Below are 267,141 nucleotides of genomic sequence, written 5' to 3'. Positions count from 1 at the left end.
AGGGCACTAACATTTCCCTTTGACTCTGATATTGCCCCAGGTTTCTAGTACATACCCAGAAATGCCAATGTTCCCTTCAATTCCTCATTTGCCAAGGTTTATTTCTTTGTTTAATCAGGAATGGCTTTTGTATTAGCAAAAATTTAGGAGCAACTGTTAAGATAAACTTATCCTTTTTCTCCTTTTAATCTGTTGATCTATTTCTTTTAATCATGTATAGAGTTGATGCATTCTTAAAGTCTTTGTCAGATTGTACTATGAAATTGTTTTTGTCTGGAGTGAATTTGTGCTTTGATTTTTATTTTCCTTTTCCAGTTTTTACTTCTATCATTAAATTTCTTCATGAGTTTGGGAATTTTTGTGTACATGTTTATTTTATTTGGAGTGAGAAAGCTTTTGGCTTTTCTCACCTCTTTCTCCCTCTCCCTCCTTCTCCTTTGCCCCTCCCTGTCATCCTCTTGCTCCCATGTTTACCCCTCACTCTTAGTGATTTTTAACCCTTACATTTTAAACACACATATTTAACTTATATTTTCCCTCAGCATTTGGGCTTACTTAGAATATATACGCTCCTCCAGAGCCAGACAAGATCCTTAACAAGTTTTCAGTTCTCCTCTTCTTTTCACCCCTAACCTCACAGCCAGCTGCCATGTTAAGATCATCTTAGTTTTACTTCAATATTGTTTCCATATTTATTTCTTTTCACTTTATACAGTAACTATTCTTATTTACTTAACTATAAGTCTTATTGGTTTCTTCTCTCAACACTGGTTCCAGTATCACTTGCTCTCTTTCTTTCCCGGACCTTTTATATTTTCTGAAATCCGCACTGGACTCATTTTCTTAGAAAACATCTGAAAAGCTTTCATTGTCCTTACATTTCCAAAATGCTGTGGGTTTTTGCCCTTGAACTTCAAAATAAGCTTGACTTTTTAAGATTCTAGGTTCAAACATATTTTCCTCTCAGTATTTTCAAGACATTACTATCTATTTAGAGTTCCAGGTCACCTGTGACAGAATCTTGCCAACCTGATCTTTTTTCATTGAAAATAACTCGTTTGCTCGTCTTTTTCCTTCTGGAAGCTTCTAGGATTACCCTTTTACTCTTTGATGACAGAAAGCTCATTAGCATGTGACTGAGTTTGGTGCTATTAAAAAAAATGAATCTTGCTTTTCACTTAGTGGATTATCGTCTCCTTTAAAGCCCTGTGAATTTTTCTTCTGTTTCCAAGTGTATCTCTTTGGTTGCACGTGGAAATCCCCAAATAACAGTGGCATAATAATATAGAAGTTTATTTTTTCCCTCACATAGAAGATGTTCAGAAGTAGGCAGTCTCAGACTGGTATGGTTGTTTCACAGTGAGCAGAGGGATTGAGGTTCCTCTTTTTCTGTTGCATATGACCTCCACTCTCAAGATAACCTTATAATCCAAAATGGCTGCTGGAGCTCCAGTCATCACTTCCAAATTGCAGACTGGAGGAAAGGAAAAAAGCAGGAGGACAAAAATGGATTCCTCTTACCTGAGCCAAGTTCCTTTAAGCAGCCTTTCTCGGAAGGCACACCCAATGATTCCACTCACATCTTCTTGGACAACATTTTGTCACATGACCACACTTAGCAATAGAAGAGTGTAGGAAATATAATCTTTTATTCTGTGCAGCAATAAACCTAGCTAAAACCTGAGCTTCTGTTACCAAGGAGGAAAGGGACAGCTAGGTAGCTGCCACTGTCTGCCATACCTGCCCTCAATTCTCTCTGTCTTCTGCTTCTAGATGTTGGAACTCCTGGATTTCTTTTCTAGGTCTCAACTTTTCTCTAAGACTTTCCATCTCCTTGCTTATTTGCTGTCTTCAATAACTACTTTTGTAACATGACGGTTTATAGTGTTAATTCTGTGATTTAGCCCATTATCGAGTGGTGGTGCTTGTTTGTTCATTTGTTTTTTATGATCTCATACCTTCAGATTCCAAGAACTCTGTTTGTTCTTTGCAGAGCAGTCTGTTCTTAAATGCCTATGATTTCTCAAATTTCCCTGAGGATGTTAATTAAGATGTTTTAAAGTTTTGTGTTGTCTTTGCTGTATCTGTGCATGTCTGTAGAATGTCTACTGGGTCAGTATACGTCAGAATAGACACATATGATACCAATAATTGGGAAATACAACCACTATTGGCATCGTGGTTAAGAACATAAACTTTAAAGCCAACCTGCTGTGGGTTTCAATGTCAGCCTGTTCCTTACTAGCTGTATGATCATGGACCCTATACCGATTTCCTCAACTACAAAGTGGAGATTTTAACCTACACGTTGATGTATTAACATCTGTAAAGCCCTTAGTACAGTGCCTGGCTAATGGTAAGCACTTTATAATTGTTAGCCACGAATATGTATTCGCTGCATGTATGTGTCTTTTAGACTTGTGTCCTTTGATGTCATTAATTTGCTTGAACTAGTTACAGTGTAAGGGTAGTCACCTGTTCTCCATACTTCTAACACATTTATTTTGCAATTTGTCCTCTGCTTTATGGTTCAGTTATTTGTATAAAATACAGAAGAGTTCACTTTTATGCACTTCTGTCAGCCTCTGTCTCTCTGATTTCTTCTAGCGCTTTGAAGCTTAAATAGTTCAAAGCTTCACTTCTATGGTTTGCAAGTTTCATACGATGTAACTACATACATTTCATTGACCTGATATGTGGAGAATGGTGTGAGGTAGGGATTTAGGCTGATATGTTTTATGTTGTTATTCAATTGTCTCAACACTTTTTATTATTCCATCACTTCACACTGATTTGTGGTTGCTTCTTCATCACAGAGTACATTCTCTGGTGAAATAGAGTTTGTCTGGTCAGTGCGTCCATTGATTTATCGTGCGCGCGCGCGCGTGTGTGTGTGTGTGTGTGTGTGTGTGTGTGTGAAAACACATTTCTTTACTTAGACCTTTGCAGTAGATTTTGCCATTAGGTGGAGACTCCTTATTTTTATTGAAGTACAGTTGATTTACAATATTTTGTAGGCTTCAGGTATAGAGCAAAGTGATTTGGGGCACATGTATATATCTATTTTTTTTTTACTTTTGATTCTTTTCCATTATCGTTTATTACAAGATATTGAATATAGTTCCCTGTGCTCTACAGTAAATCCTTGTTGTTTATCTATTTTATATATGGTAGTGTATATCTGTTAATCCCATACTCCCAGTTTATCCCTTCCCCACTTGCCCTTTGGTAACCGTAAGTTTGTTTTCTATGAGACTCCTTATTTAAAAAAATCTCATTAACTGTCCTCACATATATATATTTTTTCTTCTGAGTTCCCGCAAAAAAAAAAAATCTTGTTAATTTTTGATTAGAATTGTGTTAAACCTATAACTGACTTTCAGATGAATTGACCTCTTTACACGTGCAGTATTTACATTTGTGCTAAGACCCAAAGACAAGCTCTGAGTTTTTAGGCAAGTTACAGGTAGGCAGAGCAAGTTGCCCCAGCTCACGCAGACTCTCCCAAGCCTGCCATGGCATTGCCCCCTGCAGGACCTGAAGTGGACAATACCGTCCCTCAGCTCCAGACAAACCCACGCTTCCTTCCTGAGCATTTCCTGGACTAACCACCCTGTAAACATCATTGAGTTTGGTTCTCCTCATGACCACCATGTGAGATACGTTCGGTTGTGCTGATGTTACAGATGCAGAGAGCAAGGTTCAGGGAGCACTGGTGAGTCAGCCAGTGCACAGGAGGGGCACAGCCTGTGCTGAAAGTCAGTTTGACTGAGCCCAGGGCCGTGCTTTTCCCAGCAAGACAGCTTCTGGGGTGCATGTGTGCATGAGTGAAGTTTTAGACAATCTTATGGGCAGAAAAGGAGTCACAGTCCTCTCTGTTCTACTCTCCTGGTACTTCCCAGGGCTGGATGAAATGAAAAAAGGAGATTCCCCAGGCTTCTGCGGAGAAAAGGGAACTGGCGTTTCAGGGGGTGGTGTGGGAGGAATGAGGTAAATGGAAAAGGGCAGGGAGAGTCCCAGGCCCCTGCGTGTGTGTGTGAGCGTGCATGTGCTCACATCCAGAGGAGGACCACACTCCCAACACCCAGCGACTCCCCCAGGCAGATGTGGGTCAGTACCAGGGGGACCTGGGGACAAAGCAAACACCAGGCCTCCCTCTTAGATTTTTCCCAACTCCGGTGCACTGGGTACCCAATGTGCGATCCAGTGGGAACCCACATCTTCAGAGGCCATTAAGTGTATCTCCCTCACGGTCATGTCCCAGGCACTGAGGCTGAGGAGAAGGGACTGTCCCAGGTGCCAGGCTGAGGCAGCAGTGGGAGCTGGAGCCCAGGCATCAGAGCCACTCCTGGGTCCGCCCCACCACGTGGGCCGAGTCCCAAGGGCTGACGCTTCCTTCCGCAGGCCTAGAAGAGGCAGGGTCCTGGAGAGAGGATCCCCAAGAGGCGAGGACATGGGTCTGGCCTGGCCCCCAGCTGGGCAGGAACACAAGATTCTAGAACAATGAGGAGTCCAGACCCTACCCAGACCTGGACCCACCTGAGCCAGCCACCTGCTCTTCCAGAGCTGACTCCAGAGATGGCGCTGCCCCGGGGGCTGCTCCCCCTGGCCCTGCTGCTGCTCTGCTGGGGGCCCTGCATGGCAGGGGCCCAAGGTGAGCCCGATCGCTCCCTCCCCCTCTCCCTCCGCCTTCTCACTGCTGCGCCCCATCCCTGAGGAAGCTCCAGACCCTATGCCCCAGCCTTCCCTCCCTTCCTTCCTTGCCCCCCGCAACCCCGGCTATTTCTTTTCTCTCCTGGTCATCCCTGGAGTCCCCTCTTCCCTCCTCCCACGTTCCCGCTCATTCTTCTCTGGCCTCCTGTGAAGGCCTCTCTGGTTGTGTGGCTTCTCTGCCCACATTTGTCACTGCGGCATCTGAGGCCTCTGACCTCCTGGCTGGCCATTCCAGTCCTGTCTCTGACCCTCCCTCGCCCCCAGACATCGGCACCTAGACGGCCTCAACCAGTTCCCACCACGGCACCTTTGCTCCCGGGGACTCTCAGCCTGGGGGTCTCTCCTCCTGCCTGGAGGCCCTGCTGAGAGGCTCCCCGGGCTCTTCAGGCCCATGAACCCCCCTCCCCAAGGGTTCACTGAGAGCTTGGCTCCCCTGATAACCCTGGAGACCACGCTCCCTTTCCCAGCAGCTGACCACGAGAGCAGGGTGGGGACGTCCCAGAGTAAGGCCCTGCCACACTGCCCCTTAGGGGTGGGTTTGTGCCTCTGCCCCCAGGCTGCAGCACCCAGGGGCCCAGGGGCAGGGCATGTGCCTGATGCATGTCCCCACCCTGGGGTGGGAGGGACCCTGTTCCAGGAGCAGGGCAAGGTGGGGGCTCAGGACATATACTGTGAATCAACTAGACTATGTGTTTCTGTGCAGACAGGAGGGTCCGCGGCTGGCACCCTCACAGCTGCAAAGCCCCCAGCCCCGCCCAGGGCTCCTGGGGACCTCTATCTGGCCTCCAGGAGCCTCTACGGGACTCTGGGAGACTCCTCCCCAGTGCCACACACCAGGAGGGGCTGGGAGGGGCGGTGACAAGGGACATCTGGAGGGGAGAGGTGTGACCCCCGTTCTGCCTCCCCCTGTCAGGGACCTTCCCCCTGCAGACCCTGCGTTGCCATAACGACTACACCAGCCGCATCGTCTGCAGGTGGGCGGACACCCAGGACGCCCAGCGGCTGGTCAACGTGACCCTCCACCGCAGGCTGAACAGGCGAGTGAGGCCGGGCCTGGGGCCGGAGGGCAGGAAGGGCCTCTGCTGTGGGGGCTGTGCCGGGGTCGGGGCTGGACGGGGGTCGGGGCGGGGAGGCCCCTGCCCAGGAGCTGCTGCCCCATCAGGCGGCCTGCCACGCCCGCGGGCTGGTGTCTGACATCAGGTTTGGGGGAAGAGCCTCCTGTGTTAGTATCGTTGTTATGATGGTGATGATAATCTTCTCTTGTTTTGTCACAATTGAACGAGATCACCAGGCAGAAATTGATCTCGGTTCATCCTCCCTGTGAGGCGGGCAGGGATATGATGCCCAATTCACAGATGAGGAAACCGAGGCCGTGGAGGTGAGGTCCCTCCCCCAGGCCACACGGTGGGGAAGTGGCCTGAGTGAGACCAGTGTCCTGCGTCCAGCCTGCATGACTGGGCTCCACGTGTCCCCCGGGCCCTGCCACCTCCAGAGTGGCGGTTTCTCCTCTCTCCTCACAGCATCTCCCGGGCTTACCCCATTTGGGAAGGTGCTCCCACCATTCTGGGATTTGGTGAGAGTCTGACTCACCATAATAGAAATGAAAGAGCTGGCATCACAGGGTCTGGGGTGTGCCCTGGAGGCCGCCCCTGGGAAGGAGCCGCTCCCACCCCACAGCGTCACTGCCCATCCGCTCTCTCTCCTGCCCTCCCAGGAGCCTCAGTCTTCCTTGTCCGCTGTCCTCAGCCCCCACCCCACCTCCCACCCTTAGCTGTGACCCACTTCCTTCTGCTCGGGGACAACAGATCCTCCTACCCCGACCCCTAGCCCCCCACCTCACACGTCTGCCGCCTTCCTGGCCCCGCCCTGCAGGATCTGCCCTGTCCCAGGGCTGCCTGAGGCTGCAGCCAGGGTCCCACCTGGTCTTGCTACTCAAGGACATCGCTGCCACCACAGTCCCCACTGTTTTGTTTTTCAGTCGCCTTTCCCTCCTTTCCTTCTCCACCACAGCATTCAATCCATCAGCAAATGCTGTCAACTTTATCTTCAAATAGAATGTGAATCTGGCTAACGCCATGGTTCCAAACACTTCTTATCACTGGGATAGTCCAAAAGCCTCCTAACTGGTCCCTCCCCTTCCAATATTGCCACCCCCTGCGACCCAATATATCCACAGCCCAGGAGCCAGAGGAATCCTTTCAAACCATGCCAAAATGTCACTCCTTTGCTCATAACTCTGAATTTTCCCCAGTTCCGATGAAATCAAAATAATCATATTTCCTTAAATTCCTTTTGAGCACTGGCCTCCCATCACCTCCCACAACTAGGCTTCTAGACCTCCCACACTTACATCTCTACTCTGTGCGCACTGGTTAACTGCCTAGTTATACAGCGCTCCAAACCTGTGCCTACCCCAGGGCCTTTGCACTTGCTGTTCCCTTTCACTGAAATCCCCTTTCCCCGAAATCCCCTTTCAGAATCCGCATGGAGTCCTCTCTCATCTCCTTCAAGTTTCTGCTCAGATGTCACCCTTTCTAAGAGACCTTTCCTGCCTCCCTTATTTCAAATTGTATCCCCAACCCCGCCCTTCTGGCCTCTTCATACCTCTTTCCTTCTTGACTTGTCTATGCACAGTGTTCTCCATTTGACACACGACCTAGTTTCTTCAGTTGTTTCGTGTGTGTCTCCCTCTATTAGGATGTCAGCTCTGTTGACAGGGATTTGTGTGTGTTTTGTTCCCCGCCAGGCCCCCTGATCCTAAACAAAGCCTGACACATGGGAACCACTCAATAATGTTTGTGAAGGAGTGATTCTTCTTCTCTCTGGGCTAACCTGCATCCTCTCCTGACAGGGGCCTTCCGCAGCCAGTGTCCTGCGATCTCAGTGATGGCATGCCCTGGTTCAATGGCCATTGTCCCGGCTGTGTGCCCAGAATGTGTGTCATTCCCTACGAAGTTTTTGTCATTGCTGACCATGACTACTTCTCATTCCGACCAGACCAGCCTCTGGGTGCCCAGCTCACCGTTACTCTGAGTCAGCATGGTGAGGCCTGGGGGCCCTGGCCAAGGGTGGTCCCCTGTGTGGACAGGGGTGTCCAGGCTGCAAGAGATGGGCCAGGGAGGGAGATCCTTCAAGGGGTGTAGACAGCGGCTTGAGTTGGGTTTGGTTCTTGGGGGAAGAGGATACAGTCTCCTTAGATGGAGGCATTGGGTCAGGTTCAAGGTGAGGAGCCCCAGCCTAAGGTACCCACCCCTCCCAGATGCTCCAGCACCTGCCACGTTATTGCCTTCCAGACCTGAGGCTTCCCGTCTAGAAGAACAGTCCTTCCTAGTCAGATACAAACTTTCTTCTTTCACCGATTTGGTCTCATGGAACGTCTGTGACAGCCCATTTAATAGATGAGGCATTTGAGACCCAGAGCAACTACGTAACTTTTCCAAAGTGCCACAATGAACCATGACGATAGTGATGGGCCGGACTTGCCGGGTGCTCTCTGCATGTTGGAGATGAAGGTCATCCCCTTACTGCCCTCGCCGCGCGGCCCCCAGTGTGTGCGCTGCGTGTCCACAGAGCCTAAGAAAGTCAATGGTCTTGGGTGGGAGTCGGTGATCATTTTATATGAATAGTCGGGCTTCATTTAACTGTACCTCAGACAGAAATACAACCAGCACTTTCATTACATTAATTCAATTATATTTGTGCTTAGAATGATTCTGAAATAAACATGGGGTCATTTTTAAAAGTTAGTATTGGGCTTCCCTGGTGGCGCAGTGGTTGAGAGTCCGCCTGCCGATGCAGGGGACACGGGTTCGTGCCCCGGTCCGGGAAGATCCCACATGCCGCGGAGCGGCTGGGCCCGTGAGCCATGGCCGCTGTGATGAAACAGGCTGAGAGAGCAGGAATTTGCCCAAGGTTAGGTACTCAGATGCTAGTGTCTGAATTTATTGTCCTGGATCCCAAACCCTGGGCCACCTGCTGCTCCTTGCAAGTGTCGGATGGGGAAGGGGCTCCAGGCTTTGCTTCCCGCCTCTGTTCATCACAGCAGCACAGAGCTGTTGCCTGGAGGAGGGGATGAGTTAGGCTGTGATGAATTCACTCCAAACAATGTCTCAAAACATGTGTCTGATGGATGAGAAGGAGTCCCGTCCCGGTGGAGCTCAGAGCGTACAGGGCGGGACACACCAGATGTTGTCGGGTGTGATCACTTACTGAAGGCGGGTGCGTGCCACGTGCCGAGGGGCAGTGGACAAGGGGCCCCTGGGAGGTCAGGACAGGCTTCCCCAAGGAGGGAGCTTTGCAGGGAGATCTGAAGGGTGGGAGGGAGGAGAGTGGGAAGAGCATCCTTGGCAGAGCCAGGAGTGTGTGCAAAGGCTGGGCGACTCGGGAGGACGAGGCAGGTTGGGAAAACCGCAAGTAATTGTGTCTCAGAAGCATCAACTTCGAGAGGACTGGGCAGTGGTAAGGAGGGGGGCAGGGAAGGCAGGGGCCTGACCTGGAGAGGCTTCTGTGCTCTGCAAAGGAGTTGTTTAGGGGTCAACATCTAGACGATGGAGAGCCACTGAAACGGCATGTCATGATCAGATGTGGGTGTGATGATGTCAGAGGCGGGTGATGTACAGTGTAGATGGCAGGCGACAGGAGGTGGTGGGAGGACGGAGAACAGAATGTGACCTAAGGTACTCATCCCAGAGAGAAATGATAGGGATTCAACTGCCGTACAGCCAAGGGATGGGAAATTGGAGGGATACAAATCAAAGTTAGGCTATACAAGCAATTCATTCATTAATCTGCTCTTCAATAGAACACTTGCACATACAGGAAAGCAGTGAACAAGCCATCAGTGTCCCTGGCCCTGTGAAGCTTAGGAGTGATGACAGGTGTCATGGTTGAGATGGGGACCACTTAGAAATGGCGAGGGCAGTGTGGCATTTGCCTGCTGGAGCATATGTTGAGTGGGAAGTTCAGTTTTAGCCCAAACCATTTAGGCAATGAATCAGGGAGGCCTTGAGGTGCTGGGGAACGGAGAGATGTGCATCTGATCTGCTCTGAGGTTACACATGTGGGGATCGGAATATTTCACTTCCTCTGTCACCTCCACCTGTGAAATGAGCTCATGGACTACATCTCTCAGGTTGGATGAATAGGTTTTCCATTGGTTTCCCAGTCTGTTCAGTTGGGAGCAGCTTCCTAGGGCTCCAGGCTGACAAGGAGTCCCACTGCATGACAGGCTCAGGGGCTAGGAGTGCATGATTGATTAGTGATGCCTGCTGGGGCTGGGGCTGGGGAAGCGGCGCTCTGGATCTGCCATTCTGGGCTGAAACTTTTCCGAGGCTCCAGCTCTGACACGCTCTAATGCCCTGTCCCCTGTCCGGCATAGAATATTGACATCTCGTTTGTCCCTTACGGAATTTTTTGTGTTGGAAAGTCCTCTCTCAGCATTCAGATATAGAAGCTTCAGGAAGTCTGCAGCCATGCCATTCATGGATGACTCTGCTCACCCGGTCCTGTAGGTCCCAGCAGGTGTCTGCCTGCTGTTGGTGATGGAATGATTTCGTGAAAAGTCTCTGAAGGTGGACCTACATGTACTCATTCATTTATTCCTTCGTTAATTCATTCACTTTGTCCCCATATGCAATGAACCACTCATCTCAGGCCCTGGGGAGAGGCAAGGGGGTCCGGACCCCACCCCTGACATCCACAAGCTCCTGGACTACGTGAGGGGGCAGATGTGGAAGCATCTATATCCTCCAGGGCTATAAGGATCATACAAAGGGCTATCGTGGGGCAGGAAAAGGAGCAAGGGATTCTGCCTGGGGGAGGGGTCCAAGAATGTTCTAGAGGAGGAGACATGTCTGCTGGGCACTGAGAAGTGCAGGATGACACTGGACACTGAAATAAGAAAGTGTGGACAGGAGAGGGAGTAACATGAGTCACAGCGTCCTCTGCTGGGAAGGAGGCCACACACACCTCCTCATGGGCAGTGGGGACAGGAGGAACCTCCACTTGGAGTGTGACTGGCAGCCCTTTGCATGGAGCTTATGTTCTGGGCGCCCAGCAATCTGCACATCTTCATTCACATGCACATTGGATCCTCACAGTTCAGCAGATGAAGGTCTGAGGCCCACAGAGGTGAGGGGTCTCTCCAAGGTCGCTCAGTCCGTGGCGGCAGTGCTTGGCCTGGAACCCAGGTCTGTCCACACATGGGCCATGCAGGCCCTGAACCTCCCACACAGTCGTCCAGCCCCTTAGGGACCCTTTCCTTCCTCTCCCTCCAGTGCAGCCCCCCGCACCCAGGGACCTCAACATCAGTGTTGCCGGGGACAGTGTCCTGCTGTGCTGGAGTGTGGCCCATGGGGGTTCCCAGAGCCACTGGCTGTCCAGCCTGGAGTTTGAGGTGGTCTACAGGCGGCTTCAGGACTCCTGGGAGGTAGGGACCCCACCAGCTGTGCCCTGCGCCCACGGGGACCTGGCCCAGCCGTCCCTGCTCCAGCAACCCCTCTCTCCCCCAGGACGCCCCCACCATCTACTCCAGCGCCTCCCGGGCCATCCTGGGGCCAGAGCACCTCATACCCAGCAGCACCTATGTGGCCCGAGTGCGCACCAGGCTGGCCCCGGGCTCGGGGCTCTCGGGACGGCCCAGCCAGTGGAGCACAGAGGTTCGCTGGGCCTCCCCGCCAGGTAACAGAGTCGGAATGGGACACTGCCCCCCTGTGGGGAGGGCAGCTCATTACAGCTCCTGGACAGAAGGCGTCCAGGGGTCCGCCCCATGGGATCCACAGAGGCTCTGAGCCATGTGTTCACAGTGACTTCCCTGGCCCACCCCGTCCCTACTGTGACTCTGCAGAGGCAGCGGCTGCATCTTACTCACTTCTGGGCCCCAGTTTGTTGCCCACTTTCTGTGGAGGAACAATTACAATTTAATCACAAAGGCATATGAGCATCTGTGTTTTCGTGAGAGCTGCACCGTACACAGACATACCAACGTGATTGCATTAAATTCCCAAACCCTGAGGCTGACACGCCCTCCCAGCTTTGCACAGGGGGGTGTGAAGGCTCACAGAATTCACTCTCTGACCTGTGTTTACACAGCTGGCCCTTCGGGCTGAGTTCAACCCCCTGGTCTTTTTGGCCCCAATGCCCATAATCTCTCTGTGATGAGCCTCATGGTGGGCCCACTGAGGGCTAGGGAATGAATGAATGAGGACTGAATGAGGGACTGTCTCCCTCCCAGGGAATGAGTCCCAGCCCCAGAACCTCCAGTGCTTCTTCGACGGGGCTGCCCTGCTCCGCTGCTCCTGGGAAGTGAGGTCCGAGGTGACCAGCTCGGTCTTCTTCACCCTCTTCTACAAGTCCGGCCCCAGTGCAAGGTGAGTGTCCCCTGCCTCTGTCCCCTCTGCTCCTCTAGGCCTAACCATCTCCTGGCCTCCTCCTGCCCCTGGGGGCCCAGCAGAAGCCACAGTTCATCCGGAGGTCTCATCCCTCATGTGGCCCTGCCTCCCCCTGCCTCACCTTTGCCGTGATCCTCAGGGAGGAAGAATGTTCCCCAGTGCAGACGGAGGAGACCAGCAGCCCTTACGTCCGGCACTGCTGCCAGATTCCCGTGCCTGACCCCAGGAACCACAGCCAGTACATTGTCTCTGTTCGACCGAAAGCAGAAGAGAAACTTATAAAGAGCTCAGATAACAGTGAGTTTGCCCCCAGCCTTCTGCACCGAGAGTCTTGTGACAGCACTGTTTCCTTTGTAACCCGTATAAACTCAGGGTTCCCCAGGGCCCAGTCTTCACGTTTGTCACTTTCAGTGAAAAGTCCAGGGAGCAAATTGAACAAACATGATTCCCATGGGTCCTGGAAGTTCTCAAGTGGCAATAATGCAATAGTGACGATGGTCAATAACATGAAGGAAGATGCAATTGATCTTCTCAAGAATATCAATATTAAAACCTTGACCTCATTCTTTTAACTCTATTTTCCCTTCCAGCTTTGCAGCTGCTCTGAAGTTCCTACTGTTGCCCGTGGCCTCTTGGTCGTCCCACCAAATTTTCCCTTTCTTTCCCTGTTTGATTTTTTCTCTTTCAGGTTTCCAAAGTCCTCCCCTGACGGATATTTTCAGTCTTCAAGATAATTGATCTATGATTTACTTCTTCATAGAGCGTATGCAAATGGACTGGGGACTAGCGCGTATGCAAATGGACTGTAATTCCTTACAGGTTAATTTTCCTGATTCCTGGTACATAGCAAGGACCTTATGCAAAGGAATCTCCTGCATTGCTTCACGATGATCAAGTTCTTCTGCCCAGTCTTTAGTGTGTATCGGAGACAAGCAGCCAGTTTGTGCTAGTCACTTGGGTTTGAATCCACTACTTCCTCTTTGGGATCCTCCAGGTTGCAGTCTTTGTCTCTACCACTTGTTAGCTGCTTGTCCTTAGCAAGTTACCTGATCATTCTGGGGCTCAGTTCTCTGCCCGAGAAGTGGACAAATTGTGTATTTACTACATAGGGCTGCTGTGAGAATTGAGAGAAATAATTCATGTCGATTGAGCATTCATAATAATGCTTAGGACACTGTCAATACTGTAGATTAGAAAAAATTCATAGTAACTTTATTTCTACTTAAATACTAGGGGTAACCCATACTGTTGGTCACTTCACTACAAAACAAGTGTATCTCAGCATCTCCCAAGTGAAGGGTGGCTCAGGTCAAAATAGATGAGATGGTGAAGTGGGGCTGCAAAGACCCTGAGATGGTGAAACCTGGGGTCCTGGGTCAGTGGAGAGAGCACCTGTGACCAGCATGGAACACAAGGGATATTCCACTGGAGGAATGTTAGAAATGATGTTCTCTAAAAGTTTCCCTCCCTCCAGTCCAGATGGCTTCTCCAACCCTCAACTTGACCAAGGGCAGAGACGGCTACATCCTGCACTGGAAAGAAGGAAAAATGAACTATGAACACATAGCTTGCATCTTCCAGGTCCAGTACAAGAAAGAAGCAGCCTCATGGGAGGTGAGGGCCTGTGCCCGAGGAGTGGCCTGGATGGGGGAAGGGGGAAACGAGAAAGACCAGGGAGCGTGACACCTGCCAGGTTCCTGGCTCCCAGCAGGTGCCCAGTCAGAGGGAGCCATGGGAGTTGGTGGTCGTGCCCCTGTGCAGTCAGCAGGTCATTGTCCCTTCCCTTGGTGAAGGAACTGAGACTCACAGAGCTGATGTGAACTTGACCAAAATGAACGCGTGACCCTGAATCGCAAAGGAGCTGTAGACTTCAGGACGAGAGACAGGTGGAGGAAGGGTTTTCAAAACTCATAAAGGGGGCATTTCTTCGCGAGAATCTCATCCAGAATGCAAATGTGCAACTGCTAAGAGGAGAGCTGCTCCCTGCGAGGTGCGCAGGGCTCCAGCCTGGGACTCAGTGTCTGGGCCCCGCCCCCAGGTATCCATCAGGGCCTGTGGGCAGAGCCTGGGGCTCCACAGAGGCCAGTTCAGAAACCTCGGAGCCAGCCCCAGACCTTCAGGCTGGAAATGGGGAAACTGAGGCCAGAAGGCGGTGTGTCCGTGGTGGAGCAGGAAGTGGTCCCTGGGCTCCTGAACATCTGTCTAAGGGTCCTGAGTCCAGTCATCCTGCAGTGCACCCCTGGGAAGGCCATAATTAGGGTCCAGGCTGTCCCAGGAGGAGCTGGGAGGCTGAGTGGGGACATGGTGACTGACTCCTCAGGGTTTCTGGGCCTCGGTGTCGTCATATGTCACGGGGTGCATTGCAATAGGTGCTGTCCCCCTGTGGGCACTGGAGTATGGTCCTCTGTGGTGAGAGTGATGCTGCCTCAGATCTGATGCGACTACAAGCTGGGGACTGATGGGTAGCAGAAAATCTGGGGTGTTGAGGCGGGAGGGCTTCATAGCTGTGCCCACGTGCACCAGACCTCAGCACACCTGCTCACACACCTGCACCCACAGGAGACCAAGACAGAGGACTTCCAGAACGCCCACAGCATGTGCCTGCCACCTCTGGAGCCTGCCACCAGGTACCAGGCCAGAGTGAGAGTCAAACCTGACCCCCGAGGCTACAACGGGATCTGGAGCGAGTGGAGTGAGGAGAGCTCCTGGGACACTGAGTGGGGTATGTCCTCCCGGCCCCCACTCACCCCTCCAGGCACAGCCCCACTGGACAGAGGACGGGGATGATAGGGGCATGAGACGTAACCCCACCCCAGGCTAGCATCCTTCCCTGCCAGGTGTCATTAGGGATGAGAAAGCGACACCTGGTGTGCAACACGGACTGCAGGTGAGGTCTCGAGAGGGCAGAGGAGAACACGTCTCACCAACAGGTCTCCCTAAGCCTGGACCTTACCCTCTGTTAATATGGCCCATGCTTCCCATGCTTCCATTAGCTTTTGTGGCAGCTACTACCCAGGGACCACTCAGCCCGAGTTTTCTGTTACCATGAAGAGCTACAGACTGGGGCCTGGGATTGGAAAGCTTTGGTCTGATTTCTCAACCTTCCCTCAATCTGCACTTGCTAATTTCATTTATCTGTCACCATCGCCATAGCGGCCACCAGGAGACAAGTACAGAACAAGGTCCGGGAGGTGGTGGCAGAGAGAGGAAAAAGTGTTGGCAGCAAAAAAAAAAAAAAAAAAAAAGTGCCGGCAGCAAGGTCCCCCAGCCAGCCATAGCAGGGAAAGAGCACGAGGAAGAGGACCCCAACCAAGCAGAAAGAAGGGCTGGGCCCCTGGACCTAAGGGAAGGAGACCAGGGGAGTCCTGGAGGCGCCCAGCCTCTGAGGGGCTTGAGGCCAAGTGGAGAGTTGTGAGGGCCCCTGATGGGCCTTTGCACCTTCTGGTTCCTCCACCATCACCCCTTTCCCCGTCTCGGCCTCTCCAGGCCTCCCTGCTCTTGATGACCACCTTCTATGCTGCCTCCTTCAGGAAGTGCCCTATGATTGCCTCTGGCTGCAGTCACTGCCCACCTACAGCAGCACCAGCTACTGGACAGGATCTAACCCTCTGTGTCCTGCCCGCAGTCCAGCACTGTGGGTGGCTCAGACAAATGTCCTCTTCTTCTTAGTCTGTTTCTGGCCTCTTCTGCCCCTCTGCATGCCAAAGCGGCAACTTCACCTCATCTCCTGAGCCCCCAGCCCTTTCCCTCCCCAAAAGCTAATGCTCCTGTTTCCTCCTGGCTGCCTGGAAGTGCTGCCCACGTGGGTCCTGGCGCTCACCCTGGTCATCAGCACCTTGATCCTGCTCGTGTCCCTGCGCTTCTGTGGCATCTACGGGTACAGGTAAGGTGACTCCAAGATGGAGGAGGGCGCTACCCAGGGCCCCAGACGATGCCAGGGACCCCACAGCTGACTTTCTCTAGTCTCTGCTCTGCAACTCACATCCTGTGGGGCCTTGGTCAAAGCTGCCCGTTCCCTGGGCTTTACTTTCACCTCGGTACATGAGCACGAGGCAGCTGCCCTGAGGTCTTGGGCAGCGGTCACCTCCCTGCTGTCTTTCCAGGCTGAACCAGAAGTGGGAGGAGAAAATCCCCAACCCAAGCAAGAGCCACCTGTTCCAGGTAGGGGCTGGCTGTGCTCCTGCGCCCACGTCCCCACACCCGTGTCCTCCTCCCTTCCGGTGGGCCTTGAGTAGGGGTGGTATGTGGCCAGGCCAGGGGCTGGGAAGCTCTAAGAGCCGGGCCGGCCCCTGTAAGCCCAGCACTGCGATTCTCTGGGCCCCCCCGATGCACAGGGTACCCCGCCCGGGGGGACTCACGTGGAACAGCAGAGAGGGCTGGCGTGGGGATGCCAGGACCTGGGGGGCGCAAGGAGAGCCTTAGTCACATCGGGGGCAGGAGGGGTGGTGGGAAGCAGCGTGGCTTCCCCAGGACAGGGCAGCAGCGCTGAGCTCTGAAGGGTCGAGGGTGGTGGCAGGTGGGAGAGGCCACTGCTGGCAGAAGGCGAGTGGAGGATGGAGACAAGACTCCTTGGAGAGGGAACCTGAGGGGCGTGGGCGGTGAGTCTGGGGCGCAGCACGGGAGGCTGAGAGGACACCGGGGAGGGCGCCGGCACGTGGGGGGCGGGAGCCCTTTGGTCAGGCAGGTGGGGCCAGGACGGCCTTGGGAGGGTCTCACGGCCAGTGCGGAGGAGACTAGGGGTGAGCATGGAGACAGGGACAGCCCAGATGGGCGTCCTCGTGGGCACAGGCTGCCCGTCCTTGCTGCCCAGGGCCCCGGGCCAAGTCCCAGCCCCTCTCTGGCCTTGTGTTCCTGGGGTCAGGAGGGTGTGGTCGCTGCTGCCCATGCTGAGATGCCGCCACGTCTGGGGGCTCCTGAACCCTCGCCACCCTCAAGGCCCTCCCCCCACCTCACCTCCTGGGGTGCCCCCACCCCACAGGCACAAACGCCCTCTCTCCCCCCAGAACGGGCGCGCCGGGCTCCGGCTCCCACAGGGCGCGCGCGCCGTCGGCAGCGGGAGCCACGCACACAGGGGGCTCTGGGGCGCCAGCTTCGCTCAGCCAGAGGGGTGAGTGTCGGCGCGGGATCCCTCGGAGGTGGGACGGTGGCTCCCTCCTGCACGTCGGGGCTCAGGGGAGGTGGCCTGGGACTGGGGCTCAGTGGGAACAGGGCCCTGGAGGCTGACTGCTCTAAAGCGAGAGATGTCCCGGCTGGACGGGGCGGGAAGAGTTTCCCGATTCCCAGCTTAGGGAGGGTCATGGCCAGAAGCCGGAGACTGGAGCAGATGACCTCCCTCGGCCCTGCTGCCCAGGGGGTCGCCACGCTGCCTTGGTCCCGCTGGGTGGCAGAGGATCTGCGAAACCTCATGGCCTCAGCAGCTGAGCGGCCGGCTCACCACTAAGCCTCAGGTGGGGCAGGTGAAGGCCGAGGGCATGGCCGAGCCCAGGCTGGGCGCTGACGCTGCGTGCTGGCAAGGAGAGGGAGGTGGGAGGGACCACAGCTGGCAGAGCGTGACCTTGAAGGAGAGCGCGGGGGCTGGAGGGGGACCCACAGGGAGGCTGGAGGGGCGCCCGGTCTCCTGTTCCCGGCCGGCTCCCTCACCTCGCCCTGCTCTGCGTTTCCCGTGAGCTCTGGGTGGAGCCCGGCCTCCATCCCACCCCCTGGCTCCCTGTGCGGGAGCTGAGGCGTCTGTCAAGGGTGGTGTCAGTGTCCCTGGCCTTGTTCTCCCCACAGGGCGTCCCCTGTAGACTTCGGGCACAGTGAGGTGTCACCTCTCACCACAGAGGACCCTAAAGATGCCTGTGACTCGTCATCTGAGCCTGACATGACTCTGGTCACCTCGGACCTCCGCACGGAGCAGCCGCCCGGGCCCCCGCCAGAGCTGGCCACCCCCGCAAGCAGGCCTGAGAGCCAGGCTTCCGGCTTCGATTTCAATGGCCCCTACCTGGGGCCGCTTGACAGCCGCTCCCTGCCGGACATCGTGGGCCAGCAGGGGCCCCTACGGACAGGCACGAGCAGGAAGCCGCAGCCCCCGGGGTCCCTGGAGTACCTGTGTCTGCCCACAGGGGGGCAGGTGCAGCTGGTCCCACTGGCCCAGGTGATGGGGCCGGGCAAAGCCAGGGATGCGGACCTGAGGTCCAGCCCAGGCACCGAAGGGAGCCCTTCCCTGGAGCCAGGGGCAGGCCCTGCCTCTCCTGAGCCTGGGGTGATGGTGGGTGGTCAAGGCCCGAAGGACAGGGCCCCCCCAGGTCTGCCCACTGGCTCTCGGGGTCCTGAGGAAGGCACTGTGGCCACTGGTTACGTCACCACTGCAGAGCTGACATTCACCCCACCTACGGGGGCCCCATCTCCTTCCCAGGCTCCCCCTCTGAGCCTCCCCTCAGACCGGAACCCCAGCCTCTGTCCTGGACTGGCTGATGGTCCCCCTGGACCCCTAGCCCCACTGAAGCCAGAGTTCGAGGGCTATGTGGATCTCCCTCCAACCGCAGGCCAGTTTCCCCAGTCCCCTCTGGCCAGCCCTGCCCCTCCTGCAGCCAGCAGTCCTGTCCTGGGCCCAGGACCGCCCCGGGCAGATGTGTTCTCAGTCTCCCCAACCCCTGAGGGGCTCCTCGTGCTGCAGCAGGTGGGTGACTACTGTTTCCTCCCTGGCCCAGGGTCTGGCCCTCTCTCACCCCAGAGTAAGCCCACCTCCCCAGGACCCTGTCCTGAGATCAAGGACCTCAACCAGGTGTTCCAGGCCAAGAAGCCCCCGTCTCAGGCCACTCCCCAGGTGCCGGCCATTCAGCTCTTCAAAGCCCTGAAGCAGCAGGATTACTTGTCACTGCCCCCTTGGGATGTCAGCAGGCCTGGGGAGGTGCGCTGAGACCCTGTAGACGTTGAGGGAGGGGCATAGAAGGACAGGGTCTGCCTTTCCTCCCGCCCTGCCTTTCCCTCCTGCCAGCCCCTGGTCCCTTCCATGGTCCTTTCCGCAAAGCCAAGGAGAAGTTTCCATGTTGTAACGTGGAGACCAGAAAAACAAGTCAACCATCTACCTCCTCCCTTGACCTTCAGCAAGGTCAACCTCCTCTTTCTCTCCCTCCCTCTCTGACACACAGGCGCACGCGCGCGTGCACACACACACACACACACTGTTCTTTCAAATTCACTTCTTTTAGGTTCTGAATTATTAGAGATTTATACACATACTCATTTCATTTGCCCCCATTTTCCTTTTTTCCCAGTTTCCCTGCTTTTCCTATTGTCTTCTCTTTCCACTGATTTATCATTAGAGTGAGTTTGAGGTCTGGGCTAAGCCTATTCTGAGATGCCATGTCTCAGTCAGAGCCTATTCAGATTCTGACATGTCTGGTTTCATGGAGGACTTCTGTCTGTCCCTGGCGGGCATGAACGAACACGACAAGGTTCCAGCCCAGGGACTTCCCCGGCGGTCCAGTGATTAAGACTCCGCCCTTCCAATGCAGGGGGCGCAGGTTCGATCTCTGCTCAGGGAACAAAGATCCCACATGCCATACCCTGTGGTGTGGCCCAGTGCAGGGAGGGGAAGAGATTCCAGCCCTGAGGCTTGGAAGAGCAGCCCTGGACTCAGCATGCTTCTGTTGGGCGCTGCAGCCCCAGACGTGGTAGCAAAGCAGCAGCCTCCATTGGCACTCCAAGAAATGGGCATATGGTGTGAGAATCACTGTTCTGAGCTCCTAGGAAGCCCTGCTAGTCTCACAGAGGTGACTGGGGCGCCTCGGGGACCCCAGGCCCTGCATCCTGTACAGGCCACTGACCTGAGCAGTGGACAGTGCCAGCTCCTGGTTGAAGTGATGTCCTTCCTACACCCAGGCTGGTGAGGCCTGGAGAAATTCAGGAGGGGAGGGGAGTCCAGAACCCACATCGACTGCAGAGAAGTTGGAAAGAACTGCTCAACAAGGGAAAAAGGAAAATGAACCAAGGGCATGTACACTTGGGCTTATAGTCCAAATCTCCCCGTTGCCCGTCCTCCAGAAAGACCTTACAAATGCCGTGTCCACCAGCCATGTACAAGGGCCTTTTGGTCTGTGGCCTGGCTTATGCTGGGAATCATGGTTCTTTTAAATCTTTGCCTTTCTGATATGCAAAAAAAATAGCATTAAATTGTTTTAATTTGCATTATTTGAGAACGATCATGTTTGCACATATTTTCATAGTTCTTGGGCGTTTGTATTTTTTTTACTGATCTAAGCCCATTAAGGTCTTCATTGTGTTGGATGTCCACTTTTTTCTGATTAAGCTTTAAAAGCTATCTAGCTCCTGCCTTTCATAGATGGTGTAAATTTGTTTTCCTTGTTTGTGGTTTGCCTCTTAATTTTGTATGTGACGCTTTCGGATGTATTCAATGTAGACCTGTCTGAGGGATCAGATAGATCTACGGGTGAACTTCTTCACGCTTCCACTTTGGGTGTCAAATTGACAAAGCCCTTCCCCACTTCAAAATTGCATTTGTCCAAAGTTATATTTTTTTCTGGTTCTTTTTGTGTTTCAAGCTTTTCATGTGAAGTTATAGTGATTTTGGAATATATGCACGTGGAACGGAAAGCCAGTTTTATGTTTCCCCTAAACGAGTCGCCTGGGTGTTCCGGCATCATGGATTGAATTGCCCATTCTTCGTCCATGTATCTGAAAGGTCACATTTATGATATAGAAAATCCATGTGTATTGTCATTTTCTAGGCTTTCCTTTTTATTAAGTTGTCCCCTCCATGGCACCCCACCATTCTAACTGTTCTAGCTTTATAATATGTTTTAATAGGTGGCAGAGCAAATGTTCTTGTTCCTTTTGTCCACAAATCCCTGTTCATTACAGCATTGTCTGTGGTCGAAGAAAATGATAAACAATTTAAATCCTCACCAACAGTGAAATTAATCACAACATTTGAGTCCATTCTAAGGTGGAATCCTGTGTTCAAAATGAATGAGGTGGGGGACTTCCCTGGTGGTGCAGTGGTTAAGAATCCACCTGCCAATGCAGAGGATACGGGTTCGAGCCCTGGTCCGGGAAGATCCCACGTGCCACAGAGCAACTAAGCCCGTGCACCACAACTACTGAGCCTGCGCTCTAGAGGCCGCAAGCCACAACTACTGAGCCCGTGTGCCACAACTACTGAAGCCCGCGCACCTAGAGCACGTGCTCTGCAGCAAGAGAAGCGACCACAATGAGAAGCCCGTGCATCACAATGAAGAGTAATCCCCTCTCGCTGCAACTAGAGAAAGCCAGCCTGCAGCAACGAAGACCCAACGCAGCCAAAAATAAATAAATACATAGGAAAAAAATCTAAAAAAGAAACAAAAAGAGTGTCTCTCTGTGAGTTGAACAAAGGCACTTTAACAGTCAGGCAGAGAGGCAGGGTTCCCTGTGGCAGGCCATTATGTATGCTAACAGCTATAGACAATGATTGTAATAACAAAAGCAACAAAAAGCAAGGGTTAAAGGAAAAGAAACAGATCCAACATGGAGTCAGAATTGGCTCTTCCCTGTTACAGAATGACGTATCATTGACAGTTTACACAATCTAGAGTTAAGCGTCCTTACAAGATCAAGAAGGAATGTTACCTTTTGTTGTCTTGTCAATGCTGGGAGAATGTTGCGCTTTGGAGTTGAGCAGGTATCGCTGCTGATGGACACACAATGCAGGTACACAGTGCACGGTGCGGGGGAGAGAGGAGGCCGAAGGGCAGAGGAAAAAGTTTATGTTTACATTTTCTTCTCTTGCCATAAAATATGAATTTTATTTCACACCTTGAACATGATGATTTGAAGGGTGCCAGGGGCTGGAGGTGGGTGATTATACTACCCTTGGGCCAGCGCCCAGGAGCCATGCTGGGTCAGGGACCCCTCCAGAACCCTCCAAGGGGCAGACCTCCCAGGACCCTGGGAGCTCAGCCTGAGCTGAGAGGGCTCCACATGCCACCTGTGCCTGGAAGCTTCCACGGTGATGGTTCAGTTCCCAAGTGGGGTCACTGCCTCCCTACAACACTCAGGATATGTATAAGCCCCAAAGGGACCAGCAGCACCCACCCTATGGGCCAGGTAGAGGTGCCCCTCTCCAAGTCCCCTCTATCCTGAGCTGGGAATAGAGGGGAGAGAGCCACACCACCGCTTCTGCAACATCTTTAAACAGCGTTGGGTGGTAGAGATTGCCAGGAAGGCTCTGAAAGTCCTTAGACACATATTTGTATAAGGCAGAGAGCCATCCTCAGACCTAGGACCAACCCTGGCCCTAGGCAGCAGGGATGCTCAGGGCCAGAGCAGTGTCTGACCCCTGTGTACTTTTGTTCTCATCCTTGGGTCCAGTCTCATTCCTGAGAACTGGGGCAACCCGGTGCCAGCCTGTGACAGCGGAATCCCTGCCTTCCTTCTTATGCTGGAGTCTCTGTCCTAAAAGACTCAAGAGTCAGACCTGTCCTGTTCTGTCCCTCCCCAGCTCCTGCTGCGCTTCTGGTCCCATACCCTGGGTCCTGCAAGTGGGACCCCTCATACCAGAGACTTCCTCTTGGCCCCCCTGATTAATGAGTGGGGACTTGCTTCCTCCTCTGTTACTACCCACCCCTCTTCTCTGCTTTCCTAGCTCTCTCTACATAGGTGGTTTCCAAGCTTTGCGTTTTCACTGATATTCATGAGTTAAAAAAAAGAAAGAAAGAAAGAAAAAAGAAGAAGAGAAGCAGTACCAAATTTTTTTTTTTTTTTTTTTTTTTTGCGGTACGCGGGCCTCTCACTGTTGTGGCCTCTCCCGTTGCGGAGCACAGGCTCCGGACGCACAGGCCCAGCAGCCAGGGCTCACGGACCCAGCCGCTCCGCGGCATGTGGGATCCTCCTGGACTGGGGCATGAACCCGTGTCCCCTGCATCGGCAGGCAGACTCTCAACCACCGCGCCACCAGGGAAGCCCCCAACTTTTATATTTTTAATCAGACCAGTTAAAAAGAAACCATCAGGGACTTCCCTGGTGGCGCAGTGGATAAGACTCCGCACTCCCAATGCAGGGGGCCCAGCTTCGATCCCTGGTCAGGGAACTAGATCCCACATGCATGCCACAACTGAGGAGCCCGCCTGCTGTAACTAAGACCTGGCGCAACCAAATAAATAAATATTAAAAAAAAAAAAAAGAAAGAAAGAAACCATCGTTTGGGACTTCCCTGGCTGTTCAGTGGTTAAAACTCTGTGCTTCCACTGCAGGGGGCGAGGGTTCCATCCCTGGTTGGGGAACTAAGATCCCACATGCCGTGCAAAGAAAAAGGAAGAAGAAGGGCTTCCCTGGTGGCGCAGTGGTTGAGAATCTGACTGCCAATGCAGGGGACATGGGTTCAAGTCCTGGTCTGGGAAGATGCCACATGCCGCAGAGCAACTAGGCCCGTGAGCCACAACTACTGAGCCTGCACATCTGGAGCTTGTGCTCCGCAACAAGAGAGGCCGCGATAGTGAGAAGCCCGCGCACCGCGGTGAAGAGTGGTTCCCGCTCACCGCAACTAAAGAAAGCCCTCGCACAGAAACGAAGACCCAACACAGCCGAAAATAAATAAATAAATAGCGTTCCCTTTAAAAAAAAAAAAAAAAAAGGAAAAAGAAAAGAAGAAAGAAACCATCATTTACTAAACCTTAGACCAGCTTCTTGACCCTAGGCTCTGACGTCCCTTTTCTTAGAGCCTTTTCTTTAGAAAACTTGTAAACTCTTTCTCTGCCCCTTTGAGATATCACATCATTTTTAAAAGCCCCTTTCCAGTTTTACAACCCAGAACTGTCTTTCTCAAGGACCTGGCTTCCAGCCCTTTGAAGTCTCATCAGCAAAGAATATGTGTCTCTCTCTCCCAGTTACTGCACAGAGGTAGGTGCCTAACCACAGTGCGCACCTCACTCCAAGTTGTAAAACTACCTCCTGACATGAGATAAGATGAAGTTTACTTCTTCTTTGGCTAAAGCCAGTTGGCAAACACAGACAGCCCGTGAGCTTCCTCTCTGGTAAGCTCTTAAAAAAAACCCTGCTCTTTTTGTTTCAGGAAAGTTGAGTTTCAACTTGGTTCTAATCTTTCTCTACTGTTGCAGTGATCTTAAATAAAGTCTTCCTTGTTTTATTTTGCCGGGTACAGTTCGCTTTGGCAATGGAAGCCACAGCGGTGGGACAGTCCCTTGGAGTCCCAAACCCACCAGGGATTATGGCTTATGGAGAGATTTCTAATGTTATGGGACCTACTGGTAGGGTCCCTCCTTTAATTTATTGTGCTGATTGATTTCCTAAGTTGGCACTATCACTGCCTTGTGGGATTGAATTCTATTCAGTCAGATATCCCTTTAAAACACTGCTGGATCTGATTTGCCAATATTTTATTGATGATTTTGCACCTGCATTTGTAAGTCAGGTTAATCTATAGATCTCTTTTTACATTAGCTTTAGCAAATTTTGGGAACATGAAAGAAAAAGTTAAAGAGTATGATAAGTTAAAAAACATTGCTTTCACGTTTGGATTTCAGGAGGAAAAAAGCTGTCAAATCTCAAGTATTTTAAAATTCTGTTACAGTAAAAAAGAAAACAGAAGGCTGTCTCTCTTAACGCTGCAATATTCATTGAGGTAGCATGTTCTCTGAATATCACGCTGCTTTAAGAAATTTACTAAACTTGCTGTTGCGTCATTTATGTATTCTGACATAATTTTTGAACCATCATCAGTTTTCATGAATGATATAATTTACCCTGAACAATGTTTCAGAAGCCTTTGAAACAACTGAATTATTCAAAGATTCTTAATATGAGCAATAAAAAGTAAATGAACACGTTTATTAGCATCAGAGGAATTCATTTTTTTTCTGGGAGGGGAGTTCGAGTTTAGGAAAAGCAGGTAAAGCAGAACTGCATTGATTTGGAGGCTTTTTCTTTAGTTTTAAACTCTAGCCTGCAAGCCTGTTTCTGCTTAGCAGCTGGCCGACCTCCATTCGTTTTCCTGATCTTAGGTTTTCTTTCTAAAGAGGGACTTATGGGGCTTCCCTGGTGGCGCAGTGGTTGAGAGTCCGCCTGCCGATGCAGGGGACACGGGTTCGTGCCCCGGTCCGGGAGGATCCCACGTGCCGTGGACCGGCTGAGCCCGTGAGCCATGGCCGCTGAGCCTGCGCGTCCGGAGCCTGTGCTCCACGACAGGAGAGGCCACAGCGGTGAGAGGCCCGTGCACCGCAAAAAAAAAATAAATAAATAAAGAAGGGCTTATGTGCTTTCTCTCCACAGTTTAGGGATGTGGCAGCTGCATTGAACTAATTAGGAAGTTTTCTTTCCATCTTTACCTTTCCTCTGGGATCATTTAAATAACACAAGGACTATCTGTTGCTAAAAAGTAACTTGTCTTAAAAGAACTTAAAAACTTAAATGAATTTAAAAATTTAAAAGAACTTGCTTGTTAAACTGTCTAGACCTGATACATTTATAAGTGTTTAATTATTAAATATGCTTTTCCATTTGTTTCTATGGTTATTGTTTTTTGGTATTTTACAACTTCAAAGGAGACTTGGTGTCTGAAAAATACTCTTTCTACATTCACCTCTCAAGGATCTGTGTCCAAAGCAAGAGCCCCTGTCAGAGCTATGTCTGTCTTTTGTAGCGTAGTATTAACTTAATATGCTTCTGTGGCATATTTACTTTTTTTTTTTTTTTTTTTTTTGGTGGTACGCGGGCCTCTCACTGTTGTGGCCTCTCCCGTTGCGGAGCACAGGCTCCGGACGCGCAGGCGCAGCGGCCATGGCTCACGGGCCCAGCCGCTCCACGGCATGTGGGATCTTCCCAGACCGGGGCACGAACCCGTGTCCCCTGCAACGGCAGGCGGACTCTCAACCACTGCGCCACCAAGGAAGCCCAACTTTTTAAAAATTTTATTGAAGTATTGAAGTATAGTTGATTTACAATGTTGTGCTTAATTTCTGCTGTACAGCAAAGTGACTCAGTTATACATATATATTCTTTTCATATTCTTTTCCGTTATGGTTTATCACAGGGTATTGAGTACAGTTCTCTGTGCTACACAGTAGAGGCTTGTTTTTTATCCATCCTATATATAATAGTTCACATCGGCTAATCCCAAACTCCCAGTCCTTCCCTCTCCCCCCCACCCCTCCCCCATGGCAATGTGGCATATTATTAAACTGAGCATCAGATTAAAACCAACATCAGAAAGATTCTCATCTTTTTTTTCTCTCATTAGCATTTCTGCTTCTTTTTGAATTGGTTTTGGTGCATTATAGCTTACAGGATAATTGGGCATTTCATCCAGCTCTTCCAAATTATCGGCACAAAGTTGCACATAACATTTTCCTATACTTCTATTAATTTTCTCTATCTCTATGACAATATCTACTTTTCTCATTTAAACATTACACGCTTTTGTTTTCTCTTTTAAAAATTAGACCTAGGCCAGGGCAGCATTAAGTCTTCTAAAATACTCAGAATAAAATTATTGATATAATCTACATATGCTAGATAAGATCATTAATGCCCTCAGTGCAAAATGTTTTCTAACCCAGAAGCCGAAAAAGTCCTAGTGACAACTTCATCAGTATTAACATTTCACCTTTGGCGGGTCGTTATCAGGTTCCTTCAAGAAAATTCTTTACATGGAACCTAAGACCTCATGATACCAAAACATCAGGACTTCCTTCTTCTGGTGGGAAGAAAGAGGGGAATTATTCTTCCTTCTTCCTCCTTTCATCTCTCCCTCCCTTCTTTCCTTCCTTCCTTCCATCCTTCCTTCTTGTTAGCTCTTGCCTCTTTTTCTTAAGTGGCTATGCCAAGGGCCTCATGTCCCTCCAGGTAAAGTTAGCTTATCTCTAAAAAGAAGGAATTACACCCTGTCTGCAAATTTTTCATTCTAAATTGCCTTCTCAAAATTATGTTTAAAAATAATTCAGAGTTGCGGTTGGAATTCCACTTGCTTGCTGTCTCTGTACGTATATGCTTCTCTTAAAAATTAGAGAAAAGTGCGTGATTGCATCATTATCCCAAGCGAGATAAAAGGAACGTGTGATTGAATGTCACGTGGGCCCTGGTAACTTCATCTGGCCGTTGCAGGGGGTCTCTTGGCCACAGGCAAACCCCACTGCCTCGTCTTCAAGCAGAGGGCTGGGAACAGGGCCAGGGGGCCTGGCTTAAAGCAACACCACGCATTATCTCATGGTCTCTGGGTCAGACCAGATGTGGCTTAGCTGGATGGTCCAGCTCAGGGTCTCTGGGAAGGACACAGTCAAGGTGTCAGCTGGGGCCACAGTCATCTCAAGGTTTGACTGAGCCAGGATTTGCTGCCAAGTTCACTCAGTGATTGTTGGAGGGATTCAGTGTCTCGTGTACTGAAGGAATAGGAGCCTCGGTTCCTTTCTGACTTTTTTTTTTTTTTTTTGCAGTACGCGGGCCTCTCACTGCTGTGGCCTCTCCCGTTGCGGAGCACAGGCTCCGGACGCCCAGGCTCAGCGACCATGGATCACGGACCCAGCCACTCCGCGGCACGAACCCGTGTCCCCTGCATCGGCAGGCGGACTCTCAACCACTGCACCACCAGGGAAGCCCCCCTTTCTGACTATTGACCAGAGCCTGACATGCTCGGTTTCGTAACACGTGAGCTGTTCCTCAAGCAATTTGCACCATGGCAGCTGGCTTCACCAAAGTTAGCAGGAGAGACCAAGAGAGTACCAGGAGGAGGAAGCCACGGCCTTTTACAACCTAATCTCAGAAGTGAGGTCCCATTGCTTGTGTGGTGCTCTGCTGATTAGAAGCAAGTCACTAGGTTCATCCCATACTCCCGGGGAGGAGACATAAGGGCATGACTTCCAGAAGGCTGGGATCATTGGGAATCGTTTGAGAAGGCTGCCAACCACAGGAGTCTGAAACAAAACCACATACGTGTGGGAATTCACTATCAGACAAGGTATCATTTCACATCCTGGTGAAAGGGTGGATGACTCACCCCAAAATTGTTGAGATAATCAACTCTCGTTTGGAAGTTAGGTTCCCTACCTCATACTATTCACAAATATAATTTCCAAATGGACTAAAAATCTAAAAATAAAACAATAGGGACTTCCCTGGTGGCGCAGTGGTCAAGAATCCACCTGCCAATGCAGGGGACACGGGTTCGAGCCCTGGACCGGGAAGATCCCACATGCCGCGGAGCAACTAAGCCCGTGCACTACAACTACTGAGCCTGTGCTCTAGAGCCCACGAGCCACAACTACTGAGCCCACGTGCCACAACTACTGAAGCCCATACACCTAGAGCCCGTGCTCCGCAACAAGAGAAGCCACCGCAATGAGAAGCCCGCGCACCGCAATGAAGAGTAGCCCCCGCTCGCCGCAACTAGAGAAAGCCTGCATGCAGCAACGAAGACCCAACACACCCAAAAATAAATAAATAAATAAATTTATGAAAAATAAAACAATAGAATACCATAAAAATAGTAGAAGAAAATACAGGCAACGGTTCTTATGATCTGCAGATAAGAATGTCCTCTAAACCTGATTAGTGGGAACAATTCATGAGAGAAAGACGCTCCCTGGTGTTGTTCTGATTGTTGTATTCCCAGGACTAGAAACTGTACCTGGCATGTTACAAATGCTTAAGTAATACTTGGAAAATGACTGAAGGCATGAAACCCAAAAGCCCTAACAGAAAACACTGACAGATTTGACTATATACAATTTTTAAAGGTGTAGGTGGTGGTGAACACTAAAAGTAAAGTTAAAAACAAAACCATACGCAGTCACTATGGAAAGCAGTATGGAAGTTCCTTAAAAAACTAAAAATAGAGATGCCACATGATCCAGCAATCCCACTGCTGGGCGTATATCTGAAGAAGACTATACTTCAAAAAGATACATGCACCCCAATGTTCATTGCACTATTTACAACAGCCAAGACATGGAAGCAACCTAAATGTCCACTGACAGATGAATGGGTAAGGAAGCTGTGGTATGTATACACACACACACACACACACACACACACACACACAATGGAATATTACTCAGCCATAAAAAAGAATGAAATAATGCCATTTGCAGCAACATGGATGGACCTAGAGATTGTCATACTAAGTGAAGTAAGTCGGACAGAGAAAGACACACATCATGTGATATTGCTTATATGCAGAATCTAAAAAATGATGCGTACGAACTTACTGACAATGTATTTCAAACCAAAGATGTCTCTGAGGAATTTCTTAAAAGACATTTACATCAGTCAAGTATCAGAGCACAGATAAAACTGACTTTAGTTTGTGGATGTTGAAGCTTCAGGATACACTTAGCAATTCAGTCAATAAATAATAAAATGAAGTATAGAGTTTTTTCTTTAAAAAAAAAGGGGGGAGAAAAAACTGAATAGCACTTACACAGTGCTCATTTCTGCAACTGGCCACGTGGACATAACTAGTGTTAATAACTTTCCTTCCACCACCCATTCTGTGTTTTCCTTGCCCTCCGCCAGCACTCCCACGCTCCTGGTTCTTTACCCGGTGGGGCAACTCACAGCATCCTTGAAGGTGGTTCTGCCTCTCTTGGGTTGCTGTAGTTTTGTTCTAACTTTTACCATTGACCATGTAATATTAAGAGGCATTGCACAAAGGCCCTGGGCTCCAGAGGCTCTCTTCCTTCTACATTGTGAAATAACAATCCTCTTCTCCCTTGAGAGTCAAAACTAATCACCCCTACAGGACGGTGACTCCCTTCTTGCCTGTTGGTTTAGTGATGTGAGAAACCCTCACTGGCTAGGTGGCAGCCCCAGCTTCCAGAACACTTGTGTGATGTCCCCTGTTAGAAGCATTTCTCCCTTGGGAAGTAAGATCTCTAAACCACTAAAACCCAACGTGGCAGAGACAGGAACAAAATTTTTGCCAGTGGACCATTAAGAAAGGCCAGTCCCAGTTCTGGCCCTTGTTCCTGGACCAGTATTTTCCAAAAGTCTGGATCTTTTCCTTTCCCCGATGCACAGTCCCTTTGGAGAGAGCTAGAACATTTACTATATACATATTTGGCAGTGTAGCAGGGTCCTTCCTTGAGGGAACCCACCCTTCCCTTCAATCAAGGGGCTCCGGGTATGTGAACTGGCCCAGACGAGGGGGTAAAGCTCCCTAGTGTGGTGATTCAAATCACATCTCTGTCCATTAAGAGTGTTTTCACTTGTACAGATTAAGACTTTCATAGGCTGCCCCACTACATCAGTCCTAAGTACCCCGTGACCAATTAACTTCTGCTAAAGCCCTCTCAGGTCGTACTATCCTTTGACTATTTCAGCTCTGCTTCCCATGATGCCAAGCACACCCACCTTTCAAGTACTTCCTCCTAGGCTCCACTCCACCTGGATCCCATGAAGCCCCACTGAATTCCGGGAGCCCATTGCAAAGGTGGCATCTCCCACCATTGTCCCTGGTCTGCAAAGAAAACCACTGCGGAGCCTTTTAAGAAGGCTTGTGTTCTTCTCACCACTGAAGCAGGGATTATTACACTTCCAAAGGTCTCTAGGAGCATGTGGTTTGTTTGATAGAAAGTGAAGCAAAGAGACTAAAGAGAAGAAGGTGTTACGGTGATGCTAACATCCCTCAGTCAAGCATTTGGTTTCTCCTATCGTCCAACAGTAAGTTACACCTTCCCTTAGTGTCGCTACAGAGGTTGCAGGGAGTGGGGAGATCACACCTGAAAGATCCAGCTAGTCTGATCAGTTTCCAAGTGCTTGCACATCACGAATTATGTCCTGCTGTGAACTTGTCCTAACAACGAAGCATTCTGAGCAGACGCTCTACACGCTCATTGGATATTTTTGTCTCGTGCGGCTGAACATCTGTACTGCGGTGCAGCTCCGTGTCCCTGGATGACTGATGGGAATGAGGCTTCCCCATCCTCAGTAGGCTTTGCCACATCTTACCACCCCAAAGTATTTTTCCCCAGCTTTATTGAACTATGATTGACAGATAAAAATTGTACATATTTAGGTGGTACAGTGTGCTTTTCTCATACAACGTGATGATTTAATAGACATATACATTGTGAAATGATCACCACGATCAAGTTAATTAATACATCCATCAGCTCCCATGGTGACCATTTTTTGAGATCTACTCTCTTAGCAAGTTTCAAGCATACAATAAAGTATTAGTCACTACAGTCACCATGCTGTACATTACACCTCAGAACCTATTCATCTTAAAACTGAAAATTTGTACCCTTTGACCAGCCTCTCCCCATTTCCCCCACCCCCAGTTCCTGGCAACCACTACTCTACTCTTCATTTCTATGAGTCCTACCTTTTAGATCCCACGTATAAGTGAGATCATACATTATTTGTCTTTCTGTGTCTGGTTTATGTCACTTAGCATAACGTCCTCCAGATTCATCCATGTTGCCACAGATAGCAGGATTTCTTTCTTTCTATAGCTGAATAATGTTTCACTATGTATATATACTACATTTTCTTTATCCATTCATCCACTGATGGGTGCTTGGGTCGTTTCCATATCTTTGCTATTGTGAATAATGCTACAATGAACGTGGAAGGGCAATTATCTCTTCCAAATACTGATTTCGTTTCCTTTGGATATATACCCAGAAGTGGGCTTGCTAGATCATAGGGTGCCTCTACTTTTAATTTGAGGAACCTCCATACTATTTTCCATAGTGGCTGCAGCAATTTACATTCTCACCAACAGTGCACAAGGAGTCCCTTTAGCCCATACCCTCATTAACCCTCGTTAGCTCTTGTCCTTTGGAGAAAAGTTATCCTGACAGGTGTGAAGTAATATCTCACTGTGGTTTTGATTTGCATTTCTCTGATGATTAGTGATGTTGAGCACCTTTTTAGGTAGTTGTTGGCCATTTGTATGTCTTCTTTGGAAAAATGTCTGTTCAGGTCCTTTGCCCACTTTTTAATCAGGCCATTTGTTTTTTTGCTGTTGAGTTGTAAGATTTCCTTATATATTTCAGATACTAACCCCTCATCAGATATATGGTTTGCAAATATTTTCTCCGTTTTGTAGGTGGCCTTTTCATACCTAACTTATGCAAAAATCAGACTTAGGAATATTAGATTCTGAATGTTTAAAAGCTGAGGCAGATCTATCTATACATGATGACTTGAAAACAGGACGAAGTCATATTAAGTGAAAAAGTAAGTTGGAGAATGTGTGTAGAATATGAGTGTATTTGGGGGGGTGGAATAAAGCACTTGTATGTGTGTTTACATGTATACAGAAGAAATTGTGTTGAAGTAGATAAAAATGTCTGGCGGAGTATGTCATTGGGGGAGGGGAGATACTGTCACTTTCTTTTACAGCCTTAAAAAAAATGCCAAGGACTTCCCTGGCAGTCCAGTGTTTAAGACTCCGTGCTTCCATTGCAGGGGGCACAGGTTCCATCCCTGGCTGGGGAAGTAAGATCTCGCATGCCTCGCAGCGCGGCTAAAAAAAAAAAGTGTCAAGTTACGGATGATTTTTATTTTCTTTTGCATGTGATTTTCTATAATAAAATGTGTTGAATTTGTAATCAGAAAATTTTAAGAAACAAAAAAAGAAAAATATTAAAAGTGAACGGGAGGACTTCCCTGGTGGTGCACTGGTTAAGAATCTGTCTGCCATGCAGGAGACACGGGTTCGAGCCCTGGTCCGGGAAGATCCCACATGCCGCGGAGCAACTAAGCCCATGCACCACAACCTCTGAGCCCACGAGCCACAACTACTGAAGCCCACGTGCCTAGAGCCCGTGCTCTGAACCAAGAGGAGCCACTGCAATGAAAAGCCCGCGCACCCAACGAAGAGTAGCCCCCGCTCGAGGCAACTAAAGAAAGCCCGCGTGCAGCAACGAAGACCCAACGTAACCTAAATAAATAAATAAAATTTTTTTTAAATCTCTTTATTAAAAATAAAGTGAACAGGAAAAAATGAATTGGATGAAAATATAGGCACAGAAGAATGGAAGAGATAAACCCTTGGAAGATCTGTTGCTTTGGGAAATCTCCAAACTTTCTGGAATAGGGTAGATGCCTGGTGGCTCTCGGGTCACCCACTTCCTCCGCCTGCCCCGCCCTTCTTCCTTCCCGGCCTGAGCTGAGGCTTGGCTCGGCTTAGTGCTGCCACCTGGAGGTCAGCGTCAGGCATAACTTCAACCGCTATCTAGGGGCAGCCCCTCCAGCGGGCAGTTTTCATTCCAAGTCCTTAGGTTTCAGAACTGAAGATGGAGACTTGTGGGAACTTCCAGTGTGAAGAGAAGACGGGAGGAAAGAGCAAGGCAGAATGAGATAGAGAACACCTGTGTGTGTGCGTGTGTTCAAACATTATTAAGCATTTCAAAAGCACGACAGTAGATCATTAAACCGAGCGTGGGGTCCCTGTGAGCGTGACGCCCTGTGCGACTGCATGAAGCCATCCCTGCTTGCACACTTGAGTCTGGATGTGTGCGTGTTTGCGATGCTTTTCTATGCCTCGCATATGTGTGTACAAACACGTGTATTTGTGTGTAAGCGTCATGACCATGTTCAGCCATCTGTGAATACACATTTGCTCCAGTGACTGTGTATGTCCATGATGGTGTATTTGTGTGTGTTTGTGTGTGAGAGAGAGCAGGTTTCTGTATTCCAGGACACGAGAGCCTCAGGTCTCTGACTCGGGCTGCTGGGGAACGGTAAATGGGGTGGTTGGCTTCCTGGGTACCACACACAACAGGGGCAGCCGGGCTGCCGCTCAAAACTGCAGAACTCTTAGCGCATAAAGACTCGTGCAAACCCCTGCACTAAGAGAGCTGACCAAACTCTACCATGCCTTCTGGCAGAGTAAGGCTGTGCCCCTAGGATGACCCCAGGCCTCCCATTGAAAGGCCTGCCTGAGAAAGTTCATGCTGCACGGAGAATGTACTGTCCTTTGCAGCCAACACCCAACCGTAGGTCCCTGTCCTCTGTTTCTTAGAGAGGTTGCCAGAAAGCGCTCACCATGACAAATCCCTCCTCTGTCCCTTTGAGATGTCTCTTTCTCCTACAACCCAGGAGTATCTTCCTCAAGGACCGGAATGAAAACCATCCCTTTGAAAAGCCATCACCAGGGAGGCCAGTCCTGTCTCCCAGTATCTGTAGGAGGACAGAACCTCAGCCTGTACGACTGCCCACCTCCAGACACCCCCGTCTCATCCCATTTACCTGACCCAAACCTTTGCAACTTTTCACTTGAGCTCCATTTCCCCCCTCCGCACCCCCGCATTCTTCCTTAAAACGCCCAGTTGCCTCTGCAGAAATCAGCTCTTTCCCTACTGTCAGTAGTCACTGCGTAAAATCTGTTTTCACCCCTTTAACTAATGTCAGGCTCTGTCTATCTTTGATGCCCCCCTCCCCTGCAACAGCTGCCCTAGGAGGTTTGTTCTCTGACTTTCCTGTTACAGATGAGGACCCCGGGGCTCAGAGCAGCCTTACGTAACCTGCCCAGGGGCTCACACCTGTTTGGCAGCTGAGCTGGGCATCCCGAGGAAGAATCCTGAGACCCAAGTCCCAGCTCTGCCCACCACCATGAGCTGAGTTAGCAAAGGTAAGGAAGGTCACCGAGAGGTCATCGCTTCACTTGATTTTGTGTGCCTCAGTTTCCCCATCTGTTAATTAAGGGGGTCCAAGGGTTACCTAAAGTCCCTCCAGTCTTTGCCCTCATGCTCCTTTTTAGGGATGGAGCACATGGTCTGATGACCTCAGGCCACAGTCCAAGATGCCCTGCCTGCCTGGTAGCCTGTAAACATAACCCAGGTTAATTTTCTTTGTGGATGTCGTCTGGCTCTCATTCAGATCAAATACTTTATAGCTCTCCTCCTCCTTCATCCAGCTTTAAAAGATCACTGGCATTACATTATCAGGAAGAATTTAAGGACTAGCAGCAAACACAAAAATCTCTGTGTGAACTTCCTCCTCTGGACTCTGATACGAACATTCCAGAAGCCTCACTCCTGTCCTCACTAATTCCTGAGAAAACCACCGTTTACATTTCCTCAGAGCAATGTAACTTGTGGTTAAGGGTGAGGACTGCAGAGTTGGACCCTTGGAATTCAAATCCCAGCTCCATCACTTACCAGCTGTGTGACCTTGGACAAGTCACTGGACCTCTCTGTGCCTCCATTTCCAGATCTGTAAAATGGGGACAATAAGGAACCTACCTGGTAGGGGTGTTGTGATTGACTTGATGCACGTAAAGCTCTCAGTGCTATTTTCTAAATGGGGTCACCCTGGGTTTCTAGTCCCTTAAGTTCGAAGACATACAGGCTCTCCCCAGTGACTCATCTTTTCTGTGGTAGACTTTTCCAAGGAGGTTGAGGAGTGGGGAGTTACCCTGGGCAAAGGGGTAAATAGACAGAACTGAAAGGAAAGCAAAAACCTAGGGAATATCTCTTAGGGGTCATGGGTTAAGATCTGTGAATGAAAAATGTTGCCTGCCGTGTCAGTAAACAAAGGGTGTTGCAGCCATCCAGCCACTAGAGCTCCTCGGCCCAAAGTGAGCCCTGAGGGGACTCAGGATGGGAAAGCACAGGATACCGGCCCTAGATATCAAAGGTGCGTATCAAAGGAATGATTTCAGTGAGCCCAGACTCTTGCATCTTCTCATACATACAAAAATGCTAAATTCTTTAACTTGAGATGTCTGGTTTTCTTTCATTGATGCTAATCTTTCGATGTTCTGACTACCTGGTCTTTGTTGCAAAAACCCCTATGTGTTCTGGCTCCTCCCTTACCTCTGGGGAGAAGTTCCTCAGAGCGATCTGAGCGTCTGTCCCCACCCGGGCTTGAAGTCCTCAGAAAGTCTACCAAATAAAACACAACTCTCAACTTCTAGGTTGTGCTTTTTTTTTTTCCCAGTCAACAGGTCAAGGGAAGGACGAACCTTCTAATCACAGGGCTTGAGGGCTTAGAGACAGCCAAGGGGAAGGGCTGTGGAGACCAGTTGGGGAGCAAATAAGCAGCTGTGGAAGTCTTCACTTCTGACCTCCAAAAGATCTCACAGATTTCCTTCCCCCAGATCTGGAACGATCTACCCCACCGAGTCTCTACCAGGACGCTGGCCGGCTCCATCAACATTCACCCTAAGTCTCCTGGGGCCGGGGCAGGGCTTCATGGCTCTTAATGCTCACCCTGGAGGCCCTGGGCAGTGAGCTTCCCGTCCCAGCACCCTGCTGCACCATCTCCTGACCCTCTCACTCTGTTCTGTGCTGGTCTTAGCCAATCAGTAACCGGTGCTGTGGTTGGACACACCATTGTGGTTCTTATTATGACTGTAAGGCACCCCTCAGCAATAACCATCAGGGAATGTTGAAGAAATAAAGATTTATTACTTACAAGACCAGAAAATTACACAGTACACTGGGGTCATACAGCGAAGTCCTGGGGAGGAAAAGAGAGAGAAAACAGGAGGGCCTGGGGTCCTGCTTTTATTGGGGTCGAAAGTGGGGGCCTAAGCTTCGAGGACTCACTCTTATTGGTGAATTTAAAACGTAAGAGGGGAAATTTTTTTTTTTAATTTTTTGGCCACGCGGCATGTGGGATCTTAGTTCCCTGACCAGGGATCGAACCCATGCCCCCTGCATTAGAAGTGCGGAGACTCAACCACTGTATTGCCAGGGAAGTCCCCAAGAGGGGAAATTTAAAGCATGGGAACAAGTGACCCAAATGGTCAGTGATTGAAATCAATCAAGATCTCTAAAACCAGGACCCTCAGTGGGGGAGGTGACCTAGCTCTTTATTTAGTTGTATGGCTGGCAATGTGTTTATTTGTTATCGTCTTTGAAGCTGATGCCTCTTCAATCCAAGCTTAAATCAAGCCCTTGCATTACAAAGAATAAAAAACAACCTTCAGGGCTTACCCTCTACACTCCCTAGCATTCCACTCACCTACATCCTCTGTTATTATCACCCTCAGCCTGGGAGTCCTCTGAGCACAAGGACTACTCATCCCTGTCTCCACCCACGGTGCCAAACACCAGCACATACTAGGTGCTCAATAAATACAAGCCCACAGGGGAGAGATTAGAAATAGGAGAGACACAGACCTGCCTCCTGGCCACTGCCTGGATCACGTCACCCTAACCAGGGAAGCCAGAGATACAGGACTGGGAGCAGGCTAGCCCTCACTCAGCCTGATTCACATGGGACCACCATCCAACTCACCACCTTGTCCTGAGGACAGGCTCACACGCCTTCTCTTATTACTTACCTGCTCCCTAGGTGGAATGTCTGCAGGCTTGGCCAGAGGGAGGGGGCCAGGCCCTTAGGCTTTGATAATGAGCATCTTGGTTGACACATCAGTCCATACACCGCCCCCCAAAAAACAAGGCTTCCCTCCCCCAGATGATTTTCCAGATTTCTGAACGTGCAATTTTAACAAAATCATTTGTATTGTCACAGCTCTTGGTGGCTTGCTTTGTCTGTACCAGCATAGTGGGGGACAGTGAACACTAGGCAATAATTTGGGGTGACACAATGAATCTTAGCATATTCCAGGTCCTAAGAAGTCTTGTACCAAAGAAAACTGTTCAGTGTTATTTAAATCACCATCTTCCATTTGACAATGGAAAAATTTTTTACATCATACCCATTAACATGTCCCAGTGTTTCTTGAAACATAGTTGGGAAACCTAGTCCTGAAAGAAAAGAATAGGCACTTATTACATGCCTGGAAGAGGGCTACACACTGTGCCTTGTCCTGGATGTGTATTTTCTCAGGCAAACCTGAGATTGATGTTATTACCCCTGCTATAAATGAGAACGAGGCTCTGACAGGCAAGTTGGTCTTCCCAGGGACTCGAGTCCAGATAGAGAGTAACTTCGGGCTGCAGAGTCTCTGGTTGCTTCTTGGAGTTCCTCTGGACTTGCTTCAGCTCCTGCTAGCTCCCATTTACCACAGAGACCATGATTCCTGGAGGGAGAAGGGGGAGAGTCTCTGCCAGCCACACTGGACCATCACTGACAGATTGGATTTGCAAAGCTGACCACGTGGACTGTTCACTTCCAAATTAAACATAAATTCACTCAATTGGGCTTTAGTTTCCTCACCTGTAAAATGGAGATATGAGTGGGGAGCAGGAAAGGTATGGTTGGAAAGATGTAACTAAATGGTCTCTGGGTCCCCTCTTTAGCATGTACGTCCTGGATCTCTAAAGCCTAACTACTTTGCCTGCAATTTAGAGACACTGCCACCAGGGGGCAAGCTGGACCAGGAAACTGGCAGGTAAAGCAGGTCACCTGAGAACAGTAGAAGTTGCTTTTTTTTCTTTTCCTTTCTTTTTTGGCTGCGTTGGGTCTTTGTTGAGCACAGACTTTTCTCTAGTTGTGGCGAGCGGGGGCTAATCTTTGTTGTGGTGCATGGGCTTCTCATTGTGGTGGCTTGTTGTGGAGCACAGGCTCTAGGCACGCAGGTTTAAGTAGTTGCAATGTGTAGGCCCTGGAGCATGAGGGCTGTGGTAATTGCAGTGTGTGGGCTCAGTAGTTGCAGCACACAGGACCTAGAGCATGTGGGCTTCAGTAGTTGCAGTATGTGGGCTCAATAGTTGCGGCGCACAGGCTCTAAGGCACGCAAGCTTCAGTAGTTTTGGTGCGTGGGCTCAGTAGTTGTGGCTCGCAGGCTCTAGAGCACAGGCTCAGTAGTTGTGGCGCACAGGCTTTGTTGCTCCACAGCATGTGGGATCTTCCCGGACCAGGGCTTGAACCCATGTCCCCTGCATTGGCAGGCAAATTCTTAACCACTGCACCACCAGGGAAGTTCCAGATCCGTCTTCACATTTTCTATGATATCCAAGTACCACCTGAGGGAGGAACCTATAAAAGTAACTTCCGGGACTTCCCTAGTGGTGCCATGGTTAAGAATCCGCCTGCCAATGCAGGGGACACGGGTTTGAGCCCTGGTCCGGGAAGATCTCACATGCCATGGAGCAACTAAGCCCGTGTGCCACAACTACTGAGCTCACGTGCCACAACTACTGAAGCCCACGTATCTAGAGCCCGTGCTCCGCAACAAGAGAAGCCACCACAATGAGAAACCTGCGCACTGCAACGAAGAGTAACGCCCGCTCATGGCAACTAGAGAAAGCCCGTGCGCAGCAACGAAGACCCAACGCAGCAAAAAAAAAAAGAGAGAGAGAGAAAGAAAAGAAAATATGAAGACAGATCTGAATCACTATGAGTAAATGAGGCCCTGCATGAACTGAAGGATGAATAACTTTTCCACTATATGTGTTAATGCTACTTAAAACCTGGTCCCTTTACCTCCTTGAAACGTAAGAATCACCATGAATTCTACCATCCAGTGACCTCAAGAACACAAAGAAAAAGGAATGCTGCTGGAAACAGCACCAGTGAAATAAAGGTCTTATTTCAGTTTTAAAATCTGTGCATGTTTTATTTATTTTGTCAAGATTACAGCTTCTCTCTCTCCAAAATATTCAACGTTTAATTAAAAAGTGCTTCTCTTAATGTCCAGAGGGAAAATCTTTAACTGAGGCAAAGTCATAAAACATGCCACATTTGTCCATTTTGTCCAAATTGAAATTGCTCGTTTAACTTAAAATCAGCTCCCCCGCCTTGTGTTACTCGGTCCCTCTTTCTAGCATCTGAGTTCTCTTGGAGGGCATTTTGCCAGCTCTCTCGTGCAGTTATAGGAAGCAAAGCTGTGTCTGAAAAGAGCTAAACTAAATATAATGTGAACTTGAATTTCTGCAGTGTCCTTCCAACCCACCTTCCATACTCTGATGAGTGATGGAGAGGTTGGGTGTATGCTTTTTGAAGGTTACCTAAATGGCATGTTTCATACCGTAGGGCTCATTCTGCAGACTGCCATTTCCACCCACTATGATATATTGGGAGATCCTTCCATGCTGATGTATGTAGATGTGGTTTGGCCCTTTCCACTCATAAATTACCCCCCTTGTCCATTCTTCTCCTAACAGATGTGTGCATTGTTTTGCTGTTGCAAAGAACGCTGAAATGACTATCTTTGTGTGAGGTTCCTCGTGTGCGTGTTTCAGAGTTTCTCTAGGCTACGCAGCAGTGGAATCGCTAGCTTGTAAACTTTAATTTCAGCGTCGCTAAATTCTTCCTTCCTTGCTGTTCTGTACTCCATGATTCATGGAGTGTATGAGAGTTCTCATTTCTCTCCTCACCTACACTTGCATTTTAATGTTTGTCAACCCGATGAATTTATTGTTTTAATTTGCATAATGATCTCTCTGATTATTGGGGATATTGAGCATCTTTTCAACTCGGCTGCGTGGTTTCTTCTGTCATTATTAACTCTGCGTTCCATCCAGTTCTCAGTTCCTGGAGGGAGGGCTGGGTCCCACATCCAAAACACAGCCCCATCCAGGTATAGTTTCTCTTTCTGCGAACCTTTCCCACCTGACCTCTGTGCCCCACCTTGGAGCCCTACCCTCCAGGCTTAATAAGCCTCTTGCAGCTCTGCCACGCTGGGTTTGTGCTCACACAGCGCCTCCTGTCTGGAATGCTGTACCTCTTCCAGGCCACTTGAATGTACCTACTCATGTCCCAAGATTCATCTCCAGAGCTTCCTCCTCTATGAGGTCTTCTATGACTCCCAGCCCTCCCTCCCATCTCAGGATCACCTCTGTGCTTCCACTGGCCACGTACGAACTTCTCACTGCATGTGTAAAACTTCTGAGCATCTAATGACTCATCTGTCTCCCCACCAGACTCTGGACTCCTTGAGGACAGGTGCCATGTCTTAACCATCTCTGAACTCCTGGTTCATTGGTCAGGGCTGGACAGAGGGCAGATGCACAGTACATGTTCGTCGGATGGGTGGATGAGCTTCGAGGTCAGCTCCTTCCACATCAGTTCTCTGCAGACCGTGAAGTCCTTAAGGACAAGGACTGTATTGAATTCATACCACCGTCCCCCACGGTGGTTAATAGGGCCAAGTGTTTGTGGCACTCAGTACCTGTTGTTGACATGACAGTATGATTTCCTGGTAGATCAGAAAATGACTTTGGTCAGAAATTCCTGGACTTTCCATCCCAGCTTCCTGTTGGTAAAACCCAGGGCAATTTCCTTGGCCTCTCCAAGCCCCAGTTTCCTCATCTTCATGAAGAGGATGATAATAGCTGTGAGGACTGGTATAAGGATGAAATAAGGCTGTGCATATAAAGCGTTTGGCACATAATCATATGCATCTGGCATTGATCCCTGGTCAGGGAACTAGATCCCACATGCATGCTGCAACTAAGAGTTTGCATATCACAACTAGGGAGCCTGTGTGCCACAACTAAGGAGCCCGCCTGCCGCAACTAACACCCAATGGAACCAAATAAATAAATAAATATTTTTAAAATAAATAAAGATGAAGTCTGTTTTTTTTTAACTTATTTATTTATTATTTATTTTTGGCTGTGTTGGGTCTTCGTTTCTGTGCGAGGGCTTTCTCTAGTTGTGGCAAGCGGGGGCCACTCTGCATCGCGGTGCGCGGGCCTCTCACTATCGCGGCCTCTCTTGTTGCAGAGCACAAGCTCCAGATGCACAGTCTCAGTAGTTGTGGCTCACGGGCCTAGTTGCTCTGCGGCATGTGGGATCTTCCCAGACCAGGGCTGGAACCCGTGTCCCCTGCATTAGCAGGCAGATTCTCAACCACTGAGCCACCAGGGAAGCCCTAAGTCTGGTTTTTCTAGCACAAGAACAGTGTCTTGCAGAAATCAGGTACTGAATATTAAGAAGTGGAGCTGAGGGACTCCCCTGGTGGCGCAGTGATTAGGAATCCACCTACCAACACAGGGGACACAGGTTCAATCCCTGATCCGGGAAGATCTCACATGCCACGGAGCAACTAAGCCCGTGCGCCACAGCTACCGAACCTGCGCTCTAGAGCTTGCGAGCCACAACTACTGAGCCCATGTGCCACAACTACTGAAGCCCACGTGCCTAGAGCCCATGCTCCGCAAGAAGAGAAGCCACCACAATGAGAAGCCCACGCACCGCAGCAGAGCAGCTCCCCCACTAGCAGCAACTAGAGAAAGCCCACGTGCAGCTACAAAAACCCAACGCAGCCAAAAATAAATAAATATAAATAATTTTTTTTTTAAAAGAAGTGGAGCTGAACTCAATGCTTTACAGTCAGGTACTCAATAAATATTAAATGAAGCCAAATTCATCTCCCTGTACTGCATTCTGCTCCAATCCTACCTTAAAGAAGTCATTCACTTTTGTGGGAGGAGGGGCAGTCCCCCTTTTTTCTAGCAGAGATGTGCTTTTGATTTTTCCAGAGAATGATGGTCCCTGTGGTAGACTGTTAGTGTGGTGAGTCCCCAGTGAACCACTCCTGCTGATAGGAATACTCTTTGCAGCCACCTCCCACCATGAGCCTGGTTTGACCATATGTCTCTTTGACCACAGGGAACTTAACAAACCAGTGTTAAGACATGATAAGGTCTTACACATTGAGTCTTGTCTCCTTGAGAAGCTCCTTCTCAGAACGCAGTCAGCATGCCAGGAAGAAGTCCAAGCTGGCCACAGAGGAGAGACGACACCCGACGAAGAGAAAGTGATGTCCAACAAGCCCCAAGCTGAGGCACCAGGCATGTGAGAAGAGCAGCCACCTTCGCAGCAGATGCCACGTGGAGCAGAACTGAGCCATACCCACGAAGCCCTGCTCAAACTGCACAGTCATAAGTAGGTAAATGATTATGGTCATTTTAAGCTACTAGGTTTTCGGCTGGTTTGGAACACAGCAAATGGTAAGTAACCCACAAGCAGAGCATGTTCTGAGAGTGCAAGTCAGGGACCTGTGGGTGGAGCGTGCTGTGGCTTGGAGACCCACCAGGTGATAAGCTTCAGGATGAGATGGTAGGCGTGACTGTCTAACCCGGAACCCCTTCTCTGGGGGATTCTTCCTTGGGGCCCCAATTCCCAGGTCCCTCCCCTGTTGTTACCAAGGGCCCTTATCGGTTCAAGGTGAGTTTGTCTTAAACAGTAGGAAGATGTCCAGGTGCACATTATAAGAAGTCCAGAGTTGGGGGGGGGTGGGCACTTCTGGCCAGGAGGGTGGAGCAGTTCAGTGAGGTCATGGGGGACTCAGATTGTGCTGCAGTGTCTGCAGTTCCTCCAGTCACAGGGTATCTGCCAGGACCAGTCTGCACTGCATGGCTCTTCACTCACTACAACAGGAGCAGGGAAGGCTCCCAAGCTTTCCCAGTACAGAAAAGAGTTTCCCAGAACGCTTCCTATGCGCACACCTTTCCTTGCATCTTACTGGTCCAAGCTGCGTCATATGTCCCTTTCTGAACCAATCACTTTGTGTGTAGGGGGAAGGGTTAGAATTCCCTGAGACCAATCAAAACTACTCCTGGATTGGAGAGGGCGTGGCTAGTTCTTCTGAAGTCCATTGGGTCTTGGGGAAGAAATAGATGTCTGGAAATAATTGGGGTTCTGCTAGGGAGGTCATGCAGGGTTAAGATCCAGCAGCGTCCACTATAGGAGCCCTCCACACAGGGCAAGGCACCCTGGGCTTGAGCAAAGTTCTACTCAGCTCTCACATCCTTTCCTGGAATTATGGGGGAAAGGTGTGTGTGTGTGTGTGTGTCCCCAGGAGGAAGGGCTGGGGGTAGTTTGGGTCCTTAGAGCGTCTGTCCTTCCTCAGTAGGTCTGTCCAGCACTGCACATTGCCCCTTCCCCCAACCTGAAGAGCGGCGCCAAGCAACGGCGAAGGTTCAGATGTGTGTCTCTCTTTATTAGCACTTTCTTTGAGTGGAGGGCGCCTCTTCTGGGTTGTATCTACAACTTCAAGTTCTTGCTTTTGCTCTTTTCTTTCTCATCCAGTGCTTTCTGCAAGTTCATGTTCACCGCATTTTTCCGGTGCCACCGTCCTGCAGAGAGCAGGGAAGGAACCAGCACAAATCACCCAGAGGACCTCTGAAGTGTCCAGGCCCCAGTGGTAACCCATATGTCTTCTGAACCCACCCCAGAGTTCTAGCTGCTGCTGTGGTCTCTCTCTGGACCTTGGGGCCAACACACCCTGCCCAGGGAGTGCCCACCTCCCACGCCCCCAGCTCCCCACCTACCCAGATCATCCGTCTTCCTGCCATGCCAGTGCTGTAAGTCCCTCACTGATTTCTCAATCACCTCAGGGGTGTAGGAGGCCTTCATGAGGCTCTTCATCTCCTGTGGGGCCCCTGTGGAACCCCATGAAGCAATCCCCAGAAGCCCCAAGTCAACAGAGTTCAGGTACTCCAGGGTTCCTATGTCAGTTTCCCCTGTGGATGGTGGATTGTGGAAGGGCAGGGTGTGGGGAGAGTTAGGCAGAGGGAGGCCGGCCTAGGCTCAAATACCAGCTCCATCATTTATGCACAGTGTGGCCTCAGACAAGACTTTAACGTCTCAGAGCTTTGGTCTCTTAATCTCTTCAAAGGAATAAAATGTTCTCGCGAGACTGGGAAGATTACGTTCATTGGAGCAGCTGGCACGTGGCAACTGATACCTGTATTTTCAGAAAATGTTTATGTCTGTGTGTAAAGTGAAAACACACACACGCAAGAAAAGAAGTTACCATGATCAAAAGTCAGAAAAATCATCAAACAGAGGACCAAATTCCAAAAGATAACAAGGATTTGAATGATCCGTTACAGAATATAAAATAAGTATCATTTAATGTGTGAAGTTGTGAAAAAGAGAATAAAAGTATAAGCAAAGAATAAGAAACTAACACAACATTGTAAAGCAACTATACTCCAATAAAAAATATAAAATAAACTAACATTGTAAAGCAACTATACTCCAATTAAAAAAAAATTAACACAACATTGTAAAACAACTATACTCCAATTTAAAAAAAATTAACACTACATTGTAAAGCAACTATACTCCAATAAAAATTAATTTTAAATAAATAAATAAATATATGAGAAAAGAATAAGAAACTATCGAGAAAGAACAGACAGATTAGTAAAAGAAGCAAATGGAATTTCAGAAATTAAACATAATAGTTGAAAGGCAATGGATGGTAAGAGGCCTGGGATTTGCTTCAAAATAAACTGGGGTGGGGCTTCCCTGGTGGTGCAGTGGTTAAGAATCCACCTGTCAATGCAGGGGACACGGGTTTGAGCTCTGGTCCAGGAAGATCCCACATGCTGCGGAGCAACTAAGCCCATGTGCCACAACTACTGAGCTCACGTGCCACAACTACTGAAGCCCGTGTGCCTAGAGCCCATGCTCCGCAACGAGAGAAGCCACCGCAATGAGAAGCCTGTGCATTGTAACCAAGAGTAGCCCCTGCTCGCCGCAACTAGAGAAAACCCGCGCGCAGCAAAGAAGACCCAACGCAGACAAAAATAAATAAATAAAATAAAATAAAAATAAATAAATAAATAATATATAAATAAACTGGGGTGGGAATGAATGGGTGAGTGGGTGGGAAAAAAGATGAAACAAGGTTAGTCTTGTATTGATAATTGTTGAAGCTGTATGATAAGTGCACCATGTATTTATTAAACTATTCTCTCTAAGTTTGAAAATTGACATCATAATGTTTAAAAACAAATTCAACAAACAGGTAAAAGAGCTGATTATATACAGCTGAGAAAAAATGGTAAACTGGTAGATATATCTAAAGAAATTAACTAGAATGCAGCACAGAGTGGGGAAATAATGATGTGGAAAATATGAAAAAACTGTTAAATGAAGATTAAATGAGAAGGCCTAACATATGTCTAATTGTAGTTCTGAAGGAGAGAGTGGAGAAAACGGGGAGGGACAATATGTGGAAAGCTAGTGGCTGGAATTTTTCCAGAATTGATGAAATATATGAATCCTTAGATTCAAGAATAACAATTCCCCAGTGAGTGTAGGTGAAAATAATTCCTTACCTAGGTACAACCAAGTAAAATTTAGAACACCAGAGACAAAGAAATCTTAGAAGTAGCCATAGAGAAAAGACAGATTAGTTACAAAGGATAACGAGTTTGATTAACCATCAAAGCCAGAAGGAAATTAATTGACATCATCAAAGCGCTTTACAGATAGAAATCAACAATCTAGAACTGTTTACAATAACTGTCTTCCAAGAATAGGATGAAATAAAACTTTTCTGAGCTTAAAATTTACCAACAACAGAATCTCACCCCAAATATCTTCTAAACAACATACGTCAGAAAGAAAAAAATAATCCCAGAAGGAAAATCTGAGATAAAAGAAGGAGTAGTAGGCAAAGAAAGTGGAAACCTTGAATACATCTAAATACACATCCATTACGATAACAGTACCAATGTTGAATATATGGGCAAAATAATGACTGTGATAGATAAGTGAAGATTTAACATATGCTAAGCACAGTTTTCATTCAAAACTTTACAGAACTTACTCACTGAATCAACCCTAAGAAGATGGGGGTGATTATTACCCCCATCTTGCTGTTGAAGTCACTGAAGCACAGAAAGGCTAAATCACTTGTCTAAAGTGACACAGCTGGTAAGTGAAAGACGGAGGACGCAACCCCGGACCTGTGGCTCCAGAATCCACAGTTTAAACTACTTTGCTGGGCTTCCCTGGTGGCGCAGTGGTTGAGAGTCCGCCTGCCGATGCAGGGGACGTGGGTTCGTGCCCCGGTCTGGGAGGATCCCACATGCCGTGGAGCGGCTGGGCCCGTGGGCCATGGCCGCTGAGCCTGCACGTCCGGAGCCTGTGCTCCGCAACGGGAGAGGCCACGACAGTGAGAGGCCCGCGTACCGCAAAAAAAAAAAAAAAAAAAAAAAACTACTTTGCTTATGTATAGTAAAAAAAACCCTGTAAAATAATAACATGTTAGCTGATATGGGGGGTGGAGAGAATAAATGTGAAGCTGTCCAGCATCCTTATATTGTTCAGAAAAGCTGGAATACCTTGATTAACTTTAGAATTTGCTAACTATGCATGTAAAAATGTCAAGATAGGGAATTTCCTGGCAGTCCAGTGGTTAGGACTCCACGCTTCCATGGTCGGGGAACTAAGATCCTGCAAGCCACACGGCGTGGCCATAAAAAAAAAAGTCAAAGATAACCACTGAGAGAATAGGAAAAGTAAGGACAAAAATTGGATTGGGGAAAAAGGGAAGCTCACTCAGATCCAAAACAAGGGAAGGAGAAAGAAAGCAGCCTAGAAAAATTAGGACAAATGGAAGATACAAAATAAGATCATAAAAATAAATCCGAATATATCAGTAATTAAAATAAATATAAATGGAGTAGGCCAACTGATTAAAAAACAGAGGCTCAGGCCACAGAAAATATTTTCCAGATATATATTCGTTAAAGCATATTTAAAGCAAAAGGACACAAAGAGGATAAACATGGAAATACAGAAAAAGATTAATACCACAAAAATACAAATCAAAGCAATCTGGTCATACTATACTAATATGGGACAAAATAGACTGTAAAGCAAAAGCACTATAAGAAATAAAAGCAGGGCTTCCCTGGTGGCGCAGTGGTTGAGAGTCCGCCTGCCGATGCAGGGGACACGGGTTCGTGCCCCGGTCCGGGAAGATCCCACATGCCGCGGAGCGGCTGGGCCCGTGAGCCATGGCCGCTGAGCCTGAGCGTCCGGAGCCTGTGCTCCGCACCGGGAGAGGCCACAACAGTGAGACGCCCGCGTACCGCAGAGAAAAAAAAAAAAAGGTGGGGAAAAGCCTCCTGGTGGGCTTCCCTGGTGGGGCAGTGGTTAAGAATCCGCCTGCCAATGCCGGGGACACGGGTTCGATCCCTGGTCCGGAAAGATCCCATATGCCACGGAGTAACTAAGCCCGTGCGCCACAACTATTGAGCTTCGTTTCTAGAGCCCACGAGCCACAACTACTGAAGCCACCCGCCTACAGCCCATGCTCTGCAACAAGAGAAGCCACCGCAATGAGAAGCCCGCGCACCGCAACGAAGAGTAGCCCCTGCTCGCCGCAACTAGAGAAAGCCTGTGCTCAGCAACAAAGACCCAACACGCACCAAAATAAATAAACTTATTTTTTAAAAAAATGCCTCCTAGTAATAATGTGAACTCTGGCCCCAGACTGCCAGAGTTCAAATCCCAATCCCAACCCTGACTATCCCTAGCTGTGTGCCCTTAAGCAAGTTACTTAACCTTTCCATGCCTCATTTTTTCTTTCTTTTAAAAAAAGGTGGGGGGGGGGGAATTATAGCACTATAGCATTCACTGTATAAGATTCTTGTGAGAATTAAAATGTACATGAAGTACTTAGAGCAGGGCTTGGTGAATGTTACATGTGACCCATAAATGTAGCCATTATTATTATTTAAAAATAGTTCCAAAGAATCTACAAACAAATTATCGGAATTAATAGGTGAGCTGAGTCAGTCTTCTGGATATAAGATTAAAGAACAAAACTTAAAATTGCCTCCATGTATACAAGCAGCAAAGTTAGAAAATGTGATTTTTCAAAAGTTACTAGGGGGAAGGGTAAGCTGCGACAAAGTGAGAGTGGCATGGACATATATCCACTACCAAACGTAAAATCGATAGCTAGTGGGAAGCAGCCGCATAGCATAGGGAGATCAGCTCCGTGGTTTGTGACCACCTGGAGGGGTGGGATAGGGAGGGTGGGAGGGAGGGAGACGCAAGAGGGAAGAGATATGGGAACATATGTATATGTATAACTGATTCACTTTATTATAAAGCAGAAACTAACACACCATTGTAAAGCAACTATACCCCAATAAAGATGTTAAAAAAAAGATACTATTTGCAATAAGCAGCAAAAAAATAGATAAATAAGAGATTCTTCAAAACAAGTCTAACGAAAAGCTGCATAATCTTTATAAAAAAAATGACAAAATGTTATTGATGGATATTGAAGGAAGATTGAAATTAACGGAGTTGTAGACCATACTCATGGATTGGAAAATTCATTATCATAAAGTGACAACTGTCCCTAAATTGAGCTGCAGGTTCAATGTTCTTCCAATCAAAATACCAACAGGGTTTTTCATGGAAATTGACAAGCTGATTCTAGAATTTATATGGAAGAGCAAAGAACCTAGAATAGCTAAGACATTAGCTGCTCCTGCTGCTGGTGATGGAGTGGTGGGGGGTGGGAACAGCCCAACCAGATATCAGACTACTTATAATACCTTGATAATTAAAAGTGTAATATTAAACCAGTGGGCAGAATAGAGAGCCTGGAAACTGATCCATGCACACAGGGAAACTTGATGGATACCAGCGGTACCACTGCAGGTCACTGGGGTGGGGGGAAAGATGAGGTTATTCAATAGAAGGTACTGAGACAATTGCTAATCCACATAAAGGAGGAATTAACAATGAATCTCTGCTTCACACTGAAAAGAGAAATCAACTCCAGATGGATTAAAGACTTAAATGTGAAAAGCAAAGCTAAATATTTTAGAAGACGATGTAAAAGATTATCTTTATGACTCAGCATGGCATAGGATTTCTTCAACCCACTCCTCCTGGAACCTTCTCTATCTCAGTAAATAACAATTCCATCTTTTCAGTTGTTCAGGTCAAAAACCTTGACATCTGGGCTTCCCTGGTGGCGCAGTGGTTAAGAATCCACCCACCAATGCAGGGGACACGGGTTCGAGCCCTGGTCTGGGAAGATCCTACATGCCGCGGAGCAACTAAGCCTGTGCACCAAAACTACTGAGCCTGTGCTCTAGAGCCCACGAGCCACAACTACTGAGCCCACGTGCGGCAACTACTGAAGCACGCGTGCCTAGAGCTTATGCTCCACAACGAGAAGCCCACGCACCACAACGAAGAGTAGCCCCCGCTCGCCGCAACTAGAGAAAGCCCGTGCGCAGCAACGAAGACCCAACGCAGCCAAAAAATTAAATAATTTAATTTATGAAAAACAAAAGAAAAACCTTGACATCAACCTTAATTCCTCTCTCACACACCCCAAATCCATTGATTAGCACATTCTGTTTGCTCTGCCTTACACACAGGGCCAGACTCCTCCTGCATCAGGTCACCTTCACCATTATCTCCCTGTGCCGCCGTACTGCACAATAGTATCCACTAGAGTCGTGCAATGCACCAGCCCTGCTCTCGAGACCAAGCCTCCATCATTAACCCCACCTGGATTTTTGCAGTCACCTCCTCACTGGTTTCCCTGTTTCTGCCCAGCTCCCTTACTTTTCTTCTCAGCATAGCAACAGTAGTGATCCTTTAACCTAAGTCAAACAATGCCCTTCTCTGCTTAAGACCTTCCCGTGGCCTTCCCCACCTAGCCCGTTTCCTCTCTGATTTCCTCTCCCTTGTCTAGCCACTGCTGTACCTCCCCAACCTGGAGCAGCAAAGGCCAAGATCTGGGCGGGTGGAAACGGAGGGGGACACATGGGTGAGGCACACTGACAGTTGGGTGCAGAGAGCAACGCCCTAATTTGTAGCGCTTGCCAATTTGTGGAGTGCCAATGCAGTTGACCCTTGAACAACATGGGTTTGAACAGCTCGGGTCCACCTATGTGTGTATTTTTTTTCCATAAATGTAGTACCTGTATGTTCCTTTTATAGATCTTTTATAGATCTAAAAATTAACTAGGCATGGGGAAAGTTTGTGTTTGGTAGGAAGTCACAATACATGGGATCAAAAGAACTAGGGTTTGAGTCCTGATTCTATCCAAACTATCTCAGCTTCCTGGCCTTGGGTGAATCATTTATCAGTTCTTTTGTTTTTGAGTCAGAGATAGCAGTACTTGGATTTTTGACTGTGGGGTGGTGTAGGCACCCCTGACTCCCCCGTTGTTCAAAGGTCAATTGCACGACCACGGCCAATTTTAAGATCGCTCATGATGCCAACAGTTCAGTAAAATTTAACAATCGACTCTTAGAAGCTGGAGCAAGCTGGTTTGCACTGGTTCCCAGGGTTTGCCCCCTTGACACAGTTGTGTTTCTCAGGCTGGGTGAGGGGTACACAGACGCTTTTTATATCATTCTTTTAAATGTATGTAAACATCACCATATAAAGGCCTACGTAAGAACTACTGAGTGATCATTGTTAAAGACAAGTGGAAAGGCCGATTCCTGAGGCCCAGAACAGGACAATGTGAGCTGTATTCTCTCTCCTCTCCCCAAGCACCACCCCTTCTTCAAGCTCAAAGGAAAACCCAGAAAGGCTTCCAGTGGCTGTCTGGTTCCTCGGGTGATGGGGCTCTGAGCCAGGTAGGAGGTTTACCAGGCCCTGGGGACACTGGAGAAGGCATGGAGTAAGGATGGAGGAAAGAAGGGGGCCAGGAAGACTTGACCTTTTGCAATGAGGTCAAACTAGAACGTGGGGCCGGAGAGAAGCCACCACTTGCTGACCAAGGACCGGCATCCGAGCAATCGGTTAAACGCTTGGGAACGGGGTCCTAGCTCCGGAGGTGACCCAGTGCCAGGAAAAGACTCTGGGACTTTGGAGGCAGAAGAAAAACCTGGATTTGAGTTTCACATCCACCTCCTACTACTCTGGGCAAATTGTTTCCCATCTGCCTGTGATAGGGAGCTAGGAGCACTCCCCTGACAAACAGGACCGAGGGGGACCCAGAGGACACATTGCAGATGTCCGGGCCTCCGACCCACACTTTGGCCCAGAGGTGCCACCAGTGGGATCCAAGAAAGAAAAGGGCTGGCCTGTCAGCTACTAATCACTCACTGTGGGAATTCCCTGGCGATCCAGTGGAATTCCACTGCAGGGCGCACAGGTTTGATTCCAGGCCTCAAGGCTCAGCAAAAAAATTAAAAAAAGAGGACTCACTGGGGGCTGCAGGCCAAGCGCCTGCACAGAATCCTGCCATGTTATTAGCCCCGTTGTACCAGGAAGATTGGCTGAGGTTAAGGATCCTGCCCGAGGCCACACCCATCGGCTGAGCTGACCTTTGAACACAGGAAGCCTGGTACTGTCACTGTAACCAAAGGTGGCCAGACCAGGGGTGCCCCGGCCTCCTCTTGGCAGATTAAGACGCCAGAGGGACAGGGAGAGTAAGGGCTGACTGCCAACTGTATAGTGAGGACAGACTCGCCAGGGGACTGGACATTCCCAGCACTCGGCGTAGAGCCTGGCACAGAGGAGGCCCTTGGTGGCCGTGAAATGAGTGTCCCTGGAGATGTATTCTGGGGTCTTAGATTCCTTTGGGGGTCCAAGTCCTCCCTCGCCTAGTGCCTTGGGGACTATGGGCGTTCACAACCCCCACCCTTGCCCTTCAGCCTGACCTTGAAACAAGTTTGACCGCATGTTGTAGCCCAGATCATAGTAGCCTGAAAAGACGGAGGTGATTTCAGTGGGACTCTGGATCCTGCTAGGCCGTGAGCTTGCCCTTTTCTGGCCCTCCAAGGCTTCACCAATGGCCCTTTGAGCCTGAGTAGGGAGGGAGGGAGGGAGGGAGGAGAGACAAGGGGTAGAGAAGCAGCATCAAGTCCCCTATCTCCCCTCTAACTTCTCCTGCCTCTGACCCTGCCTCCACCACCCTCACCCCACCCTTAGCCTGCAGCCTTCAACCTACTCCCAACCTACACCCTTCAGCTGGCATAGCTGAAGTCCCTCCACACTCCCACATCAGCCCACCTCCCACATGGGCCTCGGGCATCAAGCATGAGAACGATCATGAACGCTTCTCCCTACATTGGGTACGTACTGTAGAACATCACCAGGGGACATCTTTATAAGATGATATTATTCCTACATTTTATAAATAAGGAAACTGTGCCTCAGGGCGGGGACTTGCCCATCACATAGCCTTGCCTACTACAATGGAAGCGTCACACAAGTCAACTCTAGGTGGTCCTTATATTTCACCAGGGGCAGCTCCTTCCTTGTACCAATGGGGAAACTAAGGCTGAAATTAAGGTTGAGCTCAGGCCTAAGGGCCATTAAACCTGGGTTTGGGTCCCAACTCTGCTGTCTACCAGCTGCTGATTTGGGCAAGTCTTTGCTCCCCTCTGGGCCTCAGTTCCCCAACTCATAAAATGAGGGTGGGGGCAGAACTGGGTGGCCTTTGCAGTAGCTTCCAGTTCTGATATTTGCCGGCCTGATGACACTTGTGATCTGGGTCACAGCTGGATTAAAAAAAAACAAAACAGATCTCTTGATTTAAGCCCAGGACCACGATGGCCAAAGAGAGAAAGGGCACCTTCCCGAAGCCAGGAGGTGCAGTGAGAGATAGTGACCATACAGCCAACCTCAAGTTGGGACAAGATCCTCCAAGTGGGGCAGGGAGTTTAGGATTGTGACCTCCCAGACTAGCAGGTTGTGAGGCGGGGTGAACCCCCACCTTAAGATGACAAAATGAAAGGGGGCCCCGCCCATAGCCTTTGTGACCCTGGCTCTCCTGCTTGCTCTGTGTGACCCTGGGCAGATCGTATCACCTCTCTGAGTCTCAGATTTATCATCTGTTAAAAAAGGAAGCAATGACTCCTGCCTGGCCTGCTGCTCAATGTAGTCACCATGAGGGTTGAGACAGTGGCTTTGAAAATACGACTCAAAATGCCAGAGCAGGTGACCATTTGACCAGAAATGGCAGATAAGTTTCATCTCGACTTTCAGGGGATCAGCATTGAGTTCCTAGAATGATGTACCAAGTGGGAAAAAGTGCCAGAATCGATTAGTGATGTCTGCCATGAATGCGGGCTAGGAGAGTTATGGAATGCATGCTGTGTATTTGCCAGCCTGATCTAGTCTAACTGCCTCACTTTACAGATGTAGAGACTAGAGCTCAGAGAGGAGAAGTAACTTATCCAAAGTCTTTCAGTATTCTGGGGCAGAGCCAGGATTCAAACCCAAGTCTTCTGATTTCCAATCAATCCTGTCCCCTTTAGGAGACTTGAGCTAAAAGCATCTATTTCAAACACAAGACTTCTAACTGCAGAGTCATTATGGGCCAAGGCTCCAGAGTCTGCTAGCCAGTTTGGATCCTGTTTAAGTTTGGTTGATTTACTTACGCCTGTTAAGCCTTGGGCTTCTAATCCATAAAATGAGGATAATGATAGTACCTCCCTCACTGGGAAGATTGAACGGTGAGATGTGAAGACTAAACAGTGCACGGGATCCGGCACAGAGCAAGTGCTCAGTAAACACTACTTTCTGATGATATTATTACAGGGACTCTGTACTCAAGAGCAGCTTCCTTAGGGGTCCTCATTCTCAGTCTCCCTGCATGACCCTCCTGCCGCCCTTAGCCTCCTGTGCCCATTCTGACACCTGCTCTTCGGAGATCAGCTGGTCCACCACGTTGCTCCCAAACTTGTGACGAATGTTGTTGGGAATACTGCTGCTACTCTGGCCCTGTGCCCCCAAGTTGGGGTCTTCCTCCAGCCCCTGGCACGGCTGAGCCCCCTCTCGGAAGGAGGCCCTCCTCTCCCTCGAGGAGGGTCTGTAGCTCTCCTTCTTCAGGGACCCCGGCTGTGAGTCCCTCTGGGGAGAGTCCTGGCTGATAGCCTTCAGGGATGGAGGCCGGATCTCCTCCAGGGAGGCCTGCCCGAGGGAGCTGCCTCGGGGGCTGTGTCCTTGGTACATGGATGGCTGTGGGGAGACTGGGAGCTGGTACTTGAACTTGGAGGTATCCAGTGGGCTACGGGCAGTTCTCCGGGGGTCCGTGTCCTGCTGGCCTTCCTTGCTGTTGTTCAGATGGGCCCTGGTCAAAGTGGTTGTACCTAAAAAGGGAAGAGAGAAGGAAGGAAGGAGAGGAGACAGACAGATGTAGAGAGTGGAGGGCAGGAAGGAAGACGGTGATGGGGGTGGGGGTGGAGGGAACAGACAGACACGGAGCCGCAGGGATCCAGAGCAGGAAAAAAGACAGGTACGGAAAGAAGTCATGGGAGCCAGAAGCATGGGTGAGAAATCAGGAGAGAGACCAAGGGAGAGGGTAGTTCGGCCTGCCAAGCCTCCCGCTGGACAGGGCAGCCCTCATTGTTTCTGACAATAGGGACTGCAGCCCAAGCCTGACCAGCCTTGAGGCTAGCTGTGTGACCTTCAGCAAGGGCTGTGACCTCTCTGTGCTTTAGTGAACCTGGCTCCATTTGGGTAGTTCCCTTCCCCACCATGAACCCCCCCAGCAATCCAGTCAGGAAAACCAGCAGCTGTGGAAGCTGGCAGAGGGCATCCCTCAGCGTGGCCAAGTCACACGGCTGGAAAAGTACTAGAGCTGGATTGAGCCAGCCTTTGCTCCCCATTTAGAGCTGCTCCCCAGCCCCACTTCCCTCCTCTGTTCTCCAGCTAATGGAGCGGTGTCGTCCCAGCTGCTTCCGGGCTCTCCCACCTCAACTGCTCCCCTCCCCTCCCCCCACCCCACTCCTGCCCTGACTCCCAGTTCCGAGGATCTCCCGTTCCCAGCTTACAGGTCTTCTCCTCATTCTCTTCCCCCATCCCTGGCTCCAGCCAAACAGACCGCCACTTCTGCCCCACCACACCCTGCGATGTCCAACCTCCCAGCGTCTGCTCAGGCTAGTTCGCTGCCCGGAAGGCCAGCCCCTCTTTTTCCCTAAGTCAAAATCCTACTGCTTGGGCTTCCCTGGTGGCGCAGTGGTTGAGAGTCCGCCTGCCGATGCAGGGAACACGGGTCCATGCCCCGGTCCGGGAAGATCCCACATGCCGCGGAGCGGCTGGTCCTGTGAGCCATGGCCGCTGAGCCTGCGTGTCCGGAGCCTGTGCTCCGCAGCGGGAGAGGCCACAGCAGTGAGAGGCCCGCGTACCGCAAAAAAAAAAAAAAAAAAAAAAAAAAATCCTACTGCTTCCTTCCAATGCAGCCCCACCAGGAAGTCCCCCCTGACACCCACCCCAAGCTGCCAGGGCCATCGCCTCCTCTCAGCTCCACAACTCTGTCCCCAGCACGCTCTACAAGTCTGTCTGGATTTTCCCCTTCTCCATCCTTGTGAGCTACAAACCCTCTCATGTCTCTCCTCCATGCGGAAGGGGAGTCACTGAGGCAGGTCCACAGGTGAGTCAGTCCTGGGCCTCCCTCAGCACCCCCCAGAGCCCTGTGTACCAGAGATGCTGGTGACACCCATCAGTGAGCGAGTGAATGAATAGATGGCTGCAGGGGTGTCAGACCCAGGGTCACCCTGCACCCCATCAGTTCTAAAATGTCCTTCCTTCTCATGTTAGCATCGCTGACATCAGGCTGTGTCTGACAATCAATGGGCCCTGGTCTAACCAGAGATGTTTTCTTTCTTAGTGACAGGTACGTAACAGTGCTTCTTACAACCCACTGGATGGAGACTTAAAATACACATTTTGAATAATGTTTTACACATTATAATACCCAAGTAATATGTAAACTCTTTCTTACTGGGCAAAATATAGAAAACGAGTCAGTCCCCACCCTCTCCCCGCTTCCAGCCATGCCCACAATCCTCAATCCCAGGTTATAGCTGTAAGCTTATTTGAAGAGCTTCCCTCCCAGACGTTCTAGGTGGGTCCTAGCGCTTTTGAAAGATGCATAGTTTGGCTTCACTTTGGTTTCCAAATGCGATCAGATTCCATGTATTGCTTTGTAACTTGCTGTTTAAAAATTTAACACTGTGCCTTGGGGATCTCTTCTTGGCCACAAACACACACCTAACTTTCCTTTCAAACCGTGCAGGCTTTAGCGACTGCCCTGCCGGTGGATGTCCAGGTTTCTTTTTCAGAGAAAGCCGCTGGAAATGGCAGGTTTTGCCAGCCACAGAGGTTTTTATTTCAAGCCCCCCGTGCCCACCCATGGGGGCTGCAGACCCTTCCCCAGGGCAGTAGAGACAGAGAAAGCTGAGGTCCAGGCCTGCCCGCTTCCTCCTTGCCCTTCTCCTCCCCACCATCACCTTTTGTCATCGACACAAAAGAGGAAAAACCTGTTCCCCAGAGACCAGACTGCCTACCCTCCCTCCCATCCTGGGTTCTGCCCCCACAAGCAGATAGCCGAGCAAAGGGGCGCTTCTGCGGACAACTAAGGCTTCCAGGATGGGGACAGTGACCCTTCTCAAAAGAATGGAGGCAGAGAGCATTAAGACCACTCACCACCAGCCCGGTCAACCACGGCCCCTCCCTGTGCTCGTGGGGAGACTGAAGCCCAGCGCAAGCCTGGGCTCCTGAGCCCATAGGTCTCAGGGCTCGGGACTCCAGGATCCGTGCTCCCATCTCTCCCAGGCTGTGCTCCTGCCCGCCTCTAAACACAGCGAATGTAAATTGTCTGCTCACCCTCCACCTGCCCTTTGGGCTTAGGAGCGCTCTAATGGCCAGGACCGTGTCTTGTGTCCCCTGGCTCAGAGAGTCAATACCTTCACCAATTCAGCCATCGGCGAGCACCTACTGTGTGTCAGTGCTGTGCTAGGCACTGGGGCCCCAACAGTGAGCTAACTGGGTCAGCCCCCGTCCTCTTGGGCTTAAATGTTTGTGGAATGAATGAATGAATGTCTGTCTGTAGCTGGCATCCAAGAATCTCAGTGCAGTCCCACGCTTCCTCCACTCCCTTCCCCTGTACAATGGGCAGAGTTCATCCTGCTTTACTTGCTGTTGTGAGGATCAAGCGATCAGTCATCAGAGTTCTCCAAGCTGCGTCATTTATCAGAATCCCCGGCAGGCACTCATTAGAAATACAGATTCCTGGGCCCCTCCTAGAGCTGCTGCAGCAGAATCTTCCTGGGAGAGGCTGGGATCTGAGTGTTTAACTAGGCCTCCAGGTCATTCGGGTCTTTGGAGAGAGCTTCCAGCAGGAGGCTTGCCCCAGCGTCCCTCTCTCCACATCCCACCCGCCAGCCCCAGCTGCCAGCCCCTCACCCGTGGGGACCTTTCTCAGAGCTGACCTGACCCAGTCATTCCTACATGGAAACCCTTCCCCTCGTACTCAGGGCAGAGGCCCTGCCCTTGGGATCGGTCCCAGGACCCCAGCCCAGCCTCCTTGCCCACCTCCCTTCTCCAGCCTTCAAGCCATATTGAATTTCATTCAGCTTCACCAAATCACCAGCCCACTCTAACTTCCAGACCTTTGCCCGCACTATTCCCCAGGCCTGGGACACGCTTTTCTCCCCTCCTTGGGCCACACCACTCCCTGCTTTTGGCTCACTCAGGACCTACATGGACCTTCCACTCACAGAGACCAGGCCCCTGCTGTGTTCTCCCATATCCTGCCTTTCTGGTGCACAAAGGGTTGCTGCTTTGCCCCTGAGCCTTGAGAGTGAAGCCAGCAGGACCCTGTAGGGCCCTCCTGGGCACAAAAGCCTTTCTGGGTTCCCCCTTTCTTATTTGCAAGTTAAAGGCTTCAGCCACCCTAGACCTTCCCTGAGTTCCTAAGGGCAGATTCAAACAACTGCTACTCAGGGAGAGGAAGGAATGCGGAAACAAAGGAGGAACCATCCAGAAACAATAGTGCAGGGAATTCCCTGGAGGTCCAGTGGTTAGGATTCTGCACCCTTGCACGGGTTCAATCCCTGGTCCGGGAAATAAGATCTCACAAGCCACGTGGTGCAGCGAAAAAAAAGAAAAGAGCAATAGTGCAGTGATTAAAGCAGGGTCCTAGTTCCTCCTCGAGCGATGTACATAACAATATCTTCCAGTTCTTCTTCAGGAACTAAGGTGCCAACGCAGGTGGAGGACGGTAAGTTCAGGCCAAGCACAAGACTCCTGGAGCACCGCCCTGCTACCTCACCACCAGCCAATCAGAAGGAAGCCACACACCCTGCAGCCCTCACCCTAAATTTTGCCTATAAAAACTTCTCCCCGAAAACCATCAATGAATTTGGGGGTTTTGAACATGAGCCACCCATTCTCCTCGCTTGGCCCTGCAATAAAACTTTCTCTGCTCCAAACTCCGATGTTGCGGTTCGTATGGCCTCCCTGTGCCTCGGGCACGTGAACTTGTGTTCGGTTACAAGAGGGGACACTGCAGTGGGGTCATAATCCCCAGGCCTGGCAGATGGGAGAGGCTCAGCAATACTGCCCTCTCTTTCCTTCTGTCTTCGAACGGAAGCCCTGAGGAAGTTAGGGCCACGCGGTGGGTCTGGAGGCCAAAGCAAGACTGAGGGAGGGGGGAGGGGGCTGGTCTCTGCTGCCCCCAGGGGGTCCCTCCAGAAGTCCTGCACGTGCATTCAGCATGTCCCTGGTCCCCCGTCCTACCTGCTTTGTGGTCCAGCTCCATCAGCTCTTGCTCTGCGACAGGTAATTCCAAGCTTAGCTCTGCAGACAAAGAAATACACACGGTCATCTCAGATGACAGAGAGGGCTGAACAGGACGGCCTGTGACCGTCTGCCCAGCCCCTGACCAGAGGTCCCTCCGTGCTGCTTCCAGTGCTCTCAGGTACCCAGGAGCCCCCGCCCCATCCACCCACCACCCCTGGCACTGGGCCTGCTTCCTCGACCCTTGCAGGCTGTGCTGTCTGTGGAAAGCCCTGGTCACCCCCATCACCTGTGCCTCAAAGGCCCTTCTCAAACAGACTGGGGGCCTGGGACTCCCCTTCTTCCTTTGCAATCCTTTTCTTCTATAATATTTTCTTCCCCATCTGTACCACCCAACACTCCCCTAGGAGCCCCCAGCAGACCCCTTGCTGGGAGGGGCATTGCCCCAAGCCCACCATCCTGGTGACTGTTTGCCTCTCTGCAAATAGGATTTTGCCCGTTCTTTTTTTTTTTTTTTTTCCCCCCACCCCCCACCCGCCCTGCCCTACAACTTTTTGTTTGCCCGTTCTTTTACCAGCTGGTCATTCAAGGAAAGGAACCAGCTTGGCCAAGGTGGAGGAGAGCCAAGAGCAGGAACGGACTCTGGGATGATCTCAGCCTTTCCTCCAAAGAACAGGCCTTTGGGTCAAATTAGAGTGCCAGCTCTGGCATCTTCAGAAGCCCCTGCAGCTTTCAAGTTTGGGTTCCTTTTTCCTAGGTCATCTTTTTCTTATTCATATTCTCTTATTTTATTGAATGTGTTTTTTTAAAGGCTTCTGTGAATTTTGTAATTCAACTAGGATAAGACAGTTTATTGTATAATTGGATAAGGAAAGCATAGAAGCAGCAAGTCAGAGCTGGAAGGGATCTTTGAGATTAGCTAATCCAGTCCCTTCATTTTATTTATTTATTTATTTATTTTTATAAATTTATTTATCTATTTTATTTTTGGCTGCGTTGGGTCTTTGTTGCTGCACAAGGGCTTTCTCTAGTTGTGGCAAGCGGGGGCTACTCTTCGTTGCAGTGTGTGGGCTTCTCATTGCAGTGGCTTCTCTTGTTGCAGAGCAAGGGCTCTAGGCACACGGGCTTCAGTAGTTGTGGTGGGGGGTCTCAGTAGTTGTGATGCACGGGCTTAGTTGCTCCGCAGCATGTGTGATCTTCCTGGACAAGGGCTCGAACCCATGTCCCCTGCATTGGCAGGCGGATTCTTAACCACTGCGCCACTAGGGAAGCCCCAGTCCCTTCATTTTACAGGTAAAGAAACTGAGGTCCCAGGGAGAAGGAGTGACTTGTCTGAGGTCACCCAGCAAGTTGGTCTGCTGGTAAACTCAGAGCAGGTTAAGAATCAGATGAATTTTGAAAAGTCACCAGGCAAAACACCCTATTAATTCTGACTTGTTTGGTGATTGTGCAGCTTCTGATATGACTTTTCATGAGCCTTATCCTCCTGGTATTCATACACTATGTTCCCCTCCTAACACTTGAGTGTGGGCTGGACCTAGTGACTTGCTTCTGATCAAAAGAATATGACAGAAGTGAGAGGATGTCACATCCAGGATTAGGTTAGTGACTTCTGTCTTGTTCACACTCTTCCTCTGGTCTCCTTGCCCTGTTTGCTCTGATGGAAGCAGTACCATGTTCTGAGGTGCCCTACAAAAAGACTCATGTGGAAAGAACTGAGGGAGGCCTTTGGCCAAAGCTAGTAAGGAACAGAGACCCTTATTCCAATATCCTCAAAGAACTGAATGAGGGACTTCCCTGGTGGTGCAGTGGTTAAGAATCTGCCTGCCAATGCAGGGGACACGGGTTCTAGCCCTGGTCCGGGAAGATCCCACATCCCGTGGAGCAACTAAGCCCCTGTGCCACAATGACTGAGTCTGAACTTTACAGCCCGTGAGCCACAGCTACTGAAGCCCACGCACCTAGAGCCTGTGCTCTGCCACAAGAGAAGCCACCACAATGAGAAGCCCACACACTGTAACAAAGAGTAGCCCCTGCTCACTGCAACTAGAGAAAGCGTGCACACAGCAACGAAGATCCAATGCAGCCAATAAATAAATAAATAAAATTTAAAAAAAAAAGAATGAATGAATCCTACCACCTGAATGGTTCCTCCCCAGTTGAACCTTGATATGAGAATACAGCCCACCTGACACATTAATTGTAGCCTATGGTAGACCCTGAGCCAGAAGACCTAGTCAAGCCACACCCAGGATCCTGATCCATAGAAACTGTGAGATAATAAATTTGTATTTTTTTAAGCATTTAAGCCACCATTTTAAGCCGCTAAGCTTTGTGGTGATTTTTTAAATGCAGCAATAGATAATATGTATTTTGGTGCCAAGAGTGGGATGCTGCTGTAACAAACACCTAAAAATGTGGGAGTGGCTTTGGAACCAAGCAGTCAGTGGAGCCTGGAAGGAATTTGAGCAACATGATAGAAAAAGCCCAAATTGCCTTAAACAGACTATTAGTAGAAGTCTGGTCTTAGAGGATGCTGCCAGTGCAGGCACAAAAGGAAGTGAGGAAGATGTTCTTAGATCCTGGAGGAGGACTGGTCCCTGTTACGTAGTGGCAGAAACATGGTGACTCTGTCATCAGCAGTTATGTGGAAAGCAGAATAAGTGACTAATGAACTGGGTGATCCAGTGAAGATTTCCAAGCAAAGTATTGAAGGTGCCTCCTGGCTTCTTCTTGATGCTTGTAGTGAAATGTAAGAAGAGAGAGAGAAATTTGAAGGAAGGACTGTTAAATAAAAATGAGGCAGGACTTAGTCATTCTGGAAATTCTCATCCTCTCCAGATGTCAAAAGATACTAAAATTAAGAAATAGCTTCAGAGGACTGTTGGTAAAATGTAGCCAAGGCTGTGACTATTTGTTACATCCTTAGAAAGATGAAAGATCAGAGTATTATTCAGTCCCACAAAAGGCCCTTTAAAGAGATAAGGACGTGCCTCACAAATCCTCTTAATGGAATAGGGCCTCTCACAAGTTTAAGGATGCTCTCCATCAACAGAAGCCCCAGTGGAAAAGAATGTGACTTTTGGCTAATGGAGAGAATCCCTGTAAGTTTCACAGCTTTTGAGAAAAGTATATTGGTGAAAATACTGACAACATGGAGTGAAAGGGACAGAGAGAGTACAAAAGGAAAAGAGATCAGTGAACTCCCAAATTCTACTGGCAGAAAACAGTCTGAGAAAACTACTCAGCTGCAAACATGTGCTCCCTTAAAAAAAAAAAAAGATATTGTATCAAGTAAAAGCAAGAGTCCATACATATGGCAGAGCAGAGAGCATGGACAATTATCTCCAAACCTTGAAAAATCAAGGGAAGTCCAACATTTGCCTGACTGGATTTCAGAATTGCTATGGACCAGTGAATACCTCATGTCTGAATTTTCCTCATTTTTGAACAGGAATATCTATAGCTCTTATCCTATATCTGCCACACCATTGTACGTTGGGTGCGTTCAGGCAGATAGCTTAGTTTCACAGGTCTACTGATAGAGAAGAATGACACGCAAGGAGCCTCATCCACACCCGGACCCGATTTCTAGGGCCAGATTCTAAAATTGAAGCTGATGCTGTAATCAGATGAGACTTCTGGAGCTCTTGGGAGGGGATGGATGTATTTTGCATGTGGAAGGGATATTTATCATCGGAGGCTAGAGGGTGGACTGAGGTGGGCAGTAACATGGCTCCCAGTGACCCTTAATTCCTCAGTATTTACACACTTGTGTAATTCCATCACTTCGAGTATGGGCTGAACCTACTGACTTGCTTCTAACCAGTAGAATATGGTGAAAATGATGGGATGCCACTTCCAAGATGAGGTTATAAGATTGTGACTTCTGTCTTGTTCACACTCTCTCTGGCTCTTCTCGGCTCTTCTTGCACTGATGGAAGCAGTTTCTTTGTTGTGAGCCGCCTTCTGGATAGGCCCACGTGGCAAGGAATTGAGGGCCTCTTGCCACCAACTCGAGAGGAACTGAGACCCTCAGTTCAACAATCTGAGGAATTAATCCTGGCCATGGAAAGGGCCCTTCTCTAGTTGAGTTTTGAGATGAGACCAAAGCCCTGGCCAATATTTTGATCACAGGCTGTGAGAGACCCTGAGACAGATGGCCCGTTGAAGCTAGATCTGTATTCCTGACCCACAGAAACTATGAGATAATGAATGTTTTCTTAAGTCACTAAGTTTGGGGTGACTTGTTATACAGCAGGAGATGACAAATACAGCTCATGTATTAAGTATTCTCACATCTAGTATATTAGTCTCTCTTCACAAGGACTCAGTGAGGTGTTTGGAGAAAGTATTAACTCACCCTCTTTCACAGTTGGAGAAAATGAGGCTCAGAAGAGAAATAGGACCTCACCCAGGTGGTGCTGAAACCAAGCCCCACTTCTATCTCCTTCAAGTTCTCTTTCTGCTCCTGTCCCCATTCCCCATCCCCAGCCACCCACCTGATGTGTCCACAGGAGCTGCCCATCTGCCCCAATAGCACCCTCAGTCCAGAGTGGCCTGGACTGGCTTGAACGGAAGTGTAAACTCACGTCAGTTTCTGATTTGGAGAGAAAATCCCAAGAGACGTCGGGTCAAGGAGGGAGGGAAAGAAGATCCTGTTACGGTCTGAGCATTCCACTCACAAGCAACTCTGAATAGAGAGAAGGAAGATGAAGCCCCATGTCCTGGCAGACCCCTGGCCCACCTCAAGGTCCCTGCCTCACCTCTCCACTCTCTCTCATAATGTCAGAAAACCGTGAACCACCCTGGTGTGTGCGGAAACCCAGGAGTGCAGATCTGCGCAGCACAACTGCTGCTGGAGACCAGTGGATGGTTGCTGGAGGGCAGCCCCCCACAGTGCACTGGAGTTGCCATGGCAATCACTGTACACAGGGCTCTGTTACCTCAGCGGAATGATAGGCCCACCCTGGGGAACAGAGGCAGGGAGAGCCAGGACTAAGAGGGCAACAGGGGGCTTCAGGTGTTGTTTACTCTCTCATCCCCTAAAAATGTCCCCTGAGTATTCACCACAGGCTGGGTTCCGTGCCAGGCAGAGAGGGCTCAGACGCCGTCAGGTGTGAAAGATGTTCTTGGGATTACAAAGCATTAAGTAGAGGGAGTGATTAGTCATTTCTGTGAAATGCCCAGCACATTCCCTGGCACAGAGTGAGGTGTCACCTGTAATTCTTAGCCAACCCCACAAGTGATTCATCAGCAAGTCCTGCAAAATACACCAATCTCAGACCCCTTTACCCACCTCCACATCCCCCCCGGCCCCTGGTAGAAGCCAGCACCACCCCTTGCCTGGGTTAACAGATTTGCCTCCTCCCTGGTCTCCTTCTTTTGCTCCTGTGCCCTGCATTGATTATCTACTGCTCCGTAACAGCATTACCACAGGCTCAGCAGCCTAACATACTTTATCACAGTTTCTGTGAGTCAGGGTCTGGGCATGGCTTAACTGGCTTCTCTGCTTTGGAGCCTCAGAAGGCTGCAGTCAAGGTGTTGGCTGGGGCTGTGCTATCCTCTGAGGCTCGACTGGGGAAGGATTTGCTTCCAAGACCATGAGGTTGTTGGCAGGACACAGTTACTCATGGTTTGTTGGACTGAGGGCCTCAGCCAGAGGCCATCCTCGGTTCCTTGCTATGTGGGCCTCCAACACGTCACTCACTTCATCCAAGCCAGCAAAGGAAAATGCCCAGCACAAGATGGGCATTATAATCTCACGTACTGTAATCACAGAAGTGTCAACTATTATAGACTAAACGTTTGTGTCCCCCCCAAATTCATATGCTGCAGCCCTAACTCCCAATGTGATGGTATTTGGAGGTAGCGTCTTTGGGAAGTAATTAGGTTTGGATGAGGTCATGAGGGGTCCCCATGATGGAATTGCTGTCCTTAGAAGAAGTGAAAGAGGGACCAGAGCACTGCTCTCCCCCTCTTCCCATCTCTCTCTCCAACATGTGAGGACACAATCAATGAGAAGCCAGGAAGAGAGTTTTCACCAGGAACCAAATCCACTGGCACCTTGATTTTGGACTTCTAGCCTCCAGAACTGTGAGAAATAAACCTCTGTGCTTTAAGCCAGCCAGTCCTGTTATAGCAGCTCAAGATAAGACAGCATCCCACACCATTGCTATATTTTGTTGGTTAAAAGCAAGTTGCGGTTTCCACCCACACTCAAGGGAGGGGATTGCACAGGGGGTGGACGTCAGGAGGCAGAGATTATGTGGACAACCCTAGAGTCTATCCACCAAGTCTCTTTCCCACCACAGCAGCCAAGTGATCTTGTTAGAGCTTATTTGGATCATGTCACCCCTCTAATCAAAACCTTCCAGTAGCTTCCCATCTCAACCAGAGTAAAACCTGTCGTCCTTCCATTGATTTGCAAGGCCCTACCATAGATGTCCACCCCCTTCTCTGACCTCATCTCCTCCCCCTTTCCTGATCACTCCCTTGGCCCCAGCCATGCTGGTCTCCTCTGTTTCTTGAACACACCAAGCCCAGTCCTGCCTCAGGGTCTTTGCACTGGCCATTCGCTTTGCTTCAACTTTCTTTCCCTAGATATCTATGTGGCTTACTTTTCCAACCTCCTTTGGGACTCTGCTCACCTTCCCAGACCACCCTTTAAAAAAATAAATCGTAGCCCACCCCACACTCCCCATTCCCTTTATTACTCTTTTTTCCCACAGCACTTGTGTCACCATCTTATACCACATATATATATGTACATTTGTTGTTTCCCCCAGGTGGGATGTGAAGCACACATGAGGAGGGAGATTGTGTTCACTGCCATGTCACCAGCACCTGGACCAGTGCCCACCTCACAGTAGGTGCTCAGTAAACATGTTGATGGAATGAGCTCTGGGACTGGAGAAGGAGGAAGGGGTGGGGGGAGAGTCTTCATCCCCTGAGATTGGCTCTTTGGCCCCTAAAGGCTCCAATAACGGACCTAAAGCTGGTAGGAGAAGGATGGCATGGAGGCAAGAGGGTTCCAGACTGCCCTAGCCCTCTTCCACTGCAGACCCCATGGGCCCTCAGCCCCCTGCCCCTAACCCAACACCCGCAGCAGTAACAGAGCATCTGATTGCCCCAACGCTGGGTTAGGGGCTGGGGTCCATCACTGACAACCTCGGTCCCTGGCCCTACTCCTCTTGTCCAAACTTAACCCAGGAAGACTGGACAGCTGGGATCAGAGAATCCCCATTAGGTGGGGCCTGGAATCATCTTGAAGCCCCAAAGGAGGGTTTAGACAGCCTGTTTCCGGGAAACTCCAAATGCAGTCACATAGGTCCCGGTCTACCAGGTTACTTGCTTCCCTGTAGCTTCCTGATTCCCGCTGCCAGAGCTCAAAGACCTCCTCCCAGGGGCTGATGCTGCTTCTCCAGCCCCTCCCCCCATCGCTCCCCAAAGGGTCTTATTCTGATCCAGGAAGGGCATCCAAGGTGGAGACCACCTTCCTTTGGCCTATTTCTTTTTCTTTTTTTTTAAATTTTATTGGCATAAGTTGATTTACAATGTCGTGTCTTTTTTTAAAATTGAATTTTTATTTTATTTTGGGGTATAGTTGATTTACAATGTGTTAGTTTCAGGTGCACAGCAAAGTGATTCAGTTATGCATATACATATATCCATTCTTTTTCAGATTCTTTTCCCATATAGGTTATTACAGAATGTTGAGTAGAGTTCCCTGGGCTATACAGTAGGTCCTTGTTGATTATCTATTTTATACATAGTAGTGTGTATATGTTAATCTCAAACTCCTAAATTATCCCCCCCGCCACCTTCCCCCTCTGGTAACCGTAAATTTGTTTTCGAAAACTGTGAGTCTGTATCTATTTTGTAAATAAGTTCATTTGTATCGTATTTTAGATTCCATATATAAGTGATATATGATATTTGTCTTTGTCTGACTTACTTCACTTAGTATGATAAACTCCAGGTCATCCATGTTGCGGCAAATGGCATTATTTCATGCTTTTCTATGGCTGAGTAATATTCCATTGTATAGATGCACCACAGCTTCTTTATCCATTCCTCTGCTGATGGACACTTAGGCTGCTTCCGTGTCTTGGCTATTGTAAATAGTGCTGCAGTGAACACTGAGTTGCCTCTGAGCATCGCCTCTTCTGAAAGGCCCCAGGGCCTGTGGGACACCTCTTTGAACACTCATTTCAGGTGAAGACCAGCTGTCTCCCCTCCCACCCCCTCCTCCTAGAGGGCTGGACCCACAGCAGGAAGGGATGGTGCACCGGCTAACCTAGGTTTCACTCTGTCTGGCTTCCTGGTACCCCTTCCAGGAAAGGTCCCAGCGTGCTCCATCTGACAGGCAGCAACAGGCGGCTTCCTTTGCCAAAACTAAGTAATAAAGCAGTGTCCCCAGCGTGTGGGTGGGTGTGGAGGTTCCCTTCCTCGGTGGATTCTAAGGAATCTGAAGGAGAAGGAAACATGGGGTAAGGACGGAACCAAAGGAGAAACGGGCTCACACAGCTACTCGGAAAAGGCCAGTTTTATTCCAGTGTTGTTGGGAAAAGGAGCGCTCTACCCATTAACTCTAAAAACTTGTTCATCTCCTTAGCCGATGAGGCATGGACCAGCTGCGGGCCACGCTGGGGTCACTCCACTGGCAGGAGTTGTGGGCGAGGGTAGGAGAGGCCACTGCTCACGCCTTCCCGCCTTTCCCCTGGGACACCCGGGTCTCCGGGGGGGCCCGGTGGAACCACTCGAACCAGGAGCCGTCATAGATGGCCACATCGGGCTTGCCGCAGAGGTAGGCGGCCAGGGCGATGTGGCAGGCAGTGACACCCTTTCGGCATGTGGCGATGATGGGCTTTGCGAGGTCCACCTTCTTGGCCTCGAACATGGCACGGAGCTCCTCCGGGCTCTTCTCGAAGCCATCCTCCATCAGGAAGTCCATGAAGGGCATGTTGACTGAGCCTCGGATGTGGCCCGAGTCCAGTCCTGGGCAGGGGTAGAGGACAAAGGGAAGGACAGGGTTAGGAGCGACACAGTGGATGGGGGTAAGTGGGGCCGGGAGGTCACAATCAACCGTGGCTATAAGGAGAGGGAGCTTTGCAAATAAAAATAACATCTTTGCCCTTCTCAGAGCTCAATTTATTCCAGCGCTACCTACATCCAGTGCTCATGACACCACCCCCCCCACACCAAAATCTGCCTTGAAGCAGGAATGTTCTACCTGCTTGAGAGGACAGGGAGGAGTCCTGGCTCTACCATCTACTAACCTTTACCTTGGGCAAATTGCTTCACTTCTCTGAACCTCAGTTTTCTCTTCTGTAAAATGGGCTCAGTGGTACGTACCTATCTCATAGGGTTGTGGAGAACAGCAAATGGGATGATGACTGCAAATGCTATGGGCTATTGCTGAGAACACGGTGGTGAAGGGGAGACACAGCCCAGGCTCTCAGGGAGGTTAGTCTAGCAAGGAAGATAGAGGTTAAACACATAACCACATAATTCACTAAATATAATGTCACGCCATTTTACAGATGAGTACACCGAGGCTTGGCAAAGTGGAAAGGCTAGCCTGAGGCCACAGAGAGGCAAAGGCAGATCCAGGATTACACCGAGGCCCGTGGTTTTCCTGTCAAGCACACAGTGTGGAAAGAGCCTGTGACTTGGTTTTAGACGTAAGTTCAAATCCCAGCTCTGCCACTTACTGGCAAGGTGACCTCAAGCAAGTCACATAACCTCTCTGAGCCTCAGTGTCCCCGTGGGTAAAGTGGGAATGAGTGTTTGCGTGTGTAAGGGCTGTTGTATAGGGTAAAGCACAGACTTACTACAGCTGGCCGAGCCACCCTCAGATGCTGCTGCTTCTCTACCACTTCCCCACCTACGACGGGGGACAGGTGAGAATGGGGGCAGTGTGGTCCCTTCAGGACCTTCCTAGCAGCCCTGAGAGGCTTTGACGGAAGCAGAATGGGGGCTAGGCTAGCTCCAGGGTCCATTCCAGAACCTACTCTGCACCCAGGAAGGCCCCCTGCCAAATCTGCCTTCAGAATAGCCAGCATGTGGGGCAAATGGGGCTGGGCCATGGCCAGAGCTGGAGCTACGTGCAGACCCAAGGCCTAGGTCACTCCTTGTCCCCAAGCGCCCTACACCCTGGCAGACTGGGCACTGGGAGGGGGGCCCGAGGAAGGTTGGGGTGTCTCTTTGGGCTCCCCTTCCTCCAAAATTCCCCACTTAACCCAGACTGTGGGGCAGGGCAGGACCAGACTGGGCAGCAGTGGGAGGGAAAGGACCTGACCGGGGGTAATCAGGGCACCAGCGTGCAGCCAGGCATGTCCTGCACGTCTGAGCCTCGGTTCCCCACCTTTGAAATGGGGAGATAACTCCACCTTCCTCACAGGCTTGTTGGGAAGTCAGCTTCTGCAGATGAAAACCCCTAATGACCGTGGGCACCCAGGAGGTGAGCAATCATGCCAGCAAAGTCCCATTCTCCTCACCCCGAGGCCAAAGACGATTCAAAATGTGCTGGCGCGAATCAAGCGCTCCTTTGATTGACTAGATGTCCTGACTTATAAATTTTTTTTTAAAAGGATTTCCCTTTTTTTTTTTTTTTTTAAATTTTTCCTTTTTTTTTGCCTGCGTTGGGTCTTTGTTGCTGCGCGCGGGCTTTCTCTAGTTGCGGCAAGCGGGGCTACTCTTCGTTGCGATGAGCGGGCTTCTCATTGCAGTGGCTTCCCTTTGTTGCAGAGTATGGGCTCTAGGCGTGCGGGCTTCAGCAGTTGTGGCACGCAGGGTCAGTAGTTGTGGCTCGCAGGCTCTAGAGCACAGGCTCAGTAGTTGTGGCGCACGGGCTTAGTTGCTCCGCAGCATGTGGGATCTTCCTGGACCAGGGCTCGAACCCATGTCCCCTGCATTGGCAGGCAGATTTTTAACCACTGCGCCACCAGGGAAGTCCCCTGACTTATAAAATTACAGTGATTTCTTCCTGTTGTGATTTCACTTTTTGTCAGGAAACTTTGATCTAAGATCAGATGTGTGTGTACTGACCCTACCAATGAAGGGCAACTGGTCTGTTGGCTTCAAAGGTGTTCTTTTCCAAGAAACCCAACTTTAAAATATTTCAAGGAGTTCCCTGGTGGCCTAGTGATTAGGATTCCATGCTTTCACTGCTGGGGCCCAGGTCAACCCTTGGTCGGGGAACTGAAATCCCACCACAAAAAGAAAAAGTTTCAGTACCCAGGCCATGGGCTGGATTTAAGTGCATTGAAGAGCACAAGTGTTCGCTGAGTCCTGAACGCTGTTTTGTTTCTTTCCACCCATCCCTGATGAAACAGTTTTATTGTTTTCTTCTAATTAATAAAAGGCACCACTCTGAGTAAAGAAGTTGGGGGCAGGGCGTTCTACAGACTCCAGCCCCCACACTGGGCCAGCATCGGGAGGTGGGAGCCTTCCCTTTCTGCCAGGGAAGGCTCAGGACCTGTCTGAGGAATTTAAATGAGCAGGAACTGGCCGCCTTCATGGGGGAAGGGCTGAGATGAACTTGGCCAGAGAACCTCGGAGAACAGCCAACAGCCAACGAGGGGAAAGGCGCTTGGCGCCCAGGGACAAGGGCTCCTGCTGCTGTTCCAAGTCCACCTTCAGCTGCAGGCTTGTGGCTCTCCCTGGCCCCAGCAGGCGTGCCACCACGCTCAAAACCTCGGGCACCAGACAGTGGGCTAGCTCAAGAACTTTGAGCTGGGGAGAGAGACGAGCCTCCTGGCACGAATGGGGGGTCCAGGCCCAGAGAGGTGAGGTAACTTGCCCCATGACACACAGCACAGGTGTGATGTGCAGTCAGGTGTGCCCAACCCCAAAGTCTGAGCCTTCCTGGAAAGAGTGGCTGAAGCAGGGGAATGGCTGAGATGACCTCTCCTGATGCCTGCTCAGAGGTCTGGGACTTGATGTTCAAGCTTTGGGCAAGGAGATGCTGGTCTAGTTGGTGAACTAGCATCCCTCGGGTCACTGACAGGTATGGGTTTTCAAGGTCAGGAAAACCTGTGTAGCTCTTTCTTGCTTTCGTCCTAAAGACACTAAGGAACCCAGTGCAGGCAGCCCCAGTGGGCAGCCCCCAACCCTGGCGGCTGGGAAGCTGCTCAGCACTCTCCCTGACCCCCACCCCAGTCCCCATCCCTGGGAGGAGACACAGGCAGGAGCCATACAACCCCATGATGCAACATGAAGCAACACCTGGAAGCTATGACCTTTCCCCGCCACCCTCCAACCCCATCCCCGTGTTTGCTTACACAGCAGTGGCCTTGGGAAATAACACCACTTTGATCTTGCGACTGGGGTCAAGTCTTGGCCTCTGTGTCTGGACAGAGAAGTTTCTGCTCCCTTTCCCCACCTGCAAAGTGGGACCACTTTGAACCCCCGCCTGCCTCCCCTGTCGGGCTGCTGTAGGTACCCGGGGGAGAACGTATATAAAGTGTCCTGCAAATAATAGTACGCATTAGGGGGTCAATACCCTCCCTCTTCACCCTCATGGACCCCCCACCTGGGGTGGGCGGTGGGGAGGAAAAGAGAGTAAGTTTATAAAGACACTGAGCTGGATCAACTCCCACCTCTGTTCCCTCCCTTTCCCCAAGGCTCCTACAAGGTAAGTGGTGTCCCTTTCATTAGGAGGAGGGTTCAGAGGTGGAGGGAACTGCCCGAGGCCACACCAGGATGTAAACTCAGGTCTGTCTGACTCTCACCTTTTGCCCCTTACAAACAGGACTGAAGGCACTGGGGGCACAAAACTGAGGCCAGAGGGGAAGTTACTCGCCTGAAACCGGCAGGAAGTGGCTGTCGGGTTTCTAAGGCCCTGTTTCCAGCTCCTCTTGGGGGTCTTTCCTTCCAGGGACACCCACACTTCCCTGGATGTTACATCTGGACAGTTGAGCCCACGGGGTGCCTCTGTGATCCCGCCACAAGCAGGGGACTGTGAACTCAGCAGAGCCTCACGGGCCCTAATATTCCCCAAATGTCTTGTACGGGAGGTTTTCCAAGCAGCCCGGCCTTTGCGCAGGTCCTCATCCTTCTCAAAATACCTTTCCAGCCACTGCTGCATTTAATAAATACACAGCCAGGTAGGTAGGGCTGGCATTACTCTTTTCATTTTATAAGGGAACCCAAGGAGGCCAAGCAATTAGCTGATTGAGGTCCCAGCGCAGAGGAGGAGCAGGGCTTAAACTGGGGTCCATGCTCCCTGGTCTCCAGATGGGAACTGGAGGAGGGAGGAAGCGGGCCACGGAGAGGGGGAGGGACTTTAGAATTCGGGGCTTTCAGGAGGTCTTACCTGCAGCCGCAGGCTTTTCCCCTCTCTGAGCCTCAGCTTCCTCATCTCTAAAATGGGAGTAAGGAGATGGGATCTGGCATATCTAAACTCTCCCTTTACTTATTCTGTCTGCTTCAGAGCAAGATGGCGAGCAGCTAGAGAAACAATTCCACCTCTCCTCCCTCCAGCGGCAGCTTAAGTCCCAAGGAGTGAAGGTGCCTTGAACCAAGGCCAGGAGGAGGCTGCAGGGGCTCCGTGCCAGGAGTCTCTGGAAGGTGCTAAACAAACTTGAATCTTCAACTCCAGAACTTCAGAGAGCAAGCTGGGCAGGAAGAACACGGGGCTCGGAGAAAGCCACGATGGGAAGGGCAGAGCCCCGCGCTTTCCACTAACTACCCAAGTGGGCTTGACCTCCTCCTTCCTCTGTGCACCACAGCCTCTCTTCTGACTGATGAGGTGACCTTTCAGGCCCTCCAGCTCTAAGAGTGTTGGACGCAGCTTTCACAGCGCTCTCTCCTCAGAGGCGCAGAAAGGAAGGGATTTTTCAACAAGTTAGTCCAAACGTTGCACAGCAGTTGGATTCCACAGAGGCGCCCTGACTGAGGACAGAGCCGCAGCCCCCTCCTGCCATCCTGAGGGCTCAGCCAGCCTGGGCCCCGAGAGGCCCTGAGAGCCGTGAGGTCCTGGCCACCAGCGGTGTCCAGGCAGGGGCTGGAGGGCGCCCAGAAGGGGTGATGGCAAGACTTCTGTGGTCCTCTCTGTTAGGAGTTTCTAGCTAGAACTCAGCATTTCCTCTCCTGAGACTCCCCCCACCTCCAGCAGTGTAGAACCCTCCCCCCCCCACACACACACCCTTTGTCCAAAGGAGAGAACTCATGAGCCATCTCCCTAAAGATGCCTAGCGGAAGGGCTCCCCGCTGGCCCTGGGAGGTGGGGAGTGGACAGAATGATGGTGCATCCTGGTTTAGAGCACTGGTTTGAAACTAGGCAGCACTGGGTTCAAATCCTAACACTGCCACTTAACTGAGCAAGTAACTTAAGGAAGGTCAGGGGGTCCAGGAGAGCTGGAGGGAGGGATGGGGTGCTGGGGAAAAGCATTGTTCATGTCTCTAAGAATTTCTGAAGAACTAGAGAGGTCCTGAGGAAGCTTCTGTTCAGCGACGCATGTGTGGCTCACGGACACTTTTGGGCATGTGGTGGAGCTAGCGCCTGGGCATGGATGTGGGTGGATGTGTCATCAGTCACCTCTGCTGATGCCACTCCACACAGATGCTAGGTCGCGCCTTAGCATGTGGCTATGGGAACACATGTGTACGTCCTCATGCATCAGAGCTTGAAAAGCCTTTAGGTTGGGCTCTACCCTCTCATTTTACATATGGAAAGACTGAGGCCCGCATGGGGGTACTGAGGGCAAAACCTGGAGAGGGTCTCAGACATCCTACTTCCCATCTCTCCATTGGGCATTGCTCCCCAGGGACCATCCCCACCACGGGGACACCTACCTACTGCATCTGGCTCCGGCTGCGTGCCCAGGTACCGCCCTTGGGCCCGTGAATCCACCAGCTGGAACCTCTTCGATTCGAGGTTCTCCAGCACCTGCTCGTAGGTCTTGAGCAGGGAGCGGTCCAGTGTGGCTTTGAAGACAGCTGGCTCTGGGCGTGAGGGTTCAGATGTCACCGGGTGGCCCTCCTTCAGCCAGTTCCGGAAGCCACCATTGAGCACGGATACAGTGCGGTGGCCAAACACGCGGAACATCCACCAGACCCGCGGCGCATAGAAGCTGCCCAAGTCGTCACCATCGTACACCACCACGTGCGTGTCGTTGCTGATGCCCAGGCTGCCCACGTAGTCGGCGAAGCCCGCCTTGCTGGGCAGCATCATCTCGTAGGGCGACGCTCTGTCCCGGCACTCCTCTATGTCAAAGAAGGAGGCGCCGGGCACATGGCGCTCTAGGTATTCCTTGCGGGCCTCGCGGGTGCCCGGCGAGTACCAGGAGGCGTCCAGCACTCGAAGGCCAGGGCCCAGCCTGCCAGCCCGGACGGACTCCGCCAGCCACTTGGTGGAGACCAGCGCCCGGTACAGCACCTGCTGAACCATGGTTTCAGCTCTCCGTATCACCTGGCGCGGGTGGGAACCAGGAAAGAGACCGGCAATGAGGACTGTGGGTTCAGTGGGGTGGGGCCTGGGAGGAGGAGCTTTTTGCCCACTGCACTCCCCCACGGGTGTCGTGTTTACAGCAATCAGGCAGTGGGGTTAGGTTTGCAGATTCCCTAAGGAAAGCCTGCTTCCGCCGCTCTCTGCTACCCCTCCCGCGCAGAAGGGGCTGGGGCAAGCGGGCTCCAGATGGACGAGTTGGCGGGGAGGGTGTCTGGCCCCAGAAGCTACAATACTCGCCCTCAGGATCCTGCCAGAGAGTGCGGCGAAAAGATGTCCAAGATGGGGGAAGAAGGCATCTTGGGCTTAGAGCCTCCTTTCCTGGTAGGGTAGGGGAGTGGGCGCATGGGGAAGGGTTCGCACACGCCCTCGCCCTCGCCCCCGCCTCTCGTCTAGCAAACCTTCCTGCGGCCTCTCAGCAACCTGGGCTCGCCCGCCTCCTGAATGCCTGAGTCCGGCCCGGTCCAGTGCCCTCTGCCCCAGTTGGGTCCAGGGTTCCCGGGGCACCCCACCCCGCTCTCGCCACCGGGACCCTCCCCTGGGTGGCAGGTGGTCCGGTCGGCGGCCCAATCCCGAGCGGCCCGGGCGCCTGCCTCCGCCCCACGCCGCCGCACTCACTCGCCCTTGCCGCCGCCCCGGCGCTCACCCCTGCGGGCTGGAGAAGTTGGCAGGTTCAAACCCTGAGCCCGCAACTCCCCGGCCGGCCCACACCATCGCGCCGCCGCCTGGGGGTGGATCGCGCGCCGCCCTCCCTGCCCCGCGCCCCCGACGCCGCGCCGCGCCCGCCCCCGGCCACCCCCCGGGCTCGTGCCGCCTCTCGGACCCCCGAGGATGCGCCGGGGGCGCCGGGCGGCGCGGGGGCGGTGCGGAGCGGGGCTGGGCGGCGCGGGCACCCCCCCCCCACGGCCTGGCCAGTGGAAGGCGCCGGCAGCTGAGGGTTCCGAGTGGCCTCGGGGTGGGCTGTGCCGGAGTCTCCTCCCTTTGGCCGGCCGCAGGTTGGTGGCGGGAGCGGGGGACAGCTGAGAGCGCGGGGAGGGGGCCCTCTGCGCTGGGCCATGGCCGAACCCGGAAGCCGGGAGCCCGAGACTGGGGTAACTGCTGCGGCGCTGCGCTTGCCTTTCTTTAGGGGGAGGTCGATCGTCCGGGTGCGCGGCTCAGGGCTCCCCCGCGGGGCCTGAGCGGAGCAGGGGGCCGCAGTCTCGGAGGGAAGGCACGCCCCTGGCTTCACTCTAACGACGGCTGTCCGCGGCAGCTGGGGGCGGCCCGCAGGGTGGGGTCGGGGTGAGTGGCAGGGGGAGGGGGACGGGGGGGGGGGGCCGGGATCACCTGGTGCTAGCGGAGAGGGTAGGAGGGAGGAGGACTAATAAAGCCTGACGGAGAAGCCAGGGAGGCCAGCTGACCCAGAGGCTCCAGGAGGACAAACTGGCAAAGAACTTGCTAGAGTGAAACGGAGCTAACATTTGTCAAGGCCTGCTTGGCGAGGCACTTTACTGGGTACTCCCACGGGTGTCGCTTACTTCCCACAACAAGCCTGCGGAGTAGGCCAGAAACTTATTTAAAGACCAGAGAGAGAGGCCCAGCGAGTTGCCTAGCGGCCCGCGGTGGCGGTGAGCTCAGGCTGCTGGTTAAACCCGATGGGAAACCCACCCGGCAGGGGCTACTTTTGTTTACCTTGCTCATCCCTGAAGCCACGTACTTTTAAAACACTGCCTTTGTTCTTAATTTAACCTATTTCATTGTGAATGTACATAATTTAATTTTTAACAGTGGCTGTGTTTAACAGCCAGTTGGCCTAATTCCTGCAAATCTAACAACTGGTTCTTGCGAGCTGGCGGGGACACCACTGCCCCTACTCAGCTCTTACATATGCTGTTATACATGCCTGGAATGCTCTTCTCATCCCCCTTTAAAAAATGCTTTTTATTCTGAAACAATTATATTCTCACCGAAAGTTGCAAACATTCATACTTTGATAAGCATTTACCCAGGGAGTCCTCTGAGCTCTGTGCTTTGCAGTGAAGGGAGAGAGGGTGCCAGGAAGGGCGAGACTGGGGAAGGCCTTGCAGAATGCCCAGTCTGACTGGAGCCCTCTTATTCCAGGGCCCACCCCAGATGGCAGCCTGGGACTCACCCTTCCCCTAGCACAGTTGTGTACACTCTGGAGACGGGCCTGGGGCTGTCCTGCTTGTCTTGGGGTCCTTGACTCCCGGAGCAGGGCCTGGGGACCTGGTCCACACCCTTCAGTGACACACACAGCCTGCTCTTCCGGAACCTCCTCTACCTCCCACGGTCCTTTCTGAGAACTGCCAATCCAGCATAGGGGGCTGTGTGTGTGTGTGTGTGTGTGTGTTTGTGTGTGTGTGTGTGTGTGTGTGTGTGTGTGTGTGTGTGTGTGTGTGTGTGTGTGGCAGGATGAGCCACCTATGAAGTAACTTTGAAGAAATAATGGGATTTTTTTTTTGCGGTACACGGGCCTCTCACTGTCGTGGCCTCTCCCATTGCGGAGCACAGGCTCGGGACGCGCAGGCTCAGCGGCCATGGCTCACAGGCCGAGCCGCTCCGCGGCATGTGGGGTCTTCCCGGACCGGGGCACGAACCCGTGTCCCCTGCATCGGCAGGCGGACTCTCAACCACTGCGCCACCAGGGAAGCCCGAAGCTGTTTTTAATGATGATTAAAACCAGCCATACGCAGGGCATTATGGTGGCGCCTCAACGTTCATTATTTAACCCTCACTGTAAGAGGTGAAGGTTGGAAGCTCCACTATAAGAAATGGAAATGGCGCAAGGACCCTCACATGCCCGCTTTCACACTCCTAGTTAAGCAGGGGAGTGGATTTGCACTGATTTGGAGGGGCTCTGGCTCCAAAATCAGGGTTCTTTCCACTCTAAATGGATCCTCGGGGAAAACAGCAAGGAGCCCCAAGAATGGGGAGGGGGCAGGGGCCGCTGTGGTTCACAATGGGGTCTTCAAGTAGGGGCCCGCTGTATCCCCCAAAATTATCTAGCTGCGGCGGAATCCACAGGCACTGCACTGAGATCGCCCCTTAGCCAAAGCCTCTTCGGCAGCCTCACCCTGAAGGTCAAACTGTGGTTTCCAGTTTGACTGCAGCAAATCAGTTTGGACTTCCCCTCCTCCCACCTTCCCCCGCCTTCCCACCCCAGGCTGAGCTAGCGGCCCCCCTGTGCTCCCACTGAATTCCAGAAATTCTGCAATTATGTTGTCTCTTGAGCAGGCCTGTGGCTGCCTTAACTCCCAGGGCCGGACAAAGTCAAGAGTTTCTTAGTGTCCAGCATAGGGCCTGGCCACGTGGAAAACATGGTTCCCAAAAGCCAGGCTGCAGCGAGACTGCAGGAGGGCGCTGGGCACCAGGTAATCCGCCGTGGACTCCTTAGGCCCTGGTCGTCATTGACCTGGGGCTGGGGAAGAAGTCTAGCCTGAGAAGTTGCAACCTGGTTGCAAATCCTGAGGCTGCCCCTGACCAGATCTGTGACCGAGGGCAAGGCATATCTCTAGCCACCAGTGGTCTTATTCAGAAACAGGCAACCCCACAGTCACTACTGAAGGCTGTGGTGCTCATTAGTATACGGCCCGCAGGGGCACTCCGCAACACGCTCCGTTCTCTACCCACCCCCTTCCCCTTGGCGCCAGGGCTGCCCGGTACGAATGCAAGGTTGCGCCCTGCACAGGGGGTGCATGGCTGGGGGTTGAGTGGAGCTGACCTGCAGCTCACACTCCACTCATCCAGCCCCATGCCCTGGTGAGGCTGTGCCTCTGCCTGGCTGAAGGGGCACCTTTCTCTACCTGCCCAAAGGCACCTACTGGACAGGGCGGACGGTGGGCGGGGTGGGGGGTGGGGGGAGGTGCTTGCCTAGGCGCTTTGCACGTTTGGGGCATCTCTGGAGCACCTCTGCCCTGGAAGGCCGTGAGTTGACTTGTCATGGTGCGCTGGTGAACTGCTGTACTCTGCGCTACTGGCCCGCAAGGGAGAGGAGGGGCGGGAGGGAGTGAGGCCCTAAGTCACTATTTCCAGAGAGGAAACTCCAGGGGCAAAATCTGACCTTGCTGGACTGCCTGGTGTGAAGCCTGGCACCACCACTACTTCTTAGCTGTTGACCTTGGTCAAGTTAGTGCACTTCTGTGAACTCCAGTGTCCCCTCTGTGAAACAGTGAGGAGAAAAGCAACCTTCTTGAGGCTACTCATGCAGCAGATAATTGAGAGCCTACCCTGTGTCCTGCAGTGGTGTAAGGTGTGAGAATTAAAGGGCACATAGGGAGGACTCAGGCAATTCCAGCTGCTATTCCTCTGTGGCTGCTTATATAAATGATTGATGAATGAGTGAATTCCACCAGGGACCTTGGTTGATTGCAAGCAAAGCTGAGCTACGTCTTAGGGAGGGACTTTGCCCCTACTTGCCTTAAAGTGCCAGTGGGGCCTTCCCCTGCTTGGGCCCTCTCCCTACCCACCCTGCAGCAAGCACCGGTGAGGGCCCCCGCCAAGGGGTCACGTTCATTCGGTCACTGCTCTGTGTATATATACAAGGCTTGGCAGGAAAACAGAGAGGAGGTCCCGGTGACCGACGTCTGCTTCCGGGTTCACCACCAATGGTTTTCCGCATTCCCTGGACTCTGACCTCCCTGGGCTCCACCGCCCCTTCCGCCCCTGGCCACAGCCCCGCCCCAGTCCCAACGACACAGGCGTTTCCCACCCCCGGCCCGGCCGGCCTCTCCCTCGATTCCCTCCTGACATCCTCCTTGTCGGCCAGACCTGCAGCCCCGGTGTCGCCGCCGCCATGGCCTCGCAGCAGCTCTTCCGCGCGCTCGTGTCGGCGCAGTGGGTGGCCGAAGCGCTCCGGGCCCCGCGGGCCGGGCAGCCCCTGCAGCTGCTCGACGCCTCCTGGTACCTGCCCAAGCTGGGCCGCGACGCGCACCGCGAGTTCGAGGAGCGCCACATCCCGGGCTCCGCCTTCTTTGACATCGACCAGTGCAGCGACCGCACGTCGCCCTACGACCACATGCTGCCCAGGGCTGCGCACTTTGCCGAGTACGCGGGCCGCCTGGGCGTGAGCGCCTCTACCCACGTCGTGGTCTACGACGCCAGCGATCAGGGCCTCTACTCGGCGCCGCGTGTCTGGTGGATGTTCCGCGCCTTCGGCCACCGCACCGTGTCGCTTCTCGACGGCGGCCTCCGCAACTGGTTGCGCCAGGGCCTCCCGCTGAGTGCAGGCAAGAGCCGCCCAGAGCCCTCAGAGTTCCACGCGGTGCTGGACCCCGCCTACGTCAAGACGTACGAGGACATCAAGGAGAACCTCGAATCCCGGCGCTTCCAGGTGGTGGACGCCCGCGCCGCTGGCCGCTTCCAGGGCACCGAGCCCGAGCCCCGAGAAGGTAACCCTGATGTGCGAGGGGCCCGGGAGGTCCCTGGGGTTCGGGGTCAGGCGCACCCTGAGCACTGCCCTCGCCTCGCCCTTGCCTTTAAAGGCCACCGTATGGGGTGGGGGCCGAGAATTGCTTTCTAGTCACCTCACTGGCGTTATTCTAAAGTAGGGGCAATAATACTTGTCCCACCTCCACCCCAAACTAGTTGGGAACCCAGGGGGCCCAGTATAAGTGTGAGAACCCAAACAGCCCCACCCCAGTACTATGGATATAGGGGTCACTGCCAAATAGGAGGGGTGGGCAGGCCCAGTTGAGGAAGAGCCCCAAAGAGAGGGGGCTTGACCAGGTGTAGGACCATCTCTGAGGAGGATGAAGCCGGGGAAGTGGAGTCTGGGGTGGAGAGTGAAAGGCCCTCAGAGGGACCAGAGCCTTGCAGAGGGCAGGATAGAGGGGCGCTAAGTAGAGAGAGAGGTAGCTGCCCCAGGTTGGAGCGGAAACTGAATAGAGTGTGGCTGCCCGCCCGGGTTGGGGCAGGGCCTTCTGCCCATGGGCTGGGTTCCCCGGGCAAGGAGCAGAGGTGGGGAGGGGTCCCCACAATGCAGGTGGGTCAGTGGCCCCTTTGGTGTGAGCTTTTTAGATGGGTACTGTTATCATACCGAAGGGGAAATGGAACCTTCGAATGGCTGCCTTGCCCCAGATCTCAGGAAGCAGCCAGGCATTGAACTCCAGTACCTTTACCTGCAGTGAACAGCCAGTAATCCCCCAGCCGTTTGTCTCGTGTCTGCTTCGAGGCGGGTGCGAGGATGTTGCCGTTTCCTCTGGGAAGCTCTCCCTGAAGGGCATCCCCCATTCCCCTGCGTTGGGGTCGGATGGAGCTTCTGTTTTGTTTCTAGAGTAGCTTGGGTTCACCCTGTCCTAGCACCGTTTGGGGTGACCTGAGGGCCACCATGCTCCCAGCACATCCTGAAGACTAACCTGGTAGCTGGACGGAGTCGATACCCCAGAGAGATCTGGTGAATTCACAAGGTCCCTGCTACACGCAACCCTGCAGAGCTGTTGACATAAGGTCAAACTGCAGGAAACGGCTGATAACCAACCATTTTTTATTTTTTAACATCTTTATTGGAGCATAATTGCTTTACAATGGTGTGTTAGTTTCTGCTTTATAACAAAGTGAATCAGCTATACGTATACCTATGTTCCCATATCTCTTCCCTCTTGCGTCTCCCTCCCTCCCACCCTCCCTATCCCACCCCTCCAGGCGGTCACAAAGCACCGAGCTGATCTCCCCGTGCTAAGCCAGCCAACCATTTTAGAACCTACATCGGTGGCAGTTCACGACGGTTCAGCCTAAGGGATGCCGCCTTGAACCTGTGGGGCACTTCAGCTCAGCCCCCTGCGTGGGGGTGGGGCGGGGTGGGTGGAGCAACATAGGGCAGCGAACCAGAGCCAGACCTGGCTTCAGAACCCTGCCCCAGGTCGCAGCGGCTGTGTGACGTCTGGCAGGTCACCTAATCTCAGAACTGCAGCTTCTGCATGTCAAAGTCAGGGCAGAGCACAGAGCTTAAAGGATGAAGTGAGGGTCAAATGAGAGCAAGTGTGTAAGGCACTTAGTTCCGTGTTTGCACACACAGGATGCACTCAAGAAACGGGAAGTGATAAAATTAACATGTGCTTCCCTGGCTCTGGCTCTTTACAGGGGTGCTTAACGCTTACCTCAAGCAGGCTTGCTCATTCGTAAAACGGGAGCTAACAGTAAACAGCCAGCAGGCCTGTTGTCAGGGTGGCTGAGCTGACTTGTGTACAGGCTCCATCTGAATCAGTGGAGAATATCACCGTCCCCATCGTCCCCACTCCACAGCCTCAGACCTGGCCAAGCGCGCCTCTAATTTGCCACATCCGTCCGGCAGGGAGGTTCCCTTGCTTGGTGGGGTTCGAGGTATGGGGACAGCCCTCCTCTGACAGTAGCCACCCTGGGTTCGGAGCTGAGGCCTGGGTTCAAATTCCAGGCAGCAGTCTGCTAGATGCGTGACTTTGGACAGTTGCGAACGTCAGCATCTCCGCCTGTAGAACGGGGATTCCTGTAAACAGTGCCCGGGCTTCCTGGCTGTGAGGACTGCATGAGACGATGCTTACAGAGGGTTTAGCGCCGTGGCCGCATGGAAGGCTCTCAGTACTGCAGGGGCCATTCATACTGCCCTTGTATTTGTTCCCTGCATCTCGCTCTCCCGCTGCAGGCATCGAACCCGGCCACATCCCTGGCACTATCAACATCCCCTTCACGGAGTTCATGACCAAGGAGGGCTTGGAGAAGAGCCCCGAGGAGATCCGCCGCCTCTTCCAGGACAAGAAGGTGGACCTGTCCCAGCCCCTGGTGGCCATGTGCGGCTCCGGCGTCACAGCCTGTCATGTGGCACTGGGGGCCTACCTCTGCGGCAAGCCCGATGTGCCCCTCTATGACGGCTCCTGGGTGGAGTGGTACATGCGCGCCCAGCCCGAGGATGTCATCTCCGAGGGCCGGGGGAAGACCCACTGAGGCTCGGCGGGACACAGGAAGCTCGGGTGACACCCAGCCACCCGCAGTGCCCAGCCTGGTGGTTCTGACTCTGCTTTGACCAGTATAGGGTTTCTTCCTCCAACCCAGGTGGTGCATAGGGTGACATCCCAGAGGCCAGCAATTCCGCTGCCTCGTGGGCTCTCAGTGGAGGCAGCAGAGAAGGTGGTGGCGGGAACAGGGGGAGGGGAGCTGCCCACGTGGTGCTGAGCTGGAGCCCCACCTCCCCTCTACTGAGGAAATAAAACAGTCAAGTGCTACATCCTTCTAACTGAGGCTGCCTCAGCTTTCCTCGGCTCTTTGGCCAGTGGTTCCAACATGCCCAGCAAGGGAGCTTCGTGGAGCCGGAGGGTCTTGAGGACGCTGTCCCTGCCTTCTGAGCGGTGCTGGGGTCCCAGAGCCCTTCCAGTCCTGTGACTGAATGTCTCCCAGCGAACTGTCTTCTACTTCTACTTCTATGGCTGGGGTCTCCCTTCCGGCTTCTGGGCTATTTAAGGTGCATCTGCTGTGCTCTGTCTGGAATCACACCCAAACACCCCCTGCAGGTAAGCCATACATCTCATTTCAAGACAGAGATGGTTCCAGAACTTAATGGGAAGCTGTCCCACGCTGTGGAGTACTTGTCAGCCCAGCCGGGATGTTCCGGAGAAGGGCAGAGTTTAGCCAAATCGGAGGAGAATCTAGCTCTCGACTCTGAGAGTCACACTTGGAGGCCAAGCTCTGGGAGCTCCACGGGGGTGGGCAGTCTGGGGGTTTGATCCTTTCTGCTCAAGGAGAACCCTTCCCCCAAGGCTTCCCCAGTAGGGGCTCTGTTCTCCCTCTGCATTTGTCTTTGTGCAGAGGTAGACATGGGTGTCTGAGAAGGCCCCAGGCTCCCCCTGTCAGAACCTGGGTTCTGGGTTACCCCTCCCCATCTTCCAGCTCCCGGGACACCTCTTGGTAGCAAAGGGCCAGGTGTCAGCCAGTACTGGGGGGAACCCTAGAAGGAAAAAAAACCAGAGGGGGCAGTGACTTACCCAAGGTCACTTGATGGGTTCACAACGAGCGGGAACCAGACCCAGATTTCTCAGAATTTGCTCTTTCTCACCTACAGTCCCCAGCACATTTCCTCTGAGGCTGAGTTGTGTCTCCCAAGACCACAGGATCTGTGGGGGACCAACAGGACAGAATCCTGTCCCCCACCTCTCTGAGCCTCAGCTTTCTTATCTATAAAATGGGAACAATACGTACTTCAGAAGAAGGGATTTCAGACAAGGACTTGGCCAAGAGCCCCGTGCTGAGTCCCATCTTTCCAGCTCAGGGTTTCTCAAACTCGGGATGACGGACATTTGGACTGGATCATTCTTCGTTGTTGTAGGTACTGTTCTGTGCATTGGAGGATGTTTAGCAGCGTTTCTGGCCTCTACCCACTAGATGCCAGCAGCACCAACCAGTCGTGAGAACTAAAAATGTCTCCAGATATGACCAGATATCCCCCGAGAAGCAAAACTCACCCCCCAGTTAAGCACCAATGCTGTAGGAGCAGTGGCCATACTTGACGACAGCAGTCGGGACCATTGTAGACAGGGATCCGCACGTGGAGGGGACCCTTGTCTGCCCATCATAAACCCCTTCCCCTGGGGGCTGAATTTAACAGTTTAGAAACTTCCTTCCTTTCGCGCTGGTTTCAGACAGACCTCATCTTCTCTGCTGGAAACGTCTCTGCCTCTTCAAGGAGCTTGGTCTGTCAGCAAACACACGTGAGGCTCTGATCTGGCTTCTGGCTCTGTTGCCCCACGCACGGCTGCCCGACTTTGGACACATGGCTGAGCCTCTTTGAGCCTCAGTTTCTTCATCTTTAAAATGGGAGTAATCGTACCTTCCTTGAGCAATATGGGGGTTCAGTGAGAGAATCCATAGAAACTGCTTAGCTTGGTGGTAGGTACAGAGTCAGTATCAAGTGTTCTTGTTATTTTTTAAAGGGCTTTTACTTATTCAGCATGTTCAGTGCTTCCTGTACCTCCAGCATTGGGGGGGGGGGGCGCTGGGGGCGGAGGGCGGGGCAGGGAACGTGAGTATGAGAATTGCGTCCCTGCCCTGGAAAAGCCTCCCAGCCAGGAAGGAGAAACTGGCCCGTGGTATATTTTTAGAGAGAAATCCTGAAACGATCTATTTTACAACAGACTCAGAGATGTTGAGTGATTGCCTAAGGGCACACAGCTATTTTGAGAGAGGAGCCTAACTGGAGTTCGAATTCTCAGGGTAGGAGCCTCTCCAGTGGGTTAGGAAAACCCGAGTTGGTTTTCCCAATTTCAGTATCAAAGGGAGAAGGGAGTGGAACTCAGGATTTGGAAACACACATGGCAAGCTCATGGAAGGTGGCCAAGTGTCTCCCAGCCTCCACGAGGAGACACCTTGAGCTGAGTCATGAGATTGAAGCAAGGAGATTTGGTTAGGCTCCCACCCCGCTCCCCAGACCCACCATCCCTACCCCTCTAGCAAGGAACCCCAGCTGATTTGAGCTGGGGCTTTTTCCTCCTGGGAAGGTTCTCCATGGATCTGCACAGGTTCAGAAGCGGGAGAAGGGAGATGGAGACGTGCCTTTCTAGGTTTCTCGGAGCTGTGCTTGGTTTAACTTTGCAGGAGTTGGCTAGGAGAGACCCAGGGCCACCCTGAGCCCTGCCCTGCCTCCTGCATGTCTGAACTCCCAAAATAATTATTTAACCACTCCCTGCAGAGTCCAGGCCTCTGCCAGCACCTGTCCCACCCGCCCCATGTGTTCCAGGCAGGAACTTGCAACATCGGACAACGGGGATGATGAAATTTTTGTCTACTTGGCAAATATTTGCTGAGCACCGCCTCGGTGTCAGGAACAGTTAGAAGATTGCCAACCTTATCTCACCAGCTGCACTGGATTGTGTCCACTCCCTGGCTCGCTGCCTCCAGGGATCATGGCCCGAAGAAGCCCCCACCCCACACAGTGGGCTGAACAACAGAGCGATGCGCTTATTTGGTCCTGGCACTGCTCGAGGCCCCCTTCCGGTTGGGGCCTCAGTCATCTCATCTGGAAAATGGGAGCAAACTGCCCTGTCACACCCAGGGTGGGTGTGATGTCAGATAAGGGAAAGCTCTAAGGCGTTTTCTATTGTAGGTCATTCCTACTGGAAATAACCCCAGCTAGTCATTATATAAGCAGCACGGAGCTTATTATCCTTAACACATGGAGAATGAGTCATTCGGGAGAAGATGAAATTTTCAGGTTAACTGAAGCTTTATAATTTTAAGCACCCCCAAATTTAACAGAGGGTGGGACACAGTGTACTGAGGTTACCCGAACTCTCTGTAGCTCTGTTTCATCACTTTATTGTGGCCGCAGTTTGCCCCTAAGCTAAATGGCCCCCATTGCTGTGACTTTCCAGTCCTCGAATCCTTGCAACTCCACATCATCCTTGCCAACTGTCCTTCCCAGTTACTATCTGTGTTCTGCAGAGTCTCCACCTGCTTCTAGGTGGGCCCACTCCCCCGGTATAATGCCCCCTATTCTAGGCCTTAAACCGCTGTGTTGAACCAGGGCTTCCAGCAGCCTGCTGGGCCCCTCACCCTGGTCCTCTATCCATGTTCCCTGTCTCAGTGTGCATGGCCACCACACAGGGGTCACCTGTGCCCAGACCCGGCAGCCAGTTCTCCAGATTTGGTCTCCCTTCCCCACAGCCAATCAACACCCAGGCCCGTGATTTCCACCTCTATTCCCACTGCCTTGGTCCGAGTCACCGCCACCCCCCGCCCCGGCCCCGTGCCCAAGACACATAGATGCAACCTGTCCAATTGTTAATTCCAGCACACACCCACAGGGGCAGGCCCTGTACCAGGATCTGGGGCATGGAGGATAAAGACAGACTCTGAGGGGGGAATTGTCCTAGTGGAGAGGGGCGGACAGACAGACCATGGCAGGTGTGGCGAGGGGTATCAGAGATGAAATGGAACAGGAGAGGGTGGAGCCGGTTGTTCTGGGTCTGAGAAGTAGCTCTGCACGGGCCAGTAGCCCCTTTCTGAATCCCCTGGACCATTCCGCCTCACTCCATGTAGAGAAGCAGCAGGGGATAGGGTTCAAAGCACAGCCTCTGGAGGGATCTGGACCTCCAGCTCCCTGGCTGTGAGTGTGCTTTGATTTCCTCATCTGTAATGGAATAATCCAGTACCCACCTTACAGGATCAGATTCATACAAGCACTGAGAACAGAGCCTGAACAGTAAGCCCTACATACATGCATTATTCATTGCTAAGATTCTGTCCTACTCAGGCCGCTCCTGCCTCCCTGTGCTGGCCTGGACGCCTTGAGAGTAACATATTTTATTCATGGTTCTCTTCCTGGCCCAGCACAGTGACAGGTCAGGGCTTCACAGATGTTTGACGTATACATATTCATTTATTTATATTTTGGCCTCGCTGCATGGCATGTGGGATCTTAGTTCCCTGTGCCCCCTGCAGTGGAAGCACAGATTCTTAACCACTGGACCTCCAGGGAAGTCCCTGTTTGACATATACATAAATGTCCCGTCCAGGCTAAGAAAGACCCTAATAATCCCTCTTTACCTAGCACTTTCCACGTCCAGGGAGGATGCTAAGTGTTTTGTACCCACTTAATCCAACAACCCTGAGAAATGGGTGTTATTATATCCCCTATTTTACAGGTAAGGAAGATGGTGGCTTAGAGAGGTCAGGTGACTTGCCTGAGGTCCCAGGAAGGGTAGGGCTGGGATTGGAATTCTGGATGGAATGATTTCATCATTGTGAGACAGAACTGGGGAGGGGGTCCTGTCTGGGTGGGGAGTTTCAGAAGCCCCGTACAAGCACACTCACACATGCACACATGCTCACACCTCTGCTCACAGGCGAGGAATAATGGAACCAGAGCCTAACTGGCTTGCCAGGCTACATGTCACTCTGATACGTTTCTCCAGGACTCTATAAAAGATGTACTTCCCTGGCGGTCCAGTGGTTAAGACTCCGTGCTCCCAATGCATGGGGACCAGGTTCGATCCCTGGTCAGGGGACTAGATCCTGCATGCCACAACTAAGAGCCCTCATGCCACAACTAAAGATCCCACAGACCACAATGAAGATCTTGTGTGCTGTAACTAAGACCCGGCACAGCCAAATAAATCCAGTGGTTAAGACTCCGCGCTCCCAATGCAGGGGGGCCAGGTTTGATCCCTGGTCGGGGGACTAGATCCTGCATGCCACAACTAAGAGCCCTCATGCCGCAACTAAATATCCCGCAGACCACAAAGAGGATCTTGCATGCTGTAACTAAGACCCGGCACAGCCAAATAAATATGTATTTTTAAAGATGTACTTCCTCTCTTTAAAGAACATAGTAGCAGTTGGTAGAGAAGAATGCAAGGATGGAGGCAATCACTGAGTGCTAAAAACCATGCACAATAATTAGGCGCAAGCATGTGATAAACTGCAGAATTTTGTGGCCCAGAATGAGGTGGGAGGGGCTTCCAGAAGTTCCTAGGTGAGCTGGGTACCAGGGAGGCTTCTGGGAGCCAGTGCAATGGTGTAGCCCCCTAGGGAGGCTGGTTCCTGTCCACTCTTTGTTCTCACCTTCTTCCCCTGTCAGCCTCCACTCCCTTTCACTCCTGCCTCTTGCGGCTTTTCCCCATTTCTGAACCATGAAAGGCTTGAAAAATCACATAGGTACTAAATGAAACTGCATATGCCTTTACCTTGTGAACCAGCCATCCCACTTCCAGGAATTTTCCCTGAAGATACACCTCCAACAATAGGAAAACACTTAAGCAGAATTGGGTTACTTGTTACAGCAGTACAGTATTTGTCATTGTAAAATATTGGAAACAACCTAAATATACGTGTATAGGAGAATGGTTGAATAAACTCTGGTACATCCACACACACAATGGAGAGCTTTACAGATGTGAGAAGAGTGAGGAAGATCTCTACAAAATGATGCGGCCTGATTTCTAGGCTGTATTGTTAAGTGCAAAACGGCAGTGGAAAAGATGCTACTTTTTGTGTAAGAAAGAAGGGGCAATAAGAAAATATGCGTGTATCTGTAATTCCTGCAAGAAGAATACAGGAAGAATAAACCGGAAACTTTATTTAATGAGACTGACTACCTATGAGGATGGGTGGGAACAGTGTGGCACAGATGGGGGGGACACCTTCTACTTTTCTGTATATGATTTCTTGCATTTTTTTTTTTTTTTTTTTTTGCGGTACGCGGGCCTCTCACTGCTGTGGCCTCTCCCGTTGCGGAGCACAGGCTCCGGACGCGCAGGCGCAGCGGCCATGGCTCACGGGCCCAGCCGCTCCACGGTATGTGGGATCTTCCCAGACCGGGGCACGAACCTACGTCCCCTGCATCGGCAGGCGGACTCTCAACCACTGCGCCACCAGGGAAGCCTTCTTGCATTGTTTTGACCTTAAGAACTATGTTATGTTTTGCGCACTCAAAAATTTATTAGATTAACAAGTATGGGTGGAATAAAATGTTAATACCAATAGAACAAGTAAACCTACCTCTACTTCAAATGGATAATATAACCACACTGAATAGGGGAAGAGAACTAACCCAGTAACTCCCCCCACCCATCCAAGTAACTCTTGAACATGGCTTTTTTTTTTTTGGCCGTGCCACGCGGCTTGTGGGACCTTAGTTCCCCAACCAAGGATTGAACACGAGCCGCTGCAGTGAAAGCACTGAAACCTAACCACTGGACCGTCAGGGAATTCCCTGAATGTGGTATTTTGGCTATTTCGAATATATATCCTCTCAGTCAAAAGACAGGAGAAAAAAAAACCTGAAAATAAATATTGAACTCTTGTGAGTAAGTTTGTTTTTCACAGCGTTATGGGTTACCAGTTATGAAACTATTACAACTGAGCAAATAAGTAAATATATTGCAGATACGGGGAACTGACATTTTCCGTATTGGAGAGAGGAAAACAAGTATGGAAAGGCTGAAGGCTAGAATGAAATCCGTGGTGCCTGATTGGAATTGGAGGTATCAGTGTGAACTCAGGATTTCTGAGATAGAGATACGAATAGACATGTGTGCACGCGTGCACGCATGCGCACATGTTTCCTAACCGGAACTATTCCATGAGAGGGCCTGGAAGCAAAGAGCCCAGCTAGAACTTACCTTGGCTCTAAAAACTGTTAGCATCGAAAGGAACGGGAGGTGCTAGGGTGGGGAAAGTTCAGTGTGAGCCTGGATCGTTTTCCAGGATCTTACTTCCCAGACCAGGGATTGAACCCAGGCCCTGGCAGTGATAGTGCCAAATCCTAACCTCTGGACCAGGGAATTCCTGAAAGAAGACAGATTTTAATCACAGACGTACATCTGGGAGTTCACAAAGAAGTATGACTCAAGGAGGGAATTTGGGGCTTAAATACTATTTTAGTAAGGGAAAGGGAAGGGAAAACAAATTACTTTTAGGAAAGATAAATGGGTCCTTAGTTTTGAGACAATGTCTGTTTAGGGGTGGTTTGGACTTGCAGTCTCCAAGGATAAGAGTCAATTTTCCCTGGTTGCTCCTGGAGAGGGGATTTACAACAAGTTCTTTTGAGATTTTGGGGAGTCTCTGCTTTTAGGCTGATAAAGTAGTTCAGGAAAAAAGCCTACTCTCAAATGCCTTCAGCTCAAAATAATTTTTCTGCCACAGTGGCATAATCTGGACCACTTCAATGGTCAGTTTTATGTTAAGTGTATTTACCACAATTTTTTAAAAAGGTGAAGCACTTTAAGAAAGTGTTTTTAAAAAAGGATACAGGAGCCAGCTTAGACGAGTTCCTATTGACCAACTCTTAGACTTTCAGCATCAAAATACAGAATAATACTAACAGTGCTAGGGCCCCCAAGGACCCGGGCAGACTGGTGCGCCCCCTGCCGGTGAAGCCGAATCGCCGGCCACAGTCCCGCAGGGTCAAGACCGGCCGGGAGCCCACTGAGGCCCCGCCTGCTGGTGGAAGAGAGCAGCGCGCAGGCTGAGGGCATCCAGCCGGGCCCCGGGCTGGGAAAAGCGGCACGTTCAAACCCAGCTGCACTTTTGTGCAAACTGGAGAAAGGCACACCTCCTTCCAGACCCTTGGCTGCCCTTCCGCGATGCGAATGGCGGCCCCTGGAGTCTGCAGACATTACAGGCCCACAGTAGGGGCTCTTCAAGGGGAGTAGGGTCCGCATCTTCATTTTGGAAACGCTAAAATCGAGCGCTTGGGGCAGGCTCTGTGAATATTTGTTGACAGATTAGAGGAAGTTCCAGGTAAATGCATTGTAGCATACTTGTTATCTTATAGATATTCAAGTTTGTGGACCAGTTATCTCTGAGCCCCTTCTGTAAAATGGGTATAATAATACCCATCTGGGCTGGAATACTTCTAGCCCAGGTGTGGCACATGGTAGGTGCTCAGTCATAATAGCTAACATTTACTGCATGTAATAACACTAAGAAGTATGAATAATGTTATGATGTAAATATTGCAAATGGTGTAAAGTGAGAGTTGAAGAGGTTACATAACTAATTAGCGAGGTCTCACAGCCAGGGAACCATGGAGCAGAGATGCAAACTCCGGACCACGGGCCTCTGAAAGCATGTTTGAGTACTTCTGGCTGGTCAGGACACACTCTCTTTCACTGGATATGCTTGTTCTTCTGCTCAGGTGACCTGAAAAGGTGCCGACTCAGAACCAACAACCTCCACTCCCAGATAAGAGGCAGAACTGTCAGCCAAGGCAGTGATAGGAGTGGATTTGAAAGCCACACACAAAAAAGGAAGAGTTGAGACTATCAGAATGTTCTGACATTCTGAACGTGGGGAAGAGGAGTACCGAATCCAAAAAACCCAGCAGGGACGAATGACATCTTAGTCGTGGAACTGACAGCAGATGTGAACAAAACCCTCAGATGTGGGGGACGCTGATTAGAAGATGAGAAGGTTCAAAATAGGACACAGTGATGTGCTCAGGTGAGAACTTCAGCATGCATTTTCTGTTCCTTCAGCTCTATCTGGCAGTAGAGAGTTTCCCAGGTCCGTTTAGGTCTTGGGGGTTTAGCGTGAGGAAATGGCAGCCGCTCTGCTCTGGAAGCTGGGTCATTCGGGGTGGCCTTTCTCTCTGCCTCTCCCTCCGACCCCAGCAGGGAAGTGTTTGTTGGGCTGGTTCATCCCTGGCCGATGGGAAATGGATCTTAAGGGACATCCTTTGGCTCAGTCTCTGATCTTTGGCCCAAACGACCATAGACGGAGTGGCAGGATTGGCTTCACGAAAGCCAGGATGCACTGAGGCTTTGCCCGGACAGTGTGCTGAGTGGTCTTCACGTGGCTTCCCGTGTTATCTGATTGAATCCTCACAACAACTGCATGAGCCAGGTACTATTATTCCCAATTGAGATATGGGGAACTGAGGTTCAGAGAGGTTAAGTAACTTTCCCAAGATCACCCAGCTAGCAAGCTGCAAAGCCTGGGCTGGCATCCTTACCTGGGAGCTTTGTGCCCCTTAATCACCTCTCTGTCCCGTCTCACTTTGAAGCCCTCTTCAGAGCCATGTTAAAAAAACACCCGAGAGCTGCTCTTCCCAGAATGGGACAGCAGGGGGCAGTGCAACCAGCCGGCATTTGAAGTTCGGCTGTCCTCCAGGGTAACCAATCTCCAGAGAAAGTGGATGTTTGGTTTTATCCTCTAAATGGAGAATACATGCATAAAACTATGAAGAGTACCAGTCTGTGATTACAAGCAGAACCGTCTGGGATTCCATGTTTTGTCAAAACCTCTCAGACTCACCTCCCCCAAACCGAAGCCCCGTCTAGGGCAGGGACCGCCTCTGGCGCCTTCATCTCTGTGTTTCGATGTCTGTCATCTAGTCGGTGCTCAACAGACAGTCATGGCACTGAAAGATGATTGGTGGGAGGGAGGGTGTTTCTTCAGGTGGGAACAGTTCAGATGCTTACTGAGGGGATGCTGGTGTCTAGGGATAGCTGGGGGTTTCTGAGGAAGGAAGTGGGTAAGACTGGATCATCAAAAGCCTTCCCCTCCACTCCGGGACCAAAAGTGCTGGCCTAGCCTCCCCGACACTTTCAGGACCTCAGCCCACGACGGTGATGAGCCCTGGCACTCGGCTAAGCGGGTCGGCGCTGGACCACCCATGTGAGTGCAGTTTCCTCATCTGTACCTGGCGAGGTTAAGAACGCCTGTGCAAGGGTGCATCGAGACTCCGTGTTGTCTTGGACTTCAGAGGCAATGAGACAGGCTCGCGGGCCGGCTCTGCCCTTGGTAGCCGTTCCCAGCATCACTCAGGGAGGCCCATGGTGTTGGAGCCTCAGTCTCATCTTCCATAAGATGGAGGTGGGAACAGGATCAATTGCATGGGGCTGTTGTGAGAATTATGCACTGGCTTGGCCTGGTCCAGAGTAAACCCTCCATCGGTGACAGCTGCTGTCGCTGTTACAGAATGTCTGGGACACGGTCTCTGGCATGTTAGATGAGTACAGGGTAGCTCCTGCTATCACCTGTCTCCCTGAGCACACCTGTTACATGGGGTGATGCGCTTAGAATAGCATCTGGCACATAGGAAGCACTGAGCAGTGAAATAAAATACAGCGGAAGCCAGTGTGAAGGAAGAAGACCAATCCCTGTCCTAAAAGCACTCCCAGCATTGGGGAGTTTTTGTTCCATTCGCCCCTCCTAAGCCAGGACCAGTGACACCTGGGATACAGCAGCCCAGGGATGGTGTCTGTCCTCAGAAGGATCACTGTGCAGTGGGGGAAACACAAGAAAACAGGATATGAGCAGGGAGGAGGAGGGGGCTCTGGGCAGGTCACACCCATTTCTCCCTCCTGGACCCAGGTTCTCGCCCCAACCCGACTGTGCACCAATGCCAGATTAAACTTCCCCAAGTGCCACACGGATGACATGACTCCTTAGCTTAAAAGCTCCATGCTGTCCAAGTGTACTGCGTGGTCCATGCTCCTCGCCAGGAGAGGCAGCCCCAGGGGGGCGAGGGCTGGCCCGAGAAACCTGGGGTCTGCTCCACATCCGCTGAGTAACGCCGTGCAAGTTTTCTATGCCTCCCGGCCCCGGCTTTGTCACATCTGCAGCAACAGGCTGGGTCAGGCAAGCCCTGGGTTCCCGCGGCTCCATGATGCTACACTTCCGCCTTCTCAACTTTCACTCCTCATATGAACTTGTTCATTCAAACTGCCCCTTCTCGGTCTCTGGGGTATGGCTCTTGTTCCTTGCTCTCCAGACTTTGCCCCATCCTCTTCATCCATTGGAGCCACCCCCCGAGAGGGCCTTCCTAGGTTCCTCCCCACCCTAGGCTGGGGCCAACCCCACCTGTCCTCTCCAGTCCATGCTGCTTTCCTGCGTATCACACCTGCAAGGACAATTTTTGCTTGGCCCACAGGCACTGCAAATACAGGCTCCAAACCAACCTCCTCAATGCTGATCACTCCCCGTATCTGCCTCTCCTGCTTCAGGGAAACACTGTTGGTTCAAGCCAGAAGCCAGGGCTGTCCGTGTGGCCCCTCCTCCTTCCTCCTCCTCCCTCCTTCCCAGTCCCTTCAACCTTCACTTCCGCCTCCCAAGTATCCACGGAAGCCGCCCACTCCTGTCTGGCCCAGTTGACAGCGCCTTGGTTGGGGCTTCCCCACTTCTCACCCAGGTGGCCTCCTGGCTGGTCTCTTGGGGCTTCGAACCATCCCCTCTGCAGCCCCCACAGTGATCCAAGTTACATATCTGACCACATCGCTCCCTGCCTACACCCCTTAAGTGGAAAAGAAATATTCCCTGCTCTGGTTTGGTTTCAGCCGACAGTGCTTGAGGACTCACCAAGTGCCAGGAGTCCTGCTGACCTTCCAAGGTCAGTTCATATCCTATAACCCATTTCATTCATTCACTCATTCATTTATTCAGTATACTAAAAGCCATGGGCTATGCCAGGTGTTCTACCGACATAATTTAATCTTAACAACAATGTTCTCCAGTAGCTATTCTAATTCCCGCTTTGCAAAAGAGAAAGCCGAGGTCCAGGGAGGAAATTGCTCAAGATCATACTTGGATTTGTGTTTAAGAGAACACGAGTCCCCAGGAGCAGAAGTCTAGCAGCTGTGACCCATTCCCTGCCGAGGGTAAAGGTTTACGGAGAAAGCAGAGCCCGAGGGGTAACAGAACCCGCCCCCTCCCCACCCCGCCACTGCCATGCAGGGCCAGGCTGCCCAGTGTGTGACACTGAGACCACTGAGGGGAGCCTCAGACCCTCCCCCCTTAATCCAGGACCAGGACCGAAACAGTGAGAAGGAAAGGAGGTTAAGGAGGACAGCTTCCCTTCAGCCCTTGTCCCTCCCTGGTCCCAAACCACATGAGGAGCTGCTCCCTTCCCACATCCTGCAGGGCCCGCGATAGCAGTCCCACCTCTGAGTTATCTGGCTCAGAAGGGCACCCACAGAACCAATCCCTCTTCCCCCTTGAATTACTGATGGGTAAACTGAGACCTCTCCCAGCACTTCACCCTACAAAAGCCAGGATGAAAACCCAGTTCTCCAAACATTCATCCAGCACCCTCTGACTCTTCCTCCCGAGAAATCTTTCCCAAGGAGCAGGAAAGGGGCCTTGGTGGTGGAAATGCAGTTGGAACCCACCTGGGTTCATGCCAGCCTGCCACTCACCAGCTGTGTGAGTCCAGCAGGTCACTTCACTTCTGCGTCCTCGTCTGTAAAGTGGATACAGTAACAGCGAGCTCACAGTTCTGCTAAAAGCACCAATGAATAATATTGGCTTGGCCAAACAGTTCGTTTGGGTTTTCCATAAGATGTTACAGAAAAACCCGAGCGAACTGTTTGGCCAACCCAATATAATAGATGCATAAAGCATCTGGAATATAGAAGGTGCTGAGACAACTGTTAAGCCCGACTGTGGGGTCCGCAAAGAATTTATGTGGGGAAAGAGCCCAGCTCTCCTCACCCCACCCCCACCCCCAAAGGCAGAATGGAAGAATATTAGAAAACAGATACAGGTAAAGGCTATAGGAATTTGGGGAGGGAGAAGTTCCTTTTCCTGTCAGCTGTTTGATAACCCAAACTGGACAAAGGGGAAACAATGTGGCGATCAAATGGGAGGACCGCTGATTTGGGGTATCACTATTTTCCCAGTGACCTCGAACTTGACCTTCCCAAACACAGAGTAACTTGGCCAAAGAACTTTACTGAACTCCCGTTCGTAGGCCTCCCGGGAAGGGCAAAGTAGGGCGGGGCTGGAGAAGGCGGGATAGAGGGCGTCGGCGGACCCTCACCCCTGGCCACACTCACGCGGGGCGGCGCGGACTACAACTCCCGGCATGCCCGGCGCGCGGTACATGCCCGCCTCCAGCCGCCTTGCAGGCAGGATGCAGACGCTGGGAAGAGCGATGAGGATGGAGGCCCGCGAGGCAGCGCCGCCGGCGGGGGCGGGCGGCTGGAGCAAGTGGGTGAGGCTCAACGTGGGGGGCACGGTGTTCCTGACCACCCGGCAAACGCTGTGCCGCGAGCAGAAGTCCTTCCTCAGCCGCCTGTGCCAGGGGGAAGAGCTGCAGTCTGACCGGGTGAGGCCCGCGGGGTGGGCGGCGGTCGGGGATCCTTAGGTCGCCGGAATCTGGTTGTCCAGCCTGGCCCGCCCGCGGGGCTGCAAACCTGGCTGGGTTTATTTCCGAAGAGCTGGAGGCGGGAAGAACTGGCCGGAGGAGGGGAGAAGGAAATGGATCGGAGAGTGAGGGATGTGCCCATTGCCGTGGCAACAGGACAACGCCGGGCTGCGCCCATTTGGAGTTTTTGAGCGCTGATCTGGGCTCCCAACCCAGGAGGCTGATGGACGGGGACTCTCCCCCTCCTTTGGGGCTGTGGGAAGAGACAGACACCTCGGGCATTCTCTTCTGCCCAAACTGGACTCCTGCACCACGGAAGGAGTTACTGAGTCTGCTTTTCCCCGCCTCCCCGCCCTTTGGGGTATGGGTAGCCTTGGAGTACAGGGAGCTGGGTGGAGAAATCCCGGGGTGCCTTCTCAGCTGGGCTTCATCAGGTAGGAGCGCTGGCCTGGGGCACCATTTCTGGGTTCCCATCTCGGCTCTGCTGCAAACCTCCTGCATGACCTTGGGTCAAACCCTATCCTGCTCAGCCTTCTGTCTGTAACCCCAGAGGGCTGGCCTGGCGATGACCTCTAAGGCCCCCTCTCTCCTGTTGCCTGACCCTCTGATGCTGTGACCTTGGGCAAGTCCCCTCACCTGGTGATGTCTCCGTTTCCTCTCTGTAGAGTTGTATTGATGCCTGCTCTGCCTCCCTGCAGGCTGAGGGTATCCAATGAGATAGTGGCTCTTTTGGAAACTTGTAAACATCCCCAGAATGCCAGGGGATCTGGTGGAGACAGTGTAGGGCTGGCTTCAGGGGATAACCTCCAAGAGGGACAATCCCTGAGCCCTATGCTGGGTCAGGTGCCACTCAGACCTCACTGGATACTCACATGCTCTCCAGTTATGGGAAAGAAGAGGGTGGCTCCGAGAGGCCAAACCACTGGCCCAAGGTCACACAGTCAGGAAAAAGCCGGGGCAGGGTTTGAACCTAGGTGCATCTGACCCCAAAGCCTTTTTACTCCATCAGGACACTCTGTTCCGGGGAAGAGCAGACACTCCGCCCCCTCCCGCCCTCCCTCTGATCCTTCACTGAGACTGAAGTGAGAGGTCAGGCAGGGGAGCGGGGCTCACTCTTCTCTCACTGCCTGTGCCCCTCACCTTTGTAGGATGAGACCGGGGCCTACCTCATCGACCGCGACCCCACCTACTTCGGGCCCATCCTCAACTTCCTCCGGCATGGCAAGCTGGTGCTGGACAAGGACATGGCTGAGGAGGGTGAGTTGGTCCCGGGGAGGCCGGGGCCCATACCCTAGCCCTGCCCTCTGCAGTCTGCCGGGGCCTCCTGTGGAGGCGCAGAGCCATTTCGGCTGTCCTCAGGGGACATCTGCTTTCTTCCATGTTTCCTGCTTCTTCTCATTCCTGAGAGGACTGACTCCCAAAGCCTGTGTCCAGGCTGAGCCTAGGGACTGTGCCAAGGTGACTGGCCCATGCTTCCACTGGGTGCTGCTGGGGAGGTGACAGAAACACGGAAGCAGAGGATAGAGGGAGCCAGTGAGGCTGGGCAGGGATGCCCTTTCCCCTGGCCTTCTGGGAAGCCAGTTGTGGGTGGAGATGGCCATGGGGAGAGGTGTGGCTCTCTTTGTCTGGGTGATGGGGTATCTCAGATGCGTGGTGAGGGCTCACGTGGGTCCGCAGGTGTGTCGAGTGGGTGACTCCTTGCCCAGATCGGGCAGCCCCTGCAGCACAGTTGTGGGTGAAGCAGGGGTGGGCGGAGCCTGCTCTCCAGCAGGGCTTTGGTCCCTCCCAGGCCTGGCTGGCTGAGGCCCTGTAGATGCCCACTTCTGGGCCCAACAGACAGTGGGGAGAAAGACCGGATGCCTGCCTGGGAGAAAGGCTTGTTGGCAGAGCCCCTGCCAGGAGCAAGGGGTGCCAAGTCCACTTTTCCGTAGGGCACAGGGTGTGGCTCTGGGTCACCTGACCCAGCCAGGCCAGCTTGGACATGTCACTTCTCCTTTCTGAGTCTCCACTTGTGTATATGAAGGAGGGGCGGTGATCTACATTAGGGACATGTTCTGGGAAAACCAGATGTCCTGAGTGCCGGGGCTTGTACCCTGGAGGTGTCTAGCACAGCCCCTCCCTCCTCACTCGGGCCCACGGTCTTCCCTCCTGACCCCTGTGGGACACAATGATCGAGAAGCCAGGTGGCTCCCCAGAAGGCCACAGCTTCAAAATCAGAGCCCGCTGTAGGCATCGGCTCTGCGGAGCCCCACAGCTTTCCCGGCAGCCCCTGGGGCAGCAGGTACCATGGGCGTGGCCTGGGCCCAGGAGTAGGTCCCATGGGGAGGGCAGGTAAACACTCCAGCGTCACGGCCAACACCTGTTTACAGGTTCTGGGTTTGTCAAGCCCTGGCACTCCCAGCACCTTTAGACAGGGCTAGAGCCCCGATCCAAGGGGCCAGGGGATCCAGGGGGAAACTGACTAGTTGTGTGACACCTGGAAAGTCACTTATCCCTCTGTGCCTCCATGCCTGCATCTGCGGAATGGGGTGACAACAGCACCCACCTTGCTGAGCTGCTGTGAGGATAAAAGGAGCTAATGCAAGTGCGTCACTGAGCACAGTGCCTGGCACTGAGGACCCGTGATGCAGAGTTAGTTGTCTGTCATCTGCAGGGCTCCACAGGGGGCATCCTGGCAGTAACACTCGCTCACTGTGTCCTCTGTATTAGGTGGGTGTGGGCGCCGGGGACATCAGACATGGGCCCTGTCCCCGGGGAGCCCAGAGTCCAGTCATGGAAAGGACAGGAAGTGTCTCTGCCCCGCCCGCAGGAGCTTAGGGGAGTCCTAAGGCCGAGGGTTGTCCCCTTCACTGGAGAGGGCACTCGCTCAGTCTCTAAGACTCTCGGTCTCCTTAACAGTATGGGGACAATAACGCCTGCTTCCTCCATGACCCTGGGGCTTGTGGTGAGCACGGGAGGGGCTTTGCAAACTGTGAAGTGTAGGGATTGGAGAGGTGCACGTGCACGAAGATTATGCGTTTAGGAGGCAGAGGAACTGGAGTGTGAATCCCAGCTCTGCCGAGTGCCAGGCGTGTGGCCCTGCACAGCTGCTGCTTTGCCTGGTCCTCAGTTTCCCTGTTTGTTCAGTGGGGGTGATGAAAGTACCTACTTCTTGTGCTGAGAATTAACTGCAGTGAAGAGTGTGACATGCCTGGCACGGTGCCTGGCACTTAGCATGTGCTTCATAAATGGGAACATGTAATCGGGAGCCACCCAAGCCCCTTCTCACTGTGGCATAGGGTCCAGTCCCAACGGGCCCACTGCCTCTGGACAGCCCCAGACTAGAGGGCTGGCAGCCACCCTTGGGTCCTGTGCTCAGCACAGCAGGGATATAGTGCCCCTGAATGGCAGCCTCTCACCCCTACTACAGGGAGTGTGGGACCCAAGGAAGGAAGTGTTCCCTCTTGCCTGACCCCAACTCAGAGGCTCATCACCCTTGTGTGACTGGAGCAGGGGGTGGAGGGGGAGGGGACAAGGTGAGAACGGGGCACGGGGGCAGTGGGAGTGACGGGGGTGGGGTGCTGCTCTGTCTGTGCCAGGGGTCCTGGAGGAAGCGGAGTTCTACAACATCGGCCCGCTGATCCGGATCATCAAAGACCGGATGGAGGAGAAGGATTATACCGTCACACAGGTCGGGGGGCTGCAGGGCGGCGGGGCGGCATCCCTGGCCAGGGCAGGGGGTGGCGGGGACGGGGGAGGGGGGTCAGGAGGAAGGTTGGGAGAGGCAGAGCCAGTTTTCCTTGGCGAGGCCAAGCTCTCCTATAAGGGGAGGAGTGGTTGTCCAGCTCCCAAACTGTTCAGCAAAGCCCCAGACTGGGAGACGGACTCGGGGTTGTTTCCCTGCCTCGGCTCTGTTTGCTGTGTGACCTTGAGCCAATCACACCCCTCTCTGGACCTTGATTTCCTCTTGTGGAATATAGAGGTGCTGAGAACTGCCCACCCTTCCCTTCCTCCCAGGCAAAATGGGGTCCCTGTGGAGGTACAGGGGCCCCTGTGGGAGGCAATGTGGGATTATTACATCGTCCACTTCATGGGCTCAGGTGGTCCCCTGGAGGTCACGGCACAAGCTTCTGGAGCTGGAGTTTCTGAGCTTGGACCCTAGGCCTAAGTGGCCAGGCTGTAGGAGGAGCTGGAGAGATTCTCTGCCCACCTTGGGGGAGACGTGGAGGGTGGGAAATGGGTAGTGAGGCACCGTCTCCCAGCCCCAGGAGATTGAAGAGAGGGTGCCCCGCGTCCCCTGGAGGACCTGCCTCAATTAGTGCCCCAGGATGTCCCCTAAGCCCCTCCTCCTTTCCCACTTGTATCACCTGTGTTCCAATTCTGGCTCTGCTACTCTTTAGCTGGGTGACCTTGGGCAAGTAACTGACCCTCTCTGAACTTCCATGAACATCCCATAACTCCTAGGGCTTTTGGAGGGATTAAGTGAGAACATGCACGTCGAGTGCCTGGCACATAGTAGGTACTCAGAACATGGCTCCCATCTCCCCTCCCCCACTTCTGTCCTTCTTGGGGGTAGATGGTGGGGGGAGGACAGGTGCTCTTCCCGCCCCCGGGGTGCCTGGCACTCCCACAGGTGCCCTCCACGTCCCCCCTCTGCCTGCAGGTCCCACCCAAGCACGTGTACCGCGTGCTGCAGTGCCAGGAGGAGGAGCTCACGCAGATGGTCTCCACCATGTCCGACGGCTGGCGCTTCGAGCAGGTGGGCTGGGCCACACCCCCAGGCAAAGCAGGCCCCTCCCTTCCCGCAGCCCCAGCCTTGGGGTGCCCACTGCAGCCCCCACCCGGGGTCTTAAGACAGACTAAACAAGATTCAGAAAGGCCACACTTGGCAGCAGACTGACCAGGAAGGAGAGAGGAGGGAAGCCCCAGTGGCCGCAGGGCAGCTCCTGGGAATCATCTTTAATGGGAGTCCTCCCAGCAACCAGGTAGTGGTCTACACCGTAGTGTGTGAGTCTCTGGCCCCCAAGCGACAGCTCTGGTGCGAGGAGACAAGATCCACACAGGAGAGCGGAGGTCCCCTTGGGGCCACACCTTGTGTAACAATTCCACAGGCATAGATTCCAGGTCCCCGCGAGGGACATGCCCAGTTCCAAGCATTGCCACATTCAGGGCAGCCCAGAGCAGCGGCTTCCCGTGAGGTATTTATGGTGACCTGTACTTCCTCCCAGTACCTATGCAGTTTACCAGCAGGAGAGATTTTTATCATAAACGGTGTTGCCCTAGTAATGCAGCTGACGTCACACCTCTCTGAGGTTTCCAGAGGATCAGAGCCACAAGTTAACCCAAGGTCAAATTTGCCCTTAGAGAAGGGGAAGCATTGGGTTACCCTTTATCCTTACAAGCTCCCTTGCACCTGGAGATTGAAGAAGGCCAGGCTTCCCAGGATGGCCGGGCAGGATGGAGGAACTAGTCCAGTCCAGGAGCCGGAAGCCTGGATTCATATCTAGACCTCGCCGCTGACATGCTGTGTGAACTTGAGCAAGGCGTATCTCTCTGGGCCTCAGTTTCCTAATCTGTGACATGGACCAGTAGTGCTTCCTTTGCAGGAATGTTGTGTAGATTAGAAGGACCGTGGATAAAGTCCCTAGCCCAGAGTAGGCCTCTAAACCTTGGAGCCAGCTAGCATCCTATGAATTAATAGAAGCATTTAAGTCTATAGGACCCCCGAGAGGACTCGGGGTCCCAGATTCAAATCCTGAATTTGAATCCATTCACGTTCAGATTCTTCCTGGCTGTGGGACTTGACCACCTCTCCAAACCTCGTCTGCCGAAGGGGCTGAGTTTTCCTGTCTGTCTGCAGAATGAGGGTTCCTGGGGGCCGAACGAGACCCACCATGTGCAGGACCTTTATCAGTCGGGAGGGGCCCTGCAGGTGTGGTTATTTTAGGGACCCCAGAACAAAGGTGGGGCCACTCTTGAAAGCCTAAGGGAGTCTTTGGCAACTGCATGGGCTCTCAAAGGCTGAGCGGGCAAGTCAGGGACCGCTGGCGTAAGGAACGGGCGACCTGTTCTACCTCTGCTTCCAACAGTGAACAGAATATTCTATGGAGCTCCACCAGGTCATGCCAACCCCATCCTGCAGCCTGGTTCTGGGGCTGCCTCAGCCACATCTGACAGAGGGAGACAGCCTGCCCATTACAGGCCTCTGCCTGCTTTTAGGACGTTGCCTGCTAGATATGGGAGAGGAACAGCGGTGCTAACCCTCCTCCTCTAAGGACCAGGTCCAGCCAAGCCACGTCGGGGGGCCTGGCCCTGGAATAGCCCAGAGCCATAGGCGGGGGCGGAGGGGGAGAGGACTCTGACTTTGTTTCCTCCGGAAACCCAGGGACGGGCCTGAATGGGACAGCAAGGTCAGGGCACAGTTGACAAGTGCCGGTGTCCGCCCACCCCGTCCCCTCAACCCCATCCTATCGTTTTCTCCCCATGCTCCGCCCCTCCAGCTGGTGAGCATCGGCTCCTCCTACAACTACGGCAGCGAGGACCAGGCAGAGTTCCTGTGCGTGGTGTCCAAGGAGCTCTATAGCTCCCCGCACGGACTGAGCTCCGAGTCCAGCCGCAAAACCAAGGTGAGCCCTCTGCCCCAGCCCCTGCCCTGCCCCAACCTCGGCCTCCCTGCCTTTCCTCCCACCCCTCGCCGCCCTCCACGTAGCCATCCGAGCTTCTTTTTCCCTCCCGCTGCACACGCCTGACCCCCTGCTCACAGCCGATGCCATCCATCCCATGCCACCCACCGTCCTGCCTGCTCACGCCAGTTACCCAGGCCCAGACTTGGGGGACAACGAGATGAGATTATCCCCAGGGCACGGCGAGGGTGGACTTAGATGCCACTTGGATGGTGGTCGCATGGCGGCCACGGGGCAGCGTAGCACAAGGGGGAGTGCACTGGACTAGGGGTCTGGGCGTGGTGTGAGCGCTCTGCGTGACCTTGGACTAGTCCCGCCCCCTCTGGGCACCTTGGTTGTGTTCTCAGAGGAGTGAGAGGGGTGGACCCCCAGCTTGCAACTTCTGGGATCCAAAGGGCCCATTTATTTCCCAGGGGCCTGGGCTGGGGCAGGGAAGCTGAACCGTTAATCCCGCCCCTCCCGCAGGCTCCCTCCTAGGACTCAGCGTCAGAGGGGTCTGGAGCCCTTGGGGTCCGGCCCTGTGTTTCCACCTTGGCCTGTGAGGCAGCATCAGCTGGCTGGGGGGGAGGGGGCTCATCGGAGGTCCTGCCACCCTGGACGCAGAGCTGGTTGGAAGCCTGAGGGGCCTTTGGTAGGACCAGTGGGGCAGGCAGCTAGGCAGGCTGGGAAGAAGGGAGACCGTTCCTTCTAGGAGCCTGTCCCTATGTGCCGGAGACTTAGGAACTCCGCTTCCCGTCTGGCCGTCTGCCTCCCTGGGCTGTGGCTTCCCCTGCCCACCCCAGCCCCATGGGGGCCAGCGGCCGGCGCGGCCTTGCAAGGACGCAAGGTGAGCTGGCGGCTCCTGCGTCTCTGGGAGAGGCCTCAGGACCTGGGGTGCGAGAGCCTGCTGCCGACATCTCGGATCTGCCCGGGCCTCCCCTGGCCTCAGTTCTGCTCTGGGTCGGTCCTCCTAAAACGAGGCCTTCCCAGGCAGCCCTCAAGGCTGCCCTGGCCACACACCCACCCCCTTCCTCTGACACCCCTCCCCCAGCCTTGCTCCACGTCCCAGCAGCCAGGCCCACCGTGAGCATCCTCAGCAGGACCCCACCCTCTGCTGGTTCCCCCAGGCCCCTCGCAGGCTTCCCCGGGGATCCGACAAGATGCCCCGGCTTCTGTGGCTGTAGCACTCCCCTCCCCGGGAGGTGCCCCCCGCCCGTCCCCTTCACGCTGAGATGGGGGCCTGCGGGGACAGCCGCCAGCGGGCCCGGCCCCCTCGTTAGCTCTGCGCTCTTTCTTCCCTGGGTCTGCCGGCTGGTCCACAGCGCGCGGAGGAGCAGCTGGAGGAGCGGCAGCGGCAGGAGGTGGAGGTGGCACAGGTGCAGGTGGAGGTGGAGGCAGATACGCAGCAGAAAGGTGCAGCCAACCCCCGAGGAGAACGATCGCTAATAAAGGCCGTGCCTCCCGCCGGCTCCCCGCCGGAGCCCGCTGCGGAGCCTGGGGTCCCGGGACGGCCGGGGGGGCGGGCCCTCCAGGGTTAGCTCAGCCGCGTGCCTGGCGCCTCACCTGCATAACCATCCCTTCTCTCACTTTCTCTTTGCAGCCCAGTCATCTCAGGATCCCGCTAACCTTTCCTCCCTCTCACCACCGCCTCCTCCTCCTCCGCTTCCCGCCGGAGGTCCTGCCTCATCTTCATCCACCTCTTCTTCCTCCTGGATCTCATCTGCACCCTGCCTCTTCCCTCTCTGCCCCTGTCCGGGTTTTCTCTCTGCCTGCTCACACCTCCATCCCGGGGCTGCTGTGGTCCCAGTCTCCTGTGCCCTCCACCCAGGTGCCCCGGCACCGCATCCCAGAGCATCCCGCCTGCCGCCTCCCGCACCCCTTCTGCCACCTCCCGCCTCCGGGCCCGGGGCAGAGGGGCACAGCTGCACCTCCTTGGTGCCCGCCGACCCCGCCGGGCACATCTGAGGCCGGGCCACCCTGCTGCAGCGCCTCACCTCCTCACGTTTCCTCCTTGCAGGTTCCCGTCTGCGCCCCCTCAGACCTGAGGCTGCGCTTGCGGTGAGGGCTTCTCCTGGGCCCCTCGCCCGCCCCCAGAGCTGCCACGCCTGGTTTGTAGCTTGGCAGAGCTGGAGGCAGGGGCGGAAGCCAGGAGGGTGCTCATCTCTTGTATTTTTGGACTTGAGCCGAACTTCCGGCTGATTTTCTCCCCTCCCCCAAGTCTCTCAGCCTATCTTGGCCTTGGGGATGAGGCTCTGAGATGAGACAAAAGGGGGAGGAAATTCTTTCCCACCTGCCCAGCAGCATCAGAGCCACACTGGGAAGGAGGGAAGGGAAACGGAAGCCAGGTGCCCTGACCTCATCCCTGCATCACAGCCTCGAGGCACTGGGTTCCCTGTTGCTGCGGGGGTGGGAAGGACAGGCCACACTTGGATTCCCTCGGCCTAGGAGAAGGCAGCCGGAGCTGGCTGAGGATTGGGCTGTGGCAGAAATAGCCCTGGCCAGGTGCCCACAAGCCCCCACTCAGTCTTATCTGCCTGCTCTCTGACCTTGGGCAAGTCACTGTCCCTCTCTGGGCCACAGTTGCCTCAAACATGGGGACGGACAGCTGCTCTCTGTGACCTTCTGCCTGAGACAGTGGTGACCAGCCTCTGGGCCTCGACCCCCTGGCCAGAGCCTTGGCAGGATGTGGCCTCCTAGGCAGCCAATCCCCGGCCCAAGGTGGGGCATGGGGCCCCCGAATGGGCGAGCTGGGTCCTCTCCCCGCTTCCCCTCCTGCTCAGCTCTGAATACACTTTTTCTGGGCCTCAGCCCCCCTCCTTCCTCCCAGAAAGGACCTCGTGACTCACCTGACTCTTTCTCTCTCCCTCTCTCCCCACCCCTCCCTCCCTCCATTCCAATCTCCTCTCCACCCTGCTCCTGGCCCTGCACTACCCCTTCCTCACCGGCCTCACCCTCTCATCCTCCTCCCGGTGTTTTGACCACTCCCCACCCCGTCTCCCTGCCCCCTCTTATTTTCTAGCTGTTACAAGCCAGAGGCACCCGGATGTGAGGCCCTGGATCGCCTCCAGGGACTTCGGGTTCCGTTCTGAAATCCTTTATTTTTGTACCACGGGGTGGGCCCCCAGCCCGAGGCGGAGGAAGAGCTCTCCCCGCTGTCACCTCTGTCTACACCTGCGGGGCTATGATTCACCCCTGCCTCCGGGGGCCGGGTGGGGGCCCACTGGGACCTCGCAAGGCCTGATGTGGGCCCTGGGACCCCTGGGCGGAGCCGCCTGCGGGTGGTCAAAGTGTGGCGCTGTCCAGCTGTGTCTCCCAGGCCCCTACGTCCCCTCCCTCAGGTCCCCCCGCTGCATGGCAGATGCGCTCCCCCCGCAGCCCAGTCCCATCACCTCCTTTGGTCTCCCTGTCTGTCACATGGGTTCACGTCCTGCCCTACCTACCTCAGGTTTGCTGTGATTTTAACGAGAGGAGCAAAGGTCCCCGAAAGCCCTCGGGGGGGGCACAAGGCGCAGACTCGGACCTGCCCGGCCCAGGATGGAGATGGAGGGACTGGTGGGCGATGAAGGGCGTGGCGTTAGCGCTGTTGAAGGAGGGGATGGGTGACTCGGCCTTCACCTTGCCTGCTCCCCGCGCCCCTGCTGTCTGTACTGCCGGCCGCACAGTGCCCTGGCCAGGAGGAAGGGAGGCATTGGTTCAGCAGGGGCAGCGGGGCCACTCAGGAGCTGGTGACAAGGGAAAGGGAGAGTCTGGGGTGGCAGGCGCTGAGCAAGGGGCCCCTCCTGCATTTACGGCCTCCCCAGCTGGATACTTGCTTCCCAGCGGTGTCCAACACCACCGCGTAATAAAACCTGAAGAAACAGCCAGCCCGGCTGTCTCCCTCTCTTTCTCTGGGCCACGTTTGGGGACAGGTGGTGTAGACAGCCCAAAGGTAATGGGGCTTTTTCATAAAGCCCAGGGACCCCGCCCTGTTGTCACTCTCCCGTGTGTGCTGGGGGGGTGCACATCACGGTTGCATCCTCTGTCCCGTGGCCGGACACCGAGGGTACCAGCTCTGCCTGGCTGGGTGAACTTTGGAAAGTACCTTCCCCTCTCTGGGCCTCAGTTTCCTCAACAGTAAAGTGACGGGGTGGACCAGGTGACTTCTAAGGCCCCGCCCCCTGGAGTCACGCAGGTCTCTTCCAGCCTCCAGGCAGACCTAGGTTAGCTGGGGTGCTGAGGGCTAGGGAATTGGGCCTCTGGGAATCAGAATACCAGGTCCTCCCAAGCCTGGCTCCCTACGTCCCAATTCCCAGTCTCACCTCGCCATTCAGGTAAGGTGCTCTCCTTTCTGGCTTCACCCTACCACCTCAGCTCCCTCCTAACCTAGCAGGACGTCCCCTCTGCTTCCTGCTGTGATAGCTTCTGGTCACCTCCACCCTCTGCCCCAAGTCCTAGGAAATACAACCCCCAGTCTCCCCTCCATCTTCTCTCAGAGTCTGACGGGACCCCCACCCCGCCTGGCCAGTTCCTTCACCTCCCAGGTCCTACTGAGTGTCTTCCTGGCTCCCCAGCCCCGCCCCCCAGCAGTTGAGCGCTGCCAGGGGACATCTCTGCAAAGCAGTGCTCCCCTTGACCGAAGCCTCCCGGGGGGACCTCACCACTCGCCCTGGGGCCACGCGGCTCTCTGAAGTTGACCTCGCTTTTTGTGTCCAGCTTTGCTTGCAAAAGAGTTACCAGGAGCCTTGTTAAAAGGACAGATTACCCCCTACCCCCTAATTCCTACTATGGCCATGAATTTGCACTTTAGCAAAGCACCCTCCAGCAGTGTTCTCCCCCTCTGAGATCCCTGAGGGCCACCCGGGGTAGTCCTGCCCCCACCCCAAAGGTGTCCCCCCATAGCGTCTCCACAGGCAGGACCCAGCGGGTGGAGGGCTCTCCACACATGGATGCGATGGCCGTTCCCTGTCTACCTTTGAAAACCCTCTCGACACTAGGCCCCCTCCAAGGCTCCCCGCTTCCTTCTCCTCCCAGCCGGGCTCCAAGAAAGACTTGTCCGCCCTTGACACCCCCCTTCCTCCCCTCCACCAGGGCCCGGCCCTGTAGGCCTCCCTGACCACTCCCACTCAGGCCACAGCCCTGGCTGCTAAGATCCCACCCACCTCAGTTCCCCTCAGCCTCCTCCGGACCCGCACGTCTGCAGTCTGTGTCTCCCCCACCTCCTCCGTCTTCCCTGGACCACCGTCCTTGCAGGGCAGCTCTAAAATCCCTCCTCCAAACCTCTCTCAAGCTCCGCCTGCCTCCTGGACATCTCCCTCCCAGAAGCATCCCAAGTTCATGACACCTTCCCAGAGCTTTTCCCTCCCCGGGTGCCCTGGGTGGGAGTGGTCCTGGGTGGCTCCTCCCTCATGTCACCCCATCCACTGAGGCACCTGGAGGACAGTAAGGGTCCTTCAACCCTATGTCCATCCTCCTTGCCCTGCTCCATCCAGGATCCATCCTCTTCTCCCTGGAATTCCACAGTGGCCTCCTTACCGGCCTCCCTGCCTCCCACTTCCTCCAGGCTGGTGCCGGTGGTGGTTCTAAAATGGGAATCCATCCTGTGTCGGTCACTTCCCTGCTCTAGAGCCTTCCACGGCTTCCCAGAGCGCCCAGGGTCAATTCATAGCTCCACTCCAAGCTCTTTGCCATCTAATCTCAGTTTGCCCCTCCCCATGCATTCCTTTTTAGCCCTACCGCCCACCCCACCACCACCCCTGCCAACCTCTGTTCCAACTAAAAACAACTTACTGTTCCCTAACAGGCCACTGCCTTTGGGGACTGTTGCCTTTGCACATGCTGTTCCCCTGCCTGGAATGCTCTTCCCCACCTTGGCCACCTTTGAACCCCAAGTCTCCTCCAAGGCAGCCTTCCCGAGTTGCAGTCTACCCCAAAGCCCCTTCACCCTGGGTCAGCATCCCCACCCCTCCCGAGATGAGGAGCCAAGTTCCGTGCAGCTCTGTGACCCCAGTGCGGCCCTCGGCACGTTGTAGGAGCCTGGAGCTGCTCCCTGAATAAATGACTCAGAATGCAGAGGCAGTGCCGTGCCAGAGGGGAAGCGGCAGCCTGGGAATCAGGAGATGGGGCTTCCGCTCCAGGCTCCACTCCTGACCCCTCCCTGGTGCGATCATGACACTCTCTGCCCCTCAGCTTCCTTCCGGGCTTCCAGAAGGAGTGCATCACTTGTCCCAGCCCTCACTCTGACCTGAGGGGCACCAAACCATTGCCTTCCTGGGGTTGCTCCCAGGACCTAGGCAGCTGCCCTGGAGGCCGCCGCTGCCCCCACTGACCGCCCCCACCCCTTGGTCTTCTGGACGCTTAGCCAACAGGCTGAGCAGATAACAGGGGCTGCTCAGTCAAAGGCGTGAGATTGGTGCCCGGGGCCCCATTCAATCCCCAGAACAGGACCTCGGGTCAGACAGCTTTATTCCACAGGGCAGCTGAGCTCACCTCCAGGTGAGAGTGGGCAGTGAAGGCCCGAGGAACAGGTAGGCATGGGAGGACCCTGGACCTGGGGCTCCCCACCCTTTGGCCTGCAGTGGCGGCTGGCCCACTTGGCTGTCTCCAGGGCTCTGAGGGCCCTTCCTGCGGGGGCACCTTCCTCCCCCACCCCTCAAGTTAGGCCAAGGGCTTCAAAGGCTGGAATCTGCTGTCTGGAGAGGATGCTGGCCCAGCAGCCTCTGCGCTGGGGCGGGGGCAGGCGGGGGGCCCGGCAGCCACATGACTGCTGCTCGACCCTTGCCCACCAAAGTCAGCAGCGGAGGAAGGGGAAGGAGGAGAGAGAATCAGGAGGGGACAGGCTGGATGTGAACCCCCCCAGCCGGGCCTGGTGACCATCCCAGGCCCTCAGGGGAAGTCTTGACCACCAGCTGATGGCCCCTCTCCCTCCTTGTGTCCTCACTGGGGCAGATGTCAGGCAACAGGTTGCGGGAGAGGAGAGACACCACCTCCTGTCCCCACGGGGCCCTGCCACCGGCAGAATACTTGCTCCCCTGCCTGGTGGGCGCCCTGGGCTCTCTGAGTCCAAGAGGTGGGGGCCCTTGCGCTGCGGGGGCAGCTTCTCAAGTCAGCACCTGCTGGATCCAGCCAATCACACCTGTGATGCGGGTGTAGACGCCGAAGTAGTTGGGCCGGCCACAGCCCAGACCCCAGCTAACCAGCCCCGCCAGGAACCAGCGGCCACTGGGCTCCTTGCACACCAGCGGGCCGCCCGAGTCGCCCTGCAAGAGGGGAAGAGACAGGGCCACGTCAGGGTAGAGACATCCCCTTCCAGGCAAGGGTCCCGACTGCTGGGGATGTTCTGAGTGACACGTCCCCTTTGGAAGCCTCTGATAGATGGAGGCGGCCCAAACCAGCCCAGCCTGGCCTCCAGCAGGGCCTGGCTTTCGCGGAAGCGTGGATGTGTGTCCCTGCGCCCTGCCCAGCCCCGCCTGCCTTCTGTGGGCTCTAGTCCTCTCTGCTGCCTCACTTGGGCAAAGCGCCTCGCGGAGGGCAAGGAGCAGAGCTGGGCTTGGGCCTCAGCCCTGCCCCCCGGGGTCTCTTCTGATCTGGGGCCTGCAACCTGGAGCAAGTCTCTCAACCTCCCGAGCCTCAGTTTCCTCATCCATAAAGTGGGGACAGCCAAGCCCACCTTGCCGTGAGGCTGCAGCAGGCCCCGGGTGACGTGAGCAGCGCCCTCTCTCCCCGATCTGGCCCATCCCGCAGGAGTCACCTGGCAGGCATCCTTCTTGCCCCTGCGGTAGCCGGCACACAGCATGCGGGGGGTCACCTGGTAGCGGTAGGCCTCGCTGCACAAGTCCTGCGGGATCAGCTGCACGTCCACCTTCTGCAGACCGTTGCTGGTGGGGCCTGCCCGGCGGTGTCGGGGGCAGAGGTGAGAAGATTTGAGGTGCCAGGGGCCCCCACTCTTCCCGTGGCTCCTCCTCTTGCATCTCAGGAGCCCCCTTCCTCGCTCCTGCTCTGCCCCCCCTCCCATCCCCGCCCTCCACGTCTCCATCACTCTGTCTGGCTCCTTCTCCGAGAAGCTCATGGTGACAGACCCCACCCCGACCCTGCCCAGGGCCTATCTGGACTAGGGTCCTCCTTAGGTCCTCCCCCCGCCACCCCTCCTGCTTGAGGCTTCCTGGCTGCCTCCCCTCCGCTCTCTGACAGCCCTGGGAGATTTTTCCAGAACACACATCTCACCCCTTCACTCCCCCCTAAAACTCCTCAGCGTCTCCCCACTGTCCAGCCAGCACTTCTCCCGAGGAGCTTCAATCAACACTGTGCCTAGTTCCACCCGGAGATCCGGTCTGTTCGGCTGGGCTGGGCCCAGACATCTGTGCTTTTTCTCAAAGCCCTGATGCTTCGAGCAGGTCAGGAGGAGGACTCCTGGCTCCGGATCCGCACCCAGATCCACCGGCTCCCCTCTGGTGCTGGGTGTCCTCAGGGCTCCCTGGGTTGCCACCTGTGCTCTTATCAGAAATGCCTTTCCCCTTCGCTGGGACACTGCTGACCTGTCCTCCAAGCCTGAGCTCAGCCCGCCCTTCCTCCGGGCTGCCACTGCCCCCCGTACCTCCCCATCCGTGTCAGCTCCCCAAAGCATGTTTCCTGTTTGTCTTTATATTCCCTTTGTCCAACTCGATGCCTGGCATATAGCAGGTGCTCATAAATGTGTCATTGAATGAATGAATGAGGAAGTGGGCCCATCCTTGTTTTACGCTATTCCCTATCATGCTCTTGGACATGTCACTTTTCACCTGAGCCCCCGTTTCTCCGTCTTAAATTATCGCTCAGTCCTGCCCACCTCCAGACTGTAAAGCACAGTACACAGTTTTAAAGGCACCACCGCGAAGGGTGCAGGGCGTGGCTGTAGTTATGTACAGAACTGAGGGCTGGCCTCTAGGGATGGCCAGCTCCGGTCAGTGTAGGCGGGAAGGGGAGAAACTCATGTTTCTGAGAGGCAGCATCCAAACAGCAGGGGCTCTGGGGTCAGATAGTCCTGGGTTCTAGTCTCTGCTCCAACCCTCTCTGGCTGTGTGACTTTGAGTCACAGCTAAATGTCTCTGAGCCTCCGTTTCCCCATCCTTAAGATGGGGTCCGTGATAACCAGTAGCTAGGGTTATTGGATGGATTAAATGAAATCATGTTCCCCTAAAATCTAACCTCCATGCGGTAAGTGTTAATAATTAAGAGCCTCCCCCCAACACAGACACATACCCCCCCACCCCCCGCTGTCCAAGGAGCAGAGGGTTGGAGCTTGCCCACGGGCTGTGGGGTCCCTGGCCTGCCCCATCACTCCGCACTTATCCCCTAGGATATCCTTCCATGACCTTGGTTCTCCTTAAATGCCCTTCTGGCAGGAAGGGAAGGGGAGAGGCCCACGGCCATAGTTAAAGGTTTTTTCCCATGAAATCCAGCCCAAATTAATCCCAGGACTAGTGGGCCTCTGGAGGGGAGCCCCAGGGCCCCCTGCCAGTTCACCTCCAGGCTCAGAAGCTGCATGAGGGGGACCCATCCCATCTCCCCTGCCCGCAGTCCAGCTCACCACCCTCACGCAGGGCACCCCAGCCCGTGATCCAGCAGTGCAGGCCCGGCTCGAAGAAGTGGGAGCGCGCGGGCAGGCAGACGGGGTGCACGGAGGCCGAGCGCACCACGGGGTGGTCGAGCTGCAGCAGGGCCACGTCATAGTCGTGGCTGTCCTCCTCATGGTACGGGTGCAGGAGCAGACGGCTCACCTTGAAGGACACCTCACCCGGCCAGCGAGCGCTCTGCCACACTTTGCCCAGGAACACGGTCCACAGCGCCGGGGACGCCATGCTGAGGGCAGAGACGGGGACTCGCTCAGCGGCCGCCTCCCCGATCCCATCCCAGATCCCTAGGGTAGCCAGCTTTCCCCCGGGACACCAGCCTCCAACCCATCCCCGCCCTGCTCTGGAAGGCCAGGCGGCTGGTGGTATGGTGTTCAGTGGTGGCCCTGGAGCCCTCCTGCCTGGGTTCCAGCTCCAGCGTCATCCCTCCCGAGGTGAGTGTGCACCTCTCTAGGCCTCAGTCACCCCATCTGCAAAATGGGAATAGCATCACCTACTCATATGTGCCTGAGGGGATTCAATAAGACTTTGTATGTAACAAAAATTAGCACAGTGCCAGGCGCTGGCGGATCATTCTTTCCTTTTTTCTGTGCACTTTATAGATGGGGCAGCTGGGAACGCCCTGAAACTTGCCAGTCCTCAGGAGGAGGGGGAGGGAGTTGAGTGTGGGGGAATTGGCAGAGACTGGGCTGTGCAGACCCCTGGAGGCCGGGTCAGCATTCAGGTCTTTCTCTACCTTGTGGGCAGTGGGGAGCCAAGGATGAAGTGAAAGAAGCTGGGTAGTCAGACCGCACCCAGAAGGGCACCCGGGCACCTGGGCAGAGGATGCAAAAGGGAACTGGGCTCTGGGCTGCCGGGGTGACCCAGGGGTGATGGTGGCAGCGTGGACAGGCAGTGGCTGAAGGTTCTCCAGACCACTGAGAGGGCTTGCTGCCTCGCTGAGTGTGAGGGGAGGGGGTGCCCTGGTGGCTCCAGGCCTTTGGCAAGGACTGTGTAAACCCAGGACAGAGGAGAAGGTGTGGGGACAGAGTCCAGAACTGGCCGTGCTGGGGGGCGGGTCTGGGACACCAGACATCAGGCTAGGGGTGGAGAGTGGGTGCTGTCAGCCCACCACGGAGATGAGGAAGATGTCTGCAGGGCAGGGTGAGATGTCCCTTCTTGTGGGTTTCTCTGCCCCACCTCTCCCGCCCCAGGTCACAGACAGGCATGCCTGGAGCGGGGGGGGTTTATGGCCTACGACCAGGTCAGGCAGTTCTGTTTTCTGCTGTCCCCCAGTGTCTAGCACAGCCCCTGGCACACAGTAGGAGCACAACGAATATCGTTGAAGGGATGAAGGAGCAAATAAATGAATCACTGACCCAGCTGAAAGCAAGATACCAGAAGTAGAGAGGTCAGGCAGCCTCCCCAGGGGCACAGAGCGTGCTCGCGGTGGAGCCAGGGCTGAACCCAAGGGGCGGAGCAGCCAGTCTGAGGGGCTTCCCACCGCCCTCCCCTCTGTCTGCTTAGGTTTCAGACACACCGTACCCCGTCACAGCCTTCCCTACCCCACCTCTCGCGGCCCACGTCCCCGTGCCGTCCCCCTCACCTGTCCTCCTGGAAGCAGTGGGCAGCGGTGATGACCCAGCGGTCAGCGATGAGGGCCCCCCCGCAGATGTGTCGGCCCCGAACCTGGAGGCTGGCCTGCCAGGGCCACTCACCCTCCGAGGACTCGACCCCGCCCACGATGCGGCCCGAGGGGCCCTGGAGGCCACAGTCTAGGGGTGGAAGAGGGGCAGGGATGGACAGAGGGCGAGCGGCCGCAGAGAAACAGACACAGAGAAAAAGAGAAGGGGGAGGCAGGAAGGGCGAGCAGAGGAGCGACACGAAGGGGACAGGGAAAGAGAACGAAGGGGCGAGGGAGGGAGAGAGGCAGGCAGGACCCACACCAGGGGGCAGAGGCGGGGTAGAAAGAGACAGACGGACAGACTGATGAGCTCTCCCTCCAGCTTCGCAGGGGGGGACCTCCCTCGCTCCCACGCTGGACGGCCCCGCAGGCGGAGGGGCACGCCGCCCAGCCCAGCCTGTCGGAGCCCCCAGGGCTCACCACAGTGCTGCTCGTCCGAGCCGTCCTTGCAGTCGGGGTGCCCGTCGCACCGTGGGTTGGGCTTCTTCACACAACTGCGGTCCTCACACTGGAAAGTGAACGTCCCGCAAGGTACCCCTGGAATAGAGGGGGTGGGGGCAGGGCTTAGAGGGCGGGTCCCTGAGCCCAAAGGAGCCTCCAAAACGAGGCCAGGGAAGACAGAGCCTGGAGGAGGCCAGGAGGCGACCGGAGAGGGGTCTCTTGACCCCACTAAAGGGTTCCCTGAGGCTCCTTTAAGGTCCCCTAAAGGCCACGTCCCCTCCGCACCCCACACGCTGGTCTGTTAAGAGAAAGCAGTGTCTCCCCTCTCAGACCTGGGCACCTGACAGTAAGATTACGCCTCCCTCCAGTTATGGTACCTGAAGGCAGACCCGTGCCTCCACTTGCAGCCCAGGGAGGCTCCCAAGAGCGGGGCTCTGCCTCTCCCATCAGGCTGAGCTCCCCTCCCAGCCTGGCAGCCCTCGGGGCCCTGCCCCCCCCAGCCACACAGCTGCACCTCACTGCCTTCACCGTGCACAGCTTCCTCCTCCACGGTTTTCGCCTGCTCTCCTTTCCTTCGCTACTTAAATTTCACCTCCCTTCAAGGCCCAGTTCAAAGCCTGCCTCTTCCAGGAAGCTTTCTCAGCCTGATCTCATTCTCCAGTCTTCATACGCTACTGCACATGATGTCCAGAAGGTCTGGGCCAAAGAGAGTCACCCATCATTTTTTTTTTTTTTTCTGCTATCAGATAATCCCCAGAGGGCAGGGACCACTTTGGTGTCTTTTATTCCCATTTCTCAACTCTGCCTCGCATATCACTGGGTCGTCTGTGAGTGAAGGTTGGCTGGGCAGATGGATGGATGGATGGACGAATGGATAAAACACTGGAGACTCAGGAGATCGGGCAGACCAACAAATGGGTGACTTGATGGTCTGGTAAGAAGGCTGACAAGCAGCTCTCTGGGTGGATAAATGAGTGGATGTAAGGACTAATGGACAAACATGTAGTTAGAGAGATCCGTGGATGCATGGCTGGAGGATGGAACAATGGACATACAGAGAGGCAGTTGGGTAAACCAGTAAGTGAGTAGATTGATGGCTTAGTGGATAGGGAGATAGGTGGTTGGACAGGCCGATGGATGAGTGAGTGAGTGGATGTGTGAATCAATGGACAGACAAGATGGTTGGGGAGACCAGAAGATGGATGGATGGATGGATGGATGGATGGATGGATGGACAGACATATGGGCATACTTATAAATGGGTTGGGAAGCATTTGGACAAGAGGGCAGAAAGCTTTGAGGAGAAGCATGCAGAAGGGCTGGGCTATCTGGCTGAGCGCATTCTTCGGTTTCCCTCTAGATACCTGGTCGTACCCCACCCTACCTTCCTGGCACAGCTCTTCATCACTCCCATTGAGACAGTCAGGCTGCTGGTCACAGACCCTGGACAGTGAGATGCATGTGCTGTCCTCTTGGCACTGGTACGTGGCTCTGCAAACTGTATGAGGACACAGGGAGGGGACAGGTGGGAGGAAGCCAGAGGCACCAGGCTGGGACTTTGCGCTGCCTGTGACTGTGCATCGTATCGCGTGTCATGATCGCAAATTTCTTTCTCAGCTACTTTACGCCTGAGTGTCACAGCAACCCTGTGAGATGCTCCATTTCATCGGTGGAAACAGAAATGAAGTGACTTTTCCAAGGTCACCTGGCTGAGCCAGAACTTGACGCCAGATGTTCTGGTTCCAAATAGGAGGCACCTTCACGAGCAGGATCAGAGGATCAGCGCAGAGGAAGGCACACCTCCCTTCCCTCCTGCTTCTCTCCCCACATATGTAAAATTTTGATGGGATGCAGGTGGTCTGGGGAGATCAGACTGGAACAGGCTGTACTGATGGTGACTCTGGGAGCCAGAAGCCAGGATTCAGAGGCAGAGGTATTGATCCGAGGGAGCCCTGGCTCGGGGGCCATCAGGACCCTGAGCCCCTTCTGCCAGGGCTGGGCAGTGGTGAGCACAACCTCGGGAAGAGTTGGCAGCTCCAGTCTGAACCCCTGCAGTGGAGGACCCCGCTCAGAGGAGGCAGATGAAGGATCCTCTCCTTGGCCAACCTGGGTCTGCTGGGCTCTTCTTGATAGCCTTCCCCCTTCTGGTCCTACCCTCCCTCATCTGCTCTGTTCCTTCTTGGACGGCTGTCCTGGCAGAAGGCTGGGGGTGATGGCCTGGTGGGGAGAAGCCCTGAGCTGGGAGTCAGGACACCTGGGTCCCAGCTTGTCCCTGTCACTGCCCCACTGGGTGGCCCTCACTCTGTGCTTCCACCGTTCCATGTCAGCACAGCGAGGGAGCCCTACTTCCTGGATGCTGCTAATGGGAGCTGCCTGTGGGGGGCGGGTTTTGAAAGGGTGGGCTCAGCCCAGCACAGAGGTGAGGAGAGAGGAGCGACGGGGTGGGCAGGCAGCTCACCACAGTTTCTCTCATCCAGGCCGTTGGGGCAGTCTTTGACCCCGTCGCAGGCAGGCACACAGAGTCCATTCACAGAGCAGAGGAACTCTCCAGGGCAGGCTGGACAGGGAAGGAGCCATTAGGACACGCGTCAGCATGAAAACACGTGCAGACACGAGGCACCCGCGTGCTCACATGTGTACCCACAGGCCTGTGTACACGGTCCATGTGGACATACATGTCTGGGCACATGCACACAGCACACACTCGGGTAGGTATGAGTGTATATACCTCGTGAACACGTATGACTGCCTTGCACACGTGAGCACACACAAAGCTGCATATGTTTATACACACACACACACACACACACACACACACACACACACTCCTTTTGACCAGCCTCTTGGTGCTTCCAGGGACAGCTCAGAGGCAGAGAGAAGCCGCGGGGGCTTTGGGGGTCCCCGCCCCAGTCCCCAGCCTGCCCACACTCACGATCTGACTGGTTGTACAAGCCGTAGTGCACCTGCACGCCGGGCCCGGTGAGGGAGATCTGGGACGTGAAGTTGATGGTGATGCCAGCGGTGGCCACCACAGGGATCCTCTCGGCGTAGGGCTGCAGGGTTCGCAGGCCACACAGCCTGGGGGTGACCAGAGACAGGCTCAGGGCCACACGGTCTGGTCCTAGGTAAGGGACAGCCTGGGTCCCCGTGTACAGACAGGGCAAGGACAGGGCGGTCGGAAAGGAAGGGGGAGCCACATCCCCAGCCCACCCCCACCTCCTCTGTCTTGATTTCTCCCTTGGGTGGCCACTCACCCCCAGAGTCATCTAGAAAGCAGCCTGGCTATGTCACTCCCCTGCTCAAAAACCTTCAATGGCTCCCCATTGCCTGCAGGATAAAAGTTAACGTCTGGACTCTAGTTCCAGTCACCTAGGAGCTGTAAGAGTCTAGCAAGTCAGAGTCCTTCTCTGAGCCTCACTTTCCTCCCTTGTAAAACAAGGGAAATTATCATGTCTGTTGACCTGACATCTGACAAAAGTCTCCAATGGGTCAGTGGAAGCAATAGTCCTTGACTGGTCTACTCTCCATAGACTGGAAGGGATGTTCCTCCTGTGCTCGGTGTGGAGTGAGAAGGCAGCCTCGCTCCCCATTCAGGCCTTTCCCTCCCACTGAGAAGCCTCCACAGCCCTGGTGGCTTCCCTGTGATCCTCTGGGCATGAGGGAGGCACCAGTCCCGCTCCCAGGATCAGCAGTGCCCTGCTGATGGGCGGCACCTTCTCCGTGAGTGGCCACACTCGGGTGGGACCACCCCCCAGCCGTGGGAGCACACTCACATCCCTGTCGGACACCCCCGTCCCCATCGATCATGCTCTCATTCCCACAGAGCAGGTGGAATTCCCCGCAGAGAGCAGGTAAGAATCCTCCCGACTCCAGGGTGAGGGGCACGGTGCTCATCCCACACGGTGCCTGGTCACACCTGGCCTTACACAGCAAGAGGCCATGCTTTCATGGAGCCGGCGCAGCCACGCCCCCCAAGCAGCGGGACCCTCCTCAGAGAGCAGCCTGGGGTTCCCTGCCTTCCCAGGCGGGACACCCTCAACAGAACAGATGGGTTGGCCCCATCAGCTCCTAGGAATGCCTCCCACAGGGAAGGGAGTATCCTCACAGAGCAAACAGGAATGCCTTTACAGGTGAGGGAAACACCCAGAACACGGGTGGAAAGGTCTGCAGACAGAGGTGAAAATGCCCCCAGCAGAGAAGGTAGGAGGAAGTCAAGAGAGCAAGTGGGAGTGCCCCAAAGCATGATGGGAACATCCCACAGCAGATGCAGCAGCCCACAGAGCCAGAGGCCAGAGGCTTCCTCAGAACTTCCAGAACACGGCAAGCATTTAATAGTTCAGTAATAGTTGGAGGCCCCGTTGCATGGGGATTTTGCAACGGGGTTCTCACAGCAACTCCACCCTGTGAGGAGGGATTGTTCTCATCCCGCTCTCAGATAAGGCTCAGGAAGGGAAGTGCTGAGGTGGACGAGAAGCCAGCTTCCTCAGGACCCAGGAGGCCCCACCCAGCCTGCACTGTGCGGAGGTGCACCCTGACCGTCACTGCCACATGAGCTCTAGGGGCTGAGCCCTCACGTTCCCCATGACTCCCCTCAGACCTGGCCTAAGGTTTAGTTTCCCCATATACTGTTTGCCTGCAGTGATATTCTTGCCCCCATACCAATAAACAGTTCTCAAAGTACGGTCTGGGGACCACTTGGGGTCCAGAGTAAAAAGTATTTTTATAATAATTCTCAGGTATCATTTGCCTTTTTCACTCTCTTCTCACACAAGGTAGAGTGGAATTTTCCAGAGCCTATGTGATGTGTAACCCATTGAATGAGGAAGCAGGTGTGGGGATTCATTTGTGGTCTACTAATCCAATTATTAAAGAAAGTTGCAAAAATGTAAAACGGTGAGATTATTCCTCACCAAATGTTTTTAGTTTGGGAAATATAATTAATTTTTCATAAAATATGTCCTTTATGTTAAAATGTAATGGGTTTCTTATTATTTTAAATGAACTGATAAATATTTTTAAATGTTCTCGGTTTTCATTTCTAATACTGTAAATATAGGTTAAAATATAGTTTTTATACAAGGCATAAAACTCTCTGGGGTGCTCCATAATTAAAGAGTACAGAGGGGTTCTGAGATGGAAAATTTTGAGAACCACTGCTCTGCAGCCCAGGGGGACCAGAGCGGGATGAGGTGCCACCAGGGGGCGCTCCTGCACAAGCCTCGTCCTTATCCTTTTAAAACTAAGGAAGCAAGGGGGTGTTGTGGTTTGTTTTTAAACAAATGCTATCATGGATTACTATCCCCAGAGAATTGCCCTGGAGAGTGGACAGGGGATCTGGGGGCTGGGAAATACCGGGCAGGGGGAAATGAGGAATCAGGTGCGTTCCTGAACATGCTTAAATTTCAGGGGCCTGGGGCACTGTCCCCAGACAGTCACGGGAGACTGTGGAGAGACAGGGAAGGAACCAGAGCCGGGTTGGAGGGAACCAGAGCCGGGTTGGAGGGCAGTGGAATGTTTCAGTTTATAAGAATTTGAGGGCTGCATGGTCACCTCAAGCCTTGGCCAGAGGCTCTAAGACACCAGCATCTGTCAATAGGACATTTCTCTACCGGCATCCAAGAGAGGATTCCAGGGTCAGCCTGCGGCTCAGCCCGGTACTCAGGAACCTGCTCAACCTGGGCAGCATTCAGTCCTCACCCTGGAGGCCTGGGGCAGACAGGAGGTGGCAGAATTTCTGGGGCGAGGCTCTTCATTAGCAGGAGCCAGACAAGAGGCTGTAATCCGGCAGCTCAGGCTGAATCACTCAGCCTAAGGACGATCTGTTTAGCCTGTGCAGTATTAAAAACTTCTTTTCAAATGTAGTTGCCAGCTAATTGCACATAACATCTTAGATTCTTGCTTCTGAAAAATAAGCCCTAGAAACACTGGCTGGAAGTGATCAGAGGCTGCCCGAATTAGGCAGGGCACGTGCGGCCCAGCTAACCAGGCTCCTCCCTCCCTCCCTCTCCCCCACGCAGCCTGCCTCAAGGAACTACGCAGGCACTGGCCCGGCCCCTTTGCACATCATCATTTCTGGTTCTTGCCACAGTGCCTTCTGCGTGAGGGTTTGCGTCCTCTGGCTCTCCAATCCCTCCCCATCCACCAAAGGCTGCCCCCTCCCCCCAAACCCTGTCCAAGGAGCACCAGAAGTCTGAAAGCTGTGGAGCCCACGTCTCATCTCAGCTACAAAGTGCTGGGGGTCTGAAAGCACATTTTTGCACCGGGGCTGCCTTGCGCTTTCTCACTTTTCTGGATTTGGAGAATTTTCCTTCTTGCCTCACCTAGACAGTAAGCAGGGATCCGGTCAACCTTGCATGTCAGCAACTCTACACAGGGAGGAGTTCAAGAAAGATTGGATGGTAGATGGATGGATGGATGGACAGAAGGAAGGAAGGGTGGGTTGGTGTATTGATGGATGGGTAAATGGATGGAAGGAAGAAAGAATTGGTGGATGGATGGATGGATGGATGGAAGGAAGGAAGGATGGAAGGATGGATGGAAGGATAGATGGATGGATACACACATACATGCATTCCCTTCCCTAAAGACACGTTAAATGGGAAAGACAGTCAGCAAAGACAAGCACTAAAAAAGGGAGGACAGCAGTCTCACTTGGTGGCCAGAGCGGTGGACCTGAAGCTGCAGAGCTGAGGCTGGGCTCTGCCACGGGAACCAGCTGTGCAACCTTGGGCATCTGCCTCAACCTCAGCAAGCTCCCATTTTCAAGTCTGTAAGATGGGGTGATAGCTCCCTTGTAGGGTGTTTGATGGCATGCGTGAGAAATGATTTCTTTGAAAACCAGCTGCTATGGTCGGGCTGTGCGCTCACCAAGGGCAGCAGCTGGAGCTCCTTCTTCCTCATCGCCAGCACCCGGCAGTGCCCGAGGAGCCTCTGTGGCCGCCCAGGGGATCAAAGGAGCAGAAGGGCTGCCCCATAGCCAGGCCGGGCCTGAGGGGCTCCAGCAGACCTGAGGAGCCAGGGGATCTGCCTGTCCCCATCGGTGAAGTGGAAATGGTTGCCGGATTTCACGAGGTCAGCTCCCTGCCCCGCCCCCAGGCCACTCAAAGGGCATGAGGCCTCTGCTGGGGAGAAACTGGGTAGAAAATAGGGAGGCAGGGGGAAGGCAGAAAGGGCTCGGGGGAGTGAGGTGACAGTGCCCAAGGATGCCCCGCCCGTGGGGGAACCCGCGCCAGCCTCTCCTCATCACTGGGCTGGCACCTGAGGGGTGAGACACCCTCTCCCCACACCCACCCTCTGTCGCTCCTCGTCAATGGCCATTCTGGGCCCCAGGACTGTGCCTCCCCCTCCCTACAAATCCTGTGCCTGGAAATCGACACCCTTCCCCAGACCTCTTGTGTCTTTGCCACCCACACAAGCAGATTTTCCAACAAATGCTTATTCAAAGAATTTCCCAGCACCTACATAGGCCGCTGGTTATCAAAAAAGATCAGAACTAGAGGAAATGGTTTGTCCGGTGCTTACAGTCTGGAGGTACACCTCTGCCTTCCCTTCCACCCTCAGACACGGGCAGGAGCCTGGGGGCAGGGGGCCACGAGTCTCCACCGCGGGACCCCGGACCCTTAACGAAGGTCTGAGAAGTCAGGGATGGGACTTCCCAGGCTGCTCTCGGAGCTGACGAGAGGAGAGCCCCAGAAGCTGTCCGTCCCCTCAGCAGGATGCCAGTGCGTTAGTCGGGACGGCTCGGCCAAGGGAGGGAACAGCTGGCACAGCTGCTCGGAGGATCTGCAGGAAGATTCTGCTCGAGTGTGAGCGCACAGATGAGCACGCGTACGTGCGTGGATGTGCGCACACAGGCCCGCACGCCGCCACACACGCTCTGGATCATGCTGCCTAGCTCAACTCTGGTTTCTCTAGTTACGAGCTGGGTGACTTTGTGTGAATGTCTTTGCCTCTCTGTGCCTCAGTCCCTCATTGGTCTATGAAGGAGGCAGTGCGGGGCCTGCTTCCTCACCAGGTTGCTGAGGGTGATGGAAACGGCACCTGAGCTCTGGGCCTGCCTGGTGCAGAGCCCAGAGCCAGTTACGAACTCATGGCCAGTGCCTTCTGGAGCTCCTGCCCATCCCAGCCTGCAGGAGCCGGCATCCTCCACCCACGATCTCACTTACTCCTCCCTGGATGGGGACCTGCTGCATGCCCACTTTTCAGATGAGTTACCTGAGGCTGGGAGGGGTGAGTCCTCGCTGAATGGAAGGAGAGGAGCCAGGGTTTGAACACTGCTGTGTCTCATTTCAACAGCTAAGCTCTTTCCACCTCTCCAGCCCAACTTGGAATGACATTTCATTAGGAGCTAATAAACACAACTTATTGGAAGACATCTTTCTGATGGGTAAATAATAAAAAGTTGGGGCCCTGGACCCTGGGCAGGCCTAACCCCCTTGTTTTACAGATGAGGAAGGGGGTGTACCCAGAGTTACATGCAGAAACCAGGTAACCAGACGCCCCCAAGCACATCTTCAACCCCCCAGCAGGGGGGGGGAGGCTTGGGAAGAGGGAGGAGGGGGTGGGAGTGCCGGGCCTTGTCAAACCTCACCCTCCCACCCCACCCACAACCCAGCTGCACCCTGGTCCCTTTCCACCACTTCAAAAATGCAAAAAGACAAGGATAAGAAGCCAAGTTTTTAGTCCTCCCTAGACCTCAGTTTTCCCACCTGTACAATGGGTGAGGGTAGGGCTCGATGGTCAGCCCAGCCCACTTTCTATAGCTCAACGGTGCTTTGAGACAGTGGGGAAGGTGAGACCCCTCCAACCCCGATAGACTCTGTCACAGTGCCTGAAATTTCACCATTGCACTATCATTCCTTCTGATGAAGACTCTCCCCATCTGTGGTCCACACTTGAAACGCAAGGGTAGCTCATGAAGTCCCAGCCCCCAGTGCCCACACCTTTGCCTGACCCTCCTGGCTACGTCAGGGAGGCAGGAAGAAGGCCCTGCAGGGGGAGCACGTTGTGGACCACCGTGTGACCTGCTGTTCATGGCTAGTGGTGGGCATGGGAGAGAGGCCCTGACTGCGGACCCATCTGGGTACTACTTAATCCCACTGAGCCTCGATTCCCTTCTCTGGGAAATGGAACGATGATGCCTCTGACATCACAGGCTGTCGGGCCATGAACTGATGCCCTGTGCTGAGCACCAAGCAGGTGGAATGGGGCTCCTGGTGCCAGGGCCCGGCTCCCGGCTAATGGAATAGCCGTGGCGCTGGGGGCTAAGTGCGGGAGTATCAGACCCAGGCCCCTTCTCACCCCTTCCTAGCCCCTCGCCGAGATATCAGATTCAGCTATGGGGTTGAGAGGGTGGCGGGAAAAAACGTTATCATCATGTGGAGAACCGTGAATCGAGGACCACTCTCAGGGTCACTCTGGGCTCCTGACACTGGGGGGTGAGCCCAGCCATCCTCAGTCTGGGAAGCCCCCAGGCAGGTGGGGAGGGGCCCTGAGGGAGCACCACAGAGGTGGCACAGAAATGCCACCCACATGCTGGGACCCGTGGGACAAGATGCCTTCTGCTCTCCAAAAAGCACCGGGCCAGAGTCACACCACCTGACATCACCCCCAAACAGCACAGGCCTGAACTCACACCCTCGGCACGTCTTCTTTTTCCTTTTAATCATGGTCCCTGATAAATTGCAAACTCCCTGGAAAGGATGATGACGAGTGAACGAGCATCACCAATCCCCATCCCCTCTCGTCTGGCTGACGCTTTTCAAAAGGATCAACCGATAAGCAAAATACAAGCGTTGGACTTCCCTGGTGGCGCAGTGGTTAAGAATCCGCCTGCCAAGGCAGGGGACACGGGTTCGAGCCCTGCTCCGGGAAGATCCCACATGCCACGGAGCAACTAAGCCCATGTGCCACAACTACTGAGCCCGAGTGCCACAACTACTGAAGTCCACGCGCCTAGAGTCCATGCTCCGCAACAAGAGAAGCCACCCAATGAGACGCCTGCGCACCACAACGAAGAGAAGCCCCCGCTCGCTGCAACTACAGAAAAGCTCGCGTGCAGCAACAAAGACCCAACGCAGCCAAAAATAAAATATAAATTTATATATATATAAAAAATATATGCAAGCATTGGTGAACGTGGACACCAACCCCAGAATCCAAGAATTCCAGAGTCCTAGAACTTTCCAATTTTAGTGTGCTGGAATCTTGGATACTCAAAATCTTTGAAATCAAGAACCTTGCATATTAGAATCCCAGCCTCCATTAGACCCCTAGGACCTCAGGGTTGGAAGGCGAGCAGACGCCCAATCTGCTACTAGATGTAGAATCTTCTCTTCAGTATCTCTGTACCGCAGGTGGGGAGGGGTCTCCCCAGATCTGCAAGGCTACTTTGAGATCCCTTCTCTCTCCCCAAGCCTCTGCCCCCGCTGCAAAAATGGAACCATGGGAGGGTGTCCTTCTGCTTTCCCTCCATGCCCCCATTATCCCCTGTGCGTGACCCATCCTCTCTGCCTCTGAGGGACGCTCCCGCACAGCATTTAGACACAGAGCCCCTCCCCTTGTAAATACCCCCTCCTTGAATGTCCTAGTTCTCTCCTTCACTCCCCAGACCAGGGAAAGCGCGTCTGCACTGCCTCCGTTCCCTGCTTCCCTTGCAGCCGTCAGGACCAACAGTGGCCCACAGGGTGCCAGCCACAGTGGGCATTTCCCAGCCTTCATCCGACTGATCAAACTGCATCACGTCGACCAGAGGACGGCCTGGCCACGCTGCGTCCTGCCCACCTCCCCAAGGGACTCAATTCTTCCTCAGGAACTTTGTCACCGGGGGGCAAAGGGCAGGACAGAGAGCAAGGGCTGGCACCCCACAGGGGGCATGGGTGACTCAGGGTGGCCCTGGGAAGCGGTCGGGTTAGCAAGAGCGGCATGGGCGCTGGCTCTGCAGCTTCACAGCCGGGAAGCCGCTTGAATGTGGCCAACAGCAGGGAGCGGGATAAGCAAGAGGTGTCTGCATTTGCACTTGGGCGGGTTTAGGGAAAGGCACCCTAGCACTGCTGAGTCCTGTGGCTCTGCGTCATCTCACTTAAGGATTTGGGGTGACAGCACCCAAGGAAATGAAACCATTTCACTCTAACTAGGACCAACATCCAAGGCGGCTGATGACAAATGTGTGTCTGAGACTTCTGGGTGGCAGGAGGGGAGGCTGAGGCCCGGGCTGGGGGCCGGGACAGGGACTGGGTCAAGGGTGAGGCAACAGGCCTGATGCCCCTCTGAGGTCCCAGACCTGGGCTCCCGAGGGGGGTTACCTGCAGGGACAGGAAGGGGGTTCCGGGCGGGTACCTCCGGTTCTGGATGGTCCACTGGCCTTGGGTGCATGGCATGTCGTATTTCTGCCTCCGCAGAGTGTAAGCATCAAACCAGAGGGCCAAGCCGTAGTCCAGGGAGGGCACCTGGGACAGAGGAGCCAGTCACCAGGCGGCCCGTGGGCTGCGGCCAGGCGGTAGTCCCACCTCCCAGGACAACAAAGCGGGGAAGGGGCCTGCCAACACAGAGTGCCAGCTGGGGCTGAGGTCTGTCAGTCACTCAGCAAACAGGCGTTGCCATGGCAACAGAACCATCCCACCCGCCCTGGAAGGATTGGTACCCAGAGCTCAGCCTGTGGGTGCTTCAGCAGAGGCAGGACAGTGCTCCCCTCCCAGCTGGGATCCCCGGAGGTCTATAGGGTGCTCTGGGCAGAGGGTAGGTGGGCTCACCGTGAGGTGCCAGGAGCAGTGGGTGCTGGGTGAGTAGTAGCTGGGGAAGTATGGCGTGCTGAGGACACCCTGCAGCTCCAGCCGGCCTTCCAGGGTCAGATTCACCTCACAGGCTTGGCCCGGAGAACAGAAGTTACACAGGGTGCCTTGGACCCACCCCGCTGCACCTGCCAGCAGGTGGGGGGCAGCTGAAACCCATGCCCCCTACTGCCACTAAACAGTACAGCCTGATGACTGAGTGTGAATGTGTGACCTTGGGCCTCAGTTTCCTCATCTGTGAAACAGGGACAATAACAGTACATACCTCATAGGGAAGTTGAGTGGATTAAACAGACGTGGTATGTAGTAAGTGCTCAATAAATGTTCGCTACTGACATCAGCTGTGCAACCCTTCACGGTTTACTGCATGTGCTCACTGCTGCGCCAGCCTCACAGTTACGGGGGTTGGGGAGGGAGAATCGATCCCCTTTTCAAAGATGAGGTTTGCGGAAGAGGAGCCACTTGGCTGACGTCACACAGTGAGAGGGCGAGGCATGGGCAGCAGGTGTGTTCCCAGCTAGCACAACACCTTCCATGGAAGTCAGGGGCCCTAAAGCCCCCATTCCCTCCCCGTAGAGCTATGTCAGAGACGCTCATGAGAACGGGCAGCTCTGGTACCTCTTTAGCTCCAGGGACTCCCAGGGGTCACCTGTGGACCTGGGCCACCAGCAGGAGACCAGTGGGGTGGACACCAGGGGACGGAGGGGAAAGCCGGTGGGAAGAGGCAGACTGACGGCAGAGGCGGGGAGAGGCTCTTTGTGTAGTTCCTGTTTGCAACCCTCCCTTCCACTGAGCCCAGGACAGCCCAGGACAGCCAGCCATCGGGTGTGAAGGGTGGGACGTGCTCTTCCTGAGAAAGGGGGTGGAGGAGGGGGAATCCGGAAGCAGGAGGAGAGTGGGGAAGTCTCAGTGGGGCAGCCTGGGGGACCCTTTCCCAAGGAATGCTGGGAATCGCCCTCCCCTGAGCCATCTCCAGGGACGACTGTGTGGTTGGCCTTTGGTGTGAGAGGGTTGTCTGGTGGACCCCACGCTCCAGGCTCAGCCAGGGTGGGTGCAGAGGGAAGAGGGGGAAGGGGAGGACAGAGAGAGGAGGGCAGACAGACAGTAAACTCAGGAAAGAAAGAGTCAGAAAGAGGGCAGGAGAGAGAATGAGGGGGAGATGAGGGAGGGTGGGAGAGAGGGGCAGGGGAGGGGGTGAGGGAGAAGGTGGGGGAAATGGAGCGAGAATAGAGAGAGATAAAGGGGGTCCAGGGGTGGGGGTGAGGTTGGAGAGCAGAGGCGCTTCCAGAACCTTCCCTCCCCCATCCCATCCCCAACCAAAGAAGGTGAAGGCAAGCCCGAGGAGCACCCCTGGCTTCTGCCACTGTGCCCCTCCCATCCCCTAGGGACCCCTGACCCCTCACCCTGGAAGGCCACGGGCTGCACGGAGAGCACGAAGGGGTCATAGTAGCTGTGCAGGCCCTTCTTCCAGACCACCGCCATGACGGCACCCGATGCCAGGACCTCCACCACGGGCTCCTGGCGACTGCAGCCATAGACCCTGGTGGGACAGAAAACGGTGGCGACGGGGGAGGCAGGGTCTGAGACGGGCATCGGGGGGGCAGCGGGTTTCCGGGAGGAGCAGAGGAGGAGGGATTGGCAGCCTATACATCTGGGTCTTCGGCTAGTCTGCTGTGTGTCCTCAGGCAGGTGTCTGACCGTCTCTGGCCCAGGGGGCTGACTGGAGGCCCTGTAAGGGTCAGGCCAGCTCCTCAGGGGAGAGAAGCCAAAAGGTTACCCAGACTTCTGGAGCTTACAATTCGACTGTGAGGGCTCATTCCAGGCCCATAGCACCCCTCCACACCCTCAGAATCCCTGTGACCCCTGAGTGCCCAGTAGGCAGACCAGACTGGCACTATACACGCTGGCTGGCCACACCTGACCCCTGGCCCTGTTCTGGGCTGGAATAGAGAGAAGACAGGTGTGTGGTCTGGTGATCCCTTGGGCACCTCAGGATTCTACCCAGAGCCTGCCATGGGGGAGGCACAGAGGAAATAGCAGTATCTTAGAATTCTAGACTCTTAGAGGAATGTCAGCCCTGAAAAGGCTTTTCAGAGATTGTCAAGGTCAACCGCTTGGTTTCCAGGTGGGGAAACCCAGGCTCACGAACGTGCCAAGGCCCCACCCTGGGTCCACAGCAGAGACAGACCCACGCTAGGCACTGCCTGTGATGGCGCCTGGCGCCCCTGCTGTGTCCATGCCCATGGTCGGCCCATCTCAGGTGGGGTGCTTCCGGCTTCCCTATCCCTCACTCTTTGCCAACATCTGCCGAACTTCCCCTTGCCTCCGACAGAATTCTCTGGAGCCCTTGCTAATCGGTGGACCAATTCCCAGAAAGCTAATAACCCTGCTTTCCCCGGAGGGGGCACGCCAGCATCCAGCTGCAGGGTACTGCCTGGCCGGCGCCGGCCCTGGAGCTCTGGCCTTGACCGATGGGAGTGGGTGGCCACGTGGGGGGCTGCAGGCACCCAGGGAAGCGCGAGAAATCCAAGCACAGCCTCAAAAACACCACCCACAGCAGCCCTGGCAACCCTGGCCACTGGAGGGAAGACTGAGCAATCCCAGGAATTTCCCCAGGAGGGTCCTGGTGCCCCAGGGTCCTGGGAAGGGGCATTTCCCCTGGCCTCCGCCTGCCCAGGCACTGGTCCCCACTTCCTCGTCCTCCTGCTTTGACCACGGCTGGCTTGATCTCACTGTGGGGGGCGGGGGGAGGGGTCCACCCTGCGGTACCAGGCCCTCCCCAGCTCCACTGCTCCCCTCCTCCAGGAGGTGGGAGGTAAGATATACGGATTAAGAGGGACCTGAGGTCGCCTTTATTAGTTGCTTTTAATATTAGGGATTTCTTTTATTTACTTAGCAGCTGAGCCCTTGTTGTAACTAAAACGAGGTGAAAGTTGGTGGAGGCCCCACCAGCTCCCCCCGCCCTCCAACCCCGCCCCCACGTCTTCCCATTACCACCAAAGTCCCCCCTTCATGGTCTGGGGTGCAAGTCTGAGGACCTCTCCAGTCTTGTCTGACCCATCATTTTACACCTTCTCCAAGGGTCTGAGACGGAGTGAGCCACCTGGTGCCACAGTGAGTAGGGACAGAGCTGAGCCGGCAGTCAGGTCCCCTCTGCAGCAGCAGGCTGCGGGGGGCACTTGGAGAAGCCCCAGGGAAAGCGCTGAAGCGTTCCCACCCTCATCATTCCTGGAAATGAGCTGTGTCTGGCTTCTCTGGGCTCCCCAGGGCCCTCCAGGAACCCAGCCCACGCACACGCCAGATGGCGGTCAGCACGTGGCAGGGCGGTGGGGGGGCGGGGGAAGGGCTGCAGATGAGAGCACAGCCTCAGACCCTGGAGAGTCAGAGAGGCCCCGGGGGAGGGGGCCGGGGAGAACCTTCACCCAGCTCGCCCTTCAGGACTGCCCTTGATCTTGAACATGCAGGTCCCACCCCCATCCCGAAAGCTGGAAGCTGGGTGCCTGAGAAAGACAGAGAAAGCAGCAGCCTGGTGCCCCAGGGTGTCCCCTGACCTCCTACAGACCTACTCCCCTCTCCCACCCAGTGGGGGGGTGATCAGGCTCCTGGAGGCCAAGGCCATTTCCAGCCCCTTCATGGTCTCCCCACAGCCCACCACCTGCCCGCCTTCTGCATTCCATGTCGTATCCTAAAGCCCTTCTCCTCTGCTCAAGAACTTTCTGTTAGTTCCTCACTTAGCAAGTATTAAGGTTCAGATAGCTCCTGGCATTCCATGCCCTTGGTGACTCAGCCCCAACTCGACTATATATAATGATAGTAGTAATGGGTAGCTACTGGATGTTTAATGGATACATTTAATGTATAGTAATAATGGACAGCATTACTGTGTGTAAGGAGCCTGGCCCAGCAGGTCTGATCTAAATTCTCGCAATAACCCTGCAAGGTAGGCATGGCTGTGCACCCATTTTACAGGTGAGGAAACTGAGGCCCAGAGAGGCAAAGTAACTTGGCTTAGAGCACACTGCTAGAAGGCGGTAGAGTATGGTTGGAAGTCTGGGGCTGCCAGACTCTGGAGCATTCTAACAAGATCACGTCGCCTCCCAGAGCTGACCTCAGGGGTCATCTAGTACACCTGTTTTGTTACAAATGGGGAAACTGAGGCTGGGGGAGGGGAAGGGGATTGCTCACAGCACATAGCCTTTTCCAGTCTCCTCTCACCATCTCCCTCTGGGCTGGCCTCACTGTCTCCCGGATACCAAATACCAGGGCCTGGGGTCACACAGCCCCTTGTCTCAGAACACTGGGTGTGGCTTTGACCCCACACCGTCACCCGCTTCCCAACCTTCCCCCCACTGCCCTCCCAGGGACTCACGAGGTGATCAGCCTCCTCTCGAGGGGCCCAGCCACATCATACATGGCCAGCCGGTCCCGGCAGTCAGCCAGCATCCACTCAAGCCGGAGTTTGAGCATGAGATCCTCGGGGCCCTGCAGGTGCCACAGGCAGCTGGAGGCCAGGGGGTCGGGCCCCTTCAGCCGGAGGACCTGGCCCTGGCCCACGTAGCTGTAGCGGTAGCAGCCTGGAGTGGGGAGAGGGACAGGCCCCCTGAGCCCTGTTAGCTGGGAGGAGAGACCCGCGGTGGGCCCAGCCCTGTCAGGTCCTCACCCAAGCAGGGGTGGGGCAGGGAGAGTAGCTGGATGGGGGTCAGCCCAGATATGCTATATCCCAGCTTTCTGTTTCCCTACTGCTCCATCCCCAGCCTCCTCAACCATGCACTCATTCATTGGTTCATTCATTCGTTCCCTTAGCACTCACTGAGCTCTCCATGCCAGGCGAGCGCCAGAGAAAGGTCCCGTCACTTGGCGGGAGCAAGGAGAACAGCAGGGAGAGAGGCAGGCACTGGGCGGAACAGCTCAGAAGTGAGGGCTCCCAGGGAAGTCCTGGGAGGTCACAGTGAGGAAAGGGCCGCAGGCCAGGGCGGACAGGGGACTTTGAGTCAGGAGGGCAAGTGGGAGGAGGGAGGCAGGACCCAGATCACGCCCAGGAGAGAAGCCTTTTCCTCCTGCGGCCATGGGAGCCGTGGAAGGTTAGGCAGGGCTGGGACACGGTCGGGCTTGGATCACAGACTCCTCTGGCTACTGGGAGCAAAGCTGAGGAGGCCGGGAGACCAGTGGGATGACCAAGCAATAAGGGGAGCGGGCTGGGGCCTTCATTTCAGGTGGAGAGAAGGGAGTGTGTTCCAGTGGGGCTGGGAGGCAGCCCGGGTAGAGGAAGTGAGCTCAAGCTAGTATGCTGCCATGAGTATGTCGTTTAAACGTCATCGTGAGCCTGTGAAGCAGGGAGGATGGCTGCTCTGCCAGGAAGCAGTAAGGATTCGGGAGTAAGCCCTGGATGTGGGAGGCAGCCTGGTATGCGGGGAGTCCAGACGCTGCGTGGTCGTCCCGGCACCACCTCTTATCAGCTGCGTGACTCTGGGCCAGTCACTCAGCCACCCTGAGTTCCGTCAAATGGACAAAGTACTAACCCCTGTCCCACCTCCTTCTCTGTGTGGTTCTGAGGACCAGGAAGGGAATGGAGGTGAGTGAACAGGCTTTGCTCTGATACTGCTGTCTCTTGTTCAACTCCCTCTCCCCTGGCCATCCTGACTCCAGCTGGGGAGCCGACCTCCCCAGGGAGAGACCTCTGACATCTGCAAGGGGAAGGGTCAGGACCCCTGGGGAAAGGTGCCTGGCTGTTCCTAGGCGTTTATATTCTTTAAATCTTGCTCCAAGGTGATGCTTTGCTTTTGCCATTTTAATAATTACTTTTTTTGTGAAGCAAATTAAGTGGAGAGGGATGTGCTGGTCTCTGTTGATAATCAGAAACATCTTTGGGGAGCCTGGGCGAAAGTAAATGAAACTGCCTTCTGTGTTCTTCTCACTTGGCCCCTTCCCCGCTGGACCTGACAGATTCCTACCTACCCCCCAATCCTGAGTCTGTTGCCCCCTCCTCCATGAAGCCTTCCAGGACCCCCCGGTCAGGAGCAACTCCTTCCTCCCTCTAGAAGCACATCCCTTCCTCTGCTTTGGCTCACAGCCCCCAGGGTCCACCTCTGTCCCCAGGGCAGAACGATTCCCTTTCTGCACTGCCTCCAGGACCTCTGTCCTAGCCCTGGCACTAGGTGATGTGAGATTCCGTTTATGTGTTATGTGTCTCCCTCATGGGGCTCAGAGCTCTTCCGAGGGCAGGGGTGAGGACACGGTCAGCTGGTGTCTTCAGAGCAGGCATGGGGCCTGGCATGGACAAACCGCCCCAAAAGCCCGTTTAGAGGACTTGAATTGTCATCCTCGCTCCATTAGGCATTGCACTCCAGGAGGGCAGGGGCTCTGGACATGCACTGAACTAAATAAGGATCATGATTAAGTAACTGCCAGAAACTTGGGGACACGTGGACACCCGGCACAGCCAAGGGCAATGGAAAGGCCCATTCCAGACCAAGGGTCAGAGCAACATGTGCACCAATGCAGTGTTAGATGATAGACAGATGACAGATAAGCACAAGATGTGTTTCTTGTGCTCTCCTTTGGACACAAGGAGGGAATATCCTACTGGTCCCTTCATCAGTGAGTTAAATAAATCTTTGATATGTGCTCATATCTTTGTATGAGAATCATGATTTTCAGTATTTGAAAATTGTCCTTTGACTCCATCACCTCCATTCACCAAGGAAATAAGCATGTGACCAGCCACATGGGAGGAGAGGAAGGTCAGAAAAGGTATAACCAGGATGTCAACTCTGCCTCCCCAGGTAGTCTAGGAAGAATCTGGGAATTTTGGAACTCATGCTCGGAGCCACAGGGTACAGTAGCCTAGGTGACACACTGCACAAGTGCAGGAGTCTCCAGTCACACAGACCATAACGTGGGCAGTGTTCCCTGGCGTTGTGCAGCATGGTGGCCCTGCTGGTGCTTGGCTTCCCAGGGTTCAGTGGGAAGACTGGAGCCCCTTGGAGAAAAGCAAGGTGACTCTAGCAATAGGGCATGGGGGTGGGGTGGGAGGAGAGGGCAGATTAGCCTGGCTGGCTGAGAAAGAGAAGGAAAAATTGGAGGGAGTATCCTTGAATGTGACAGAAATATCTCCCAGAGACCAAGTGTTAAAGCCAAAGTGTTGATATACCTCGAATTGGCAAGATTATTTTCTACCATCAGTGGAAATGGTAGACTGTGGGCAAATGGAATTCCATGATCGAAAAGTAGGGTCACATTGATGCACAAATAAATCGGCTACTCGCTCACCCCCACACACGCAACACACACATACTTTTGTACAAGACACACACACACACACACACACACACACGTGTTCACATGTGCACAACACCTCCTCTCCTCCCCCCACAAGCCCCCAGTCTCGCTCAGGACCCATCACTGAGGCCACCGTGGTGCCCCCTGGGTAACCCCAGACCATGCCTCCTGCACCCATATAAGCCATGTGGACCCCTGACACTCAACCAAACCAAGGAAAACACCAACTCAAAAGGAAAGTGGGGAGGAAAAACCAAAGTCGCGTACCCAGCGTGGAATTCAGTGCAACTATGTCTTTCACACTGGCTTCTGTTAAAAGGAAACGAACAAACAAATAAACAGAGAACAAAAATAAATAAATAAAATGAAATACAAAATAAAAATAGAAGAGACTATCAGAGCCAGCCTGTCTGACATTGACCCTGACTGCCCACCCTCCCCCATGCCCCCGCCCCTCAGTCCTGGCTCCTGGCCACTCAGTGGGGGGCCCATCCCCGAGAGCATCCCAGCCCTGGCAGCAGCCTTCCCAGGCCTTGCCAGACCGTCCCACGTTCCCGGTCCCCAGTACTGACCCAGGATCACCAGGCCCTCGGGGTCCACATCATACTCGGCCCTGTAGGGAGCAGGGGCCGAGCTGTTGGCCGTGGACAGCAGCTCCTCCACCAGCAGGGCCCGCACCACCTCGGGGCTCAGCATCGGCCGGCGGTGCTCGGGGATTTGGAGGATGAACCAGAAAAAGCAGGTGAGCGGTCCCTCCCTGATGTGGCAGCAGTGAGAGGGGCTGGGGGCGGAGCCTGGACTTTGGGCCCCGCCCAGCACCCTGCTCCTGATAGGAGCTGGGGGAGGACACCAACTGCGGCTCATGCGCGTTGAGCGCTTACTACTTGTCAGGGTCTGCTCTCCACTATCACTTGGAAGTCTCCTAACAACCTCTGAGGAAGGGGCTCTCAACAGCCCCATTTCACAGATGAGAAAACTGAGGCACGAGAGGTTAGGTTGTGTGCCACGGACCCTGTCATAAGTGAATGGGACAGCTGCCTACCGCTCCTCCATGTCCTCACCTGATACCCATCAGGCCGTTGCTAAGGGCGCCATGGCCACTGTCTAGGGTAATCCCTACCACACCATTGTGCCCATTCTCCAGATGAGAAAGCCAAGCTGGGTGAAGGGAGGTCACATGCAGGAAGCCAAGTTTCCTCTCTGTGCCTCAGTTTCCCCATTTTAAAACATGAAGCCATTGCCTCAGAAGCCTACAGTGTCTTTCATTCTTTGAGTCTAAAGTTCTAGCAGGGGCCGGTCGTGGGGCCCGGGCGACTCACCCAAAGGAGTAGACGGAGCTAGAGTTGTAGTAAGTACCCAGGCAGGTGCTGGCAATGAGCTCCTTGAGCTAAAAGGAGGGGAAAAAAGCAGAGCCCCCTGGTGACCCTCTGTAGAAACCCCCTCCTGCCCTGGGATGCCCTTTGCCCCTCCCAGCAGCCCTGCTTGACGAGGAGCCTACGGGGTAGAGAGGCTTGCCCGTGGTCACACGGTGGGCGGTGGCCACGCCGGGAAACAAACCTCATTCCATCTTTTTACCCCTCCCCCTACACCCGGGCACTGCCCCTGACACCTCCACGTCTACCAGCTCTGACCTCAGTCAGACCGCCAGTGGCCTCTCCCCCTCATCAGAAGTCACTCCTCGACTCTGAGAAGCCCCACTAGGTTCCCAAGTCCCCTCCTCAGCCCCGCCACCAGCCACGGGAGCTGAGCTGCCTGGTCTCTGCACGTGTTCAGTGGCAGTGCCACCGGCAGGGTGGAATGCAGGACTGTGGGTTCTTAAAGCACCTGAACGGCGTAGAGGTAATGTCCACACTCTCCTCTCTCATTTCAACCCCACGACAACCCTACAGACAGGCACTGTTGTTATCACTCCACTTTACACGGAAGGAAAGAGAGCCTTGTTCGGGTCTCCCAGAAGCGGGTCCTGAGGCAGGCGGTTTATTTGGAGGTGATTCCAAGGAACACCAGTGGGGAAAACAGATGGGCAGGGAGGCAGCCATTCACGGCTGTGAAGGTGCCGGCCAGAGCTGTGGCAACTGAGGTGCAAGCCGACAGGGACCTCTGAGAGGCTGCGGGGGCATCTTCAGAACCGCTCCCACCAAGGGCCAAGGGAGCCGGGGTATTTATCCACCTTCTCCATCCCTCACGTCTGAGGGTTGCTGCTGGGCGTAACTCCTCAGCACTTCCGGGTGCTGTCCTGCGACCTAAGAGTGGCAGGTGCTGGCCATGGGAGACCATCCCCAGTGAAGTAAGCCATTGCCCGGCAAGAGAGGGTGTGTGGCTGGGTCCGGGCAGCATCCCTGCACTGCCCTAATTTCCTAAGGTCATGCTTCTACTAAGTGGCACAATCAGGATTTAGTCCAAGTGCATTTGACCCCAGAGCCCACTACCTTTCCCACCACCCTACACCACCTCGTTTCCATTGTGCCTGGAACAGGGCTCTGATCCCAGTGAGTGTGCTGGATGGACTAACCCACTGGCTTGACGTGATCAGGCCCCTCCCTTCTCCCTTCTTGTCCCCACCGTCCTTCCCTCCCATCCCCGCAATCCTTCCTACCATCATCTGAGCTTTGGTGGTTTCACTGCGGAAGGCACTGGACTCCCGGCGGGCAAGGTCCTGGGAGAAGTGGCGATTGAGCACGCGGAGGCTGCCTGAGTATACCTGGCTGACCGTCATCTCTGCCTTGTGCCCTACCCAGGAAGAAACCAGCAAAGTTAACCAAGGGAACAGATGGGGACGACTCCTGTGTCCCCCACACCTTCTTCTGCCACCCTGAACCCCCAGCTCAGCCTCCAGCATCTTGGGCCTCCAAGGCACCACCACCATCATCATCATCTTTGTCACTGTCATTCAGAGTGTGTGTAGTGACAAACTGGTCCCACAACGCCAGGGAGGAGAGAGGCCAACTGATGAATGGTGTCCCAGAGGCTCCCAGGCAGAAGCTGACACAGTGATCGGTCCAGGACACAGATGCCAAGAAACCCACATGGGCCCAGCAGGTCAAGTTCTTGGTTAAGCACCTCTGTGTTGTCCAGCGGGTTGTCCAGGTGGCACCTACCATGTGGGGTACACTGATAAACCAAGACAGATGGGTCTCCCTGTGTGGAGCTGACAGTGGTGGGTAAGGCAGATGTTCCCCCAGTAACCGTACAACCTGTGGGATTCATATGCCAGCAGCGTCTTGAAGAAGCACAAGTTGCTATTGAGGGGGGGACATGACAAAGAAAACCTGGGCCAGGGTGACCCTCCATCTGAGATGGGAGGAGTGGAGAGTAAACTGGGAAGAGGGGAAAGAGGGAAGTACCTTCAGGGCAGCAGGAAGAGCACGTGCAAAGGCCCTGCGACAGAGGGATCATGGCGAGGAGCAGGGCCAAAAGCCTGTTTGGCTGGAGCAGTCAGATGGGGGGAGGTAGAATAAGAGATTGAGACATCAGCAGGGCAAGATTTTGGTCTTCCCTAATGAGCAAGGGAAACCACGCAAGGTTTAAAATCAGGGATGACGTCATCAGATTTCCGTTTTGCAAAGATTGTTTTGGCTGATGTGAAGACAATAGATTCACAGCCCAGGGTTTATACCCCTATTCAGTCATTTATTCATTCATTCAATAAATATTTATTGAGAACCTGCTATGTTTAGGGACTGGCCTAGAGCACTTGGGAATATACCAGTATAACAATGAACAAAATAATCAAGAAAAAACAAACCTGTCCTTCAGAGCTTGTAGTCTAACCAGAAAGACAGACAATAAACAACAAACATAGGACATAACACGTTAGAGGTGTAAGTGGCGTGGAAATCGAGGGCTGGTGTGGGCTGCAACTTGGAGGCCAGAGAAGAGGGAGATGGTATCAGCCATGTGGATGTTAATCTATGGGACGAGCATTTCAGGCAGCAGACTGGCAAGTGCAAAGGCCCTGAGGCAGGAGCTTGTCTGGATGTTTGAGGAACAGCAAGGAGTGAGCTAGGGGAGAGCAGGAGGAGATGACATGGGGGAGGGGGAGGTCATGTAGGGCCTTGCAACCCTGGAAGGACTTTGATTTTTGCTCTGAGTGAGACAGGAGCCCTGGGAGGCTCTAAGCAGAGAAGTTAGATGATCTGATTTGCTTTGTAAAAATATCCCTCTGCCTTTGTGTTGAGAACAGGCTCTAAGGAGGCAAAGGCAGAAGCGGAAAGAACTGCAGGAGGCTCCTGCAGCCGTCAAATGAGAGTGGTCCAGGGGAGACTGGACCAGGCTGCGCAGCGAAGAGGGAGAGAAGTGATTGGAGTCAGGGTATACTTTGGGGTTAGAGAGGACCGGGTTTGCTGGTGGCAAATTGGGGCTGGGGAGTAAAAGAAAGAGAGCAGTTAGGGGAGCAACGGGAAGGATGGAATGGCCACCACCTGGGATGTTCTCTCCATTTTTTTTTCAATTTTAAAGGATTTTCTTAGGTCACTATTTTTATTTATTTATTTTTTTTTTTATTTTTTTTGTTGCAGTACGCGGGCCTCTCACTGTTGTGGCCTCTCCCGTTGCGGAGAACAGGCTCCGGACGCACAGGCTCAGCAGCCATGGCTCACGGGCCCAGCCGCTCCGCAGCACGTGGGATCTTCCTGGACCGGGGCACGAACCTGCGTCCCCTGCATCGGCGGGCGGACTCTCAACCACTGCGCCACCAGGGAAGCCCTCTTAGGTCACTATTGATGATACCCTAAAGTTATATACCATTTTCTCAACATCTCGAACTTCCAAAAATCTCATATATAAACACACATTGCCTCTGAAACATGGAATATCAATAGTTCAATATCATTTTATATTAACAACTGGTAAACATCAATTAAAAATGAAAGCCCCGGGGCTTCCCTGGTGGTGCAGTGGTTGGGAGTCCGCCTGCCGATGCAGGGGACGCGGGTTCGGGCCCTGGTCCGGGAAGATCCCACGTGCCGCGGAGCAGCTGGGCCCGTGAGCCATGGCTGCTGAGCCTGTGCGTCCGGAGCCTGTGCTCCGCAACGGGAGAGGCCACAACAGTGAGAGGCCCGCGTACCGCAAAAAATATATATATAGATATGAAAGCCCCTTTAAAATATCCTCAGAAGGTAGACTGACAATTCACAGGAGTTAACTGTCAGTGGGGTCTGAGATGCACTTAGACATCCTGGGGGAGGGGCAGGCCCCGGTGATACAGTGGCGCTCAAGGGAGAGGCCCAGATTGGAAATGAAAATTTGGGAATCTTCAGGGCATAAGGGAATGGCGGGGTGGCGGGGGAGCAGAGAGGAGGAGGAGGAGAAGTCACCATGAGCTGAGGGAAAAGAAAGTGTGGGCGCCCTGGAATCAAGTAAGGATAACGTGTCAAGGAGGAGGCAGGGAGGCGCCCGGTCACGTGCTGCCAATGGAACAAATGCAACGAGGACTGACCGCCGGATTCTGCAACGTGAGGACTGATGACCCTGACAAGCACTGGTGGAGTTTCGGGGGTGAGGGGCAGGGAGTCAGATCAGAAAGGGCGCCCGAAAGAGGCGTGGAACGGGGGGCCGAAGCGTTTTCAAACGACAGGGATTTGCTGCAAAGGGGAGCAGAGAAATGGCTGTGTGTGTGTGTGTGTGTGTGTGTGTGTGTGTGTGTGTGCAGGCACGAGAGGGATTCGGTACAGGAGCAACGAGAAGCCCTGTACAGTGATGGACGATGCCACCGGAGGAGAGAGGGGACATGGCTGGAGCCTGGCCACCACGAGGACAAAGGGAGTGGGATCTGGGCCGGGAGGACAGCTGACTAGATGGGGCAGGGCTGGTTCGCACGTGGGGATGGGCAGAGCACGGAGCACGTGGGTACACCTGGGAGGGCATCTATGGGGCTTCCCTTCGGAGTGGTTCCGTTTTCTCATTGAAGCAGGGGGCAAAGTGGGTGGGGGGTGAGGAAGGTTTGAGAATAAAGCATAAAACTGTGGCCCAGGAGAGCAGGAGAAGGAGAAGACCAGGGAAATACAGCTGGGCGGCATGAAGGGCCCCGCTACTGGGCTCCAAGTGGACCAGCCCAGGGCCCACCGGCCTTGGGAAGCCGGCCCCCACCCTCTCCTCTCCTGGGCCACTTTCTGGGTCAGGCTGCCACTTAACCAGTCGTGCGCTCCTTCAGGCTTATCCTGTTCCAGTGCGATAGGCCTCTCGTACAGCTCCCCTTCCAGACCAGACACCGCGTGTCTCTGACTCATCTCCTCGTCCAGCGCCCGGTACCCAGAGCACAGCCTGGCCCCGCGCGGGAGGAATCGTTCACATATCTCTGAAAGTGCCTCCTCTGTCCTCATCCCTCTGGGGAAGGGGTTGGCTTCCCCCAGTGGAGGCTTTGGGGCACTCACCCCCTGGGTCCTCAGCCCCACGGAGCACCCACCCCCAGCGGGGTGATTCACTCTAGGAGTGTAATCAGGAGAAATCAGACTCTGAGAAGAAAGACAATTGGCAGGTGAGTTCCTGGCCCTCCAGCCTGACTCTCTATGGTTTCCCCTTAAGACTAATTATCCCGCAGCCTAAGGAGGCCTCGGCAGCCCCGTGTTATCTGGGGCGCCGGCTTCCTGCCGGCGGTGAAGTGCACACGGCTTCCACTCCCGGCCTGCGTTGCTCGGCTCTGAACAGAATCACATCCATCCGGCATCACGGCAGGTGGGTCCTCATCAGACACAGGCTTCCTAACAGCTTCAACCCGGGGGTTCCAGAATACCCCCCACCTCGCCCCCCTCTAGAGCTGGGCCGAGGCTGAGCTCCCCAGTGGCTGCTCCAAAGTGGGTCCCCATTCCTTTCAGTGGACCTGAAATTCCACCAGGAGATGCAGTCAGTAAGAAAATGATCTAACTTTTGCAGAGTGCTTAATGGGAGGTCTCTGATCACTTGGGCAAGGTGGGCTGTCCCTGCTAGGGTTCACCGGGGCACCCTCTGCTGTCTCTGTCCTAGCACATGCCAAGCATTATGGTGAGAACAGAACTATCTCTACAGCCTGGCACAGAGCTGGCATATAGGAGGTCCTCAGTACTGAATGAATGAATAGGATGGACGAATGGACCCAGAGCATGGGCCAGTTGCTCCTGGGGTTCCAGGGGACTGACTGAGGGCTGTGATACCAGAGAGGGAGGGGCCAAAATTCAGGACATGGGAGATGCCTGAGCTACCTGCTCTGGGCATTCTTGCCCTCCCCCCACCTGCACCCACATTCCCTCTGGGTTGAATTCCACATGTGCCCATGCTGGGGTATAAGGCCATCTACGTGCATGGACACCCCCCTGGACACCTGAGTTCTGTGCCCCCCTCCCCTTCGTTCCCACTCATGCTGGGCCCTGGAGACCCCGAGATGATAGAGCTATGGTCCCCACCCTAGAAGAGCTCCCAGATCGGCCTCCAGTGAGCAGACGCACTCATTGGTGCCAAGCACCACCAGCACCACTGGGCCTCCTCCAGCTGAGCCTGGTGGCTCCAAGCCCCAGGGGCAACCCAGGAGGGCTGCAGGCAAGGGGAGGCAATGTTTACACCCCTTCAGCTTGTCACTTTACAAGAACTGGGCACTGGGAGAGCACTCCTTCCGCAGCTGCTGGGAACTGTGGCCACTAGGCCCCAGCAAGGAACTTGCACTCCCATCTCATGGGACAGGAACGGAGACTCAGAGAGAAGTGCATGTCCAAGGTTGCACAGTGGTTTCTAGGCATTGCTGAGCCTGGAATCCTGATCTGTCCTGCTGTGCCCCCTCGACCACCCCAAGTCCTCCCCAGGTACCTCTCCCAAGGGCCCCGCAGTTACCTAGGAGATACCAGAGCAGGACCCCCACTGAAGCCAACACAACCAGGGCCAGCCAGAGGGGAGCCAGGCGGAGGTAGTCGCGGACTTTTCTCTTGGAGTCCTCGGGGGCCTTAAACATCCCCTCCGGCTCTGCCTCTTCTCCATCACCTCCATCGCCCTGCCCGCCAGCCGCTTGGGGGGCCTCGGCCATGGACATCCTGGCAAGGAAACAGACCAGGGTTGGAAAAAGCCTGACATTTGCAAGGGAGTCTTTACTGAACACCAACCTTGCGCAGAAGTAAGACGGCACCCCTGCCTTTTGGGGGAGGAGGAGAACAACGCCAGCTAGCAGTAATTGAAAGTGAGCACTGAGCCAGCTCACAGAGGGGCGAAGCACGTCTCAGAGCAACTCACCCGGGTGACCAGCTGGACCTGGTCTGGCTCCAGAATCCCTACCTTTGCATCTGCGGTCAGAGGAGAGATGGAGGTTTCACTGCCTGAACCCCACCCCCCAAGGTACCCGCAGATGGAACTGGGGTGCATACACGGAGTACAAGTTTCTGTAAACCAGCTCCTCTTGCCCTCAGCTTCCCTCCCATTCGGGGGATGTTTTTTCCTTCCTCCTGTTTCTCAATAGCAAAGCTTCCACAACATCGATTCAATCCATTCACTTCACCCTCCCCCAGAAGCCCTGAGCCGGCTCTGTGCCGAGCCAGGGACTGCCTTCCAAGGAGCGCCACCCCTCTTTTCTCCCCACTGCCCCAAAGTCTCTTAGGGGCAGAGGAAGGAGAAGGAGACAAAAACTAATATTCATTTAGTGTTTGTGCAAGACATTTTACGGAGATCACCCCATTTAATCCTCTGGTCACCAGGATGTGGGGACCATGGTCCCCATGCTCTTCCTCAGCCCACTCTGTGTAGACACTTTACATATATTATCTTGCTTAACCTCCAAAAGCCTTTCAAGGTTCTGCACCCATAGGACAGATGAGGAAACTAAGACCCAGAATGTTTTAGCAATAACTCAGTCCAGGGGTTTCCTAGCCTCATTTTCCCAATGTGATTTGAATGTCTGGCATTGACAACCAGCCCATTTTGCAGATGGAAAAACTGAAGCCTAGAGAGGCTAAGCCACTCGCCAAAGATCACACAGCAGGTAAGTGGGGGTCGAGCCCAGGTGTCTGACTCTCTGCTCTTTCCACTACTCTGGGCTACTTCCTGTAAATGAGCTGTTAATTAACAAATCAAGATGAAATAATACCTGAATGCCACCCTGGTCAGTGCCCCAGACCTGTGGCTGTGTCTCTAGACCCCCAGGCAAACTTCTGAGTGCTATTTGCCTTCTCTGGCAGGTTTTCCCACAGTCCAGAGAAGGTCCTTCACTTGCCCACCCACCAGCAGAGCAAGTAGGAAATGAGCCTCCTCTTACCACATCCCAAAAGGCCACTGCGGCTTTAAAATACGTCCCCAGGTGTGCGTGGGTGGGTGGGCAGAGTGTCCTTTGCTTTGGGTCTTGGATTTTCACACAGAGGGATTCTGAAAACAGGGATCTTTTGTGATGCTCAAAGGTTCTCAGTCAAGGATCTCTGGCTCCAGCCACAGGGGTCTCCTGAGTGGTCCCCATGGATGCAAGGAAGGGAGGTGACCGCAGGTGGTTCTCACCTGGGCATGGGACTCCCCCCCACCCCAACCAGAGGACATCTGGACATCTGTATCAGGCCCTGCTGGCTTTCACGGGGCCAGGGCCACGGATGGGAAAGGTCCTGCGTTGGGTGGGGCAGCCCCTCCAGCCCCGCCCACTGCCCGGAGTGTCCAGGGCACCCCTGGTGAAACTGGCTGTCTCCCGTGAGCTGAGTGGGTGGCTAGAGCCGGGAGAGCCCAGTGATGGGCCGGCTTCTGCCCTCTCTCAACCCCAGGTCCACTCCCGCTGCCAGAGAGGCACATCCCCATTTTACTCCGAGTCTGGATCACCAAGGAGATATTGGGGACCCGGGGAGCACAGAGGTGATCACAGCTGACATTTATTTGAATTGTTTCCCGTGCTTTGTACGCACTGTCTCATGTAAGCCTTCCACAGACCTGGGGGGGGGGCGGTGATAGGTTCTCTCATTATCCCCATTTTACAGATGAGAAAGTTGAGGCACAGAGAGATTGAGCAACTTGGCCGAGATCCCACAGTTGGTTAGCGGCAGAGCCAGGCTGCAAACGCAAGCGGTTTGTCTCCAGAATAACACCTTGACCACTCTGCTCTACTGCCTCACAGGGTACGAGGGGAAACTGAGGCTCAGAGAAGGTCATAGGTCCATTAGAGGAGGCCCTTAGGGGAGCAGCCCCAGGTAGGATGCTCAGTACGCCTCACCCTTCCTCTCCCCATTCCCCAAGCCAGGCTTTCACCCCATGGATTTTGCCTCCCTCATAAATGGCTCTCACATCCATCTGGGAGAACTTTGAGTATCACAGAAGATCCCATTTTGAGAAAACCCAAAATTAGACACAGCCCAAATTGGTGTGGGGGGCCATATACCTGGGGTTCCCATTGCCTCCCACCTGGACTCCTGGGGCAGCCTCCCAACTGCTTTCCTGCCTCCCAGCTCCTCCTCCAGCCCCTCCTCCACATTGTCAGGAGAGAGCTCTCCCTGCCCACCTCCAGCCATTCACCTGCTCAGAATCCCCTCAAGGTTCCCAGCCACCTCCAAACCCCTCACCGTGGCACCCAAGACCCTCCGTGGCCAGGCTGCTGCCCTCGTCCCTGGAGCCCTACCTTCCGTCACGCACGTCACCCTGCAGGTCCACAAGATGCTCCTTTGTACAGACACGCCCTCTGCCTAAAGGATGGTAGGACCCTTAAAGGCCAGCTCCAAGGCCACCTGCCCAGCGATGGGCTCTGGGCCCTGGAGAGTAAGCCACCTCCTCCCCTAGGCAGCCCTTGGTCAGATCAACAATCTGACTGGCTTTTGACTTCGTTTCTCTCCCCCACAAAAAAGGCGGGCCTGTGTCTCATTCACCTCTGGATCCCCATGGAACCCAGCACAGGGCCTGCCACCTGAACAAATCCTCCGGGAAAGGGTGGATGAGTAGAAAGCAACCTTTAAAAGCTGAATTAAAATTGAAAAAAATACAATTAGAAAAAATAAAAAAGAAAGAATGGGTGAGTAGAGCCCCCAGGGCTCCAGACTCCCGGTGCAGTGCTCTCTCCTACATCTGACTGCCTTAGGGGCAAGGCATGGAAGACGGCGCTGGTCTCTGGGGCCCTAGATTCCGTCACCAGACCCCTCCATATTTATTGAGCATCTGCTTGGGGCCAGGCTCTGTGCTGGGCACGGGCGTCACACTGGTGAATATAAGAGACCTCATTCCCATCCTCTTGGGGCTGACAGCCCAGCAGGAAGTGGACAGTTGTGACAACTGACAGTTGTGAAGATGACCCCAAGCTCCTGTCTTTTATTCTTATTATATAATGGTTCCCCCATTGTTTTGAGCATCTAGTCACCAGAAAAGTCTGTGCCTCTACCTTCCAACTAACCCCAGAACCCAACCTCTTCTTGACACCTCAGTGGCTCCAGGTCGCCGTGACTCCTACACTAGCCAGTTGTCCGGCCACCCTCACTAGCCAATTCCCACATGACCACCAGAGGGGTCTTCACCACGCGCCCTGCTCACAAGCCCCGCCCAGAACAGAGCCCAAAGCCCTCGTCACAGCCCACCAGGGACTCCGTGATATGGCGCTTGTGCGCCTTTCTGTCCTCTCCCTCCTTCTGCGGTAGCCACACCCAGCTCCTGACCTTCAACAGATGGAGTACAGGTCACCTCAGGGCCTTGGCACTTGCTGTTCCCTCTGCCAGAAATGCTTTTCCTTCAGTCTTGCCTCATGACCTGCTCCTTTACCTCCTTCAAGTCTTTGCTCAAATGTTACCTCTTCAGTGAGACCTGCCCTGACCACTGCCCTCTCTCTGCTACATTTTTCTTTATCGCTCTTTTCAAGACTAACGTGGCAGGATATGCTTCCGGGTCCTTGGTCTGTGTCCTCCCAGGCTGGAAGCTGCACCAGAGCAGGGGCTTTACTCTGTGTGCCCTGCGTGCCCTGCACTGAGAGCAGAGAGCGCTTCCTTCCTGCTGGGCCAGGGTGCTGGGTGCACGTGTGGCCTGGCCAACTTCTTCTGCCTCCTTCTCCCCTTTCCCGCTCTTCCCTTGATGCGCCCCAGCGACATTGGACTTCTCGGCAATCGATTCTAAAAATGAAGATGGTAGAAACCTTTAACAGATCTAGGGTTCTTAGCCTGCGCTGGGTGAAGAGCATCACACGATTGTTTCTTGAACCCTGAAAGTTCTTGCTTTCCACCTGCTTTCTTCCTTCTGCCTCGGCTGCCCACCTCCTGACCTGGCCCCTTCACACCTCAGCTCAGCTCTCACCTCCTCCTGGCAGCCCTCCCAGAGTGCCTCTGGCTGCTCCTCTGAAGCATCCTGGGCCACCCCCATCAATGCACAGCTCATCTTGGGGGTATTCTTTCTGTCCCCCGTGTCCCCCTGAAGGTGAGTGCCTGGAGGGAGGGACTGGGTGTACCCCCAATTTCCACAGGGGCCTGAGGCTTCTCGCCTGATCCAAGAACCTGGACCCCAGCCTGGCACGTGCTCCTCAGCCCCTCCTGCCCTTCTGACCATTGGCGGGTCCTCGGTCTGCCTACAGGAGGCTGAGCTCACGGGGGCAGAGCCGTTCCTCCTCCCGCGTGCCAGCCTGTGCTGGCTGTCGCCACAGCTGAATTCCATTTCAACCTCCAGCAGCCTTGCTGTCTCTGCTTAATGGCTGGGGAAACTGAGGTACAGAGAGAGAAAAGGACGTACTCGAGGTCACTCAGCCAGGGTAAGGCAGAGCAGAGTGAGGTAGGGCTGGGATTCTTATCTAGGACCTACCAGGGAGGCCATTCGGGCCTAGAGTCAAGCCCTACCATGAGCTGCTTTGACTCTGAGTCCCCAGGCGTGGGGGGAATGGGTGAAAGTCCCTTCCATACACAAACTCATAAACTCACACACAGATGTACACAGATGAAAACACGCTGAAGTACACGCGCAGCTATCTGTGACATACAAACTGCTAGATGCATGCTTGCACACACACACACACGCACACGCACACACACACACACGCACACACGGCCACATTCAACTCTGAGCCTGCCCCCTGTATAGTGCAGTGTCGGGGGGCTCTGGGCCTGTCTCCCATACCGGAAAGCCCAGGTGGGGTACCTGCGTACGAAGGGGGCAGCTTGTCCAGTCCAGAATCAGGGTGGGGTGCTCAGACTGGCAGACCAGGCCTCTCCCCTGCCCCGTCCCTGCCCCAGACTCCACCAGCTCCAGCTGAGCCCCAGGCGTCCCAGCCCCCGGAACCTGCAGCCCCTCCACTGCCCCGAGCCTGTCCATACACCTGGCCTCCGACCCCAGCTCTGTGGACCCCTCGCCTTCTGCTCGCTGGGTCACTCTCTGGCCCGTGAGGCCCAGCAGACCAGGCCTCGGAGCAGGGCAGTTGGCTTAAGCCCCAGGGAGCCAGGCCTGGCTCTCCGGGTAGACGCTGTCACCGGGTCATTCATAGATCCTGGTCCCCTGGCCTGGAGGTCCCCGCTTACCTTTGGGAGTGGCAGGTGGGTGCCGGGCCTGCTGCACGCAGACCTCAGAGCCTCTGTTTGTCCAGACCAAGGTCTCCCCACCCCCTACCCAGCCAGCCTGGGCTGGATCAATGGCCCACAGCCATGGCCGGGGTGTCTGGCCCTTGTCCCCTGTGGCCTGTGGCCCCAGGCTCCACGGGCCTCCTGTTGGGCTGGGGACAGCACTGTGACTGAGCACGTAAACAGGCCAACAGGCCGGAGGCAGGAGGCAGGCAGTGCCCCGCCCCGCCTCGCCCCGCCCCGTGGGCACCCTGGAGGCTGGCGGGCAGGTGCAGGAGATCTGAGCTCTCCCCCGAGGCCTGTTGCCTGGTGACATTCCTGCCTGGTTACAGCTCCTGGTCCCCTAGAGCATGAGGTGGGGTGACCAAAGACTGGGGGCTGTGCGGGGGCCCGTGCAGGGTGGGCAGGGGCTCACGCGGGTCTCCTTACCTGGACAGGTGAGACCAGAGGAGCCGGTGGCTCTGAGAGAGACAAGCAGGCTGGGCTCCTGTGCTCTGGGGACGGGAGGGGAGAAAAATGGAGTTGGGGTGGCGTTCGTGCTATTTTCTGTTTAGCTGGAAATTAGTTGAATTTCTACCTGATTCTGGAGAGCTGTGCTGTCCATTTTGGTGGCCTCTGGCCACATGCAGCTCTTGAGCCCCTGGGATGCGGCCAGTCTGAACTGAGACGTGCCACACGGGCAAGATATATACCAGGTTTCGAAGACTGAGTACAAAGCATGTAATATAAGCTCAAGGAGCATTTTTTATGTTGATCACGTGTTGAAATGATAACACGTTAGCTGTATAGGGTTAATAAAATATATTATTGAAATTCATTTCATCGGCTTATTTTTACGTTTTTTAATGTGACTACAAGAACATTGGATACTTCAATAAAGTTTTTAAAAATATCACATTTGACCAAAACAGAACACTGGGATCACAAGTGTGGTATTGAACGGAGCTGCAGCAGAGGTGGTGGATTTAGACATGACCGTGCTCCAAAGCACGTGTTGAGAACCAGGGTTTTCTGGGTGTGTACAGACTGATGGCCACCTCCAGGCAGGGGAATGGCTGGGCTCAGGCTCAGGCAGGGGGCACACTGAGGGGCTGGGTGGGGAACACCTTAGAGACTCTGGGGGGGGAACACCTTCCCTCTCTTCTCCTACCCCTCAGCCCTGCCCAGGGCCTAACCCTGACCTGAGATCACGGACCCCAGCCTTGCCCCCGCCCTGGACAATTTTCCCTACTCCCTCCAGTCTCCCCTCCTCTCAGGCCCTGGCCCCGCCCCCCTGCAAACGTTCTAAGGGACGGGTGCTTAGGATGGGAGCAGGTAGAGACACCCACAAGTCTTGCCTCTGTCCCCCTCCAAAGCGACCCAGGCCCCCGGCCCAGGCAGGCTGGTAGCTGGACAGTCTTTGAAAAGCAGAAGGTCTTGTGCAATCACGTCCTCTGTACTTACCTGCCGCCAAGCCATCGATTGGCCACAGCCTGGGGGGGAGGGCTGCCGTGGGGGGGCAGCAAAGGGTTAAGGGAGGCATCTGAAAGCAGGGGCAAGGGTGCCAACTCCCCAGTTGCTCAGAGAGCCGTGGGTGGAGACTGCCAATGAGACAGGCTGCCCTCTGTCAATGGGGCAACCATATGGCCTGGAGACTCTTGTCCCTGAGGCAGCGGGACACGGTCACAAACAGGGGATGAAGGCCTTTCTTCTCCCTGGGAATCTGCATTTCACACTAACACTGGGTCCTCTTGGTCTGCAGGGACAGAGGAACCACCTGGAGGCCTGGCCGGTGAGGCTTGGAGGCCACGGGGCACAGCAGGCTGACCCAGCAGGACAGGGAGAGAGACAGGCTTAAGCATGTGCACCACACTCGGGCGACAAGGGTCCAGCTGGGGGCTGGAGAGCAGAGGACCTGGCCCGAATCTCAGTTCTTCTACCTGCTGTGACCTGGCAAGACACATCACCTCCCCAAGCTGCCGTCTTGTCACCTGTGGAACGGGGATGATAAAGCTGGGCTGTGGAAGGCATCAAGATGGAACTGGGTGTGAACGGCCGACGCTGTGCGTGGCATGCGGGAGGCCCTTAAAAAACCTTGGCTGCCTTTCTTTCAGTCCAGGTTTAGGGTAGAGTCAGGGGCAGCTACACCCTCCCTCACCCTCCAGGTCCTGGCTGATGCTGTGACGAGGGCTCACTGTGGGCCAGGCACTGTGCCCAGCACTTTTTGCATTATATCATTTACTTCTCACAACCATCCTTCTGTCGATACCATTTTTAGCCCCAATTTGCAGAAACTGAGGAGGCCCTGGTGAAATGTGAACTCACGACTCCTGGTTTATTAATCACGCAAATGTATTAAGCACTTACAAAGTGTCAGGCTGTGCTGGGTACTGGGGACAGGGACATGAATGAGACACGCCTGACATCTGCTCAACAGAGCTGGACGTTATGCAAAAGTCCTCGGTTGGAAAAGAAGACAGCTGGACATTAGCATCCCCCTTCATAAGACATTCTGAAGATGAGTTGACACTCCAAGAGGGAGGCCAGGGGGTGGCAAGCCACTACCCTGACCTCAGCCCTGGGTGCCTCCCAGAGGGATGGGCGTTGCCTGCCTTCCTGGTAGTCCAGAGAAGATGCTTGTGATGTGTTGACCTCCCCCCCCCAATTCATATATGGAAGCCCCAGTACCTCTGGATATGACCTTATTTAAAAATAGGGTTGTCACAGATGTAATTAGTTAAGATGAGGTCACACTGGAGAAGAGTGGGTCCCTAATGCAATATGATTCATGCCCTTATGAAAAGGGGAAATTTGGAGACAGACACACACACACAGAGAATTCCACGTGAACATGAGGGCAGAGATCAGGATGATGTTTCTACTGGCCAAGGCGAGCCAAAGATCGCTAGCAAACTAGCAGAAAGCAGGGAAGAGCCGTGGAGTGGATTCTTCCTCACAGCCCCCAGAAAGAACCAACCCTGCGAACTGCCCTGAACTTGGACTTCTCATCTGCAGAACCGTGAGACTTTACATTGCCAGTGTTTAAGCTGCTCAGTTTGGGGAACTTCCTGGCGGTCCAGTGGTTAGGATTCCGTGCTTCCATTGCAGGGGGCATGGGTTCGATACCTGGTTGGGGAACTAAGATCCCGCAGGCCACGAGGCCAAAAAAGCTGCCTGGTTTGGGTATTTTGTTACACAGCCCAGGCAAACTAACACAAGGAGCTGGGCAAACACCACGGCAACTCTGTGCTGCGTGAACACACCAAGTGCTCACAGCTGGCCACCAAAGAGGCTGAGGAGACAAATATCTGAATTTTTAGCGCTGTCTTGAGCTCAGTCATGGTGGAGGATGCTGGGGAAGCTGACCTCGTCTGAACTCAGGAAAGCCCCGCAGAGAGAACTCCAACAGCCCAGATGCAGCTCGTGTCACAGCGTGTCTCTGAAATGATCTCCCCCTGCTCTCTCCACCCCTAGACTGTGAGGCCCGTGAAGACAAAGAGTTTGTCTGTCTGGTCCCCTGCTGGATCCCAGCCTAGAACACTGCCTAGCACACAGGACAAACAAACATTTGTTGAGTGAACAAATAACAGTTCCTGTCTACTCCATTGATAACACAGTATTTTGAGCTCTGGGCCCCCAGTTGGACCCTTCACAGTGATGCCTCAGGTGCAGGCTTGGGAGTGGGACTATGCATCTCCACTCAGCAGAAGAAGAGACCAAAGTTCTGAGAGGAGAGGTTGGCTTGCCCCAGGATGCACCGCCCAGGGCGGGTGGAGCTGGTCTTTTTGATGGGAAGTGTATCGGTTTCCTAGGCTGCCGTAACAAATGACCATAAACTGGGTGGTCTAAAACAAAAGGAATCTCTTCTCTCACCATTCAGGAGGGGAGGCCAAAATCAAATGTCTGTCCATTCTCTCTCCGAAGGAAGAAAGAATCCTCCCTTGCCTCTTCCTAGCTTCTGGTTGTTGCCAGCAATCCTTGGCGTTTCTTGGTTTGGAAAAGCATCCTTCCAATCTCTGCCTTTATTGTCATGTGGCCGCTTTCCTGTGTGTCTGTGTCTCTGGGTCCAAATTTCCCTCTTCAGATATGGACGCCAGTCATAGAGGATTTAGGGCCCCCTCTAATGCAGGATGACCGCATCTTCACTGGCTTACATCTGCAAAGACCGTGTGTCCAAACAAGGTCATGTTCACGGGTTCCCAGTGGACGTGGGTTCTGGGGACACTGTTCAATCCAGCACAGGGGTGAGGGTACTGTTCCAGGGGGATCAGGCTGGGGGACAGCGGGAGAGCTCCCCTTCTGGTCCAGCCCTGGAGAAGGTTCTCAGCCAGCTGAGACTCCTCTGACACCCTCTGAGGAAGCACAGGGCTCACAGCCCTGGGGCTGCGGTGAGGGGTGAGGGGCGGGCTCGGGGTGCCCCTGCCAGACGCCGTCTAGACAGCGTCTGGGAAAACGAAGCTCTTCTAGGCCCCGAGGCGGAGTAGTTGTTTCCTAGGACTGTCCTAACACGGTACCACCAACGGGGTGGCTGAAAACAACAGAAATTCATTCTCTCACGGTGCTGGAGGCTACAAGTCCATCAAGGTGCTGGCAGGAGCACGCTCTCTCCCAAGGCTCTAAGGGAGGACCCTTCCTGCCTCTTCCAGCTGTGGTGGCTGCTGGCCTCCTTGCTGTTGCTTTGGGTTGTGGCCACGTAACTTCAACCTCTGCCTCCTTTACTGCATGGGTTTCTCCCTGTGTGTCTTTCTCAGTGTCTCTTCTCTTCCTGCAAGGACACCGGTCATATGGGATCAGGGCACATGCTAGTGACCTCATCTAGTCACAAAGATGCTTATATCCAAATAAGGTCACATCCAGAGCTACTGGGGCTTGGGGTTCCCACATATCTTTTGGGGGACACAGTTCAGCCTGTTACAGACAGGATGAGAGGGTGGGAGTCAGCTGCTTAGTGACAATGCTGTGGGCTGCTCTTCCAAAGGTCCGAGTCACCTGAGTCCTCAAGTCACTTCCGAAGCCTATTCTCTCTCTACACCTGAGCTCCTACCCTCCTCGCCCTTCTCCTACACAGACACAGGGGCGACCTCTGGAGACTCCGTGTGGCTGGGAGGAAAGGAAACCCCATGAGCTGCACCCACCTTTCCCATTGCCTTCACCAAGCCTTCAGAGGCCGTCCTGGCAGGTCCCTCCAGGGACACTCTGTCACTTCTGTCCACTCGCTTCCTCCTTCCACCTACGCGGTGCCGGCCTGTGTGGACCCCAAGGCCATGGAACCAAGCAAGTCTCAGTGTCTGCCCTTGAGGGATGCAGCCCAGCCCGGGGGACGCAGACAGTGGGACACACGGCAGACACTCTGTCATCACAGCAGCAGACGGAGGACAGGGTCCTCGGTAGACTTAGCTGCCCTTCAGAGGGAGCTCCTTAGTGCTTCGAGAAGGGAAAATCCATCAGGATGGGCTACCATCGATCCAAATGGGAGACCTCTCAGGAGTCCCCGCCTCGGTGGCCTGAGTTCCCTCACCTGCAGAAGGAGTCAAGGTCCTAAGGGCCTCCGGGACCCTTACAGAGGCTAAGACTCTGTGCCTTTATGCTACTGCTAACCAGACACAGGGCTGGCCTCGTCCCCTAATAAGAAAAATGGTCCCATTTACCCCATTTTACGGGTGAGAAAGTGGGGCTCAGAAAGCGATTGTCATTTGCTCTTGGTCACACAGCCAGGACCCCCCGCCTTCAGAACCCTCTGACGTCATTCCCTCTGGGTGTGTGTCCCTCCCTCCTTGCCACCCCTCCCCTCCTGGCCCTCCCAGCCCTCCTGGGCCCTGGCGTCTGGCCTCTGTCTGCTGGGGGAGAACTCACAGGCCCCTGGCCTGCCCTCTCGCTGCTTTCCCAGCGGGCAGTCAGGGAGGTGGCTTCTGATCAGGGGTTTGAGGTTTGAGAGGCGCTGCCTCAAGCCAGGCCGCTGGGGACCCAGAATGGAAACTCTTCATGTGTCATTCAGCCTGGCCTCCTCCACCGTGGGGTCCCTGCGGGAGGGGTTCCAGGCAGGGGGTTGTGGGGAATTACCCAAGGTCATGTGGCAAGGCTGCGGCAGGGGTGGGGCTGGAACCCAAATCACCAGGTTCCCAGTCGTGTGCTCCTTCCTGCATTCTGTCCAAAACTAAATGTTTAAAAATAAAGTCGAAGGGCTGTATCATTACTGAACATGCATGTCCTTAGGTGGAGAATTAACAAAAAGTTCCAAGGCACACAGAATTCCAATTATATATATATATTATATATATATATAATATATATATATTCTCTATATATTTCTATGTATATATTTTTCTGTGTATATATATATATATATATATATATATTTTTTTTTTTTTTTTTTGCCTCAAATTTTGTTGCAGCCGGAGCTCCTCCCTACAAGCAGTTGAGTTTGAGGGTCCGGAACTTGCTCTCCAAGGAGCCCCTTTCCTGCTGCCCTTCAGAGGCAGCCCCAGCACTGGCTCCGGCCTTGGGTGGTGCCTCTCTTCTCCTGATACTCCGTGTCATCAGGGCAGCCGTTCGTGCTGGTGGGGCTGTGTGAGGGCCTAATGCCTGTGGGCTCTGTCCTTTTAGCCATCCACGTTGGTTTCTGATTTCTATGCAAGTCCAAGTTCTTGGAACCTCTATGTAACTGCCCCTCCCTCCCTACCTTTCTTCTTGCCTCCCTCCCCTCACCCCTTCACAGTCCACACGTTCACTCAATGAACATCCTGTGGCAGGCGCTGGGATGCGTGATGGATGGGACTTTGAGGGTCAGGGCCGGCAAAGGCTCACAGAGCGGCTCAGAGCACAGGGGCGGGAGGATGGGGCACCCAGCCCAGTCGAGGTCAGGGGGAAGAGACCTTTTGCAATGACTCCCAGAGGATGGCTTTCCTTTCTTCCTCCTACGCAGACACATTTTGCTTAGCCTGCTTGTGTTGCAAATTTTTTTTTAAAGTTAGTTACCGATATTTAAAAATCAGGACACTACACACAAAAAGCTGAATTTCCAGCTTCCCTTAAATGTTTCGAAGATCTGGTCGACCTCCCAACATGGCAGCCATCAGCGATGGCTGCCCTGAGCGATTTCAGTATGACACAGACCCCACCACTCTCAACTGTCTCCACCGTATGGGTTAAAAACACAGGTACTGAGGTCAGCAGCCTGGGTTCAAGTCCTGACTCTGACTCTTATTATAAGACACATGACCTTGAGTTACAAGTTATTGGACCTTCTTGTGCCTCTGCTTCCTCATACATAAAATGAGACAATAACCATAAGTGGCGTGAAAATTGAAAGAGATAACTTACGTGGAAATCTTAGAACAGTGCCTGTACCTACTACGTGTTCACTGCACTTTGCTGGCATCATCTTCTATACTGTCGCTATTGTCTGCCCCCCTCTCCTTCTCACATCAGCGTCAGCATCTGAGTTGGGATCCTAGCGGTAATGGGTTTCATTGTTAGTTTCATATTTGCATAAATCACAAGCAACAGACTTCACTCGCTGACTTAGCTCCTGGCTGGTTGCTCTGACTGCTGCATCGGGCACTCTCCTGCACCTACTTTTACAAGAGTCACTGGACCCTTTGCCAGGGGCACCCTCTCAAACACTGGGGTTGACCAACACCAAGCCCTGACCCGAGCAATCCCAACTCCCTCCAATCCAAATGTCTACTTTGAACAATGCCGTGCACACAGGAGGAGCTCAATGAGTTTATCAGAATGAATGAGGCATGGGTTGCCTGCTGCAGAGGGGGCTACCAATCATGTCACATGAGGTTTATCTAATTAGTAACTCCCCCAGGCATTTAAAATGTACGTGGGGATCAGGGCGGAAAATTGCAATGGCAGATTTTCTGGGTCATCTTAGCCGAGTGAGTGGGGACCCCATCCCAATCCTTCCGGAGGCCACAGAACAGACTGGTTCAGCCAGAAGGAAGCTTCAAGGTAAGACAGCTTCCCCTCGCCCACACCTTTCACCCCAATTTACAGACGAAGAGACTGAGCCTCAAAGGGGACAAGTGGCTCAGAGTTGGAACAAGTGGGACAGCCTGAGTGCCCTTGGCCCTGGTCTAGACTGGTGGCAGCTCACGCGAATGGATTTGAGAGGCAGGCGGAAGACGCAGTAGCTTTCTTTCCGCCTTTCTCACACTTCCTGGAATCCCCCTGTCAGAGATTCATCCCCTTGGGCATTTGAGTACCCATAGGGAGGGTCACACTTTAAACCATTATCCCCTGAGACCTACGCAGGTGCTTGGGGGGAGATAGACACTGCAGTGGCATCCAGCTCAGCCCCGCCCCAAACAGCATCACCAAGGCAGCAGAGAACATCTGAGAGGCCGCCCAGCAAGCCAGCTGCCTCCACACCTGCGGCCCTTGGGTTTCCCCTGGTCACAGCCCTGTCCGTGTCCCATCTGCCCTGAAGCCAGCTCGTCTCTTCTAAGTACTTTATAGCCACTCACTTCTTTAATCCTCACAACAGTCCTGGTACTCCTCCCTTTTTACAGATGAGAAAACTGAGGCACAGAGAAGTTTAGGCACTTGTCCAAGGTCACAGCTGGTAGGTGGCAGAAACAGGATTTAATCCAGGCCACTAGGTCTAGAGTTAGTGCTTTAACCACCACCCCAGTTGTCCCAAAGGGGCTGCAGGGGCCTCAGGGCAGGCTGGACGGTGTTTCTTCCACTGCTGCATCCCTGGCAACTGGCACCATGCTCTGCACATAATAAGCTCTCAGTAAACGCACAGTGAGTGAATGAATGAATCTCAGAACAATTCCTCCCTCTTCCAAGAGCCAACCTCGGCCAACTTCAGAAATCCCCCCTTATCTGAGGTTTCAGTTACCTGCGGTCAACCTCAGTCCGAAAACATGAAATACCAGAAATAAACAATTCCTAAATTTCAAATTGTGCTCTGCCCCACCCAGGCTGTGAATTATTCCTTTGTCCAGCATATCCTGCCTGTTAGTCACTTCATAGCCACCTTGGTTATCAGATGGCCTGTCGTGGTATCTCAGAGCTGTGGTCAAGTAGCCCTTATATTACTTAGTCATGGCCCCAAAACTCAAGACTAGTGACACTGGCAGTTCAGATATTCTCTTACTGTGCCTCATTTATAAATTAAAATCTACCCTAGATATGTAGGTATAGGAGAAAAACATAGTACGTATGGGATTCAGTACTACCCTTGGTTGCAGGCATCCATTAGGGGTCTGGACTGTGCTCCTCTCGGATAAGCAGAGACTACTACTGTGTGTGTATCTGAAACTAGCCGAATGCGGCGGAGCCCCTCTTGCTAAAGCCCCATACGACGTTCCACCCCCCATGCCTGCGTTAGGAGCCTCCAGAGCCTTCCCAGGTCGGGCATTTTCAATAGAGGCTCTGACTGACCGCCTTCCACAGCAGGAGGCTGTGACTGTCAGTTGACTTATCTGTGTCCTCCGTGGTCATGCCCTCCCCCACAGGGCTGGGGACTCTTTGCAGACCAGATAGCACCCAGCCTCCTCTCTGTGGCCAGGGCTTGGCGTGTAGCCAGGTGCACAGAGCAATGGAAGATGATGCATCTCCCGCCAGCTCCTCCCTCCCCTCTGCATCCTGACTTCCTGGAATTGTAGACTGGGTACCTTTTATCCCCACAAGCAACAGTCCCCCCACTCAGCACTTCCGGCCTTGCTTTCTCACAGCTTTGTCCGACACCCTCCCTCCCGGGCGCTGCGATGGGATGTGTGTCATACCTGCGGTGGTGGAAAATGTCTCAGAGCCAGCCAAGGGGATGTCCCGGGGCTGTCTCAGGGGCCAACTCCAGGCTGCTAGTGCTGAGCTCAAGTTTAATCAACAACCCAACCCCCCCCTTCCCTGCCCCCAAAGACAGTGGCCATGAGACAGCAAGATGTAGGGGTGAGACCCCAAGTTTCTAGTCATCCCTCCACCCACACTTACTGTGTGGCCTGGTAGAGGGCGCCATCCTCTCAGGGCTGCCTGTCCGGATCTGTGACGCAGAACCCAGAATTTTGGTCATTCCTGCCTTGCTAGGTCTCTGAGAGATTGTATGAGATCCTTGAACGACCACACTTTACAGCAGTGAAGAGCTTGCCCGTGTGAGTGCTAAAGACTGCCAGGGTTCAAATCCTTGCTCCACTGTGTTCCATCTGTGTGGCCTCGGGCAAGTCATTAACCACTCTGTGCCTTGGTCTTCTCATCTGTAAAATGGGTAAGAAGAGTCCCTCCCTTGTGGCATTGTTGTAAGGATCAAGTGAGTTGATAATACAATGCATTTAGAGCAGAGCCTGATGCCTGCTAAGTGCTCAAACGCCCCTCTTGAAGAGACACTGAAGGATGGAGAACATTCTACTGTGGCCCTCACAGGTCCTCATCCCCATAGCTGTCCCTCCCCCACTGCCTGTTGATAAAATCCAAACTGCCAAACGGTGGCTGCTGATCTGTAAGAACAATTTCTCTCTCTTCCAAGAACCATCCTCAAACAGTTATTTCCAATACAAGCTGAACTCTGGCTGCCCCTTACTACAACCCTGCACAAAATTTTGTCTTCCTTCCCCAAGTTAGAAGCTCCTTCAGAGTCTCCTCACGCCTGGTATTCCCAAATAAAGCTTGTGCTAATGGGACTCTGGCTGATTTTCTTCCAGAACCATTATCATCACCCCTGTATCCCCAGAATCTAGCACAGGATCGGGCCCATAGCACAAAAGATGGTTCGAAAAGAGCGGTCTCAGGAGGAGGCAGTAGAAGGAAGTAATTAACCCTAATTGGAATGAATTAGAGGGCCTCCGACAAGTGGGGATGCTTGAAGGTCTTGAGGGATGTGTAGGAGTCTGGGAGTGGATTGTTTGGATGGCGGGACTGTTTCAAACCCAGGGACCAGCGTGTGCCAAAGCAAATGAGTCAGTTGCGGTCCCTGCTCTCATGCCCACCCCCCGCAGGCCCAGCCTCCTGCTCTTGAAGTGAAATATATGTAGACCCAGCCACAAGCCACATTCCGTGTGGCACCTGAAACCACAGACTATCAGGGCTAGGAGAGCACTTAGAAATCACCCAGTCTGACTACCCCATTCACTGATGGAGCGACTGAGGCATGAAAGCAGATGAGACCTGCCCGAGGTCCCTGTGGCATTGACTATGACATTAAGGAGTTCGGCCAGGGTCCTGAGGGTTTAGGGAGTCACTGGGGGTTTCCCTGGGGATTTAGGCAAGGGTGTGGCATGGCCAGATGTGACCATATCTTGAATCCTGGATCCGCCAACAATCAGCTGCATTTCTTAACTTCCCTGAGCCTCAGTTTCCTAATCTGCAAAATGGGGAGTATAACACCTGCCTCACAAGGTCCCTGTCAGGTGATGAAATGCTGCTTGAAAAGTGTCTGGCCCCGTGTCTGGAACATAAATATTAGCCTTCTTCCCACTTTTAAAATGTGCTTCTTGATGATTTTTGAAATTGTCCTGGTTGTCCCCAATAATTAGGAGGACAGTGGTAAGTTATTCATCCTAGCTATGAACTGGTTCACCGTAATTTGCCTGGTAACTGCAGACATTGAAAGTTGCTTAGAGTGGGAATTGAGAGGTAGGAGGAGAGCAGAGATAGTGGGGGATTGAGGAAGTGAAGGAACAAATACAGCTCAAGAAATTGGAGACCTGAGGGGCTGGAAGGCCCTCCCACCTCTCCTCCCTTTTCTTTTATACCCCAATCTGCCCTGGCTGCCTCCTGCTTCCTGCTCTGCGTCTGACAGCTCTCCAAGGCCCTAGGCTGCCTGGTCCCCAGCTGGTGCCACTCCTCTCTCCTGGAATCTGACCCAGGCAAGCCTGTCTCTCCTTCATTCCTTCCACCCCTGCCAGCTGCTCCCTCCTTGCTCCATCTCCCAAGGCCTATACTCTAATCCACACTGGACATTCACACTGTGGCTTCTAGCCCATCAGTCCATCTGCACTTGGTGTAAGGCGGTCCCTTATGCCACACACTACCAGCTCAGGTCTCCCATCAGACACAGTAAGGACAGCTGGGTTCCCTGGGTGTACTTGCTCATAGGGCCCTCTCAACTTTCCAGTCTCCACCATAACAGCCTCAATTTTCCCTGCCTAGAAAATCGGAGTCAGGAACAATAGTTTCTTATCTTATTTATTTATTTATTTTGGCTGTGTTGGGTCTTCGTTTCTGTGCGAGGTCTTTCTCTAGTTGTGGCGAGCAGGGGCCACTCTTCATCGCTGTACACGGGCCTCTCACTGTCGCGGCCTCTCTTGTTGCAGAGCACAGGCTCCAGACGCGCAGGCTCAGTAGTTGTGGCTCACAGGCCTAGTTGCTCCGCGGCATGTGGGAATCTTCCCAGACCAGGGCTCGAACCCGTGTCCCCAGCATTGGCAGGCGGACTCTCAACCACTGCACCACCAGGGAAGCCCAGGAACAATAGTTTCTGTTGTGGAAGGAACCTGAAGGATTATCTGGCCTAGACATGTCACCAGGTACCAGCTGTGATCAATCCAGCCTGCCTACAGAATCTAAGGCTGCATCCAAGCTCCAGAGAAAGGAGGAGTATGGTCAGTTAGCAATGTCTGCCAGGCACCACTGCAATTGATTAGCAATGTCTGCCAGGCACCACTGCAATTGATTAGCAATGTCTGCCATGAGTGCAGCTTTATGAGTGCCAGATACTGCTATTCATGATCTGGTCCAAGTTTTCAGAGTCAAGGATACTTGAGTTAGATAGATGTAAAATCAAGAGCAATATTTTCCCATGAGACCATATCAGATGGTGCCTGGACACCGAATAAGATCAATCTGACTCCTTTTAGTGAAAAAGATATTTCCCTTACAATCGTTCTGCATTTTCTCAAGGAAGAAGTCTCTGGTTCTGGCATGTCTTCATCAGCTTCCCAACACTTGCTTATCTCCCCTTTAAACTAAGAGATAAAGCAGATTCCCAGCAGGCAATAAATTGAAACATTTTGTTTTATTGTACTTACTTTGTACCATTACCTTTTATTTATAGTGAATATCAGTTTTCCCATTTACAGAACCAATATAAAATTTTTTCTTTAAATAAAAGTATTAAACAAAAAGTGAATTGATTGAAAGAAAAATATTAAGTAAACAATAACAAAGATGGTACACATAGATCATTTATATATATATATATATATATATATATATATATATATATATATATATATATATATATATATATACACACACACACACACACAGGACCAAAGCCTGAGAAATGTAACCCTCCAAAGAATTCTGCAAAGTGGAAATTCACTTGCAGAGAGATTTCCTGGTTTGCCCGAGGACACACAGCAAAGCTGTGGGCACTGAGCTTGGGTCTGATGCTCTCCTCAGGACTGAGGAGACTTACGGCCCAGAACACACAGCACCATATGGCAGGAGGTGGGAAGTGCGATGGCCCGGTAATTAAGCTATTCCATGGTAAGGATCCAAGACTCAGACAACCTCAGGAAAAGGGAGTTTATTTTGGGCATAGAAGAAACAGGAATCCTGAGTGAAATGCAGTAACCCCCTGGGGAGCAGCAGTATTAGTAATAGGAGCCCAGGCCCCTCTGCTAACTCCTCTCTAGCCTTTTGGGGCTCTTCTCCACATGCACCTGCTCCTTGGGGCCACCCTCCTGCCCTGTATTCAAATGCCCAAGACTGAGAGAAACCTGATTGGCCAGTTCAGGCCCGGCCTCCCGGATTGGACACAGCTTCTGTTCTAAGTCATCTCATAGGCTGCTGATGAACCTATGGGTGGGCTTGTGTCAGGTGCCCAATCAGCTGCAAGCATGGCCTATAAATGCGGGCACTGTGTTTTCACACTTTGGGGTTAGCTGGGACCTGCTGGGGACCCTGCCTTCCGAAGAACTCTAGTCAAGAAGGGAGGTTGTGATAGGCATCACAGGTGTGATCAGGACCAGGGACAGAGGGGAGAGAAGTGGACGGGTGGTGGGGAGCACCGAGAAGGAAGGGGTTAGCTGTGTGTGGCTGGGGCGACTGCCACGTGAGGGGATGAGCCTCTCACTGAAGCGGGCATGCTGGAATCTAATGGGCCTGGATTGCCGCCTCTCCAAGTCTTGACCTCAGAAATGTCAAGGCGCCAGGGGTGCTCCTGTGAGGTGGATGGTACCCCCTGCACGAAGGCAGCTGGGCGCAGGGAGCCCAGGCAAGATGCTGCCAGATAGTTCATCAGTTCACCCAGGGAATATGATGGAGTGCCAAGTGCGCTGCGCCAAGTGTAGTGAGGGGAGCTGCCATCTGGAGGCGGTGTGCCAGCCCCTGAGCTGCAGAAAAGACCAGTGGAGGCTGGAGCGGGAGGGGCCCAAGGGAGGGCTCCCTGTGACAGCATCAGGACCTGCCACTAGGAGGGGTTTACTTTCCAGCAGCAGGCTACTGCGAAGCCATTGTGGAAAGATCCAGCCGGTGTCCACTTTGCCGGGGCATTTGTGTCCATACTTGGGCCACAGCGTTAAGGATGCTGTAGCCAAGCATTCAAAGGTCACAAGAGATCCCAAATGGGAAGTGACAGGGCCACTTTCTTCAGCCACCCTGTGACCCTGAGAGCCTGTCGCTCTGGCACCGAATCTCAAAGTTTGCGCACATTGAAGGAGGTGGTGTTTCCCTCCCAGGGAAGCAGAACTGACACTTGAAGGATAAAGGGAGCTTGTCACCTAGATGAGGGAGGCGAGGGCACCCCAGGCACAGGGAAGCGCATGTGTAAAGGTGTGGGGGAATGGGGGAGCTCCAAGTGGCTCAGTAGGACCCTTGGGACGCTACCAGAAGGGAATGTCCCAACACGATGCTGGAGAGGCAAGGGGAGGGCCGAGAAGTGGGGCTGGGGGCAGTGGGGGCCACGGCAGGGTTTTAAACCCGGAGCAGCACAGCCCTCTTTGTGTTCTGGAAAGAGCATTCTGGTTGTCCTGCGGTGGGTGGGTGCGGGGGGGTGTGACTGGGGCAGGAAGCCCTGTGAGGAGCGCAGGGTGAAGGCCCGTGGAGAACCCCAAATTCTCCCTGAAGAGGAGCTGCCGGGCTGCAGAGGAGGGACGCTTCAGAGGCAAAACCCGCAGGACTCCACGACTGATGCGGGAGTGTGGAGTCAAAGTGCCTCTCCCCCCGAAGTTCTTGGCTTGGGCCGTAGGACCGGGGAGGAGCAAATGAGGTGTGGAAGTGAACAGCCGAGTGTGCAGGGCTGGGTGAGGGCCCTCTGGCCAGAGATGACCGGGGGCAGCCGGACACCGAGTGTCAGCAGTGGACAAGCCTCACAGACAGAGAGTCCTCAGCTGGGCCTGGTGCAACAGCGGAAGGCCACCTGCCTCCCAGCCCTCGCCGTCTGTCTACACTGTGTGAGCCGGGTCCTGATCCTGGAGCTCTTGGAGGGACAGGTAGGCATCGGTGTTCAGGGTCAGGCAGGAGGTGGGGGCCCGGACTTGGCCTTGCCCAGGAGAGCTGGCCCAGGGGAAGCCGGCCCCCTCCCTCGGGCTGGGGACAGGCACCTCCTCTCCTGCTTCTCCCAGCGCATGCTCCGGGGGTGACTGCAAATCCACCAGGTCAGGGGCTTCCTGGGTGGGAGGCGCCAGGGGCTGGGGGGCCCAGTCTCCAGGGACTCCCTCCTGCGGGGTGGGGGGCAGCCTCTCTTCACCAGCCCCAGTGCCCCCCAGGGCAGTGTTCGGGGGGCCTGGGCCACCGAGGAGACTGGGGGAGAAGAGCAGCAGGTCGTCCCCAGAGGGGAAGGTGCAGTAGGCGTCTTCCTCCCCTGGCGGAGGTGGCAGGGGTGGGAGGAGAGCCCCCTCTGGCGCCCTGGGCCCACCCTCATCGGGCTCCTCCATGAAGGGGTCGTAGGCGAAGTACACCTGGCAGGCCTCGATCTCCAGCGCGTCTGGGAGGTGGAAGAAGAAGTAGCCCTGGTTGGTGAAGCAGCTGGTCACCGAGTGGCCGCTGGTCTCGGTTGAGGATGACGAGCCCTTGTCCTGCTGCTGCAGAAGGAGCAGCTGCGTGGCCTTGGCGTCCCTGTCCAGCACCTCCAGTGGGGAGATCTCGGGCACTGGGCCGCTGGGGCTGAAGGAGGATGAGGGGAAGGGCGAGGAGAGCCACTTCTGCAAGGAGAAAGAGCAGAGGGAGGGTGAGTGGCCACCTCTTCCAGACTCGGCAACATCCCCTATCTCATCCTCCTTCAGCAGTCCGTTCAGGGCTGCCCCCTCCGGGAAGCCCTCCTTGACTGTAGCCCCCACCTCCCAGACACAAACACACACACACACAAACCCTGCCCACTGGTTTGGGGAACCCTCTGCATCAGCCCAGGGGGTGTGGCTGTTTCCCAGCCCCAGCACAGGCCTTCCTGGCTCTCTGTAGATGCCCAGGGGATGTCTTGGTTCAACGTGTAACTGTTTATCGAGCAGCTCCTGTGAGCCTGGTGCCGCTCTTGGTCCCGGGAACACAGCAATGGGTAGAATCCTCAGAGTGTCTGGTGGGGACCAGTGTGAGTGTGTAAACCAACCAAGCACTGCTGAGGCAGAAAGGGTCCCGAAAGCACATCACGGTCACCATACAGATGCCCAGAGAGGGCCTGTGCCCTGGCCCTGGCCCTGATCACACAGCCAGCAGGTGGAAGAGCTGGGTCCCAGGTTCCCCACTCACACTGCCATGGAACCATCTCCAGTGGGGAGCTAATTGTCCCCCAGTTGACCACTCCCTCCTGGCGCCCTGCAGCCCTCCACCCCCCACGCCCTCCATCCACAGAGAGAGGAAAGCACCCATCAGAGCACTTCTCAGTTGCTCTGGAGTCCACAGAGGCCTGGCAAGGAACAGGGAGACCCGGCTTCCTGGCGCTGGCACTCTCTAGCTGTGTGACCCTGGGCAGGTCACTGCACCTCTCTGAGCCTCAATTCCACAACATTTAGCTGCCCCTTTCCTGACTTCCTCACTATGGGCCAGCAGAGAGATGTCAAAGAGGACAATGAAGGTGGAAACACCTGGCACAAATAAAACGCAGACTACCCAGCAGAAGCGTAGGGGAGTGGTCACCCCTCAGGGCAGGGTGATGGGGCCTCAAGAGGGTGCACTTGAGAACCCCCAACAGCCTTCTGTCCTGGGAGCCCTCTGCAGCTGGACTGTGGTCCCCCCAGCACAGGGACCAGGCCTGATGGGACCAGGCCCCCTGCACTCTTGTGCCCAGCACAGGGCCTAGGGGCCCAGTTGATGTTCTGCAGATGAATTAATGGACCAGAAGAGAAACATCCTGCTTCTCCATCCCCGGAGTGAGTTCCCGGGGCTGAGCCACTCAACAAAATCTACCCCCTCCCCCAAACCAGGAGTTCACGTTACAGAGAAAAGGCCGAGAGAGAGGGACAGCGAGGACAAACTAAGGATGGCAAAGAGGAATAGCAGGCTAGGGAGGAAGGGCAAGAGCCAGGTCAGGTGTGGCTCCAACGCTAGGAGAAGCCGCGGAGGCAGGGCCAGGCAGCAGCGCTGAGCAGTGGCCAGAAGAAGCGGGCAGGCCTGGGGCCGGCACTGGTGTGCTGGGCCTCGCTGGGCCGCCCTCAGAGGTGTGTGTGGTCAGGCACTTCCTGGGCCTAGGCCTCCACCCACAATGCCCTGAAGCGCAGGTGGGCGGGGGGCACAGGAAGAAACTCATCCCCCTTCACATACACTGGCACACGCACTCCCGGCTCCCACAGGCAGGGCAGTGGGCCTTGCGGTCGTGGAGGCAGGGGTTCTGGGGCAGAGAGAGAGACAGCAGCTGGCCTGTCACCCACATGCAAAGGAGGGGGTGAGGTCCCTCTTGGCCAGCCCCCAGTCACATCATGCATCCCCAGGGCCTCCTCGGGATACCTCCTCCACACAGCAGGCCTGGGCCAGGCATCTAGACCTGGGGATGGCCTCGTGGGAAGATGGAGTGGCTCGCAACTCTCTAGAAAGGACCCCAGTCCCACCACAAAATGTCCTAAGCCCATAGAATGAGAAGGACTTCAAGGCAGAAGAGGTCTGAGGATGCATCTAGTCCTGCCTCCAGCCGGATGACTTGAATACCTCTGTTGATGGGGAGCTCACTACATTTAGGAGGAATTTTAAGGAGATACATTCCCCGACATCAAGAGTGCTGTAGGTAAGCTACCCCCAGGCATGGGAATTTTCCGAAGAATTCCAGAAGGGGCTATGATCAGCCCTGATAGAGAACACCAAAGCCGGCTCCTGACAGCTCTGGTCCAGCATGGCTTTCCAGCCCCTCAACTTTCCTCCTGGCTTCTCTCCGCCCCCACCTCACCCCTCCTCCACCAACACCAATCCAGGGAGCCTAGAGTGGGGGTGACGTGGTAGAAGCAGCCCACCACATCCCCCTCCCCCCTTGAAACTTCCTTCCTGAAGCATGTGTGGGCTGAGGGAGGGGAGACGACTAAACTTTAAATGGCGCTGAGTGTTCTAACATGTGGGCGTGCACTTTTAAAATGAATCTGTGTTTTGTAACTAGAAATGCCTAGAGGCCTTGCTAACGTCTGTGATAAGTCAGGGAGCCTGGCCAGGGAGTTTCTGCAAGAGCAGGGAAAGCACTAGCCCCACAGGGAGCGGGGTGGAGAGAACTTGCACCTGGCAAACCCTGCTCCACCAACAACCTGGTGCCAGTCATTCTGGCTAGAGCTTCGTGAGCACTTGCTGTGTGCCAGGCAATGTCCTTGGGACCATACACAGAGTAACATTATCCCCCCACCACCCATCAGTTTACAGGTGAGGAAACTGAGACACCGAGAGGTTCTAGAGCTGGCCCAAGGCCACACAGCCAGGAAGTGGTGGAGCCAGGGTTAGAGCCCAGGCAGTCTGGCTCAGACGGGAGCTGCCATTCAGCCTGAGAACACTGGGGAGAGGGGCCCGTGCCCACACGCGAGGCAGCTCACTTTACATTTCTTCTTCCAAAAAGGGCAAAAACCCGCTGTTCCTGCACCTCCTCCCCACCCATTCCACACCCCCGCCCACCCTCTGGCCAGCCCGTGCCACCTGCCTACTCTGCCCTCCACCTCCAGACGCCTACCTGGAAATCTCCTCCATGCTCGGAGCTCAGCTGGGAAAAGAACTCCGAGGGGTCTGGGATGTGACACTTCAGAACCTTCTTCAGCCTGGACAGGGGAGAGGAAGGGAGGGAAGGAGGGTGAGAAGGGAAGGGGATCGCAGTGTCCTGCCATCAGCCCCCCGCAGCTCTGAGGGCAGGGCGCAGAGCTGTTCATTTATTTTGTCAGTATTGATCGTGTACCCAGTAAGGGAGGGTATTGTGCTGGGCACTGGGGACACAAGAATAGCCAACAGAGAAGGTCCCTGCTCTTAAGGGACTGACATTCTAATGGGGAGTCAGACAGTGAAGCAAGTGTGCAAGTTTACCATTCATTGTAATGTGGAGACAGAGGGCAGGTTGCCATGCAAGAGAAGGATGTGAGGGTGGGGGACCACGCAAGCCAGAGAGGTAGGGGACAAAGAAGACTGGAGCAGAGGGAACCAAGAGGAGGGAGGTAGGAGAGAGGCTAGATGGTGGGCCACCTAGTCAAGGCTGCCATGGACGGTGGTTCAAGCTGTGCACTGCCCAAGGGCACCTGGGGATTTTTGGGGGGTGGGGGGGCAGTGGTGAAAGGAGGCTGAATTCCAGCCCATGCTCTGCTTGCCAAGCTGAGTGCCCCAGTATCTGTGTGCATCTGCCTCAAGTTGTATGCCACAGCCTCAAGACCCCAGAAAACCTGGCTGCCACCCAGAGGTCCAGGCTCGGGTCCCAAACTCCTTTCTGGTCTCTGGCCACACCCACCTCCCTGCATTTTCAGTTCCTGGAATGCTCCTGCCTTGTTCCCACCCAGGATCTTTGCACAAGTTATTTCCTCCTCCTGAGATGTGTTCCCCGACCCTTCCCTGCCTGGTTCACTTCTCCTTCAGATTTCAGTGGAATCATTACTTCCTCAGGGAAGCACCCCCCCAACCCCCGGCCACCCCTTAGCTGAGGTTCCTTTCCCTGTTGTCTGCTTGCAGTACATATGGTACCTTCCTTCCTTCACCAGCCTAATCACGTGTGTCGTTATAAACGTGCATGATTAAGATGTATCTGCCTTCCCCCATGGGACTGTGGGTCCATGAAGATGGGACGACATGCCTGTGGTTGCCCTTGCGTTCCCAGCACTCAGCACCGTACCCAGTCCAGAGGTAGGACTCAGTAAATAAAGGAATAAACAAATGAGTGCCCAGACGCATGAGGACCGCCCCCAACACACAGGCAGCTGGAACGTGCGCACACACATACTCAAGCCCTGGGCATGATGCTCTGGGCAGGGCTCCCATGGGGCTCTCCCTGCCCCACTCCCCTCGGGCTGGTTCCATGGGCTTCCATCTTTGGTGGAAAGGCCAGGTGTTAGGCAGGGGGGGGCTCTTGGGAGGGCAGAGGGGGCACTGGAGAGTGAGAACAGGGCTTTCAGCCCAGAGCCTGACCTGGCGGGGAGGGGGTCGTGTCAGACAGGAGGATGAAAGACAGGGAAGGGAGCGCTCTTACCACAGCCCGTTGTACCGAAAGCTGGTCAGCAAGTAAACCAAGACGACGAAACCAAAAGTGCAGCAGAGGCCCAACACGATGTGGCCCATCGAAGGGAGGGGCAGGGTCTTCTTCCTGGTTGCTGCCGGGGGCGGGAGGAGGAGAAGGGGAGGGGTTAGAGAAATGCTCCCACCCACCCTGGTTCAATCCAGCATCCCCCACCCATGACCTGGTGCTGAGGGACAGGCCGACCTCTGACCCAAGGCCTTTACAGGGTCCCAGCTGGTCCAGCAGAGCTGCCGTGTGCCCAGCCACCACGGGGCATCACGGCCGACAGGATTCGTCACAGCATCCCTGCCTCGGTACCATGGTACCCACTTTACAGATGAGGAAACAGGCTAACAGGTGAAAACAGCCCACCCCTGACCTCGGCAGAAACCAACAGTTTGAAGTTTCAGGGTGGAGAGAGTGGAAGGAGCCTCACCGGCCTCCCCACTAACTCACGAGGCCAATGGCAATTCCCACCCCCTCACTGATCCCCTGTTCCCATCTGTAAAACACGCCCATGTTGCCCAGCCTGTGGGTCACATCAAGTGAGCTAATGATGGCCAAAGGGCTGTATACCTACACCCCAAGCCTCCCGCACCAGCCACTGCCTCCCGCCGGAGCTGCATGCCCACCCCAGCTCCCCTTCAGTACCTGCAGGCCTCGTCCTGAAGACCAGAGGCTGGCTCCAGGGGCTCCAGGCCTCATGGTTGCCTAGCTGGGGCCTGGCCCGCACCTGAAGCTCATACAGCGTGTCTGGAGCCAGCGTCTCCAGGGAGATCCATTGCTGGTTCTGCCTGAGGGTCAGCAGCGGGGTGTCCTGGGGCAGAAACAGGGCTGTCAGACCAGAGGGGTCCCCACTGCCCACCTCACCTCCTGTGGCAGGGCTGGCCGAGACGCCGAGCAGAGCAGCACCTTCCTTTCTTCCCTCCAGCCACCTGCCCTCCACTGTCCCCTCATCCTACAGAAAGGCTGCCTGACTACCCAGTTGCTGGGCCCCAAAACTCCAGGGTCATCCTAAACACCTCCCACACCCAAAGCCATCTGCCAATCAGCTGGTTCCACGTCCAGAGCCTGGTTCCACCTCTGGAAACTATTTCTGCACCCTTCCGCCTTCTCTCCACTCCTTTCTCCTCCAGGTCTGAGCTCCCACCACCTCTGGGCACCATACAAGGTCGCCCTGCTTCCCCTCCCCCCCCCCCACCCCGTGCTCTGCTATAGTCTATTCTCCACTCAACCAGAAAGAGGGATTTCCCAAACACTTCTCCCACCTCTGCCTCACCCTTTTTGCTTTTCTTCCGGTGCCCTAGACACACAGGCCATGTCTTGCCTTTGCAGTGGCTCTTTCTTCTGCTTGGAAGACCCTCCCCAGATCCTCAAAAGGTCAGCTCCTGCTTGAGCCCCAGATCTCAGAAAGACCTTCCCTGGTCACCTGAGTCTGAAGTAGCCTGGCCCAGCCCTTCTCAACTGTGTTATCACGTTTAACTTTCATGATAGTACGTATCGACATCCCATAGTCTCCTGTTTCTGGGCACCAGCTGTCTGCCCCCATCCCCCACGTGAGTTCCCTGAGAGCAGGCAGCTCATCAGGCCCGCCCTCCACTCTCTCCCCGCATCTAGCACGTAGTAGGTACTCAGTGAATGTTTGTTGAGTGAGTGAGTGAGCGAATAAAGGAATGGATAAATGAATGAGTAAGCAGCCAGCCCCTGTGGACTTGTTTTGTTTGTTTGTTTGTTTGTTTTTGGCAGCACCCCTTGGCATGTGGGACCTTATTTCCCTGACCAGGGATCGAACCCACGCCCCCTACAAGGGAAGGGCGTAGTCTTAACCACTGGACCGTCAGGAAGTCCCAACTCCCGTGGACTTGGAGCACACTGGATTTGAAGAGGGAAGGGTGGCTGCTCAGGGCCTCTGAACTCTCCAGAGAGGGCAGTCGCCTGCCTCTTGGCTTTGTAAGTCTTGCCTGGAATCCACCACCAGCTGGACCCCTGGGGTGTCAGGGGACACACGGAGGGAGGGGGAAGCAGGGCAGGCAGTACAGAGGAGCGGCAGGGGTTGCTTAGGGGCTCCTGTGGCTTTGCTGAGATGAAGGATGGACAGGGTGACGAGGACAGGAAGGAATCAGGGCAGGTCGGGATGGAGCTAGGTACTCACCTCCCAGCTGTGGCCCGGGGACCTTGTCCGGGCCTCAAACTCCACATTGCTTTGAATGTAGTGGGAGAACTGGGAGACATTCCAGGTTATGTTGCATCTGCGGGTCTCTATGTGGACGACTTGGAGGGAGTGGGGGGACATCAGACGAACTGGAGACGGGAAGAGGAAAAAGGAGAGAGAAAAAGCTTGGGGGACACCGGAGGCTGATGCTGAGATGAGAAACCATGCTGGGCTCCCACCTCCACCTTTGCACAAGCTGCTTCTCCCTCCCTGCGTTCCCTTTCCCCAGAGACTGGCAGGTCCCTGCTCAAAGAGCACATATTCAGAGAAGCCTTCCCCAACCACCCACCACTCCCTGTGCCCCTCACCTGTTTCATTTCTCTTCCTAGCACTTATCAACACCCAACGTATTAAATATCTACTCCTGGTCCTTTATTCATTTTCTGTCTCCCCCACCAGACTCTGAGCTCATTGATGGCAACGACTCGATTCTTTCGGGTATCCTTGGTTCCTGGAACGTTACCTGGCACATGGTAGGCTCTTGATTAAATACCTGCTGAATGAATGAATCAAGGCAGCCTTTCTCTGCACTCAGAATTGATCAGAGAGTTTTACCTGGATCATCTCATTTATTTTATTTAATTCTATCTCATCAACCTTATATGACTGTAAGATTGTATGATTCTGAAGTTCAATTGTTCTAAATTTTTATGCTTCTGAGACTCTGTAGAACCACACAAATAATAATAAGCAAATGTTTACTGAGCACGTGCTAAGTAGTTTCTGTGTCTTGGCTTATAGACTCCTTACAGCAACCACTGGCAGCAGGTAATTGGTTATCCCCACTTTACAGATGAGGAAACTGAGGCTCAGACATGTTAAATGATCTGCCAGTCAGATTACACTCAATTAAGGCAGGGCTGCATGTAGAACCCTGGATCTCACCCTCTGCCCCCGTCTCTTCCCTAGAGATGACCTCCAAGTCCAGGAAGGGAGGGGGGTGAAAGCTGGGGGTGGGGCAGAGCACTCAGTCGTTCAACAAACCTTCCCAGAGCACTGCCCAGATCGAGCCTGATGTTGACTATTCAGAATGGAGACACAGGGATGGCAGAGGCTCTGCCCTCAGGGAAGTTCACAGCCCAGTGAGGGAGACAGACCCATGATCAGGCAGCAAAGACCCAGGACATAAACACCCTGAAGGAGGTGGGGGAGTCTGGGAAGGACTCCTGGAGGAGGTGACTCTTCACTGAGCCTTGAAGGGTGAGTGGGAATTTTCCGGGTGGGAAGAGCCTTCCAAGCAGTGGGGCCGGCGCGTGCAAGGACTCAGAGGCATGGATGGGCAAGTTGAATCTGGAGAGCTGGGCTTTGGTGTGGCAGGAATATAGGCCACGAGAGGAGGCGTGCTGGAGAGGGAAGCCAGGCCAAGTGGCCTTGAACACCAGGGTAGCGACCCGGGACTTCATGCCAAGTTCAGCGAGCAGTGGGTTGGTCAGATGTGGGCATGGAAGCTGATGGGGAGAGACTGGAGCAGGGTGACCCCAGAGGGGGAGACAGGGAGGGAGGTGCCCACCCCTCCAACCCCCTCCCAGCCCCACCCTGGAGTCCTCTCTCACTGTTGTCAAAGGGCTTGAAATTCTGGGTCATCATCCTCCTCCACCTCTCCCCTTCGCGGCACATCACGGTCAAGTTGATGACGTCAACTATGGTCAGTTTCTGAGACTGCAAGGGAAGGAGGCCAGGGATGTAGCTGCCAGCAGCTGGTGCAGGGAGGGGGAGGCTGCTGGGATGAGGACGGGGGAAGACAGGAGGGGAGACCGCGACTGCGACAAACAAGACCCCCTCCCTGAGCCCCTCCGCCTAAGGCAGGGCTCAGCAAGCTTTCTGAAAAGGGTCAGTTAGTTAATATTCTTGACTTTGCAGGTCATGTGGTCTCTGTCACAACTATTCAACTTTGCCGCTGTCGTGTGAAAACAGCCGTGAGAAAACATGAGAGCAAATGTGCTTGGCTGTGTGTCAATAAAATTTTATTTATAAAAACAGGCAGCAGGCTGGTTTTGGCCCATGGGCCATAGTAATTTGTCAATCCCTGATCCAAGTGAAGTGAGCTGCCTTGGGAGGGAGGGAGTTCCCCGTCACAAGAGGTGTGCAAGCAGGATGAGCCCCCAAGAAGGTGCAGGCCCGGACCTATCCTTGCATTATAGCTCTGAGTGTGAAAGCTTCCTCTCCCCATCTCTCTCCAGCCCCACACCTTCACTTTTCTGGAAGGAAATGGCCAGGAACCGAGCATCTCCTGTGGGCAGGCCCTGTTCAGGTACCTTAGGCACTTCTCTGGCTGAAGCTCACAGCTGTCCATCCACACATTGCAGGTAAGAAACCTGAGGCTGGGACTGGTTAAGGACCTTGCCCCAAATCACGCAACCGGTCAGCAGGGGAGCCTGGATGCAAACTCAGGCCTCTGCGTCCAGAGTCCCACAGAGACTGTAGCCCTGGCCAAGTGAACAGCTTACGGCGGCCTCCTCCCTGTGCGGAGGGCAGCTCTGCAGCCCTGCAGGAGGAGGGTCTGGTGCAGGCTCTGTTAGCATCTGCATTCCGGGGTCCGGGGTGGTGTTTTCAGGCCCAGGACCCCGGGCACAGCCCCTCTGACCTGCCGCAGGGCCCACTGTGAGCAAACCTTGAACTTGATCATCAGAGTTCCTGGAGCGGAGAACAATCGCTTCGTCTCCACCCCGAGGACCCCGCCCCAGCCGTCTACCAGCTGCTGTGGGGGCCAGATTTTCCAAGATAATAATAGTATCATCACATTATTACAGTAAGTCCCCTACATATGAACGAGTTCCGTTCCGAGAGCACGTTCGTAAGTCCGATTTGTTCGTTAAGTCCACGAAGTTAGCCTAGGTACCCAACTAACACAATCGGCTGCATACCACTGCTTTCACACTTGCTTCCACCAGGCATCCCGGGCTTGAAAGAAAGATACTGTACGACTGTACTCTATACAGTACTGTCCAGTAAAGTGCATAAAACACAACCACTTGTAGAGGATGCACTCACGTGACAATGTACGCCAGACGCGTGAACTAACTTACGCGATTGGACATGCAAACGCACACACGCACCTTTGAAAGTTTGCAGCTTGAAGGTTCGTATGTAGGGGACTTACTGTATTATTATTAATGTAATTGTCGTTGTTGCAAAGATGCCAATAATACATTCTGCTGAGTACTGACCCTGTGCCAGGCCCTCTACCAAGCACCTCACGTATAGTATCTCATTTAATTCTCTCAGCACCCAATGAGACGGGCACAATTACTATTCTCATCCTACAGGTGAGGAGACTGAAGCACAGAGAGGCCGAGGGACTTGCCTAAGGCCACACAGCTAGATGGGGCCGGGATCTGAAGCCAGACCACCTGCAGCGCTGCGGGGGACGGGCACAGCGATCTGGTTCGAGGGGCTCTGTCATTGTCAGCTACACTGTGTCGTGTGAGCTCATCTCCACAGTCTCCTGCTCCTGGAGAATGTGTAGAACCTGATGAGGGTTGGAAAATGTGGTCTGGGCATCTCTGGTGCCCACCGCTGCCAAGAAGGGTTTGCCAGACAATAATTTGATGCACACAGCCTCCTGCTCTTTGAGAGGCAGCCTAGTGCAAGGTTGAAAGGCCCAGGCTGGGGGTCTCACAGACCTGGGTTCAATCCCAGCTCTGCCTCTCCCTGGCTATGGGACTTGGGCAGGGACCTCACCTCCCTGAGCCTCAGTTTCCTCATTGGTAAGAAGGGGACAGTGCTGGCACCCACGCACAGTCGTAAGGATCCCCTGGCAATCGGGTCAAGGGCACGTTCTGTCCTGGGTGGCTTTCGCTTGATTCTCAGAACAACCCTACCGGGTAAGGATCGTTATTATTCCCTTTTACAGAAGGGGTAACGGGGACTCAGAAGATGCTCAACGTCACCCAGCTGGTATGCGATGGAGCCAGGGCTGGAACCCGGACCGTCCAGCTGTGCGATCCACACTGCTAACCCCACCCCACCCTGTACTTGCCCAGACCTCGGGAGGCGTCGGATACGGAGGTTATTATGACTAGTAGGTGCTCTCCCCACTTGGTAAAGAACACAGGAGTGTCGCAGGCTCCACAAAGCGTGGGGGACACGGCAGGAGCAGAAGCAGAGCGGCCGATGCCTCACGCACCTCAGATCCCTCGACCCCCAGGTCAGGCCTCTGTTCTCCTTGGATGGCACCTCCCTCCTTCTGCCTCCTCAGCCCCAGAAGCCTGCTCTGCCGCAGCCCCTGGCCACCGGGCTTGCTGGGCCCCGGCTTCTTCCCCGGAAGGACGCCCCTCTGCACCCACCGGCCCCCCGGCCTCTCCCCTCAGCTACGGCTACTCACATCTGGGGGTCCCAGGATGAGGTTACATGCCCAGGATCCCGGCTTCACTGGGAGCAGCTCACAGGATTCGTTCCACTGCCTTTCAAGACAAAAGAACCCTCTTAGAAGAAAAAGACGGACCCCCCCCACCCCGACCAGAGCTGGCCCTTGGGAGAGTCCCCATGCAGCGTTGCTGGTCTGTGCCCGGGCCCTATGCCAACCCCCACGTGCCCACCTCCCTTCTTGAGCATCTTTTCCTGCCTCTTCATCACAGCCAGGCCTCAATGCGGCTAAAGTGATCTAGAAACAAACCAGTTCAGGACACACGGCCTTCCCCGCCTAAAGCTCTCCAAAGTCTCCCCATAGGGTTCAGGGTGAAGATGACCCTTGATGGGGCCTTCAGAGCCCCTTGGAATCACCGTCCACCTGGGAGCCAAGGTCAAACCCCAAAGCCACCTCTGCTGGCTGCCACCAGGGTGTTTGGATCACGGTGACACTTCACCACCTCCTTCCCAGTCTCCAGTTTCCCCAGCCACTCCCCAGTTCCCCGTCCCCACAGCTGCCCTAGGCATCTGTCAAAAGCCCAGGTTACTCAAAAAGTTCGGGGATCCCCCTTCTGCCCGCTTTGCCTCTAACACTGAGTCCAGCCTCGGCGTAGCAGGTGAGCAGCCCAATGTCCCCAAACTACCTTGTCTGGCTCACGCCCAGCCCCTCCACTGCAGCCTGGACTGCACGCCCCACTGCCACTCAGGGTCCAGGAGTCTAAGTATCTGACCCCCAAGTTCTTCCAGACCCCTGTGACCCCAAGAGTCTGTGGGTCCTATTATTCCAAGATTCTCAAAGTGCAGAGTTCTTGGGGTCTGAGAGCTAGGATTTCAATAGTCTAGAAGTAGTGACTAGCAGAGATTCTGATAGTCACTGTCCTGGTCCTGGTGGACCTGGGCAACCTCCCTGACATTCCGCACATTTGTCTGTCGACCCCACACACACCTTTTATCCGGCTGGGCATGGATGCGGCACGTCGTGACCTGCAGTCCCCCATCCCGGCTCCAAGCACAGGAGATGTTGGCTCTCGAGTTGTAGAAGCACGTGAGCTTGGAAGCATCTGCTGGTGAGATGAGGCGTGCGTGGCTGGCTGCAGGGTGCCCATGGCCCTCTGGGGTTCGCCCGCCACTCCTGTACCTACCAGGTGAGGAAGTAGTCAATCCTGGCAGGCAGAGAAGGGGTTCGTGAATCCATCTGAGAGAGGACAAAACTGAGCCCCATAGCCTGCAGTGACCCCCAGACAGGTCGAGGCAGGGCAGGGACAAGAAGACGGTGTCTTCCTGCGGCTTGGAGGGGCACATGGGTGCGGTGCGGGCAGGTGGAGGGCTGAGGGAGAAGGCGGACACCTGGTCTCTGGTCCCACTGCCCCCCTCCCCCCCCGCCTCCTGCCCCAGCGGATGGAGCTTCTGCCAAGAAGCAAGGGTCCTGGAAGAAGTTCTAGAAGGGCCTTGGCCTCCTCCCTGAGGGAAAGCACAGCGGTCCAGATGCCAGGGTCCTCACCGTTCACCGATGTAGATGCCCGAGGGATGGCCAGGGGCCAGAGGACAAGGAGGCACAGACACCAGGACAGGGCAGGAGCCGCCATCACAGCCACGGGTGGGAGCTGGGGAAGGGAGCCCTGGATGGAGGAAGCAGGAGAGAGAGCATGAGCCACGTCCTCCCCTGCCCAAGAGACCGGCTGGGCCCTGTCCTCTCAAGGCGCACCCCTCTGCTCCCCACCATGCCAGCCTCAGGGCCTTCGTCTCTGTGGGTCCCTCTATCCCACACACGTTCTTTTCTTCCCTTTTGAGATTCTGGGACCCATGTTGTCATCGCTGAAAGGACTCTCAGAGCAGGCCCAAGCCCTTGTTCAAAAGTTGGGGACACTGAGGCCCAGAAAGAGGAAAGATTGCTTAAGTCCACATAGGGAGGCCAGCTCAGAGCTGGAATTAGAACCCACCTCCTCTCTACCCGGCTGCTCCCTTAACCACACCAAAACTATTTGTCAACAGGTTCCTCTATGCTGGGCTCTATTTTAAACTCTTTAACTGCGGCAATAAGAGCATCTACTGGAGATACACTCATTATCCCCATTTTCAGATGAGAACCTGAGGCACAGAGAGGTGAAGCAGATTACCCAAGGTCACACAGCAGATAAGAGGCAGCTGTGGAATCTGAGCCAGGGTAGACTGCCTGGAGCCCAATAGACGTGTGCTGACTACCTCACAACAATCCCTCACAGCAATACTCGTGGAGGGAGTGGGGTGGCGGGTAGGGACTGGACACCCACCCTGTGCCAGGCGCTTCCCGTACACCAGCTTATCTAATCTGCCCAGCAACAGGGGTTGGGTGCATGCATTGTCCCCTTACACAGATGAGGAGACCAAGGCCCCAAGCCATTAACCAGCCCAAGGTCACATCGCAGAAGAGGCAGAGCTGGGACTCCGTCCCCGCGCTCAGCCCCAAAGTCCATTCCCTCACATGGTTCTGCCCTGCCCAGACCGTGTCCCAGGCGCTGGCCCCAGAGGTAAGGCCCACAGTATCCATCCACACCCTGGGGAGGCAGGGACCGGCAGGGGCATGGCCGACCAGTGGGCATCTGGCCTGTGTGTGGAAAGGAGCCCAGAGAAGTACCCGGGGGCACCTCCTTGCCCGTCCCACTGTCCCCACAGGGCAACACTCCTGGAGCGGACCTGGTTGCCTCTTTCTTTGGACCCTCCAACCCCCTATAGCAAAGGGCGCAGGGTTGGGACCCCATAGGGCACAGAGCCCAGGCAAGGGGCTCCAGCAAGACCCCTGTGCCCCTTACTCATCGATCATGGCCCTGGGGAGGGGCCCTGGGGATCCCCTGGAGGGTGTCACCTGGGGCCGGACCCCCGCCAGCAGGGCCAGCCAGGACCAGGACAGGGTCTGGCGCAGAGCCTCAGGGTGAGAGGAGAAGGGTGGAGGCAAAGGTGTGCAGGATCCCAGGAAGGCCAGGGCCAATCCACAGCCCCAGCCGAAGCGAGTTGAGCAGAAGTAGCATCACCTAGAATGAGCTCCCCTCCACCTGTAGCCGAAAGGGTGCAGCAGTGAACCCCAAGAGGGCAAAGCGTGAGGAGGATGCAGGGGGCAGGGTGAGGAGGGCTTCTAGCAGTCCCCAAGGCTGACCCTCCTGCAGAGGAGGAAACCGAGTCTCAGGTAGGTTAAGGAACCTGCTCAAGGTCACAGAGCAGGGAAGAGGCCCAGCCTCAGGGAGGGCAAGTGGGACCTCTGAGTCCCCAGTGCCTTCCGTCCTGGATTCTCACGCACACCCACGCCCGTGTGCCCTGCCCTTCGTGACTTACTGACTCATTAGGTCCCCAGCGCAGCCCTGAGAGTGTGTGTTGTCATCCTTATTTGATAGACACCAAGACTAATGCTCAGAGCTGCCCAAGAGATGGGACTCAAACCCAGGTCATCTGACGTCAAGTTCGAGGAAGAGATTAACAATGGTGATGATGGTGGTAATGGTGATGGTAATGATATGGTGGTGACAGTGATAATGATGATAGTGGTGATAATGACTAGCGCTCAGCCCTCACGCTGCCCGGCACTGCCATTAGCACTTCGCAGATATTACCTCATTTAAAGTTCACAGCAACCCCATGAGGAGGTACCATTATGACTCCTTTTATCAGATGAGAAGACTGAGGTACTCGTTAAGCCTCTTGGGGTAAAGCTGGGATTTGAACTCAGTCAGTTGCCGTCTGAGGTTCTGCCAGGGCTGACGTCATGGGATGTAGGGTACCGGGCGGCTGGGCGAGGACACGAAGCACAAGCTCGGTAGCCGGAGACACGTCCTACCTGACCTCTGACCTTGACGGACCCCGTCTCCCCTCATCCTCTCTGGCCAAACCCCCCACCACAGGGCTCCCTCTTGCTGTTTAAGTCTGGGGGCGCCTCGCCAGCTGGGCGTGGGATGCTGGCTGTGGGGGAAGCAGGGGGACCCTTGGGGATGGCCCTGCCTCTCAGGTGCTCCAAACACAGTTAAGGGTGGGAGGTCTCGGCCCCAGGAGTGGAGGGAGAGCCTGACCCGCAGGGAGCCCCAGAGGTGGAGTCCCATCCCCTCCAGAAGCACCTGCAGAGCCTACTGACCTGACCGGTCACACCGCCAAGTAAGGGACAAAGCTGAACTTGAACCCAGGGGTCCGGCCTCCAGCCCAGGGCTCCCAGAAACCTCGCAGCACACTCACTTCATAACCAGGTCTCAGAGGCGTCCCTCTCTTTTCCCCTCGCCCCACAGCCTCCTAAGGTATCCTTTACACAGGGGCACCTCCCCGGTGTAGGCCGCACCTCTCCCACCCACATCCCACACCTCCTCTGGGCACCCAGCACATCTGAGTCTCAGCTGGCCTTGCCCCTCCCAGGACTCCCACCTCCTTCCCCACCCCTCTGGGTTGGGGGGCCCAGCACAGGGCCTGGGGAAGCCCCTCATCCCAAAGTAGCCCCCGGCCTCCCACGGGGAGAGCTGGGAGGGAGGGAAAGCCTAGGACCAGGGACCAGCTTTTCCTCAAGCCTGAGCCATGAGAGCAGGGCCTGCCTCGTCACTGGGGGATTCTAAGATAAGGTTGGGGGTGAGGGCTGGCAGATGGGAGTTCAGGCAGAAACTTCTGGAGGATCTGAGTCAGAGCTGAAAGTCATCCCCGTGAGCTTCACCTCCAGCCCCCTGGCTGGTGGCAGGGGCCAGGAGGGAGCCCCGGGTACCTGGGGACTGGGCAGGGGCAGGGTAAGGGCAAGGTGGGACTTTACCTAGCTGGGACATGGGGCTGCGGCGTGCTCTCTCTGCTTCTCTCCACTGCTGGGACTGCAGCCATCTCCCCGGGGCCCAGCTCCGGCTCCCTCGGCCCAGGTAGTAGACGGCTGATGGGGCCAGCCACCAAAGACTAAAACCCCAAGGCCAGCCCACTTCCTGTGCAGAGGATGGAGGGGGCAAGGCCTGGGGTGGGGAGGCGGGGGAGATCTGGCTGGTTAGAAAGCCTGAAACTCCTGTAGCACCAGGGGCCAGATAAAGATCTCCCTCCTCCGCTGGGGGCGGTGAGGGAATGGGGGGGTCCGGGGGGGCACCGTGCGTATTGCAGCAGGAGGCGTGAGTGTACACCCTCACACACAGGCTGTCTCTCACTCTCAGATAGATGCCTTGCTGCATACAGGAGCCCTTGGGGCAAGGCCCCTTCTTTTCCCTCCCACCCCATCTCACAGGCCACCTCAAGCCTCTGATACCTTCATCCAGTCACACACAGTAACACCCAGACCTCACACAAACATGTCCCTTTAGGTGTACCCCAGCCATGGGATAAGACACCCCAACTTGCTGAGACTTCCCTTTTCACCCAGCCTTCCAGGAAGCCCCTTACTCAGTTTAGCATTCAGAGGCGACTATTTTGGGAGGCTTTGCAAACAATTTGATGGCTACTTATTGAACCTTCTAGAACCTTCCTCTTCTTCTCAAGTCATGGTTTATAATCCCTTTTTCCTCCTTTTTGGGGAGGAGGGATCAGTTCAGGGCTTTTTTTTTTTTTTAATGATGAAAAGTGACAGACCCCTCTTTGGAAAGGTGCATGTCTATCTATGTGCAGTGTCACAGGCCCAGGGATCCCGTGAAGTTCCACCCAGTGTCAGAAGAAGCAGCTCTGCTGTCTCCTGATTTTAAACTCTGCCTCTGGGGGTTTTCCTGTGAGCTGCTGTCTCTCTCAGAAAAGGGAATGGGGAGAGCAGGAGGGAGAGTAGAAAGAACAGCTCTGCAGAAGTTTCTGTCTGCAGAGAAGTGAGAAAACAGCGTTGAAGACCTTGGGGAGAGAATCAGGCTGACTCCCTTCCAAGCAGGAAGCAGGACCTGATTCGAGGCTGCTTGGAAGCTGAGTGACCTGCTTCCCTGTGTTTCAACGTCCACACCTGTAGAATGAGGGGTAACAGTTCCTGCAGGCGTGTCAGGAGAACCAAACGGCAGGAGAGCGTAAAGCACCTCACCTGGTGACCACGTGTAGTAGGCTCGCAATAAGTCCACTTCTCCTCTCCCCTAGAGCAAGGCTTTCTGGCTGCAGGAGAGGGTAATGAACAGAAGCACCACAGAGATGAGAATAATAGCCGAGATTTATTAAGCCTAGAATAGTTCTGGAAGCTCCTGAAGAAATGGGGAATGCTGGTTCTCCCAGGGAGGAAAGCCAGGTAAGGAGGGGGCAGGAAGGCCGTTTTTCGCCATAGACACTTTTATACCACGTGCATGTATTTCCCACCCCCAACTTCATGATTTCAGTTAAAACTTTAAAAAATGCATATAAAGAAAAAATCCAAGAAAGACAAATAGACAAATATCATGTGATATCACTTATATGTGGAATCTAAAATATGGTACAGATGAACCTATCTGCAAAACAGAAACAGACCCACAGACGTAGAGAACAGACTTGTGGTTGCCAAGGGGGAGGGGGGAGGGGGAGGGGAGGGGGAGGGGGAAGGGGGAGGGGGAAGGGGAGGGGGAGGGGGAAGGGTTGGACTGGGAGTCTGGGGTCAGTAGTTGCAAAAGCTATTACATACAGAACGGATAAACAACAAAGTCCTACTGTAGAGCACAGGAAACTATATCCAATACCCCAGGATAAACCGTAATGGAAAACAATATAGAAAAGAATGTATATGTGTGTATAACTGAGTCACTCTGCTGCGCAGCAGGAATTAACACAGCATTGTAAATCAGCTAGACTTCCCTTGATCCTAGCCAAAAGGCCGAGAAGCGATCAATCAACTATACTTCAATAAAAAATAAAAAAAGGGCTTCCCTGGTGGCGCAGTGGTTGAGAGTCCGCCTGCCGATGCAGGGGACACGGGTTCGTGCCCCGGTCGGGGAGGATCCCACATGCCGCGGAGCGGCTGGGCCCGTGAGCCATGGCCGCTGAGCCTGCGCGTCCGGAGCCTGTGCTCCGCAACGGGAGAGGCCACAACAGTGAGAGGCCCGCATACCGCAAAAAAAAAAAAAAAAAAATTTAATTTTAAAAATTAAAAAAGTAAATAAATAAAAAGAAAAACCCACCCCCAGGTGAAGGCAGAAATGCGGCCAGCTTGTAACAGTTTTGTCCATGGGGATGGCCTTGGTCTGCCCTGCATGTACTGCCCAAGGCTCCTCATCCTCCATCCCTCTGCCCCTCTGTCCTTCTCTCCTTCATCCTGTAAACATTTACTGAGCACCCAGGATGCCCAGTGGCCAAGCCAGGCACGGAGGAGCCTGAGGTGACTGACGCCAGCCCTGCTTCTATGAGCAGCACGCAGGAAGGCTGGGGTAGGAACAGGGGAGGCGGCTTTAAGCAGCCCCGTGCCCTGGGTGTCAGGGTGCAGCAAGTGTAGCTATGAATGGGGCAGCCCCCAGACTCAGAATCTTCTAACTCAGGCCCCGGGGGCTCTGCTTTTGCCCAAGGACCCAGGCTGGGATGCCTCAGGTGGAGAGGCAGGTGGTGGGCTACGGAGAGCCGGGAAAAGTTCAACATTGCACGCGCTTTGCATCCCCCGCCGAAACCTCACAGCTGTGGAGCATGGGGTTGTGGGTTGCAGCATGCAGACAGTGTGGGAATGTATCCCCTGACCCCGCTGTGCCCCTCCAGCCTGGGCATCAGCTAGACTCTATATGCCAGCCTCCCTGCAGTTAGATGCGGCCGTGTGACAAGAGTCTGGCCAGTGAGATGTGGGTGCAAGTGATTTAGCTTACTTTCAGGCCTAAAAAACCTCATTTTGGTCCTCTCCGGTGTTCCTCCCTCCATCCCTCCATCCCTCCCCCTCTCCTCCCTTCCCCCTATCCTGCAAGAACCCACTGGAGAGAGTGAAGCCCTGCGGGACGGGGCAGGCGGAGCCACCTGAAGGACAGACCTTCACCCCCTGCTCCCCAGGCAACCCACATCGGACAGTCACATGAGCAAGAAAAACACTTTTACTGTATCGGACCTCTGCGATCTGGAGGCTGTTGTTTCAGCAGGTAGCGGGCTCTACCCTGACTAATAGGAAAAGTGCCCACAGGTCCCTGAGCTGGACGTTAAAGCCAGGTGAGGGGGTTGGGAAGGGCAGGCCAGGGAGAGGCCCCAGGGCTTGGGTGGGGAACGAGCTGAAAGAGACAACCAAAGGCGTTATTCAGTCCCCACCCCAGTCCCAGCCTCCACTGTCCCCCCAGCCAGGTCCACGGTGACCCCCTTACTGGCCTCCCGGTTCCCCCTGCTGACCCCTCCAGTCTGTTCCCCGCTCAGCAGCGAGACCAATCTTTCCCAAGCTCAAATCAGCTCATTTCACCGCACCGCTCCCTTTACAACCTTCCAGTAGCTTCCAGTGCGTTTAGAATAAAATCCAGACTCTTAATCTTGGCCTCGAAATCCCAAACGAGCTGGCCCTGCGCTCATCTCTGAACTTCCCTCCAGCTCTGGCATGACTGCCGCTCCCCAGATCTACCCGCTGTGTACACCCTGATACCCACCTAGCTCCTCCCCCGCTCTCTACAGAGCTGGCGTCTCCCTCCCCATTTTACAGGCAAGGATACTGAGGCTCCTGGGTCACCCAACCAGAATGCGGCAGAGCCAGGATTAGGACCAGCCAGGATTAGAATGGAGGACATCAGATTCTTTCTGAGGTGACCTGAAGAGGAATCCAGAAACTTCTCCGATGGCAGGGGACCGACAGAGCCCACTCAGGCCTGCCCAGACCTTTGTCTCCAGAGTTCCGGGGGTTGGACCCAGCCTCTTCCAGCAGGCCCCCTCCCCTCCCAGCACCCAAACCACCAAGCACATGAACCCCTCGTTCCTGTAACTGCCTGTCCAGCACCCTCCACACTGTGTCCTCTGTGTCCCATTGTGAACCAACTTCCTGCACGCTCAGCTTTTGTGGACTAGCCCCGACCCCTGCCCAGAGACCCCACTTTCACAGGAGCCACGGGGCAAGTGCATGCGGGCTCTTTTGGCTCCTGTGTCCCCTCCTGACCATGACATCTCCTCCTGCCCATCGCGGGGCTGCCATTTTTTGGGGGATCAAGCCAGGCTGCGAGACCCCACGCCCTCCTCAGCCCTGACATCTACCAAGAGCCCCCTCCCCCTCCTCTGCACTCCAACTCCTGGGAGACTTCAGGACTCCTGCAAAATCTTCTCCCCAGGGACCCTCTGTCCGACTCCGTATCTCAGCCCAGGCCCAGGCCCACCCTGGGACCCTGTCATCACTCTGACTTGTGCCAACCCAGACCCCCGAACTACCACCTCATCTCCCTTGCTGCCGTCACCCCTCCCACTCTCCAACAGCGTCCCAGTTAGAATTGAGTCCAGCTGCGAACTGAAGAGGATAACAGTGCCCTAAAGTAAGAGAGGAGTTGCTCTCTCACATAAAAGCCGTCCAGAGGCAGGCCATCCACAGCTGCTGGAAGGGCTCTATGCTGTCATCAGGATCCTGAGCTCATTGTCTGGCTACTGGGGCATCCTCAATACCTTTCTCCTACCTCGTGGACCAAGGGAGCGGTTCAAGCTCCATCCATCACATGTGCATTCCTGCAGCTGGAAGATGGAGGAAGGAGCAAAGAAGGGCATCCTCTACCTGTTAGGACCCTTCCCCAGAGTTGCCCTGGACACTTCTAACTTACATCCCATTGGCTATAACTGAGTCACATGACAAACCCAGCTGCAAAGGAGGCTTTGAAATGTGCCTGGGGGGTACACAGGCTGGGGAGAACAGGTTTGGAGGGACCATTAGCTCTCTCTTCTGTGACTGTCCTCTGCCATCGTGAAGACCTCCAGTATCTCCGGGTCACCCACCCCGGCGCCGGCCCCCCTCCCTGCCTCGTTCAGCCCTGACAGCACAGTTGTGCATCTGGTGGACCCTCCCACTTCCACTCTCAAGTCCCTGAGCCCCAGCCCTCGCGGGACCAAAAGTCAGCAGGTGGCTGAGTCCTCAGCTGGAGAAATTCCTACCACCACAGAGCCAGGCTTCACTGGTAACCGGATACGGGTCCTAGTCCCTGGTCAGGAGGCAACGCCGTGGATGATTTTGCATCCAGCCCTCAGCCTGGTCCCTCCACCCCACACACTGTGGGGTGCCCCTCACATCAGACGGGAAGCACAAGGTAGGTCAGAACTGCAGTGATCAGAGCAGGACGGGAGGAGGAAGAGCAGGTTGCTGGCTGACTGCGCCCAGGGCTCTCCTCCCAGCCACCCCCCCGCAGACCATCTCTTTTCCCTGGGACACGCCACCCACCAGTCCCCGGAGGCAGAATGTGACCCTCCTCCACGGCTCCTTCCTGTCTCTCACCCCCCACTGCCAAGCTATCACCCTTGCTGTCTCTGCTTTGCCAGCGTCACCTGCTTGCCGGCCTCCCAGACTCCAGACCTGAATACCCGTGTGCATCCGTGTTCCTCCATGAGTGGCCTGGTTCACTGGCCACTCCAACACCAGTGCCTCAAGTAACTCATGTCTCATGCAAACCACGACATTCACATAGAAAGCCATTCCCCGTTCTGGTTCCTCACCAACACGGCTCCAGGGAACCAGCTGTCCTGCTTTGCCGCAGCGGTTTCCAGGACACGGGACTCTCAGTGCTAAAATTGGGACAAAGTGGGTCACCCCATTCCCACCCCACGCTTCTGGACTATCTCAACTCCCCGATTCAAAACCAGCCCTTCCCGGATCCCCCACCGCAGCCAGGTCGGATTCGATGCACACGACAGTTACCTCAACTCATGTCACGACCTTCTGTTCACGTGTCTACACTGGAAGCTCCCTGAGAACAGGAACCGTGTCTGATGCATCCAGATTGCCCCAGAGCCTAGAAAATGACCTGACATACAGAGGTGTCAAGATGCAAAGGAGGAAGTATAAAAGGAAAAGAACCAAGGTTTCTAAATCTCTAGGGGCCTAAAGGATCCAGAAACAGCAAGTTAGAAACAACCCGGGGAATAATATTTGAAGTTTCAAAAGGTTTGCCGGGAAAAAACAGTCACAAGGGTGCTTTGCCTTGCTGGCATTCCTCTCTGGGAGGCAGCCTGACAACATCTCCCGACGTCTCCAGCACATGACCCAGCAGTGCTGCGTCTCAGACTCATCCTACAGAGAGATGGTGCCGCGTGGGAAAAGTGGGCGAAGGAATTCACGCGCTAACGAGCCTGGGGGTGGCCCAAGCCTGCAGCCCCAGAGGACTGTTGGTGAGGAAATTAGAGACATCCTCCTGGTGGAATACAGGGTCACCGTGACAAAAAGGAAGGGACAGCTCTCCTTTCCTGACGTGGAACCATCCCCAGGATGTGCAGCCGGGTGAGAAGAAGCCAAGTTCAGTTCAAAGTGTGTAGTGGGCCAGCGCTCGTGTAGAAGGACAGGGGTAACCGTGAGTGAGTGTGTGAGTGTGAGAGGGCGTGTGCCAGGGTGTGGGTGCATGTTTGTGAGGGAAGCCTATGGGCATGTGTGTGTGCATTCGTACGGGTGCGTGTGAGTGGGGGGGTGAGTAGGTGTGAGTGCCTGACGGGTGTAAAAGTGAGCCTGTCTGTGTGTGAGAGCGTCTGCGGGTGTGAGGGGGAGTGTGGGTGTGCGCCTATTGTGCGTTTGTGACAATGTGTGTGCAAGTGAGCGTGTGTTGTGTATGTGAGCGTGTCTGTGGCATGCACGTGCACCGAGTTGCTCTGGAACGAGTTCCTAGGGTCCGGTAGCAGCATTTTCCTTCCGGGAGGGAAGCTGGGAGACCCAGGAAGCAGAGGAGGGGGAGGAAATTTCCTGAATAACGTTTTGTCCCTTTTGAACTTCGGTTCACAGGAACATAATACCTATTTCAGAAAATAAATAAAATCAGAACCAAAACTAAAATGTAAGTATGTGGGGCCCTTGGTGGGCGCTGGAGCCCCCCTCAGGGCTCCCCAAACACCAGGCTTCCTACTACCGCTGATTACTTCCAAGCTCTCCTGAGGAACCTGAAAAGATCTGGAGTCACCAGGCCCGGGAGCCACGCCCCCGTGCCGATAGCACCCAGGGAGGGAAGCGTTTTGTCCACAGTCACCCTGACTCCCAGCCCCCATCTCCTGACTGCCGGGCCAGAGTCTTGTTACGGGGACAGTCAGGAAAGCTCCGAAGACCCTCTGACAGCACCTGCAATGGTTTCCCCCTTTCCCGTGAGAAACAGGTAGAAAAAGATCTTTTCACTTGTTCTTATTCTTAAGCAGGTTTCACCAAGATCTGTGATCTTTCTCAGAAGACGATCTAGGTGTTGCAGCGAGGAAAGAGGACGTGTGATGTTTGCAAAGTGCCGTGAGAAGTTCCTCTCTACCTAGAGGTTGTGCTTGCTTGCTTTTTCTTCTTGATGTTTTTATTAAGGAATCGGAAAAAATTTTAATGTCCCGTTACAGAGATTGTGCCCGGCTGTCAGCACTGCCCACAGTGTCTGCTTGGAGGAGAGCAGTAAATGGGGTCAGAAATTCACCCGAGCTCTGGAATGATGCCCCCGGTCAAGCCTGGATCCAGGGCCAGGGACCCTAGACCCCCCCACCCCCTCAGAGAATGGGGACCTTGAACTCCCCTGAGCAGTGAAGATGCTGCTTCAGGCTGTGGGCAGGTGCAAGGTGGGCTAGATCTGGGTACTGCCTGGCCCAGCACCATAGAGAGAGACTGTGAAATCTTCCCCTGGTACCTGACTCTCGGCATCCTGGCACGTCGGTCTCATTGCCACCTCAAGAATCTAAATGAGGTGGGGCTGAGAGAAGACAGGCAGCTATATTTTGGCGTATCCTGAAACGGCCAACATGAGGATGCAGAAAAGACCACAGGTCTCCTTCAGAACAAAGGGGTCAAACTGAGCCCGAGGAAGGGGAGTTCCAGGCAAGTGCAAAGGCTCGGAAGGTGCTGGGCCAGCAACAAGGATTCGTGGAAGAGGGGCCCCTTTGGGTGGCACGTGGGGAAGCATGGTGGTAGGGGGAGGCCCTGTCCTTATTCCCCTGCATCTGCAGCTCAAAGCCTCCCCTGTTGTGTGCTCCCACAGAGGCTCCACCAAGCTTAACACAGGCTTCCTTTGACATCGTTTCTACTCATCCAGGTTCGCAGGCCCGCTCGAGGGCCACCCCTACCGGACTGTATAGACATCAGGGACCAAGTGGAGTTTTTGGAGAATCGGCAATGACTCTCCTGGCCGCCCAACCTCAAGGACTTTCGGGTGAGGGAGGCAGCCTCGTCCCTCCCTCACCGTGGGTTTCGGTGGGGGACCGCAACTCAGATGCCATGGGGGCCGGACAGGAACGGAAGCCCGAGGCCGTTAGATGGAGACCATGACAAACTGGGAGCTCCATCTATAGGGGAGACGGCAGGTGGGAACGTTGGCTCAATACTGCCAGAAAATTCTCAATTTTTCAAAAAAAGCAGAAAATTGTGATTTTTTTTTTTAAATATGAAATTCTCTCACTTAAAATAGTGGTCATTTAATGCTAACTTCAACCCACAGCAAAACACCACCACCAGGCCTGCCGCAGAGAACACACTGCTGACCACGACGTGTGAGGAGGGGGACTTCCAGAGGGAGGGCTGAGGCTGGGGGCTGACAAGGACCCTCTGTCGGGGAGGTTTCTTCTCAGGTGCCGGCCGGATATTTATTTTTCATCGTGGTCACACAGCAGCTTTGCACACCTTTCCTGTATTTGTGGTGTTTACATGTTTAGGAGCCCTGGGTCCCAAGCAACAAGCCCAAGCTTTACTTTCCCAGCCTCCCTTGCAGCGGGAGGGTGAGCACGTCACTGGGCTCGTCCAATCAGGAGTCTCCACTACAGACCTCGGGATGGGAGCCAGGGATACCTGTGAGGAGGCAGAGAACTCCAGGACGCTGGGGAGGGTGACATCAGAGCATCACATCTCAGATGCTGCACCCCTCCAAGCCTGGTTTGTAGAGCTCCCTGAGCTGCAGAAGGTCCGGAATCGGATGCTTTTCTAGGGAAAGTGGCCAGCTTGGGCTCTACGGTTTGCGCCTGAGATTCCCAACTGACACAGATGTTTTAGCCAGGCAGGGAGGAACAGTCACTTAGCAAGCAGATTAAGACTCGACATCGTCTTTAATTACCAGCCCCCCAGCCCTCCCCACCTCAGCCTTCAGCTAGGGCTGACCAGCCTGGATGACGGCGAGGTGGGAACAGAGTAAGCGGGTACAAGAGAGTGTGTCTGTCCGGGGTTTCTCTCTGCTGGGGCCCTTGGAATAGAGTCTTCATTGTAACACAGGCGCGATGGCCAGGCGTGCGCACTGGGTCTCGGGAGCAACACAGGAGGGTCTAAAACAAAAGCCTGCCTCGTGTTCTCAAGTGGTAGGTGATTCTAAAGAGGGGGTCACAGCTGGATGTCTTCCTCGCTGGCTCGGTGACTGAACGCCTGACTTCCAAGGCCTGGAAGGCCCATGCAACCCCAGCTGGCTGGCTAACCTTGAATCTCTCTCGCTGACTGGTTTCCACTTTGGGTGCTGGTTAATAAAGAGACAGCCTGCCGGAGGTTTCAGAACTAGCAGAGGCGCCTGTGTTTGGTGGGTGTCTGGTTTCGCTTTCGGGGTGAGTTAGACATGGCCCGTTGTGAGTCCTCCCACTGCCCGGAGGCACAAACCCACCCTGGCTTACCCGAAGCAGGTCAGTGCACGCTCTGTTTACCAGATCCTCCTTCCCTGGGGGGCCTGCGCCCCTCATCCCCACCCGGAACAGAGTTTCTACCACGTGCCAGGGGTGCTGGGCACGTGTGAGGGCGGCAGGGAGCCTCGAGCACCAGCTGACCCCTTCCCACCTCCACGCGCCTCCTCCCATCCTGCCCGGCAGTCAAACCACAAACCCCCACGCCCAACACCACCGGGCCAGAGCTGAGAACACACTTATCTTCTCTTCGATTCCACTTCATTTCAGTCCTGCCGCTTCTCCCAGGCCAGGGGCTCCTCCCAGGGGACACGAACACTGGCTGGGAGTCTAGAGACCTGCGTCCCAGCAGTGCCCCCAGCTCCCGAGTCGCATGTCCTTCCCTGCAGTAATCGCTATTCTGGGGCTACAGACCACAGGAACGGGCTGGGGCTAACTTGGGTGAAGCAGAAATAGAAGGATCTGGAAGGAGTGGTTCACAGGCTCTGGAGGCAGCTGAAGACCCAGCCCTCGGGGAGCAGACTCCAGGTCAGCTGCGGAGGCCTGGCAGCAAATCTGTCTCCAAGGCACCAACATCCAGCTGTTTCCTGGCCTCGTTCCACGAGAATTCCAACAGCATCATTGGCTGTGATGAGCTCAACTGCCCACCCCGTGTCTGGAGAGGCTGGATGGGGTACTTTGATTCACAGCTTGACCAAGGCCTTCCCTGATGCAGGAGGGTAATCTCCTAAGAGAAACGGGTGCTGCTGCCAGAAACAGGGGGCCAGACGGTGCTGAACAAGCAAGAACCAGAGGCTCCAGGCTTCCCCTCTCTGGACCCAGCTTCCTAGCCTCCCAGCCCTACAAGAATGGGATCAGGTCAGATGATCCTGACAGTTCTTCCAGGAAAGGCATCCTCTGATTGGAGGAATCGGAACTGGGCATCTTCCTTCCCTGGCAGGGGTGGGCAGGGTGGGGGGAGGCTGGGCGTGGGAGAGACGCTTCTCAGCCCTCAGGAGGGGCTCCTGGCATGAGGATGCCTTGCACACCCACCCTGAAGCCCCCCATTTAGGAGAGAACCAGGCAGGGTCAGAGCTGCCTCCTGAGTGGAAAGGAGGGAAGTTTACCTCCTCCCCTACATGTGGCTTAAACCAGTGACCTTGATCTCATGGGCCCCAGGGAGTCATGAGCCAACCTGAAAGCAGCAGAGGATGAAGGGCCCCAGGCTGCGTCAGCCCCTCTCGGGGCGAGGCCGGAGGAACGCTGTGACTAGCTCATTCCTCGGGGCCTGGAGCTGCTGTCCGGGAAATGACCTAAACTGGAACTCGGGCAGCAGCCAACTGTACCCGCCAGTAAGCCCTCGCCCACTCCTGACTGACGAAGGGGATTCGTGTACCCACTTTTCATAGGTTGCCACATGGGACCCCTGGAAACACCCCTGGGAGGTAGAAAACAAAGACTGTGGGATGAGGGTGCTCAGGGAGGGGCAGCTCTTAAAGGCAGAGACGAGTCAGACGCTCGGCCGTCCAGGCCCCCAACACAGGATTCTCTCTCTACACCACCTGCCCCCGGCCTCTTCACTCCCCCATCTCCCAATCTCCACCTCTTCAGAAGCACCTAGGAACCCCAGCGTTATCCCTGCCTGAGCCAGGGCTCGAGGACCAGCCAGGCCTGGCCAGTGCACCAGGGCCCGGAGCAGGGGAGCAGGGCTAGGAAGAGGCCAAGGGACACTTCCTTCAGGAGGAAGTGGCTGAGGGCTTCAGGTCTGTGGTTCCAGCCCAGAAGTCCTGCTGGCCCCTGGCTGAAGCCACCTGTGCCCTTCTCGCAGGAAGCAGGGGGCGGCAGGAGCAGAGGGGGCAGGGGAAGCTGCAAGGTATGCGGTTTAGGCTGTGAGGTTCACACCGGGGCGAGTCCGGACACTCGAGTGAGTGGGCCTGCTGAGCCGCCCTGCCGCCAGGCCCTCTTCCTGTCTCCTTCTCAGCTCTGTCCTGAAACCACCCTTTGCCTGCCCTCCAACACCTGTCCCTTCTCAGTGCCCAGAGCAGAGACCACCAAGAAGTTTCAGAACAACCCACCTCAGACAGCAGGGGCTCCAGCATCACCAAGACTCCAGAGAGCAGAGCACCAAGAAGGTGAGCTGGAAGAGGGCAGAAAGTTCTAGAAGCCTTCCCTGAGAGGTACCAGGTAACAGTGCTGACAACACTTCCCCAGTCCTTGCTATGCTCCAGGCCCTGTTCTTAGTTTAAAGGTATTAATTCCCGAATATGCCAAGTGCTGTTTGAGGTCCGACAGCACCGGCATCCCCAGGTGCTTGTGAGAAATGCAGTATCTCAGGTCCCCCCCCAGACTGAGTCCGAATCTGCCTCTTATCCAGGTTCCCAGGTGATTTCTGTGCACATGGAAGTCTGAGAAGCATCGTATTAACTCATTTAATCCTGACAACAGCACTTTCAGGTAGGTACTCTTATGACCCTATTTTACAGTTGAGGAAACTAAGGCACAGAGAGGTTAAGTATTTTGCCCACGGCCACACAGGTGGTGAGTGCCAGGGCTGGGACCTGAACCCAGGCCATCTGGCTCCAGAGGGTACTCTCCGAATTGCTGGGCTGCCACCGCCTTCGGAATTCCAGGCACTGCTGGCCATTCAGTGCCTGTCCTGTGTGTGCTGCTCTGGCCTTCCAGAACCCACTCCAGCCTTCCCACCATTTCACCTTGCCTCTCCAGGGAGAGTCTGAATCGTGTCTGAGACTCACGTCTGAGTCTCCCAGGCACGGGAGGTAAGGACACCTAACGATCTGCACGGAGCATTCATCACGCATCTGTATCATCCCAGCTCTGGGCTGGGAGTTACGGTAGCTACAAAAGATGCTCAAGGTTCAAGTCTGCCTCAGGGGGTCCAGGGCCTCGTTGAGGAGACGGGAGACAGGAAATGGCCACGTGGGTGAGTATAACTTTAACTGGAGGTGTTCAGACACTCCCCGTGCAGCTGCCTCTTCAGGGCAGGCCTCGTGGTGAAGGCAGCTTTGAGCCAGACCTTGAAGGCTGAAATGTCTAACACAGGACAAGGGTCAGAGACCAGCCTGAGCAAAGGGGCAGAGGGGGCAGTAGACACAGGTGTAAAGCGGCCCTTGTGGCTGAAGCAGATGCCTGGAGATTTTTTTTTTTAATAAATATTTCTTTTTCTTGTTTTTGTTTTTGTTTGTTTGTTTGGGCTGGGCCGCACCGCACAGCATGTGGGATCTTAGTTCCACAACTAGGGATCGAACCTGCACCCCATGGACTGGAAGCTTGGAATCCTAACCACTGGACCACCAAGAATTCCCTGCCCGGAGTTTTAAGCATCCCCCAGTCCAACTGTCATCTGAGGCCGAGCTCGCCTCCACAGCATCTCACCCAGACTGCCCAGACTGCCCTGAATTCCCCCTGTGTTGAGGAGATCATTCCTTCCCATAGGGGAAAAGCCAGGCCATCTCTGGTGTGCACACAGATGTAGTTTTTCAAGCCAGTACACCTGTGTACAGGTGGGTCTCCTTGAAGCACATCTGAGCCATGCAGATCCAGCAGGCCCTGCCGCAACCTGGGGAGTGAGAGATGCCTCATACACCCAAGGCGTCAGCTGTACCAGACGGGCCCCCGCACCTTTAGGCCCTTGAAGTCCTGGCTCCTTGGAGATGCAGCCATTAATCAGGAGTGTATCTGCAGGGGACCTGCACAGCTGGGGGATCTGTTCCTACAGCAGCTGCTTGGGGGACCCTCCACCAGAGCACTGGCCGGCACTGGAAAGGGGCCCCTCAGCAGCTGAGCTCCACCCTGACCGGAGGAACCCCGAGGCCAGCGTGTCCACGCACACAGCAGTGCACCCCTCTTGACGGCAGGCTCTCTTGAAGGCCCCGAGCATGCGTGTGTCATGAACACAGCCTGCGTGTCCTGGGCCGGGAGTGAGGCTGTTACGCGCTCCACGTACGATGCCATTTAATACCCATTGCAACCACAGGAGCCCCCTCTACCACGGCTCCCACGTAGAGATGAGGACACGCAGGACTTCCTCGTAATCAGGATCTGAGGGCAGGTCGGCAACTCTAGAGTTGAGCTCTGAGCACCCACGCAGGATTCCGTCCCCCTCCCCCTCACTGCCCACCTCCTCCACGCCTGCCTCAGTACTCTGCACACAAAGGGCGCTTAATAAATGCCTTAAGGACACTTCCGTTGGGACTTCCCTGGTGGCGCAATGGTTAGGACTCCGTGCTCCCAATGCAGGGGGCCCAGGTTCCTTCCCCAGTCAGGGAACTAGATCCCACATGCATACCGCAACTAAGGGTTCGCAGGCCGCAACTAAGGAGCCAGAAAGCCACAACTAAGGAGCCGGACTGCCACAACAAAGACCGGATGCAACCAAATAAATAAATATTTTTTAAAAAACAAAAACAAAAAAACGCTTGAGTTAAAAACACTGCAGGGCACTGCAACATGTGGGCCCAGAAGTTGCCACCAGAGGGCGATGCGTGCCTCTCCCCAGCCTCCACACCGGGCTTGTTCTGCAGGAGGGAGGTGGGGTGAAGGCAAGGAGAATGGCCCAAAGTAGACAGTGACTGCTTCCTCCCTGGGTGCTCCAGGTGCCCACAGGATAAGAGGGGGAAGCAAGCAGGGCCCCTCGATTCCAGGAAGGCAGCATGAGGGAAGCCCAAGGAAAGCCAAGAGCAGTGACCTGCAAAGGGTCTTGGAGACTCTCAGGTCTATCCTCTCCCTGTAGAGATGATGAGTCTGAGCCCAGAGAGAGACAGCTATCAGCCTTAGGTCACACAGCATGGCACAGGTTTAAACCCTGGCCTCCAGCCTCCCAGATTCCTTCATCCCACTTAACCCTCAGATTCAGAGCAGGGAACTTAACCCAGGTGGTTCCTCACCTTCCTCTAGTCAGAACATACGAGAAATGGATTCCTGAGACAGCCCCAGGCCCCGGCCCTCTGCTCCTCCTGTATCTCCTTCCCTTAGCCCTGGGGAAGGCGAACACCTCCACCTCCAACCCTAACCACCCCTGAGTGCCGAGGACTCCCAGTCCTGCACTTCCCGGCCCCACCCACATCCTCGGCCCTCCGTCTCCCTTGTCCTGATCATCCGGCCATCCCTCTGCCTCCCAAGTACCACTGCCATGCTTTTGGCCTCAGCTGCTGTCCTCTTAGAATGAAAATCAGATAATGTCCTGTCCCTGCTTAAAAGCCCCCAAAGGCTTCCCACTGCACTTGTGACGCAACCTCACCTCCTTGCCCTGAAAGACCCAGCCGCGCTGCCCCTGCCGCTGGCTGCCTGTCAACTCCTGGAGGGCTCAGCGCTCTCCCCTGCCTCGCCCACACTCCCCCGAGCTCCTGCTGCGGCCTTCCTGGGCCAGCCCCACCCTGCCTAAAGCAGACACGGGCCTGTTCAGTCCCAGCACCTGCCCTTCTCCTCCAGGCATTTGCTCTCATTTGTAATCGGTTGGGCACCGGTGAAGGATTTGTTTGGGGTCTGTCCTCCTGGCTGGATTATGGCTCCTCAAGGTCACAGGTCAAGTCCATGGAGACCCATGGCTTCTCTGGCAGCTAAAGCCATGTGTGGCTCAGGGTAGGTGCTCAAATTGTATTTGTTGAAAGGATGGGTGGATGGAGGGATGGATGGAGGGATAGATGGGTGGAGGGAGGGGTGGAGGGAGGGACTGAGGGATGAATAGAGGGAAGGTTGGAAGGATGGAAGAAGGAAGGTCTTGGCATTGGGTTGAGAAGGTGTCTATTCATCCCTTCATTAACCTAACAGGGATTTACTGAGCACCTACTGGCAGCACCGTGCTGGGCACTGGGGGAGTTACAGGACGTGCGGGACCTGAAGTCTGTCTAACTCAAGGAAGTGTCTCTTAGTAAGGGAGTAGGACAAAATGCACATAATTACAACTAAGGGAGCGTGTCAGTACAATGACTGTCAGGTCGAATTTTCAGGACAGTCCTAGTATCAAATGATAAGAGTAAGTTCATGTGATTTGATTCTAAACCTTTCAAGGTTTGATCTAAATAAAGTAACAAGGCAGGATAAACCATTTTTAAGACTATATAGGCAATTTTGTCTTTGGAAAATGTGGTCATCTCGGTGCTTTGTGACCGCCTGGAGGGGTGGGATAGGGAGGGTGGGAGGGAGGGAGACGCAAAAGGGAAGAGATATGGGAACATACGCATATGTATAACTGATTCACTTTGTTATAAAGCAGAAACTAACACACCATTGTAAAGCAATGATACCCTAATAAAGATGTTTAAAAAAAAAGATGTCTATGGAAGCATTTAATTATGATGGCAAAAATTTGTAAGGAGTCTCAAATATCTATCACTAAGAGATTGGTTTTATAAATATGGTACGAATATACAATATAATACATTGAATGAGGATGTGCATCTGTACTATTAACATGGAAAAGTGTCCACTACATATTATTAAGGAAATAAACAAATTACATGCAAAAAAAAGAAAATGTGGTCATAATGAGTATAAAAAGACATAGAGTAGGCCTAGTTTAAATAAAACACATGCCGTGGAAAAATAAAACAGATCCTTGCTTGACTGAGGTAAGCAGGGAAGGCCTCCCCGCATACACCCTTAACCTCCCCAAATCCTAGGACTCGTATTTATCCGGTCAACGAATTTTTACTGAGTACCTACTATGTGGCAAGCTCTCTTCTAGGCTCATGGACTATAACAGTGTAGAGCTTACAGTCTGGTGGGGGTGGGGAGGTGGGGAGGCAGCGGCGGTGGGCGACCAGGGACCATACATGCAACAGACAGGCAACTTCCGTAGGGAGTTAGGAGAAGACAAACGCCGGGGAAAGGAAAGAGCAGGATACATGAGATTGGGAGCACAGGTTTAAATGAGGGGGTAGAGGAGACCTCACGAGAAGGTGATGTGAAAATCTGAAAGAAGGGCGGAGCCAGGCAGAACTGGAGAAGGGATAAAAAATAGAGAGTGTCTCCTAAATTTGCACAGCAAGTGATAGATCCCCAGTCCACACCTTTACCCGTGCCAGCCTAGGAGTTCCACATGGGATGAGGTGGACTTGCCCTCAAAAACTATTTGCGGGATTTGTGGATTGGATTGAACAAAACGGAACGCTACCTGCAACCTTCTTCTTCACCTTCCTCCTAGCAAACTCCTACTCATCCTTCAAGACCCAAACATATATGGACAGAGTTGGTTGCTCTCTCTTCTGAGCTACCCACCTTTATACAAACTTTGCACCATATACAAGCTTCTTTTATAGTCCCCAGTGTACTGTACTTCCCTAGTTTGCCCGCAGGTCTAGGCTTTCCCACGTACTAGGAGCCCTCGAGAGGGTCTGACTTGTCCCAGGTGTTTTTAGACGCCTAGAGCCTCCTGGAGACGCTTGATTAGTGGTGACAGACTTGAAATGACCTATGGTCCTTCAGCGCTCCCTCTCAGGTAAGTGGTTTGCATTTCTGCGGACCTGGGGTACATTAGTTGAGGTCCTTTTAGAATTCAACCCCTGTTAGTTAACATTGAAAACAGGTGACACTGGAAATGAAGGCAAGCAGCTTGAGCCCCAACCAAATCTCGGGAAGGGAGAAATCAGGGCAGCCCCAGGACCTTGGTACCACCATGCCTGGGTGCCGTGGTCAGCTCCAGCAGTGGTTCTGCTGGGGTTGGGGACTCCCTTACAGCTATCAAGTACCCTGGCCACCAGGGGGCAGGGTAGAGTAGACAGAATGGCCCTGGGTGGGGTAAAGGGGTGGTGAGGGGTCCCAGGGAAAGAGGAAACTGAGCCTGGGACCACACCCAAAGTACCTCCCTCACAGGGCCCTGCTCCACCCAAGCCTGGCCACCCCTTCACCTTGTGTGAGAGGCCCAGGGACCCCAGCCCAGTTTGAATGGTCAGTGCGATGGGGGTACATGCCTGGCAAACCACCAGGGGCTGCATTTTTATTTATTTATTTATTTTTTTTGCGGTACGCTTGCCTCTCACTGTTGTGGCCTCTCCCGTTGCGGAGCACAGCCTCCGGACGCGCAGGCTCAGCGGCCATGGCTCACGGGCCCAGCCGCTCCGCGGCATGTGGGATCCTCCCGGACCGCGGCACGAACCCGTGTCCCCTGCATTGGCAGGCGGACTCCCAACCACTGCGCCACCAGGGAAGCCGGGGGGCTGCATTTTTAAAGAAGGCCTTCTTTTGAAAAAATTAAAATTGTAACGTTTGCCAATTTCTATGGTGTAGGTACTGCCACCACGGCCGATCTCAAGCTAACGCTGTGATGTGCAGTGTGGCTCCAGCACGCCGTTGGCTGTGGGTAGCGAGGTGCAAGGGCACGAGCTCCTCACAGACTCCTGTCAGGGAGTCCTGCCCTGTCATGAGACTGACCAAAGAGCTTGGGGAGGTGTTGCAGCCTCCGAGAAATAATAGCTCAGGATATGGGTTTGAATCCGGCGTCCACCTCTGACCCAATGACCTGAATCTCCTTCAGATGCGGCCCACCGAATAGATCCAAAAATCCCAGGTCCTGCACACCTGCTCCTTCCCGCCTCCCGGCCTTTCTTTCAGTTCCTGGGAAGTGCTGAGCAGTTTCCTATCTCCAGGCCTTTGCCCACGTGGGCTCCTCCACCTGCGGTTCTGTCTCACCCTCTGGGGCTCAGCTGAACCACCTCTTCCTCAGAGAGGCCGTCTCTGACCAACCCCCCAACCTTCCAGATTAGCTTCTTCCATTATTGCCTTGAGAGCACTTACCCTAATGTGAGGCCCTAGTGTGACGATCTGTATAACACTCACCTCCCCTACTAGACAGTAAGCCCCACGAGGGCAGGGACCGTGTGGACTTCTGTTCACTGCTTTGCCCCCTCTGCCCAGCACAGAGCAGGGCCCATCATGGGTAGTGAACCCCAAACTGTTGAATGAATGAACATACGACACAGGAAGGAAAGTATCCAAATACAGTTTCTTCTTCTGTAAAATGAGTATAATAAAATGTCTACCTTCAGATAATATTTAAACCTGTAAAGAGCCTACTCTGCGCCAGGATTTTCATATACTTACCCCTTTAATCCTTACGACAGCTCCCTGGGGTAGATGCTGTTATTATCATCCCCATTTTCTAGGTGAGGAAACTGAAGCACAGAGAGGTCAGGAGGTGACCTGCTCTCCTTTATCCGGTTAGATCTGAACCCAGGCAGCATCTGTCTCCAGCAGCCTCGGTTAAACTCAGGGAGTTAAAATCAACTCTTTTGGGGGAGGGTTGGGGAGGGCTTGCGGAGGTGATGACATGTGGTGCTGCTACAGCTCCCGTGCCCCGAGACCTCGGAGCCCAGTGGGCAAGGCTAATAACTGATAAGCACTGTGATCAGGGATCGCTCAGGACCGAGGCTGTCCCCCAAGTCTGAGAAGTCTTCCTAGAACCGAGATACCCCGGCTGAGGAAGACAGCCGCACCTGATGACGTGGCCGGAGAGGTTTGAAGAGAAGTGAACCAGCGGTGCTCGTGACCACTTCTCCCCGCGGCCACAACACTTCTGACCTCACTCGGGAGCTCAGCCTAGACCCTTGGGGCTCACAGGCAAACCTTGCTTCCCATCGTCCTGTTCTCCTTCCCAGGGGTTGGGTTAGTTGTGGTCGTATGATCAGTTCTGGCCAATGAAAAGCGAGCAGGGGCTGCTGGGTGAAAGAATCTCTCGCTCTTCTTTCACTCCCCCTCGTGATGCCTGATGTGATGCCTGGACAGCCATCTTGTGGCCACCACCTTGTGGCTGCCATCCTGTGGCCATGAGGGAAGTGGCTTGAGAACAAAGTTGTTGCTAAGTGGGCCGAGGGGAAATGTGGGACAGATCAGGGTCCTCAGTGCTTTTGCTGAGCTGCTGAATTAACCAGCCCCAGAGCTGCCCCACCCTGGCATTTAGGGTTCGTTTTCCTTTTTTGAAGCTCTTTGTTCAATATGTGTTCCTTGCACCCAAGATCATCCTAAAAAACACAGCAAGGATATGTAACAAAAAGCAGAGAGAGGAAAGGAGTCTTGTCCAGGTACTTGCGTTTCAAAATAAGAAGGAAAGAGCTGCATTGCCAGCCAAGAGCTTTGGGAGAGGATGCTCTGAGTAGACACAAGGTCCCCTCTACCCAAACACCCAAGATGCCCCGGGGGGAGGCAGGCAGAGGGGAGGAAAGGAGTGTCAGTGTTGGGGTTCCTGGTGAACACGGATCCGGGCCCTTCCTTCCCAGCTGAGCCTGGCAAGGGCTCCAGGGAAGACCCCCAGCAGGTCTGGGGCATCTGAGACTCAGAGGGGCCGTTCCTCTCTTCCCAGGCAGAACCCCGGGGAGGTGGCTGAGACCCCAGGGAAGAAATGGCCAGATAGTGCATTCCGGCAGATAGGGCTGGGCTCGGACGGCCCTCTGAGGGATACAGAATTTGTGAGATAAGCGTGCGTGCAGAGAGGATCTGGATGTCCCAAAAGGAATGAGGACCCAGGAGGCTCTGCAGGAATGGGCGTAGTTCAGCAGGTATGTAGGCGGAACCGGGAGCCTGGAGCAGAGGGGACATTGACACACTCAGCAGATGTCCTTTGGACATGCACTGCCAGGTGACCCCTCCCGCTGCCGGGATGTGGCGCTCAGATGCAGCCCCCCAGGAAATGTGGTACGAGAAGAACCCCAGGTGGCCAAAATCACATTTCTTCAACTTCAGCAGCATGGAAATTAAGCTTAGTCATGGAGAAATAAAGCAAGTTCTATTCTGCGTACATCTGAGTTTGCGGCATCAACTCATTCCCCGCAGTGGTGAAGAGCAGTCAGCAAGATGTAGGTCAGCCACCAGCGACCCCACCACCAACACTGCTGCTTCCCTGCAGAGGGTCCCCGGTTTCCTCCATGTTCCTGCACCCCAATTACTACTTCCTCCTGTCCACGCCACCACCTGCAGGCAACCTCACACCTCATCCGGACCCTGAGCTGCAACCCCAAGGCTTGCTGCTGGCCACCCAGCCTCCCGTCTTCCTGGGTTTGCAGACCAGCTGCTCCCAGCCACGCTGGCTTAGCTCTGTGCCCTCCTGACTCATGTCGTGGAAATCCCTCCTTCCTTTCTGGCTGCTGCGGCCACCCGCTGGCCCCAGCTCTCCCCAGCTCGGCCCCACCCATGATGTTCTTGACGTCTGTTTCTGATCTCGTGGAGTTTCTGCCCGTGTTTTTCCCTTCCTCCAGATGTACACGTGGCAGCATGTAGCTACTGGGACAGGCCTGCAGAGCTGGCCGGAGGGGAGGGAACAGGAGAGTCGCAGGATTTTATCCCCTGGCCCAGGATTCCTGGTTCTTGCTTCCCGCTGCTTCTCTCTCCCTATGCTCAGTAAAAGTCATTCATCCCACAAATGCTCTCCGCTCTTCAAGGACCCACATGCCAGCTACTGCTAATACACCAACACCATTACAGTCGGTCCTCACTCAGGACAAGAAAGGGATGGTCCCCGGGGTGGGCAGGCGGCCACACGGGCATTTCGCTAGCTCGCTGGGGTCACCAGGACCACACGTTGCAGATCCCCGGGGGATGTTGTCCCCACAGACCTGGCAGCGGGCTGAGGGGGGCCTCCAGTTTCCCAGGGCCCTTGCCGAAGGACCTCCACCAAGAACTTACCTGTTGGGAGAGTCTCCATAACAAAGATCTAGTGGCTCTGACCCCCCCACTGACGATACGCCTCCAAGTCAGGAACTGGGATCCCATGGGAACGACTGGCCCAGACAGACCAGGGGCCGCCTCTGAAGCACGGATGGAGAAGTGTTTGTAGCAGGTCCAACTAGACAACGGAGGGCTGCCAGTTTTGGAGACCTGAATTAATGTGGCCTGGAAATATCTGGGGCCTTTGGCCTCAGCTTGCAAAGGGCAAGCTTCAGTCCTCCTGCAAGTGCTTGGCAAGGAGCGTCAAAAGCTCTTCTGCCTCAGTAATCAGCACATCAAGTCCTCATGCTGTCCATGACCAAAGGCTCCTGCCTGGCGCTGGAGGTGACCTTTACCACCAGTGTCGGAGCAGGGGTGCTGGGGAGGCCGATGACACTTCAGCAGATCCTGGGCCCAAAGTGGGCGGTGGGATGGCTCCCCTGAGTAGCCTCTGACCTGTCAGGGCCTCTTGCGTGAGAGCTGCGAGGGCTTCAGGTGTGGTGGGAAACCTCCTTCGGGGGCCAGATGGGCTCCAAGGAAACTAAGACTTGCGTCTCCCCCGCCAGGGTGGCCGCAGGCTCGGGTGGGTCCTGGGGCAGTTGTGGTGGATTTGTCTTTATAGCATCCTCTTCCACGTGGTACCCAGAGAGCCGTCAAACACAGGCACGCAGGCAGGGCAGATGCCCCATCAAGCCAGTAAGAGGAGTCGCCACCGATTGCGTTCGGTGTGTGAGTAGCTACTACGCTAGCTCGGAAGTCAGAACCCACCAAGGCTGCCCGTTGTAGGACGTGGAGCATTTTCCCACCAGAGCATATACAGCTGTTCGCTGGCAAATATTACACACAAACGTGAGACAGGAGCCCCAGGTAGGATCTGTGGTTCGTTCAACACGTCCAGGTGCCTCACTAGAACATAAACTCCGTGGGTGTTCCCCATGGGGAGGTGATGGCTTGTGCCTGCAGTTGCAGCCTCCAAGCCTAGCAGCATACCCAGCACACAGTAGGTGCTCAGTAGCTGTGGTTCAAAGGATGAACGCAGGGACTTCCCTGGTGGTGCCGTGGTTAAGAACCTGTCTGCCAAGGCAGGGGACACAGGTTCGAGCCCTGATCCAGGAAGATCCCACATGCCGCGGAGCGACTAAGCCCGTGCGCCACAGCTACTAAGCCTGCGCCCTAGAGCCCGTGAGCCACAACTACTGAGCCCGCGTGTCACATCTACTGAAGCCCACGCGCCTAGACCCCATGCTCCGCAACAAGAGAAGCCCATGCACCGCAACGAAGAGTAGCCCCCGCTCACCGCAACTAGAGAAAGCTGGCACACAGCAACGAAGACCCAACGCAGCCAAAAATTAATTAATTTTTTTTTTAAAAAAGGAGGAATGCAGTGCTCACCAGGCAACCTCTCTTCTAATCCTTATGGCCACACCATGAGATAGGTGATCCCCATTCCCATTTTACAGACAAGGAGACTGAGGCTCCGAGGTGTGAGGACTTTCCCAGGGCCACAGCCAGGGCACGGCACAGTAGACCCTGAGCTGGTTCCACTGCCTCCAAGGCACAGCAGCTGAGTGAGTGACCGAGGCCGGCTGGTTCTTTTGTGGGTGGCGAGCACGTGGAATGGAGCCCTGGGCTGCCTTGGTCCCTCTGGGACCCTGACCCTGGGCCCAGCAGAACAGGACGGGCTGCCCTCCCAAGGTGGGCAAAGGAAACCGAGCAGAAAGAGCCAGGCTGGATTGCCAAGAAGACGCACAACTTTTAATCATGCTGGACAAGCAGGGCAGGGGTGAAGTCGGGCTGGGGGTGGTTGTACAGGACCAGCCTTCACGGCACCGGGTCAGGCCCTGCTGCCATCCCCCAGCCATGCAGCCATGGCTCCCCTGGCTATGAGTAAGCACCAGAGACCACCACCGGGGCCACCTCTGCCCCGGAGTCCACAGAAGCACCAACGGGCGGAGGCCGTCTCCCTCGGGAGAGATTCGGGCCACCTGGGGTTGCGGGAGGGGAAGGCTGGGGGCCCCCAGGCTGTCCCACCCTGGGAGAGGGGGAAGGGACAGAAGTCCTGATGTCCCTCACTTGGCCTCAGCCTCGCCCAGCGCCTCCCTTGGCATCATGGCTCAGAGGAGGGTCCCCCCAATTGACCTGGAACGTTGCTCACTTTGGTTCCCCAGACCTGCTGAGGGGTCCAAAGCCCGGTGCCCTCTGTCCTGGCTCATTGCCCGGCAGCATTTGTAAAGGCAGCAGCGGGCCAGAGGCGGCTCTGCTGGGCAGGAGCTGCCCACCCGGGGCCTCAACACCTGGAGAGCCGGAGGCACTGGGCTGGCGAGAGACACCAAGGAGGTCAGAGCACCTGGGGACAGACGACAGTGTCTGACAGTGGCTGGGAGCCTGGGAGAACTGAGGCCCAGGCACCTTTGGCAAAGTGGGCTGAGCACGGCCCTGACAGCCACCCAGCAGCGGGGCAGGGAGGGAGTGTGCTGAGGGGGGTAGGAGTCCTCACAGGCTTCCATCCCAGCCGTGTGGGGAGCTATGGGTCTGGGTCCCCTTACCCCAAAATGCCCCCTAACCCCTGGGTCCTCTCCTCACAGCACCTTTCCCCTGACCAAGGCCCCCCTGGGTTTGCTTTAACGATGGGCATTGGGAAAAAAAGAAAGGAACAGGCAGAGGATACCCCCCACCTGGGGTACCCTATCCTGCCAGCCTTGGGGAGTGGTGGGTAATGGGGGGCCACAGTGCCTGAATGCCCAGAACACAGACTTGTGTGATCAGAGACCCATGTGTTTCTCTGGGTCTAGTTTCAGAATCTGTGTCTCCCCACCCTGGCTGGACTGGGTGCTCACCGAGAGCAGGGCCTGTGCCTGGTTCACCTCAGCCTTCCCAGAGCCTGGCACAGAGCAGGCGCTCAGTGAGTGTTTGATGACTGAATAAATGAACTGCGGCTGCACAAGGGGCACAGACAGGAGCTCAGAGAGAAGGAAGAAGGCGCAAGAGACAAGAGGAGGGGGTGTCCTAGAAGGGTGAGAGAATTTAAGGATGTTGGGAAGATTCTAGAATGTTTGGAAGATTCCAGAATGTTGTGAAAATTATAGGACCTGGTTACTCAAGTGGGGTCCATAGACCAGCATCACCCAGGAACGTCCTAGAAATGCAAAATCCTGGGCCCACGCCACACCTGCTGGATCAGAACCAGCATTTTCACACAATCCCTGGGTGATACAGATGCACATTCAAGTTTGAAAAGTGCTGGTCTAAAAGGTTGGGAAAGTTCTAGAAGATTGAGGTTAGGAGGTTTCTGAAAATGTCCAAGAGAGGAGAGAGGCAGGAACAGACTGGGAGGGGTGATGGAGGGAAGGAAAGAGGAGGAAGGCTGCCCAGAATGCCAGGTCCCAGGGCCAACTTTACAGAGAGGCAAACTGAGGCCCCGCAGGGCACAGACCTGCCCGTGGCCACCCCAGGCCAGAGCTGCCCCATGGGAGGCACTAATCGTCCTCAGGCTTGATGAGGTGGCCGCTGAAGGTGATGTAGGTGTCGATGTCGTCGCTGTAGACGGCGTTCTCACGCTCACGCTTGAAGAGCCGCGCCCAAACACGGTCGCCGGGTGCCAGGGCCAGCATCACACTCTGGCTCTGCATGATGCTGCGGTCGCTGGGCTGCGCGTACAGGATGACGGCTGCCTCGTCGTTGTGCACGACGTGCACGTAGGTCTCCTTGAAGTTCCAGCTGTGCACGTTGAGGCTGAAGAAGTAGAGGCCGCGCAGGGGGGCGACGAAGTGGCCGGCAGCCAGGTTGAAGTGCCCGTCCGGGTTCACGAAGACCGTGTCGAAGAGCAGCGGCTGGAAACCCTCGCTGCTGTGCAGGGCCGTCTTGCGGCCCACCGAGAAGGCTGAGAAGCGCATCTGGCACGGGTCGCCAGGGCTGCCTGCTTGCCCCTTGGCGCCCTTGATGCCCTGGGGGCCGCGCTCCCCCCGGGGGCCCTCCCTGCCCAGCTTCCCGGGCGAGCCCAGCAGGCCTCGGTCCCCTTTGTCACCTGAGGAGACAAAGAGGAGAAAAGTCAGGGCAGGCACCCACGCCTGCACCCAGGGGGCTCCTAAGCGTTTGCAGAAGGCTCGCCCCTGCCCAGAGACGGCAGGTCGGAGGAGAGCCAGCACCTACAGAGCACCTACTGCATGCCAGGCATCGCCACCCCGAGGCCCCTCTAAAGGAGACACCACGCCCACCTCCACTCTTAGAGAGGTGACGGGACTCTCCCGGTGGTACAGCTTGGGAGCAGGACCCCAGCTGTGGTCTGTCTCCACGCCAGCCTGCTCCCTCCTCAGCAGTGAGGGTCTGACTGTGGTCCCTGCCAGACCGGGCCTGGACCCCAGGTGTCACTGCACCCAGCGGGGCTTCAGGGGGATGTGGGCGTGGCATTTCTGCCCCAGAGAAGGGATCACCCGGAAGGAAGTGTCCAGAGTCAGAGCCAGGAGGCCCTTGGTGGGCGTTACCGCCCCTCTGCACGACCTGGGGCCTTCATGTTGGTGTCTTGGGATTTTTCTGTCTGTATCTTGAAGAGGATCATGCTTGCCTCACTGGGATGTTCCTGAGCCCTCTGGGAAAGCACTGGGTGAACTCTGCAGATACGAGGCAGGACGATTCACCCAGCACTGCCCAGCCCACCTCCCCCTGCCCTGGGCTCCGGCAGCATCTCCCCTGGTTCCCAGGCAGGCACGCCTCTGGCCAGCCCTTGTTCCAGGCTGACTTCGAACGCAAGAAAAGCAGGTGACCGCCTACTTTTTATATTTTTACCACCTACTTCTTGAGGGACCAGATTCCAAATATTTCTCTGCTGCTTGTCACAGAGCCTGCAATCACACCCTTAGCCACATCCCTCTGAATGAACTAGACAGCCCTGTGTTGCCCTGGGGTCCCCTATGACCATGGCAATGCTGCTGGGAAGAGGGGAAGAAGGGGCAGAAAAGAGGACACAGGTCCTTGGAGGAGAAGCCTGGAGAGAAGCAGGGAGGAGGGAGTCCATGGCTCTGTGGAGGTCTTCCTCACTGGCCTCGTTGGTGAACTGCCTACCTCATCACGTGCCCTGCACTTTGCAGTTTGCAGAGCACTTGCTTCGCCCCAGGCCCAAGGGAGGGTGTGAAGGGTAATTATAAGAGGGGGTTACCTTCTCCTTTTTACAAATGAGGCAGTAAGCCCAGGGAGGGAGAGACAAGCCTGCCCCACACAGCAAGGGAGCTGAAGAGCGGGGGCTGGGACCCAGGACTCCTGACACCAGCCAGACGCCTTCTGCCCAGCAGGCAGCTAGCCTGTCCCAGGAGAGGTGACATGGGGTTTTAAGGAGGATAGTGAGGAGGGAGTTCAGTCAGTATCCAAGCACCTCGTCAACCTCACACAGAGGGCTCTGCTGGCCTTGGGGAAGCGGTGATGTGTGAGTGGTGGGCCAAGTAGGGAGAGGACAAGAGGGGTCCTCAACCACAAAATCTGAAGGCCCGAGGGTCTCAGGTGCCAGCTGACCCTCTGGAGTCCTCAGCGACAAATCTTAGCTCTGCCCCTAACAGCTGTGTGACCCCAGGAAAGCTTCTCCCCTCTCGGAGGCTCTGTTTCCCCATCTGCAAAGTGGGAGGAATGACAACATACCGAACTTGCAGGGTTGTCGTGAGCAAAGACAGAGGTTAAGGATGTCAAGGTCTGGCCCCAGGACCAGCCATTCACAGCCCCCAACAGCAGAAGTAGCTTCCTTGAGATTTGGTTTTAGGGGACAGGCAGCCAGCTCTCACCTGGGCGGCCCTAGTGGCCCCCACGGCTCTCCCTGATTCTACCCTTGTCTATTCTCCACAGAAATTAGAGTGATCCGTTTGAAACCTAAGCTGGGCCAGGTCCCTCCTCTGCTCAAACCCTCCCCCACTCCCCATCTCACTCAGAGGAGGAGCCCACGTCTGATCTGTTTTGTCTCCAACCTAGCTCCTCCCCTTGCCCCCTGTTCCTTCAACACATGAGGTCCGCTCTGGCCCCAGGGCCTTTGCACCTGCTGTGCACGCTGCCTGGAATGCTCTTCCCCAGAAATCCACGTGGCTTCTCCCCACCTTCTCAGTGAGACCTACACTGACCAGCCCCATTTAATATGCACACTGCCCCCCACAGCTGCACTCCAGACACCCCTTACCCTGCTCCACCTCGTCACTTCCATAGCATTTATCACCATCCATTTCATTGACTTGGGTGATATGTTTACTGCTCACTGTCTGCCTCCCCCACTAGAACAGAAGCTCCACAGCGGTGGCATCTCTGTCTGATGTGTACACGCTCCATCCCAGAATTCAGAATGGTCCTGGTATGCAGTAGGTACTTAATAAATGTGTGAATGAAAGAAAAGGTCTGGGACAGTTTTCTGTCCTGGTTTCTTCTGCTCCTTCCACCTCACCTCCCTGAGCCCAGGAAGAGATCCCCATGCCCTCCCTGTCCCCGACCGGGCCAGTCCAGCCCAAGCCACGTGTGGGTCCTCACCCTTCAGGATGGTGATGTTAATGTAGGGCCTGACCTCAGGCAGCATGTACGGGAGGGCAGACGGAGAGGCCAAGGACGTATGTGCAGCATCAGCAAGGACCAGGGGGTCCTCAGAGTCACAGCACCGTCGACAGAGCCCAGGGGAACTAGAGGCCACGGCTTCCCCAGAGGTGGGCTCCTCGGTGGGGATTCCAAACACAGAGAGAGGGGGCACGAGCACTGCCCAGAGGAGGCCCAGGGCAGCTATCCCCATGGTGACCTGGAGCAGGGAAGGAGGGACAGAAACATATTACCTTGACATCTACACTCTGTTGATGCCCAGCGTGGACGCCACCACCCACAGCACGTGCGCTCCTGACATAACTCGGGGAGGGGGCATTAGTGCCCCCATTTAACAGATGAGAAGACAGTGGCCTACACAGGGAAAACAGGTTCTCAAGGTCACAAAGAGGTTCACAAAAGCAGGTTCTCAAGGTCACAAAGACACTTGTGGTAGTGCGGGGCCCGGAGGTTGAGTCTCCTGGCACCCAGTCCCTGGGCATCTCTGGCACACATGGGCCCACGAAGGACGACCCGCTCTGAAGACGAGGGTCCTGGGAGGCCTTTGCTGGGGTGGGTGAGGAAGATGCCCTGCTGCCCATGTGTCATAGCCAATGAGACTATAAAATGCTTTTCCCAACCTCCCTCTGGCTTGTTTTCTTGCCCCAGACTCCACCGTCACTGGAGGGCAAAGGTAGAAGAAGGTGCCCCTCAGGACGGACAAATTACAAACAAACAAACAAAAGAAGTCCCTGCAGAAATGCACGCGGAGGGTGTGTAGCTGGTCTCAGCCCACCTCCTCTCTCAGCATGTTTGCGCAGTCAACAACCTACCAACTCAACCTCACAGAAGAAGCCCTGCAGGGAAAGGAGAAGGAGAGAGTAAATTCATTGGAAGGTGGTTGTGTCAATCATCGTAGACCTGCCAATCAGCTGCCAAGGTGGTAAATTGGAACTAAGGGGCGGGACCCAGGAGGTCTGGAAAATTCAAAAGGAACCGGGAAGCCCAACGGTTTGTGAGAATCTGTCTTTGGCCTTGGCCAAGAAGGGATCCAGAGTTCACGGAGAGGGGCAGAAAGCAGCCTGGACAGCAGTGACTGGAGACGAGCTGGGGCTGGGTGGGCAGGAAGCCAAGCAAAGAGCCTTTGAGGTGGTGGCAGTCTTTGGGGGCTGGCACTGAGTTATCACAGGATCAGAAACACTTTTGAAACCAGACTGGTTTTTACACTTCTGGTGTTCTTTGTTTATTTCCTTTGTGTTCTCCTTTAACATTTAGTACAATTTAAAAATATTTTTCTGTGGTTAATATGTGTAGAGAAACTAAAATTATTATTTTTTTTAAATGCCATTCTAACCTAACCTGAACACTGAGGTAGGAGTTGGGTTTTAAAGGGGCAGGAGCCCTCCCCCGCAACAACCTCCTCCCCGCTCCCTGGGGGCTGGGTAGCAGCAGGAGAAGAGAGGGGTGGGCAGGCAGTCTCCAGGGCCATCACTCCTCTCCTGAAGGTGACCATTCCCAAGCCTCCCCCACCTCTCCGGCCCCCGTTCTGCTTTCCTGGTTCTGCTCAATAAGGCACATCAAATCTTCAGAGATCAACATCCCTTCTGTCCGAGATTATGACCCTTACCTTTTATTTGTAAATTACACAACCCAGTGGTTTTGAGAAGAGCAAAATCCCCTCTTTTTCTTCCCATAGATGTGACCTCATGGGAAAAGATGAGGCTTTGGAGTCAGACTTGAGATCCCAGAACAGTTTACAAGCTGTGTGACCTAGGGCTAGTGGCTTAACGTCTCTGGGCTTCTTGCTCCTTGACATTTACAAGGAGGAGACAACACCACCTTCCTCCCCAGGTTATTTGGGAGGATTTAAATGTAGGGAAATTGCCTGACTTGTAAAAGACTCGTAATCAAATGATTGTCCCTTTCTCTGCTGCCCAGCACGACCTCTCCCCGGGGCCTGCGTGGGATAGCAAGAGCAGGACTGTTCCCAGAGGATTAAAACTGTTTGGGGACATTTCTGTTGGCCTAGCCAGCTGAGAGTCAAAAAATCTGTGACACAGAACTGTGACCTGGTGGGGTTGGGGGGGTGGGGAGGGGGGATGCAGGAAGCAGGGAGCAGGAAGCAAAGCAGCCTTTAACAAAAGTAATAATAACCACAGCCATGGTCACTGACTGTCCCTGGAGGAAGGTGTCACACAGGGATCAAATGAGTGAGGGACCACGCCATTGGGGGTGATTTGGGGGTCCCTGCTGCCTCCATGAGGGCGCTGGGGCCTCTTTGGAGTGGGGGAAGGGCCAGGCCCTGCTGAGCTGAGTTGGTGCCTGTCCAGGCAGGGGTGGGCACAAGACAGGAGCATCGGAGGGCAGCCCTTCACCGGGACTAAAGTCTCAGTCAAAGGAGGGAGTGGGGAAGGGAGACCCTAGAGGGGCTGGCCGGGGTCAGAAGGAGAGAGCAGGGCCCCGAGATGTGAGATGTGTCCGGGAAGAGAGGAGAAAGGAGAGGAATTCCAGGCTCTGACCCCAACCCCCTCTGCCCTGCTGGAGGAAGTTGCAGGACCTCCCATCACTCACCCAGTGTCCTGCAGCCTCAAACAGCAGCTCACAGACCCCGGGCCTCTGGGCCGCCTCTGGTTCCTTGGTCCATGTTTGCAATTATAACTTGTTGCTGGCCCAGAACCCCAGGCCCTGCGGGCTGGCCAAGGAGGGAGGGAGAAAGGGATGGAGGCAGAGCAGAGGGAGGGAGGGAGGGCGGAGGGGGCGGGCTGAGCTGGCTTCCCGCTTCCCCTGCTCCCTGCTCCCTCCCCTCCAGCCTCTGGGTTCTCCGGAGATAAAGGGAGCTGAGGATTTCCTTGTCTTAACTCTCTGGTGGTCCTCGAGGGTCTTGTTTCATTCAGAGACCCCGTAAAGCTCCAGCAGGAAGGGGTCTGAGGCCCCTGATGGGAACTCGAGGCTGGGAAGGGGGAAGGGCAGGGAGCCCCAGAAGTTGCTGAGGAAGGGAAGGCAGTGCTGGAAGCGCCATGCCGGGGCTCCAGCCTAGGCTGAAGGGCTCGTTAGCTCTGAGTCACTGAGGCAGGCGGCACGGAGGGGGCACGGGCACCAGCCCAGTAGCCTCAGGTTCAAATCCTGGCACTGGCACCCACTGGCCAATCCCTTCCCCTCTCAGACCCTAGCTGTCTGTAGAACTCCAGTCCCCAGCCCCATCCGTGCCAGCTCCGAGATCAGGTAAGAGTATCAGGTAAGCCGGGTCAACAGCCCCGCCTCCAATGGACACCAAAGTCCTCCTCCTCTGCCTGGAAATGCTGCCATGATTATCCATCTTCCTGGCCTTCTACAGCCAATCCGCCCGTGGAAATGACCCCCAAGAAGGTCACAGGAGGGCAGCCTGTACAGAATGCCCCTGGGCCTCTGCTTCCTTCTGGTTAGGCTGCAGGAGGCTTTGCAAAGGCTGCAGTCCTGGTTCCCTGGGCTCAGAGACCCCTGTGCAAAGATTCTCTCAAACATCCCTCGCCCTCTAGCCCCCTCTCATGCTACATTTGTTGAGTACTTACTGCCTGGGCCAGGCTTCACCTTTGCAGGGGTTTTTGGGAGCCAAGGGTATTTACATCCATTTTCTTACTCTTCTTGGGAAAGGGAGCTAGTGGTGGGAGCTGATGTGACTTTCACAGGGTCACACACTTAGTGAAGAGGAACCACAACCCTACAGGATGGAAGTGCTCCCCGTCCTACCGGAGCTCCCACGATGGCACAGCTGGGCACGGCTGCGGGCAAAGGTTGCAATTCAGGGCCTGCCCCCTGGGCAGACAGAGGTGGTGACATTGTCGCTCTCAGGAGGCACAGGAACGCAGCGACCTAGGGGGACTTACTGAAGTCTGGGGCTTGGGGCACTAAGCCCCAGGCCCCACTCACAGCTGGGCAAAGTGTGGAGGATAGAACAGCCCTGGCTGTGTGTCCCTGACCATCTCCCATCTCTGAGCTTCTGTTTTTTTATTACTTTGGGGGATAAACACACAGCAGAATATCCAGGCCTAGAAGGACCCTTAGAGATGATCTAATCCAATTCCTGAATCTGTCCAGCAGGGACACTGTGACCAGGGAGGGCAGGGAATCTTTGGCTCAAGGTCGGACAGCAGACTGGAGTCCAAGTTGGGATGAGGGCCAGACTCCCCCAGCTTCTAGTTTTGTGCTGCTTCCCACTCCCAACCCACTTGGAGTACCCCACCCTCACCCCAGGCCTACTTAGGGGTTCAAGGGGCCCCAAAGGAAAGCAGATGGAAGGCCTAAGAACACTGGGAAAACTGTCAGGTCCACACTGGCTGTGCCCGCTACGTGGCCCTGCCCCAGGCAGCATTCCCAGGGCACAGAGCCAGGGCTGCAGAGGGAGGGAGGCGAGGGAGCCCCCTCCCCACCCTCGCCTCACTGCTGCCTCCAGCGGGAAAAGGGCTGACTCAGCAGCACGGGGGCAGGACACAGCTCCTGGCTGCCTCATAGAGATGTGACTTAGGAAGCCTAGCATCGGAGGAAAAAGCGAAGAGAAGGGAAGACGGATGGGGGATGTGGAGAAGCAGGGTGGGGACACAGAAGTTGTTTGGTCCAGGGCCCATTGTGTGCTCCCTGCCACGCTCAACAGCCCCTCTGCAGAGAAGGAGCCTCATCTCACTCGACAGGTGAGGTCTGGAAAAGCACATGATTCTCATCAGGTTCTAGGACCAGCTCCTTTGACTCCCAGCCAATGTCAATGCCCCAGAGAAGGGTCCCTAATCCCCCTTGGTCCAAGGCAGCTGGCTGGGAGCAGGGCAGACAAGAGAGTAGGACTCAGGAATATTATACACTACTCTAACATTGTTCCTCCCTCTCTCTTTCACCATGTCGCAAATTACCCCATTTGTGCATCAGCCCTTGGTCTCCCAGCCACTCTGAGGATCTCCCCAGCCGGCCAGCCAGGCAGTGTGGAGACAGAGCCCCAGCCCTGGGGCAGACAAAACTGGGTTCCGTCTCAGCTCCACCTCCTTCTAGCTTCGTGTCCTTGGGCATGTCTCCCTACCTCTGAGCCTTGGTGACCCGAGGCCAGAGGAACATGAGGAGGCCAAGACCATCTGAGCAACCTGGTGGGATAACCAGTGGGGTACTCTACACCGGCCACCAGGCACTGCTTCTCCCGGGTTAAACCCTGAACACGGTGAGGGCATGAGCCCATTCTCCTCATGCACACAGATGAGGCACACACTCCCCAACTCTCAGAACCAAGCTCCTAGCCACATCCACCTTCCAGCCCAAGGTTGGGGAGAAGATATAAAAACAGTGACATTTAGTCAGTGCTTACAAAGCACCAAGAACTCTTCACGCATTTTTAAAAAATAAAATGTGTGCCTGTCATAAAGTGAGACAGAACCCAAAACATGATTCCCGGAGTCAGCTGTGCAAGTCGGGTTTGGCTAATGATCTAAATCATTAGCCAAATCTAATGATTAATGATCTAATCTAGGACGGTAATAAAGAAACTAAACAAAGGAAACCGTGAGCGCCACCTAGTGGGGAGAGGCTATGCGCCTGGCACCCACCCCATTCCACCACGGGTTTGCGATGCTCCCCACCCGTCCCCTTCTTAGAGAGCTAAGGAGGGGAGAAGGGGAAAGATGAAGGGCCCACTAAGACGTGCTAGGGGCTGGCTGGGGTGCCCGTTCCCTCACCTCTTCCTCCAAACCCCACTTCCTGCAAAGTGGGCAGAGGGTCCAATGGGACCCTCGCTCTCCAAAGCAGCTCGCTCACTCGGCTTCCTGGCTCTGCATATCCCTCCTTCGACTAGCTGGGTCATCTCGGGTGAACTTCGCTCTCCGGACTCAGTTTCTGCGTCCTGGGCTTTCCAGCAACCCACGTCTGTTCCTACGGGTGTTAATCCGAGATGGGCGAGTTTAATCCCATTTTACAGAAGGGGAAAGAGAATCCCCAAGGGGCCCAGAGAAGGAACAAGCCAGCCCCATCCCAGTCCTCCTGGACCCTGACGAGGACCCTGTTGCTACAGAGTGGGAAACTGAGGCTCAGGGAGACAGGTGAAGCAACTGGCTCCCTCCCCACGGCTGACTATTGGCAGAGCCGGATGATGGGGTCGCCAAGGCACGCGGGAGGCCAGCGCCATCCTCCCCGCAGAATTAAGGGGAGTGACTCCCACCCCCAAGCCGGGGAAGCCCCTCCATGCCCACCCGCTTCGGGCTCAAACCCTGGCAAAAGACTGCCGCCAGCTGCAGCCACTCTTGGCACCACCTAGGGCTCAGCCAGACCAGACCCCCGCCACGGGGAAACCCGCCGGCTTGTGGACGGAGGGAGCGGCTCTGCTCCGGCTACCGCGCCTCTATCCGGGAAGCAGACAGCGAGACGAGAGGAAAGAGCCGCTGCGGCGCCGGGGAGGGGCCTTTGCGTGTCCAGCTCCCGGCGGAGTCGAACAGAACCGAGCAAAGCCGAACTTGGCCGAGCAGAGCCGAGTCCGGCCGAGCCCAGCGTGTCCGTCCGATTATCGCCGGGTCTGACCGAGTGGATCCGACTGGTGCCGAATAGAGCCGAGTCCGGCTGACCGGAGCGGCTGAGGGCGCCAAGCGGAGAGGGGAAGGTTACGCGGCGCCCCCTGCCGGACACAGAGCACAGTGCTGGCGTCGGCCGGAGCCAACCCGCCGCCTCCCGGTCCTGCGACAGTCCTGTGAGATGGGGCTACGGAGCCCATTTTACGGATGAGGAAACTGAGGCTCCAAGAGGTTTCGAGGCTGGCCTAAAGGCACGCAGAGCTAAGAAGTGGTGGCTGTGAGGCTCGAAATGGATTGTGTGGCCGTGAGCTCACCTGCCACGCCACCCATGTCAATGGGCGTTGTGTGTTTGCTTTGTTCTCCCCATAATCGCTGCCATTTATCATGGTCAGCAAGGAGGAAGGACCCACCCTGTCCGATGAGCGGGCTGAAGGCCCGCGCCAAGCACAGAGACAACCCCTCCTCTTACAGATGGTGAAACCAAGCAGGCTCCGGGCACACTGACCAAGTGCAGCAAGGCCGGCAGTTCCTGTGTGCAAATATTTCCTGTCATTAACGCAGAGAGCGGGACCGAGAGGCCCCGTACTCCCGCAGGCCTCATTTTCCCTTCCTGTTAACAAGATGGCCAGAGGCCAGGAGATCCTGGCTGTGTACAGGCTGTGTCCCTAGGCTGTGTGAGCCAGGACCTGGGGTGTCTGGGACCCTGGAGGAGGCCAAGTGTGGCCCCGGGCACTTTCTTTGAGCCTGTGAAAAAGCGAAGACTGGCTTTGCTCTCCGTGCACACGTATGTGCATGAGTGTGTCACTGACATTCACTCCTGGGTACACACCACCTTAGCCTGCCAGGCAGGCCTATGCCGAGGCTGCAGGGCTCGCTAGAGGGTGCTGGCAACAAGTGAGTAGTGTCAGGGGAAGCCCGCGGTCAGACTGCACTAGCGGGAGCAGCCGCCCCTGCTGGCCAGGGACTCCTGGGGTTGGTCCAGCTCGGTGTCGATCATCCCTTCTCTGCTTTTCTCCTGGACGTTCTCCATTCCAGGCAGAGCCGAGGCCACACGTCGGAAGAGCTGCTTCACGTTGTAGCCGGTCTTGGCACCGGTCTCGATGAACGTGGCGCTCAGTTCTTTGGCACGCCGCTCGCCCTCCCGGAGGGTCGCCTGCCTCTTGTCGTCCAAGTCGGTCTTGTTGCCCACCAGCAGGATGATGACGTCACTGCCCCCGTCTGTCCTGACATCATCGATCTGCTGGTCTGGGCTGCCCTTCATGCCCAGACCATGTTGAGTCTTGCCCAAGGACATCATCTGTTACCACCGGTGGCCGCCAAGGAGCTGGCACCATTGGCCTCAGAGCTCTTTCCACCCCCAGCATCACTCCCTGGCCCTCAATTTCATAGTTTCTAAAAGCTACAGACACTGGACTGGGGACTAGGAAAACGTGGTTCTCGGTCCTGCCTCCGGTGCTGTGACCCTGGGCAAATCACATGACCATCCCAGGCCTCACTATCTTCAGCTGTAAAATGGGTAGCAGAGCTGTTCTTAGTACCCTGAACATCTCGCATGCCGCCTCCTGGTGCACAAACTCCAGTTCCCTCTTGATGCTTGGCTGGGCAATAACCCTTCCGGGGAGACGTCCTCCCCAACCCATGGCTGGATTCTTGCTTCTGCTAAAGCACTTCTCGTGTTTATTTAACACATAGCACCTACGATGCACTGTTCTAAGCTGTTTATAAATCTCTGTTCATTTAATCTTCCTAACAGGAGACATCTACTCTCATCTTCCTCTCAAAGAGGAGGAAACGGAGGCACAGGAAGGTTAATTAACTGGCTCTAGGTCAAACAGCTAGTGAATGGGTGAGCCGGGATTCAAAACCAGACAGTTCCAGGTTCTGGGGGCTTAAGAACCCCCTCTTTATCTCTTATGTTCAGTACCACTTCCTTCACCCCTGAAGCCAGGCCTTGTAATTCTCTGCCTTCAGCTTTTTGCGCTGGCGGCTGTTCCGTAAACACTTGTTGAAGGAAAGAATGAATGAATTAGTCCAAGGTCCTCCAGAGACCCAGGGGAGGAGGGACTGTTGGCTCCGTTTTGCGGGTGGGAATTGTATTAGTTTGCTGCCAGAACAACGTACCCCAAACTAAGTGGTTTAAACAGCAGGAATGTATTTTCTCAGAGTTCTGCAGGCTAGAAGTCCAAGATCAAGGTGTCCGGCAGGGTTGCTTCCTTCTGAGGACTGTGAGGAAGGACCTCTTCCAGGCCTCTCTCCCGGCTTCTGGTGGTTTGCAGGCAACCTTTGGCATTAACTTGTGGAAACATCACTCCAGCATTTTCCCCATGCTCGTGTCTGTGTCCTAATCTTCCCTTTTCTTAAAAACACCAGTCATATTGGAATAGGACCCCACCTGACTCCAGGGTGACATCATCTTAGCTGCTTATAACTGCGAGGACCCTATTTCCAAATAAGGTCACCTCCGGAGGTACTAGAGGTTAGAATCTCATATGAATTTGAGGGAGGAGCGGTACCCAATTCAATGCACAACTGGAATTAAACCTCCTAGGCGGTCCTGTCTCACACAGCTTCTGTCCCTGAATTGGGCCTTACCTCTGCTTTTCTTCCTTTCATTCACTGCCTTCCTTCAACCCCAGGGCCTTAGCACATACAGTCTCCCTGCCGGGCACACTCAGGTTCACCCTCTGCTCTCAGTGCTGCCCCCAACACGGACCCCTCCCCCCAGCTGTGATCCCCCAGAGCACAGGGCACTGCCGTCCCTACTGGATGGTGGTCCATTTACTTGTGCAGCTGCTTGTGAGCGCCACAAGGCCCGGGAACCGTGTCTGTCTCCCCAGCCCGGTGTCAGGGCCTTGCACACAGTGAGCGCTCAGAAAAGTCTTTATTAACTTAATGAACTTTGCCCAGAGAGGTCAGTGAAAGGCCAAGGCTGTGTGGTAGGTTCGTGGCAGAGTGGGCCTAGGTCCCAGGCCTCCTGACTTTGGGTCTCATGACATTTGGGGGATGTGTTTGCCCCATGGCCTTCCAGTAGAGTCACCAAGAGTCTCACCAGGGCCTGCCAGTGACAGGGGAGCACCCTGAGGTTTTGGCAGGACCGTGGCCTTGCACAACTGCAGGGAAAGCTCCTCACATTACAGCCTGGGGTTCTTGCTGCCTTTAGAGTGCTTTCTTCTGTGATTGGAGTCCTGTGGCGCCCAGGCTGTCACCTCCCCATGGGACTGTCACCTCTCCATGGGACTGTGGCCTCCGTCTCCCCCACCCCTTGGAGGTGAGGAGGGCTTGAAGCCCTGGGGCCTTGGCCTCCCCTATCCCAGGGCCTACAGGCTCCTGACTCCTTTCTGCTGGTGCTCAGGCTGACATATGAAGTCCTGGTCCAGAGCCTGGTGGCCATGGGCTGTTGCCAGGCAACAGCCTCCGAGAGACAAGTTCAAGGTAAGGTCTTGGGTCTGAGCAACTTGGATGTCTGGAGAGACGGAATCAGGCAGAGAGGGTCATCGCCACCCCTTCCTGCCGGCTCGAGCTCACAGCCCCAGAGCCTGCCCTCAGCCCACAGCCCCTGCAGTTCCCATAACCCACAGATCCCAGCCCCAAACCCCCATATAACTCCTTCCATTCCCCTGATGCCCCCCCCCCCCATTTATTAAGGGTCACCACATTGCACAGATACAAAGGAGGCTAGAGTCACAGTGTGAAAATTCCCCCCTGGACTTGAGAAATGGAATTTCCCCCATTCAGTCATTTATTCCAAATAGTCATATGAGGGGCCCACAGCACTGCCAGGCCCTGGGAACACAGACGCATCAGGCATTGTCCCTGCCTGGAGGGACAAAGCTATTGGGACACCACACACACACACACACACACGCACAAGAGTTTGCACAGGTAGTGACATATGGTGAGATGGGGAAGCTGGAGGGCTGTGGGATCCAGAGAGGGGACCCTGGCCCAGGCCCACTCCCTACACAACCTGGGCTGCAAGCAGGTCCTCTGCTCCCACCCCGTGCACACCTGCCACACACACAGCAGGCCCTCAGTGTTACACCCCAATACACATTCACTCGTGGATATGGTGAGACGCCCTGAGCACCTACTACGTGCCCTGCACTCCGTTTACACACCCCTCCCCCATCCCATTATTGTTGCTGCCTGGCTCTTCCCTCCCTGCCATGGATAGTCAGTCCCTGACCCAACTCCTACCCCACTGGTCAGGCCAAACTGTCCATCACAGTGTCCCACCTTCTCTCTAGCGGGAAAGGCGGGCACGTGACCCACATCTGGCCAATCATGGCATTCTATCACCTTGTCTTTGGTGATTGGCCCAAGGGGCCATCCTGTGACTCAGTTAGAGCCAGTCAGCTCTCTTGCATGAGATCTGATATTTGGACACAGGAAGAGAGTATATCTACTGCCTTTGGATCAAGATCTGTAAGCGTGCAGGCCGAGGCTTGTCAGGGACGTCTTCCGTCCCTCCTGGAGGACCAGGATTCTGGGAGGCTATACACAAAGAGGCCTGGGCACGCAGAGCTGAGAGACAGGAGAGAAGGAGCACCCCGATAGAGACGGATGCCCGTACCCACCCCCACCCAGGCACACCCGTCTAAAAACACAGCGCCCGCCAGAGGAATTGGCCCAGGCCAGTTGTCATGTGTCACTGACTTTATTGACAAGAGTTAGAGTCAGAATTTCCCTAAGGGGCCTCCCAGCCACCCTTGTAGAACAGGCTCACTTGTCCCAGGAATCAGGAAAGTAGGGTTGGCCAGGAAAACAGGAAATGCTGGAATGCCAGGGGCCCTCTTTCCTCAGACCTCCAGATCCGCCTCAGGGGACACCAGACTGAGGACTGGGCCTCCAACCTCCACACAAGCTCTAGTTTTGTAAACTTCTTTCCCCGTGATGGGGCCTCACTCTCCCCCAAGCCCTACCTCCCTGATCCTTGGTCTCTGACCCCCAGCTTCCCTTCCTCATGTCCTGTAGCGCCCTCAGCCCCAAGGGCTGGAGACAGAGAAGCCACTTGGTGAAGGAGAAGGGGTTGAAGGCCACGCCTGGCGGGGGCTGCCTCCACTCTGTAACCTGTTAAGTCCCAGCCCCAGCCATCGCAGTGTGCACGGCAGTTTACCCCAAACGACTCCTTTTCTTCCCAAATCCCAGGAGGCAGGCAAGCTGGGACAAGCACTTCCACTTTATGATGGGAAACTGAGGCCCAGAGAGGTCAAGGCTACACAGGATCTGAAGGTGAGTTGAAGATCTAGGCTTCCCAACTTGTGGTTCCCATGCTTTCCCTGAGGACCCCCTACCCTCTGCGGAGTGGAGTGTTGGGAGATTTAACTGGAGGTTCCACCGTCCCCGGGACCAGTCTCACTGTGGCTCTAAGGGGTTGTCTCTGGGAGGGCGTCCAGGCCAGCCCCAGGCCCAGCCTTGGACAGTGGCCTCTCCCTGTGGCCTCTCTCCAGCCTCCTCTAGTCTTGTCTTCCTTAGGCCTTTCCGACGTGCTGCCCCGGGGCATGTAGAGGACCCGGTGGCCTGCTCCCCAGCCTGCAGCGCTGCCCCACTCCTCCCAACCTCTCCGGGGAGCCAGGCCTTGCTTCTCAGCTCTGCCCCCAGGCTTCCACCAAGACCTAACCCTTCTTACCAGCACTGCAGGCCCTCAAGGGGGCTGAGCCTGTACCTTTCAGAGCATTTGCTTTTCCACCCTGATGGCATCCTTTCCTTGAGTTTCATCAGGCCAGGCACTGGCAACCATGTTTCGTTGATGCTGCAACTGAGCTCAGCCCAGAGGGGCCAAGGTCAGCCCCAAGATCATGGAGCAGATCTGTCCTCCACCTCCTCCTCCTTTGCCTTTCCCTTCCCCCTTCCTCTCCCTCCTCCTCTTCTTCCTTCTCCTCCCAGCTCTGTTTAGACACTCCGCCTTTCTGTTCCAGTCTGCCTGGGCCAGGTCCCTGCTTTAGTCGCCGAGTGGGGAGAAGCAGGGAGGATTTCTCCTCTGAGGAGGTTCCTGAGCCCTCAAAGACCCTGAGACCCCCTCCAGCCACAGGACACAAAGTGAGCTGCTTTGAGGATTGATTAGCTGCCCCCAACAGGGCCTGAGCTAGCCTTTGGGTGGCCTAAGCTTATGCAATATGGGGTCCCTCTTTAATAAAAGGGGTACAAAATTACAAGTATGAAATTAGACTCAGGGCCTCAGAAGGGCCCGAGCAGTCAGGGACCCTGAAGCTCGACTCAATTAGCTTCCTGGAAAATCACGTCTTCCCCTCTTGTCTGGGAATACAGGAGTCCTGGCATTGACTGTCTGGGCCAAGGGGGCCTGGAGGTTATTGGGTTGTTTAGCAGGTGAGGCCTGAGGCCCAGAGAGGAGAAGAGCTGGCCCACAGCCTTGCAGCAAGATGCGGAGAGCTGATGGGGGCCTGGGCAATCTCACACCCCTTCTCCCTACCACTCCCTGTGCAGTACCACTCCCTGTGAATGTGGGCCCCCACTCCCTCTTTTGTGAACCTGACTCTGAGCCCGGGAAATCCAGGCCTTGGTTTATCCCTCTGAGGGCCAAGATTGAGGATGCTCTGTTTCGGAAGGGGAAAGCCAGTCGGTACCTATCCCCTTAACCTGACCCTACCCAGCCCAGCAGAGATGCCCCTCCAGACTTATCTGATAGAGCTCGTCCAGGCCGTATCTCCCATCCCTGAGTCACAGAGGAGAACACAAGGCCCAGAGAGGGGAAGTGACCTATCTGAGGTCACACAGCAAGTCTCGGCAGCAATGGCATCAGAGCCCAGGCTTCTGAATTTCCCATCACGGACCCCTGGCACCTCAGGTGGCATGCCCTAGGCGTACCCACAGTCTTTGCCCTGTCCTTGGGCTACCCTGGCCCTCCGCAGGCCCTTACAGATAGCTGATGTGCAGGGTGCCTGACTTCTCCGCAGCTGAGGGCTCTTGGGGTAGGAACTGACGCTCCTTTCTGGTGGGGCCGCTGGGAGGCTGCTCCTGTCCGCTGGGACCCGGCTGCGTGATGCGGTTGACCCCACCATTCATCTCCTTCGGCCCTTCATGCTCCCCTGCTCCCTCCTGCCCAGCCTCCCCACCTCCATCCTCTCCTTCATCCTCTTCTTCCTCTGTCTTCTCTGGAGGCCCCAGGGGAGGCTCCTGGTTGCGCACACGGCGGGAGGGCCGCAGCAGGACCCTGCGGAAGCCCTGCTTGAAGCGGTAGGAGAGGAAGCCGTAAAGGATGGGGTTGGCACAGCTGTTGGCGTAGGGCAGCGCCACCACCAGGAAGTAGAGGCCGAAGAAGGCGGGTTCCTCGGGCAGCGGGCACACCACGTTGATGATGTTGAGCACATAAAAGGGCATCCAGCAGAGGACAAAGAGTGCCACCACGGCCACCACCATGCGCGTGACCCTGCGCTCAGAATGCCGCCGCCGCTGGCACGAGGGTGCCCACACCCGCCGCCCAGCTGAGCGCACCTTGACCACGATGAGCAGGTAGCAGAGGCAAATGACCAGCAGCGGCCCAAAGAAGCCCAGTGCGGCCGTGTAGATGATGAAGCCGGCCCGCCAGGCCGCTGCCGGCTCGGGCCACTGCATGTGGCAGGTGCTCATGCCACGGGGCACGCCCGAGAACACCACCACGGGCAGCACTACCACGGCTGAGGCCACCCAGACGGCCGCACTGACTGTGCGGGCCACGGGCGCCGTGCGCCAGCGGGCCGAGCGGGTGGGATGCGCTACCGCCAAGTAGCGGTCCACGCTCATGACGGTGAGACAGAAGATGCTGGTGAACTGGTTGATGCCGTCCACGGCCATGACCAGGCGGCACATGAGGGCCCCGAAGGGCCAGTAGGACAGGGCGTTCTGGGCGGCCAGGAAGGGCAGCCCCAGCATGAAAAGCTCATCAGCCAGCGCCAGGTTGAGGATGTAGATGTTGGTGACCGACGGGCTGGCCGTCTGTCGCAGGACCACGTAGATGACCAGTGAGTTGCCCAGCAGGCCCACGACGCACACCACCAGGTAGACCAGTGGGATCAGAATGCCACTGACAGCCAGCCCTACTGCACTCTGTGCTGTGGACGCGTTTCCGAGGATGGCATCCAGGGGCCAAGCGGAAGAGGCGTTCCAGGGTTCCGAGGGCGTGGGCAACGGTGAAGGATAGCCAGGGGTGTCCATGGCCAAGAGAGGATGGTCAGCAGTCAGCTACTAGCCTGGAGGAGGGAGGACACAGTTTGGTCATGGCAGGGCACGGCTTTGTCTCTTCAGCCCCTCCCCCATCACACTGAACTTGGAGACTTCCTGGGCACCTGGCCAGAGTTTGACGTGTCACGGCTCATTCACTCTGCACAGGCCAGCAAGGGAGGCGGGCAAGGTATCCCCACTTCTCACATGAGGAAACTGAGTCTCAAAGAGGTGAAGTGACCACGCTGTACCACATAGCGGGGGTGTGGCATGGGACTCCGGCTTGCCTGGCCCCAAAAAGCAGGACCAGCACTGACCTGGACACCAGTGACCCTTCACTTGCGCACAGGGCAAGTGCTCCGCAAATGTTCAGCAAGGGGCTCATTCGATAAGCTGATGACAACGTAAGCCCTTTCCTCATACCAGCATTTTCCAAACGTTTTTGACACCAGTGCGTTTTACATTGCAACCCGACGTCATATTGTTCCATAAAACAAAATCTGCCCTTTCTACATATGATTAGCCTGCTGGCAGAGCCCCAAGTGGATCTCCCGCTGTGATAGACTGAATGTGTCCTCCCCCACACCAAACTGATATGTTAAAATCCTAACCCCCAGTGTGATGGTATTAGATGGGAGGGCCTTTGGGGGGCGGTGATTTGGTCGCGAGGGTAGAGCCCTCATGAATGGGATTAGTGCCCTTCTAACCCCAGAGAGCTCCCATGTCCCTTCTGCCATGCAAGGAAACAGCAAGAAAACAGCCACTATGAACCGGGAAGCAGGTCCTCACCAGACACCGAATCTGCCGGCACACTGATCTCGGACTTCCCAGCCTCCAGAACGGTGAGGAATGAACTTCTGTTGTTTATAAGCTACCCAGCCTATGGTATTCCATTACAACAATCTGGACAGACTAAGACACCCCCCAAACAGGTCTCAGCTCTCATGCTAGAAAAACACTGCTGCATATCACAGGTCCTTAACCTCGAACCCAAGTCTCTTGATGAACTTCAGACGATCCATAAACCCCCCAAACTCTGGTGAAAGTTAACACATCCTTGTTTTTTCTGGGCAGAGCCCAGCGCTTTCATCAGATTCCTCAGATTCTGATTGGAGTTAAGAACCACAGGCTCAGAGGTGTCCCTTCCCCTGGAAATCAAAGCCCTTGAGGACTCTCTCAGCCCTGCTCATCCCACTGCACTGCGACAAAAGCCCCGCTGTGAACAGGGCTGTGAAGGATGATTGGCTGTGAACCTGGGGGGGTGGGCGGCTGGGGCCCCTTCTGCCCCAAAGGCTGACCGATGGTGGAGAAATTCACAACACGCTGGGGGTAAGGACAAGAACAGCCAGCTCCCCCCTGCGCTGGTGGGGGAGGCTCCCCCGAGAAGAGGACACTTCAAGTGGGTCTTGAAACGTGAGTAAGAGCTTGCCCAGCGGCACAGTGGGAACAAGCGTCCCCGTTCCCTCTGAGAGCACCTTCTTACTACACTTCTCGTGTGTTATAAGGAGCTGAGACGCCTCCTGGCTACCCTGCTAGACCTGACTCTCAAGCGTGGAGATGCTAGGACTCGGCTCTGGTCCTTTCCCTCGTCCCTTTCATAGAAGCGCAAGTTCTGCATCAGCGTTTGAGGCATCGAATGAATCAGAGGAACCCCGGTGGACAAATCTTAACGCAAAGGGAGGATGAATTGCTGACAGTGGGAATTCAGGCCCTGCTGGGAGAGACCTCCTGCCCCAGGATTGGCTAACCTCCCTCAGCAGGACTTTCTGGCTCTCCGGAGACCCAGTTAGAGGCCAGGGCTGAAAGCTGGAGTCTCTCTGCGACGGGACCTCCTCCCCTCCTTCCAAATGACCACCCCCTTCCCCAGTCCCTTGGCTGCTGGCTGCCCTGACTCTCCCTACAGAAACCCCAAGGGAGAAGGAAACCTCTCAGAGGAGCCTTCCTCCAGTGTTCTCCTGCCCGCCGAACACTGGACCTGAAATGCCGCCAGTGAGACCTATGGTCCCCACTGCCCTGTCCGGACACCACTTTTCACATGCGAAGCTCCTGGAAAGGGGAGGCGCCCCAACTCAGAGCAAACGCCTCTGGGTGGGTGAGCGTGCCCGGTGCCCCTGCCCAATACCTGGGACTTCCAAGGGCTCTGAGCACCAGGCGGGGTGATGCCAAGAATGGCAAAGAACCCCTTGGCCCTGGCTCTTCCTGATGCTTCCCCAGGCTGGCTGGGCTCAGAGCACCCTCTCCCTGCTCCTCCAAGCCTGGTGAGAGCCCTCAACCTGCCCTCACCCCAGGCACTAAGCAAGGGGCAGTATGGACAGTGGGCACATAGGGTCCTAACAGTGCTGCCAGCCCTTCGTCACGGAGCTACAGTTCCAGGCTAAGCAGTGACATGCAGCATCCTATAGGGTCCTATGAGGGAGGCAGTAGGGTTGTCCCCACAGTACAGACAGGAACAAAATTGAGGCCATGCACTCTGGTCACACAGCTAGGAAGGGACAAAGCTGGGAGGATTCGTAAGACCATCTCCCGCCCACTCCATTTCACAGGCCGGCAGACTGAGGCCAGGCCTGGAGAAGGCACTTGTCTAAGGGTCATAGCTGGTCCGGCCAACTAGCTGGCATCCAGCTCTCCCACTATTCAGCTCCCAACCTATTCAGAGCTCTCCTCACTGCTCCTCAGGCTCTGGAACTATTAAGATCACTGCCGTCTCTCCCTCTCTGTCTACCTCTGACCGACCCCCCTTTCCCCTCTGAAGGCCCACATCCCTAAACCCTTAGAGACCTAAAAATAGAATTTTAGAGTCTTAGAACTGAGTTGTAGAGTCATAGACTTTCAGATTCCGTATCTTTGAATCGGAGAAGGTCAGAATTCCAGAACGCTGGAATCAGCCCTTCTTAGACCTGGAATTGTGAATCTGGGACCTTAGAGTCCGGACTTCCTGGACCTGGCTGGGGAGTCCTACGTCACCCGTCCATCCACCTCGCCTCCTTGCGTGCACGTCCTCTTTATAGCATCCCCGCCAGGTGACAAATCACAACCCAGGGCTGGAGCGGGGGGGGGGAGCAGCAGACTCCCAGGAGAGGAGCAGTGAGCCAGGAAAAGCTAATTTCCGGGCTGCAGGGACAGCTGCCCCCGGGGAAGCCGGAGGGTGACTTCTGAGGACGGCCCCTCCTGCCCAGACACACACATGTGTACCCACAGGCACACGTGCTAACACACATGGCCCTGGCGAGAACACAATGTACCAGCCAGGCCCTGCCTTTGTACAGGAGGATGAAATAGCCCCTCCCCAAGCCCTTGGTCCCCCCAGAAGACTCCCTGCCTCCACCCTTATCTGGGCCCATCTTCCCTGTCAAAGTTTAACGGGCCAGAGTACCAGAAGCAAGGAAATTATAGCTTTCCATTGGGGTAAGTCAGACCTGCAATTTAGATGCCACCTTTTCTTTAAGCAGCTAGGGTGCTGTGCTGATCTAGTTCGTCCTTTGGAGAGGAGGGCCTTTTTCTCCTTGTCTGGTTTATCTTTGGCGCAAGCTTGCCTGAAAGCCGGGGGCGGACTCCTCAGAGGACCATTCCAGACGGAACAGAGGTCCAGAGAGGGTGAGTGGTTGCCCTGAGCCCCACAGCAATTCAGAATAGCCCCTCAGAGATGCCAGACACCCCAGTCGTCCTCCATTTGTCTGTCTCCCACCCCCTCCCCCTCTAGACTGCCGGCTCTTGGGCGCAGGACCCTGAGTTATTTATAGCTGTAACCCTAGCAGCCAGCACGGCACGCAGGACATCTGCAAATGTGAACAGACCAAGCAGTTCAGCAAGTAGAACTAGGAGTGAAGTAGGAGGGCGCCCCTGGGCAAAGGCCTCGAGTTCACATCATGAGAGCCTCACCAAGCCCAAGGGCGGGGGTGGTTAGAGAGGAGGAACGTGAGGTTCAGAGAGGTTCAGTAAACTGTGCAAGGTCACTCAGCTGCTGAGTGCGAGGCCAGAAGGTGAGCCCAGTTCTGTTTGTTCCTAAACCATCCCTACCTGCCAGCCCTGTGCGCTTCCCTGAAGACCTCGGGCTGAGAGGCATCAAGGACTGAGACAGCCCTGGACAACGCAGGCTGGTAGTCCCTGGCTGACTCTACGTCCTTCTTTCTCTCTGCTCCCCTGGACCTGCCCCCAGGGAAGAGGCCCAGATCTTCAGTGCCCCCCACCTCAGACCTCGGGTCTGACACACAGGAACACACCCCACAAGCCCACAAGCCCTAGGTTGGGGGCTTGGGCTCTGCCACAGAGGGAGGATGCCAAATTGCTGTGTGACCTTGGGCAACTCACTTCCCATCTCTGGACCTCAGTTTTTCCTATAAAAATGAAGACAAGCCTACCCACTTCCCAGGGTTGTTGTAAAGATTAAATGGGAGTGTGCTGAGCACGGTGCCCAGCCCAGAGGGGGAGCTCAGGAGAGCTGGCATTTGAGCCAAGGGGGCTAAATGCCGTGATGCATCTGGTTTTGTCCAGCTCCGACACTCTGCTGATCCGTGACTCCACGATTCTGGAATCATGGTATGAGATTCCGAGATTAATGCGCACCCTCCAGCCCCCCGCTGTCCACGAAGAGGTCGCAGGTTGTCCTCCTTCCTCCCTGGACCTTCCACCCTCTCCCAGTCCCCATCCCCAGCCTCCCAAGTTCATCCTGCGCAGAGGGTGAGCTCCAGCACCCCACCCTCTGGGACCCCATTCAGGCCCCAGCCTCCTTACCTGCCCATGGGGTGAGGGCTCCCCTCCTTGCTGCCAAGCCGGTTATCATTCTGCTGCCCCCTCTCCCTGCCCAGTCCCCAGTGCCCCCGAGCACCCCTTAGCCGGGCTCCCCACACTGTGCCCACTCTTAGATGGCTCGCGAACGGAGCCCCCTCCTAGGCCTGCAGCGGCCACGTCTGCCCACAGAGCCGCTCCCATCTGGTCTCCGGCCCTGACTTCCCACCAGCGCCTGGTGCGTCACCCCCCATCTCCAGGACACGTCTTGGGTGGTGGGGGGGGGTAGGGGCACAGATGGGGGGTCTGCAAGCAGGAGCCTGGGGTGGGGGAGGAGGGAGAAGCCTCCCAAGAAAAAGAAGAGAAATGGGGAACAGGGGACCATAAAAAGCCAATAGAAAGAGAGGGGAAAGGGGGGTCGCTCGGAGGTAGAGAGAGAGGGAGAGACAGAGAAGACGGCAGTGGGTGGAAAGCCAGAATGAGGGGGAGTGATGAGAAATGCGTGACAGGAGAAGAGAAAGAGGAGGAAAGAGCGAGAGAAGGGGCGAGAGGGAGGGATGCAGAAAGAGATGCAGGGAGAGAAAGCGGGGAAGGAGGGAGGAGAAGGAGGGGGTGGCAGGGAGAGTGACAGAGAAGGATTGTGCCACAGATGGTGACATGGAGAGCCAGGGAAGGAGGGAGCAGGAGTGGGGTGCGGGAGGAGCCCGGAGGAGGGGCCGGGAGGAGGGGCTGGAGCGCAGGTGCGGGTGAGGGAGGAGGGGCAGCAGGTTAGGGGAGGAGGCTGGAAGGGGTCGCAGATCCTGTTACCAGGGAGATTTCAGCCACCCACGCTGGCCTTGCCTCCCCCAGAAAGGGGTTGGAAAGGAGAGCGTGGTACTCAGGGCAGCTGGGGTCCGAGAGCCAGTGGTGGGACGCCGCCCAGGCCACCATGCACATGTCCCCCAGGGTGACAGCTGGGTTCCAAGGCCAGTGCCGCAAGGAGGGCTGGGAGCACGGGGCGAGCACTGGGTGGGGAGTACACAGTCCTACGGTCCGGGTTCCCCAGCCGCAGAGGAAGGCCGGATGGGGGTTATCAGCCCTGAGACTGGTTGAGTCTGGAGAGCCCCAGGCAGGGTGAGGGATAGAAGGACAGGGTAAAGAAGAACTATTTCAGGCTTTGGGGGCCAAGAGGCAACATCAAAGCCAGTATACAGGAGAACACAAATTTCCACTCTTTGTACATTGACAAAATTTCAAATGATAAATAATTGAGGACTTTTTTGCTGTTGTTGTTAATACAGATCTACTACTGACGAGGGTGGAATTCTTTTTTTTTTTTTTTTTTGGAGGGGTAACATTTTGCTTCATCGGAGTTCTGGTTTGTAGAAAACAGCCCTAGCCGGCAGGCTATACAGAAACAGGCGGTAAGCCAGACTTGGCCCCTGGATCCCCCTGGACAGAGACCCCTAAGATCTCTGTCTGGAGCCTGAGCACAGGCCTGGCTGCCCCTGGACGCCGTACCCCAGCTTGTGCCAACCAGCCATGTGACCATGGGTAAGTTATCCCCTCTCTGGGCCTCAGTTTTCCCATCTGGATCATGGGGAGATGGGACTAGATCACTCCTAAGTTCCTCTTTGGATAAGAGCATCGTAAGCGCATAAGGATCAGTGAGTAATGACCACGGTTTTTATGAAGCCCTCCTCCGAAGCGGGCTGCTTCACACATATCACCGAGCTTCATGGCCACCACACCGCCTATGGTGAGCAGTGTTAGCGTTTCCAGGTGAGGAAGCCGGGGCTCAGAGAGGGCAAGCAGTTTACTCAGATCATACAGCTAGTGAGTGGAGAGGCTGGACGGCTTCACGCCAAAGGCGTGCCCTTAAGCACCTTGCCCACCTGAGCGGCCTGACCCGTTTTGAGAAGGCAATGGAGGATAACAGCCAGGAAGGGAGAGAAGAAGGAAAGGAGTGTTTATTGAGCACCTACTATGTGCCAGGCCCCTTTCCACACTGGGCCATTCCTCAGGACCAGGGCTGGACTGACTGCCCCTAGGTCCCCAGGGCTGGTGTGTTATAGGCCCTCAGAGAGCCTTGCTCTTGCAGAGGTGGCGCTCTGACTGCTGCAGCACACAGTAGGACAAAGGCGGGGGAGGGGGGACACCGCTTCCGCCCGGAGCCCCCCCACCCCCCAGCAAGGCCCTCCCTCCAGGCGCCAGTGATCTGTCTGTTCGAGTTCCTGAGGAGTGGGTGGGCTCTGAGGCAGCTCCTGGGAGTGAGGGGGGCAGTGTCCACGGCTCTGTCCCTCCCCCGCCCAAGGCCCTCCTGTGGCTTCTCAGCAGCTCAGAATAAAGCCCACCCCTTGCAGCCCACCAGGCTTTGCACCCTCCCTGCCTTGCCACCTGCCCAGGTCTCCTCTGCTGATTTCCTTCACCTACCTATGCTCCAGACACACCCGGCCTCACTAGTTCATTCGTTTGTTTGGTCTTTCCTTCGTTCATTAGACGGGTGAGCTCAGAAGGCCTCTCTCAGGAGTGAGAGAGATGGGGTGGGACGGCGGCGCTCAGCTCTGAGGTGAGGACAAGCGTGTGTGTTTGAGGGACGGGAAGGAGACCAGTGTGACTGGAGAGGAGGGAGGCGGGGAGGCCGCCGAGGCCAGACCGCATAGGGCCTCGTCCTCTCAGGCTGTGTGTTGGGAGCCTTGTGGGGCGTGAGCAGAGGAGTTTTGTGACCCGGTTTATGTTTTTCAAAGGCTCACCAGTCAGGAACCGGTGAGAAAGTGTTGGTCCTCCTCAGGGCCTTTGCACAGGCGGTACCCTCCGCCCGGCCACTCTCCTCACCCTTCCCCACCCCCACGTGTGAGAGGAAGTCCTCCTTCAGGGGGCCTCTTCCTGGATGCTCCCTTGCCCTGGACCAGCCAGGCCCCTCCCCTGGACGTCCCAGAGCCCCCAACCCCGACCCTGGCCTCACATGGCCTCTAATCCAAGTTCATCAAGATTCAGCTCAGGGGGCCGTGTCTTCTGTGCTCAGCTGTGAGCTCCAGAAAGGCGGACTCTGTGTGCGTCCCCACCATGTCCCCAGGCCTGGCACCAGCCTGGCTCTGCACGTTCAATGAGGAGAACAGGATGGGTGGATGGATGGATGGATACGGATGGATGGATGGATGGTTGCATGAATGCATGGGTAGCTTCAGGGTAGGGGAGGAGGGGAGACTGATCTGCTGAATGTCGGCTGGAGGCTGGAGAAGTGGCGGGGGTTCCTGGGCACCAGGCTAGGGGAGCTGTGATCTGAGTTAGATCCTGACCCCCACCCAGGCGCCTTCCCCAAGCAAAAGTCACTCTGGCGCCCCTGATCAGCCCCTCCTCCTGGGGATGGCGGGACAGAAAGAGAAAGTGCAACTCCACAGCTGTGAGCTCTGGGGGTGTCTGGGAGCTGTGAGGTGGCCCTGCCCTGCCTGGCATTGAGGTCCTGGAGCCCAAGCGCCTCTAACTGCAGGCCTGGACCTGGCACCTCAGTCTGTCCCTGGTGTCCTGGAGGGGCTGCCGGGCCTGCCTCCCCAAGACAGAATAATGTTATGTCTCCCCCATCAGACCCTGGGCTCCTTAAAACTAGGGCCATGTCTCCACCCTCAGACTGGAAGGCTCCCCAAGACCAATGACTGTGCCTCTGCCGTCGGACAGGAGGTTTTCCAGGAGCTGGGGCCCAGGCTTCTCCCTCCCTGAGAGCCAGGACAAAGCCTCTTCCGCCTCCTTCTCCTCCACAATGCCCAGGCCAGAGCCGGCCACAGGGCAGGGTTGGGGGATCAGCTACCGATGCTGAGGTCTGTCCTCTCAACTAAGATGAGCCAAAACGCCTTCCCAGCCCAGCCCCTGCGGCTTCGTCACAGAAGTCCCTATTAAGGGCGTCCTCTGGTTCATCAGCCCCGGCTGTCTCCTGTTAGGGTTGAATCTCAGCTTTGCCACTTACTGGCTGTGTGACCTTGGATATGTGACTTAACCTCTCTGAGCCTCAGTTCCTCTTCTTCAAGACCTACTGCATAGGATTGCTGGGAATTAGAATCAGTTAACCTCTTTACCCAGCAGCCCTTCCCAGGGACACCTCCTGCAGTCGGGAGAGATGGGCTAGCAGACTGGGCAGATGAGTCTGAGCCCCAGATCTGCTTCAGTCAAGCAGCATAACTTTGAAAAACTCCTCTGCACACCTTCTTCAGTATAATGTGCTCCCTTTCCCACCCAGCCCCAAAATTTCACGTGAAGGTCAAATGAAGGAAATGCCTGTCAGCTTGTCCCCACCACTCCCCGCACCAAGCCTTATTGCTTTTACTTCGAACTCTCATCTTTATAACCTGTCCACTGCTTTCCATCCCCGGAGCCTCCCTTCTGGGCCAAACCACCATCACCTCTTGTTGGTCCCCCTGCTTCTGCCCTCACCCCCTCCTCAGCAAGGAGAAAGAACCTGTTAAAAACAAATCACGCCAGTTGCTTCCTCCTCGAGACCATCCTAGGGCCACCTGTTGCTGTAGAACGAAATCTGCAGTGCCTGCTCTGGCTGGGTGCCCATGTAAGCTGCCTCTGCCTGCTTCTCTTCCCACTCACCCTTCCTCTCTTTCTAAGAGCCATGGCCTTCGGGCTGAACACACATGCCCCAGGCCCTTTGCACAGGCTGTTCCCTGGCCCTCTCTTCATCCTTCAACAGGTTTAGGGCAACAGCTGCTCAGGGGAACCCTCTCTGAAGCCTTTTCATTCTCTGACGCTCCCTCCTCTGGGCTTCCTTTTCATCTGTAACGCAATTATTTTTAATATGTTTTTATCAAAGTACTGTTTGCAAGTAAATTTTAAAAACCAATAGTGCTAAAAACGACTTATAACAGCAAAAAATAGGAGTTCTCCCGTGGCCCTGACCCATCCTCTATCCCAGCGGCAGTTGCACCGTCTTAGCTATTTCTCCTTGTATTTATCTCCATCTTGTTAAATAGCCAGTTTATTTTTCTACCACTTGAATCCCCAACTTTACCTGTTATCTACTGACTTCATATTAAGGAAAATGAAGCTTTTAGATTTCTTGCACACTCTGGTCCCTTTTCCCTCTCCTCTCAACATAATGTATTTTCCGTTAAATGCATATTCAGTGTTTCCATTATTAATGCAGTGTACATATTATTTCCTATTCAGCCAGGAGTTAATAATTGTCTCATTTTTTCATTTGCTCAAGGTTTTTTTAAAAAAAAATTTTAGTTTTCTTGGACTAAGTATTTCCATACACTCCTGTAGCTTCATAAAAACCGCACAGTGGAATTTCCAGGGTCTAATCTCAGGGATAATTTTTTCTTGGAGACTCCTAAACTCCTCCTCTCTGCCCCAGCTGTCCCCCAGGCCTGTGCACAGCTGGCACCCTGGGATTCTTTCTCCACCATCAGATCAGCGATTCCCTTCATCTTCTTCCTATGTTCCGTCCTGTTTCTGGAATCCCACACTTTCCTCTTCAATGGTTTACGCCCTTATTTGGTTGGCCTACACCCTCCAGTAACTTCCTGAGAAAGGATGCAGGTTTGAAAATTGTTAATTCTCCTCTCACACTTGTTGATAGCCCGTCTGGGTTTAGAATTCTAGGTTGAGGATCTAGACTTTGACTCAGATGGTAGAAGGCATCTGTTCATGTCTCTAGCTTCCAGCCCTATTCTTATTTTCAATATTTTCTGTGTAACTTTAGGTAGCTTTTTTCATTATTCTGGAAGCCTCTAGGGTCTTTGTTTTATCCCTAAATTTCTGAAATTTTGTAACGCTTGGGTCATGTCCCCCCCAACAGCAAGTGTTTGGGACACGCAGCAAACTACTTTAATCTGAAGAATTGTGTTCTTCAGTTCTAGGGAAGATTTTTTATTATTTCCTTCTGGAACTTTTGTTATTTTACTACTGGCCTCCTAGATTAATCCTTTGATTATTTTTTAATTTTTATTAAATACAATTAATTTACAATGTTGTATTAGTTTCAGGTGTACAGCAAAGTGATTCAGTTTTATATATATATATAGTTCCCTGTGCTATACAGTAGGTCCTTGTTGGTTATCTGGGTTGTTGGTTTTTTTTGTATAATTTTATTTTTTTAACATCTTTATTGGAGTATAATTGCTTTACTATGTTGTGTTAATTTCTGCTGTATAACAAAGTGAATCAGCTATATGTATACATATATCCCCAAATCCCTTCCCTCTTGCATCTCCTTCCCACCCTCCCTATCCCACCCTTCTAGGTGGTCACAAAGCACCGAGCCGATCTCCCTGTGCTGTGCGGCTGCTTCCCACTAGCTATCTGTTTTACATTTGGTAGTGTATATATGACAACGCTACTCTCTCACTTCATCCCAGCTTACCCTTCCCCCACACCGTGTCCTCAAGTCCATTCTCTACGGCTGCGTCTTTATTCCTGTCCTGCCCCTAGGTTCATCAGAACCTTTTTTTTTTTTTTAGATTCCATATATACATGTTAGCATACGGTATTTGTTTTTCTCTTCCTGACTTACTTCACTCTGTATGACAGACTCTAGGTCCATCCACCTCACTACAAATAACTCAATTTCATTTCTTTTTATGGCTGAGTAATATTCCATTGTGTATATGTGCCACATCTTCTCTATCCATTCATCTGTCGATGGACACTTAGGTTGCTTCCATGTTCCATTGTGGTACATGACTCTTTTTGAATTATGGTTTTCTCAGGGTATGTGCCCAGTAGTGGAATTGCTGGGTCATGTGGTAGTTCTATTTTTAGTTTTTTAAGGAACCTCCATACTGTTCTCCATAGTGGCTGTATCAATTTACATTCCCACCAACAGTGCAAGAGGGTTCCCTTTTCTCCACACCTTCTCCAGCATTTATTGTTTGTAGATTTTTTTGATGATGGCCATTCTGACCGGTGTGAGGTGATAACTCATTGTGGTTTTGATTTGCGTTTCTCTAATGATTAGTGATGTTGATGTTGAGCATCCTTCCATGTGTTTGTTGGCAATCTGTATATCTTCTTTGGAGAAAGGTCTATTTAGGTCTTCTGCCCATTTTTGTAATCCTTTAATTTTCTTTTGTTTTTTTTTTTTTTGTTTTTTTGTTTTTTTTTGCATTACGCGGACCTCTCACTGTTGTGGCCTCTCCCGTTGTGGAGCACAGGCCCCGGACGCGCAGGCTCAGCGGCCATGGCTCACGGGCCCAGCCGCTCCGAGGCATGTGGGATCTTCCCGGACCGGGGCACGAACCCATGTCCCCTGCATCGGCAGGCGGACTCTCAACCACTGCACCACCAGGGAAGCCCTAATTTTCTTATTGTTTACTTTTACCATCTTATTCTATCTTCTGAGAGGTGGTTTGTTTTTTTTTTTTTACTCTATTTTATTTTCCAGCGTCTCTATTTTTAAAAAAATTTAATCAATGTATTTTTAATTTCTAAGAGCTCTTCTCTGTTTCCTGATTATTCATGTGTTATGGCATTCTGTATTTATTTGTGGATATAATATGTTTCCTTTTCTCTCTAAGGATAGCAGTGATGGTTTCTTTAAAGTTTTCTTCTGATCACTGCATTGTCTCTATTTCTTGCTAGATCCTTTTTTTCTATTTGTTTCATTGGATCTCTTTCATGTTAGAACTTTCCTCAATTAAACAGTCATCTTTGGTTATCCATTCACCTTGCAGAATAAAGCATTAAAAATTGGACTGGAAGCTCTATGTAAAATAGTGAACAGGGCTTGCAAAATAGTGAACACCTCTGTAGGAACAGCTGAACGTTTTGTCAAGAACATCCAGATGCCACCAGCTGTCAGCATCTGTAAGACTTTTCACTGGGGTGGTCAGATCCCATCCACAGCTTCCTGTCTGGGATGAATGTATGCCTGGGTGCTTGCATTCCTAAATTGGGTGAGGGAAGGGAGCTGGGATCACCCTGTTAAGCCTTCAGACTTTCACTGAATGCTCCCATATCAGTCAGCTACTACTGTGTAACAAATAACTGCAAAAACCTCTGTGGTACACAACAATAAGCATTTATTTCACTACACACCTTCAGGTCAGCGGGGATTGGCTGATGTAGGCTGGGCTCAGCCAGGCTGATCCGCTTTGAGCTGCAGGTCTGCAGGTCATCTGGACACCCCTGCTCCCTATTTCTTTTATACTCTTAGAACCAGCAGGCTTGCCAGGGCCTGTTCTTTTGTCAGCACAAGAGAACATGGGGCAAGCACATCAAATCTCTCCTTGTGAGGCATATGCTAATATCCCACTGGCCAAAAGCAAGTCACATGGCCGAGGCAGCATCAGTGGAGCGGGGAAGTATGCTCCTCCTCCAGAGGTAGAGGATGGAGGGAGTGATTATCTGCTAAGTGCAGTCAAATCTGCCACATTGCCAATAATCAGTCTGGAGCCTCACCCGCACCTGCTCTGCGGCTGGTGTCCTTGGGTCCAGAGCTCTCCAGTTGGGTTTCCCTGCCCGTGTTAGGGAAGGGTTGTTGCCAGGCTGCATAGCGCAGGGGAGAGGACCAGGGGGTCTAACTGCTCCTTATACAGACTTCCAAACAACCCACCTGTTTTCAGGCTCCTGCCTCGCCATCTATGGTATCTGGGTCCCCTAATTTGGAGCCCCCTTGTGGTTCTGTAAGGCCAGTTCGTTGCATCTTCCCCATCTCCAAGCCTCCCACCCCACCCTGCCATGGAACAGCAGGCACTTAGGTTTGTCTTTCCTGGGCCCTGTTAAATCATTTACCACCCCTCCATCTGCTCTTTGTGCTTGCGTGCTGCGGTTTGGGGTCACAGGTGTCTCCTGGTTTCTTTGAAGAAGAGAGTTTGTGTTTCTGTTTCGTGCTGCTTTTCAGCCAGGGTGAGGGGGCGGAAACATCTCTACCTGGCACCTTGAAACCAGGGTCTCTTCCGTTTGCTGTTGAGTACATTTTTGTGGTATGTTGATCAAACCCCGTGGCAGGTGTTGATTTACACGTCTGTCTCTCCCACTGGCTTCTGGGCCCCTGGGGAGCAGACGGCTGGGTCTCGCCCCTCTCTGCACCTCCAGCTCCCAGTGCCACTTGGCACAGAGCATAGTCTTAGCACATGGGAACTGAATTGATCTGGACCTCAGATTACATGGATGACTGCTCATCATCTCACTTTCTCAAAGCCTTCAGAAGTCTTCTAGAACTATCCTAGATCTCTCTCACTCCCCAGAGCTTACTCTGCCCGGCCTCGCACATCCCATGAGGCCTAGGTGGAATCAGATGTCCCCAGAGGTGAATACTTCTTGGGCAGTGGAGGAGTTAAGAGGGTAGCAGGGAGAAGTAAGAGATCAAAGGAAGAGACAGCAAGGACTTTGGCCCCAGAAGAGGCGTTGTTTCAGTATACCATGGTGTCATCTCTCATGATTGCGTGAGTTGGTTGGGCTCAGTGGAGCAGCTGTTCTGCTCCACACGGTGCTGGCTGGGGCTGCCGTCCTCTGGGGACTCGACTGGGCTGGCACGTCCAAGATGGCTCATGTATGGTGAGGATGCTGGAAGGCTGGGCCCAGCTGGGTCACTAGAAGGGCTGGGTCTCTCTCTCTCTCCTTTAAAGTCCATTCTTTCACCTGCTTATTCATTTATATAAACAACAGACATTTATCAGCATCCACTAGGTGCCAGGTACTTGCTAGGATCATGGTAACGCTACACCGAGGCATCTGAGTGGCGTAATTACGTTTGTAAATGAGGAAGATTCCGCCAGCCTTCCCGATGAAGGTTGGAGAAGGCAGGGAGAGTGGAGGCAGGGAGGCCAGTGAGGAGGCCGTAGCTACTGTCCAGGGGATGGTTGCAAGACCTACAGTAGGGAGTGGCAGTGGGCCAGATGAGGGGTAGGTTTAACAGATATTGGGAAGCTGAATTTTCCAGGCTTGGTGACCAGTGAATGCTGGGGGGACAGAATGGGAGAAGTCAGAGTGACCCCCAGGCCTCTGCTTTGGAAGAAGACACAAGGAGAAGCCAGGCTCCAAGACAGAGAGCCCCAAATGAAGCAGAATTATCTGGCAGGTGCTTTCCTTTGCCACCAGATGATGATTTTATTGCAAGAGGCCAAATATAACGCACCCAAGCCCTGATACCCAGCCTGGGCCTGGCACCAGGAGGGTCCATGGGAGTGGCTGCTGTCAAATGAGTGAGCATCGCCATGTTGTCAGCTCCTGCCCACAACTAACAGTTCTTCCTGTTTCAAAACTCCTCACCGACTTCCCTCGAGGTTTCTCTTTCCTATCTGAAGGGGTTCTGGTCCTCAGCCAATTTGCAAAGCAGAAACGAGTGACTCACCCCATGCTCAGTGAGTTCTGGACACAATGATACAGCAGAAGGAACACAGAGCTGGGAGTCCTAAGACCTCAGTTACAAATGCTGTCAACTAACAGTAACAGAAGGCCTAACAGTGACATAAACAAATAAGTGGTTTCATTTTTGCTCTGTTCCCTTAACAAGGCAGCCACTGGCATTTATTCAGGTGCTGACCAAAGTTGTGAAGAATCCAGGCTCTTTTCATCTTTCTGCTACTCCATTCTTAGCACGTTAGGTTGTATTTTCATGTTTGTGGCTTCAGGTTCATAAGATGGCTGCTGCAGCTCCAGACTTCTCATCAGTATTCATCAGGGAAGGGGCCAGGGCAATGGTCAGTGTTGGCTGGGTCCCTTATTCTTTTATGGAAGACAACAAAAACTTTCACAGAAGCTACCTTTCCAGCTGACTTTCACTTATGTCTTGTTAGCCAGAACTGTGCGAACTTGGAACTCCAGTTGCAAAGCAGGCTGGGAACAAGTATTTTTGTCTGGGGCTAAATACACTGCTGCTTTGCACAAAACTAGAATCCCGTTAGCAAAGAGGGTGGAAGTAGTGGTAGCAGGTGGGAAAGTACAGTGTCTGCCTTAGTGAACTGAGCTCTAACTCCTGTGCGTCTATTTCCTTCTTTGCAAAACAGAGATGTTAGTACTACATTGGAAGGCTGCTAGGAGAATTAAATGAGCTCATATGTGCCGGGTGAAACCACACAATGGTGAGAGGATTTATTTCCTGACTTTATTATTGGTATAAAACAAGGACTGCATCCACTGGGGTAGGCTCAGGGGAAGAGGCACGTGGCAGAGGAGGTGTAAGCGCAGGACGAGCGAGGGAGGTGGGGTGCAGCCAGGCCTTGGGGCCACCAGGATGGTCCTGAATTTCTCTTGAGGCCACGGAAGAGCAGGAAACAGAAAGAGGCTCTCCTCGACTCCGGCCCACCGGAAGGCGCTTCTCAGGGCTTTTAAACGTTGGATGTTTTAGGGTGTGAGTTCTGACACATACATGTCTGTATCTGTGTCGTGTGTTGGGGGGTGGGGCAGGGGTGTTAGTGGTTTTTTGGTTTGTTTCAGAGAAGTCACTTGAAAAGCATAACGACCTTGTCTGAGCTGAAACTAAAAAAGGCCACGGGATTTCCCCCCTGCACCCCATCCCTTTCAAGAGGGTTGGGCTCTCAGGAGGCCAGTGAGCTGAGATCTTGCATCAGAACTTCAGGACTTACGAGGGGCAGTGGAAGTGGCCGGGATCCTGGAAGAGCAGAAAATGAAACCCAGATCATTTCACTGGCTGGGAATTGGGGGAACTTCTGTGTCGTCAGGGACGGGGTCTTATATCTCTTTTTTTTAAACCTTTATTTTAGAGTGTCAGCCCCTGAGGGCAAGAACTTGGGTGTACCGCTGGACCACAGAACAATGCCTGGCACAGAGTAGGTGTTCAGTGAATTCGTGTTGAATGGATGGATGACATTTAGATAGAGAAGCACAGTCGTCCGCAGGATTGGAAAGTCTGGCATTTGTGAATTAGCAAACACTGAGGTGGGACTGGCTCCATCCTGTACCTTGGCGCGTTAGGGATGAGCTTCGTAAATCCTTACAGCAGCCCCATCTCTCTTTTAAAGAAACTTGCCTGTGTTTTGTGCCTGCTGGGTCCGGCATTGCTTCCTTACACTGTTGGGACACTTTCCTGGGACCTCCAATAGTGGAGACTAGGGGTTTCTGGCTGCTCGACACCCATATTCCCCAATTCTGGCAAAACTCTCAGTCTCCCTTTGAGAACCAACCCCTCCCTCCACTCTAGTGGGTATGGTTTTGAAAGGGCTGCCTCCGCTCCATGCTCTCGTGTGGCATGTAGTCCAGGCTTGACCAATCAGAACACAGCATTCTCCTGACAAATGTGATTGGTTGAAAAGACCTGAGCTGGTCCAATCAGAGTAAACCTTAATTAGAACTTTGCCGGGGGCAGACACTTGCTCTTTTTTGCTGAACTGGAAACGGGAAGGATGAAGCCCTTGAGAGTCACCTGCCTAAGAATGAATCAGACATCAGAAGGTACAGGAAAGTGAGCTCTGATGACATCATTTGAGTCCCCTTGATCAAGCTGCACCTGAAGTCATGATATTTCCAAACTTGAATCAGTAAATTTATTTTCTGCTTAAGCAGGTTGAATTGGGTTCCTAGTTGCAATGACAGAAATCCCGACTGGCAGGGTCTGCAAGTTTTAAGACTGTCACAGGTAAATGCAGCTCAGGATCCTGTGAGTGGAGCAGAAAGACTTGAGAGGTGGCAGGAGTCAGCAGGACCCAGCCTTTTGATTGGCTGGGCAGGTGCCCACAGAGATTTAGAAAATCTGAATGTTTTGTGTTGTCCCCAAAAGGAGCACTAAGACCAGAAGAGCAAACTTCTCAGACACTTAATTTAGCTTCAGTAGGAGAACCTCAGACAAGCAAGACCATCAATATTGGAGTAGACTGCCTCACGGGAGAGCAAGAGACCCGTCCCTGAAGGTATATAAGTGGTGGCCGGCAACCATCTGGCCCGAAGTTTCCAGAGGGGATTCAGGCTTTGGGAGGGAGGAGTAAACAGGTAGATGATGCCACGTGGGGCATCTGACCACAGCAACACAGGGGTGGCTTATCGGTCCTGGGGCTCCCCTCTGGCCCCTGGGAAGGCAGGAGCATGAGGGGATGGGGACGCAGCACCTACAAGTGCACACTCTTCCCCGGGGGGGACTCCAGCACAGAGAAGATGATGAGCCAAGCTCTGCAGCCGTCTTGCTAAGAAACGCCACAGGAAGGGGACAGCATGGCCAGCGGGGATGTCCTGGGGCTTTGGGTGGGGGCCCCGGAGGGTCAGAACCATCTGGCTGGGAGGGCTGGGTGTGTCCTGGAAAGGAGACAGGCAGTGGGTGAGAATTGGGGGCCAAACAGAATCCACAGCCCGCTCCCGGCTCTCCTGGCTCACGGCTCATTCCAGCTCCCAGCTTTTGCTCAAGGTTGGCCAAGTCCTCTCCGTCCTTCTTGTCCCACCCATCCTGGAAGCCTTGTGGGTGCCTCCAACCCCTACCCATCCCTCTTCTGCCCCAGTAGCCTCATAACTCAGTCTGTCCTACCTCCACCCCTATATGTGGGTGTCAGGTCTCCCCGGCTCAAGCGGCCTCTTCCAAGGGGTAGGGGCTGAGGTATCTTTCTGCCGTGATCCTCCCCACCCTGCTGCAGGGACGGCAGAGGGGCAGCTCAGTGACACCACGCCTTGCCTCAGGTTACCTGGCATTTTCTGACACTTTGAACCTTCCTTCTGGGAATTGGGCTCACAGAGCAGGACCGGCTCAGGCAAATGGGCAACCTGAAGCCCCTTTGATGGTCCCTCTTCTGTCCCAGCCTAAATGCCACTCCCGATGAAACCTAGGGCCACCGAACAGTGGCTGGACGCCTCCCTCCCAGCCAGAGCCTGCTGTGTGTGTGGCGGCGGGGGGCGTGGGGAGGGGAGGGAGGGGCTCTTACCCCTAGAGGATGCTGCAGGGCCGCTTCTGTGGCCGCGTGGGCTGGGGGCACAGGACGGCCCGGATCGCCTCATCAAAGACGGTTTTCAGGCCTCTCTGGGTGAGGGCTGAGCACTCCAGGTATTTCACTGAGTCTAGGTTAGGGCAGCAAGAGGGTAGAGGCCTAGGTCAGGGCTGGGCAAAACCCCGTCCCAAGCCATGCAACTGCACTGGCTGTGGCGGCCACCTGGGCTGTGTCACTCAGAGCAGGGCATTTACCCCTCTGTGCCTCAGTCTCCTCATGTCGGAAAGGGGGAGTTTTACTCAGAGGGAGAGGTTAAGACCCCCCCACGAGAGCAGGTCTGTGTCTTTCTTGAACACAAAAGCCCTTAATTTAAGGAAGGATACCTTCCTGGCAAGAAAGGGGCTCAAGCTACGGTGACCAAATTTCTCGGCGCCTCACTTTCTTCTAGAAAATTCCCAATGCCTGCCTCCGTCTTCCCCCGGGAGGCCTGAGGAACCCGTGGCCCGCTCACTAGGACATTCCAAATGTCATCTAACCAGTCCTTCGCATCTCCCCACTTTACAGTTGAGAAAACTGAGGCTCAGAAAAGTCACTTATCCAAAGTCACACACTAGACATTTCCCCTCTGCCAGGGGCAGCTGGGGGCCCTCAGCAAGAGGAATGGGAACTGGGGAGCACCCATTCCCCCATGAGGGGACCAGCCTTCTCCCACGTGACCACTCAGGGCTGGAGCACGGAGCACAGACAGTGAGGAAGGTAGGCTGAGCCCCACTCCCAGGGGCAGTGTTCTGTGACGTTCTGGAAGGAACCTGTGAGAGCGCCTGTGTCCATTACAACCCAAGCAGTCTCCCTGAAGTGAGCAACTGAAAACAGAGAAGGAGAGGGGCAGGAAGGGGGAACTTTGCTCTTCCGTGGGGGGAAGAAGCAGACCAACGCTGACCAGCACCTGCTCCCTGCCAGGCACTGAGCTGGGCGCTTCCGACAACCCTGTGAAGAAATTCTGTGAGTCCCCGCTTCCCAGGTGAGGAATCAGGCCCAGAGAGTGGATGCCCCGGGGCCAGAGACACACAGCTGCCAGAGGGGAGCCAAGATCTCAGGAGGGGCAGCCCAGGGACGAGGGAAAGAAAGTGTGGGGCAAGGACAAGGACACCAAGGCTCAGAGAGGATGTCACTTGTCCTGAGTCACACGCTGGATGTCTCCCTTGCACGTGGGAGCATTGTCCCACCAGGGAGCACAGGCAGTGGTCCCAGGGCTCGGCTGGCAGGTACGGAGCACCCCGAGTTGGGTCTGGGAGTCTCGTCACCATAACCCTCTGTGCCCAGAAGGGTGTCACTGGGCATTTGGCCACTGTCTCCCTGCAAGGGACCGTAGCCAGTGTCCACTTCTTTCTTCCACACCTTCCAGCTGCGTCCTCCCTGGCACCTGCCACCCTCCTGCTTCCTGGATCAGTGGTGTCTAGAGAAAGGGTCCTGAGGAGAGGCCTGGCCACTCCAGGACCTCAGCCTGTCCCCCCTCTCTGCTCCCCAGTCGCCCACCTGTGGGGGCAGCAGACCGCCCTGATCATGACTGGGGGAGCCACGCAGCCCGGATTCGAGTCTCGGCCGTGGCACATCCCGGCTGGGTGGCCTCGAGCTAGTGACTTCTCCCTGAGCCTCAGTTTTCCTCCTCTGTAAAGTGGGACGATGACAGTCCCTCCTTCATAGTTGCTATGACGATGAAGCAGGAGAATGCACCGGCCCAGCACCCAGGAAGCGCCCAATCCTGTGATTAGCAGCTGGGATCAGAGCTGCCCCACAACGCGTCACCCGGGACTGGTGGGCAGAGGCAGCTGCTGTCCTCATTAGCCTGCAGGCCCCCCAGGTCTCCCCCTTGGCCTGGGCTTGTCCGAGGCAAGTTCAGAGTCATTAGTCACTGCCCCTGGCCACCCCCAGCTGGTATTGGCTCCAAGAGGATTGGCTAGAGGCCAAGGCAGGAACCCCAACTCATCTCCTCATGAAGGAGAAAGGAACTTTAGGGAGTGTATAGGCTGGCTAGTACGGATGGGGAAACTGAGGTCCAGAGAGGGGGAGCCACTGGCCCAAAGTCACACAGACAGTCATTGCCAGGACCAGAATCCAGGCTTCCAGGCCCCATCTCATCCGAAAGCTTGTGCTTTAAGAAGGATGGGGTCGGACACAGGCTGGAGAGTCACTGTCTTGGGTGGAAGGAGTCCGGGGGGACAGGCTGTTCAGAAAGAAGAGAAGGCAGGGGTGCAATCCCCAATATTCGTGAGGAAAGACCAGAGGGCCTGAGAGCCAGAGCCCCTAGGATGGGACAAAGGACCCAGGGTTTAAGTGGCAGCGGAGGCCCCTGGGAAAGACGGCCATGTCACTGGGCTAGTCACATGAAGGAGGGGGTGACGGCTGTGGTTTCTCTTCCTGTGAAGAGATGTGAGTCCCCAGGGCCCTCCCAGTTCCGGCGGAAGGAAGAGTGGTAGGGCTGAGGGAGGGATGGGTTGCAGCAGGCCCCACCAGTTCAGGGGCCAAACCCTGGGTCTGCCGGACCCTGTGGTGAGCAGAGCACCCTGGGCAGCTGGGCCACTTCTCATAGTGGCCAAACCCCACTGGTGGTCCCAGGCTCTTGGGCAAGTACCCTGTCCCCAGGCAAAGGACAGCAGATCTGGACGCCACGGAAGAGGCCAGACCCATCGGTCATCACCTCCCTAGTGCAGGCAGCCCTGAGCCACCACGAGGAGGCCCCCAAGCCATCGGTTTGTGGTCCTGTGTTCAAATCCTGGTTCTGCCACCTACCAGCTGCGTGACCCTGAGAAGTCACTTCTCTGGCCCAGTGGCCGGGAGGCAAAGAGGAGTTGGGCTGAGAAGCCAGGAGGGTGAGGAATGGGGGGTGAGAAGGATGCAGAGGGAAAGACGTCACCCTTCAAACTCAAGCAGAAGCACCACCTCCAGGAAGCCTTCCCGGAAAACCCAAGCTTGACTTGGCTGCTCGTCCTCTGAGAAACCACGGCACACCCCCCTCCATCCCTGCTTCTGTCTGTCCAAATGCACTTATTTCGATGTCTGTTTATGGATTATACTAATATTATAATAACAATTAACACAAAGTGCTTCCCACGTGCAGTGCTGCTCTAGGAGCTCACGGGCGTGAATTCATTTAATCCTCCCAACCACCCAGCACTACGACTGTTGCCATGGTTCACGGAGGAGGAAACACAGGCCCAGAGAGGCTAAGTGACTCGTCCAGGGTCACACAGCTAGTACACGGCACACCCAGGGTGGAATCGCACAGCCTGGCCCTGGAAGCTATGTTTCCAATCCCCCTGCACCCAGCTCCCCTGTCTGAGCCCGAGCCCTGTACCGATCTCCTTGGCCAGCGCCAGGCCCTGCGGGTAAGTAATGGGCGCCAGCTTCTTCTCCTTCAGCTTCTCGATGGTGTCCTTGTCGTCCCGCAAGTCCAGCTTGGTGCCCACCAGGATGATGGGCGTGCTGGGGCAGTGATGCCGCACCTCCGGGAACCACTGGGCCGGTGGGTGGGGGCAGGAGGTTGTGCAGGGGGTAGGCGGAGAAGAGGGGCACCAAGCCGGGAGGAGATAATAGGGAGTCATGAGGGTGTGTGGGGAGGAGAGAGGACAGGTTAGAGAGTAAAGCTAACTATCACAGCCCGCTCTGAGACCCCGTCTGAGTCTCACCCCCAGTCCCCCCCGCCAGCCCTGGGTGGCACTAGGGACCCTCTCTGCCCACATCCTCTGCTGCCCCAGAGGCAGGCCAAAGTCAGCGGTCCCTCCCTCCCGTGCTCCCCTCCCTCAGGGTCACCTGCCCCATCCCCCCAAGACCCCCGCTCCATCCCGCTCACCTTGGCCCGGACATTCTCATAGGAGGCTGGGCTGACAAGGGAGAAGCAGATGAGGAAGACGTCCTGGGAGGTCAGACAAGGGTTACTCGTGAGGGGAGGCCTGGAGGCATCCCACCTGGGCTCTCCCACACCTGGGCAGCCACTGAGGGCTGGAGCGCCCAGGGGATGCTGGGCGCTTAGGACTCGGCAGAGCAGGGATTCCCTTCCCACCTCTACACCAGGCTGCTGCTTGTTTATCCAACACTTCCTAACGGCCCGAGCCTGTTCTAAGTGGCTAATCTTCACACAACACTGTAGCGGTGCTGCTGCTACCCCATTCCACAGATGGGGAAAGTGAGGTTTACAAGGATTAAAGCATTTGCCATCTGGAACTCCAGAATCCATGCTCCTCACCAGGCACTCACTACCTACCCCCCACCTGCCGTCTGGTCACCAGCCCCAGCGCTTTCCTTGCCACCCTGGAGACAGAGCCCAGCAGCCACACAGCCACCTGCAGATGTGCCCCCATCACTCCTCCCCTCCCCTAGCACCCCCAGAGCCGGCCATCCTGAGCTCCCATTGGTCCAGAGTCTGCCTGCCCCGCCCACTGAGAACCAGGTGGTGCAGCAGCCCAAGAGGCAGAGGGGCTGGGAAGACAGAGGGCACGGTAATGACAGGGGCCTGATGGAGGGCGGGGACTCCTCGAGCTGGGCCTTAAGGGGAGGGTCAGGGTTCAGCAGGCAGAGGCAACCGGGATGCAAAGCCCAGGACCACGAGGAGGGCTGGGCAGCATACCGTCTGCGGGTAGGAGAGCGGCCGGAGGCGGTCGTAGTCCTCCTGCCCTGCCGTGTCCCACAGCCCCAGGTTCACGGGCTTGCTGTCCACCATCACGTTGGCTGAATAGTTGTCGAACCTGTGGGAACAGGTAAGATAGAAGGGCCAGTCTCCAGCCCCAGAGTCTAGGGACTTGCAGTCCATGGTTCCATGGCAGAGGCCAAGACCCAGAGAGGGGCTACAACAGGACCAAAGTCACAAAGCTCTATGCAGTTGGGTTTTATTTTTTATTTTTCTTAAATACTGATCTATTACATAAGAAATTTTAAACGCAGGTAAGCATAAAGAGGAAAACATTGTCTCTACTGTTTTTCTGCCCTTACCTACCCTTTGGAGAGACGATTTTTCAAGGCTGCATAACATTCTCTCCAAGGCATGATCAGAATAAACGTTACCCACCTCCTAGGCTGGACGCTGCGGCTGGTCACCCAATATTTGCTGAATGAGTGTTCATTCCCATCTTAGGTTGGGTCCCCCCAGAAGCAAACCCCGAGATGAGGGAGTGGCACCAGTGGTTTATTTGGGAAGTGACTCCAGGCAGCCGAGGGGAAGGGACAGCAGCTGTTGAGCTGTTACTGCGCGGGAACTGGGGCTCCGTCTGGCTGGGGCCACTGAGCTCAGGGCATCCCCCAGAGGAGGCAGGGAGCTGGGGTATTTAACCACCTTCTCCATCTCTCATTGGCAGAGGGAAGTCCTTGGGTGTTAAGTCCTTGGGTGTTAATTCCAGCCCATCCCTAGTGCACACCAAAAACAGCTACTGGAGATTTCAGGAAATGCCACTGGCACACACTGGAAAGGCACATGTTGAAGGAATAGGGTGGGGCAGAGGCTAAAATCTCCCTGCCAACACCAGAGAGGCCTCCAGGGCAATCGCACAAGCTCGCACTGTGGGGAAACGTCCCAGACACCTCCCTCCCTGTCCCCGACCTGGAAAGAGCTTGTCGTCCCCTCTCTCAGGCAACTGCTTTGCCTTGACTATGAACTGGTTTTAGTGTGTCTCTGTCCCGCCATGGGCTGTGGGCTCCGTGAGGGCGGGGCCCATGTCAATTTCATCTCTGAAGACTCAGGACTGGCACCTTGTGAGTGTAGGTGGAACAGAGTTAAACCAAACTGAACTGAAGCCCTTGGGATGCCACCCCCTCCACGAAGCCCTCCCAGAGCACTGCTCAGTGACAGGCTGTAGAAGCCGTAATGCTTCAGAGCAACTCCAAAGACAGCTGTCCTGTGACAGGCAACACCCCCCCCAAAAAAGTGGGTAACCTGACATGTTTAACACCCCATGCTTGTCCAGCCTTAAGTTCCGCAGATGGCCCTGCTCCCTCCTGCCTGGAAAGTTCCTGCAAACGTCCCTCCCCTGGCTCCCCACTCTTCTTCTTTCCTGGTGCTGGGCTGACTCTTACTCATCCTCCCTCCAGTCCCATTTCAAGGTCACCTCCAGGAAGCCTTTCGCGAGCCCCAGCCAGGTCGGGGCCCCCACCCCGTCCCAACTCAGTAATCTGTGGTGAACTTGGCACCCAAACAGCAGACATCAAGCCTGGCTTGTTCCTCACTGCACCAAGGCCAGCATCGCACTTGGCACATAGTAGGTGCCCTGTGGACCTACTCTTGGTACCACCCATACCATAGTGGGATTTCAGGCGGAAGGCACTGTTCAGGGAGACATCGCTGGGCATGATGGGGAAAGAAGTGCCCATGCTTTCTTCGGCTTCTGCCAGAAACACTCCTTTGGGATGAGCTTAGGATGCAGGGACACTCTTTCCTTTACTGTCCAGTCTGAAATTCTGACACCAAAAAACCCCCAAGATTCCTTGAGCCAAAGGCATCTGTCTTCTCTGAGCCAACTCCAGGGTCTCAGGGGCCGTGGCAACGGGGAAAGAGCTGGTTCCTGGGACTTGTAGCAGCACCAAACACCTGCTCCGGGGCTGGTCAGAGGGTTAGAGACCTTCATACATTAGGTCTTGAAGTCCCAAGTGACCCAAGATAAAAGAACCTCAAGTTCTTGCCATTAGACAGTTGAGGAAACCGAGACCCCAAGAGGTCAAATAACTCTTCCAAGGCCAACCAGCTCACAAGCGTAGGAGCTGGGATTTGAACCTGGCTCCCTCTGTACACTATTTGTGAGCGAGAGAGTGGACAGATGCACTGCAGGAGGGTTGATTCGCCCCGGGATGGCCACCCAGAGGTGGGAGGGAACAGTAAGTTCCTTGTGAAGCCTTGTCCTGGTTGTGTGACCCTGGGTGAGTAACCCAGCTTCTCCGAGCCTCACTTTCTTCCTTGTGAAAAAAGCCCTATCTCGTGGGGCCATTAGGAAGATCCAGGGACAGAGGATATTCAAGCCACCTCACGGGAAGATGCCGAGGAGCTGAACAGTCTCACCCTTCAACGTCACCGGCCCCCCACAGAGGACCAGCTGCCAGACCCTGAGGGATCACTGCAGGGACAAAATGATCCACAGCCCCCGGGGTCCCCTACTTCAGAGACCCGCAGGGAGCCAGGACCAGAGGAGCCTTAGACCACCACTGCGGCCAACCCTCACTCCCATTTACCAGATGAGGAAACCGAGGCTCACAGACAGGAAGGGACTTGCCCAAGAGCTCGCAGTCAGTTGGGGGCAGAGCCAGAACTAGATCCTGTTACCCAATTCAGAAAAGCTCATGGCGTAAGAGTCACTGCGACTTCATGGCTGGAGACTCAGCGGAGTCTGAGCTGGGGTCTGGGGGCTGACTGGGAGCCGTGGAGAGGGCAGGGAGCTCACGCTGGCTGGGCACCTAGGGGTGCCACGTGCTGTTCCAGGCCCTTCATACTTAGATCGTTTCAGTGAGCCCAGGAAGTGGATTCTACCGTGGTGCCCCTTTAACACAGCAGGAAACTGAGTCAAAGCCCGAGAGTGACCTGCCCATGGTCACACGGCTGGAGTGCTTTCACCCAGAGTCTGTGTGGCTTCTTTCTGCACCCCCAGGGCTGCAGGCCCGGCCCTGACCCCAGCATGGAGTGGAGGAGGGGTATGGGGGGCAGGTGAAAGGGGGCTCAGCGCCGGGCATCACCTGACCACCACCCAAGCTTCCAGGGGAAAGAAGGTGGACTCACAGAACACAGAGACCACAGGGCATGCATGGCTGTGACCTGGGGACCAGGGAGGATTGATAGGTCAGGTGGGGCATGGACCACTGCTGGCTTCGGGGCGTGGTCCTCCAGGCAACGGGGAGCCAGCGAGGGGCTTCACCAGGCAGGGCTTACATGATCAGCTTTGCATTTGGAAAAGGCCCTCTTGGCCACTGGGTGGAAAAGTCTTGGAGAAGGGTCAGAGGGGAAGCTGGGAGACGGAGCCACCGGTGAGAGAGGTGGGCGGTTGGAGGAGATGGGGGAGCGGAGAGGTGTCCCAGGTGGGATGCAAGGGGACAGAGGGCGTGTACGAGCAGTGGGGAGGCTTGAGGCAGCAGGACACAGTGAGGGAATAACTCGCTCGGTGGCAAGAGCATGGGGCGAGGGGGAGGTGCGAGGCCAGGCCGGAAAGCTTGGTACGTCCACTAGGGAGGCCGCACGTCATCCTGTCCTTGGGAATCTGGGCTGGATTTGCCAGTTTACAAAGGAAGGTGAAGACCAAGTACTGGCCCCTCCGACCTAAATTAACCACCTGTGTTCTTCCTTCCCAGAGACAAGCCCCCACAGAGCTGAGCCCCTGCTGGTTTGAGTTCCAGCACCTTCTCAGGACAGGCTGGAACATGCCCTCCCTGCCTGCCAGGCTGGCCCTGTCACTACAGAGCACCAGCCACGTGCTCATCTCTCTTCTAGAAGCTGCTCTAGTGCCGCGGTCCCCAACCTTTTTGGCACCACGTCTTCTTTCATGGAAGACAATTTTTCCACGGAACGTGCGAGGTGGGGGCGGGGGGGGGGGAAGAGGGGAGGGGGGGTGCTGGTCCAGGCGGTAATACGAGCGATGGGAGCCGCAGATGAAGCTTCGCTCGCTCACCTGCTACTGTGCTGCCGGGTTCCCGACAGGCCGTGGCCCAGAGGTTGGGGACCCCTGGTCTAGTGAACTAGACAGACCAGGGCCCTGTCCTAATGGAGCTTCCGTCCCAGCAGGAGAAGTCAGATGGGGAAGGGCTGCGAAGAATGTCAAGCAGGGCGGAGAGATGGAGGGGGCCTGGGCGGAGGGAGGGGCTGCTTTAGACAGTGTGTCAGGGAGGGGATACCTCGGCCGGGAACTGAGTGATGGAAGTGGTGAGTGCAGAAGCCTGGGGGAGGCTGGCGTGTCTGGTCTCCGAGCACCAGAATGGAGTAAGAGGTGGGTTTTAAGGGAGGAATTTAGGCTCCATCTAATTTTCGCTTTTGAAAGCTCACCTGGGCTTCCGTTTGAGAATGATCAAAAGCAGAGGGGAAAGGGGAGAACCCCTAGGTCACAGGTACCTGAGAGCAGGGTCTTCCTGCCTTGTCTTTGTATCCCCAACCCCCAGCACAGGGCCATCCACAGAGCAGGCTTCGGTCTCCCCATCTGTGAGACAGGGCTTTGACCCTGAGCTCTTATCCCCCAACCCGCAGGCAGCAAGTTCAGCTCAGCTCTCTCGCTTATCTGATCCGGTCCACTGGCACCTGCCTCCGGCCCCAGCAAACCCTACCACCCCCAGCCCCAGAGCTCTCTTGACCTCTGTCTCTGTGCCAGAGATCTCAGGCTACCTGTTTTGCCCAACTCTGCTCTCCCCGGCTGTCCCCACCCTCCACTGTCAAGGGCTCAGGGTGGCTTATTTTCCCCTCCCTGTCACAGGGGTGCGAGCACTGTAGCAGGAGCCCCTCTGGGGGCTTGTCCAGAGCCGAGTAACTCCATATGGAAGACAAAGATGGTGGGATGCAGGCCTGGCTACACACCTGGCAGGTCCAGCACAAAATGAAAATGCAGGGACCCTTGTTCAAACATTAAGAATTTCAGGATGGGGCATCTGAGCATTAAACCGAGTGCAGGGCCCACCCGAGTGTGTGCCTGCCTAGGCGGCTCACCCAGGAGCCGGCCCTGCTCTCTGACCCAAGCCCTGAGTCCTGGGAAGGTAAACCTTGTCTGGTCCATTCTGTCTGTCCTTCCACAAGGTTGTCCAGGACCACCGAATCCACTCGGGGCCACCAGGGGCCAGTCTCTCCGGGCTGCTGAGCGCAATTGGCCCTACCTTGGTCTCTGCTGGTCCCACCATCTTGCACCAGAGAACTCGCCTCCCACCTCCCTGCACGGGGAAGGCCCCCGGGGCAATGAGCTTGGCATGTCCCAGCCCTGCCCCTCCTCTTAAAGAAAGGGAAAACTGAGGCTCACCGAGGGGAAGCGATTGGTCTAAGATCTTCGAGCAGGTGGGCCCTCCAGCCCAGCTGCAACAGGCAGACAGGACACAGGTAGCGCCAGCACCGTCCTGGGGAGACTGCCCTTCCCGATTCTGCACCTGCCTTCCCGCTCAGGGCTAGAGCCAGCCCTCCCTCAGCACCAGAAGGCATTGGGTGATTGGTGGTGAGCGAGCAGGTAAGGGCCGACGAGGAGAGGGGCACTGGCGCCATGGCGGGAGTTGCGAAATGAACCGGGGCAGAAATCAGTTTTCCAGGCTTCCTACCCAGGTTTCTCTGCCCTCTCCTCGCTGCCGTTCTCCTGCCCGGGCTGGGGTCCCTGAGGCAACTGGAGCCAGGGCCAGTGTCCCAGGGAGACATATCAGTAGAGGGAGCCCAGCCCACCTGGTGACCCTGGGGGACAGGCCCCTTAGCTGCTGTGAGCCTCAGTTTCCCCCGCAGGCACCCTGGGGCTAGAATAATAGCCACCTCCTCCCACGAGCATCGAATGAGATCACACGTGTGACGTTTCGTCCGGGGACCAGGACACAGTGGGCCCTTGATAGATGGTAGCAGTGATCCATCCTCCTAGGGCCTCTCCATGAAGTTCCATTCAGGTCGACTCAAAACAGATATATCGTGTCTAAGGCAATGTGCAGACCGCACTGTGCGTAAGACACTCTCCTAAGACAACGGGGAGACCCAGAAAGGACTGGACGTGGCCCCCTGCCCTCCGTAGGCTCGTGATCACGGGAAAGATCAGACAAAAATCTCTCTGGGGAGTGAGAGACACTTTCAGGCTAGATCAGAAAGGCTTCCTGGGGGAGCAGACACTGGAGCTGGCCTGGAGGTCTTAGACATGTGGACGTGGGAAGGAAAAGCAGTCCAGGAAGAGGGAGCAGCTGGAGCAAAGGCCCTGAGGTGGAAATGCCCAGGGAGTGCTTGGTGACCAGGGGCGGGAAGCAGACGGGACAAGAAGCAAAGTACTGGGCTATGAAGCCAGAAAGGAAGGTGGGAGAAGGCCACACAGAGCCTTGGATGTGTGCTATGGAGTTGGGGGGCTGTCCTGAGAGGGATGGGGCCACCGAGCATCGGTGAGAGGGGGCCAATGCTTCCCATTCACCCCACATACTTCTACATACCTGTGCATCAGGTGACAGCCCTGCCACCACATCCAACACGAGGGCAGGCCTCCAGGTGGCACTGCCCTCTCCCCTGGCACACACTGGGCCCTGATGTCTCTGATCTCCCGGTGTCGAGGCCCTCCACGACTCACCCCAGCCCCTCTTCTACCCTGCTTTTGCTCACGCCAGCCCTCCGCATCTCCCCGCTGGAAGGCCACCTGCTCCCTGGCCACCCCGCGGCAGCCTCTCTCCCCTCTGGGAGCCCTCGGCACTCATCCCGGCGCTGGTTACTGCCTCCCCGGCTGAACCAGTGGGCAGCTCTGGCAGGCAGAGACTGGCTGGAGGCTGACTTTCAGGCTCACAGGATGTGCCTGAAAAGGGGGTGGGCTTGGTGATGCGTGTCTCCCCAGCCTCCGAGCGCCCCGCCCACGCACAGAACTCACACGGTGGGGATGTACTCTCCCGGGAAGGCGTTGGTGGTGTAGCTGATAAGCAGGCATGTCTTGCCCACGGCTCTGCAAGACAGGAAGTTCGAGGGGACAGTGGTCATGGGCCCTGCCCGAGACTCAGGGAGGTTTCTCAGCACCTGCCCAGTCCCCTAGCCCAGCCCTCAGAGAAGACCCAGGCCCACCCCTCTGGGCATCATGTCCCCGTCTGAGAATCCCTGTATCAGCGTTCTCACACCTAAGAGTCATCTGGGGTGTTTGTTAAAGGACAGACTTCAAGTTCCTACCCTAGAGATTCTGAATCAGGGGTGTGGGCTGGATCTGGGAATTTGTATTGTAACAGGCTTCCCCAGGTGACAAGGATGTGAGACAGAGGGTTAAGAGCAGGGGGTCCCCAGGAGGCCCCTGGTACCTGCCCAGAGCTCTGCCATCACTCCCCTGGGATCCAGATCCCAGCTTCATCACCTGCCTAGTGGCAGCATGATCTTAGGCAAGTCACTTAACCTCCCTATGCCTCAGTTTCCCCATCCAGAAAATAGGGATAAGAATAGGGATAAGATGAGTTCATCTCATAGGATGGACCGAGAGGTAAATTAGACGAAGCCAGTAAAAGAACTGAGCACAGTCCTGGCACAGCGTAGCAGCAGCAAATACTGGGGAAAGCCTGACCCTCCTCTTTCCCTCCCACCTCACCATGGCTGTTAAGAGCATGGAGTTTAGGAATCAGAGAGACCAGGATTCAAATCACATGAGGTCTTGGGCAAATGACAACTTCTTTGAGCTTCAGTTTTCCCAACTGTAAAATGGGCCTAATATTAGGGTTGGTGGGAGGATAAAACAGAGGAGTGTGACTACCCCAGGGCCTGCACAGAGTAAGTACTAAGTTAGTAGTGATCGCCATTACTCGTGCAGTCTTCGCCCTCAGTCTGCTGGGCTGGGAGGGGGCAGGGGGCACAGATAGCCCTGGGCCTTCCCCTGCCCAACTTGGTTTCGTCACTTCCTGCTCGGAGGAGACCGGCTGCCCTCTTCTCCCCACCCCCTGCCCCGGGCCTGCCAACAAGGTGACTGGAACATTGCCCTTGGCTTCCGCCCTCCCCTCCTCAGATCAGATATAAAGCAGAAGTGAACAGGGCAGGACAGGCGGGCAGATAACGTGCATCAGAATCAGCAGAGGGCTGCCTGATAAACCAGCCCACCCCAGGCCGGGAAAATCGAGTCTCTTAAGGCCTCAGGCTGCCCCTCAGTAGGATGGGAGGGTTGGATAAGAGGCCTGCCCAGCCAGACCAGCGGGAACGTGTCGGGGTTGGACCTACAGAAAACCCCAGGCGGTACCTGCAGGCTGGACCCTAAGACAGTGCTGCTGGCAGGCACGAGAGACCGGCACATCAAAGCTGTCATTTTACAGATGAGGAAACTGAGGCCCATAGCGGGACATGACAACCTGAGGTCGCTGAGATGTAACAGCTGAGAAGTCGCCTCGGCTCAGCCTGGCCCACCCTGGCCCCCAGTCACGCCCCTCCCCCTTCCTCCTCCCCCCGCAGCTGTCTCTCACGCCCCTCCCCTTCCTCCGCCTCCCGCAGCTCTGTCTCTCACGCCCCTCCCCCCTCTGCTCCTCACCCGCAGCCCCCCGCGCGAGCTCCCAAGTTCCCCAGCCTCGAAAGCTGAGGCTCAGGAGGCCGGCTTCAGCGAACACACTTACGCGCAGGACAACCAGTCAAAATATCGCAAGGGGCCCCACATCAACCCTGCGGGCATGGGCCTCTCTCCAGATGGCCAAGCTGAGGTTCTGAGAGGTGCTGTGACTTGCCCAAGGCCACACAGCAGCGCAAGCCAGTGACTAGAGCCCAGGTCAGCCTGGGGACCCACCTCCCCCCACCCCAAGCCGGCATCCACAGAATCGAAGCCTGAGGGCCCATGGGAGACCAGCCTCAGCTCTCAGGGTGCAGGCGAGAGGCCCCAGGAACCCCCAACCCTAGTCCTGTACTCTCCACCAAGGCAGCTTCCGGGGTGAGGTGGGCAGACAGAGTGGAGCTGTCCTCAGCCCACCCCTGGGGTTCCCTCTGGGCCCTGGGAGAAGAAGGGAGCCGTTCCTCCGGCGGCCTCCCAGGGACCCCTCCATCTGCAGGGCAGGGGGCTTCCCCAGGGGCGCCAGGGTGGGGGGGGGCCAGGGCTACCCCGGGACGGAGCTGTCAGCAAGTCCAGCCGGGTACCTACCCATCTCCCACCACCACACACTTTATGGCCTGCATCGTGTCCGAGGCCTGGAGGGCGGTGGTGCTGACAGCTCAGGGCCCGGAGCGCTTCTGCAGACACAGGGGTATGGAGAGCTGGAGAGGTGCCCTGAGCAAGGAGCAGCAGCGGCGGGACAGGAGGCAGGAGGAAGCGGAAGGGGAACTTACCCAAGCTGCTGCCCCCACGGCCGTTTGCAGGAGGCGGAGCCTGCGGTCTGGCCGAATGGCTCAAGGGTGGGGTGGCCCTCAGGGGCTGGGCTGGGCCCCTGTCGGGCATCCCTGCTCCGGGACACCAGCAGGAGACCTGGGGACCCTCTGGGCTGGAGACTCACTTCCACGGGCAGGGCCAGAGCTGTTGTCCAAGAACCTGAGGCTCCTAAGAATGTAGTTCACCTCGGTTCTGGTCAATAAGCATTTAATGAGCACCTACTGTGTGCCAGGCACAGGATCGGGTACTGGTGAGTCTAGGATGTGAGCGGGAAGATACGGCTTCATCACAGGTGTCCATAAAACAAGGCAGGAAGTGATGGGGCCACGGAGGATTGACAGGGAGGGGACCTCAGAGTTACACAGAGGGCGAGCCAGGGCCTTCGAGGTGGCACTTGAAAGCTAGTGTCAGAGACAGGGCTCTCCAGAGGGGAAGACATGGGTGCTCCCCAAGCGGGGGCCATTGTGGGACCCCCTGAGTGCGAAACGATGGGAGAGATATGGGGGGGGATATGATGGGGCAGGAAGGGAGGTGGGGATCAGCTGACAGAGAAGGGGAAACGTCAAGGGAAGTGATGGGCAGTGCCCCACGCCAGCCAGGCCCGGTGCTGGAGGCAGCCCTGGGGGACCGGGCGCGCTGGCTCAGGAGCCGCGGCCCGTTTGAACGATGCTGAGACAGAAGGTCTTAGAAGCCAGTTGGTTCACTAGGATCGCCCAGCCTGAACTCAAACCCAGGGCCAGGTGACTCCAAACTCTTCTGTCACCCCGGCTGCTGTCTGGGGGACAAAGCCTGAGTTCTGCCGTGGGTGGGGAGGGCGAGTGCGCCCCCTCAGCCTCGAGGGGCCTCGGGATCGGAGCAGCAGTGGATCTCCGCAGCGGGCTTCACGTCCACTCTTCTCTGCCACCGCTCGCCATGCCCAGCACCCCTCCAGCTGCAGGGACAAGGGGCAGGAGGGGATGGGCAAAGCCACTCGTCACCCACCCCGGGTGGGCCACTCAGGTCAAACCAGGAAACCAGCCAGAGAATTTGGAGCGCCCGGTGCTGGGCAGCCAGCGCCACTCCCACTCTATCCCCCCCACCTCCCCCCCACCCCACCCCCGTCACTCCAGCACCTGGATCTGAACCTTCCCAGACCTTCCACACAAGTTACAGGGTTCCCAAAGACAGCTTCTGCCGAAAGGGAAATGCTACCTCCCCAAGAACCGGCTCCAAAAACTTGGCCAGCCAATGAGTAAAACCTGTCAACCGACTTCGACGTCTTTGCTCTGTGCTTTGCATGGGCTGAGCCAAGACAGTGGAAAGCACTTCACGGCGCCCAGCCGGGGTCAGGAAGGCCAAGCGTCCCCCCATGACCCAGCCTGGGCACCTCACAGGCCACCTAAGGACTTTGTCCTGACTACTCCCCCAAATCCACATTCTTTTCCCAACCGCTGCAATCCCGATCCCATAGGAAAACCTCTGTGTTAATGTAACAAAAACAACGTACTAAGTGCAATGTGGGATCCTGGATTGGATCCTGGAACAAGAAAAAAAAAAATTAATGGAAAAAGTAGGAAAACCTCTGTGTTAATCTAACAAAAACAACGTACTAAGTGCAATGTGGGATCCTGGATTGGATCCTGGAACAAGAAAAAAAAAAATTAATGGAAAAAGTAGTAAAATACAAGACAAATCTGAAATTAGATAATACTATTGTACCAAGGTTAATTTCTTAGTTTGGACAAATGCACTGTGGTTATGTAAATGCTGTGAACGTAAGGGGAAACTGGGTGAAGGATATGGTGAATTCTCTTACTGTCCTTGCAATTTTTCTGTACGTCTAAAATTATTCCAAAATAAAATGTTTATTTAAAAAAGAAGAAAAGAGGGCTTCCCTGGTGGCGCAGTGGTTGAGAGTCCGCCTGCCGATGCAGGGGACGCAGGTTCGTGCCCCGGTCCGGGAAGATCCCACGTGCCGCGGAGCGGCTGGGCCCGTGAGCCATGGCCGCTGAGCCTGTGCGTCCGGAGCCTGTGCTCCGCAACGGGAGAGGCCACAACAGTGAGGGGCCCGCATACCGCAAAAAAAAAAAAAAAAAAAAAGAAGAAGAAGAAAAGAAAAGAAAAATGAATAATGCACCTCTTTGGGAAAACACAGCCAACGAGTATGGTCACGTGACTCGGAAAGAGCTATATGTACTGGGTTTTATCCCCCATTTGTCCCCTGGGGTGGAGCTTCCTTGTGCAGTAAACAACCTACTCAACCATACATGGCCATGACAGCACTACAATTGCACCTGCCCTCCATCCTGAGAAAGCCGCTTCTCCAGGACAATCCAAGCAAAATTCTTCCGAAATTAGGTCCACTCAACTCCCTCCTTCATTCCACGTGCACCCATTATACACCACTTGAATACCTGGCTCCGGGCTTGGTACTGCTGTGGATACAAAACAAGGAAGACAAGAAGTTGCCCCTGAAGAACTTGTGACCTGTAATGAGAGTGACTCAGGGACCTTGAGATGGCCCCGATCTGCCGGTGGCTCTGGGGCTGTGAGGATAGGCCAGGGTTGGCAGGGGAACAAGATAGGGAGTGAGGCAGCCTGGACCACACCCACCAGGTGTCTGCGAGGCTAGAAGGGCAGTGGCAGTCTCTGCGTGCTTCCAGCGCAGCGACCACTGCTCTAAGCCCAGGCTGGTGGTGGCTCTATTGTTCCCCCACTTTACAGATGAGAAAACCGAGGCCCAGAGAAGTTCATGAATCTGCCCCAGATGACGCGGCACACTTGTAACCGCTACACTGGAAGTGAACGTAGGTCTCCTTGTCCAATACTCTCATTTTACAGATGGGGAAACTGAGGCTCTTGTGCGTGAGACCAAGGCCAAGATGCAGCAGCCCCAGCCTCCTGTCCAGGCCTCTTCACTTTTTCTTTTTCTTTTTCTTCTTTGTTTTTAAGTATCTATATTGAGACATAGTTTGCGTATAATAAATGAATCCATTTAAAGTGTACAATTCCATTCATTTTCAGAGATACATACACCCATGAAATCTCTACCACAGTCAACATGCCAAACATCAGAGAACATTCTCATTTCCGTGGAAGGTTTCCTCGCACCCCTGCGCGGTCCATCTCCCCACCCCCTGCACCCTCACATGGAAGCTCTGAGCTGCTTTCTGTCATTACAGATTCCTTTGCATTTTCTAGCATTTCACATAAATGGAAGCACGGTATTCGGCCTCTTGCACAAGGTTTCTTTCACACCGTATGTTTCTGAGATCCATCCGCGTGCCGTTGCATGAGCCGTGGTCCATCCCCTCTCCTTAGTGAGCAGCGTTCCATCCAGGGATGTGTCACACTTTGGTTATTCATTCAGTCAGTCCTCTTTTAACCACACTTTGCAAAGTCACTGAATCACAGAAGCACGGGGCCCCTGGGCGTGCGTAGAGGGGTCATAAAGACCATCTTCATCCAACCCCGCCTCTGCACTTCTGGTATCCATTGCTTGGTTCACTGCCCACTAAGCAGCCCTGTTCACATACCTCCAGTGATGGGGAAGTCATTCCCTTAGGAGAGAGTCTTTTTCACCCTTGGGCAGCCGGGCCTTTTAGAAAACCCTCCCTCATTTTCAGCCCAATCCACCCCCTCGATTGTGCCCACAGAGGTCCTAGGACTTACCCAGGGGCTGCTCAGATCAGTCACCTCCCCACCACAGGCCTTAGGGTTCCCGAAGTACAACCTCCACCCAGCGGTGTGCTGGTAAATGTTTAACCTATAACCCCAGTTCAGTTATCTCTGCTTGTGTGTAACGCTACCTGATATGATTATATCAAAATGCACTTATCCGATCTCCTGTTAATGCATATGCATGAGGCTTGCAATGTTTGCTTTACAACCAGTCCTGCTGTGGGTATTTGTGGACTCCTGGAGCTGGTGGGTAAGGTTTCTCCAGAAGCGGGACAGCAGAGCTGTAGGGCACCTACATCTTTCACCCTAATACACAGTGAGAAGACATTTTTCAGGGGTCCTCATGGTACACACCTTCGGCCACATTTGGCCTTGTAAGACTTTATACTTTTTGCCAACCTATGGGTGTGAATTGGCATCTCACTGCAGTTTTAATTTAAATTGTTTCTGGTGATGTTGTGCATCTTTGCATGTGTTTATTGGACGCTGGTGTTTCCTGTTCCATAAATTATCTTTTCGTATCTCTTGTCCGTTTCTCTACTTTCTGATACTTATTTGGAGAAGTTCTTTGTATATTCTGATTTTCTTTTTTTTTCTTTAATGTATTATCCCATTGCTTCTCTTTATTTATTTTTGGCTGCATTGGGTCTTCGCTGCTGCGCGCAGGCTTTCTCTAGTTGCAGCGAGCAGGGGCTATTCTTTGTTGCGGTGCACGGGCTTCTCATTGCAGTGGCTTCTCTTTTTGCAGAGCACGGGCTCTAGGCACGCGGGCTCCAGTAGTTGTGGCATGCGGGCTCAGTAATTGTGGCTCGCAGGCTCTAGAGTGCAGGCTCAGTAGTTGTGGTGCCCGGGCTTTGTGGTTCTGCAGCCTGTGGGATCTTCCCGGACCAGGGATCAAACCCATGTCCCCTGCATTGGCAGGCAGATTCTTAACCACTGTGCCACCAGGGAAGTCCCTGTATATTCTGATTTTCAAACCTAAATTTGCTATATGCATTACAAATCTTTTTTTTTTCCAGTCTTTGGGATGTCTTTTAATCAACTGTGACTTTTAATGCACAAATTTTCACTTGGATGTGGTCTAATTGAAATTTCTTCCCTAGACACTTGTGCTTGCGGAGTGAGTCTCGCTTACAAAGTCCTTCCCTACTCCCAATTTCATAAGGACGTTCTACCGCATTTTCTTCTAAAACTTCTAAACTTTTGTTTCCCATGTTCAGGTCCTTACACACTTGGGATGGATTTTAGTGTGTGGTAAGATAGGATTTCTTCAATTTTCGTGAGATTAAGGATTTAATTTCGTCATCTCCATGACCAGTTCCAGCACCATTTATTGAGGAGAGCTGCCTGCCTTGTCCCCAGTGAGCTGCAGCGAAGCTGTCTCATGGCAAGTATGTCTGTATGTGTGTGAGTCTGTTCTTGGTCTATTTGTCCACCCGGGAGTCAGCATCACACTGCTTTAATTACGGAAATTCTATGTCAGGTTTTTATATCCAGCAGGGCAAATTCTCGTCTCTTGAACTTTTTCAAGATTGTTATAATTGTCACTGACCATTTGCTCTTTCATAGAAATTTTAGAATCAGCTTGTCAAGTTCCAAGATAAACTATGTCAGGATTTTGATTAGAATTTTATTCAATTTATAGAGGAATTTGGGGGAGAATTGACATCTTTGTAACATTCAATCTTCCTACCCATTAACATGTCATATTTCTTCTTTACAGCTTTCAATAAAGTTTTATAATTTCCCCCAGAAAGGTCATGCACTTTTTTCATTAGATTTATTCATTGATACCTTATTACTTTCAGTGTCATTGTAACTAAAACTTATTAAAATTGCATTTTCTGTTTGTTGCTTATATCTAGGAGAATGTCAAACGTTTCAGATTGAATTTATGTATACGGCAACTTGGATGGAAATTCTTATAATTTATCTAGAGTTTACCTAATAGAGAGCTACTAACAAGTCTAAGACCGTCTTTGTAGACAGTCTTATCTGTGGAAAATGACGGTTTTATTTCTTCCTTCCCAATTTTTGTAACATAATTCCTTAGGTTGAATAGAATCATTGATGGCAGGCGTCTTTGCTTATTTCTGATTTTTGAAAGAACGCTTCGGGTTTCCCTGGTGGTGCAGTGGTTGAGAGTCCGCCTGCCGATGCAGGGGACACGGGTTCGTGCCCCGGTCCGCGAAGATCCCACATGCCGCGGAGCGGCTGCGCCCGTGAGCCATGGCCGCTGAGCCTGTGCGCCCGGAGCGGAGCCTGTGCTCCGCAACGGGCGAGGCCACAACAGTGAGAGGCCCGCGTACCGCAAAAAATATATATATATATATTTTTGTTTTTTTGCTTTATAAATCTTTAGGCTATATCATCAAATGCTTACAACTTTAAAATTATTAAACCTTCATAAAAATGTTAACCTTTTATTAAAATAGCAGCCAACATTTTCTAAGTCTTTACTGTATTCTGGCGCAGATCTGGCGCTCAGTAAATTGTTATAGAAATAAGAATTTTTTATTTCTGGCCTGGGTGGCCTGGGTGTCTCTGGCAGGCCCCCTGGAGGCAGCACTGGGAACTGGTCTGGGTGGAGGCTCACTCAGCCTTGGTCAGCCCCAGGCTCAGCATCGCAACAGGGAGGTGTCAGAAGAGGGGTGGCCGGGGACTTCCCTGGCGGTCCAGTGGCTAGGACTCTGCGCTTCCACCGCAGGGGGCACAAGTTCAATCACTGGTTGGGGAACTAAGATCCCGCATGTCGCGGGGCGTGGCCAAAAGCTAAATTTAAAAAATAAAAAGAAGAAGAGGAGTGGCCGGCTCCGGACAGTCCCCAGTGACTGGAGTCTGGTCCCCAGCCGGGCACGGTCCTCCCAGAATTTCAGGGGTCAAATTCCTCAGGGGCTGGTTCAAACAGATGCTTTCCCCACCCCTGGGCCCCTAAGCAGCTCCCTCTGCCAACCGCCTCACGCTACTCTTCAGTTTAGTCACCTCCCTCCTTCCTGCTGGAGGAGTCAAGTTCAGGCCCAGATGGCTCCATGAGGGCAAGTCCAGGGCACAGGGAGGGGATTTTCTCCCAGGAGATTCTCCATGAAGCCCTAGATCAGGAGTGCGGACCCCTTTCTTCATCAGGGGCTCTCCTTCTGCCCCTGGATCAGGTTCTGTGTCCCAGACACACCCAGAGACCAAGCACAGCCAGGCTGCTATTGCTTCCCAGCCCTCAGAGCCCGGGAGCCCTCCCTGCATTCCCCCCAGGCCACCCTCCGACTGCTGGATTAGGGAGAGCCGCTTCTCCTGGTGCCCATGCTAGTGCACCCTCCTCTTCCTCACACCCCTGCTCATCAGGACACTGTCTTGGCCTTTCGCTTACACCCCTGGGGCCCCACGCCATGGGTTCCATCGCCGTCCCCAAAGTATGGCTCCTGGGTCTCGCTCCACTGCCTGCCGGAAGTACCCCACCCCCACCCCAGATGCCCCACTGGTCCCTCCAACTCAACGGTCTTCCCCATCTCCCATCCCAGTGCAACACAACCATCCCAGTCCCCTAAACGGGGGCCTAGACAGCATTGTTTTTAAGTTTTTAAAGGTTTTCATTATTTTCATATTACCTTTGAATGAGTAATACAGTCACATGTTCCAAAAGGCACAGAAGAACCGACCATGACAAATCATGAGTAAGCCTATCTTCCAGCCCAGCCACCCAGTCCCCTCCCAGGAGGCCACCTCTGTTGCCATTTTCTTATGTGTCCTTCCAGAGACATCCCAGCAGAAAAAGAGCATTTTTTTTTTTTTAAATTTGACCTTGGTGTGAAATACATTTTTTTCTTTTTTTTAAATTAAGGGTTTAAAATTAATTAAATTAATTTAATTTTAAATTAAATTAATTTTAAATTAAATTAATTTAAATTTAAATTAAATTAATTTTAAATTAATTAACTTATTTATTTATTTTTGGCTGTGTTGGGTCTTCGTTTCCGTGCGAGGGCTTTCTCTAGTTGTGGCAAGCGGGGACCACTCTTCATCGCGGTGCACGGGCCTCTCACTATCGCGGCCTCTCTGGTTGCGGAGCACAGGCTCCACACGCGCAGGCTCAGTAGCTGTGGCTCACGGACCTAGTCGCTCCGCGGCATGTGGGATCTTCCCAGACCAGGTCTCGAACCCATGTCCCCTGCATTAGTAGGCAGATGCTCACCCACTGCGCCACCAGGGAAGCCCAAAAAAGTGTTCTTTATTTCCTTTATCTCACCCCAGAAGGAAGCACACGATGCCTGGTTTCCCGTACATTGCTGGTTTCCATTTGCTATTTACCTTCAAGTTTGTGCCGTGTTTGCTTATAAAGGGCTTCCTCATTCATGTTTGCAGCTGAACAGGATTCCATTGTTTCGGTATGCTGGAAGTGATCTGATTGGTTCCTACTGAAGGACGGCTGGGGTTTCCCCCAACCTGCTCCTCCTCGGACTGTGCTGCCGCGTATGACAATGTGCGCACACCGTTTTGCCAGGTGCGAGTGTCTGGAGGCTGCTGGGTGATAGAGTGTGTCATTTGTGTCAAATCCCCTCCTCGGGGGGCTGTGCCCATCCATCCTCCCACCAGCAACGAATGAAAGCTTGTTTCCCCACGTTCTCATCAACAGTCTTTTAGGTGACTTTCTTATGTTTGATATTCCAAGGAGCCAAAAAGGATATAGCAATGGCGTCTTAATTTGCATTTCTTTTAATCCGAGTGAGCATTTTTTCAGAGCATTGAAAGCCATTTGCATTTCCCTTTTCTGTGAACTGTGTTTTCATACCCTTTGCCCATTTTCTTATTCCGGGTTGGTCTTTTTCATTGATTTCCATTTTAGGGAAATTAGCTCTTTGTCACATGAGTTACAACCATGTTTCCCCAGATTGTCACTATGTTACTAATAGTGGCCTGAGCCACGCAGACTTCTTCATATTCTTGTCATTCAGTCCATCCAGTCTTTTCTTGTCTGGCTTCTAGGTTCTTTGTAATTCTTAGAAAGGCCTTGGTTACCCTAAAATTGCATTCCTAGAACCTTCTTCTATGATTTCTTCTTGCTGCCTTTGTCTAGCTTTTTTTTTTTTTGGCTGCATTGGGTCCTCGTTGCTGTATGTAGGTTTTCTGTAGTTGTGGTGAGCAGGGGTTACTCTTCATTGCGGTGCGCAGGCTTCTCATTGCAGTGGCTTCTCTTGTTGCGGAGCACAGGCTCTAGGCGTGCAGGCTTCAGTAGTTGTGGCACGCAGGCTCAGTAGTTGTGGCACACGGGCTTAGTTGCTCTGCGGCATGTGGGATCTTCCCGGACCAGGACTTGAACCCGCGTCCCCTGCACTGGCAGGCAGATTCTTAACCACTGCGCCACCAGGGAAGCCCTTATCTAGGTTTTTAAGCTTGATTATCCTGCTGCACCATGTGAGGTACGGATCCTACCTTACGTTTTTCCAGACGGCTACCCCTTGACCAACGTCATCTACCCCAAGAGTGTATTTTCTCCCCACTGACTGAAAGCGGCCTTCATCTTGTGCTATGTTCGCCCGTGTGTTTAGTTAGCCTTGGACCGGGCAGCAGCCCTGGGCTTTCCCTCCTCTCAGCCCCAGCATCCAGGGCCTGGGGTCCTCCCTCCTGAACAGTTCCTGAATCCACCTCCCTCTCTCACCGTCCACCTCACAGCTTGGCTCAGAACTCAGCATTTCTCCCCAGGAGTGTTCAGATATGTCAGTGTCAGTGCTGGGGGGAGTCTTCCAACACCTCGATGGGACCCTGTTTTCCCCAGCAAAGGCCCACTCCCATCTGTTTAGGGCAGGAGAGCCTCCATGCCGGTCCCCACGCACCTCCCTCCTCTCTCACTGCCAGGCCAGATCCGCTGAGGTCTTCCACTACCCATTCAGTGTGGTCTTTCACCCGCCATTCTTTCTGCTCAAAACCTGTGCTCCTCTTCCTGCCTGGCCAGATCCTGTTTCTCCCCAAGACTCCACAGTGAGTGTCCCCCCTGGACCCCAAGCTCCCACCACTCACCTCCCCCCCGTCAGCACAGCCCCCTACACTTACCATGGACAGATAGGAGCAGAGACACCCAGCCAGCCTGCCTGTCGGCCTTCAGGCACCCACACGAGCTGCACAGCACAAGCCAAGCACAGACAGGCCTTTGCTCCAGAGGACAGAGGCCAGGAGTCTCGCGGCAGCCTCTCCACTCCATCCAATGCGTGCTCCCGTCTCCTTTTGACTCGCAAAATCCCTTCCCTCCCACATGGACCCCCAGGCCATTTAAGCCCTTTGCTCTTGCCTATCTCCTGTCCTCCAGCTCTGCCCGTTCCCATGGGTGTCCTGGGTGGGCCAGAGGCTCTGACACTAAACAGGAAAGGGGAGGGGAAGACACCTTCAACAGGGCCTGGCCTGGGGGTGGGGAGGATGCTCCCTGCCCGCAGGTCTCCAGTGCCACCAGGCTGACATGCGCTCCTCAACACATATTTAATAACCCATCCTGGGTGCTGGGCCCTGGGACATGCAGTGGACAAAACAAGTCCCTGCCCGGGAGAGCTCACAGGCGGCAGGGACACAGACTGTAAACAAGATAATAAATATAAAGATAATACCAGTGATGAAAGTGCTGTGAAAAAATAATAAAAGGGGCCGGGGAGAAGAGAATGACACAGAAGGGAAGAGGCAGACTTGATTAGAAACCTGGCTGAGCTCTCAGAGATCGGGGAAGAGTACTGCAGGAGGGAGCTGCCAAGGGCAAAGGGGAGGAGGAGCTCGGAGTGTCCTCAGGGGCAGCAAGAAGGCCTATGGGGCTTGAGTGAAGCGCACCAGGCAGAGTGGCCCACAGGCCTGGAGGCGCCAGGAACTGCGGTGCATTCAATCTGTGAGCAGAGACACCGCGGGATCCGCATCTAGATGGCGCCCTCTGGTGGCCATGTGAGGAATAGACCGTAGTGGGACAAGGGCAGAAGTTGGAGAGCCTGTCGTCACTGAGGTGTCCAAGCAAGAGGGGATGGAGGCTTGGACCACCGAGGTGGTGGTGGAGAATGTGCAAACTGGCTGGACCCAGGATATACTCTGTGGAGTCTACAGGATTTGCTGATGGAGTCAAGGAGGGCGCCAGTTTCATTCTTAGCCACTCGGCAGGTGGAAGTACCATTTAACCAAGAGGGGGTGACTGTGGGAGGAGGGGGTTTGCACGATCAGGAATTGAGGCTTCCATTCTGCAAATTTTGGTTGAGAAGCTTGTTGGACATTGGGATGTCATGTGTGGGGCTGGTTGATGTGTCTGCAGCAAGGAAAGAATCCAGACTAGAGACATAAGCGTGGAGTTGTCCAGATGCAGATGGTATTTAAAAGCAGGCGGTCCTCCAGGGAAGGGGCACTGCTCCAACAGGCAGGACCGAGCCGGAGCCCTGCAGCCTCCACGGGCTGCCTCCTTCTCTGCCTTGAGCTGCAGGACCCGAGGAACTGGGAGGGGGGCAGGAGGCAAGGAAACTCTTTCCTACCACCCACCTGTCACTGAGTATGAAATATCTAGGGGGCATATCTGTCCCCCTTCTGGGCTTTCCCGGCCCTGCCCTCACCCAGCTTCGGGGCACTCACTTTAGCTCCTGCCCAGGCCCGCCTTCCCCTCCCTCCCTCCGCATCCCAGACACCAGCCCATTCTCAGATCACTCTTCCTGCCCAAGTTACCCAAAGCACCCTTAATTTCTTCCTTCTTTGTCCTTCCAACCACACACTGGCTGGGCCCCATCCAGGGACCTAGACCTCCAGACCCACCCAGCCCCCCCACGGGCTGCACCCAGTGGATGGAGACAGTCCCTCGGGGCAGACTCCACCTTCAGCCTCAGCAAGGCCCTGAGCTCTCAGCCATCCCCTTGCCGAGCCCTAGGAGGCGCTCTTTCACACACGCCCCTGGCCCTCTGACCACCACTTATTCAGGAACCACAAACCCTCTCCTTCAGGAGGTGACCTCAGCTTCCATCCCACTCAAAGCCGGCCAGAGATGAGTCCTCCTCCATCTTCCCCCCTCACCCTCTCACGGGCCTGGAACCAGCTGTGTGATCACACCCACCTCCTCCACTCGCTGGAGAGCCGTGAGCACGAGGCCAGTGCTGTGCAAACCACAAACACTCGTCAGTGTCGGGGAGGCTGTGGCCACGGGGCCCACTTCCCCTTTTCATAGTCTATCCCTCTCGTCTCCTCTAGGACGCTGCTCTGCTCTTTCTCCAGCTTCTCCAACTGCTTTCCCACATTCACTCATTCCCACATCCTACATCTTACAAGGAAATAGTCCTGAGGCTTTGTTTCCATGTCCCCCCCAACTGCCACCCACCCATCCAAGCCATCTCCTCGCCTTACCTCTTAGGAAACCCCTCACCCACTGCCATCTGGTTTCCTCTGTGGCACAGCTGGAGCGAGACCAGACCCAGACGTTAATACACAATGATGAGGGGTCCAGGGACTGGGCCAAGAAGGGCTGCGGGACCAGAGACCCCAGTGAGCCAAGGCCACATTTGGGAGCTGAATCGACATACTCGGGTTCTTCCACAGTACTGTCCTTCTGGAGACCGGCCCACTTCTATGGATTAGGCCATGCTCTCCAAAGGCACCCACAGGGCTCCAATACTGATCGCCCCTCGCCACCCCTCCACTGAAACCACGCTCTCAAAGGTCACCTGGACCTTCCAGGTTCCTAAACCCAAAGGCCACTTCTGGATCCTGGATCAGTCATGTTTTGGTGCAGGAACTAAAAAACACTCTAGGTATCTTCAGCAGAAAGGGATTTAAGGTGGGGAATTGGGTGCTTAAAAATCACAGGCGGTACTCTCTGCGTGGGTGGGTCTCCAGGAACGACTCCCAGAACACTGCAGAACTGACCAAGGGGAACTGCTCCAAGGCCACGAGCAGGAAACTTTCCAGGCTGCGTGTCACAGGGAAGCACGGTGCAGGGAGGGTGAAACAGAATGCAGGCCAGCCCTCCAGTGGCTCCATCAGAGGCCCATTCTCCCAGCCTCTCTGCATCATGGGGCTGTGGCCCACTCCCTCCCCTTTCAAGTACTTTTTTTTTTTTTTTGGCCGCGCGGCGCAGCTTGTGGGATCTTAGTTCCCCGACCAGGGATCAAACCCGGGCCCTGGGCAGTGAAAGCACAGAGTCCTAACCAATGGACCGCCAGGGAATTCCCTTAAGTACTTTTTAAACACTTGCCTTGCATTGGCTCGCCCTCCTTTGCCCCTGGCTCCGTGTGTCAACAGACTCCACTCCAGCACAGGTAACAGAAACCCCACAGCAGGGGTTAGAACAGGCAGGGCCTTATTGCGTCATTCAGCAAAATGTCAGGAGGAGGCAGCCCAGGCCTGGAGCAGCAGCCCCGCGATGCCGTCAGGAGCCTGGGCTCATCCTGTGTTTTGGTCCCATCATCCTTAGCACTTGTCCTACACCTTGTGCTTGTTGCTGTGTAGCTGCAAGAGGGTGGCCGCACCTCCCAGCCTCACACTCATATTCCGAGTGGCAAGGAAAGGAAAGG

At 54.4% G+C, this 267,141-nt stretch overlaps 10 protein-coding genes and 2 long non-coding RNA genes across 30 annotated transcripts in view; 4 read left to right on the top strand and 8 right to left on the bottom strand.

Moving 5' to 3' along the window:
• Nucleotides 1-20,273, top strand: part of CSF2RB (colony stimulating factor 2 receptor subunit beta) — a 23,139-nt gene extending 2,866 nt beyond the window's left edge. For both annotated transcript variants that reach the window (XM_033866131.2, XM_033866132.2), the window contains exons 2-14: nucleotides 4,405-4,654; nucleotides 5,627-5,750; nucleotides 7,565-7,755; nucleotides 10,989-11,140; nucleotides 11,223-11,391; nucleotides 11,945-12,080; nucleotides 12,241-12,398; nucleotides 13,576-13,715; nucleotides 14,661-14,823; nucleotides 15,894-15,984; nucleotides 16,205-16,262; nucleotides 17,105-17,208; nucleotides 17,874-20,273. In XM_033866131.2, coding sequence (XP_033722022.1) covers nucleotides 4,504-4,654; nucleotides 5,627-5,750; nucleotides 7,565-7,755; nucleotides 10,989-11,140; nucleotides 11,223-11,391; nucleotides 11,945-12,080; nucleotides 12,241-12,398; nucleotides 13,576-13,715; nucleotides 14,661-14,823; nucleotides 15,894-15,984; nucleotides 16,205-16,262; nucleotides 17,105-17,208; nucleotides 17,874-19,002 — 2,766 coding nt within the window. In that variant the 5' untranslated portion in view covers nucleotides 4,405-4,503 and the 3' untranslated portion in view covers nucleotides 19,003-20,273. The remainder of the gene's footprint in view (nucleotides 1-4,404; nucleotides 4,655-5,626; nucleotides 5,751-7,564; nucleotides 7,756-10,988; nucleotides 11,141-11,222; nucleotides 11,392-11,944; nucleotides 12,081-12,240; nucleotides 12,399-13,575; nucleotides 13,716-14,660; nucleotides 14,824-15,893; nucleotides 15,985-16,204; nucleotides 16,263-17,104; nucleotides 17,209-17,873) is intronic.
• Nucleotides 20,274-43,836: 23,563 nt separating this feature from the next.
• Nucleotides 43,837-64,059, bottom strand: CIMIP4 (ciliary microtubule inner protein 4). 3 transcript variants are annotated; one of them, XM_073788212.1, is made up of 7 exons: nucleotides 63,945-64,059; nucleotides 63,771-63,871; nucleotides 59,179-59,238; nucleotides 54,295-54,746; nucleotides 52,311-52,455; nucleotides 44,183-44,293; nucleotides 43,837-43,987 (listed from the first exon to the last, which is right to left on the bottom strand). In XM_073788212.1, the coding sequence occupies exons 3-7, from the start codon at nucleotides 59,198-59,200 to the stop codon at nucleotides 43,896-43,898; spliced, it is 822 nt and encodes a 273-aa protein (XP_073644313.1). In that variant the 5' UTR covers nucleotides 59,201-59,238; nucleotides 63,771-63,871; nucleotides 63,945-64,059; the 3' UTR covers nucleotides 43,837-43,895. The 3 variants fall into 3 exon arrangements, with proteins under 3 accessions (XP_073644313.1, XP_019807630.2, XP_073644312.1); XM_019952071.3 differs by lacking the exons at nucleotides 59,179-59,238; nucleotides 63,771-63,871; nucleotides 63,945-64,059 and having other exon boundaries at nucleotides 54,295-55,763; XM_073788211.1 differs by lacking the exons at nucleotides 44,183-44,293; nucleotides 59,179-59,238; nucleotides 63,771-63,871; nucleotides 63,945-64,059 and having other exon boundaries at nucleotides 54,295-55,767.
• Nucleotides 64,060-67,708: 3,649 nt separating this feature from the next.
• Nucleotides 67,709-75,926, bottom strand: TST (thiosulfate sulfurtransferase). Of its 3 annotated transcripts, none has more exons than XM_019918626.3 (3): nucleotides 75,749-75,926; nucleotides 73,981-74,596; nucleotides 67,709-68,178 (listed from the first exon to the last, which is right to left on the bottom strand). In XM_019918626.3, the coding sequence occupies exons 2-3, from the start codon at nucleotides 74,573-74,575 to the stop codon at nucleotides 67,880-67,882; spliced, it is 894 nt and encodes a 297-aa protein (XP_019774185.1). In that variant the 5' UTR covers nucleotides 74,576-74,596; nucleotides 75,749-75,926; the 3' UTR covers nucleotides 67,709-67,879. The 3 variants fall into 3 exon arrangements, with proteins under 3 accessions (XP_019774185.1, XP_073644311.1, XP_019774186.1); XM_073788210.1 differs by lacking the exon at nucleotides 75,749-75,926 and adding an exon at nucleotides 75,251-75,332; XM_019918627.3 differs by lacking the exon at nucleotides 75,749-75,926 and adding an exon at nucleotides 75,034-75,255.
• On the top strand, nucleotides 75,489-82,835 carry MPST (mercaptopyruvate sulfurtransferase). Of its 2 annotated transcripts, none has more exons than XM_033866130.2 (3): nucleotides 75,489-75,627; nucleotides 79,398-80,019; nucleotides 82,248-82,835. In XM_033866130.2, the coding sequence occupies exons 2-3, from the start codon at nucleotides 79,425-79,427 to the stop codon at nucleotides 82,544-82,546; spliced, it is 894 nt and encodes a 297-aa protein (XP_033722021.1). In that variant the 5' UTR covers nucleotides 75,489-75,627; nucleotides 79,398-79,424; the 3' UTR covers nucleotides 82,547-82,835. The 2 variants fall into 2 exon arrangements, with proteins under 2 accessions (XP_033722021.1, XP_033722020.1); XM_033866129.2 differs by having other exon boundaries at nucleotides 75,583-75,723.
• A 5,921-nt stretch (nucleotides 82,836-88,756) lies between these two features.
• Nucleotides 88,757-97,333, bottom strand: LOC141275816 (uncharacterized). The gene is made up of 2 exons (XR_012324194.1): nucleotides 96,816-97,333; nucleotides 88,757-96,268 (listed from the first exon to the last, which is right to left on the bottom strand). It is a non-coding gene; the product is annotated as an uncharacterized lncRNA (long non-coding RNA).
• On the top strand, nucleotides 95,923-107,753 carry KCTD17 (potassium channel tetramerization domain containing 17). Of its 7 annotated transcripts, XM_033866126.2 has the most exons (9): nucleotides 95,923-96,140; nucleotides 97,328-97,436; nucleotides 99,758-99,849; nucleotides 100,822-100,917; nucleotides 102,659-102,784; nucleotides 104,143-104,233; nucleotides 104,421-104,495; nucleotides 104,838-104,928; nucleotides 105,840-106,037. In XM_033866126.2, exons 1-9 carry the CDS (start codon nucleotides 95,946-95,948, stop codon nucleotides 105,907-105,909), a joined length of 945 nt encoding a protein of 314 aa, XP_033722017.1. In that variant the 5' UTR covers nucleotides 95,923-95,945; the 3' UTR covers nucleotides 105,910-106,037. The 7 variants fall into 7 exon arrangements, with proteins under 7 accessions (XP_033722017.1, XP_033722015.1, XP_073644307.1 ...); XM_033866124.2 differs by lacking the exon at nucleotides 105,840-106,037 and having other exon boundaries at nucleotides 104,101-104,233; nucleotides 104,421-105,001; XM_073788206.1 differs by lacking the exons at nucleotides 104,421-104,495; nucleotides 104,838-104,928 and having other exon boundaries at nucleotides 95,924-96,140; nucleotides 104,101-104,233; nucleotides 105,840-107,753.
• Nucleotides 107,754-109,142: 1,389 nt separating this feature from the next.
• Nucleotides 109,143-147,401, bottom strand: TMPRSS6 (transmembrane serine protease 6). Its single transcript, XM_033866127.2, has 19 exons — nucleotides 146,970-147,401; nucleotides 141,373-141,569; nucleotides 136,172-136,305; nucleotides 134,895-134,962; nucleotides 134,148-134,332; nucleotides 133,843-133,884; nucleotides 130,667-130,871; nucleotides 127,701-127,837; nucleotides 126,259-126,371; nucleotides 125,846-125,955; nucleotides 117,441-117,586; nucleotides 116,967-117,065; nucleotides 115,893-116,006; nucleotides 114,488-114,604; nucleotides 113,990-114,158; nucleotides 112,362-112,633; nucleotides 111,868-111,900; nucleotides 110,547-110,683; nucleotides 109,143-110,055 (listed from the first exon to the last, which is right to left on the bottom strand). Exons 2-19 carry the CDS (start codon nucleotides 141,566-141,568, stop codon nucleotides 109,897-109,899), a joined length of 2,436 nt encoding a protein of 811 aa, XP_033722018.1. The 5' UTR covers nucleotide 141,569; nucleotides 146,970-147,401; the 3' UTR covers nucleotides 109,143-109,896.
• Nucleotides 147,402-160,452: 13,051 nt separating this feature from the next.
• On the bottom strand, nucleotides 160,453-178,950 carry IL2RB (interleukin 2 receptor subunit beta). Of its 5 annotated transcripts, none has more exons than XM_033866122.1 (11): nucleotides 178,839-178,950; nucleotides 175,590-175,707; nucleotides 175,231-175,251; nucleotides 175,035-175,152; nucleotides 174,066-174,144; nucleotides 171,295-171,400; nucleotides 169,682-169,830; nucleotides 168,181-168,346; nucleotides 167,503-167,623; nucleotides 166,012-166,096; nucleotides 160,453-163,084 (listed from the first exon to the last, which is right to left on the bottom strand). In XM_033866122.1, the coding sequence occupies exons 2-11, from the start codon at nucleotides 175,672-175,674 to the stop codon at nucleotides 162,326-162,328; spliced, it is 1,689 nt and encodes a 562-aa protein (XP_033722013.1). In that variant the 5' UTR covers nucleotides 175,675-175,707; nucleotides 178,839-178,950; the 3' UTR covers nucleotides 160,453-162,325. The 5 variants fall into 5 exon arrangements, with proteins under 5 accessions (XP_033722013.1, XP_033722014.1, XP_033722012.1 ...); XM_033866123.1 differs by having other exon boundaries at nucleotides 175,035-175,149; XM_033866121.1 differs by having other exon boundaries at nucleotides 175,035-175,251.
• Nucleotides 178,951-202,032: 23,082 nt separating this feature from the next.
• C1QTNF6 (C1q and TNF related 6) lies at nucleotides 202,033-209,557 on the bottom strand. 2 transcript variants are annotated; one of them, XM_033866117.2, is made up of 4 exons: nucleotides 209,402-209,557; nucleotides 207,664-207,687; nucleotides 206,792-207,050; nucleotides 202,033-204,323 (listed from the first exon to the last, which is right to left on the bottom strand). In XM_033866117.2, exons 3-4 carry the CDS (start codon nucleotides 207,042-207,044, stop codon nucleotides 203,776-203,778), a joined length of 801 nt encoding a protein of 266 aa, XP_033722008.1. In that variant the 5' UTR covers nucleotides 207,045-207,050; nucleotides 207,664-207,687; nucleotides 209,402-209,557; the 3' UTR covers nucleotides 202,033-203,775. The 2 variants fall into 2 exon arrangements, with proteins under 2 accessions (XP_033722008.1, XP_033722007.1); XM_033866116.2 differs by lacking the exon at nucleotides 207,664-207,687 and having other exon boundaries at nucleotides 209,402-209,554.
• An 8,253-nt stretch (nucleotides 209,558-217,810) lies between these two features.
• On the top strand, nucleotides 217,811-226,481 carry LOC141275815 (uncharacterized). Its single transcript, XR_012324192.1, has 4 exons — nucleotides 217,811-218,574; nucleotides 222,242-222,341; nucleotides 222,574-222,912; nucleotides 223,005-226,481. It is a non-coding gene; the product is annotated as an uncharacterized lncRNA (long non-coding RNA).
• SSTR3 (somatostatin receptor 3) lies at nucleotides 220,216-221,493 on the bottom strand. The gene has a single exon (XM_004313518.4). The coding sequence runs from the start codon at nucleotides 221,491-221,493 to the stop codon at nucleotides 220,216-220,218; it is 1,278 nt and encodes a 425-aa protein (XP_004313566.1).
• Nucleotides 226,482-238,626: 12,145 nt separating the features above from the next.
• Nucleotides 238,627-253,914, bottom strand: RAC2 (Rac family small GTPase 2). 2 transcript variants are annotated; one of them, XM_033866115.2, is made up of 7 exons: nucleotides 253,757-253,913; nucleotides 251,540-251,611; nucleotides 244,636-244,753; nucleotides 243,862-243,924; nucleotides 243,367-243,526; nucleotides 240,009-240,141; nucleotides 238,627-239,391 (listed from the first exon to the last, which is right to left on the bottom strand). In XM_033866115.2, exons 1-6 carry the CDS (start codon nucleotides 253,789-253,791, stop codon nucleotides 240,011-240,013), a joined length of 579 nt encoding a protein of 192 aa, XP_033722006.1. In that variant the 5' UTR covers nucleotides 253,792-253,913; the 3' UTR covers nucleotides 238,627-239,391; nucleotides 240,009-240,010. The 2 variants fall into 2 exon arrangements, with proteins under 2 accessions (XP_033722006.1, XP_073644305.1); XM_073788204.1 differs by lacking the exon at nucleotides 238,627-239,391 and adding an exon at nucleotides 243,021-243,024 and having other exon boundaries at nucleotides 240,011-240,141; nucleotides 253,757-253,914.
• Between the last annotated feature and the right edge of the window lie 13,227 nt (nucleotides 253,915-267,141).

This window comes from Tursiops truncatus, chromosome 11 (assembly GCF_011762595.2).
Source record: "Tursiops truncatus isolate mTurTru1 chromosome 11, mTurTru1.mat.Y, whole genome shotgun sequence".
Classification (NCBI taxonomy): Eukaryota; Metazoa; Chordata; class Mammalia; order Artiodactyla; family Delphinidae; genus Tursiops; species Tursiops truncatus.
Note: the sequence above shows the minus strand (reverse complement) of the source record. Positions and strands in the feature narration are given on the sequence as shown.

What these genes read in the sequence shown, in the direction of transcription:
- RAC2 (XM_033866115.2), bottom strand. Translation starts at nt 253,791, where the DNA reads ATGCAGGCCATAAAGTGTGTGGTGGTGGGAGATGG. An exon ending in CGCTCTCCTACCCGCAGACG is followed by an intron (nt 243,925 to 244,635) that starts GTATGCTGCCCA and finishes CTGACCTCCCAG; the next exon opens with GACGTCTTCCTCATCTGCTT. An exon ending in GGCGCTGGCCAAGGAGATCG is followed by an intron (nt 240,142 to 243,366) that starts GTACAGGGCTCG and finishes GCCCTAACCTAG; the next exon opens with ACTCAGTGAAATACCTGGAG.
- SSTR3 (XM_004313518.4), bottom strand. Translation starts at nt 221,493, where the DNA reads ATGGACACCCCTGGCTATCCTTCACCGTTGCCCACGCCCTCGGAACCC.
- IL2RB (XM_033866118.1), bottom strand. An exon ending in GGCATCTACATCGGTGAACG is followed by an intron (nt 175,227 to 175,589) that starts GTGAGGACCCTG and finishes CTCACCTGGTAG; the next exon opens with GTACAGGAGTGGCGGGCGAA. An exon ending in TCATCCTGGGACCCCCAGAT is followed by an intron (nt 171,401 to 174,065) that starts GTGAGTAGCCGT and finishes CTTCCCTTGCAG; the next exon opens with TCTCAGAAACTGACCATAGT.
- MPST (XM_033866129.2), top strand. Translation starts at nt 75,688, where the DNA reads ATGGCCGAACCCGGAAGCCGGGAGCCCGAGACTGGG. An exon ending in GCCGGGAGCCCGAGACTGGG is followed by an intron (nt 75,724 to 79,397) that starts GTAACTGCTGCG and finishes CTTGTCGGCCAG; the next exon opens with ACCTGCAGCCCCGGTGTCGC. An exon ending in CGAGCCCGAGCCCCGAGAAG is followed by an intron (nt 80,020 to 82,247) that starts GTAACCCTGATG and finishes CTCCCGCTGCAG; the next exon opens with GCATCGAACCCGGCCACATC.
- CIMIP4 (XM_019952071.3), bottom strand. Translation starts at nt 54,924, where the DNA reads ATGCTTCTGGCTCCCATGACTTCTTTCCGTACCTGTCTTTTTTCCTGC. An exon ending in AGCTGATCTCCGAAGAGCAG is followed by an intron (nt 52,456 to 54,294) that starts GTGTCAGAATGG and finishes CTCCCTACTCAG; the next exon opens with GCTCAAAGGGCCATTGGTGA. An exon ending in GCGGTCAAACTTGTTTCAAG is followed by an intron (nt 44,294 to 52,310) that starts GTCAGGCTGAAG and finishes GGGGTTCCACAG; the next exon opens with GGGCCCCACAGGAGATGAAG.
- C1QTNF6 (XM_033866117.2), bottom strand. Translation starts at nt 207,044, where the DNA reads ATGGGGATAGCTGCCCTGGGCCTCCTCTGGGCAGTGCTCGTGCCCCCT. An exon ending in TAACATCACCATCCTGAAGG is followed by an intron (nt 204,324 to 206,791) that starts GTGAGGACCCAC and finishes TTGTCTCCTCAG; the next exon opens with GTGACAAAGGGGACCGAGGC.
- TST (XM_019918626.3), bottom strand. Translation starts at nt 74,575, where the DNA reads ATGGTTCAGCAGGTGCTGTACCGGGCGCTGGTCTCCACCAAGTGGCTG. An exon ending in GCCGGAGCCAGATGCAGTAG is followed by an intron (nt 68,179 to 73,980) that starts GTAGGTGTCCCC and finishes ACCCCTGCCCAG; the next exon opens with GACTGGACTCGGGCCACATC.
- TMPRSS6 (XM_033866127.2), bottom strand. Translation starts at nt 141,568, where the DNA reads ATGTCCATGGCCGAGGCCCCCCAAGCGGCTGGCGGGCAGGGCGATGGA. An exon ending in CTCGGACGAGCAGCACTGTG is followed by an intron (nt 114,159 to 114,487) that starts GTGAGCCCTGGG and finishes TTCCACCCCTAG; the next exon opens with ACTGTGGCCTCCAGGGCCCC. An exon ending in CACTGCTTCCAGGAGGACAG is followed by an intron (nt 112,634 to 113,989) that starts GTGAGGGGGACG and finishes CTCTGCCCTCAG; the next exon opens with CATGGCGTCCCCGGCGCTGT.
- KCTD17 (XM_073788206.1), top strand. Translation starts at nt 95,946, where the DNA reads ATGCAGACGCTGGGAAGAGCGATGAGGATGGAGGCCCGCGAGGCAGCG. An exon ending in ACGGCTGGCGCTTCGAGCAG is followed by an intron (nt 100,918 to 102,658) that starts GTGGGCTGGGCC and finishes CCGCCCCTCCAG; the next exon opens with CTGGTGAGCATCGGCTCCTC. An exon ending in AGTCCAGCCGCAAAACCAAG is followed by an intron (nt 102,785 to 104,100) that starts GTGAGCCCTCTG and finishes CCCCCTCGTTAG; the next exon opens with CTCTGCGCTCTTTCTTCCCT.